Genomic DNA, 288,358 nt, shown 5'->3' on the forward strand with positions numbered 1-288,358 from the left:
TAGCTCTGTCTTTCAGTGAACTAGGCTTTGAGTGGTACTGCTAGTCTGGCTTTTGTCTTATGTCCTAGTCTAGTCCTATGCTTCTTCCTCCTTCCTTGTACCAGAATTCTTGAAACAAAATCCCCATCTCTACTTCGTATTCCTAGAGCCTGACTTGTCAGATGGCTACGTCAGACAGGAATTTCAATTGGCTGCTCGTAACCAAAATAGGGGATAGCAGTGTCTTAAATAAGAAAAAAGTTTTTCCCTCACACAAAAAACATTCAGAGGAAAATAGTCCAGGGCTGCTATGATGGCTCCTCCGTAGTCAGGGACCAAGATTCTCTTTCTTTCTGGAACACTGTCCTTAGCACTGGTTTCTATTGCCAAGGTTGCCTCACGGCCCAAATTGCCTGTTGAAGCTCCAGCCATCAGTGTTGTGTTCCAAGGGAAAAGCAAGAGAAAGGAGAAGGGGTAGGGGAAGGCACAAAGCAGCTAATTGTCCTCTTTTTACAGAACTTTCCAGAAAGTTCCACCTAGCAACTTCCACTTATATTTCATCGGCTAGAAATTAGTCATATGGTCAAATCTTGCACTGGCCAAATACAAGCAGGTTTCTAAGTGAGAGGGAAAGAGTCGACTTGGGATAGATAGCTAGAAGTCTCTGGGAAAGTTGCTCAGTTTAGAAATTCCCCATTCTCATTATATCTTCTCTCCTTCCCTGAACCAGTGTCCTTTCTGATCTCTCTGACTCAATACCTACTGATGGACTTCTATAATCTGAGTGCCTGCTGAATACTCACCTGGGTCTCCAAATACTCTCTGCTTCTAAAGTTTCTATTGCTATGCTGTATTGACATAATTGTTTAAATCATTGGCTTTCCTTCCATGCTGTTGGCTCCAGACTTGAACTCCTTGCCTATGAATTTTTGGCAAACAGTACTTTGCAGTATTGCCAAAAATGCTTGCAGTTCCCCTAGGGAGGGGGAGATGAGCATATTGCATAAGAGGTAAGTGTGGAAAGGGGGCAATGACAATTAGTCATCAGGTCAGACAGAAACACATCTGGTCCGGGGCAAGCAGATTCTTACCTTGCTTGAACTGCAACATCTTCCTCCCTTTTCCTTTGTCTAATCAGTCATCATTTCTAGAATATGCCCTTTACCTAAGACCTTCATTCCCAGTGTGATAACTAGATTGCTACCTTCATAAATTTTTCTTCTTTGTGGCCTCCTTGGCTGAGAATCATTCTCTGGCTACAAGTCTTCATTCTTCGACTTCATCTTAGAAATTCTGTTTTCTTGACTTTCTCCTTCACCTGGGCTGTCAGACGCCCCTTCTCATTAATGGTATTTCCAGGCTCTACCCTGAGAACTGCTAATAAACAAGTGTGTTTGCTGCTGGAGGTTTAACAGGAGCAGGCTGATATTGGTTAGAAAAAGCAATTGTTAAAAATAAAAATAATTATAAAAACTTGTTAAATGATTGGTAGCTTGAAATCATCCATGATGGGAGTATTTACAACGTGGAAATCAGCAACCACTACTAATCAGGGCTTTCTTTTTCCCTGAAAGGTGATTTACCAGCACACCAACACTTGTTTCTCCCATAATTGCCCTCTCTGCATGCACACACACACACACACACACACACACACACACACACACAGATGTTTCTCATCCCAGATCCTCAGCTCTTCAGTCTACCTTAGCCTTCAGCTACAGACAGCCCTTCCACTCTCAGCTACATCCAGTGATTCTGTCAGGTTTTAGTGTGAAAATGTCGGTTCTTGACGTGCCCATGGCTGAAGAATAACCAGACATGCCAAAGTTAGGCAAGCACGAAAATGAGGTTTATTCAGGAGAAAAAGACAAGATTATAGGGCAAAAGCATGCTACAGGTTTACAGAGCCTGATACATACACCACAGATGACAACCAGACCCACTGTCGCAGCAAAGGGAGAGCCAAAGGAAGGGCACAAAAAGCACTTGGTTATGGTCTGCATCTTGTTTTATTGTCACCAGACAATAAAACACAAGACCTCCCTCTTGGTTCAGAGGTCACCATGGAACCACTTTGATTGGACAGTTGGGAGTCACATGACCTGAGTCTAACTACACATGCAGGTTGTTCTAGGTCAGTTTCTGGTCCCTATGGTACTTACGCTGCTTGGCCCATGGGCTAGAGAGTCCTCTGCCCATGGCAGATTCACAGGGTATTCCCTCCTCCCCCAGGTATGGAAAATTAGGGTTGGGCAGGACCAAATGGAGGCAACAGCACCCACTTTTGTGCCTAGGAGACCCAGAATCCTTCACTATCTACCTAACAATTCGACATTGTGGCTTCTACCTTTAAAAAATTCACTCGTAATATTTGATAATGGAATATATATTTTGAAAATCCATTCTGGGCCTTAAAAAGACTTTTCCAAAATTGCTGACCACACTATTTGAGAACTGTTAATGTAGTCCATCTGTCTGTCTTCAGAACACATATAATCATATGGAAAAATCACTTGTGGGGAGAAACCTATATCCTTAAAAATGATGTTTCAGTAGCAGGAATTCATCTATCAGCATCAGAGATGATTCATCACAGAATATTAACTTCTATGAAGTCAATATTGAGAAGAAGAGGACCAATTAATTATTGCAGATATTTCGGAAAGCCTGGTGCAAACTGTGCAATCATAAAGCTGCATGAGACAACCAAAATATCAAATTGCTTTGTCTTTGGCAGGAATTACATCAATTCAGATCATGCCGTTACCTCAGGTATCGATCAGGATCTCTGTTACATGTCTTTGATTAATAACAATGAAAAATGAATTAATTATTACTTATTGCAGTATTTTGGTAAATGAAATCATTCAAAACATGGAGAGAAAAGTAATAAAAAGGATGATGGAAGCCTGGAAACCATTAGAGTAAGAATTTTTAAAGGGCATGCCAATTTTTTATTATATAGGAGCTAATATTTCTTTGCTTAAAAACATGTAAAGGTTGCTAATATTACAGTGACTAGAGTCCATGGTGGGGAGACAGACTGTCTAGGTTCTTACTAGAGCTTACCACTTACCAGCTCTGTGATTTGGGGCAAGTTACTTAATCTCTCTGTGCCTTCATTTTCTCATATATACAATGAAAATAAAACCACCTACCTTATATGATTACTGTGAAACTAAAATGAAATAACACATAAACTGCTTAGAACAGTGGCTAGCATTTAGTAAATAATTAATGAATATTTGCTCTCATTTTCATGATTGATGCTATTTTTAGAGCACTTACAATGTGCCAGGATGTGTGCTACATGCTTTATGTCCAATATTCTGTAATCCAATCAGGTAGGTAGCGACATTAAGCCCACTGTGTGAGGAAGGAGGCTGACCCTCAGTGAAATGATGTAATTTTTCCAAGGTTTTATGGGGAGTAAGTGTGGAAGAGCTTGGCTCAATATATTTTAGGAGACTTCATTTAAATGATAAAAAGATGTAAAACCACAGCTTGTGCTGGAATCCCAAACATCCTGATATTTATTATTCTACTGGGAAATTCTTACTTCATAGTCCACTGCACCCTAACATGCTGTAGTATAAACTGCTCTTGTTCTGTCTTCAGCAGAGACAGGAAAGCTCACCAATATCCTTGTGCTTTCACTTGAAGACTCTTACTAAGTCGCCCTTCTGACTTGTCTTCTCCAAGTTTTACAAACACACAGTTCCCATAGGTCTTCCTCATGAATCCTATTTGTTAACCGCAGAATAATAATCTCCAAAAAGTATTTCCACTTTCTCTAACAGTAATTTTAAAATTAGACTTTAAATCCAAAGTTCATTACTCATGGATGTAGGGCATGGTATCCTTTGGCCAAACTTCCTCTAGGAAGAACCTGAATGTAAGGATTTTGTTTTCGCTATTTTGGATTCTTATTTCACCTTCCTGTCTAGAAGCTGTTACTTGCAATGTACCACAATAAATATAATAAGGATTTTTAAAAAAATTTTCAAGTTTGTGTTTCTCTTTATTTCATAGAGTGTGAGTCTAGAAATGTACCACAGTATATTTAAAAAGGATTTTTAAAAATATTCAGGTTTGCATGCATTTTGTTTCACAGGGGTAAGTCTAGATGCATTTATATTTAGTTGTGCAATCAGGAAGACAAATGGCAGTGTGGACTGGTGTTCTTTAAATATGAATATTGTATTGTTGTTCATTCATTCACCTTGTCTCGGCCAGGCACTGTGTTAGACACTAGGAACAAATGACACAGTCCCTGATCGCAGGGAGTCCATAAGTTTCATAAAGGAGGTAAATGTGCAATTACCTAATTATCATGATAAAACAATTCACAGGAATCAACAGGAGCATGAGGGATAATACCCTGGAATGTGAAGAAAGTGGGGTCTGATCAAGACTCCTAGGTAACCAGCCAGAGGTCCTGTTGGAGACTAAGACCCTCCACATTCCAACGACTTGTCCTGACTTGTCCTGACTTGTCCCCGGCCCCGGAAAATAGCCTAAGACGAAAATAGCACCCAGCCCCCCAGCTATAGTTCCAAGAAGAATGCATTCCCTGACATGCTTGCTCCAGGGCATGCTACCTGCAATTGTTCCCAACCCCCTGCCAGGTTGGGGTTGAGTGATCCATCACAAACAGCTTCCGGTGCCATTGGGATGCTGATTGAGGCTAATTAGCCCACATGAAAGCCTCATCATTCCCCCACTCTATTTTTTTGTTTCTACTTCCTTGTTTCTGTATATAAAACCTACTAAAAATCCAAGTAAAGTAGACCTTGACAACCATTTGCTTGGTCTCGGTTCTTTCTCTCGCCCATCTCTTTCAGGCACGGTCCCCCTCGCCCCCGCGAGTAACAGAAGGTCCCGCGGGCCGGGAAAAGGTCCTAGCTCTAATCCCACTTCTAATATTAATTATTATGCCATCTGTTATGGGTCAAATTGTGTCCTCCCAAAAAAGATCTGCTGTAGTCCTAACTCCAGTACTTCAGAATGTGACCTTATTTGGATGTACAGTCTTTAAAATGAGGTCATTAGGGTAGGCCCTAATCCAATATGACTGGTGTCCTATAAAAGGGGGGAAATGTGGACATAGAGACAGGCATGTATAGTAGAAAGACAGTGTGAAGAGACGCAGGGAGAACGTGGCCATCTATAAGCCACGGAGAGAGACCTGGCACAGATCCTTTCTTCACAGCTCTCAGGAGGAACCAACGCTGTCAACAGTTTGATCTCCGACATTCAGCCTCCAGAACTGTGAGACAATAAATTACTGTTGTTGTTAGCCACCGAGTTTGTGATATTCTGTTATGACAGCCCTAGCAAAGTAAGATACCATTTCAATGTCATAAGTAGGCCCCACATCTCAGGTTCCACTCTAGGCAAGGCCAGTCCCACATTTGGGAAGACTTAGGTAAAAGCACTCAGAGCACAACTGAGCAGAAACATGCTCACATCTGCCTTTGGCTCATTGTTAGGCTGTGACCCAGAGGAATCCAAAGGTTTCCTTTAAATAGTGAGTTTGGGCTACAACAAGACCCCCTAAACCTCCTTAGTGTGACATCCAAAAGCAACCACGGTAGTCCGTTATTTATTTATAAGGTAAATAATAGACAAAAATTTTAGAGTACAAGCTATACTCAATGGATAGAACTTTATGTTAAGTAACAGGTCACCAAGGCACTGCTGAAAATAAATGGTTAATAAATATGCAAGATGTTCTATCTCACTAGTAATCAGATTTGTGACAAAACTTCTCCTAGTAAACAGAAGATGCTAATACAGTTGACTTAACAGCTCAGGGGTTGGGAACTGATCCTCTGCACAGTCAACAATTCACATATAAATTCTCACTCCCCAAAAACTTAACTACAAATAGCCTATAGTTAACTAGAAGCCTTACCAATAACATAAACAGCCAACTAATATTTATTTTGTATGTTATATGTATTATAAACTGTGTTCTTACAATAAAGTAAACTAGAAACAAGGAAATGTTATGAAGAAGATCATAAGGAAGAGAAAATATATTTACTATTCATTAAGTGGAAGTGGATCATTACAAAGGTCTTCATCATCATCTTCCCATCAAGTAGGCTGAGGAGGGGAAGAAAAAGGAGGACCTGGTCTTGCTGTCTCGGGTGTGGCAAGGGAAGTGGAGATAGAAGGGGAGTCAGGAGAGCTGGGCATAGTGTAAATTTATTGAAAAAATCTACATATAAGTGGACCCACATGGTTCAAGCCCATGTTGTTCGAGGGTCAACTGTACACATCAGACAACAAAGGCACGCGTCCTGAATGAGTGATGTCCTAGTCACCTATCACATACAGCTGGTGCCACTTGTCTTCATATTGGCACAACTAAGGTTGATCGAACCTAGAATTAGCTTCCTAGAATACACAGTGACATGTAATGTTCAAAACTCCCCAAATCTATGAAGTATATGTCCATTTCAGGCAACGCTTCTGAGAATAGAAGGTTTTTAACCTAAACATGTCTGAAGCAGTGAAAAGATAACCTGATATCTAGCTCCTGTATTGACTGAGCAAGTTCAGCCAAAGGTCATTGTTTGGGTTTTTTTCTCTCCAACACGTTTCACCCTCAGGCCAGCAAGATTATACTTTCTCTTCTCAACCAAAGTCTTCCTCATTCTGGAAAATGTTCAAGCAGAACCCTGGTTCCAGGTCATAACGATGTGACTGGCAGCACTGGAACACCACGGGAGTGAGCCACTCCTTTGGATTCGCCTCGGCAGGTGCTCAACAAGTCTTTGCTCCTCTGCCCATTCACCCTGCAACCCCTCGGCCTTCGCCAGTGTCCACAACGGCCTTTTCTTTTAGTCCCTCTGGTCTTCCATCCTTTTACTTTACACAAAATATTATCATTATGAAAATGGCATACAAGGAAAAAAAAAAAAAAACCAAGTGTACAGAATTAAAAGTGGAAGTCCCCTCACTTTCTCCCTCACCTTAAGAGTTCCCAGGGTCGACAGCATCCTTCAAAAGGCATAGATTTCCACCCTCACTCCCCGCAGTTTAGAGCGCGTACTGTACACAGTGTTCTGACTTGCTCTTATCACTCAAAAATGCATCATGGACACTCTTCCATGTCAACACACACATGCCTCCCCCATTTTTAGATAGTTATTTATTATTCCACAGTGTAGATGGGCCCAATTTATTTAACCATTCCTCTATTCATAAGTGTGCATATGTGGCACAAATTTTTTTGGCTCTTACAAAAAACCACTACAACTGACATACATGTCTATTGATGTATAAATATAATAAATAACAAATAATTATGATCATTATTATGAATTAAATAATTAAATAATAATTGTAATTAATTATAATAAATACAATAATAAATAATAATAATAAATACACTCAGTGTTTCTTTAGGAGAGATTACTTGTAGTGGAAAAGCACAAAGGATATATCCCTTTTTAATATTTATAAGTACTGCAAATTGCTTTCCAAAAATGTTTATTAATTCACACTTCAGTCAGTTAAGTATGAAAGTTCCTGTTTCTTATATACACTCACAAACACTTGATATTAAAACTTTTTTTTTGCCACTCTGATAAGTAAAAAAATGCTACCTTATTTTTATTACACTCCAATCATTGGTGAGGTTGAGTATGTTTTAGTATGTTTATTAGCACAAATTCCTTCTTTTGAGAATTGTCTCTTCATATCCTTTCTAAATTTTCTTATTTTGCTGCTTCTCTTTTTCATATTGATTTTCCAGCAGCTGTTTGTTATTACACATATTAACCCTTTCCTGTTGTGTATATATGCTTCATATATTTTCCCCCATTAGGTAACACTGTTTATGGTATAGAAATGTTAAAATTTTTATAGTCATATGTGTTTAACCTTTTCTGTAATAGCTACTGGCATTTATGTCATGGTATTTCTACCATTATTACAGTATTACAAAAATAACCAATATTATAAAAGATTCTCATATATTTTCTTTCAGTCTTTAAAGGCTTTTTAATGTTTAGATTATTAATCCATCTGGATTTTTTCCTGGAATATGGACTAAGATAGTGTATTAGTTATGCTTATAACTCAACAGAAGGCTTTTTTGCTCAGATAACAATTCATTGTGTGTGTTCAGCAAGCAGACACCACAGGGAGACTCAGAGACCCAGGCTCCTTCCATCTTATTTCTACCCTCCTCCAGGTAAGGGGTCAGCAAAGCTCTGCCCACAGGCCACATCGAGCCCACCGCCTGTTTTTGTAAATAAAGTATTATTGGAACATAGCCATGCCCATTTGTTTACACAGCGCTTATGGCTGCTTTCCCATAAAATAGCAGAAATGAGTACTTATGATAGAGACCTATGACTCACAAAGCCTAAAATATTTACTATATGGCCTTTTCTAGAAAAAAATTGCTAACTCCTGCTTTGAAGTCTCAAGGCCCTTAGTTTCCACATGGCAGACGGGGAAGAGAGATCATACAGGAGGCTTTACATGGGTGGAGTACAAAATTTTCATCTACACTCCACCGGTTGGAACTCAGTCTCCTGGCCTCACCTAACAAATTGGGAAGCTAGGAAATGTAAATTAGTTGTGCACCCAGGAGGAAAGAGAATGATTAGCCATTCTCTGCCAGGGTGTACCCTGCAATTATTCATTTCTTTCTTCCTCTCTATTTTTAATCAGAATAGGCTAGATAATAGAAACAACCCTCTAAACCTCAGTTGCTTAGAACACAAAGGTTTATTTCCTGATCATACTACATGTTCACCAAAGATCAACAGAGATGGCATTGCTCAGCATTGTCATTCACTCCCGTCTAATGGAGCGGCCACCACCATGCACTGAAGTTGCAGTACAGGGAGGAAAAAAGAATGTGGTGACACATGCACCAGCTCTTGACTTCTGCCCCAAACTGATACTCATCACCTCTGGATATCCACCTTCCACTAGCTGAAGCACCTCGCAGGGCTATACTATACTTCAGTCAAGTGGAGAAGTACAATCACACCATGTTCTTTGAAAGGAAGCAGAGCTGAAACATTTGTGAAGAGCTCCAGTGGAGAGCAACTCATACACACATAGAACACAGTCATCCTTCCCTAGGAGAGATAACAGATTCCATTCAGTCACTGCACCAGTCAAAGTCCAGGACCCCTAGATGGTAAACACCCTCCCCATCTGGTCTGAATATTGCCTAGTGATCTGGAGCTTAGCAACTAAAATCACTCTCTGTCCCCACCACTTATTCAGGCGTCAAAATTCTAATAAATTCACAATAGATCATCGCCTAAAACAGGCTTCCAGGATCTGAGCTACTCATGAAATGTGAACCCTGCTCTGAATGACCATGCTGAGAGAGCCAGGAGCCTGGCATGATGTAGGGATGGAAATAAGGGAATGTGGCATTTTGCAGAAATCAATACTACAAGAAAAGAGTCAGCCTTATTGAAGGATCTGGCATTGTTCCTCTCTGCTTACAATTAAATGCCTTGAATAAAGGGTGTAGGTGACAATATGGAGGAAATCAGTAGACATAGATTACAATACCTATACGGAGATGTTAGAAAATATAAACAAACATATTTGTTCATCTCTCAGAAAACGTTTGCTCTTGTGGTTTTTGTTTGCTGGAGAAAAAAACATTCGCTTCTCTACTTAGTTTAGACAATAGTAAAATGAGATTAATGGATCATAATCATAGAGAATCATTTTGAACAACAGCATCACACTAGCCTTAGATAGATAACCTCCAGATCAAAGTTTCAATGTAATTTTTCAAATAAACTTTCAATATCTGGTGAAAACACCATTATATACCTTTTGTAGTCTATGGCTTTGGATTTTTGTATCTCCATATAATAACAAATATGTAATTAATATGTTTTTAAAATCATTTATGCTTAACTCATCAAAATACATTGTCAGTTATTTGATGTCCTTGAAGCTTTTACAGATATTTAATTTTTATTTATTTATTTTTATTTTTAGCTCACCTCTAGGCCAATTGTTTTTTTTTTGTTTTTTTTTTTGGCCTGTCATGCATTTTATATATGTTTTAATCAGCATTTTAAATCCTTTCTTCCAGAAACAGTTTTCATTTTTTTCCAGAAAAAATAAATTTGAAGAGCAAAAGGTTCAATTTTGATTTGAAATTCACTATCTATAAAACTTTTAAAAGTCTGATTTCTTTTGCTGGGCCCTTCTGCTAACTCTTGAGAGATGTAATTGTTTTCTTTAGAATTACTCTATATTTGTCATGGGCAAGGCCTTCATTCCCAGTGGAGAATTAGTTTTAGTCTAGTTTGTGGTATAGTGGCTACTAGTGCGCTCTGATTTGCCATGTTTGTTTGTTTGTTTTTATTAATTATCTGCTTTAACATCTTTGCTCTCCATTCACAGAGCAAGTTACTCTTACAGCCACTACCTACAGTACTTGGCAGGAAACAGCTCTCAAATATGAAAGACCATATATGGGCTTCTGAAAACCCTTTTTCCCTCTGGTCATACTCAGTTCTTGAAAGCATTTTTCTATCAGGCTTCACTAAGCAAGTCAGATTTGGAGTCCTGGGAAGATTACGAAGTGGTAGATAAGACAAATGAAGACTGACTTCAATGTTACTTTCAAAGCTCTTTCTAGAAAAGCAGTACTTTATTATTCATTTTGGAATTCTAATTATGAAGGAAACCTCCCCAAAACTTAAATAAATTACTTTTCCAGAGGACCTAAAAAGTTCATCAAATTCTAAGTCAAATTGCTCCAAGTTACCTATTACACCTGAATTTATTGAGCAATAGGATGATGCTTGTCTTTTACAGGTAGTATGGCTTCTAGAAGCAAACTTTCCTACCTGTGGCACAGGTGGGGTCAGACCACCTAGGTCCAAACCTTTCGTCCCTTACTTATTAGTTAAAAACCTCAGCAAGTTATTTAACTTCTTTGTGCCTGAGTTTCTTTATCTGTTTAAAAAAAAAAAAAAAAGGCAAAAATAGTACCTACCTGATGGAGTTATTGGCAGGATTAAATGAGCTATTGCTTATACGGCACTAGCAAATGTTTGTTAAATAAATTATATGATTCACACACCAATCCAGGGTGACCATAAGGAAGCAAGAACAACCACTAGTCATATATAAGAAAATGAGTTTCTTTCCTTTTAGCTCCTCTCTCCCTAACTACGGCTGTGCTTTGTCAACAGCGGCACGTTATGTTAGCAGATTTGAACTTTACCCGAAAGATGTTTGTATTTTATTTCAAATTATGCATTCCTGAACATCGGGTGATATACGACTCTGCCGTACACTCGGGGGCCCATTAGAGTCTGGAGCTTGAGAAGCATAAACGATTCTGGTCTGATATTTGTAAAGAGTTTTGACATCCAAGACGCCGCTGAGAAACAGTTGCTGGTATTGAGAAAAAGGGAAGCTAAGAAGTCACCCTTCGGAAAAAAAAAAAAAAAAAAGAAGCAAAGCTGAATTGGAGAGCTGCCTGCATTTCACTCTGCTGCCTGTGGAAGAGGGTGTTATCTAAAGTGCTTCCATCATGAATAATGATTGAGAAACTGCCTTCTCTCTGCCGACTACTGTACTCGCGGGCAGCAACCTGTGTGTAACGCGGTGACACGCTCAGGGCAGAGCCAGCGAGGAGGCCGGCAGCCCAGGGGAGGCGGCCGAACGCCCCCGTAGCCCGAGTCCAAGGTCAGCCCCAGCCCCAGCACTTTTCCGAGCCTGATTTCTCAGGTCGTTTCCGAATAGGCTCTCTTTGTTTACATTTTGAGCTTGGCTCATCCCCAGAAAGCATTACTACCATCTAAAAGGAGGAGCGTCTTGCATTTGTCAACAGTGCCGGGGGAGCAAAGTTCATTTTCCCGGGTAGGAAGGATGATTCTCTTGCAACACGTGCTGGTGGTGACAAAATCTTTCAGTGACCCGGGGACTTTCAGTGAAGTGGAGGTTTGGGGAAAGGCGAGAAGGCTGGTGTGGGGCAAGCAAGCAAAGTGCGGAAGCTGCGCGGGGATCCTTCTAGAAAGTGGGGTGGGAAAGGAGCTAGGGAGGGCGTGTGGAGGGAAGGGATCTGTGTCAGAACGTGCGTGCGAGCGGATACAAAACCCGAGAGAGGCGTGAGCGGCGCCGTGTGTGCGAGCGGGAGCGAGGGGCGCCGGCTCGGGTGCGAGCGCCTGGTGAGTGACACCGAGGGGCGGGCTGGCCGGCGGGCCGGCGGGCGGGGGCAGCCTGCGAGGGGCGGGAGTGTCCCTGCGTGGAGCGGCCGAGCCGGAGTTGTGTCAGTGAAGGAATCCAGTCCGGGGCCGAGCCGCTGCGCCCTCCGCCGCGAGCGCCGGCAGCGCGGGGCGAGCTCGGGACGGCGCGCGGCCCAGGCAGCCGCTCCCGCTCGGCTGGCCCTCCGCGCCGCAGGGGCCGCCACCGCCGCCGCGCCTCCCCGGCGACCGCGCCGCCGGCCCGGGACAGAGCGGCCGGCGACCGGCACTGAGGTAAGCCTGGGATCCCCGCCGCCGCCGCTGCCGCCCGGGACGCCCTCCGCGCTCGCCGGCCGGGCCCGGGACTCGGGGCGCGGGCGGACGCGGCGGGCCTAAGCATCCGGGACGGGGACTCGGGCCGGCGGCGCGTTCCGCAGCCCGGCCGCCCAGCCCCCGCTGCCTCCCGGGGCGCTGGGTGTGGCCCGCGCTCGGCGCCGACGCGGACTGGCGGCGCGGACCGGACGCGGAGGTCGCCGTCCTTCCTTTCTCGGGCCGGCGCGGGCGAGCGGGAGGAGGCGGTGGCTCGGACGCACATTGGCGCGCCCGGGGCGAGCGTGTGGCGGCCGCGCTCCGACGTGGACCCGCCCGCCCCGGATCTGAACCGCCTGCGGCCGCGGCCCCTCCGGCCGTCCTCCCGCGCGGGCGCCCCATCCAGTCTCCAGCCCCAGTGAGCCCCACTGCCGCCCGCCGCCCTCCGGCTGCGATCCGCGCAGCTGCCCGCCCGCGTCGGCGGGACTGTCCCGCCCTGAGCGCCCAGCCGGGTGCGGGGGCCGCGCGCCCCAGAAACCCGCGCCCCGTCCCAGGGTCCCCGAGCGTTCGCGCACACGCTGCGATGGCAGGCGCGGCTGACAGGAGTACGCGCCGAGCGCCCGGGCCGCGGGACGGAGTGGTCGCGCCGCCGCATCTGGGCGGGGGACCGCGGAGTCCCAGGCGGCGGACGGGAGCCGAAGCCCGGGCTGTTTCGGGGCCGCGGGAGGGTTCTTCCCGCTCTGTGGACGCGCTTGACTTTGGCGTGTCTGGGAAGACTGCCCTGCCCGCTGCACTCTGCTCCGTGGTTCGCCCTTTCTGCAGACGCAGCGGCTGAAGGGCCGACACTTTACCTGGACTGGGATGCGACCGAAACCTCCCGTCTTCGCTAGTGGAGGGTTTCCAGTTATCCGGGTGGGGTGGGGTGGGGTGGGCTGGGGAGCTGGTGTTGTGTGTTTGTGAACTTCATGAGCTATTCGGTTTTCAGCAATCCTGGTTTTAGCGGATGTCAAGGTTTTGGAGACCTGACACTTTCATTAAAGATTCTTTCTGTACAGCATTTTCCTTTGAGTTTATTTCATGGATTGCAGCTGAAGAACTAGTGAAAACCATTGAACTTAAAACATCGCCTCTTTCCTCACATAAAATGTGTAATATTTTCATCTGCTTATTTAAAAAATGTAAAACATCAAAATATTTACCAGCCCCCCCCCCAGAAACCCATAGACGTTAAGGAAAAATGACTCTGAAATTGTAGAACCTGTACAGAGTGGTTTTATGCCAGTATTTGAAAGAGTAAGGTGTTGTGACATTTATAACATCGTTTCAGTTTGTCTTAAGGAAACGATTCATTGCCACTCTGATTGAGTTTGTTTTCTAGAGATTAAGCAGATGTGTAATATGGCAGGGAAAAGAAAGGACAGGAAGTCAAAATCGCTTCATTCTAAAAAAAGAAGACTATTCAAGTAACAAAACCAATTATTTTGAAAGACACTGAAAATAAAAGTACAAAGTTGCCTTCTGGATAAAGTATTTTATAGGCCTCATGAAATTGTGTTACTTAACCAGAAAGCAATGTGTTGTTAGATGGGGGCAGTTTTATCTAGTAACTGTGTTTAAAAATGTCTGTGTATGATAATATTTGTTGGATTTTAAATGGGGGAAAATCAACTTTGGGAATGATCTTCTATTTGGACAAGGCAAATACTGCAGTCTCTAATTAGAGTTTTGGAATAAACTCAAGCTGTGTTAAAAACCTATTTTATGAAGGAGCAGAACAGAAAACATGTCAAATTCTGTATGTGTGGCTTTAAATACACACACACACACTGGCACAAACTAGAGACTAGCCTCAAAAGATAATTTGCATAAAAATACAATCACTTGAATGCAGAGAATATTTAAGAGGTTAGTAAAAACTGAACATCTGGGAAAAGAGTGTATTAATTGGCAATTTTCTTTCTTTAATCCTTGAAAATATTAAATGATTTCCTAAGAATCAACTTAGTTTAATGTGCTCATTTAGACAGGCAAAATGATCAAGTCTCCCTTTGTATTCATTTTGTTTTAGGGAGCCTCCCTCATGAAAATATTCAGTTGATACTTTCTCTGCTTGCGCTGATTTTCAAGAGGCCATTGTGAAGAGAGGTTATCTACGAGCTTGTGAAGCTGCTCTGCCACACCAGTAATGCTCAGGAAAAGAAAATACTTAGGCTGCACCATTGCAGTCTTTGAAGCGCTGCCAATCTGCAGCATCTTATAGATTGCCTTTGCCATGTAAATGGTAACACTTTCCATCAGAAGTTAAGCTTTAGAAATATCTCACTTTTGGTCCTAATTTTTATCAGTTTCTCAGTCTGTGATCAGAAAATTGTGCTAATATTCACGGTGAATGATTCATTAATGGTTGTATGTTGGAGGTGCAGAGGCGGTCTCCATTCCGCTACATTTGTGCAGTTTTAATCAGTATCTTATGAGGTGAGCCAGAATAAGAACTTCTGGTTACATCTGATAAGATGAAAGAAGTTGAGGCTGCTCATGGTAAGATGTTGGTTGCTGCCACCTGTCTTACCATGTGACAAGAGTGGAGTGTGTTTTGTATGCATTTGACAGGTATTGCTCAGCACTGCTCCATAGTGCTTCTTTCCTACTCATCTTCGGTAGCACTTTTACTGTTATTTGACTCTGATAATTAAATCATAGAGTCATCATAATTTCTGTACACAGTACAGTAGCTTTTACAAGCACGACACAGGACATGCAGGTATATATATAAGCAGATATAAGTGATTGGGTCTATTTATTGATCTCTGAATGGTTTATGGTTGCACATAATCCAGCTAATCCATTCCATCACTGTTCCACCTTGGAGTGTACTCACACAATTATAACATGATTTTTATGATACAGTTAAAAACCCAGTAAACATAATTATAGAAGAAAAACAAACCTTTCCTTTTCTTCCCTTTTTTGAAGTAGTCTGCTGTGAAGGTGTTATTTCCTTGACACATCAAAATGGCTAATTTGGAATTGTGATGCTTGTTATGCAAATAGGCCATATGTTGAATTTCTACAGAAGTTTATTCGTTCTCTGTTGTTGTAATGGATAGGGTCCCCTAAGTACCACAGCTGAGAAAAATAGTCTGCGAAGATGTATTTCTCTCTCCTATTTATATCGTTTTTTATTATTTTTGTTTAGTAGCTAGTATTTTTATTTTCTAATAAAAATTCTTAAACTGATGTTATCTATCCTTAAATATCATACAGATCTTTATTTCTAGTATGGATCAAACTCTATTCCCATTTGTCCACTTGCTTAATTAATAGACTGTTCCTGGTGAACGTCCTGCTGTCAGGCTAAAGGCTACATTCCTGATAATAAACCTTTCATATTCTTTGTTAAACTTGTTCCTTTTATGATGAAAAGACTTTTCTTGCTACTTTTAGCATTCTCTTCATCACCCAGACTAGAGATCTAGGAACCATACCTGACCCTTCTCTCTCTTACTCCTACTGTGAAACTGGGCAACAAGTCCTGTTAACTCTTCTTTTGTAAGTTTCTCTGAGCCAGTCCCTGCCTTTCCTTTTCATTCTTCATTCTCCCTCTTAGATTCCAGGCCCTTGGCCATCACTGTTTCCTAGGATGATTATTGTCTGCATCTTGGTCTCTCTATAAATTGAGTTTCCCCATTCTGCACACTTCCACCACATCAGCCTTCCTAAAACTCTTCTCCTTAGAGTTCTTCTCCAAAGATTGTCTCTCAGAAATGCTGTATTGAACTCCAGTTTCTCTGATTCTAAAGCTAGTGCTCTCTGCAATCTTCTAAATACTTTCCGTGGCCACCCGCATTGCCCAATCTCTCAACTTGGTTTTAATGTAACTCAAGGTCTTGCCCCAGATTAACTCACCAAGTTTATTTTCTGCTTCTTTCCAACATGAACCTTCTGTTTCTACTAGTTGGATCTCACTGCCCTTCTAAAGTGACATGCTCATTTTCACTTGTACCCTTTTGTTCATGCTCTGCCTTTTAGAAAGCCTTTTCCTTTTTCTCTGACCTAACCACATTCTTGAAGTTCAAGTCTGCCTGCCCTGATCATGTTACTCTCATTGGTTTCTTCTGCTCTTTTGTCTGCATGGTTCCTTTAGACCATCAGACTCTCTTACACTGTTGTATGCTTCATTCTTGCTTTCTCAACTAGGTTGTGAGTTCCTTGAGGGCACTGGTGTACCTTATATTCTATCTTTGAACCCTCGATCAGGCCCTTGGTCACAGCAAGCACTTGATAAATATACTTGTAAAATGAATAAACTATAAGGGTGAATTTTTTTTAAATGATGGGCTTTGATATTGACTCTGTACTGCTCACCATTGGATCCTCAGGGCCTAGCTCACAGCCTGACACCTAGTCATGACCTCAATAAATATTTGTTAGCATAGAAATTAATGTTGACATTGGCTAGAAGGGACAAGCATTTGAAGGAGGCATCTGTCAAGGAGTTTTTTCCCATTTTTCTTCAGTGGTTCTAATCAGCCTCTCCATTCATCAGCTGTGAGAATTCTGAGGACTCGGCATTTCCCAGAGTTGAGATAATGATGGAGCCTGGCAGTTGTGAGTTGGAATTAAGAAGCCTGTAGTTATTTTAAGGTGGAGTGATGGGTCCCAGTAGTGAGCAAAAATAAAAGCATTCAGGCTTTATGCCAGTATTTCATACATAAAACAATTAGGCTAAAGTTATCAGTTATGTAAAAGTTCAGCTAATTGCCCCTAAAATTTCAGACTGTATTGCAGGACTGCTCAACCTTTTCATTTAAAAGCATCCTTGTAAATTAAAAAAAAAAAATTAATGTGGGGGATCCACCTGAGGGTGAAAGATGATGTAGAGAATAGTCTGCCACATTGTATTCAGGACAAAATCTAATTGCTTAGTAAGACTTGCTTTGTATAAGGCACCGTTTCTGCTGGGAAGGAGTTTATAGTCTAACACGAGGCATAGCAAGTGAATCCCCAGAAACAAAGGTCTAAGAGAGCTCACAAGAGAAAATTCCCTTCTGTTGGTGGGTGAAGGGTCCTAGAGTGACAATTGTTTGAACTGATTATTGGAAGGACTTGGATAAGATTTCAATAGCTATTATTGGGATTATAAGGATGGCAGAAAGGGAACAGGGGTAAATTCCAGGGTTTTTTGACTCTAGCATCAATACTCTTACACTGCCACTGCTTCTAAACTGAAACCCAGCTAGAACTGCCCTGGGCATTGGTGGTATGCAGTGTTCAATAATGAAACCTAAAGGATATACAAGATACCTGCAATAATTATGTGTGGTGCCAAGTGCTGAACTGACTATGACATAAAGCGCAAAATAAATCTTGGAAGCAATATAACCAGTGTGTTCCTGGGTAGCATCCAGCTCACTTAGAAGGCTCACAAAGGCCTCTTGCATTATGGAAATGCCACTGGAGGTTGACACTTTCATAATAATGTAAATAATGAGAGGTCTTTCCCAGCTTGTGTGCCCAAGCAGCCAGCAGTCTGTGGGATACTCTGCTCAGTGCACCTAGCAGAGCTGAATAAGGGAGTAAACATACCGTTGATATGGAACCCTCATTCTGGTTCTGTGGAACTACCCTCATGGACTGTAAAGCTAGGACCAATGGGTACAAGTTTCAGGAAGAGAGATTTGGTTTCAATATAAGGAAGGTTGCCCTGTAATGAATCATGTTATTTCAGGAGGTTAAATATATGAAGCATAGCCTACACCAGCCTATGTCTTATTTAATTACATGCATTTTCTCCTTTCATCTTCAAAACAGTGCTGTGAAATATATACTCTTATTACGCCCATTTTACTGAAGAGCAAAACTGAAACCCGGAAAGGTTGAGTAGCTCATAAGTTATAGAGCAAATATCAAGCCCAGGCAGTTTGAGAGCAGAAACAGCACATGGCACTGTGATGAAGAAAAGATACAAACATTGGGTGGCCATTTGGATTTTAAGGTCCCTTCCTAACACTGAGATCAATTCTTTAATTCTCCTTAGGGGTCAAGATGCCAATTGTTGCAAAGCACTGATTCATTGTTAGCAGCACCCAATTCCTAGCAATTCAGAACAAAGTGAATATAATCACCACCATCATCATCATCGTCATAGTTATCACTTATTGACCATCCCATTTAAACCTCACAGGGATAGGGTGGGGATTATGTACCCTGGTAAGAAGAAGACACTGAAGCTCAGGGAAGTTAAATAACTTGATCCAATCTGCAGAATTGATAAGTGACAGATGGACCTGTTTGATGTCTGACACTGAAGCCCCTGCTTTTTCTTACACCACCCTATAAGATAAGGCATTGTGACACTGAAAATTTTTACGTATCAGTTCTGCACAGACACCAACCAATCAAGGAGGCCACTAGCTATGAATGGCCACTGTTGGCTCTATGGGAGATGAATATCGCCTGAGGTGAGGTTTAGAAGTCCAAAGATGTGTGGGAGACTTGGCAATGTACCAAGACCACAGATTTGGAGCTCTAGTGACTTCTTCCTGTGTTCAGCTGATTTTATAACATGATACATAGTACTATTAAAGAAAGAAAAGGCCTGCATGTGTAATTATGTTGCATTTATGTTCCTAATTAAGGAAAAACAGTTTTGCAGTGGTGATGTTCTATCTTCCCTATAAATGGCAGGCTCTTCTTCCCACTCCTTTCTTCTTTTTCCCTTCTTCCGGTCTGAGCCTATTCATTCTAGATGCCGTCCCCTCTTGCTTCCTCAGGGACCTAGCTCCAGTGTCTCTTCTTCAGGGTCTCAACCATTTTTTCTTTCAGCACATAAGCATGTGTAAGTCTTTCTCATCCTTTATGAAAACAGAAAACAAGACAGACAAATCCCAGTGGTCTCTTCTCCCGGTCTGATTATGTTCCGTCTCATTCCTGGGCTTAGCAGACAGCTCCTTAAACACGGGTCCTCATGCACATCCTATACCTCCTCCTCCTCTTCATCTCCGGGCCCCTGCGGTCCTGGCCTGTCTTCATGGCCGCCTCTGTTCCTCAGGCCACTAGATCTACTGTCCAGGATTCTCCTTTCTTTCTTGACCTTTGCATGACATTTGGCCTTATTGACTGCGCTCTGCTCCTTGAAATATTGCCCACCTGTTTTCTGAGTCATCCCGGTCTTTTTTCCTGTCACCCAGCTGCTCTGTTCTGGACTTCTCTTTAGGGTCCTCTCCTTCCAAACCTCAGTGTTCCCTAGAGTTCAGCCTTCAGCCCTCTCCTCCCTCTTCACATTTACCCTGGAGCAGCTCCTCTATGGTTTTCTGCTGCCACCTAAATGCCATCGGTTCCATTGGAAATTTGCATCTCCAACCCTGAACTCTTATCTGACATCTACTCCAGGCACCTTAAACTCAACAAGCTCAAAACATCACTTCCCAAACTCCGATCCAGCATATTCTGTGTTGAGTATCTCAATGAATGAAACCTGCTTCACCACTGAGAAATCTAGAAGTTGTTCTAGATTTCTCTCTTTTCCTCAACCTCTACATTTTATTGGCCATCAAGCCCTGTGGTGACTATATTCGACTCTCTCGAATGTGCTTCTTCCTCTCTACCATTCCCATCATCACTGCCATGGTTGTGGCCCTCATCCCTTCTCTGGGGGGTTGTTGCAGTAGCCTCACAACTGGTCTCTCTGCCTTGTGCCTGACCTGCCTCCAACCAATTGCCCACGCTGCTGCTTTTCTAAAATGCAGCGCTGATCATGATCCTTCACTGTTTAAGGTCCTTCTGAAGAGTTTCTGAATTTTTAGCTTAAAATCTAAGCTCCCTAGCATGGCACACAAGCTTCTTTGTAATCTGGGCCTTCCCTTCAGGTGTGTACCAAGTGTCCTCTAACCATCCTGGTCTCCACTGTCTACCCCTGCCTGTAGCATCCCCACTAAAGGAAGTGAGTTGTTACAGGAAAGAAATGATGGAGAGATGGGAACTGAGATGAGATGAAATTATGGGACTGTGCAGTCCATTACTGTAGTAATTAGCTGCATGTGGCTAACAAGCTAGTCCAAGTTCAGATGTGCTGTAAGTGTAAAATACACCACGGTTTTGAAGACTTTATATGAAAAAAATATAAAATACTTCATGCGATTACATGTTAAAACAATAATGTTTTAGATACTGTGGTTTAAATAAAATACATTATTAAAGTTAATTTCACATATTTCTTTGTACCTTTTTTTTAACCATGGTTATTAGGAAATTTAAAATTACTTGTGTGGCTCACATTGTAGTTTTATTAGACAGTGTTGTTATAGAACATCTCCTCATTCCCAGGAGATGCATCCTGTGTGAGCCAAGCCTATGAGCTTTTCGAATGATTAAGTCGACCCTATTGGTATTGAGAAGCAGCAGTTCCTCAGTTTTTTAAATCCAGAGGTATAAAGTGTTTTAGATAAGATTCAGGATGGGAGAGATGGATTCTGAGGTGCTGCAGCCACGAGTCATGCATACCGTGTGCCCAGGGTGGAAAGCACTATTAAAGCACATTGGTCCACCGGGCCTACCCAGTCTCTGTCAGGAGTGGGAAGCAGGAATTCTTGTGGTGTGGCAGAGGGAGGATTTAAGATAGACAGAAAGTGCAAGAGAGAGGTCGCCTTTCCTGCCACTGCACCTTCCCAGTGAGCTAAGTTCACTCCCTCCCACCATCCAGCTCTAGGATCCTGAGCAAGTTAATGAATCCGTAAGTCTGAGTCTCAATAACATGCATATCATACGATCATCGTGCATCAAACAAAACAATGTGCCAAAAAACTAAGTGCTCTACAGAAGTTAGCTGTGCTTAAGACACCGAGGGCAGCTATCTGTGGATCAGTTGGCCCAAAAGGGCATATGGGCTGCCAGAAAGACCTGTAGGATGGTGCGTTGTGCCCTAGGAAATATGCCGAGCTTTATGTATTCACAGTGGAGAAGCCAACCCATGATAGGAAATCAGAGCTTACTGAATTGGAGCAGCAGGGAGAAACCCTCCTGGAGGAAGTGGTGGGAAGATAGCATGACTATCAAGAGACAAGTCCAGTGGGATTCGATTCCAGTGAAGTCTGATAGGCAGTGTGACTCAGTGTCTTTTCCAGTGGTAGTCTGCATGCTGTCTTCTGTTGAACTCTTTGGTTCTAAGAAGAACTTCTCTTCTTGGTTTCAACCTGGACAGCTGTTTGTATTTGCTTACATAGTAGGCATTTGTGTAAGATTTTGTTAAGAGGAGAGGTTCTTATGCAAAAACTAAAAGTTGGAAAGTCATACATTTACGGAAAGCAGCCTGAAAGGAGTGGTGGCCACCTTGGTGTGGTTCCTTATCCTGTGTTTGCATGACTTGGGACCAGTTTTGACCCTCTGCAGGGGGAGTACAGCTCCCTTTCACCTGAACCTTACTGACTCACCATTGGACTGACCAGGCAGTTTACCCAGGTAGCCTCAACTCAGCCTTATTCTTGGGTAAGCAAGTTTTCATTTTTGCACCAGGCTCCTATATTCCTAAGTCTTGACTTTGAGTTCGTGTGTAGGAATCCCAGATCATTTTGGGTAGGGTCCTGCCATGTCTCTCTAAGCCTTCTTGGGACAATAATGTTGTTCCTGAGCTATAGGCCATAGGGCTGAGTCACTGATATACCCTTCTAGGCATCTTCAATGCTGACACCTACCAGTAGTGGTCAGGAAACTAAATAGATATTTGTGGAATTGAATGACTGGCCTGGATACTGGCTGTTCCCCGGTTCCAGACCCCTGACACCAAACATTGCTTATTGATTGGCTGCCTCACTGGTCTCTGGGTCCCATTTGTACCATATGCGCAACTTGGAAGGAGAAAGGGGTAGGCGACTCTAGGGCTGATTTTCTTATCTATCATTATGATACATCTGTGTCTTTGTCTCCAGTGGGAGGGTTGGTCTTATGTGTGGATTGGAAAGGTGGCTGCCTTTGTGGTGTGATTTCAGAATCTATACTATTGCAAAGGGCACTTCAAATATCAACACTTTCTCTTTCTTGCTTTCTAATCTGTAAAAGTATACATCATAAAAACTCTATTCTCTTTTAGAAGAAAAAGAAGGCAAGCTTTGGCACTTGAAAGACCTGATTTTGACTCATGCAATTGCTGTCTATATGAATTTGAGCAAGTTATTTAATCTTCCTGAGCCTCAGTTTTCTCATGTATGAAGTGAAATTAATAATACCACTGGTTTGTTATGATTTTGTTATGACTAAGATAAAATATAAGGTTCCCAGAACCAGGACCTAAAGTGAAAATGCTAGGGAAGGGGTAATTTAAATTTATTAAACCTATATTCCTTAGGCTGAATAATTTTATAGATCCTTCCCTGAGCCTGATAAGGAAGAAGATACGAAATCTGGGTCAAGGGGCTCAGATTTTACCCAACCGAGGGTGAAAAAGGACCAGATAAGGCAGTTGCCATCACATTTTGCTTAAGTCCAGTCTTGCCTAATGGTTTACATTTGTGAAAATATTCATTTGAGATTATGGATACAGCATGAAGCCATGGAAAACAGGCATGTTTACATCCTCTGCCAGGATAGCATAACAATTAACAAAGCAGGTTTTTTGAATCTCTGAATAGTCAGGTGCACTGCCATCAAAATAAACTTTTATTTCTATTCTTTACTGATAAATTACAGATAAAGAAAGCCACTAAAATACACTGTAAAGGAAGATTCATATACAAATTAGACACCAGGGACAGATTTTTCACACTTATTTTGTTGGAGCCATTCTTTCCTTAACTGTGGGTGTTTAGGAAGTTCTTTTGTTGTAGCTTTTGTTGCTTACAAGAAGAGGGAAAAAGCTTTAGCATACTAAGAAAGAATGATTTTGATTGGAGACAATGTTGTTCTCAGTGTGGGCTGACTTTCATATGTTATAATGATAGCTAACACATAACCGAGAAAACCCATTTTTTGAAGTGCCGTAAACAGCAGCGAAACAGTGTGATCTGACACACTGCCACTTCTGAAAGACAAGTGTTTATTGTAGGAATGTGGGCAGTCCTATAATTTTTAAAGGGGAAAATGGAAGATATCATGCTGGCTACTGTGACTGCACATGTCCTGATCTGGCAGGTCTTTGTCTTTTCTCATTTATTTCCCTTGTGAAATCTGAGTGGTGGGTTCAGTGCATGCACGGGGCTTCTAGTGACTTCCTCAGCTCTTGAAGCAATTGGTCACCCCACTGTAATACCATAGCCTTGATTGAGTGTCATATCAAAATCATGAACACTCAAGGAGAAAATGTAAATCTACGGCCTCAAAAATTAAAAATAAAGGCATTTAGAAATGTTACTAGATGTTGGCTTGTGGCACTGAATATACAAACTCATTTATTGTTCTGGTCGTCCCTGAGCAAGAATTGTCTCAGCTGCCGTGGATGAGATCAACTAAGGTTTCCATAGCAACAGTAATTTATAATTTCCAAACTTTTGTAGAATTTCACCTTCTGGACTCTTCTGGGTTGAATTTAAATTTTCAGTTTTCTTCTCATTTATTAAGGTGAGGCATATTTTGGTATTGCTTACAATAAATGTGCTGGGAGTATCTTCTTGAGTTACTGAGAAGAAATTAAAAGCATCTGCAATGCTCCTAGGTCTTTTCTTTTTTTCTTTTTTAAGACAGAGTCTCGCTCTGTTGCTCTGGTTAGAGTGCTGTGACATCAGCCTAGCTCACAGCAACCTCAAACTCCTGGGCTCAAGCGATCCTCCTGCCTCAGCCTCCCGACTAGCTGGGACTACAGGTGCACGCCACCATGCCCAGCTAATTTTTCTATTTTTGTAGAGATGGGTGTCTTGCTCTTGCTCAGGCTGGTCTCAAACTCCTGACCCCAAGCAGTCCTCCCGCCTTGGCCTCCCAGAGTGCTAGGATTACAGGCATGAGCCATTGTGCCCAGCCAATGCTCCTAGATGTTAAGCCCCTTTAGATTTGGATTTTGTCTGACTTGTGGTTGGACCAATACTCATTATTAAGTACAGGTGAACAAAACTATTTTTAGAACCTCTTCCTCATGGTGCTCTGAAATCTGCCTCTCTGCAGCTTCCCTATTGGTCTTCCATCCGGGCTTTGGAATGCCACAGAAATAAATGTGCCCCATCTGTGTGGTAGCTCTTCAAATACAGCAATTATATCTCCTCAAAGTTGTCTCCTTTCGGGGTTATGTGGTCCTAGTTCACTTAACTGGTCTGTCTCTTGCTGTTAACACTCCTCCGGGCACCCGCCACTCTGCCCCTGTGGTCCTGGAGAAGAGATGAGGCGTCTTGAACGCAACGCCTGCTCCTGAGTGCTCAGAACAGTAGAAAACACAGGGCTACTATTAACTCCCTTCATCAGGGCACCCTTGTTTTATTAATCTAGTCAAACATTTTGTTGGCCTTCTTTGTTAATCAGGAGCAGCACACTGTTAGTTCATATACGAACTCAAATAAAACTTCCAACTCTTTTTTCTTAACAATTGCTACAAAGCCACATCTTCCTTGCACGCTACTTGAGCAACCGGTTTCATGTGTGCCTATTTAATGGCCTTTACATTGATCCTTGTTAAATTTTCTCTTTCTGTCAAATTATTTTTCCTCTTTACCAAGACAGTTTTGAATTTTAATTTTCTAATTCAATTTATTAGTGATACTCCTTTCACTTTTATTTATCAATTGCATAATTGAATAGGGTGCTTTCTTTGTCGTTGATAAAAATGTTGACTAAGGCCAAAGACAGAGCCCTGTGACTTTCCACAAGAGACTGACTTCTTGACATCAGTACATGAATTTTGTTAGTTTGTTTTTTTTTTAAAACTAATTTGATAATCTTTCACCTATAGTCTGGAAAAGACTTGGTGAAATGCCTTAGTAATGCAGTCATTGTTGGTCCACTTATTGTCACTCATGGAACCCCTATTATGAAGAACAAGATTCCTTTGGAGTAACTTTCAGACTGCAGTAATTTTTCTTTTGAAAAATTTACTGAAAATCCTATCTAAATAAACTTATTTTTAATTTCTCTTAAAAGAAAAAAGTAGTTTTGTAAAATAAAATCTCACCTATCATTTGAATTCATATGCACTTGTCTGGTTGAAAGGAATAGCTATTTAGTACATCATTCAGTTCTCTTTATGGAATCATTGCTCTTAAAACGAATTGGTAGGGTGACAGGAAATTACCCCTTAGGTGTCACTCCAACACATCGTTATATTCACGCCTCCTGGGTAGACACTCATCAGGCTGAGGCATGTCCAAACAGTGTGCTGGTGCCTACATAAATGGCTCCATGACAGTATCACTAACATGACCATGACAGAGAATGCACTGATGGCATTATGTCACTAATGGATGTGTTTTCTCTGAGCAGAAAATTCTGCATTATTTGAAAAGAGTGGTTTTTTTTCCCCTTCACACAAATTCTTTGACTTTTTATATTAATGTCAAATATCTGTCAAATAATGTATACGATGCTTGCTGTACTATATTTTGTTGTATTCATGTACAAAATAGTTTTTTTAAACATGTCTTTTCCCTTGGACTAGATAAAAAAAATAAAAGAATAGTAGCCCTGAGAAACCCAACTCTATAATAAGTCAAGGAATAAACTATTGCTTCATAAAAATACTAGTATTTATGCAGTAATTTTTATTTTTCAAAGTGTATACACAATTTCCTTTTTTTAAAAAAATTCTTATTGTAATAACAATGAATATTCATTGAATTTGAAAAATACTGAAATGGATAAAAAATAAAAGCTAAAATTTCGCTACCCAAAGATTGTCACCGATAGCATTTGATATGTTTTCCTTCCAGGTGTACATTTTTGTGTGAATGTAAGTGTATGTGCATGCATATATTTGTGTGTTTTAAACTAGCCTCAAGGGAGGCATGGGAAATTTATACTGAAGAATCAGTGTGACCTAGAAGTTAAAAGTGCTTTGGAAGCAGACACTTTGGGATTCAAGTCCTGGCTTTACTACTTATGTAGTGACTGTAAATTGCTTAAACTCTGAAAACCTCAATTTTTACTTCTATAAAATAGGGATAATAGTAGCATGCACCTAATAAGTTTATTGCAAGAAGTAATGAGATAATGCATATAAAGTATGTGGTGTGGTTCTTGGCCATAGTATATGCTCAGTAAATGTGAACTATTATTATCATTATGCAAGTTTTCTTTTCTACTTTTTTCATTTAAATTCTAGGATAAATTTTTCCTGGTTATAAAATGTTATTTGAAAAATATTTGGAATGATTGCATAAATTTCAATATACCTTAATGTTGGCATTTATTATGATTAAACCATTTCCAATTCTTTGCTATCATAAAGAGTACCCCAGCTAATATCCTTTATATTATTTTTGTGCATGGAGAACAGATTAAAAAAAAAATTACTAGCAGCATTTTTATGGAGAGGCAGAAAAAAAACTAACAATTCTTTAGTGTCTATTAATGTGCCAGGTTAGATGCTAGGTTCTTTACAGCAAAATTCTCATTTAACTTTCACAGACCCTTTGAGGTAAGTCTGTTCCCCCCGTTTTTCAGATGAGAGAGCTCTGAGGGGAGGAAAGTAGTTCGCTCAAGGTCACAGAGATAGAGGTGGTAGAGATGGTATTCGAAGCCAGTTGTCCGATTTCAAAGCTTAAGCTTTTTCCATTCTGGCATGTAGTTCATGCCTATCTTTTTGAGGCTGGCAGGATGAATAGTCACCATTGTGCTTTCTACAAAATGTCACTTCGTGCCAGGTAAAAGAACACTTGGCTAGAACACTTGGCTTAGTATAGTACCTCTTGCGTGTATATGTTCTTATATATTTTGGGACCAAGCCTCATTAAAATAAGGTGTTAAGTAAAGCATTGATAGGATTATTTGATGAAAAGAAGCCTCAGGGAAGAAAATACGTATTTTAGTCAAAAATATAAAACTCTTTGTTTAAGGTGTATGGGCTAGGCCAGAATTACTTATCTCCCTGGGAGTCAGAGCATTTCGCATACATCAGTTTAGGAATTAAGCAATTATAACACCCTAAGTAAACTGATGCTGTCAAAGGAATTGTACATTTCATTATTTGTATATTAAGAGACTCATGGAAACAAATCTTTAGCCTCAGCTGTAAGATGATACATCAGCAAAGAGCTGTAATAATTAGGATAGGTAAAAGTATAAGGGAGACATAAAATATACTGGGATAAACCCCCAAAGAATTATTTGGTGCACTGACAGGTTGTCTTTAAAAAGTCAGCCATTTGGAACATTTCTCTTGGCAGCTCTGAAGTCTGACTTACAGGGTGTAGTGTGGCAGCCAATTTTGTAGGAAAAATGCATAATTAATGTGAAGATCAAGGTACAGGTATTGCCAGTCAGTACCTAACACACAGTTTCTTAGAACAAAGGAACAATTGAAGTTGTCTTTTAATAGGGTAATCCTGGTTTGTCATTTTATAGGTTTCAATTCTTAGTAAAAATGGAAAAAAAAATAGTAGTAATATTTCACATCCAAAAGGTACTTTGTTGCAGAGTTTATAACTAGCTATTGTCTAGTAAAGAAAGCTGTCTTTGGTTTTTGAATTCTTGAATTTTTGTTGTCCTTGAGCTTGCACATTTTTGTCTTAGGATTGTTTCACTTTTCCTTTAGTCATTTTAGATCTTACAAGGGAGAAACAGTGTCAGTCATGGCCCAATAGCTAAAAAGGTTTTGGATCTTGACAGAACATGACGACCAAGTAGGCCAGTTGATAACTGTTTCTCCCAAGGTGGTGTTGCAGGTGGGAAGGGCCCAACAAGTTAAATGTGAGCTCTCTACACAACTAGTGAGTAGTTAGAATTGTGAACAGAGAATCAGACATAGGATCTACAGATAGGATTCAAGGCGTGGCTTCACTGCCTACCCCAAGCAAAGAGCTTTATTGTCTCCGAGCCTTAGCTCCTTCAGTCCTACAGTGACTACTACGAAGACAAAGGTCATCTGGAGGATCAAATGTATCGAGCAAGCCATTTGGCTAACTCAAAAATGGTTTCGTGATTCATTTCTAAGTTATTAATTAATGACCACAGGTCATCCCACTCTAAGAGGAGCCGATTTATCATTTAAAATATTTTCCAATGAAGAATGTGAATATTTGTAAAATATACCACTCGTTGAGCTAACCTCACCAAACCCTTCTAACTCTTTGTTTGTACTTTATCCAATAATAATAGACAGGCCCTTTCTCTGCCCTGGAACCCCTCTCAAAGCCTAGAGGCTCACTCCCAGGGCATAGTCCTCTGATGGGGAAGGGGGGCCCTTTGGCTTCAATAGGTGGTTCCTTTGAACACAATAAAGGGCTTTCTGGAAATAGGCATTTAGATCTACTATTTAGATCTTAGATCTAAATGGGGCAACATATCCCCAACAGCCATATCGTTCCAAGATAGAAGCAAAACTGGTATATTTGATGCATATTTTAGCTTTTGATTAAAAAAGGCCCAAAGAAAAAGACTATAAGGTAGAAAAAATATAACAAGATTGCATTATAGAAAATTATAGGAAACTCCTTGATCATTAAAGTAATCATACTGCTGGAGGAGAGAAGGAAAGGGAATGAGAAGTTAGGAGCTTTGAGGCGGGTAGTGTCCACGCAGGCTTTTAGGAAGTCTCTCTTGGGTCTTCCCCCAGTCCTGGTTATGTGGTTAAGGGCTCAGAAACTCTTCCCATCTGGCTGCAAGAGTAAATCCCAACCCTGGGGCTTCACTTATTCCTCTTTCCCTGGCTAACCTTCCTGGCTGTTATTGCTTCCCAAACAGTCATAGTGGGTGGCCCTTTCAGTCCTTTGGGAGGGTGGGATTTGCTCACTGGTCACCCTTGCTTGGGCTGTACTGTCGGACCTTGAAGGTGTTTCAGGGAACTAATGATTGAAATGTCTCTGTGGAGTTCTTTAGGGGTGGGAATGTGTGAGCTAAGTGCTGGACGTTTTAAACAAGCCTCTGTGACTGCTTAACAGCAGAGAGCCAACCAACCAGACCCAGGATTCCCTGAGGATGCTAGGTGCTAGGGGCTAACCTTGCTTGCTATTCTCATTTTGAGTAATTTCTAAATTTTATATTCTGAATTTTCTTCCTTTGCTTTGGTACCACAGCATTCATTTAGCTCATTTCCTGAGTGTCTACTCTGCACTAAGCATGGGAGAGGAACAAAGAGGAATCAGACATTGAAAAGGAAAGAACATGCATACCTTAGGTAAAAAGCAAGATGTGTTTCCAGAGTTGAGAGAAGGGAAGCTTAAGTAAGCAATGATTCTTCTCCTGCTCTATTTTCTACAATAAATTGTACTACATAAAAATCTATACTAATATTCATTTATGTGGCAAATCCCGTTATCATGAAAATCCCTATTATCTGTGACGTGGGCAAGCATCAGTTGAACACAGTTCCAATACAGCAGAAGACTTTGGACCATCCCTTGGACAGAGCTGAAATGGGATTTGACCTATATATCAAGCTTTTCATGGTTTTGATATTTTTCATTTCCACATGTCAACAAATACCTGACTTGATATTAAAGCCAGTTAAATCAATATTTCTTGCTGTATTCAAGGTACAGCAACATATATCCAGGGGCAACATATCCCCAACAGCCATATTTTGTTGAGTACATATATTTTTATCATAAACCTAACTGATTGAACTACCTTCAGATGAATAGGATGAAAATATCAACATAGCTACCATAAAAAATAGAAAACCCAGAGAATCTGTAATCTTGTCCCTTACCCCTCCTTTGTGCAATTCCATAATTTATTTTGCTTGCTTTAATCATAAGGAATGGCAACATGGAAGAAATCTTGATTGTGGTTGCTGTGGTTTCTTTCTCTATCCCTAAATAGGTCTGCTTTAATCCTTCTCTCAGCTTCTGTCCCATCCAGAGGATTTCTGAGCAGGTGCCAGGGACTAAAGTAACAGGTATAGGTAAATCCAAGAATCTAATAATCTAATAATTGTAATAGAAAGGAGAATGAGGTAGATACCCATTTCTACTTACACTTTTTCTGGACTTTTAACTGTTAGAAGATTTCTGGATGTTACCTGTTATAAACTTATAGTCTTTATGCAAACAAATGAACAAACTGAAGCATCAGTTTATAAATACCAACAAATTTACTGTTTGTTATCAGAAAAGCCTAATTTATCATCCATGTGTTCTTTGACTAGATGAGTCACTACCATTTATTGGGCTCCTACTCTGTGCTAAGCACTTAAAATATCTCACCTCTAATAGGCGAAATGGTGCTTCACTACATGTGTTATTTTATAAAGAAGTGTGAGACTTAAGCTGCTGAGTAACTTATCAAAGAGCACTGAGGTAGAGTACAATCTGGGATTTGAACCCATTTGTCTGATTCTAAAGCCTTTTCACTTTTTAGTATATTAGGTTGTCTTCCATATCATAACATTGAAGAAAAAAATTTTCAAATTGTTAAAGTAACACACACTCATTATAGAAAGTTTAGAAAGCAGAGATAATTATAAAAAAGAAGAAGAAAATCACCCATGATCCTTTATCCCAGAGATAATCACTACTAAAATTTCAATTATCTTCTTTCCAGGCTTAAGAAAACTATAATTTATATATCCAAGTAAGTATTGCACCTCAAAGTTGTCATCATTGATGTTTATGCACATACTCTGGCAATGTTGTCATTGCATAAGACATTTTTGGAATCCCTTTCAGAGGCAATTTAGGAACCAAATTTTCTATAGACTCTCATGCACAGAGTACTTTGGTAGAAACATAGCAAAGATAGTATATCCATTACCGGAAAACCTATCAAAATAATGCATGATATCTTTGACCATTTTGTGCCTTTTAAAATCATATTGTGCAAACATTTCATCATTCTGTAAAAGATATCATCATTGCTCTTTCTAAGAACCATAAACATCTTGTGTTGATTTCTATTGTATTGGGGGATGGAATTTACCAAAATGCTGCTTCTTCCTATGTCAAAGATTGATGGATATTTTGGGACATGTCTAAAAGTCTTTATTAAAAATTAAATTCATGAATGTTTAATATCTCATTTGACAGCTCATATTATTTATTACTTTGTCACCCTAACAGTGTTTGCCTTTTGTGGTACGTAAAGAAACTCAGAAAATTGTTTTTGTCAAAAGTTTGAAAAGCATATTTTAAAATCAATTCCTTTTTAATGGAAGTGTTACATTCACTAAATTATTACCCTCCAAGGAGTTTTTGTGAAAGCAAACATATCAAAGTGTGATCTTTAAATAAATTCAGTGGCATCTTGTGTAGAAGTAAATGTTTTCCAGAGAAGTAGGCACATGCACACTCAAACACATACACACACACACAGAGAAGGAAAGCTTGCTATCAACTGAAAGTATGGCATTGGTATACTGTATGTCAAGAAATTCAAATAGTTCTGTTAGCAGCTGAGTTCTCCTCTCTTCAGTTTCTTGCATACAACGTTATTAACTTTTAGAAAACCAACCTCACTTCCAACCCAAGCATCACATAGTTGTCTGGTTTCTGCCTTATTTTTCACATTCTTATCCTCCCCATCAGCTTTGCATGACACCCTGCCCCTTCCCAGACTGTGGGCCCCTGGGACACAGGAACCCTGGAGTTCGGATTGGTGCAGATTGGGGCAGACCACGTGTGTGTAGTTGTCCTGAGGGCTGCATTCTTCCCTTGTGTTCTGATTGCCAAGATTTCATGTGATGAGAATTTGTCCTGCTTTACAGAGCTGCAAAGTGCAGGCTGTGCCATGTGTTGAGGGCCTTGGCAGTAGTCACGGTGCCTGATTCTGTGTTCAGGCGATGTTTGATGGATGAATTAGAGGTTATAATATAGACTGTTGGGAGAATAAGTTAGTCTTGAAAAAAAGTCATAGTTGCAGATTAGAATCTTAGGGCTTAAGAACCATGGGGTCAATCCTCTCATTTAAAGATGAAACCTAGAGAGGACAGCTGACTTGGAGAAGGTCACCCAGAGTGCTGGTGGCAGAGCCAGGCACAGCATCCCATTCCCTGAGGCCCTGCCGTTCTTTCCAGCACATGCCTCGCTACGATTCTCCAGTCTTTCCATGGAGGTCGATCTTCTGACTCTGTGGGATCAGTGACCAGAGTATTTGAATTCTACACGGTGCTCCACAGAGCTTGGGAGACATAGGAATTCTTAAGACACACTTGAAGTGGTGGGTGGCTGAGTGAGTGAGTGGTCGGTTGACTTATGACCTTGGCACCTATCTTTCTGCCTAGGTGGTTACTGGCTGAATGGTGAGTTCTGTGGGGTTGTGTGTATAATCATAGGCTATTTCTTGGAGAATATCATCACAACAATAAGAACAACAGCTAACATTTACGTTTAATAGATTGGACAGGATATCATTGTGGTGAGTAGTCTAGGCTGTAGGGCTGGAGTGCCATAGTTAGAATCCTAGTTCCGCCACCTACCCTGGTATATTTTCATGAGACAGGTAATTTGACCTCTCTGTGCCTCATTATCTGAAATCTGTAAATGCCAGTGAGACCATTGCCTACTTCAGAGTATTGAAGGAGTTATCCCATATGAAGCCCTAGAACAATGCTAGGCACTTTCTAAGCAAGCAATAAATGTTAGCTATTACTGTTGTTACTAAAATATCACTATCATAGCCTAGGCTGTGTGCTAAATGTCTTGCACATATTAAGTACCATGTAGTCAACAACTTTGTGAGGAAAGTACTATTATTATCCCCATTTTACAGTTGAGTAAACTGAGGCACAGAGAGGTTACTCCACTTATTCAAGGTCACATTGCTGTTAAGCCATGGGTGAGGCCTAACTTCCTGTCTGTCTGACTCCAGACACTGTGCTTGGGTGTGGATGTGATGGGAAATGGGTGGTGTGGCTGCCAATGCAAGACCTGCCTGACCTCCCAAATTTCCTTTTTTCCTAGAGTACTCCAGAACCCAAGCTGTTTCTAGGAGCATCTCTGCGGATTCCCAGGTAAGTAGAAATGGTTCTTCCTTCTCTGTGGCCTGCTCCTGCTCACATGGCCAGCTGCCCTTGTACCTGCAGCTGACTCCTGGGGGGCCTGTCACAGCCTTTGGGTTCAGGGGACTCTCAGGGTATCAGCACCAAAGTTCTCTTTTATAGTGTGTAGACTGAGGTTAGTCCTCACAGGGAAGTGGGGTCCAGTGGGCCTGAGGACTCCTCTCACACCCACATCCCCTACATCGACATTTCTGTGGATATCTTTAGAGTAGTTTCTTGCAGGTAAAATACTTAGATGTACCAAAAAAAAAAAAAAAAAAAAAAAGACACTCTCATGATTTAGAAAGGAATTATGGTTAAGAGTGGTGGGCTGTTAAGCCAGACTGCCTGGCTTTCCCGCCTCACAGTGATAGCCATTATTGAGATTGTTGTCTTTCTTGTTGAAGAATGTGCTTCCCTGACTCTAGAACTGTGGTCCTTAACCCCTGGGCATTGGACCAGTACTAGTCTGTTAGGAGCTCGGCCACACAGCAGGAGGTGAGCAGCGGGTGGGGAGTGCAGCTTCATCTCTATTTGCAGCTGCTCCCCATCGCTCACATCACTGCCTGAGCTCTGCCCACTGTCAGATCAGCAGTGGCACTGGATTCTCACAGGAGCACAAACCCTCTTGTAAATTGCATGTGGTAGGGATGTAGGTTGCACACTCCTTATGAGAATCTAATGCCAGATGGTCTGAGGTGGAGCTGAGGGGGCGATGCTAGTGCTGGGGAGCGGCTGCAAATACATATTATCATTAGCAGAGACCTTTGACTGCACAGAGACTATAATAAATCAATTGCTTGCAGACTCATATCAAAGCCCTATCAGTGAGTGGCAAGTGACAATGTAATAATAATTGAAATAAAGTGCACAATAAATATAATGCACTTGAATCATCCCAAAACCTTCCCCACCCTAATCCGTGGAAAAATTATCTTCCATGACAATTGGTCCCTGGTACCAAAAAAGTTGGGGACCGCTGCTCTAGAAGTCTGACTTGGAATCAGCAGTGCTAAGTCAGTGCCGAGGGGAGTGGAAGGACACAGGCTCCTGAGGCAGGCAGCCTGGCTCTGTGTCCTGCTTCTCCTGCCCAATAATGATGCCATCGTCAGTCGTCACATGTCGCTTACTCCTCTGAGCCTCGGTTTCCTTCTCTCTAAGATGGGGATAATTATACCCATGTTGCACAGTTGTTAAGATGTTTGAAGTTCATATATGTAAAGTTAAGCTACACTACATTGACATTCAGTAGAATGACAACTCTTATTGTCATCAGTTATTGGTATTTGAATGGATACGTCGAAAGCTTCTGCTGGATGGAAAGCATGTTGTTGTTTTAGGTTCATACTTTCCCTGAAATATTTTTATTTTTCCCTCCAGCAGTCTTGTTTAAATTAATTTACTTAACAAGCTGTATATTCCTTGTGAAAAGATCATCCTTGGTCTAGACCCTGTCAAATGATCATAAATTCCAAATTGAGGTAGTCCAAATTAATGAGGTCTTCTGGCCTCCTGGATATTTCTGTTAATGTTAATCCAAACTTGATTCTTTCTCCATAAACCCAAACCTTCAGTGGTCAAGTGACTGCTGTAACTTTTTAAAGAGCCATTAACATTGGTGGGACTCGGTTGTTTTCCATGAATGGAATAGACTATTTTACTTCCTTATATCTGAATCACCATAGGAAATACCTTCCTTTCAGTTGTTCACAGAGAATTATTATGAAAACAACTGGCTGATTTTCTCTCTGTTTCTCTGTCTCTCTCTGTTTCCAAACAAATTAGCACGCTCGCTCATGTGTGGGTGCACGCACACACACGTATACATGCACACCGCTTAGGTTTTCTCTTAGTTAGGCAACTGAAGAGTTACTATGTAAATTCGGGCAGCCTTCTACCCATCAGACAAGCAAGGGCACAATCAATTCCTGTTTTCTTGAAACGTACACCAAATAGTCAGAAACTCTGATTATTCTGCTGGAAGGCAACAGCTTGATTGAAAGATGTACCAATTGAAAACAATTCTGATCATAGTTTTATCAGGAGAATGAGCTGCCTCCAGCTGTCTGTCACTAATCATATTAGAGATGGAAAGCAGGAATGTTTTGGCCTGCAAAAGATTAATCGCGTATTGGGCCGAACGGTGACATTAGACATCCCTTCTGTAGCTGGTCTCGCCAGTTGGTAGTAGTCTGAAACATATGCCACATGAGCACACTTAAGGAATTTTCTAATTACAGCTCAAAGGCTTTACTTTTATCTTTTTGTGCTTGTACTGCAGACATCACTGATTGAAATGATTTCTCCCTCAGCATAATCCTATTGCCAGCAGTTATGAAAGACGGGGAAGATGGTAAATGAAACCCATGATAACTGAAGAGGTGTCCGAATTCAATTAGGAAGAGGCCTGTCCCATGTGGACACATAAGCCGTATAAATCCATTTTAATTGTGAGTTGTGGTACTTATCTGGTCGTGTTTATTTTGGATGCAAGTGCCAAAGCTGGATTTAGACCAGAACTCACAGATCTTCGAGTTCTAATGACTAATTTGGGTACCTATTGAATCCCTTAATTCATTTCTTAATTAGTTCTCCCAGAACTAGAGAGTTGCTTGGTTACAATCATTTTCTCAAATTTCTCATAAATCAAAACAAATGTATATAGATTTTTTCCCTTATGATTCACACATTTTGCCTCATCTTAACGAATTATTCTTGTTGTTATCAAAATAACAATAACAATGCCAACAGCAACAAAACTAACATTTTTCAAGGTAGTATAGGGAATATAGACTGAAGCTCCAGGAGGAATGTTTTTGAATCCCAAATCAACTACTTATAGCCGTGGGACCTTGGTCAAATTACTTTCCCTCTCTGTGCCTCAATTTCTTCTTATAATATGGGAAGAATGATAGCACCTACCTCATTGCATTGTTTTGATGATTAAACAAGCTAACGTAAAGTATTGTATATGTGAGCTGATATATGGAAAGTGCTTGGCACAGTAGTGAGTGTTTGTTATTATGTTTGTTATCAATGAGACAATGGTGGACCACTGAGCATGTTTTGCTGGTGCCATGGTATTGTTACCTAAGTATGTCCCATGCATCCATTTGGAGAACACTCATAGTGGGAATGAAAACATTGCAGACTCTGAATTTGGAATTAATCTCTATCATTTGTACTTGTTCTCCTTAGTTTGGCTACAGAAATAACATTTTTAGCTTGATCAGTTTTAACTTGAAACCCTTTTGGTGCAAAATTGCTTTAAATTTAAACGAACATTTAGTTCTCTCAGTTTATATAATATTGGCCCTTATTAAGAGTAAAACTGTGATTATAACATTTAAAAGTGTGTGTGAGAGAGAGAGAGTAGGAGAGAGAGAATGGGGGAGAGAGGAAAAAAGATTTGGGGGAATGGGCTTCAATAAATTCATTGGAAATTTTCAAACTATTTTTAACACAGTAAAATGTATTTATTGTCATGGTTCAGATTTAGTGAATGTCTATTGAAAGATAAATGTAGGAAGTTAATGAACTTTCTTCATGGCTACATAAGTGTTAGTTAATATTAAAATTGATTGCCAAGAGATGCAGTGGAATTACTTTCCCTGAGGTTGTTTTTTTTAAAACTAAGTTAGCTACTCTGTATGTATGTATGTGTGTATGTCTTGTCTTGAAAAATATATTATATATTCATGTGTGCCCAGAGATATGTGAAAAATGTTCTCTATCAATAGTAGAATAGATGAATAAATTGTGGTGTAATCATATTTTGGAATACTATATAGCAGTGAAATAATGAACTAGAGCTATACACAGTAACATTGATGTATCCTACAGACATAATGTTCGAAGGAAGAAGATACAAAAGAATACATAGCAATCTTATTATATTTATATAAAGTCTGAAAACAGACAAAAGTAAACTCTATTGCTAAGGTGTGCATACATAAGTGGCTAAAACTGTAAAGAAAAGCAAGGAATTTATTACTGAAAGAATCAGGTATCAGGATAGTGGTTACCTCCAGGAGAGGGGAGAGAAAGGACCTGGAGGGCGCCTGGGGGTGCTGGCAGTATTGCTGGTAGTGACATGGGCAGTATATAGGCAAACATGAATTTTTAAATCCACTCTTCTGTTTATGAATTACAGTTAATAATTTTAAAAGTTAAAAAGATAAACACATGAATCAGCTGTCTCTTTGGTCTCGGTTGGTTCTTCCCTTGTCCTGCATAGTTTTAGGCCTGGAGATTTCTATGACTATAACTTGCTCTTAGAAGTAAACTACTGCCTCACTGAATGGCAGAGTGGTCTCCAAATTGGGATATGCACCCCAGGGAGTTCTTGAGAAGATTCATTTGGTGGGAAAAGAAATTGATTAGAACTTGCATTTACATTCATTTTGTTGTCATGAAACATTTTGATAATTGATGGTGACTGTATTGACATCAGTACCATCCTGAGGCCACATGTGGGGTGGTGGAGGACAGCTGGAGGACAACTGGAGGACAGGTGAGGTCTCCTGAGCAAAGAGTGGGAGCCCAGCCCAGGGGCTTCCCCTTCATGATTTTGTGAAATATATTATGCCTGGTTAACTGGATTTACAAATTCCCTATTTTTAGTTTTAACAAACCCTCACCAATGAGCAGACTCTTGAAAGATCCTGCAAAGAATTCTCATAAATCGAAGATCATTTTAATATTGTAAGCAACAAGAGAATGACAAAGCTTTGCATGAACTCTTTGTCAGTCTCATTATGAGGTGATGACAGTGACCATCAAATCAAATCTGGCAAGAAGCTTGCCACCAAAATTTTAAATGATCCTGGAGGACATATGGGTTTAGAACCACTGTGGTTAATCTTGAACTTCATCCTGTGTGTATTGATGTTAAGATATGATTAGCAAATATTACATCAGTTCTGTTATCCTTCTTTCCTATTTTTGTTCATGTTTTATAAGGTATATAACATATTAATTCAATAATACATGTATATTAATTATAAACAAACAAACATATATTGGGTTCTAAATATGTGTGATAAAAATATCTTGGATACCACTGCTAGGAAGTTCAAAAACTACTTGTTGTGAATAGTTAAAATGTGTAGAAGAGTCTGCAAACCACAGACAAGTCATCATACCATTAAAGAATCTTAATTTTTTTCTCTTATGACCTTATTAAAGTATATTTGAATACATTGTAGCCATTTCCAAATAGACATGCACTGCCGTTCCTCACTCCAAATGTATATCTGATACATAACATTTGTTCTACCCTAGCTCAAGCACTTATAATATTTCAAGAATGGAAATGATTTAAATGTTCATATGTCTGAAAAAAACTCAATGAATCTCTGCCAAAACAAGTTAAACATTGCTTTCAATAATATCCCTGACAAGTCATAAATAGTTAGTGTATTATTCCTCTTTGGATCATTCATTATAAGGCTATGAAGAATGCTGAAATTCCTTGTTTTTCACATGCATATACATATGAAATAAAACAAATTTTATATTGTTCATACTCGGTGAAGTTTTCTTACTGTAAGAAGAAAATTTCTTTCTTAGAGAATGCATAGTGCTGAAGAAACAGATATGGTAATAACGATCATTATTTTCCTTAGCCTCCATTTTCCAAAGTGCTGAGTTATAATGCAATCTATAGTTCATACTTTTTAACCAACTCTCAATATATTATCAACCCAGTGCCTCACATTGGTGATGAGAATGATTTATTATTCTTCAGATTTTAAACACTAACCCATGAAATGTTAAACTTCTGTCTGCAGCTGTTGTCCGAGGGTTTGCAGGTGTCCTGACTAATGCTTTGAAAGACCAGCATTAGCAATAAATCACAGCATACAAAATTTTTCAGTAAAGTAATGGAAAAGATTTTGCATTTTGGGTCTTCTAAGCTTTGGTATTTGGAAGTTAGTTACGTGGGAAATCAAAGTAAAGGGGTAAAACATTCTCAGGCTTTAACCCTTGAACTTGGGGCCAGCTATAGTCAATAGCAAAAGCATCTTGGTAGCTTTGTTCTCCTAACCCTCAGATTTCTTGGCTATGGGAACTGACAGAGTGCCAAGTATAGGCCTAATTGCATTCCTTGTTACTGAGAAAAAAAAATCTCAAAGGAATTTTCCTTTTCTTTCAAAGGGATACCTGAGCATTAACACTTTCTGGGATAACAAAATTGTTTATAAGACTTTTGCAAAACTTTCTGAAAAGAGAGCTTGAAGAGGGCCCCTGCTGCCAATTAAGAGGCGTGCATGGCTTGCCTAAAGCAGTAAAGAGTTAGGGAGACAAAATCAAAAAAGTGGGAGAGATGTGCCTTTGTCCTCTAAGAGTTTGCTCACTCTGTGATTAACAAGCTGATGGTCTCTCTTCTTTTTGTTTCTGTATGTTCTACTCAAAGATTTAGCAAGATAGTACATGAGATATTTAACTAGACCCACAATAGACCGCTGACTATGTTCTGCTTTGTTCACCAGTATTCCCAGTGCTGTGCCTACTGCCTAGTACATAAGAGATGTTCACTTGGTATTTGTTGACTAAACGAATATATTCAAGTAGATCTTTCTGTGATGCACATAATGACAATTAATTTATCGGATCAGATATACTCAGGACCAGATCATCTCTAATCAAGGAATCAGTAGCTAACTTTAGTAGATTGAGATTTTCCACTACATGGAATTTACAATGTAGTAAACGCCATACAATGAGGAAACAGCTAACTGAGTGAATAAACAAAATAGTTATAACTAGTGATAAGGGCACAAAAGACCTAAACAAGGTGAGTTCTGTGATTTGGACTAAGGATTTGGAGACCTCAAAGCCTGGAACAACCCGAAGATATCAAAGGAATTGATACAACCTTCCAGAAGGCTTACTGCACTCCGGAAGTTAGCATTTCTAGTGAAAACGTTCATCTTACCATGGCTTTTCTTAATGCACATAGATTTGCGGAGTTCTTACCATACCAACAGTATCAGTTTCTACTTTGTAGAATTTTGCTTTTAACACATCAGTTGCTTGGCACTAGTGCCAAGGCCAAGAGGTAGCTCTCTGCTTCCCTTTCCCTCTTCTCCAAGCTGCAACTTCTCTCCCAAAGCCATGCAGCTGTCTCCCAAATGTGCACTGTCAGTCACAGAGGAAACCAGATGACCAAAAGAGGGTGGATCAGCACAAGTTTATCTTCAAAGCTGAAAGAGAGGAAAAAGAGAACCTCAAAGCGAATGCCCTGCTGACTGTGGGTCAAAAGTGTTACCTTTGTATCTTAAGGACAGAACATTTAATGAAGATTTGGGTACAAAGTACACATCACACTTCAGGTGTGCTGAACTATGTTAACCAGAAAACTGTTCCTTAGGGTTTACAGCTTCCCCTTTTTCCTAAATTAAAAAATGCTAATGTGAACTGTTGACTTTCAGCAACACATGTTATTATTGTATATAGGGCAAAGAGTAAATAAGACACTTGCCTCATGAAATAACAGTTCATTTTAACCCAGCAAGCTGGAAGTAATTTTAGCTTTTTTCTTTTTTTCATGCTTCTTTATGGAAATAGGCCGCACTCATTTTTATCCCACCATTTTTCATAACCCTATGGCATGTTTCCTGTTTATACTTTTAAGAACTGTTTTTAAAGACCCTTAAGGGATATTCTTTAATACATTCCTTTAGAAAATAATTATTCATCTATAGTACCCCTTAGAATGTCTGAGGGTTTGGAAATATAGAAACTTCTTAATGAGATATGTTTAATGGTCTATGCAGAGTATTGAAATGTTTACACCTGGTTTAGTTAACATAAATTATATTTAATTAGTCATTCTGGAAAAGAAACAGGTATTTTAGAATAAATTCAGTACCTAAAACCCACCATTTGCTTTTTATGTATAATATTCATAGATAAAATTTTATAAGTAGTATATATAGATTTAAAAAACATGTTTGTAGTAACATAAAGTCTATTCTTATGGACTTTTAGAAATAATATGAAGAACCTGTCTTGTTGGGCAATGCAAAACATCCGTGTAGACCAGAAGATTACTTTAATAAAATTCTTTGTAAACTTAAAAGTGCTATCCAAATGAAAAGTAATCATGTTGTTGTTATTTTTACATTTGAGACATGCAGAACTTCGGGGCTGAATTGTTTTAATGCTCAATATCTTCTTGTTTAGAGAAAGATTTCCCTTTTCACATGTAACCCTTGTGTCAGACGTGCCCTGAGTTCCTTAATTGGGTTCTTGTACACTGCACTTGACTCCTGAACCCTTCAGACTACAGTTGTGGCTACGTGTGGTGTTTCACATGATGCTTTAGAAGGTGTCATTTTTAGGAAGGAACCTTGACCCATGTCACAACTGCAATCCATAGAAGATGACTAAGAGCCCCACTGTGGCCATCTCCCCAGTCCTTCGTGTGCACTAGAAAAGGACTGAGACATCACTAGTTCCTGGTCTTGCGTGGTCTCTATTTTGGTCACCTGAGAATTCCTCTCCATGACACTCTTCATGCTTGCTAGCTGTGGTCTCTTCTTGAGGCTGGTACTTGTATTGTAGTTATTCTGGCCACGTGCAGTTTTTTCTGAAGTCTTGTGTCCTGATGGCTCTCTTTGTTCTTCCTTGTTCCCCCAACACTACATTCTCCACACTTTAGCCTCTTTTTTGCCCCCACTGCTACAAGAGACCAGAAACAAGGAAAAGTGTCCTGGTAATATTCCTCTGCTGATTTTCCACTGCCCTCTTCCCTGGGTAAAGCGCTCCCGAGTCACCAGCTGCATCTTTGTCCTGCATTCCTTCCAGAAAGCTCACGTGGAGTGAGTGCAGCAGGAGGCGGGAGGGCTGGGGAGGCACAGCCCTCTCTCCGAGCAGAGTGCTCCTCCAGAGAAGTGCTGCATTGTCTGATCAAGGACCCGGCCATGGGAAACAGACTCCCTGACGGTCACCATGGGTTACACAAATATTACTTCCATTTAGCCTGACCTTTCATTGTACTCTGAAATGATTGAAAATACTTAAATTGTGTACAGTATTTTTCTGGAAACAAAAATAAATGGGGTTGGTTTAAGAAGGCACACTTGAACTTTTGCCCTTGCTCTTCCTTTTTGAGTCATTATATCCAATTCAAGGTTTCCTTTTATCATGTATTTTTCTTTTGTGAGAAATAGTTAATTTCTCTACTGATAAAATTATGAATCACAGAAGCAATGTAATTGTTGAAGATAAGGATAGCTCATATGGCCTTAAAATACTTAGCTCTGGGAGTTCAGTCTTGCTAACATTTCTTAAGTGCTTACCATGTGCATTTATGTGTCGTTGGCAGACTGACTTCTTAATTCTTTAACTGCTTTAATGCATTAACCCAACCAATCCTCACAACAGCCCTATGAGCTGAGTAATATCATTTGTCTGTGTTTTACGGAAGTAAACACAGAGGCAGAGAGAGGTTAAGAACATGCCTGCGGTCACACAATTAACTGTGGGCAGGACCTGAATTTGAACCTGGGCAGTCTGGCTTCTGTGCCCACATTCTTACCCACTGAACTAATCGCCTAAATGACTCAGGTGCACCATGTAACCTCTGGGAGCTTAAGCTCCTTGTCTCTGAAATGGGACTAGTGACACCTAACTTACTAAATTGTGAGGATCAAATCAAATAATTACTTGAAAGGGCTCAGTAAATTGTGAAGTGCTAACACATAAGCTTTAAGTCTGGGTGAAATGTTGACATGGTATTTTTTTATTAGTCAGGTGAGTCTTGTTGAGTTTGGCCCTTGCTGCCTGGAGGTACTGCTGGTTCACATAAAAAATTGTTTTTCTTGAGGTTGTCTTGAAATCACAGAAAACTTCAGGTTTCACAATGAAAATGACCCTTTTCTTTCAAAATAGTGGCATTTGGAAGCAGTTAGAGCATAGGCCAAACTCACTATAATATCTTTAATATGCCACGTAAGTTCAATATCATTGTTTCCCTTTTACTCCAATCTCCCATTAAGGTGTGGCACTTGACACCCCGCCCCTTTTTTCTAAATCGTGCAAAATACATTTTCTTCCCAGTGTCTATTCAGCACATACCATGGATTTGTCATTAACTGCCCTTTAATGTGCAATACTGGATCTGGGACCATATCTGTCGCCAGCACCGGGCCCTGAATCAGAGGAGATACTGGGCAAGGTTTAGGCCAGTGTAAGAGAGGTGGAAAACAAGTCTGAAAACGAGGATTTAGAAAGGCCACAGACCAAAATAACCGTGCTTCAAAATGTGGGATGGGAGACCAGACAGAGCTGCAGAGGTCTTGCTGGGTGATGTAGGCAGAGTAGGAGGCCCTGGGAAGGAAGAGGAAGAGGACACTAAGAAGGACAAGCCAAACAGGAGACTGGTTGTTTCGTTATGGATGGTTTACCAGAGAGCGAAGCTTTCCTCCTCTGGTGCCGGCCTGCCCTTCCCTGCTCTGGGCCTCCTCTGTGTTTTAGGGTCTGACACCTTCCCTTCGCATTATGCTCTCATAAGTCAGGGTGTCGGGCGTCTGAGCTCTTACAGTCCCGTGGGGGGAAGTGGGTAGGTGGGGGACGTAGATTGCCCAAAGGCTTGACTTTTTGTGATTCTTTGGAGCTTTTATGCATCCTAGAAATTGAGTTCTTTCTGGTGTTTTATGGGACTGGTGTCATATAGTCAGGGTCACCCTGTTTGGGAGGTCTTCCAAGCAGGGTTTGTGATCATAATGAGTTATGTTTTTCCTCTATTCTGGATAAGAACAATGTCCTTGCCATTCAGTCTCCAAAAATAGCAAGCAGTTATGATGGAAGACTATCCTTATGTTAGGAAAGAAGTTGGCAGTCTCAATGATGTGAAAATATCCAATTTAGAAAACATGTTTAAAAGGAAAAGCTGCTGTAAGTCCCTTTTGGAATCAGGTGGAATATATGTGAATAAATAAAACATTTCAAAGAAAATGTGTAGTCTGACAATATATTCCACTTTCTGTCTTTAGTCTTACAGGTACTTGTTGATTTTGCCTAAATGGATATAATTTCAATCACTTCATTAAAATGTCAGACTGCAAACTTATTCTTGCATCTAATTGGGAGCATAACTTGGGTGAAGATTTCCCAGCTGATGCACGTAATCAGAGCACTACAATAGTGTTGTTAGGGACTAACCATTCAGACTGTCTTTAAGAATATTGGCAAGTGTATAAGAAGAGGAGAGGAAAGGAAGAAATCTCCTTAACACAGGAGAGGGAGGAAAGAAATCAAGTCTCAAAGAAAGAGCCAAAATAGAATGTATAAATAGGGAGTATCTAGTATAAAATCATGTACTTGACTGAGGAGTCTGGAGTTCACATTCATTAGCATTATAGAGATCAGCGTAGCTATCACACTTGACCAATTCTCTGTGCCTATAGTTTCTCTTCATGCAATGCTAAACTGCTCAGAGCATTTGATAGGTAATTCCAAGTAAACTAACGTATATGACTCCCTTTTTATAGGGCAGTTTGGCAATATATTTGTTTTCATTTTTAATCCCTTAAAATATGTTCACTGTTTTGCCACAAAGTTTATTTCTAGGAATTTATACTAAGGAAATTATTAAGGATATGTGCAAAGGTTTTAGCCATAAAGATATTCATTGCAGCATTGTTTATAACAAATAGGAAATTACTTAAATATCCAACATTATTAGATTAGTTAAATATGTTATAAATATTCTGTTACAATCATACAACAAAATACTGCTCAGCCACTATAGATGATGTTGTAGATAAATATTGATAATGAAAAATGTTTATGATATATTGTTAATTGAGAAAATGTTGCAACAAACAAATAGGCACAGTGTGATTACATTTTTTTCAGTGTATGTATATATATTCTTAGGAGATGACCCACAAATATATTTAAGAGTTTTAAAAATAGGTCTCTGGGCATTTTGGCATTCGCTATATCCTCTCTAATATAGTAGTAATTTATGGGCATTTAAAATATTCCTCTATTTTATCTATGTCTTTTAATTTTTCTACTCTTAACATACACTGCTTTAATAATAAGAAAGAAATAACAAAGGTTATTTTTAATTGAAAAAGAAAAACATGTGAATCCAACCATATGAAAGTGACTGACCCTAGATAACTGAGAGACTTCATATGATGCTTTTCAGCTGAATTTATTTGTAAACATATTTCAGCTGAACACGTGTGCCATGATTTTAAGAACAGTAACGGCTTTTTAGTACACTTGATTTAGCAGAGATTATTAGCTTTCTTCCTAATCTTCCTACTCTGCCTTGCAAAATTAAGGAACTCAATTTAGTAGGCCAGCTCTGGGGGTTTCTTTCTACTCTCAAACCCCAGATCTACCCTTTCTAGGTTTACCTAGAGAAACTGCTGAGTGGGGGATTCCCTACATTTCTCATATTTATAAGCTTCCAGGTGACAAAAATGTATTAATAAGAAGGACTCGTATTATTTGTAATACACTCAAACTCACCCACTCTGAAATAGTATCCTTGATCTTCTGCTCCTTTAAAGAGAGACCTTCAAAAGACCTACTTTTGCTATCACTTGTTGATTACCCTAGTGCTTAGCTTTTTTGGAGAGCTTCTGGTGAGGGTTACAGAGCTGAGAGCTGCTTAGTGTTTCAGGGGAACTTTAGTTGTGGGTGGGAGGCAGTTGAAGCAAATTGTAACAAAGAAGTCACTGCCATCAGAAGGTAAAGTTCCCACCAGCTGTTAGACCCCCAGCGACCTCTCAGTCTCTTCCTTTTGTATCAAGGAGCCCTCTGTCCACATCCCCTGGCCCTGGTTCAGATCAGTGAGGCAAGATGTCATATATTTTTCCTCATTAATCGCCCTTGGCAGATATAATGGTATTACAGCCAATTTCTCCTACCTTTCTATGAAAAATAAAATTTCAGAATGACTTTACAATGACTGTGGAGGTAAATTACAGTACACATCTGGCAGACTGGCCTCCTTATTCTATAAATTCTGAATGGACGCTAGTGGAAAGAGGATTGTTCTGTGAGTTAGGAAACCCGTATTTTGGTCGTGGCTCTGCCAGAAACTTGTTGGGGAACATTAGAAAGATGACCCAGTCTTTTTAGGTCCAAGATTTTCTCAATAAAGTGCAGGGGTTGAATTTGGTAGTATTCAAGCTTCCTCCTAGTTCTGAACTTGTATGACGATGACCTACACGGATCACTTATTGTGGCCTCCATAACTCAAGGCTGGAGGCGGAGCATCTGTTAGCAATCCATTCCTCTGATTCCCCTGCCACTTCTCTCTCGTGGTCCAATAAACCATTGTTTTCTTGTTTATTGTCCTTTTCTCATGCCACACTAAATAGTTTCAGAGAGAGCCTCATTTTGGCATTCCCTGTATCCTCTCTAATGTATGATGTGTTTTTGTGACTGGCTGAAAAAAAAAAAAAAAGTTCTTAAAAGCAGCTACTTCCATTATTCTGTGGTTTTTAAAGCAGTCCCCTGAGAACTAAATGTCAATTCGAAGATTCCTACATTTGTTATCATTTCTAACCTAACCTGTAGAAGTCTGAGGAATAATTTGAAACAGAAAGATTCCTGCCTGGAGACAGCAGGCTCATAAATATGTAGTTTGATTTATCCTTATAATTCAGGAAGAAATTAGGATTTTTAACAACATTTTTTTCAGTATCTAAATTGCATATGCAAAATTGAGCTGCTGTACATACTTAACAGATCCTGCATTTTTAATTGTAGGTATATTATTTTTAAATTGAATAATAATTTCAAATGAAGCTACTGCAACATTGAAGTTAGGTTATTGACTAATGAAAGATTTCACAAATCAAATACTTGTGTATTTTAACTTGATCTGTAAGATACAGACTCTGAAATATGTCACTCCTCCTTTACATATGTCCGATTATCTGTTTTCTCTACTAATCACAGAAAAACCAACACAAGCAGGACACAGAAGAGACTACTAATTTCCCACCCGATACCCATTTTTCCCTTCTTTCTTAGTAACACACCCTGATTTTATTCAAGGAGGTGCTGTGCCTTGCCGAAAGATTGCATTTCTTAGCCTCCTTTGCAGTTAGGGGTGGCCAACACAGAAATTGTCAGGTGAGACTTTCAGGAAACCTCTTCAATGAGGGTTGACAGGGCTGTGCATTTCTTGACTCTGCTTCCTCTTGGCTCCTTTCTGAGGTCCTCGTGGTCACAGATGGCTGAGACAACTGTAGTCTTATCATCCTCTTCGTCCAAGCTCAGCAAGAAAAAGAAAGTCCCACTGCCTAACAACTTAAAGCCTCAGATTGGCTTGTCATTGGCCTGATTGTCCATTTTGGGTTGTGCTGAACCTGTATCTGGGACACATGGAATGACATATTGATGGGTCCATCCTAGGTCATATAACCACCCTAGGGTCCAGATTAGAGACAGCTTCATTGGGTTCCCCAAAGCAAAGTAGGGCTTCTGTGGCTAGAGAAGTGGGAGTGGATGGATACTGAGTGGTCTATCCCACCAAGTTTCCCAGTCTTGTCTATGAGTTACTGTAGTCTTGTAATCTAGTAAACTGATCATTGGGCTTGCAAAGTTGCATGAACAATGATTTGGCCACTGGATTCATTTATAGTAAGTGAAATTGAACACTCAAGGCCATACCATTAATCCAGATTAGCTGTCAAAATACACATCTTTTAGTTTTCCAGAGTAATGTCTTACAATAAGCCACATAATTTCCCTTTGCATCACAACCTTGTATATGGATATGACCCTCTAAAATAGTAGAATCAAGTTTGCCAAAAAGAATTTTTTTCAACCCATAGCAACTGTACTTTCCATATAGCTTGCTAATGTAGCAGAGGACATTGTTTCTGAACATAAAGTTGTATAACAAGTTAGGGCTAAATGAAACTTAAAATGACTTATGATAAACCCTGAAAAAGTGGTGCTTTAAAATAGTAATGTCAGCAGGCTATTATGAAACCATAATACTAGTGTTCTGAGTTTAGATGGAGGAGTTACAGGGCAGCAACAAAAAATATTGTTGCTCTGAGTGAACATGTAAAAGTGATTTTGAAGTGATTTGCTGCAGATGCATGTTGGGACATGGTAAGCAACAAGATAGATGATTATGGCCACAGTTCTGAAAACGTTCAGATGTCCTTCAATTAGCTTTGGGCAAGACTGCTCCTTGCAGAAGCCAGTATTGATTTTTCAGAATGCCTCCTAGCTTTCAGCAGAAGGGCTGATCATGGCAATCCTTTGAAGCCATAGGAAAAGTCACTGGAGGGCAGACTGCAGAAAGTCTCCCTGCAGTGGCCAGGGACTGGCTCTCTGGGCTGAGGCTGGCAGGGAGTAGGTGGAGGTGAGGCAGCAAAGTGGAATGGTGGACAGTATGGGCTCTGCTGTGCGAGGGACCTATGCCTGACACTGGCACCACCACCTGTACCCTTGAAAAGAAGGAGGAGTATTCAGTTTTTCACTCTTTCCTTTATCCCTGAGTTACATTAAGCAAAAAAAAAAAAACAAAAAAACAAAAAAAACCAAAACATGTGTGAGTGTGAAGAAGTTCAGTTTGGGCTGGTTCCACTCCTTGATGGTGTTATTGCTTTGTTATGCAAAAAAATGGAGAGTTAGTATGGGCGCATCCTAGGTGCTTTTAGCTAGTTTGAGATCTGTCCTGTGTTTTGGGTATAAGTTCATTTAAAATAGCCTTTTTTGGAAGGATGGCATCATTGCATCACATCCAAGAATGGCAGCCAATTGCTGAGGGAGCAGAAGGACCCCCAGAAGTTAGCAAATCCTCAGGCCTGCTTGCAGGTCTCAGATGGCACCATGTCAGAGACCGCTGACATTCTGTCTGCCATTTTGGACCTTCTGGGAAGAGTGTCTCAACATCTCAGAATGGCAGGACACTAAGACCGTGATCCTTCAGCTTACAAATGAGGAAACTTAGGCCCTAGCGGGGAAAAATGACTCAAAGGTCACATCAAGAGTCAAAGATACAGGCAGGAACTAAACACAAGGTTCTTGATGCCCAGGTCAGGGGAAATCACAACTCTAGCCATTGGGCTGGACTGCTTGTCCTCGAAACTTCTCCTGGTCTCCTGTTAACTGCCAGTCTTGTCCAACCACCGAAGGAAGGGATTCATCCCTTTCAGCAAATTCAATTTGTTGGAAGCCACCTCCCACCCCCCAAAATGTCAACATCTAAATGTCTTTCTACTGTAGCCACTCAATTTTTCAGGAATGAAATCCACATCTCCTGCCTTGGCATCTAAGAGTAGCCACTGCCCCAGGCTGTTGAATGGTGGAGGGGCTGGCGGCCTCACTGTGAGCGCCCAGACTTCCTCCTCAGCCCGTTTCCAGCCTGGAGCCTCAGCCTCTACTCTGTCATGCCTGGAGCCTCCAGCCTCTTGGGTTCAGTTTTGTTAGAGAATAAGCCACCCATGTTGCACAGGGCTGAGGAGGGATGGTTGCTTGGCTTCTGTGAGTGGGGTGGATCTGTCACCCCCTGAGCCTTCCTGGGGTTCTCACGACTAGCTTCTCCTTCGTTTCCCTGTCTGTGGGCCTCTCCTGAATGGAGCTGCCACTCCCCTGCCTGCACTCTGTCAGTCACAGTGGCTGTGTTGTACCTTGGGTACTTGTGTCTCCTCCCCCATGTGTTGTCCTTTGGACCTAATAACTTTTGAAAAATTTCCTTCTCACCATCCTACTGGGTTTTGGAAGAAAACAGAGACCAGCACAGAGTTAACCCCACCCCTAATTGGTAATAGCCATTGTTTTGGTATATTGTTCAAAATTTCATCTCTCTTAATACAAATTTCTAATGTGGACCTAAGACCAAATGGGTAGTGATTAACCAGGGCTGAGTGAAGTCCGTTTTTTTCTTTGTGTTTGGAGTGTTGAGGGTATTGGCCTTCAGCAATACAGAGAATGGGTAAAGGAAATCTCAAGTCTCGTGTGTGAGGAGTTACCCTCCGTGAAGATCACACCATATGTTCAGTCGCTGCCAAGAACCTTCTGAAAAACAAATCTCCTCAGGTTTTGTGTTAGCACCAAGAATTAACCTCACAGCATGGTTCACCATCATGTTTATGAAGTGTTTTGAAAATGACATGCACCACTATGAAATCAATGGTGGAAATCAGGGAGAACTCGGAGGGAGAGACGGATCTGTATGTTCCTTCTGTAGCTGAGCACTTGCTGGGAGGGAGTGCCAAACGTCTCTGTGTTTGTGTTTTTAGATGCACTAACCAGCAGTAGAAAGCTTTCTTCCAAGTGTGTAAGTACCGGGAATGCAGAGAAATAAATGTTTGCTAAGTGAATAAACTTAATGTATGGTAGAAGATTTCATGACTACAGCAACATGTTTTCAGTAAAAACATTCGAAGTCGAGATATTTCTCAAAATCCTGAGACATTAAAATTAAATAAATGGCACATATTTTGTTTTGCCAGGGACTAAACTTTTCCATTAAAAAAAGTAAATATATTGCCTTGTCAGTAACTTTTCTCCAACACCTGATGTATTTTAGTTAATACTACATTATTCCTGGTGTTCTGACATGCATAATTGTTATCAAAGGGATTTGTCTAATATAGTATTCAGAATTGATGACTGATTTACATAGCCTTAAACTGAAGAATGGGGCATTAAAATTTCTGTATTTACTCCTCCCCCCAGTAGTGACGAATTATAGATTGAGTTTTTATTTTGATACAACTACAGTTCAGCCTTGTAAAAGCATAGCTAACAATAAGGTAGACTTTGGTTTAAGATTGTCCTATTGGATTCTAGAAATATCTTAGGGTTTGGGTTATAAATACCCTGCCCCTTGAGATAGTTCTTTAAGAGGATGGAAGCCCCAAGTAGGTACCTTTCAGTTCTATCATATCCCATCCCAGTTCTATCCCTTAATTGTTCAATTAATGGTTGCTTTTTGTTGCCTTTTAAAGGATTCCAAGAATGCTGTTATATCTCTTCTCCAGTCTGTTTGGCTACCTTTCTGACTCGGGTAGTTTCCCATTTCAGTGTACATCTCAGTTTTATGTTAGCTTGTTTAAAGAAAGAACCAGAGACTGATGGGTTTTTGTGTCCCACCTCTTGGGTTTCGTAGATGCCCGGTGGGACAAATGCCTCCTGGTTTACAACCAAAGAGAGGTGCGTGCTGCATTTGTATTCTGAGTTTGTTTTCTTGTGTGAGCAAAACTGACAATTTAAGGACGATAGAAAAAGGTATACACTTAAAGACAAAAAATGAGTTTTTGCAAGCTCTCTATAAAATACAAAATATTTTGGTTTTGAGACCACCATATAGCCAGCAGAAGTTAAAAAAAAAAGGCAAACAAGCTGTATTTTTCTCTCTCTTTTAAACATTATCCCAAATAACTGGCTTAACTAGTTTTTCCCACTGTATTGATCAGCTGCTCTGGCCTTGTGCAGAGGCAGCTCATAATGCTCTTGAGACTCTGCTGCCTTTTTTTTTTTTAAATCCTTGGCTTTAAAATAGCTGGATTTAATGGCAGGGGGCCTCAGCCTCTGTTCCTGAAGGCTGTTTTCCTCCCACTCCCTTGGAGAGGGAAGCATGATTAATTTCTCCCCTTCCCTTTTGATTACAGGAAAAATCAGGTACATAGGTACTCAGCGCCAGCACACCTGGATTCAGAGTTCAGCTCCCCAGACAATTGCTACCTTGTTTGTTAGTCTCCTGGGCCAGGGAAACAGAGAAGGTGAAAGGGTAATGAATTCCTCTAGGTGGTGATAAGAGCCACATTCCGGGAGGATTAACAGCACAATGGAGCCGAAGAGGATTCCACATGTATGAGGGAGAAAATGAGAAAGCGGGGGAGGGGAACACCCGCATTGACACACAAAAACAGCCACACAGTGAACTTGTTAGTGTGTTCTCAAAGCCACATTCTAATTTTGACTGCCAAAAGTTTAAGCTACTCTGACAAGAGCATCTCCATGTTATTCATGATGCGTGCATTCTTTAAAAGGCTTGGGAGCTTGCTTGCTGTTGTTCGGAGGAAGGATATTCTTTGGTGGCAGAATTACATCTGGCCTCTATCAAATATGTCCTTGATCAAAGCACAGAAAAATTTTGAAAATACCTTGATTTCAGACTTTTCAACCTAGAGGAGCAAAGGAGAGGGGATGAAAAAGTCCATGTAATCTGTTAATCACATCTGAGAACAGTTCTGGAAATGGAAATTTGGCCCCGTTTAAACTTTCCTAAAACAGCATGATCACTGCGTTGAAAATTGGGATCTTGATTGTGCAACCCAAGTGGAGGTCCCTTGTATGTGTTTTGACGGATATATTTGGTGAAATTTAAAGGCAGTATCATTCCTGTCTGCTAATCAAGGGCCAGAACCAACCCACACACATCTGCCTAGCTATTCCTCACTGCCTGTTATGAAAATAAACCTTTCATTTTTCAAAAGAAGTCACTACCCCTAAAGCCAAAAGCAAGGAGAGCAAACAAATGTGGTCCCTGGATATTTTCACCCTCTTCTAACCCTTCACCAGCCCCCAACGGCAATAGTTGTGATACCCCAAATTTTCAAACTTGAAATCTAACCACCCTTTGTCTTGCTGTATCCCCTCTTTCACAAACAAGTCTGACTTAGTTTAGCTTATTACTAAAAAAAAATTCTGAAGGTGTTTGCCACTCAGACTCGTTGTCCTTGAGAAGTAAACATATGATCAACTCTCATTGAGGCAGTGACTTTTACAAGTACTGTGCTATGGTCTAAGACAGAAATATGCACCACTATTGTAGGAAACTGCAGCTTTTACATTTTCTTGGCAGAACTTTGGTCCTCTCTTTAAGTGAGAAGAGAACATTCCACAAATATCACAGTGAGCCTTCAGTTAAGATGTCCAATCCATGTTTTGCATGGCAGTGTCCGTTGGAAATACATACTCTTGATGTCAGTCCAGGCTTGGTGAGGTTGAACATTTCCCCAGTGAGTTTGTTTTTGACAGGAGTTACTTCAGGAAAGAATGTTGGAGCAAGCCTAAGCTTAGCTAACCATGAATGATTATTTGCCTGTGTCCATAATATTAACAATAAAGAGTCATTAGCCCAGACCCTGTCATTTATCCCAAAGAGGAAATGATGCATTGGCCAAGACCATGAATTTTCGTAAAGGCTGTCTGTGCTTAGCAGAAAAGGATGTTGATGTTCCTTACCTTGTACCAGGAAATGACGAGCTTTCCCATGTGATCCTGGAGGTGGAGCCGTAGGTCCTGGGCAACATATCTAGCCCTAGTAAAGAATCACGTTCGGTCTTCCCACTTACCAGCTGTGTTCTCATGTCTCTGAAGCCCTCACCAGTGCAGGAGGTTTGTTATTGCCAAGGATTCTTGTTATTGTCTTTTCTTTCCATTTTGGGGAAAGTTTGTAGAAAATACTGGCTGCAGATGTATTTTAAAGTGCTTTCTGGGCTACATGAGAAAATACTTTTCAATGTATGAGAAAATAGCCATGAGTTTGTTAGTTATTTGCTGTGACTGAACAAACCAGGTTTTAGCAACAAAGGCAGTAACTTTGACATCTTGCCAGGGTTGTGTTTCGTAGCTAAACATGACATTTAGGAAATGTCAACTGTGAATGACTTTTTTTTAAATTGTAGTAAAGTATGGTTGGATATAGGTACAATCCCTGACTTACAAGAACTTGACAAACGAGTTTCCAGTGGACATAAAAGGCCACCCTTCCTCCTTCTCTCCTTTCAGGCGCCCCTTTCATTTCCCCTCTTGGCTCTACCCTCCCCCCACCCCATCTCCCTGGGTGCCAGAGTGACTTCAGCACCATCGTGGAGACTGCCTGTGGAAAAACTAGGCCCTTCTGGAAAACCCGTGGTTTCTAAAGTGGAAGAAGCAGCTGTGCAAAATAGACACAACTGAGGAGCCTGACCCCAGCCATAGCTCCTGGGCAGGACCCGGTGGGCTCCCCAATATTTACTCAAATGGAGTGTGATTCTTCTTAACTTACTTTGATTCGTTTCAACTTAAAAATATCCTTTTTAAAAATCTGGACGTCTGTGAGAGAGGCAAGGAAAACAGCCTCCATTCATTGATACATTCACATGAATTGGGTCATGCTATGGTCATCACGCTCAGAAACATACAGACCTCCTATGCGTTTAGTGATTTATCTTTCACTGTTTACAAAATGTTTCCACGCCTGTTTGGTTTTCACAGCTGCTTTACAAATGGTGAAGGTAGGACTTAGAAAACTTGAAATATTTGAGCTGCTGAAAGCAGGACTAGAAGTCACAAATTTGAATTCTGAATGGAGCTCTCCTTTTGTTCCATATTCCATGTGTATGTGGGTATGTGATGCAGGCATGTGTATGTGTGTACACAGACATCTCTGCCTTTTTAAATCACATTTGCAGATGATTAGCAGACAGTATAATTCAAGGAATTTCAAACTGTCTCTGACTTCAATATTCTGCTATTTTATAAGATCCTTATTCCTGGAAGGTGAAAATTAGATGACCGAATCTTATTTCAAAAGGATATAAAAACGATTGCTTCTTTATTTCCAGTTCTTTAGAGATTGAGATTACTGTGTGTGCCTGTAAAACACACTTAAAACCTGAATGTTAAGATTTTACAACTTGACTGAGGAGTATCTCTGAAGTGATTGATTAAATAATTAATAAATTTCATGAATTATATTCTTATTCACAGGCCTAAGCCCAACACTAATAGTATATTTACATATGTGGTTTTGAATTACTTCTTTGAATTAAAAGTCAGTCCATTCTTGCTAAGTGGGTATTATTTGTATCTACAAAATGTGTTGGAATTACACACCAGAAAGCTAGGCTCATTATTCATGTGATAACCTTTCTGATCAAGGCCTAAATAACACAGTTCTGAAACTGAAAGTGATTAATATGCATAAAAGCACATTATACAGGTCTATTTATAGTAATAATAATGATGGCTCCAAACAGAATGTCTCACTGGCAATGAACATACAATGGGAACATCATAAGAGATGAACTAGTGCCATTTTCTGAGATAGAAAATTCTCACATTTTACATAAAGCCAGAAGTAAAAAATGGTTCCAAGAAAAAAACATGTGTTAAGAATTATAAGTGTTTAGCTTAGAAGGAGGGAAAAAATGGGTTATCACAAACATTGCTTTTTTTCTCCCAAAATATAGAAACAGTTTTTATTCTCTGATTCCATGATGTCATGCTGTGAATAAGACTTAGAGAAGGAAATGGAATTATGCAAATGAATGATAAACTGGTTATCAATTAGATTAATAGGAAATGGAAATCTGAAGACCTTTTGGTAAATAACTAATAAAAGTTTACCAGTGACAGATATCTTAGTCTATTTTGTGTCACTGTAACAGAATACCTGAGACTGGGTAATTTATGAACAATAGAAGTTTATTCAGCTCATAGTTCTGGAGGCTGGAAAGTACGTCGCCAGCAGCTGGTGAGAGCCTTCGTGCTATTTCCCCTGGTGGAAGGAGGAAGGGCAGGAGAGCACGGGGGCTGAACTCACTTTTATAATAAAGTCACTCTCGAGATAACTAACCCACTCCAGCAATAATGACATCAATCCATTTGTGAGGGCTGAGCCTCCATAATCTGATTAGGCCCCACCTTCCAACACTGCCACATTGGGGAGATGAAGTTTCCAACACTGGAACTTTGGGGGACACATTCAAACTATAGAAATGGAATTATTATTTTCTAGGATCTAGGTGAACTTCGTTTATGATTAAAATGGTGTAAAGTTATACCTGAATATTTTCTTGAGAACTCAAGCATCATTATCCAACAGTCTTCACAGATGTTGAATTTTGGTCATTGCACCTTTATGTGGGGGCCAGATTGTTTTGGACATGTGTTTATCCTTCTAACAGCCTCTCTAGAATAGGTTACTGCATTCCTGATGGTCCTTTCATTGGCAATAGCTGTAGTATTATGCTTTGGGCTCTGCTGCAGTCCTCAGCATTGCTGGCTCAGTGAGGCCACTGAGGAATAAAGCCAAACCCCGTGTCATTAAGAGGCTCTCCCCCTTCGACCATTGGCAGAAGAAGTTTGGAGGCTCTTACTTTTAGTCCAACCTGTCACTTTCTTTGGAGACAGGTCAGTAGTTACAAAGAGTATCGATTTCTGCCTTTTGAAAAACCTGGGGAGGGGGAAAAGCAGCTATACAACTGATGTGATTTTTTTGTTGTTGTTGTTAACTGGCCCTTTTCTTAGTTTAAACAGGATTTGAAAAGCCACCCCATCCAAAATTACTTTTTCCATATTCTCATACACCTTGGCTAAATTTTAAAGCACAGGTTGTATTTTATATAATGAAAATAGGGAAACTTATCCCATTCCACACGAAGTGACAAGTAGAGTGACTTGGTTTAGATCAATTTACATTCAAGCAGACCGTCCTAATGTTACCCGTGAAATAGCACTGGATTGTGAAGTCTCTGTAGTTAATTTTAGAGCATCAGTATATGTACAGGAGCAGTACCTGTCTCAAAGTGTATTGGAGACATTATCTTTGAGAGATGACAAGGATAATCAGTTTGACTTCATAGCTGAAGGCACCTAAGCACACACAACCTGGAAGAGACTTGCTTAACTACTACTGAGACAAGGAAACTGCCCTGATGTTAAGCAGCCAATCTTCTGTCACTTGCCAAACATTTCTGCTACAGAGTCATGTTCTGAAATTTTCATGAACCAACTAGACGGGAAAACTGTGTGGTCTGGATAAAATAATATCTGCCTAAAATGAAAGAAGTGAAGTTAGCCAGAAGGCCAGATGGCAGATGTATTTTCTGCAGAACTGTATTTGGAAAGTGAGCTTTATATAATTTTTGGTCATTTCTTACCATCTTAGGAGACCATTTTCAGAATAAGTCATTGAGGGATCTAGCACACAGGTTTCAAAAAGTGAACTGCACAGATGCAGGCACATCATATAACTTGATTACAGAGTTATAGCTGGTTGATGAAAATGCTTGGATTTTTTTCTTCCAGCATTGTTATGCTACTTCCAGCATTGTTATGCTACTCCTCGATTCCATTTCATTTATCATTCATTCGGCTAAATTATCCCAGAGCTAAACTCCATACCTAATAATACTGTGGAGTTCACATATAGGAAAAATCTAGCTGAAAAGGTACATGAACTTTATGGTCTTTATCCTGTGGTTGACCAGATTGTTCACTCAACATGCAGAAAACCAGCAGCTGTTCACTGCATACACACAAAGGTGAAGTTTCCTTTTTTTTTTTTTCAAGCCAAAGTCCCATTTCTAAATTGGATCTTCGGACAAACTTAGTAATATCTTGAGCACTTGAAGACTAGTCCATCTTCCATGTTTAATCATTTTTCTTTGAGGTTATAGGGTGATCCCCAAGCTTTTAAATAGGAGTAAAGAAACATCAACTCACATGGAAGTTACTGAGCATAGCAAATCAGGGTAGAGGGAAACTTTAAGAAATCAGTGAGGGCTGTTCATTTTCCAGATGGTGGGATCATCTCTAGGCATGTTTGGTTTCTTCTCTTTATTTCTCCGTATCTTACTGGTTACTGAGACTTGATCATATTCTTTCTAATTGACTTTTTGTTTCACACTTTCTCCTCTATTATCACTTTTATCTCTCTAGTCATAATGGTCTCATCCAGATCCTTCTGAGATGCTCTAAGCAAATCTAAATATTTTTTTCCATCCAATATGCCTCCTAACCCAAGTCTAACCTTCATAAAACATTGATATCATGATGATTTTTATGTTTTAAAAATGTTCAATGGTTTCAAATTTTGTTATACAACAAATCAAATCCAGATTTCTAAACCTGGATTTTGTGGTTCAGGGTAACCTGCTGCTTCCTTTCCTCTCTCTCCAATGACCAACTTGATTTCCCACTACTCTACAGTATATCAGTGCTCACGTCAGTGTGATGAAAGCCAACTTCTATCCCACTTCTATGATAAGCTTGTCCTTGGAATAAGGTATTACAAAAGAAGTCTCACTTGGCACGCTCCTCCTTTTTCCCTTCTAGCTCCTCAAATTCTACCCATTCAGCCACTGTTGGCTTAGTCCTCACCTTCTCCTTCCAATTCAACACACATATATACCGAGCATCTCCATTACATTGAAAGTCACCTTACAGTGCGTGGTGAGGAGCACAAGGTGATGAACAGGGCCCCTCCTATGCTGCTGAGTCTATCTGTACTACTACATGCCCCAGATCCTTGTCTTCTGAACTTTCACAGTACTTAATGTCTAGACCAGTGGGCTCCAAAGTGAAGAGCTCAAAATAATCTAGTGAGCTGCAGGAAGATACTGGAACTTACAGTGACATATTTTCATCTTTTCAAATTTCTATTTTAGAGTATTTTCATAAAGTATATAATGTGAATATAGAAGTGCATGTTTAACATTTGCAAATAAGTAGCATGTATATGTATAGCATGTATATGTATATATAGTCCATGTGCAACAATTATAACTAGTGGAGTGAAAGATCAAAAAATATACAATGCCTCAAATTCAGAATATTTTCATTGAGGTTTTAGGAGGTCAGCAGATGGGCCCACCCAAATCCATTCATTCTCTCATTGAAAAATTCTTCACTAACCTCCTGCAGTGTTCCAGGCAGTGTCGAGACATAGAAAAGTCAGGCAAGAGGAGATTGCAACATCAGCTTTATTTCTGAGAAAAGCTCACTGGAATATGTGGCTTTAGATCAGGGCCAGGATGGTTTGCTGATACTTTGCCTTGCGTTAAACAGACCCAGTCACAGGCAAAGTGGGAGATTACATTTTCTACCTCTTTCCTCCCAACCAGAGCCTATACCCAAAGTTATGACATGGCCAAGAATGTGTGGGAAGGGCACCCTCTTTGCAGACAGGCAGAAGGACTCTAACAATGTGGAGTGTGTTCTGCTGATTCTTTCAAATGCACCTTTGCAATGAGCCACTCCTCCTTGGGGAAGGGGAGGCAGGTGGCAGGTGGGCATCAGTATCCTCATAATATGTGATTTCCTCCTAATAAATAAGCTACTGTTGTTTTGGCTTTTTGTCACCTTCTCATAAGCTTCTCTGTTGTTTCAAACATATCTCCCTAAAAAAGAGCATTCTTTTCTCTTTTACCAAAAAAAAAACTAGCAAAACTCCTTGAGGGATGAGTAGATTGGATATTTTAAGATGTATCTGTACTGAGCCCTGGGGTTGATGCCATTATATGGCCCCTCTCCAGATTTCATCATCTGATTTCCCAATGCTATGATAGAACAGAACAGAATAGGGCTCTCTCTCTCTCTCTCTCTCTCTCTCTCTCTCTGTGTGTGTGTGTGTGTGTGTGACTGTTTAATAAAAATGGCATAGCTGTTAATCACATCTGGATACATTGTGAAATTCCTTTCCTAGTTTCACCCCCCTATTTCCCATCTCCTTCTCTCTCTCTCTCTCTCTCTCTCTCTCTCTCTCTCTCTCTCTCTCTCTCTCTCTCTCTCTCCCCCCCCTCATCAAATTTTGCAGTCTGTAGCATACTATAGAATGGAAGATATAGGTCAAGGCATGTGGTCATGAGAAACAAAGCAAAGAGAAACAAAGCTTGTTCCATCTCATTATTTGTAAGCACAGACTTATTTAGTGTCCTGAGAGAGAGAAGAAGGAGGAGATGGCGGCGATGGTGGTGAAGGAGGAGGAGGAGGAGGAGGAGAAAAGAGAAGAAGGAAGAAGAGGAGAATGGGAGGGGAGGAAAGAAGAGAGGAGAGGGAGGACAGGAGGAGAGGAGGAGGCATTGGAAGCACATCTAGTGCCAGGAAGCCCTGATCCCTGGATAAGGGACCGTGTTGAGTTTATCTCCTCCATCCTCACTCCTTCCTGCCTGCTCTTGTAGGGCAGAACTCTAACATGACATTCTGGAAAATTAAAGTCTATCCAATTTTTAAATATCTACAGAGAAAGAGATTTCAAAACCTCCCTCAATGACGAAAATGACTTAACCACAGGCTCAGAGAACATTTTTCTCCAAATTATCAAGGCTTTCTTGCCACAACATAAAATGGTTTCCTTTCCATTGTGGAAGGGGCAGTTCATCACCATCCTTTTGTCTGATAGAGTGATATTAAGTGGACCGCTAGATTTATGACGGAATAAGCCAGTCCTATGTCATTATGCACCTATTTTTGTGCATATGCCTCTCTGCATCCTCTGCAATTTACCACATCCCACTTTAGTTGTGGAAACTAAATAAAAGGACTGTTTGATGATCTCTGTATGGTTCACTGTGTTCATCCCAAATATTCACCTTAAAAGAAAAACCGTAATGTTAATTCAAAGTCAGTTCTTTACCTGTTCATTCTGATTTCTTCAGGGTGTTAGGACATTGAAATCTTCTTAATCCAAAAATGTGAATGCTGGAAATTTCAGGGATGTCAGTGCAGGAAATTTTTGGATTAAATAATAGTTATGTTACCAATTTGACTGCTGTGATAAAACACAAAGATGAGTGGCTTAAAAACATAAAGGTTTTTTGTAACTTTCTGAAGTTACCATGTAAGCAGGAGGAGTTCCACAGTGATGGGGACCAGTCCTCCTATCTTGTTGCCCTGATGTCCTCCCAGTGATGGGGACCAGTCCTTCTATCTTGTTGCCCTGATGTCCTCCCAGTGATGGAGACCGGTCTTCCTATCTTGTTGCCCTTGCCATCCTCACTTTATGGCTTGCCTGTCAAGTTCTTATTATACTTCAGCTGGCAAGAGTTGGGCAAAAGGAAGTAGAAAGCACACCCCTTCCTTTTAGAAGTACAACCTGGAAGTTGTGCATATCACTTCATTTGGCCAGAGCTCAGCTACACGAATCTGCCATACTGCAAGGGAGGCTAGAATATGGTCTTTAGCTGGGCGATCGTGTGCCCAGGTAGAAGGAAAGGATGGATACTGGAGGCAATGGTTTGCCCTGCCTCTGGCTTTGTACAGTGAGCTTGAGAAGCACATTTTGACCCCAACTTCAGCATAGTAGAAAATACCTAAAGATACAAAGAAGGAGAAAATCTTGCTTTGCAGTTGAAGCTTGGTGTTGCCGCTTTGTAGATCTCAGACTTCTGGTTCGATGATATGATACACGTTTACTCCTGCTGGAAAAGAAGTAGAAGCTCAACTCCCAAGAATATCTTTTGCTATGGTACAATTGAATTAATGTACATTTTCTAGGTAACGTTTTAGGACTAAGTAGGTTTAGCACAAAACCGAGATCCCAGCTTTGCATGGTCATTGTGATTTTAGGCCACAGAAGCTTTGCCATCTATTGTCCCTCGGTCCAGCTAGTCCTATTAGTCTCAGTTGTTACTACACTTCTCTGAAAGGGGCAGTAATGTATATATGAGGCCTATAATGATAAAAATTAAACTTTTTAAATGCTAGTGAGCAAAAGTTTTAAGTTTTTTAAAAAATTGTACTACTACTATATTGTAAAATCTGCATTAGTTTATGAATGTTTGCTCTAGGAACATAATCATAAAAAGACATTTTGCTAATTATCCATACTCCATCTGGGACATTGTTTACTTGATTAGCCAAGCACTTTTCCCTGTTAGTGTCCACATTCATCTTTTTCAGCTGTAACCCTGGTTTTCATCTAAACCCAAGATCAACCTGGATTTTGACAGTAACACTGATTTTTATCTATTTAAACTGCTAGGAGCAAAATCCGATTTTGTTCCTAGCTTTTGTTTTGAGAAAAGTAATAAAAACCATGGCAGAATTAGATCAAGGACATCCATTATTTTAACCAGGGACAAAAAATAAATATATAGCTCTACCTAAGTGTTGGGTTAATTTAAGTGTACAAGGGATGTTAAAAATTACATTTAAAATACGTTTCATAGCTAGTCATTTGTTTGATATACAATGTTAACATTTCTACTGTCTGTTGTAGAAATAATATAATACTGAAAATGCTTATTTGCTGAGTGCTTAGTGTGTACTTTCCCTAGAGCAGTTTCTGTGGCCAAAGCTTAAGCCTTGGATCCATCTCACCCAAGCTGCATGGCTGGCACACAGCAGAGGAAGGAAAATTGGGGAACTTTTGGTAGAAGATAAACAATAAGTGCTCATTTCAGTATTATTATTCCTGTTTGAATAAATCATGCCTTCACAACAGGGGTGATATTGTCCCCAAGGAGGAGGTGAAAAATTGGTCTGTGGGGAGTGAAAAACTTAGATATGTGGCTGAGGTCAGAGTCAGAGGGAGATGCTATGGAAGAATGATAGGAAGGGGCTGGGTGTGGTGGCTCATGCCTGCAATCCTAGCACTCTGGGAGGCCGAGGCGGGAGGATCACTCGAGGTTAGAAGTTCAACACCAGCCTGAGCAAGAGCGAGATCGTGAGTCTCTACTAAAAAAGAAAGAAATTAGCTGGACAAGTAAAAATATATAGAAAAAATTGACTGGGCTTGGTGGTGCATGCCTGTAGTCCCAGCAACTTGGGAGGCTGAAGCAAGAGGATCGCTTGAGTCCAGGAGGTTGAGGTTGCTATGAGCTAGGCTGATGCCACGGCACTCTAGCTTGGGCGACAGAGTGAGACTCTATCTAAAAAAAAAACCAAAAACCAAAAAACAGTCAGAAGGATGGGACGCTGCTGGCTTTGAAGGTAGTGGAAGGAGGACATGACAAAGGAATGTGGGTGGCCTTTTGCATCTGGAAAAGGCAAGGAGACAGATCCTTCTTGAGAGCTCTCAGAAAGGATCCATGTTTGACTTCTGATCTATAAAACTGTAAGATAATAAATTTGTGTTGTTTAAGCCACTACATTTGTGCTGATTTGTTACAGCAGCACTGGGAAACCAATACTTGGTTTCCTCTCCTGTTCAATGAGAAGAATAGGATGATCACTGGTTTGTTGTAAGCACTAAATAAAATAATTTGTGAGAAGTACTTAGTGCGGGGAACGCAGTCGTGTGCTGTGGTCTTGCCAGTGTTCAGATGAGCAACACTTGCGCTCTGAGCAGCCCATGTGTAGGTTGCGGATGGGCTTCTTTCTTTGATTAAGTCAACGGCAATAGTCAAGACTTATACTGGCCCTGCTGCTTTAAGGGGAATTTGAATTCTTTCCTCAGATTCATCATGCATTGATTTTATATTTCAGCTTTCAGAAAATGTTTTTATTTCACTTGTTGCCAAGTTATGGGGAGTTTCTTCTAGTGCCTCCTATGTGCCATCAATTTATAGGTTCTTCCTCAAAGCAATTCTTCTCTTTTCTTCCCCCTCTTCTGCCCTGACTGGAGAAAGGTCTGAAGGCTTGGCGGCTGCTGCAGAGAGGTGGGGGAGGGAGTTCCCAGCAGAGAGGAGAGAAGGGCCAGCCACCAGGCACCCAAGTCAGGGAAGGGAAGTCCCTGGAGGGCTGCAGTTCCAGAGTGAGGCATTCCATTCAGGCCTGACTGGGCTGGGAAGAATGAACTCACTGTATTGTTTTCTGTGTTTTTGGTTTTTGGTTTTTTAATGATCAAGAAAGTCTCTGAAAAGAAGTATCTTCACATTCATTGACTTGCTTCAGGTCAATTAAGTCAGCTGGGTAGAGCCTGGTATAAATGACATGAACGTCACAGGTCTTTATCTTTGTTTAGTCAGTTTGATTCACAGAGAACAGCTTTTGCTTTATTACAGGAGAAGAAACCAATAGAATTGTATCCCTACAGTTACACTGTGCTATACCTGCATCTAGAGTGTACAGTGTATTCCTGTATTTATATAGTGCTAACACTCTGTGGATTTACCTATATTATCTTTTAATCCTCACAGCATCACTATGAAATAGATATTATTACTTTCATTTCCTACCGAGGAAGGGGGAGTATCCTCACAACATCACTGTGAAATAGATCAATAGATGTTATTACTCCCATTTACAGCTAAAGAACTCGGGGCTCACGGAGGGTGGCAGCGGTACTGGTTTGGCTGGGATGGCAGCGTGACCACTGTCTGGGGCTGCCGCTGGCTGGCCGACTCTGCAGGACCTCTCAGTTGAGGCCATGTTTCAAAGCCTGGTTTTTGCTCTTCAAAGTCCATACACTGGCTTCTCTCTGTGAACTCAGAGATAGTCAGACTCTACAGTGATATATTCAGGCTAACAAAGTTTTAGTATGGATAATGGATTAACCGGAAACCTTATGTATTTATTCTTAGGGTGTTTCTGAAGATCATGTTCTTCTCCCTTTCTTCCCTCTTCACCAAACCGCCTTTGCCTGGCCACCTCAGGGCCCAGCTTAGACCTAACGTCCACCTGAAAGCTTTCCTTGACCCTCCTAATCTTTGTTATTTGTCCCCACCCCACCCCCAACTCAAAGTGCTCTAACAAAACTTTGTACTTCCCCTATAATAGTTTATGGTGAATTGTTTTCTGTTCACTTGTTTGGTGACCCTCTTCAGAATCAAAATTCCTTGAGGCCAGGGCCCCTATTTCAGTCACTGTTCTTCTAGCTAGTACTTGGCACAAGTCTGTGTATTCAGGAGATGCCCCACAAAATTTCCTTGAATGCATAAGAGTGGAAGACCTATGTTCAAGTCCTTGGCCTGCCACTTTCTAATTGTGTTAGTTTTAACAAGTTCCTTTAGGGCTTAGTTTCCTCATTTATAAAAAGAAATTGTGTTAAGGTGATAGGAAGTTCTTTTCAAACATGAACATACTGGAATTTTCTAGTGCAGCTCATTTGCTATCCAAGAACCAAAATTCAACAACGATTTTTGCAAGTGATACGTTGGGAGCATTGCCAATTTCTTGGGTGTGGATTAATTATTTTACTCTATCCACTTACATACATTAATGATCAACAGATTCGTACCTATTTTTGTGTTGATATTTCTGTCCTTGACCCTAGAGTTTGTTCACTTACAGGATACCCACTTCATTTAGACTGATCAGTACATTCAAAAGGAGACTTTTGAGACTTAGATAATAATAAATTCTGTTTATGTCTACTTTTTGCATTCTTATATTCATCTGTTTTTACCTAGAGGGAGTTAATGAAATCTTTTGTTGTACTAAGAATTTCAAGTGAAGATGATTAGATAAACTATTATATGAGAACAGCAGTATCAAATAAGAAAAAACAATCTACAAACATTGCTGATTATTCATAAACTTGAGTTGGTAATAGGCATTATACCATATATTAACTGTGTGAAATATCTCATATGAAAATAAAAGGAAAAAGCAAACTATTAACATGCCAGCCATAAGAGTGTGAAATGTCAATTGTAAATAATTACAATAGCTCACATATGATGGCTGCTCATTTAATTCCATGATGGGGGGATCCATGTGACACTACAGGATTGTATTTGATGGTTATGCATTTTGAAGTTTGCTGCCTTCTACATCCCTAAAGCTTATTATACCATAGGAATCAAAATCTTACCATGTTTTAGGTACTCCTTGCTAGTAAATTAAACACATTTAAATATTTCATTAATATGTAGTTTATTACACTGAAGTAGTAATTTACTAAGAGTTTCTATAGGTACAATTAATTTTTCCTAAAATTTGCTCAACATTTTCTGGCAGCCATCTCTAATTGAAGACTCGAAAATAGACTAAACATTTTTCAAAAATTACTTCTTAACCTTACTGCAAAGTCTTAATGTTATTGAAAAGATATTCCTGATAGGATAAAACATCAGTATTCTAAGTAAACTCACTGCAAATAAAATTTAGTCTGTATTTAATGAAACATTTTCTTGCCCAGTGCAGAATTTCTTTTATCTTTAGGTAAAAACTGTGTTTAGCCTATTAGCTTATAGGCTAATTAGCATTAAGTTGGGGTCCTCCCTCCTTACTTTCTTTCCATTACTTTCATGCCTTATTGCTTATTTAGCAATCCATGATGATCTCTGACCTGCTGATGCAGCAAAGCCCACTTCCAGGTCAGCTGGCCATGACCTCGAGTGTGGACAGAACACAGTCTTTCAGCAACACACCAGGAAAACAGCAACGACAAATGGATGTGGATGTGTTGTTTCTCTGCAGACAAGTCATTCTGAGCTCAAAATCACGGTCAATGAAAATCATTTGATGATTCAAATTCTTGGTACAAAATCCTTGATGAAAATCTATACCTTTCAAGATAATAAGAGTTTATCTTTATTTTGTATTGAAAATAAATTGTAGTGGTTTGTTTTGGTTATAGATGCATTTGCTTATAGATGACTTAAATGACATTGTAAAGAGTAGATTAAAGAAATTAAGAAGGTAATGCCCGTATTTACATGTCCTAGTATTGAATGTAAATTCAAATTTTTATGCTACATGTGGGTGATATGGATATGTAAATGAAAGTTCAAATCCTAAACGTTACTGGTCATGTTGATGATCAACTGAATAATATTATAAATTTGGCTATATTCTTTAAAAATGTTATTTATCTGCATATTCAGATTTAGGATTCTTTTTTCTTTTCTTTTTTTTTTTTGAGACAGAGTCTCGCTTTGTTGCCTAGGCTAGAGTGAGTGCTGTGCCATGGCGTCAGCCTAGCTCACAACAACCTCAAACTCCTGGGCTCCAGCAATCCTCCTGCCTCAGCCTCCTGAGTAGATGGGACTACAGGCATGCGCCACCATGCCCGGCTGATTTTTTTTTTTTTTTTTTTTTTGAGACAGAGTCTCACTTTGTTGTCCAGGCTAGAGTGAGTGCCGTGGCGTCAGCCTAGCTCACAGCAACCTCAATCTCCTGGGCTTGAGTGATCCTTCTGCCTCAGCCTCCCGAGTAGCTGGGACTACAGGCATGCGCCACCATGCCCGGCTAATTTTTTTATATATATATCAGTTGGCCAATTAATTTCTTTCTATTTATAGTAGAGACGGGGTCTCGCTCTTGCTCAGGCTGGTTTTGAACTCCTGACCTTGAGCAATCCGCCCGCCTCGGCCTCCCAAGAGCTAGGATTACAGGCGTGAGCCACAGCGCCCGGCCTTGATTTTTTTAATATATATTAGTTGGCCAATTAATTTCTTTCTATTTATAGTAGAGACGGGGTGTCACTCTTGCTCAGGCTGGTTTCGAACTCCTGACCTCGAGCAATCTGCCCGCCTCGGCCTCCCAGAGCGCTAGGATTACAGGAGTGAGCCACCGCTCTCGGCCACATTTAGGATTCTTAATTGGTGGGTGGTAAGGGATGTAGTTTATAAACAATATAGTATTTTGTCTCATAGTCCTGATTTTTAAATTACTATACTTAACTTGATATTTAAAATAGCATTGTAAGAAAATAAAAAACTTTTTATTACCAAAAAGTTGAGAAACCTAGTTTTAACTAATGTACCCTAAAAAAAGGTTGGAAAATGGCAGGTTTTGTAACAGAGCAGGAACAGAAGGAAAATTAGCTTTTTCCCTGGAATGGTGAAGTGGGTTGTTCCCAGGGAGCAGGAATCCAGAACATCTAGGGGAGGCAGAGGTATGAGAATCCAAAACCCCAAGAGAGGACACATACTTGCGAAAATTAAAAAGAAGAAAAAATGCAGTGCCAAGAATAGTTCCTGGCAAATAGTAGACACTCAATAAACAGTGTGGTTGAATAAATGAACTGGGCCACTCAGCCATATAGTAAGCACTGGTGTAATTTACTTCTGATAGAGTGTACAGAAATGGCACAGAGGTAGTAAGTAGGAGTGTTGAGAGACTTAAGCTATTTATCTGCTAGATAGAAGTAGAAAGAACCTTTATCCATTTATTTAGTAAATATATACTGAGTGTCTGCTAGGTGCCAGGCATATGGAAGATTGTGACCATGTCATTTTAGCTTTTGTGATAACCAAGGAGCAGGTGACAAATATAGCAGATATGTATTACAGCCTTTAGGAGGGAAATTCCCAATGTGTCAGAAAAGGAGGAGCTATGATTCTATAGCCTGATACTCTGAAAGAGAAGATAACTAAAGAGATGAGAAACCCAACCCCTAAGTTCCTATTAGGGCCCTTTCTATATACTCCCAAAGCTCCTCAGACCACCCTCACAAAGCCAGTATTGTGCTGCATCATAGTTGCCTTTGTTCTCATCTGTGTTTCTTGTGAAGCTTTAAGCTTCAAGAGGGCAGGCAGCATGTATCATGTTTATTTTTGTGTCCCCAGCAAATGCAACAGCATCTGGCACATAGCTGGTACACAATAAATTTTATATATAAAATATATATATGTATAAATATATAATATATATAAATATATTTTATATATATAAATATATTTTATATAAATATATATATTTTATATATAAATATATATATTATTTTATTTAATTAATATATAAATATATTTTATATATTTCCTACCTGATAAGGATAGCACAAAATATATTATATATATGATATGTATATATATTTTATATATCATATATACTATATATATAAAACTAAAGAATCAATAATGAAATTCTGATAATATAGTCGTGAATATTTTTCCAAATTACAAGATAACACACACATTCTCTCACACACATATGCGCAGGCATGTGCACGTACACTCCAAGTCTAACACCCCATGATTCTTTGAATGATTAGAATTACAAGTTTGGTAGTTCTAAAAACTGAGGAAGAGAGATGGCTGTGGCTGCAAAGGGCATGCTCAAATTAACACAAAATATAAAAGACCATTTAAAAAAGGATACAAGGAGAGGCAAAAACCAAGAATAAATACCAAAGAGGGAGAGATAATCCCACTGGATAGTATCAGGAAGCCTGGAGTCAAGGGTAAGCTGAAGTATGTAAAAAATTATAAAAACAACAAAAGAGACTTAATAAAACTGGCAAGGAACAATTCTATAGAAAATAAAGGTGACAAAATAAGCCAGATATGGAAAACTGAAACCCTTGTGATGTCAAGTGAGTTTTATCCATTTTTTATATTGATATAGTTATAATTTTTGTCAAGACTAGAATACTATTTTATCTTATTTTTTAATTATAGAAATTTATTTTACTTTTGTAAAGAAAAGAACAAGAAAGAGATAATACCTCTGATGAGGAAACAAAGGATTATTCATCTCTTCTTACTCTTGGCTTTTAATCAAGGATACTGATTTCCCACCTGGCGAGGGTAGCACAAACTGTGAATGAGAGGGATGAGTTCCCAGCAGGGTAATATTGTATCCTGAGTCCCTCGGCGTGGATTGGGGTCTCCTGGCCCAGATTGCGTCTGCAGGCCTCACACACCTGTGACTGTCTCACTTGGGAGAATTTCAGTCACTGGAGAAAGCCCTAAAGCCTGGAGATTGGCAAAAAGAGAAAATATAAAATTCCAGCAAAATTCTAGAATTTATTCTGAAAACAAAGAATACTCAGGAAAGGAAATGATAATCATTAGGCTCCAAGAAGTCAAGCAGAATTAAGTGATTTTCCTGTTCAACAAAATAAATGGAATGCGAAGTGAAGAAATGTGGTAGATATGGGGGATATGAATTTCATCAAGGCAGTTTCACAATATCTCAGGATTTCATTGTGGGTATAATGGAGAACTAAAAACTGAGTAACAGAATAGTTAGATGGATTCCAACCAGGTTTGTGTAACCAAACCCAAAGAGTGCTAAAGAATGGGCCAATGTGATTGCAGAGGGTGACTTATATTGACACCTACTTCTGTTCTATTCAAGATTTATCTTTATCAATGACATGAATGATGATGAGTTTGATGCAAACAGTAGAAATAAATGACATTTATTGAATTTGTATGCATCAAACACTGTTACCCTGTTATATTCTATATGTATTAGTTTATTTAATCTTCACAACAGTTCGATGCAGTTGATACTCTTTTATCCCTACTTTATAAATGAGTGCATTGCAGCACAGACAATTTAATTACCTCAAGGTCACATAATTCCTAGTGGCAGAGCTGAGATTCAAGCCCAGACTGTCTACTTAATGGCACAAGTGACGTAAATGATATCCTTTAATTTGTGAATGACCAAAGTGAAATGGACAACTAGAGTGGAAAGTTACAGATTTGGTACCCAAAAGAACCCTAACAGACTTGAAATATCAGCTGAATTAGTAAGACAACATTTATTTGAGCCAAATATAAACTCATGCACTTGAGTTTAAAAAAAAATTAACTACAAAAGTAAAGAAATGGGACTCAGTGATGAATCATATGAGGAAGTCTTGGGGGTTTTAATTGGCTATTGGCGCATTATGACCAATGTATAGTGTGATGTGATTATCAACTAAATGCAATCTTAGGCTGCATTTAAAAAAGAATAAAGCCATAGAATGAAAATATATGTATATAGATAGATAATAGATAGACATCTCAGGTTGAGAAGACACATCAGGAATGAGTACACTCTCAAAAATAAAGTTCTCAAGGTTTGACAAGACAAAATGTCTTATCCACAAATTAATTTAGGGATTTATAAAGTCCTTTCCAACTCTAACATCCTTCCATTCTATGAATAATTCTGTACTAGAACAGAGAAAGCATACTTAAGATGAATCTGAGAGTTTCGGAAGAGCAGTCAGACTGAAGGAATGTCTGAAGGCAGAACTAGCACATCCATGGGAAGTTGCAGGAAGGCAGCTGACTCCATTTCAGCTGGGATTTATCACAAGTGGTCCTGTGTGGAAGCAGCTCTCTTAGGAGGCACAGGGAATTCTCACTGTGGAATTTGTGTGGGCAGAGGCTACATGGCCACTTAATGAGGACGTTGGTGGGGGGATTCACTGATATTAATAGTTCAGGAAGAAGGGGGACCTCTTGGTGACTTGTAACCCCAGGATTCCAGAGGAGTAAACATTACTAGATGCTGGTGCAGCTTCGGTGTTGAAGCTGTACCAATTTACAGGACTGTGGATAAGTTAGGACCAGGAAATGCTTTGTATGGGAGTTGTTGGATTGAGTTACAGACCAAACCAAACACAAAAATCTGTTAGACAGAAGGTGTTTATGCCTTCCTGGCGACAGCTTCTTTAGATTTTGCTTCACATGGTAAGTCACACATTGTTTTCTAACAGAGCCATATATTGGAGGCATTTCTGGCCCCACCTACAGCAACGTAGGCACTTTCCATGACCATCTCAGACTCCTGGGCACCGAAAGCCCAAAGGGAATGATTGGCTTCTGGAAGCCTGCCTCGGGCACATCAGCTGGCCTTGACATGGTTTCAGTTTTTGTTTCAAGCTTTCAGACAACACATGACTAAGACAGAATGAGACCACCCTAGATGCCTCATGGGAAACTTAGGGGAAAGACTGAGAGAAGACTACAGAAATGAAATTGTCTCCACTTATGGAATTCTGGAGTTACAAGGCAGAGGTCCCCCATCTTCCTGAACCGGAAGTGAATCCCCTCTCCAGCATCCCTGTCAAGTGGCCATCCAGCCTCTGCTTGAATGAGTTCTGTGGTGGGAGACTCACTACCTCTCAAGACAGCTTCTCCTGCCCTTTAAAGATACCAGATGTAACAGAAAGAAAGGGAAGGGAACATAAGGATATAGCACGTTAAGGAGGGGGGGAGGAAGAACATGGAAAATGGTCTGGGAAAGGGTATTCCGCGGTGATTTGTCCTCACTAAGAAGTATGGAACAAAATTTAAGGCACTGAGAAAACATTGTTTTTCCCATTGATAATTTTCCTTCCCCTTTTGGCTCTTTTTTCCCAAGCCAGCTTTACTTTTATGATTCTGGATCTTATAAATACTAAGATGTCTCAGCTGGAATGAACCTGTGAGGTAATTTTCATACTACATATTGCCTTTATTTGCATGGAACGGAAACAGTGGCACCAGCTTGGGAGTCAGTTTGAGAGGTCTCAGGCTCAGCCTTGCTCTTGGCAGGCTCTGGGACCTTATCTTTAACATATAAGCCTTAGTTTCCTCATCTATAACGTGGAGATACTAATACCTACCTTGCAGGAGCATTGTGAGTACTCAGCGAAATAGAGAGAGATAATCATCCCGTGCGGTGCCTTGGGGGTTGGGGGGGTTGGTTTGGTTTGTTCACTGTTGTATCCCAAGCACGTAGGACAGTGCCAGGCACAGGTGCTCAGTGTTTGCTCAATGAATACTGAATGGATGAATGAATGAACGTGGTCAGTAAATGACAGCTATTGCTAAAGGCGTGGCGGAGCTCTCAGACATGAGAGCCTTTATAAAGCAAAAGACTGATTATTCAGAGGTTTGAAGAAGGAGAATGCTTTGTCATAGCTAAATCAATTTTTAACCATCATGCAGCATGACTTTCAGATCCTTCAAAAACCAACTAATACTGTGACTGTTATGTAGTCTTTGTATTCTTTCCTCAGTCCCTACCCCTTCTCCATGAGGCATCTAGAGTGGTCTCATTCTGTCTGGTCATGCATTGTTTGAAAGCTTGAAATGAAAAATGCAACCAAGTTAAGTCTGGCGGGTAGCCATTCAGAAACATAGATTAATTTTCTAAGACAGTTTCCCTCTCTTATACTTCCTCATGTTTTTAAGAGAAGCATTTAGTAAAACAAACAAATGTCTTTTAGTGTCTGGTTATCTCTTTCTCAAGATAGAGTTTGGTAAATTACATTACATTAGCTGTTGGTCATCTCCCAGGATGTAAAACCAGGTAAAAATAAAACCAAATGAAATCTTAAATATAACTTATGAGTTGCTTTCCTAGAGCTAAGTGGAACTCAGCTATATAGCTTTTATTTGTTTTGGAGCCCTTTAATATTTTTCACATTAAAGTGTATGGTTTTGCAAAGCTAAAAGAACAAAAAGTCAAGTTGCATCAAATAGAAATTATTATTTTTTTAAAAAAAGATCCCATTTTCCATTCGGCGTTTTAAGAATAATGGATTCAGAACTGTGTAACCACAAACGACAATGGGGTGGGAGAGAGAGTTGGGGTAGGATGGGATGAGAAGGACGTCTCCAGTTTGCTAAAGAGAAACAAAACAAGGGTGTTACCAGTTGCTGCATTATGAGCAGGACAAGCGTATAATTGAAACCACACCATAGAACACCTTCTCGCATGCTGCCTTCTGATGTCATCTAATTGGTTACTGCCTGCTAATCTTATCTCCCTGCAGGAGCCAATCTTAAAATACTGCGTTATAATTAACTAAACATATTGCATCTAGCAGAGATGCATAGTGGACCCCCAGTAAATATTTATTAATTGGTTTCTGTGCACTGAGCAGGTGGGTTTTCTCTCAGGCTTCACACATGACTCACTTGTTTTTCTGCCAGAGAGGTTTTACCTTTGCTCTTCCTCTTACCAGAAATGCCATTCCCATCTTTGAAAGTGCTGCATCAAAGCAGTGCAAAAGAGCCCCTCCCCTCTGAAGTCCTTTCTGATTAAACTCTCCTAAACTAAAGCCATCTCACTCCTCCAGAAACCACTTTGTGCACACGCTGGTCTTCATTTCAGAATGATTTGTTTAATATTTGGTTACGTTCTTATTTCTCTTGGTTCTGACACCCCATTCCCCACAACATACACCCCCCAAGAATAGGCATTGAGTCTTAGTTCTCATAGGCACATACGCAGGGACACCCTCTATCACATGCAGCATCCGGCCCATGGGGAGCACACTCAAAGGATAGTTGTTCCATAGTTGGATAATGAAATTGATAACATTATTTAAAAAAACACACAGACAACCCTGATTGCTTGTCTCTGTCAGTCTGCCAAGAATGGTATACATGGAATAAAGACTATGAGAGATGGACCTGTTTCATCAAACAGGTGATCGAAACCTAATACATTTACACCTCAAAATTGCTGTAAGGTAGATTAGATGAATAAAAAAGTCTTCCAAAGGAAAATAATATATGGTATTATGTTTAGTTGAGAGGCCTGTACAATATTTGAGCTACAGAACAAAAGCCAGTTTTGATTCATTCAATCTTCATAAAAATGATTTGGAAGAGATTAAAGTATATATTGCTAAGGCTTATAGGCCATCATAAGCATCTGGAACTTTATGAACTTCCCCCAAGGTGAGTTTTCCATAGGGCAGGCCGGAGCTCAGTGCGAAGTAGACAGGCCTCTTCTGCTGGGGACTAACAGGGTGGATGAGGCAGGCCATAAGAAGGGCTCATAAAGTTCATATGGGTGCCAACAGCAATAAACGTCCATACCTATGCTAAAGCAACATGGGTATATATTGGTGAGGTTAGCGAGTGTGTGTTTAGTACTGGGTGAAAAGGAATTACTTTTTGTTGTCTCATACTCCATAGAAAAAATAAATTTCAGTCTTTCTTTTGGGACATTAGTGTAGGCTTTGATAGAGAGGAACTAGAGGACTAGTCTGGTGACTTGGTTATCCTGAGTAGAAGGCTCTGCAGTAAGAAGAGATAAAGTAAGTAGAGGATGTTGGGGAAGTTACCTGGTTAGAGAGATGAGATACGTGGGGTCCGATAAGGAAAGTGTGGAGGGCTTTGGTGCTCATGATTAGACCTTGACTCTGATAATGACTAAAAGACATTGCAGGTTGGAGATGGGGTGGGGAGGAGAGTAGGGAATGGGCTGGAGGGTGTGTGAAGTGATGTGGCTAGAACAGTGTTTGACAATGCTGGTTTTAAGGGTGTCATTTAAAGTGTTAACTTGGTACTAGTGGTTAAAAACTGGGAAATAAGTGATTATGAATTCATTGCAACCAAGAAAGGAAGATTAAATGAGAGGACATTTATTCCTCTTTTCCCACATGTCTTTATTGCACACTCAGCTTGTCAAAGGCATTGTACTTGGGACTCTGGAAAAGAGACAGACACAGTGGAATTTATCAGAAGCAGGCTTTTTAAAAGGAAAGAATTCTTTATGTAATTTATTAAATCTATTAAAGTCTTGTATAATTGAAGTACTTTAAAAGTATTTATTAATTTTCCCATTACAGCATATTTCAGGTGACAAATTTTTATTTTTTATTCCAGTTAGAAATTGAAAGAAAAATGACTAAGATAGTAAATATGACCTCTAGAATTTTGAGCATATCGTAAAGTGATCAAAATGAGTTTTTATTATCTGTCACTGCACAAGAATAAACTAAAGGGCATGAAAATCATAATAATTCTCTCTTTTATCCATCTTGATACAATTACCTGAAAGTCAAAATGTGTGGAAGGAGGTTTAGTGATTTTTAGATTGTTCCCTAATTAGCTCAAAGACTTTATTTGAACTTTGTTCTTTTTATGGTATAACTGTTTACTGTCCTCCTCGAAGATAAGTACTTTAGCTGTGAATTTTGTCATGAAAACATTAAGCACATCTGATAGCCACAAGGCAGGAAACTGACCTAGCGTGGGTTTCCCATCCACTCTGCAGGGAAGAGGCAGCACAGCAGTGGATTTGCTTCTGTAAGTGCTGCAGTTTTAAGGTCATGGAAAACAAATGACCCCGTGGACACAGACAGAGCCCGGAGAGTTCATACGCCCTTAGCAGTGTTGCAGTCAGGCCCGAGCCTTGGGCCACCATCCCCTCCTTCTGGAGTCACCCTAGCTCTCCCATCAGGTGGCAGCGTCAGCAGGGGTGAGGAGGAAAAGGTGTAGCCAGGTGAGGGGACTTTGTGGTCAGAAGGTCAGGTTTCATGAGCCAGCTCCATGACTAGCTCAATGCATGACCATAACCTCGCAAGCCTTAGATTCTCACCTGTAAAATGAGCACAGTGGGAAAGCACCACATAGGCTATAGTGGAATCTATTTATATCCTTTTATAGCACTTGCTGTGTGCCAGGCACTGTTGTAATCACTTTATAAATGTGAACTCATTTCATTCTCCATATCACCCTACAAGGTAGTTACTATAATTATTCCCATTATACTGACAAGGAAACAGAGGCAGAGAGAGATCAGGTAACTTGCTCAAATCCCAAAACTAGTAAGAGGTGGAGCTGGGAGTCAGTCTTGCTAAGTTGTAATTACTTAATTTCTATAATAAGAACATAAGGAAGAATCTATATAGCAGACAATAGGCAGAGGTTTCCTCTTTGTGATTATTTAAGGACCCAAGACGCTGTGGTTGGTGACAGAGGCACCTGGCTATAGATGCCTCCACCATAGGGCCGGCGGGAGCAGCTTTCAAGGCTGACTTCCTGCGTGTGGTCAGCAGATGGGCTCTGATGGTGGGGACCCAGCGAGGCCTGATCCTAAAGAGAAATAAGCCTTTCTAAGAACCCAGAGAATGTATGGGCTTGTGTTCTACAAATCAAACCAGCAAACAGATAGCATGTAAAAGACTAACTGGCATGTAGGTAGAACAGGCCCAACAGGAAGAAACCCTCCTCTGCTCTGCCCCAGATGCTGTCCCACCTCATGCTCCTCACACTGGCTTTTCGCTGGTAAAGACTGAACAAAGGCAACAGCTAGAATTTCATTCTTTGGGCAAGAGCACGACCCCCAGTAAAATGTATACCCCAGGACATGATTTGTACATTTTTTCATTTAGTGCAAAATTAGCTAACAGAAGCTTCAAGTCAGGTCTAGAACCAGGAAGTAGTTTTAGACCAGGGAGATGGCTTCAGGGTGCCGTGCTAGGAATGTTTGCTTATTGATTAATATGCCCGTACTGGCATCACGCCGAAGATTAGAAGCCCTCAGCAGACAGTCATACCCACAGGCTGACCTTTGGAATGATGACTGTGATCCCAGCCTGCACTGTCTCCCAGCCCCGGGGCAGTCAGTGTAAAGGTTGCAAGTTCAGTCTTAACAGCTCTGCCTTCCCGGGATAAGAAGAACGCAGAACAGGGCATTTGCTAACTGGGGACTGAAGGCAAGAACGCTGGGCAGTTTTTACAAACAGGGAGCAAGCAGTGTCTCAGAAGGTGAGTTCCTCTGTGCCTCAGGGGGCCAAGGCCACCTGCCCACTGCTGATTACTCAGCCACACCCAAGATCCTGCCACTACTCCGGGTTTCTGGCTCCGCCTGCGTCACTGTTGAGATGACTTACTGGTCGCAGTAAAAGCAAGTTGATAAAGGTGGCCAGTTGGGGAACAGAGCTTGTCTGCCCACTGAGAAAGCCGGTAGCTCCCGACTGTGCACAGAGAGCCCTGATTTGGAACACCAGGAAACCTTAAAAAGTGAGTTGAGGCTGCATTTGTTGGGAAGCCCGAGAAAGAACAGCAATGGGTGGGGAAGAGGAGGAGACCGGGGCTGCTGGAAGTCGAGGGGCTGCCTTAGCTCCCTGCTATTTCTTCCCCACCGAATGCAGTGCACTCAGCGCAGTGCATCATATACTACTTCTATTCAGCCAGTGCCAGTAACATTGCAGGGAACTAGGAAGAACCCGACTTTCTCTGCTACTTTGAGAAAATCATTAAATGCTTAGTAGGAGAGTGCTGATTTAGTGAGCTTGGAATATTGTGAGTTTATTGGAACGGAGGCTTTTGAATCCAGAATATGCTCTGAAGAGATGATGGGTTCCTTTACCAGGTGTTTATTCCATGACAAACGAGCCAGCTTCCCAGAGTTAGCTATAAACATACGGCTTTTGTTTGCCAGGTTTAGTTAGGGGTTCTCTTTTCCAGTCCAGAGTTATATTGCAGAACCACAATCCATATTTTCTTTGGAGATGAATATGCAGTGTTGTCCTTAAAAAGATGCTATAAAAAGTTTAAAAAGCATACAGCTCCAGCCCCGCCCCCGCTAACAGCAAGCCTCCCTGTAACACTGCCGTGTGCCTGCCTCTCTGGGATGAGACTTCCAAGCCGGGCAGACCACAGCCTCAGCATTGCTCTGCCCAGAATTTTGAGCCAGATTAATTCCAATCCAATTTCTTTAGTCCTCACTCTAATTTCCTTCCCCACCCCCTAGTCTGGCTCTTTTCTGTGTTTTTGTGTACATAGCTATCTCTGTTTTTGATCTGTAAGCTCCTTTGGGGCCAAGAGCTCTGAGTTAGGAGATCCAGGTTCAAATCTCAGCTGAGTCACATAACAGCCGTATGACTTGAGTAAGTGGCTTACCTCTCTGTGCTTCCATTTCTTTTCTCTATAAAATGGGGACAACAAGAACACAAGTATACATTCTGTAGGGCTATTCTGAGAATTAAATGAATTAATACTTGGAAAGTGCTTAGAGCAGTGCTGGGTATACAGTCAGAGCTCGTGAGTGTCAGCCAGTTTTCACCATTGCCAGAGTTCCCCACAGAGCCTGGTACATCGGCAGTGTTTAACGAATGTTTGTCAAGCAATAAGGAAAAGCATCTCTTTCTGCAGGAATTGCCCACAGCTAGTTGAAGAGAGAAGAGAAAGGAGAAGGGGGAAGGGAAAGCATGTTATTAATATATATTTTTTTAATATTCGTGGAGTTTGTGGTAGGGTACTTGGTGCTCCGGGGTGGAGTGTGAACAACTGTGCTTAATCTTTTGTCCAAAGCCTTCTGGGATTTGGGATTTGCTCAGTGGGCTGTGTGGCAGGGATGGGAAGCATACCAGTGCGATCTGCAGGCAGAGAGCCTATTAAGGCGTGCTTGGAGAGGGTGGCATTTATTCTTCTGCACCTCTTCTCTGCTTCACATAACTCGGACCACTTCACCTTTCCTGAGGCGTCTCTGAGGATGGGCATATTTTAAAGACTCGAGCTTACATCATCGCATCTTAAAAGAACTGAGCATAATTGAGTTGCTGATACAAGTGGGTACTTGCACCAGGTCCAGGTTGCCCTCATCTCTATGGAAACACATGTTTGCTTTAAAGCCCTGCAATCAGAAGCAGATCCTTTGTAGGAGCCAGCGTCGGGTCACGTTTAGAAAAAGGCATTTATTTATATTCTCAAGCCGTCAGAGACCTATGAAATGAAATAATTTCAAATTAAATAGAAAAACCATGGCGTAGATGAATGCTAATAAAGCCTGCCTTGCGTCCTCCTCCCCCTGTGCTTGCACTGCCTGAGATCTGCCGCATTTATTTTAGCTGTCCTTTGCTCTTCTGCGCCCATTTGCATTCTGCTGCCGTGGGGAGGTGGCTTGGCACTTTATGCAAAAATGGTTAATCTTCATTCATAAGCATTTGCCAGTACTAAAATGGAAAATTCAAAGCTGGGCCTGCCATGAAGTGTGCTTTGTGCTCCTCTCTGCCGTATCTGTGTACATGCGGCGTCTACAACGGTGAGCACAATGCAGGTGACTCTGCCTCCTGCACAGGCACCAGGGCCGTGGAGTGAAGATGTTCTCCGTAAAGGTCTGAAACTTGCATCAGCACGTCTTGCCCCAGATCTGCTCAAGTGATATTCTAAGTGATTGGAAGCTTTTATCTGCCTCTGAGAGCAGGCCTTTTCAAATAAGTATTGACTGTTAATGACCTGTTTAAATAAAACATTCAATTTTCTTTCTTTCCCCCCACAAAGAACTTAGTAGGCAGTGACATTTCTAAACCAAAGGCTAACCCTGCTTTTCAAAAGAGGCAGAGCCAGAGCTTTTAAATGTGAAATTTTTTTCTGACATTTGCCCTTAAAATGCTTTTTCAGTGAAGTTGTTCTAACAGTGGGTTGAATACATTGAAATGTCTTTGAATAAAAATGCAACCTTGAGGGTTTTTTTTCTCCTCAAAATTAAACAAAAAACAATCTAAGTATCTTCATATGAAATTCATATTTCAGTCACCACTCTCTGGTTCATTGTTGATGTGTCCTCATTCCTTATAATTAAAGCAACTTTCCTCTAAGGAACAAAACTGTGGGAATTAAACTACAGAAAAAAAGAGCAAAAGCACTTGGAATATGAGACCTCAGTAATTACAAGGCCAGATCAGGAACAGCAAAGGATCCAGGGAAAAGAATAAGGCACAAAACGGAAGAGAGAAGATTAGGCAATTGAAAAGTTAAGCAACAGAAAACCTAAATATTAAATTTAGACAAAGTCCCAATTTTATAGTAGTGCGAAAAGAAAAACTTTAGACAAATTATATTTAACAGTTGAATTGAGCAATGAACAATTTGTGAACAGGGAAGGATTGATAACATTTATGGACAGAAAAAGGAAAGTGACGTAAGGACAAGGAAAATGAAGTACAGAACCCGCTGAGGTGGTTACAGCCTGGCATTTGCCTTATTTGAAGAGTTGGCTGCCTGTGGTTGGCTGGAAGTCTGTGATTGGCACAAGAGTAGGTTACAGTCTGTTTAGACATCCAGTTAGGTTACAGTTCACTAGATTTCCCCAGTCTATTGACGTTAAATCATACCCTTCTTGTCCAATCATATTGCTACATGACTGTAGACATTAAACCTAAACATAAAAATAGATAATTTTCTCTATATGTTTGAGTCTTCATTCTAAAGACTGCCACATGCACATTAAATAAACATATAAGCCTTTTCTGAGGATACCTGCACACACATCCCACACACGAGATCAGTCCTGATCAGTCCCTCTGAGGCAGCCAAAAGAAAATGTCTTGGCATCTACATGATCATAGCATCGTCAAGGCCATACAAAAATCAGGTACATAGATGCTTTAATTAATTTATGATGAAGAAGCAGTTAAGCGTAGCCCTGGATGTCATGGAATCCCTGGGCAGCGTCGTAGCATAGAAGAAACAATCTATTGGCTGAGGGCCCACTTAATGCAGCTCTTTGCATCTCGCCTGAGGTAGGAAGCTGCAGGAAAACAGCCATTTCTTTATAGCAAGTGCATCCCTGCCCATTCCTGTGTGGGTTGAGTGGTTTTGCCCTGCATTTCGTATGCCCTGCATTTGTACAAGGCAGGCATCACAGGCCTGCCGGGCCTGAGAAGCAGGCAGGACGCTCGTCAGTGGTTCTTCTCCTTGCGGAGTTCTTACTCCCATATGGAGACAGTGGACTTGTTTGTGATGGTTCTGGGGTACAGTGGGCAGTGGACCCCATAGTCAGACTGCCTAGGTTTGAGTCCTGGCCCTGCTGGTTTGACTGTGAGGCCTTGAGTTAGTTACTAAATCTCTGTGCCTCAGTTACCACAAGTATAACATGGGGATAATCATAATTTCTACTCTTAGGATTGTGAGGGTAAAATGGAAAAAAGTCAAGCACCAAGCAGAGTGCCTGGTACATTTAAGTTCTCCATAAGTGTGCTAATTATTATTAATATGTTGGTGAAAAGACCATTCCTTAACAACATAATGTGTAGGACACTGCCCCCTCCCCACCCCCATTTATCTATCTAGATGGAGAATCTGTTTCTTGTGTGTGGTGATTGAGGTCAAGAAAGAGGCCACTTCTTTGTGTTCCCAGGAGGGGGCCCCAGTGGATCTGTGCCTCTGAATACCCTGCGGGAGCCTCCACCCCCAGAGTCTGATGCACTGTTGGGGACAGAGTATTTGCATTTCTAACAAGTTCCCAGGCTAAGCTGATGCTGCTCATCTGGGAACCACACTTAGAAACCGCTGTTGTAGGACAGCATTTTCCAGTGGAAATATGATATCAGCCACACATGCAGCTGTACATGTTCTCCACCAGTCACATTAAAAAAGTGAAAAGAAATGGATGAAATTAATTTTAATATTTTATTTAACCCACTCTATAAAATACTATTATTTCAACATGTAATTGATATAAAATGTTAATGAAACAGTTACATCCCTTTTTTCATCCTACGTCTTGGAAATGCAGGATGTATTTTACACTTCCAGCACACCTGGGGAGTTGCTTGCTGTTTTATGTCCCCACTCCCCACACCAACCGACATTGGGACCCAGAAATCTCTCTTTCCAGAGCTTCCCAGATGAGTCCCATGATCAACCGGAAAGTGAAGTCAATCCCAGTCTCCATCAAAGTGGTCATTTTCCGTCTCTTAGCCACACACCAGGACATTTGGCATTTATTTATTCTCCTTCCACTTATATTATGACCATTTATGAAATACTTTATTAACAGCCCCAAATATGCAGTGTGATTTTTATGTTTTTATAAATTGTGGGAAAATTTGGCATAAATGGCCTTGAATAAAATTATATAAAACATTATTTTAAATTTTATATATTTTCTCTGGTTTCTGAAATCTAATTCAGAAAAATCTAATTCAGCAAAGTGATGTAATACCTGAGAACAGGAAAGTAAATGTAAGAGCAGTAATAGATTTCAGAGAAACAAAAGTGAAACTTTATTACTGGCAATACAATAAAATATGAGGGAAAGTGGAGATAGAAAAGTCAGAAAGCAATTTGGCATTTCAATACACTATTACAACTTTCCATGTCTTATATGTGAAACATATGTATTGTTTAAGCTTGGAGTTAGGTAATAGGTCAGATTTGTGATACATATTAAACTTCATTAAATGGTATCAATTAGAAATGCCAGAGCAAATGTATTTGCCAGAATTTCTACTATTCAAGTTTATTTTTCATAAAAATATTTATCTTTGTTATAAGCTAATAGATTTTCTGACCAGTGTTAATGCACGTTCAGTAAGATCTTTGCTCAGTGGGTAGTTCAGTCTGATATAACTTTGTGCTTGAAGTGATTGGTGGTAACCATATTTGTGGTTTATTAATTTTATACTGGAGAAGTGTATAGATAATATATTAAAATGGTGAAATTCTTTTCTTTGTGATTGATGTCTTTCCCTAGTAAGTTTTAACCATTTCCCTGATACTTATTTTTTTCTAGGATATATGTAAAAATTAGATGCCATCTATGCATATTTGTAATGCTATTACTGAAATCTAAATTGTAATTTTTAGGAAAAAACGTTTTAAAACAGTGCCCAAGTTTTGAAATGTTGCACCAATATCAAGACCTATATTTCTAGGTATCTTAATTTTGTATTGATTAATTGATATGCAGAGAACATATATCCATGGATTTGAATAGTTAGCCATTAGTAATTGATCTGTTTCAAGAACAGTCTCAAGTGATAATAGGAATTACAAATCAGGTTCTTTCTCAAGAAGTCAGAGATCCCTGTACCTTTCTTGTAGATTTAAAATTATTGTGATCAACACACGTTAAGATTTGAGCATTCAGTCATGTGTAGCAGTAATATACTACCAAGCATGATGACCAAGTGAGACATGAAGGAATTAGGAGGTGTGTTTCCCCAAAACATCTATTACTTACTGTAGGGCCTAAAAAATCACAGCATTGGAGGCTTCTCGGGCTAACGTAGATGTCTGCCACTTGGAGGGTAAAGCTTCATGGTGCTGAACCCTGGGCCTGTCATGTGAGAGCAGGTGAAAATATATTGAAAAGTCCCTTAACTATCTTAAGTTAAACAATTAAGATTCAGATTAAGTTGAGGTGACTGGCAAGATACAGTTCATAGCAGAAAACAGAATTCCCCCAAAATAGGGGCCCAGCACAGTTTCGTTTTCATAGGGAGAAGGAGTCAGCTCAGGAAAGGTAATGAGCACGTGATACCCTGCAGGTGCAAGGAGCGCTTCTGAGTATTCTGGAGGGACTGTTGTCAATCAGAGGGTGCAGACACTCAGTGAGGACCTTTGGGGCCCACTAAAAGTCAACTGTTCCTCTTCCACAGTTTCCCTAGTGGATGTCCTTATCAGCAGAACCCAACTTGACTATCTAGCCACTTAAACTCATAATTCGTTAAGGCAAACCAAATTTATGATCTGTTTAGATTATAACCCTTTGAGTAGTTCCCATAACTGGAGCTATGGCCGCTTTCCCAATCCGTTTATTACACAACAGCCAGCAGAAAGAAAGCCATGATGTGGAGAGGGCACTGGACCCCACCTGGAAGGCGGGGCTGGAAGAGGAAGCCTTCCACATGCAAAAAACAATTAAGAATGTAAAATGGGGAAAGAACTGGTCCCTACAATTATTTTTATCTTATCTTCCATCTGAGAAACCTATAGTAGTCCCATCCTACTCTTTAGCCAGCATTTTTCTTCCACAAAAAAATAATGTTGTGCTTAATCTTACTGGTATCCATACCGAAGAAAAGTCTTTCCTTGAGTTAGACTTTGAAGTCAAAGAGAAAAGTAATTGCCAATGAGGTGTATGTGTGTTTGTGTGCACTTGTACATTTTGTCCTATGAATATAGCTTACTGTCCAGGGCCGCCACTTCCTCAGATCTCACAAATTTTCTTTCTTCAATGGAATTCCTCCCTGATTGCCCTGTGGATTATAACATTCAGCTTTAGAAAATGCTGCACACTCAAATCCTAGACATCAAAGCCTAAATACAAAAACAAAACAAATCCTTTCTCTCTTAGATTTCACACATCTTTAATGGCAAAATTACATGTGTCCAGAAGACTCAGCTGGTCTGGTCTAATGAAAGGCATTGTGGCTCACAGGTTCATACTGAAATGTTATAACTTCAGCTGCCACCATGCAATTGTTCATGGTTCCATAGGTATACTTCTCCCTTTATCTCTCTCTCATGCACACATCCATGCACTGTCACACACTGAAAAATCCTCTATATGCATTGTGTGTTTACATAATGCCAAAACTTTCATTTGAATAAGAAAATTAACCATCTGGAAGTCTTCAAATATCATGATTGTAGATCATCTTGCAGGCATTGTGATGACTGACCAAAGGTTTTACTTTTCATCCATGACTTACAAACAAAACACTGGTTATTTGTTCTGTTACCTCACGTACCATCTCTGTTCACTGTTAGAGATAATCAAAAAATAGTCCTGTCTTTTACTAGTAACTTTCAGGGGCAAGAATAAGTGAGAATAAAATTCAGGTGTTACTTTTCAGCCAATATTACTTACTTCCTCCTGTATGCGAAGTCAGAGGATATGGAATTTACCATTTGGAAGAAATAGGAGGTGTTTTCAATAGGATGGACACTTTGGCAGAGCATATGGGAAGAGCTGCCTTTCTGGGAGCAAGCACACAGGGTCTCTCCTTGCTGGAGTGCCCAAATGCACATGCCAGACCCAGTGTCACTTGGAAACTTCTAAAAATAAAGTCTTACTGTTTCTAATATTTGATAATATGTCTATGTGGATTCCTATTTGAATCAGTAATTTCAGTGGTAACAGAGCTGAGCTTTCATCCTAAAACCAGCTAAAGATAGTGGATCTGAATTTATGCTTTAAGACTTAGGTAGGTATAAAAGAAAATAGTGGGGAGATACCAGAGAATTTTTGCAAGTTATTCCTAACACGTATCACCTCTGGAGGTGGGGACTCTTTATAACAAAAGACAAAAAGAATATAAGATAATGTTTCAGTGGTTCTTGACTGACAAAAAGCATTCAACATGCAAATAGGTAGTATGTATTGATATCTTGGCCTGACAAGCTGCTAATTTCTGAAGCAATCTGCACATGCATTTAAGTCATTTATTCTCTATTTCAAAAAGATTGAAGCCATTAAAGACTTAGGATATGTCTTCCATAATAATGGTGAATGATTTTGACCAGATAAAGGAAAAGAAAACCCACAGCTCAATGTTATAAATACAGATCTTCTCAGAGTGGGCCACTTCACAAAGAGGATTGGACACCAAAGGCAGAAAACCTAGAGAGTTTAGGGAAACAGAAGGCTTTATTGGCAGTGTTTTACAAATGTCTTTAAAATTTTTAATGTTTAATTATTATGAGTACATAATCATATATCTTTATAGGGTACATGTGATGTATTGATACAAGCATACAATGCAAATTAATCAAATTAGGACAATTGGAGTGTCCATCACCTCAAGCACTTATCATTTCTTTGTGTTAGGAACATTCCAGTTCTACTCTTTTTTAGTTATTATAAAGTATGCCCTATCTGATTATCAATTATAGTTACTTTGTTGTGCTATCAAATATTGTTCATTTTTTCTAACTAACTAGATTTTTTTATCCATTAACGATCATACTTTATCCCCTTCCCCTTCCCTGCTACACTTTTTATGGGCAGTTTTAAGGGTCCATTTGAAACTGAAGATCATGAATTTATGGTATAATTAAAATTTATGATGAAGGTACATACATATTGATCTGGAAGGTTGTTTCTGATATGTTGGTAAATGAAAAAGCAAGCTTAAAAACTGTTACGTACTGGTGGAGAGTGAGGCAGAGGAGGTGGCGATTTTAGATAAGGGTGGTCAGGGAAGCCCTATCGGGGGACAGAGGACGTGGTACTCACGCTGAGATAAAGACTACAGGAAAGAAACAACCCTGCAAAGATCTGAAGTCAGAGCTTTCCAGATAGAGAGAAGAGTTACAAAAGTGTTTCTTATGTATAAACCTGGAACATTTCTCCTGTTTCTCTCTGTAGTGCTTGGTATTGTTATATACATGTAGGAGACACTCAATAAATGTTTGTTAAAGTACCTAGGTGCTGTGAGGATTACAATGAGTATGCTTAGTTAAAATAGGTACAGTTTCCCTCCTCTCACTGCTTTTGACCCCTTTCTTTTACATAAGAGGAAGAAACAAGGTTTGGGTACATTCCCATCTGTCTTTGTCATTTTTCATTTCAATATAGCGATGAATAAAAGATTTTACATTGTCTTGCAGAGTTATCATAATATGCTTTTAGAACATATCTAAGTCGAATGCTTAGCTTGAAAGTATTTTTATATTCTGAAATGGTATTTATGATTATGACTGAATGAAATTGTTTGCTACATCAGAAAAGAGCATAAACATAACATATCGAGAAATCAATTTTAAAACTTTAATCTTTTTTTCTCCTTTATAGGGCTTATTCCATTAGAAGCAAGATGGCTGAACTCAATACTCATGTGAATGTCAAGGAAAAGGTAAGATCAAGTTGTATGTTGGCTCACAGAAACTCTACACTGGGTAATATAGTCCTTGGTTGGTAAAAACTTACAATGGAAGAAAGGAAAATGGTTTGGGGAGATACATAGTAAGTTTGCCATAGTAGAAAACTGTGTAGCAGAAAGAATCATAAGTAGCATTTACTGAATGCATTTTAAGCATATTACATTCATTTTCTTATTTTCTCTTGACCACAACGCCATGCAGTAGATACTGTTGTTATTTCCATTTTACAGGGGTGGAAACTGAGAAACAGAGAAGTCAAGTAATTTGGCTAAGTTCATGTAGCTAGTAAGAAACAGAGCTGGGACTTGAGCCCAGCCAGTGTGCCATTCTGTATAGTTCGTACTCTTAACCACCCCGCTGGGTTGCATCTGAGAGCCAGGGCATTACATTACCTCTTCAGAAGTGGACTCTCTTGGGAATACTCAGTGTGTTCCCTGGTGGTTGTGCTGGGTATCCTGTAGAGTTTCTTTCAAACCTGAGAGTTTATGACTCTGAAAATCCCCCTTCCTCATCATTTGTTGGAGACAGACTGACGACCCTTCAAACCCCTCCCAAGTCTGAGACGCTTTCTCCACTTAGAGTCAGGATCCCTCACCTGCCACATGCGCCACTTTGTATTGTTAACTCTTAAGGATCATAAACCACAGACCAACCCAGTCATCTGGCCCCACAGGAACCGGGGTCCCCGGAGTGGTCTGCCTGTGGCTGTGCAGGCGAGAGGGAGAGCCAGCACCGTGCTGGCACCGCCTTCCGCAGGGCCACCCCCAGCTGCCACTGGACTGTGAACCATTTGAGGGCAAGAGCTTATCTTTCGTCTCGTTGTATCTCCCAGAAATACAGAGTGAAAGATGAGAGAAGTAACATTCATGGAGTCATTAGTATTTTTTTTCTTTTACTTAGCAAAGATATACTAGGCCCAACCACTATTCTAGATGCTGGGGATATGGCACTGAACTTGTAGATGAGGCTCCTGCTCTTGTGGAACTCACATTTTAGGGCAGAGAACAAACACTAGAATACAGAGATGAACACAATCATTTCAGCCAGTGGCAACTGCTATAGGGATAGCACAGCAGGGGGTGTGACAGAGAGGAGGCAAGGGAAGGTGCTGCTTTACATGGGTGGTCAGGGAAGCCCCCTGGAGGAGGTGGCATTCGGCTGAGATAAAGACCGCAGGAAAGAAACAGCCACAACTATGCAAAGATCCAAGGGCAGAGAATTCCAGACAGAGGGAAAAGCAAAAGCAGCTGCGTAATGTGGGCTAAGTTGAATGTGATTGAAGAGCAGGTGGTCAGGATGGCCAGAGTGTGCAGGCAGAGGGGATGATGATGGGAGTTGAGGTTGAAGGATACTATGTAGAATGCTGGCTCTTTCCTGGGTCCGTGGACCTCCAAGGGATCAGTGAGTGACATCTTGGGTCCATGAATTTGGATGGAAACAAATACATTTTTATCTTCAAATATACAAGCATATTTTTATCTCCACTAACAGCTAAATGGAATTTAGCATTGTCTTCAGTCATGAATGTAGGCAAAGGAAAAAAAACCCCACAGTAATAGCATATGACTTTTCACAACTGGAAATCAGATATTTTCATATCAAATTACATTTGTTGCCGATTTCCTGAAATGTTGTTTGTTCATCACTACTTAAAATTACTGTCGTTACAGAAGGTGACACTATATTGTGTGATTTGATGTGTTAATACAGACACACATATATTACTGTAGTGTAAGTTTTGGGTTTTATTAGTATTTTAAGTATATTTCAATATGAGTGGTTTCCTTTGTAATAATATGTCTTTTATTGCATCAATTTTAAAACATAATTCTGAGAAGGACCCTGTGGGCTTCACCAGACTGCCAAAGGGGATCCATGTACCAAAAGGTTTAGAACCCACAAGAGAGCCATGTGAGGCTATGTTTGAAAGGTCTGAATAAGCTGTGGGAAGGTTTTGAGCAGGACCAAGCATGACTTGATCTGACATGTTTTTAACAGCTCCTCCTGGCTCTGTCAGTGATTGTGCTACATGTTTTATAAATCTTCATATTAAATAACTTCCCTGTTTGATGAAGTCACTGAGGCTTGAGGTTAAACTCAACTTGGTCAAAGTCAAACTCTCAAGAAGTGTGCAGGAGCAGGAATTCAAATCCAGCTGTGTCTGGTTCTAAAGCCTTTGCCCTTTCTACACGTTGCTGCTTCTCAAGGTTTACTACCAAGATACCCCCAGGGCACAGAAGAACAAGCTTGTTACCCCAGTTCTGGGGACGTGGTCAAAACTAACTTCCACCAACGTACAATTTCTTTGGAGTATTATATGTTATAAATGATGCAAATTTTTTAGCCATTGTATTCTGCAATGTACTCCACATGTTTTGTGATATAAAATGGTTTTAACTTTATGATATTGTGAAATATATATTTGGTTTTCACATACAATTCCTAATCTTGTATGTCAATGATTTGGCCTCTGCATGGTGGGGCTCCTGGATAACCTCTGGGTGGGGGCTGGGAACCAACCAGATGACTAGAGAGTTGAAATTTTCAGTTTCACCCCCCAAACTCCAGGGAAGGGAGAGGAAATAAAGGCTAAGCTGATCACCAGTGGCCATGATATGGTCAATCATGCATACATATGAAGCCTCCATAAAAACCCAAAAGGACTTGATGCAAATGAACAGAACATGTGGAGGTTCTGGAGTGGGGGTGAGCCCAGAGGGGGCATGGAAGCTTCAAGCTCCTTCTCATATACCTTGTTCTATGCTTCTCTGTTTCTATCTGGTGCTCACCAATAACCTTGATAATATTCTTTATAATGAACATAAGTAAGTGTTTCCCTGAGTTCTATGGGCTGCTCTAGCCAATTATAGATGGTCCCAATTTATGATGGTTTGACTTAAGAGTGTTTGACTTTGTGATGGTGCAAAAGCCATAGGCATTCAGATGGGGAAGCAACCCCAACCGAAGTCAAGGAGCATCTACAGCAGAACCTGCAGAGGAGGTTGTGGGAACCCCTCATTTATAGCTGGTTGGTCAAAAGTATAAGTGACAACCTACTACAGTTGTCCCTCTGAATCTAAGGGAGATTGGTTCCAGGACCATAAGGAATACCAAAATCCAAGTACCTTGTATAAAATGCTCAAGTACCTTATATAAAATGGCACAGTATTTGCATATAACCTACAGATATTCTCTAGTATGCTTTATTTATCTCTAGATTACTTATAATACCTAATACAATGTAAATTCTATGTAAATAGTTATATCATTTGTATTATTTTTTATTGTTGTGTTGTTATTTTTTATTGGGCTTTTCCCTAATATTTTTGATCCTTGATTGGCTGAATGCACAGGTGTGGAACCTGAGGATATGAAGGGCCGGCTGTACTTGTATCTGAAGTGGGGGGCAGTCTCATGGGACTGAGCTCTTAACATGTGGGAACTGACACCGTCTCCAGGTAGCTAGTATTGGAATTGAGTTAAATTAGAAGACACCCAGCTGGTGTCTGCTGAAGAGTCAAACGCTAAAGGATTGTTTTCTGGGGAGAAATCCCCACACATTTTGGTGACCACAGATCACAGAAGTATTCTGTATTGTGAGAATATAATTTAAGAAAGTGAGTTTGTTTTTTTCCTGTATCTTTACAACCTTATTGACCACTGAGCAAACAATAGCAGAAAGATGTGCCACTTTTATGCCTTCATGTGGCTTTATATAGTCCCTGACTCTTAATCATGTACTCAAGTGAGATTATGTATTCCGTGATCTGAGAAGCTAGGTTGGGCGCCACAGTGCTGACCACAGATTGGCCCCTTTCCAAATGTCCATTGATGGATGGATAGAACAACTCCTAAAGTTGGATCATGAGAAGGAAAAGCACTTTCAAGAATCAGACTCAGCAATTGATCCCTGCCAAGCACAGCCAGTGGACAGGCTAATATGGTTGGCTCAGCGGTTAGCATTAGAGTGTCTTACTCAGAAGAGAGGTGGCATCAAGCCAATAAGGGGAAATAGGCAGATCTGTCAGCATGCAGACCACAGAGGTTCAGCGTGAACACTCCATGCTCTGGCTGAGGCGCCACGTGCGTCCAGTTGTCACGAGCAGCGTCAGATACCACACGAAGATTAACAGTAGATGGTGTTTTCCCATCACACCTCAGTAACTTATCAAAGTGTTGGCACTATTTTGAAAGAGGGTGATGTCTAAGTTGTAAATATTATCAATCTGCATGACAATGAAAGTAGAACTTCTAACTCAACTAGTGAATTCCATCTTCCCATGTCAAAAGGTTAATAGATTTCTCAACTCCATAAAATAAATCATAACAAACAACTGAAAATTCTGATCATTTATAATTTTACATTGATTTATTTTAGTACACTTACTTCCTTCGGTTATTAGCTTTTATGGCCTTTTTATGATTAGTTTGTTTCTCAATCTGTCACACAGAGCAATGACATTTCAGTTCTGAAAATTAAGAATAATAACAACTGTTATGTCTTAGACTGTAAGCTTTTAGAGATCAGAGAACAGATCTGTGTAGTGTTTTTGATACAATATCTACTCGAACACTGTGGGAAATTAAATACTTAGTAGTAAGTCTTGTGGTAGAAATGAGCCCTTTGGTTATCTCTTGTGGGTCCACCGTTGGATGAATTGAATCAGAGTAGGTGCTTTGGTGAGGAAGTAATTTAATTTCTGTCCTCATGCAGCTTTTAGTCCAAAGGAGCAGTGAGTACCTTAAGATATTCAAGACAACTGAAACTTAAAATTGACACTCTTTCTAACTGTTTTAGTTTAAAACATCATTATGTTGGATTGAAACTATAAGGATTTAAAACTGGGAGTATGGTTGGAGTCAAAGTGCAACCTCCTTAGCGTGGCACACATCCTGTGCACGAGCAGACCCGAGGCTCTCTGTACAGCTTCGTACGTAGCCTCACGCACCATAGCCTCACGCCACCCTCAGCCCAGCTGTCCTGGCCTCACGCACACCCTCAGCCCAGCTGTCCTGGCCCCGGCTGTGTCTGCTCCATGCCTTTGCAAGGGCAGTTTCCTCTGTCTGGGAAGTGTTCTGCAGAGACCCGGCCCTCCTTGTAGGAAATGTTTCAGACATCTCCTTCCTCCTGCCCTGCCTGAATTATTTGCCCTTCCTCTGCTCTCCATCCTGTGCTTCAGTAGGGTTCTCTGCGTTCTCCATCACAGCTGTGATCCCAAGTGGTGCAATTGTTAGTTGTCTCTGTCTCCCCATGTGAGACTGTGTGCTCCTTGGAGGAAGGACTGGGTCTTACTATTGCTATCCTTGGGTTCGATACATAGTTGACCTCTCAGAGTTAGATAACTGAATGAATAATGAATGAATGAACATGCCTGCTTGAATAGTTAAGTTCTTTAGAGACTACATTTTCCATTCACGATATTTTGCAAAATCTCAAGACTTCTTGAAAAATGAAATGTAGGTTAATGGAAATGTCATCTCATTTTAGTACTCTCTTTGCTATTAAATAAAGCATTTTTAAATTGCCTCTAAAAACAGAAACTTAAGTTGACTACCTGTGGTTCTGCAGAAAAGTAGCCTCTTTATGAAATGATTATCAATTAGAGGTGGCCTTGGGTAGGTTTTACAATAACCTTTATTTTGTGCACCAAAATAAATAAATGAAATAAAAGAAAGAAAAAGAAATCCCCAAATCTCACTTTATTAAGGAGCAATATCAGAACAAAATCTTAGGGCTAATCAAGGATCTTATATTTAGGGCATACTCAACTTTTGCACTTCATATATTTGGGGCATACTCACTTCTCTCAATGATGTATTTTTTAAGAAACTTCAGCCCTAGAAATTCATAGATGAGTTAACCATAGAGCTCAGTAGTGACCATTACATTATTTATTATGTGAAATATTTGAGTACCCAGCTAAAATATATTTACAAATTTTTTAATGTAATTCTCAACCAAATAAGAAAGGATTATTAGAATTGGTATAGACAAAATAGAATTTTTTGTCAGGTTTTTTTCATGCATTTTTATAAATCAGTTTGAATAGCATATAAGTCCGCCAATAAAACTTGGTGATGGAAAGTAAGGGGGATCCTTGTTTGTAAATGGAGTTAATATTTGCTGAGTGTCCTGTTCCGGACTAGTAACTAATTCTAATGAGTGATCCTTAAGCCACCCTAGGGAATCTAGGGCACTTGGCAGTTTTCTCCAGCAAAGTAAGGTTGTGGAAAGAGAATGGAGTTTGGAGACAGACATCAGAGATTACTACCTCTTCAATTACTAGTTGAGCAGCCTAGAATAAGTGACTTTACTTTTCTGGGCCTCAGTTTCCTAACCTTTAGATTGGACATGATAACATTTGTATTTGATGACTTTGATAAATGTGGGGCTGCTTTATGAGCTGTTAGCAATATAAGCTATAAAGGATCTGGGGGAGCTCATCTGTTTATTTTACAATTAAAAAGTGGAAAAGGAGCTCTAGTTAATTAACATTTTTATTTGGAACTCAAAATATAAATTCTCATAGAACCAAGATTAGAAAAGAAAAAATTAAAAGCATAAATGAGAAAAAGAACATAAAAGTGGACTTGACTTTTTCAAACTTTTATAGCTATTGCTGAGCCTCACAAAAAGTAAGTGAGACTAGACAATGTGATGCTATGGAAATGGGCAATAGCTCACTATGTAATATCATTGCTGAGCTGTGCCACTTATGGGGAATAGCTTTTAGAGCTGTTAAAGTTATAGAGGTAAATTGGGTTATAAACAATAATCGTATGGAATCATTAAAATGAGGAAGAGGAATAGAAAAGAGGAGAAGAGTCTCTTGTCCAGAGAGGTGTCATCTTCAGCATTTCTGCAGGTGGCTGCGATAGAAAGCATTCATGTCTCGGTGTCCTGGCATCTGTCCACAACAGATGGGCAGATGTTTTATTATCTTATAATAAACTTATACTATTTTATTATTTTTTTCCTGTGACTGTCTTGATCTATGTTTTACAGAGTACTGAAATATAGTTCAAACCTTTATGTGAGTAGAGCATGGTCAGAAAAATCCCAAGCATTTGATTAAAGAGATTTTAGCAGGATCAGAGAGCAAACGAGCACACAGAAGAAACCCATCATCATGCAACTTTAAAATATTAACTCTGTTTACTAGAGAACTCATTTCATGGGATCTGGGACAAGTTTGAATGCTATGTAGTTGTTTTGAAAGACCAAACCATGCAGGCTTTGGAGCAAATTTTAATTTCATAATTTTGCAGGAGTGTTTTAAGTCCATTTAGCTGAACCCTTGGATTCAAACAGCAAGAACACAAGCCACACAGCTTTCAGATTTCACTGTGGACAGGTTCTTGTCATCATTTTCTCACAGGAAAGGGTCATTAAATTTCCCTTTCAAAGAAAGGAGAGACATTGACAATAGTTGTTGCCTAATGCTTATGTACAGAACTGCTGTTACTGTTGCTTGGCAACTAGAACAGATTTGACAAGGAGTCTAAAGGAACTGAATGAATAAATGGAAATGTCAGCATCAGTTTCAGGGGATAAGAAGAAATTTACTATTGTAGGATTAGCATCACATTGCTTTTTCCAAGCTACATGATTGGAATTCACAGTGTTTCTGTTCCGCTTCTCCTGCCCCCCACCCCTTTCAGCCTTGAATCGTGGCCCCTTTTGCACTGCAGCTGAGAGGTGTATATATAAGATAGATGGTTAATGCCGAAGGAGGCAAGAGCATGTCAAAAGCGAAATCCATTGGCGGCAGGAAAAGTAACCTCTGTTGGCAATCCTTTGGGATTTATAGGTACTTTACCAACATTCTTGTTATTTCTCACCATGATCCTTCATATTAAATTATCCAATTTTTACAGATAAAAAAATGACTAGTTTGCAACAATGGTTTCTTCTCTCCTGACCTTGCACACTGAAAATCTGTTCAAATAGAAAGATACACAGACAGACAGAAAGATACATGGGTAGATTTAGGACTTAAAAGTATGCTGCTCGTATTATTGTTAATACCACTTTTTCTCTGTAAGTCACTTCTCCACAACTTGATTACAAGCTCCTAATGGACTTTTGATTTGTGTACTTAATAGCTCCTGTAATAGTAATGTCATAAATTTTATGCCCCCCAAGTATTTGCTAATTAATCAATATTTAGTTAAATAATTTAGCCAGTATTTCTAAAATGGTAAGTCTCAATTCATAAGTAGGAAGGAGAAGGAAGTGGGACATGCCTCCCTGGGTTGGGCAAGTATTAGGATGTCGGTGAGGAAAAGATAGGTATAATTAGAAAAAAAAAAAAACATTTCTGTTCATTTGAGTCCTCCAAGAAGCAGACACCAAAATGGAATGGGATTAGAAAAGATGCACTGGCGGGGAGGGGGCAGGAGGAGGCTAGTGTTTCTAAAAGACAGAGGGGACCAAGCTGGTGCAGGCAGGGAGTCTTCAGACTTCCATGCAGGTCTGACATCTGTGAAAGGCGAGGGACCCAGGTGCAGTGGCACAGGCTTGCAATCCCAGCGACTTGGTGGGCTGAGGCAGCTGAGGCAGAAGGGTAGTTTGAGGCCAGGAGTTGGAGGCTGCAGTGAGCTATGATTGTGCCACTGCACTCCAGCCTGGGTGACAGAGTGAGACCCTATGTCTACAACAATGAAAAGACAGGAGAGGAAGAGGAAAGGAAAGTAGAGTAGAAAGTCTCAGACGTGCAACAAAGTGTTAAGAAAGTTTCTGCAACCTGATGGGCAGTGTTCAGGCCAAAGTTGCCCACCGGAGGACCCCTGAGCCCCGCAGACATGAGTATATGCCAGTGCCTCGCCCCCTCAGTTTTGATGGGGAGCACCCCCGGGGGCAATGTGGCTGGGGTGCACATGCGCCTGTGGTCCCAGAGGGGCCACAGCGGGGCTGTCAGTCGACTGAGCTTCTGCCCCAGATTTCCGTAGCTGTTGTACTTTGAGAGTATAACGAAGTTTTGTACATATTTTAAAAAGCAATTGAAATACCTATCTTGGAATTCCATCGTATGAGAAAAGCATGAAATGTGTATGTTTATTAAAAAGGATAAATAAAAAGCTTGAGAACCACTCTTCTAAAGTAATTAGCAAATTAAAATGCAAACTCTAGAATTTCCCTGCCCTTAGTAAGCCGAGTGAGCCATACTGCCATTGGTCTGGGAAATTTTCTCAATTTCTTGAGTTTACTAATCTTATTTTCTGTGAAAAGTATACTCTGTTTCTGACCACATTGAAAGTAACAAAGGGACATATTAATTCTACTGAAAAACTACATTGTGTACATTGTGTCGACTCTCTTGGTTTTAGTGTCTTTATGTGCCAAATGAGGGGACTCATGTAGATGATCTCCAAAATCCTTTCCAGCTCTAACATGGGATGGATCCATGCTCTTTCCCACCTCATAGGCACCATGTAAGACCAAAAAAAGGGGGACGGTGCTGCAGATCAGAGCACCTTAGTGCCAGCCTGAGTCCTGACACAAATTGGCTGCCTCAGTTTGAAGTTAGTGCATAACCTCTCCATACTTTAGTTTCTTACAAAATAAAAGAACTTCATTAAACCCTCTCTGAGGTCCATTTATGGTTTGCTGGCATAGCATTTCTGTTGTCAGGATCCTTCAGAACTTTGCTTCCTAATCCTAGAACATAATTGTCAATAAAAATGTATTGAAATGATTGAGGATCAATTGCATAACCTAAAGTTAATGTCTTTCTTTCTTTTTTTTTTTTTTTTACTGTGTTAAGAACACTGAACATGAGATTTACCCTCTGAAATTTTTAAGTGCTCAATACCATATCATCAGGCACCATGCCTCTAGAACTAATTTATCTTGCGTAGCTGAAACTTTATACCCATTGAGCAGCAACTCCCCATTCCCCCCTCCTTACAGGCCCTGGAAACCACCATTCTACTCTCTGCTTTTATGAGTTTGCCTATTTTAGATGCTTCGTATAAGTGGAATCATGCAGTGTTATTCCTGTGACTGCCTGATTTCACTTACCATAATGTCCTCAAGGTTCATCCATGTTGTCATGCAGCACACTGCAGGATTTCCTTCTTTGGTGGAATACTGTACCACTGTATGTATCTACCACATTCTCCGTATCCACTTATCCATTGATGGACATTTGCTAATGGTCTTTAAAATTTTTATTGGCTCAAACTGTAATTTTAGTAATCCAACTGAGGCTGAATGCACAAACTAGTTTTAATTCTTTTTAATGCCTCTAGAGGAAAAGCAAACAAAAAAACATAAAATCACTGGGAAAACAAGATCTGGTTAGTCAGATGATAATTTTGACTGATGTTTAAGCAGTGTACTTTTTAAAAATTGGCCAAACTTGTTAAAATAAAAAATGGTATGTGGGTGAACAAATAAACTCCTTCCAAAAAGGGAGTGTGTTCCTAGTTCCCCTGGTGTTTCAATGATCTGCTTCGTCCATGCCACAGTGAAGAAACATCCAAGGTTAATACAATTTAGAGATTCACCTAACTCCCTTATTCTGGTATTGACAAAGGGTAATTAACTCCTTTATTCTGGTATTGATCAAATGATAATAGTGACTTATACTTTTATAGTACTCTTTATTGGAAAAATTCTGTGAATGAGCAGAAAAAAAAAATCTCACAGGGATTGTGGATGTCAATAATTACACCCCCCCCAAGTGAAGACCTTAAATTCCAAAGAAAATGAGAGGAAAGATTTTACTGAATATTCTAAGTTAGAAGCAGAGGCTATGCCCTATCCCTTACCTATCTGTGATTTCCATTATATTTCTCATTCATGGTTCTCAAGTCTGGATGGATATTAGAGTCACTGGGAAGACTTAAAAAGAAAAGAAAGAAAGGCCAAGTCCCAGATTTGATTGTCTGGGTTGGGGCCCAGGTGTAGGTATATTTTAAAAAACTCAACAGGTGATTCCAGTTTGCAGCCCGGGTTGAGACCACTTTTTGATGCTGATGGTATAACCGAACGAACGAAAGCTCGGCATTTGCCTTTGAGGCCACATCAGAAGAATGAGAACAAATAGTTTGGGGAGGAGGAAAGAGAAGTTTTATTACTTGGCCGGCAAAGGAGGAAAAATGGTAGACCTTCTGTCTCAAAATCCAAATTTCCTGAACGTAAGCAGAAATACAGAGTGTTCAGAGAGAGGACTCCTCAGTTCTAGGCTCTCATGGTTAACTATTCTAATTGTCCCATCTCTGCCAAAGAAAAAGCCTGTGACCTCTACCAGCTGCCTACCTGTGGGGCTAGAGCTGCTTGGGATGGCTGAGTTATCTCTTTTAACAAACAACTTAACCTGCCTGAGGGATGCAGGCCAGGCTGCAGTTCTCAAAGAGTGGGGGAAGTTTTAAAGAGACAGTAAATTTTTGCCATTCTGTTTTTCAGACCATTCCCTCTGTTACATATTCCCCACTCTAAATTTTATGCTTCCATATCTATGGGATATGGGAGGAGGAGTGACTGCTCTGTTACAACAGTGCTTAAATGTCTATCCCTGGCTCAGTTCTTCCCTGGAGCACCAGATTCATAGATTCAGCTGCTTCCTGGATGCCAGACATGGATGTCTGACAGGCTCCACAGGCTCCAGAGAGTAAAGCTGGTCCCCTCAGGTGTAGTGCTCTGTCTCCACCACTCCTCCCTCCTGGGGAGTGACCCCACCAGCCACATAGACGCTCAAGCCAGAAACCCAGAGTCATCCACCTTCCTCCGTCTTCCTCATTCCTTGTATCTTGTCAAAGACAAATCGGTTGTTTCCTCTCAAGTCATTTTTGAGTCCTTCTCTACACTGCCCCATGTTGGTCCATTTTCTCTCCCCCAGACACTGTGTTAGATCCTAACCAGCATCCGTTTGATCTCCTCCAGCTCACACACAAAGAAACCAGAATGACCTTAAATATAAAAATATCGTGCTCCTTCCATAAGGGCAATGATGTGCACTTATAGTAAGACTCAGAACAATAATCTAGCTTGCAAAACCTTGCCCACTCTGTCCGATGCCTTCTTTTCCCGCTTCATGCCCAGTATCCCACCTCTTCACACTTAATGCTCCGACGATGTGGGCCTCCATTCCTTTGAGCATGCTTTTCTAGTCAGTCGGTCCTGTTCATTCATAGACATTGTACACTCTTCCTGGAATGCTCCATCTCTTCTCCCATGCCCCTCACCTAACTATAGTGCTGCTGACCGTCACTCTCAGTTGAAAATAGCTTCAGTCCTCGGAGGGGGCTTCCCTGACTCTCTAGATTAGGATGGGTCCCCCATTACAGACTTCATCAAACATCTGCCTCCCTAAATTATAAATCCAAGGCAAGTCAGTGAAAGTATCTGTCACTGTCTGCAGTCTGGCTTTAGAGTCTATACATTGTGATTGATTGAAGGAATGAATAAACAAATGAACATATGATCAGTATCAACTTTGAGGGAAGTTCCTGTGGTAATGCTCTGGCCTCTGTACTTGGCTCTTGCCTATACAAAATTCAAATCAACAAATCTTCTAAGATATAGAAGGTGTCAACTAATTTTTAAATGATACAGATTGGAAGGAATGACTTATGCATTCCTGTTTGTGGTGGCAAAATACAAGACTCCAAAAGGTAACAGCTGGCTGGAGTCATGAGTCAGAACTTACATATTGAAATTTAGCAAAGATGCATATAAAATCCTACCTTTGTGTTTTAGTCATTGCACAAGTATAGGACAGGGGACATTTGTCACAGAAACAATCTAGGGAGAGTTGGTAGCAAGTAAGCGCCATTTGAGCTAGTGATTGTCATGGCTCCAAAAAGTGCTAATGCCATGTTAGACTCCTTTAATGGATAAATGGGGCCCAACCAAGGCAGGTACAAGTCCCACAGTCCTCTGCTCGAATCCAGCCACTCTGGAATGTGCCTCTGTTACAGGATCACATTTTAAAAGGATACACTCAGAAGAGCTTGACCAGATGGTAAAAAATTTGGAAGCATAGTTTATGAAAAATTCCATAAATATGGAATTCTGGGGAATAGTTTGGTTCTTCTAAAAAAGTGAAGGGCTGGTCTGTAGAAAAAAGCATTATACTTACACACCAGAAGGCAGCACTAGGACCAAGGACTAGCAACATCTAGCATCCTCTCTCTGTCCACTTCCTTCTTATCCACCTCTCTCGTCCTCTCGCTCTCTATACATCTGTTCTTTGTTCTCTGTGGGATCTCTCATCCCTTACCCTCTCTCTGGTCTCCCAGTTCATCCTCCCACTTTTCAGACCACAGATGCCTTCTTCAGCTGCCTTAATGATACTTGGCCCCCCTGATCCCTGGGATGTATCACTGTGTCTCTTACAGTTTGTAATGTTGAGTCATTCCTTTCCTCTGCTCCTGCTTCTGGCTTGTTGAGAATTGCCTGGGAAACCCACACCGATCGGCACCGTGACAGGTGTGTGCTGCCCCGCATCATGTGTGACAGGTGTGTGCTGCCCCGCATCATGTGTGACAGGTGTGTGCTGCCCCGAGTCATGTGTGACAGGTGTGTGCTGCCCCGAGTCATGTGTGACAGGTGTGTGCTGCTCCACATCATGTGTGACATATGTGTGCTGCCCCACATCATGTGTGACAGGTGTGTGCTGCTCTACATCATGTGTGACAGGTGTGTGCTGCCCCACATCATGTGTGACAGGTGTGTGCTGCCCCGCATCATGTGTGACAGGTGTGTGCTGTCCCACATCATGTGTGACAGGTGTGTGCTGCCCCGAGTCATGTGTGACAGGTGTGTGCTGCCCCGAGTCATGTGTGACAGGTGTGTGCTGCCCCGAGTCATGTGTGACAGGTGTGTGCTGCCCCGCATCATGTGTGACAGGTGTGTGCTGCCCCGCATCATGTGTGACAGGTGTGTGCTGCCCCGCATCATGTGTGACAGGTGTGTGCTGCCCCGCATCATGTGTGACAGGTGTGTGCTGTCCCGCGTCATGTGTGGCAGGTGCGTACTGTCCTGCATCATGGACCTTCAGGCTGCTCAGCATTCTTTCATTTATTGAATGAAATAGCCATTTCCTCTCTCGCTCCCCTAATGGCAGCTCTACACCTTTCTCCACTTTTTAAGTTCCAAAGCAAACACAAAAACTCACTCAGAGGAATGGTTTCTATAAATTTCCCTCTTCACAATTTCAATTTTTTTGTTGCATTTTCATTCTCCTTTTTTCTCCTTTCTCAGAATTCTTAGAAAGAGAAAGAGAAGCATCTCTCCTCCCTTCCAAAGCTTGCTTTTCCCCGTGGGCTTTGATATCATTTTCTCTCATTTCCTCGGGGACCTTGTTTCATAATTTATCTCTTCTCTTTCCCTCTATAAATTCTTTCTCATTCCTGGCTCCTTCCCTCCCTCCATCAGTAAACATGCTCAAGCACTTTGGGAAGATTAATTGTGCAGTGATTTTTTTTTTAAGATGAATTGAAGAGAGGAGAAACCAAGCCAGAGAATCCAATTAGGAGGCTTGTTCTAGAGTACAGGTAAAAGATAAAGGGACCCTGTTCAGGTTTCTGCAAGAAAGAACCCAGGACAGGTGAGATTCACAGAAGATTTTGTTATCAGAATGACATGGTTGTTATTTATGACTTCTGCTTATTTTTGCTGTTTGTCAGCTCCTTGGGGGCAAAGATGGTGTCAGATTCATCTTACTTTCCATCACAAAATCTGGCTTGAATGAGTGAATAGCTAGAATTGCCCCAAACCTTTGTGGTGGGGAGCGGGAGCTGCCATCTGGAGGGTGTATTTTTTTTTATTCGGCATATTATGGGGGTACAGATTTTAAGGTTTCAATAAATGCCCTTACCCCCTCCCCCTACAAGTCTGAGTCTCCAGCATGACCATCCCCTAGATGGTGCACATCTCACTCATTATGTATGTATATACCCGCCCCCCTCCCTCCTCCCACTTGCCCAATACCCTATTACTGTAGTACCTATGTGTCCACTTAGGTGCTGCTCAGTTAATACCAGTTTGCTGGTGAGTATATGTGGTGCTTGTTTTTCCATTCTTGGGATACTTCACTTAGTAGTATGGGTTCCAGCTCTAACCAGGAAAATATGAGATGTGCTATATCACTGTTGTTTCTTAGAGCTGAATAGTACTCCATGGTATACATATACCACATTTTATTAATCCATTCTTGGATTGATGGGCACTTGGGCTGTTTCCACAGCCTTGCAATTATGAATTGTGATGCTATAAACATTCGAGTGCAGATATCTTTTTTGTAGAGTGTCACTGGATCTTTTGGGTAGATGCCCAGTAATGGGATTGCTGGATCAAATGGTAGATTCACTTGTATCGCTTTAAGGTATCTCCATATTGCTTTCCACAGAGGTGAACTAGTTTGCAGTCCCACCAGCAGTGTAGGAGTGTTCCTCTCTCTCCACATCCACGCCAGCATTTGTTATTTGGAGACTTTTTGATAAAGGCCATTCTCACTGGAGTTAAGTGATATCTCATTGTGGTTTTCATTTGCATTTCCCTGATGATTAGAGATGTTGCGCAGTTTTTCATATGTTTGTTGGCGATTCTTCTGTCTTCTTTAGAAAAGTTTCTGTTCAAGTCCTTTGCCCACTTTTTAATAGGGTTATTTGATTTTTTTCTTGCTGATTTTCATGAGTTCTAAGTATATTCTAGTTATCAGCCCCTTATCGGATGCGTAGGATGCAAAAATTTTCTCCCATTATGTAGGTTGTCTGTTTACTTTCATGACTGTTTCTTTGGCTGTACAGAAGCTTTTTAGTTTGATCATGTCCCATTTATTTATTTTTGTTGCTGCTGTGATTGCCTTTGGGGACTTCTTCATAAACTCTTTGCTTAGGCTGATGTCTAAGAGAGTGTTTCCAACATTTTCCCCTAGAATTCTAATAGTTTCATACCTTAGGTTTAAGTCTATTATCCAGGGTGAGTTAATTTTTGTGAGAGGTGAAAGGTGTGGGTCCTGCTTTAGCCTTCTACAGGTGGCTATCCAGTTTTCCCAACACCATTTATTGAAAAGGGATTCTTTTCCCCAGTGTATGTTTTTGTCTGCTTTGTCAAAGATTAGATGGCTATATGAGGATGGTTTTATATCAGGATTCTCAGATCTGTTCCACTGGTCAATATTCCTATTTTTGTGCCAATACCAGATTGATTAATTACTACAGCTTTGTAGTATAGTTGGTGACATAGGGAAGGACATCTTCATATCAGGAAGAAGGAAGAAAGGAGTAGATTTCTGTTCCTCAAAGTGTGGTCCCTTATATTAGTTCTCCATTGCTGCTGTAACAAATCCCTCAAACTTAGTGGCTTAAAACAACACATATTTATTTTCTTACAGTTCTGGAGGTCAGAAGTCAGAATAGGCCTCACTGGGCTCAAATCAAAGTGTCAGCAGTGCTGCATTCCTTTCTGGAGACTTTAGGGGAGAATTTGCTTGCTTGCCTTTTCTACCTGTTAGAAGCTACTTGCATTCTTTGGTTCATGGCCCCTTTCATCTACAGACCCAGCATGGCTGGGCAGGGCTTTCTCATATCGCATCACTCTCGTGCTGACTCTCTTCTGCCTCCACCCAATTAGAAGGATCCTTGTGATTATACTGGGCCCACTGAGATAATCCAGGATGATACTCCATCTCAAGGTCAGCTGATTAGCGACCTTAATTCCATCTGCAAACTCAATTTGTCATGTAACCTAACATGTTCACAGGCTCCAGGGAATGAGGGCATGGACATCTTTGGGGGACATTATGCTGCCTACCACATCCCTGGATAAGCAGCATCTCCATCACCTGGGAGCTTATGAGAAATGCAGAATTCAGTACCACCACCCACCGCTGAATCAGAATCCGCATTCTGACCAGATCCCCAGGCGTTTTTAATGTATCTTAAAATTTGAGAAGCCACTAATAGACTATCTCTAATATCCTCTCCACTTTAAACTTCCCATGCCACGATTCTATGAAAACTACATTTTTTTCCATCTTCAAATCTTCATTATTCTTTCTAATCCTGGTTTCCTGACCAAAAAAAAAGTTAATTTTTGTTCATACCTCTGGTGTTAATTCCCCAAAAGTCAGCCAAGTAGAACGTGACAACACTTCATGCATATTTTTTGCTGGCAGGAAGTAGATGTTGGAAAAGGCAATTAAATTATGGAATTATCCATGATGCAAAGGTATTGGTCTGCAAAGCGTATTTTCTTCTCCCAAGAAGATTCATAGGAGAACTGCCTTCATTAGTGTGTAGATAATATTAGTGGCCCAGCAAGTGAAGCAAAACATACCCAGATGAGCTGTTTTTAAGGCATCTCTGAATGGCTCAGTGTTTGAGAAATGTGACCAAAGCTGATTATAAAATTCCTTTCAAAGTTGCAGGAACGGCAAACCCATAAATAACTCTGGTTCTTGTTGGTGTGAGAAGGAGGTTGCTGGCTGTTTGACTGCTGTCCTTATTTAGGGATAAGATTAAGCTCACCTCCAAGACTGAGAGTTCCTCAAGGCAAGAGCCAGCCATATGCTGTGCCTGGCACCTAGGAGGCACTGTGTGCATTTTGGGCTTGAATCCATTAAGCTTTTTAATATTGTGCAATACTTTATGTTGAATTAGAGATACACTAAGAAAAATGGATAAAGCTCAAATATGTGAACAACCACCTTTATTGACTCCCTGCTTCCTCTTATTCATGTGGTCAGTCATTCATCCATTTGACAAACATATATGAATCGTCTGCTGAATACCACTCATTGTCCTAAACCCTGTAGATGTCAAAACACACTTTCTTGTCACTCACAGGGCAAGTAGCCACATAAGTAAATGAGGATGGTAACATCAGTGCCAGAAGAGGCATGTGTGCTAGGCTCAGGGGCCTCTCTTTTCCCATCTGTCATTCACATTCTAACTGGACTTTTCTTTAAAATCTTCCGCTTCTCACCTTTGCCAGTTGGATTAATTATTTGGCTTTATTTATTTTTATTTCCAGCCCTAGCTACTAATGTTGCCTCCAGGCCCTCAGTACTTGCTCTAGAAAATGAAACCCTCACAACCTAGTGCAAGTAAAAAAAAAAGACAGTGATAAAGGTTTGGCAAGGTCTCCTGGAGGACTTCAGGAAAAGTTAAAGAAGTAGGAAAGAGAGAAAATGCGTCAGCTCTGAGACCAGCTCCTTTTCATCTCAGCTCCGGCTTCTCTCCCTCTGTGTTGAATTGTTCAGACTCCTAAGGCAGAGAGTCTGGTTGGCCCACTTTGTCTTTTCTAGCGAGGCCACTTCCTGACCGCTGGGATTCATTGTCACTGTATTCCAATTGCTTCCTTCATAGCACTCACTTAGCATCAATTGCAGTTAGAGATTTTTTTAAATTTACATGTTTACATCTATGTCCCTCTCTAGGTTTGGCAGTGACTGTATCTGTTTAGTTACTGCTGTACCCAGCCGCTAGTACGGTACCTGATCATAGTAGACATTTAGTAAATAATTAAATGAAAGAATAAGAGGAGGACAAAAGCACGTGTTAGCCCCCCTAAAGATGGACTTTATTATGGTACCTGTGGGAGGGGGCAGTGGGGGCAGAGTCTTGGGTCCAGTGACCTCTTAACAAGGCTGTGGAGGAAGGAGGTTCCCTAAGAAGGTGGGTGTACAGAGCAGTCTCTCTCAAATAAGTCTTGACCAATACTTGAGCCATGTGGTCTTTCCATTTCAAAGCCACACCTAGAGTGAAAATGCTCACACTTTTTTCTTTTTAAAATTTATTGAGCAGCTAATATATGCCAAATTCTGTGTCATACACTTTACGTGCATCATTGTCTCTTTCTGTTTTACAGAGACTCTAGCAGATAATATCCTCATTTTATAGCTACGGAACCAACTTTCAAAGATTTAAGTAGTTCACCCAAGGTCATAGAACTAGTATGTGGCAGAGCCAAGATTAGAACATAGGTCTGTTTAATTTCAGAGCTCTTTCCACGGCATTTGGCTCTCTCCTCTATAAAATATTCTCCCCTACTCGGGCAAACTTAATTGCCTCCTTCTCTGTAGTAGCACAGTACCTTGTTCATAAAGAGAGTGCAGTACTTATTACATACTTTTATGATAGATGTTTCTGGCTCCACTGCTAGACTGTGCCTCCTTACAGAAGAACTATATCTGGGTCTTCTTTGTATCCTCAGTTCCTATCACTAGTGGAGCTCAGCCGATGTCTGTCTGCTGAGTTGTGCTTTGGAAGGATAGATAGGCAGTTACTGAACTTTTTCATATATTTTAAACTCCACAAAATGCCATTAGTACCTTATTATATAGAAGTAAAATTGTAAGAATTTAAAAGTCTCATAAATCTTCTTCCAATCTCTGTTACTGAAGTTTAAAGAACACATATATGTTCTACCCGTATAATGCTCAGTCACATCACGGTCCAGTGAGAGCCACCCCCTGTTATTGTGGCTGGTAGATGCAGAGGGCTGGGGTGGTCCCATCCACACGTGCTGCTGGAGTCCTCCTCTGACTCAAAGCAGCAGGCTAGTATGGCTACAAGTTGGCATTCTCTCCCTGGATAAGTATTTATTACATACCTGCTATATGAACCATATTAGTCACTTGGGGATGGGCACAGTGATTATGCAAAAATGACAGACGAGGATTCTGCTCTCACATTGCTTACTATCTAGGAGACACAACATGCACACAAATACTTGGGCAATAAAGGAAAAGGTGCTAAGGGTTAAAAGACACCTACCCACGAAGCACTGTGGGAGTGGAGGCAGGGGTGACTTCTGGCAGAGAAGATCAAGGAGGACCTCCTGGAATACACAGGCATCTCTCCTGGCGTGTAAGATTCAGACAAGCAGACACATCTCAGGTCCAGGGAACCATCTGGGACAGATGCAGGGTGTGGGGAGGGGAGGTAAACTGGGCCTGAGGAGCTTGGCTGGGAAGGGGTAGAGTGGGAGGGACATTTGGAAAGCAAGTCGAAGCCCAACGGCTGATGGACTTGAATTTCACTTTATTCTTAAATCCTTAAGGAAGGGAGCAAAATGGCCATGATGATATTAATAGTTCAGAAAGAGCAGCCACCTCAGAATAAATTTGCAGGAGAGAGTCAGAAGCAGAGAGAGAAGTTATTTTATGGCTATTTGATAATGCTGGTTCTTTGCTGAATCACACAGCTGTGTAGGTGGATTGAAAACTTTGGTCAGAACCACGTTTGAAACTCAGATGCAGTTGAAGTGGCTCATTGGGAAGCCAGGAAGAATTTGTAAGCATTCATCACAGACAGGCCCTCAAAATTCACAGTGTGAACAAGGAAATCTGTTAACAGCTCCTAAAGCAGACAACTGGGGTGCAGGGGAGGTAGGTTAATGGGGGACGAGTCCGTAGGAGTCACACCGCCTGGCTGCCTGCTTAGTGCAGGCGAGCAGAACCGGGCAGAGCCTGTGGAGCCAGATAGGGAAGCCCCAGAGAGAGGAGAGAATCAAGGTTAAAACGCTGGAAAGGTAGCATCAAAACAACGTGCTATTTCTAGATAGCAAATTGACTTTGCCAAACCAGATTGAAATTAGTAGCAGCAAAACAAGGGAACGTAATTTGGGAAAGGTAGAGCACTTGCTAAATGAACCGCTAACTAGCAGTCTTGATTGTCCCCCAACAGCCAGAGGGGGCGCCTGATGGGACCAGGCTGTTTATGGCGTGAGAGCCCTGCAGGCGTGCACTCAAGTGCAGCTTCAAACAGCGGCTTAGGTGTGAAGAAGCTGCAGCAGCCGGCACCCCCGCCCGAGCTGTGGCAGTGGAGTAAAGGCTGCGCCTGTGAAGCTGTGCCAGAACACAGCCTCTGCAAAACAGCCGCTGCGGGCGTGAATTTTATGAGTTCTCCGTATGCAAACTACCATTAGTCACGCATTGATTGATCCAGTCCTCCGGGAGCGCCCGTCCTCAGAAGCTTCATTTCCAACTGCAGAGGCAGCCCTGCAGCACGGCCTCGCTGTAACGCTGCTTTGGTCACACTCGCCTGGTGTTTGCAGCCACTTCGTAATGAGGGCTGCTTTAGACGAACATGCTCAAAACCCGCTATGATTCTGCTGAGTCACGAATAGTGACACAGTGAGGTTCCTGTGTTTTTATGTGCACATAGGAGTGAGCACGATTTCTCCATCTTTCTCAAAGGCATTTCCGTAGGAAAATAAATGTAGTGAATTTATAAATAACACGGTTGAGAAACAATGCCGCTCTCTTCACAGTAGCCAAGCCCAGTGATTAAAGCAGACACAGAGGTTGGCCCAGAAATTCACTAGAATTCAGCATTACTGTGTAATATCCAAGATAGGCAGAAACTGTTTTCTCTCTCTCTCTCTTTTTTTTCATTTCTGTAATACTTGAAATACGTGTCTTAATTAAATATCTTCCTCTTGGAATTGTATCCAATATTTAGCTAGATTTGATATCAGGACTCAGTTATGAATAATTTTCTAAGGATACATTCAAAACTAGGATATATAAAATAACAAGAATAGAAAATGTTTTCTGTGCACATCTGGCCATGTTTGTATTTTTTTTCTTTCAAAGGAAGATAGTCAAGAGCAGTATAAACATCTAAAAAGGAAGTGTCTCTACAAACAGTGGTGTATTTTGTGTTTTGCCTTAATGTAATAAAATGTATTGTGTTTTTCAGGGGAGGGATTGGAAGCAGGAGAGCAATTATTTTATGTTTATTCCATAATTCTGGGTCTTCACTATTCACACAGCTATGTGGGTAGATTGAAAACTTTGGTCTAATGTAACTATGATGTATTAATATAATTAATAACTAAGCATTGTATTGTTTAGAAGGGCATGCCTGATGTGGTAATAATGACAATGATTATTAAGAAATTTTGTATAATATGAGCTGAACCACAATGGCTTGAAATGCTAGATTTTGTTTAAAAGAACAATATTAGAAGGGTAACATGTAATTTTTATACTAACTCCAATGCGGCAAATATTATCTATTGTCGGGCATACTCTGTTAGTGACCTTCCTGGGCTGGATGTGGGGTTTTGCTTTTGTTTTTGTTCTCCCCATCTTGGCTAGCTGAGGGATGCTCAGGAACCCACACCGTTTGCACAGCCTCACAGCCCTTGCAGGATCCGGTCCCCACCCATGTCTGGCCCCATTGTGTACCCTAGAAGCCTTGCCCTCTGCCCCTCCAAACTCGCCTCCAGCTATTCTTCATCTGTGCCTCACTCCTCATGCATGCTGTTCCCTCTGCCCAAAATGCCCTTCCCCTTCCCCTCCCACCATCTCTTCTCACTCGTCCTCCAGGTCTCAGCACATCACATAAAGTCAAGTTTCTGTCTCATACAATTTTATAGCACTTAACACAAAGTATATTTATTTTGTGTGATCCTTCGATCAGTGTGTGTATCCCCCTCTAGTCTCTGAGTTCCAGAAAGTGTGGTGTCTCGTCAAACAATAGGCATTCAAAATATATTCACTGAACTGGATTTTTAAAGAGAGTACAGAGAGAAAATGAGAAAGAAGTTAGATTTGAAGAAGTTAATTTTTTAATGGAGGCTAAAAGAATTAAGAACCAGAGAATGTGAGAATAGAAAATAACCAAAGGAATCTTGAATCGCTTATACACAAATACATACATTTTATTAGAGTCTTCTGTAAAACCCAAATATTTAGCATTTATAAATGTCAAGATTCAAAACCAGCTTTCTAATCTATAGGGTCAGCACCTCTGCAAATCATATACCCATAGCTCATGCTGCTTTCTCATTACAACCTAAAGACTCTTATATACAGATCTATACGGAGTAGGCTGCCTATTTTCTAATATAATCGGGAAATAGGCTGTACTGCTCAAATAAATGTTCAGGTCAATAACATCACATTACACATACTGTACCATATAATCCGTATTCCATGAATCCAATTACACTAAACTGCATTTGACTAAAACTCACTGGTCATTATTTAACCACTGATGAAAACATGTAAAGAATATACAGTGCTTTAATGATCACTTACCTTTGTACCATGCAGTACTCTAATATTTTTCAGTAGCAGCTTCAGTAATCCCTTTGATAGAAAACTGGGTTGCTCCACGTTTCGCTAAAATAGATACAGCATTCTCTAGTAATTGCAAATTCTGTGAGATAAAATTCAATTAGTTCTAATAGGCAGGAAGAAAGAATACATGCTAAATTTGCCTAAGAAGTGGATATAGGTCATTAAACATTGAATATAAGCTTTAGCCTATTGAAATCCATAGTTCATACATATATTTACTTTTACTATTTTATTTAGTTATTTTTTAATTTCTGCTACTAAACATCCTACAGTGCATGCTTTTAAAATTCGAAATGTTTGATTTTCAGAAGTGTGTTTGAGAACATTTTCTGTGTGATGGCTAAGACATTATATTTCAAAAATACAATGCCCCATATTTTTGTATCTGTATAAACATTAAATGGAGTTTCATGGCACACTTCTGTGAACCTGGATATGGCTGTTTCTACTGGGCAGATAGAGAAGCTGAGGCATGAGACTATTTCTGTATGGCTTCTAAAGATACCCCCTGAGCCAGTAGAAAGGACGCCTGAGACAGAAAAAGATTCTGTGTCCTTGCTGAAAACACATCTTGTATGCATCTGTAGTCTTGGGGGAGGGTAGATTGCAAAACCAGAGTTGGCTTTTCACACTTGTTCCTACAGTCCTACAAGGAGATCTTTGTAAAAATGTGTACACAAATAAAGTGGGTATCAAGGTAATTACCAGGATGAATTTCACTGGTCTACAATGCCTTGAGTATGCTTGATGGCAAGAAGATGGATTAGTTGGCTTTTTAAGGCCTTTCTAAGAGTTATAATTCTATCCAGTGGGTGATTTATAGATGAAAAATATTTAGAAGTGTTTTTCTTTTTCTTTTCCTTTACAGATCTATGCAGTCAGATCAGTTGTTCCCAACAAAAGCAATAATGAAATAGTTCTGGTGCTTCAACAGTTTGATTTTAATGTGGATAAAGCCGTGCAGGCCTTCGTGGATGGTGGGTATCCATGTACCCTGGAGCTGAAGACGTTGCAACTAAATATTCCATATATTCCATATTTTTTCCTTAAATGAACTGAATATCAGTTACCAATGCTCTAGTTGTCGTAAAAATGTGCTAGGCTTTAAAAACAGATGGACATACTCAATGAGAGAAGGATCTGGCAGTTCTTTTGCCCTCATTTGAAATAAAAGGGATTGTAGATAGTTTTCAAAGAATGCTGGTTATCGTGCTTATAATTCCCTTTTCTACCAGTCCTTCCAACTTGTTCTTAAACATCCTTTATTTGGTGGTGTCCTTGCAAATGGAGGATAATGTATTTCATTCCTGACCCAGAGTGCCTTCTCACCTCTTCAATCAGCATTATTCTACTTGGCTATACGACTGGAATCCTTGTCCTTGATGTTTGTGTAGTCTAGAGGATAGGTTTATTTTTTAATATTATTAGTTTATGATTTTTAAATTGCCTAATTAATCAGAGTATTAATTTATCTTATCTATCTCAAAAACCTTTTTGCTTTCTTGAAAAAAAATGTGTTGTTTAGACAGTCCATTGCCAGGGATATCTTAGAATCTAAAGTCTCAGAAATATGTTTATCCTATTAATTTACAGCTTATTGCTTCAGACTACCTATCAATTATGGGGAAATTCTCCTCTCCTAATCAAATTAAACAAGTTTCAGTTTTGAACAAAGATCTCTTACCTGTCCTTAGTTATCATATGTCTTCTGTCCTAGTATTAGTTTCTATTTTGTACATTTGGACTAGCTACATATAATCTGACAAATAAGGTCTGGGAAGACCTGCCAGCACATTTCTCAGTTGTATCATATTAATATTTACACTTTATTTGTCAAGGACAGCTTGATTTACCTATCTTCCTAGAAGTAGAATAACCTTGAGTTTCTACAAGTATAATTGCATTTCAGGGCAAGATCTTGGAACCAAGCAACATGCTTACATTCTGGTATCAGCAGTGAAGGTTTAGTCTCCTCATTGAACTAACAAATGATTATCATTCAACATAGACCTGCAAGCAAATCCACAGCACATAACTTTTCTCACTGTTTTCCCCTGCTTCGTATACTAACAGAGAATCTTTAGTCATAGGGAAAAAATAGTAGAGAGTGCAATACTAATCTGACTTTGCAACATTAGGTACAATTTGTCTCAAAAAATTTTTGGAAATATGCACATCCTGGCCCAGTTAAATTCTCTTTTCAGGTTTCACTTGCCAACATCATTTGCATGGAAAAAAGCTTTAGGAACGGAAAAAGGTTATTATCCCCATTCCTTCCTACCCATACTTGGATTGAGCCCCCACGTTCCCCACCATGAAAGTTTTTATTGCAGAATGACCTTGATGAGATGCACAGGCGCGCAGTAACTGACGGACGGACTGTCATCGAATCTGTTTGTATTTAAATAAAGCACCTAGCTTTTCCATGAAATGTTCACCTTGTCAATGTTGAGATCTCATTAATAAAACTCACTGATTACTGAGACCCCTCCTATCATTTTGGTTGGGGACCAATAGGAAAACTTGTTTAAAAACCACTGAGTAAAAAATATTTGTTAGGAGTCATTTATGAGGTGTATGCAAAGCACCATTTCCAAGTAGCTAAAAAAAACTCCAAGTAGTTTCAATATAATTAAAATTTAATAATAACAGTTTTAAAATTCTCTGTAAATATGGGTATTTCTTCTTCAGAATTACTGTCTAAAGCTGCTTGTCCAAATTACAAATAGAATTTATGTCAAAATATGAAAATTAGAGGACTAATTGAATATTGCAGTTATGAAAGCAGTAAGCAACTCACCTCCTTCTTCTGATTAAAAAGAACAGTATTTAACAATTTTTAAAATTTAATTTTATTTAGAAAACTGAAGCTTAGCTATAAGAACTACCCTAATTATTGTTAACCACTAGAGTGATTTACCAAGAAACCTAATGAAAGTGACTCTCTAAAGTTCTTCAAAAGGAAAATACTATGAAACATTAATTCTCTGAGCAAATCAGAGAAAGGCCAGCCCAGTTAATAAAAAGTCTGAAGTATAGCTTACTTTTAGGTACAGTCTTATTATTTCAAGTATATGTAACTCAAACAAGTCTAAGAGGGGCATTGGGTCGGAAACTTTAAATAGGTAGGAATAATTAGCCTGTCTAAACATTAGTCTAAGCCATATGGCCTTCTGCTTCTCTAAGAGTGACAGTAGACCCAATAATTGGGACCCTACTAATTTGAAATCTGTTATAAAGACCAGCCTGAAGTTTATCTTTGTTTACCAAACACACTCCTTGTAGAGAGCTATTAGTATAATAAGATTGTATGCGGATGCTTAAAATTGCTCAAAGACTACATTTAAGAGGTACCTTCTTTCAGTAGTACTGTACCTCTTTATTTGGAAACAACTAATGTACTCATTACCAGTGTACTTGTTCTTGAAATTACTTCTATCATATTTGGAATGAATTAATTAACTTTGTTAGACTGTGTGGAAACACTGATTGTAGCTGACCAGTAATAAAACATTTCTTTAAAAATATTTTATAATTTAATCAGGTTAAGTTTTTTCCTCTGGGTCAGTGCAGTTCCACATATGTATGTGAATGGGATGAACAGAACCTGGGACCCAACTCTCCATTTAATGAATTTCTTTGATTTCAAGGTGGAAGCCTTGTAAAGACCACATCCCATCCCTATCCACAGTGCCTCGAGAGAAACTCACATCATATAATTTGTCTTCCTCATCCCCCTGCAAGTTGTGAACATAATGACTAGGAGCAGAAAAAGAAAAGGAATGGCCAAAAGAAAGCTATGATTAATAATATTCAGAATCCCATGTTTGGTTCAGAAGATTATAGGCATCTTTATTCATATATCAAACAGAACAATTTTAATTCTACCTATGGCAATGAAGCTATCAGAAAATTCTGAAGATATATTTCATTTTCCCTAAGACAATATAATGATAAAATAGTAAGCTTCATGTAGTGGGGCTTAATACTTTGATAAAACCAAGATCATGCAGTGAATTAAATGAAAATCTGGGAAATAAAAATGAAACTGGCATTTTTATTAAGGTAGGGTGTATCAAAACAAATGAAAAAGCCAAAAAAAAATTGCTACCAGGATGGAAAGACAGAGATGAATTTTGTGTGGTGTTTTATTATGTGAATGTTTGTTGAAGATTCTTTGTCTTTGTCTAGGCAGTGCAATTCAAGTTCTAAAAGAATGGAATATGACCGGAAAAAAGAAGGTAAGATTAATATTGGTTTTAAATTAGTAAAATCGTCAATCAAAATCTTCATAGTTGTTATCATTTAACCAAGCTGCCAATTTTATACTTCTTTCAAATATGTTAATATATATACCCAGAAAGCTTCCAAATTCGTGACTCTCTTAAATTATCAGCCATTGTCACTACTAATGCCCTTATTTTATGTTTGGTGTTTTTAACTACCAGGTGTGCTTAAGAAGTCCCAGAGTTGTTTTTCTTTTTAAGTATTAAGGGGAGCCCAGCCAGAGAATTTAAAGGATTCAAAACATGAACTTGCCTGAACATATCCAGTAGCACAAAGAAAAAAATTATGGAGTGTTTTAAAGATGGTAGAAAAGCTCTAGATCTATTTTCACATGTGTTTCCACCTGAAAGAATTTCTCCAAGGCTGCCCTGAGATATTTTTGGGGTTGAATTCCATGGTAGATCTTTAATAAAAGAAGAAAAGAAAATGCCTTAGAACCATAAGTAAGGGGCCTTCTCGAACACCGGCATACTGCTGCTTCAGAACAGAGGGAAGGAGATCTTACTTTGTCTCACTTGAATTATTTCACTTTCTCGTCTAGTCACAAAGAGTCTGTGACTTCTGGGCACTGCTGAGATGTGCTTGTGCACACACTAGCAAAAATTTACTGCTCTTTTCAAAGTAACCATCCCAGCCATGCCCACCTTGACACAGCAAGGCCCTGTGTTTGGCCCTCCCGGAATACAGTACCCCAGTCTGCCTTTCCTGTGCGGAAGATCACAGGCCTGTGAAACACGTTTGGAACAAACAAAAAAGCAATATTACTTTCATAAAATCCTAATATTACTGGAATTATCCTTTCCCCTTTTTTCTCCTCCTCGTTACACGTGGAATGGGAAGAATTATGAGATTTTTATAACCTCTGTATGCCACCATCTTTGACAACCTCCTCTGCTTGTCTTTAATCATAGTTTCCCAGGCTTCTGTGTGAGTTGAGGTTGATTTGCAAGTGATTTAAAGGCAGTATTTATACTTACACAGAAAAATTTCACATGTGTGGTTTGGGTATTAAATTTCTCTGATGGGGAGAAGAAGAGCAGACAGCAGCTGCAGACCCAGCTCTTTACTGAGTCTCCCTCTTGGAGGTTCAGAAGGAAAATGGTCTCCCCAGCCCAGCAGGTGTGGAGTGTGGAAACCGGAAGCCACTGGGGCGCTGCCTGGGAACAGGTGCCATGGGCCCTTCATTTCACCCCTGAGCACACAGCACTCCCCTGGAGGAGCATTTACTGGGGCACGATTATGGGTTTCAAAGGAAAAGAAAAGGAGAAGGGAGGAGATTAAGAAGCAAAACTGTTTCTTTGTATTTCTTTTCTAAATGTACGGAAGGGCAAAGCCAGGGTGATGTTCACCTAGACTCTCTGATTCGGCAGGTGGGGCAGGATCTTCCCAGTGGGCCCGTGTCTGTTCCCATTGGCTGGGGCCTGTGCCATGCTGGTTGTTAAGTACATCACATATCAACTGGGTACAAAAGCACATCAAGTAAAGCACACAACATAATTAGGAGGCACATCTTAATTTCCTTGACATTATTATTGACCATTAGAGCATTTTAGGGGAGATATAGTAAAACCCTACTTTTAGACCCCTGTGATATTAGGGCCTAAAATATTTCAATTGCATAAAATGCAGTGTTGTGTTATTTCAAAGTAAATAAAATGAAGCTTCGTAATGCTGTTCAGCTAGCAACCAGGAGGTCCAGGGATCTGGCTGCACAATCCAAATCCAGGTGGACTCAGGTCAGTTTGACATTACCTTGGAGCAGTTGTCTGCTCCAGCTAAATATGGCAGGATAATTATGGATCCTGCGGCTACCTGAGACCTCCTGGACCGTGGCAGCAATTCCAGGAATCTCCTGCTGGGATCTGCCTTCTCCATCCTCATTTGCCTGCCTTCCCTCCCAGTTGTCCCCTTTACCCCGTCTCCTCCCCAAACAGTGGGGACCTCAGTGTCCTCCTGCCTCCTCCGGCCCCATCACCACTTTAAGAAATGAGAGCTCTTCCCCAATGGCACAATAACTGAATTCAAGTTTTTTCAAGATGGATATCACAAGACTTTACTGTATCACCATGCATATATGTGGAGCCTCAAGTGGCTCAAATAATGTGTCAGCTATTTAAGCCATTTCTTGTTATTTTTTGCTTTTAATGGAGCCTTTTTGTTTATGGTTTATGAAAGTTTATACATCTTATTGGAAGAAAGAAGATATGTAAATTAATTTGGGTGGTTATTAAAGATGTAGGTGTCTTCACCCATTCTAAGAGCCAGGTACCAAAAAAGATAATGTATCTTACTTTCATCTCTCGGATTCACCTTGTATTTATTTCAAGGGTCCGAGCTTGAATTATTCATATTACTTTCTCATTTGTTTCTCCTTCTAGAACAATAAAAGAAAAAGAAGCAAGTCTAAGCAGCACCAAGGCAACAAAGATGCTAAAGACAAGGCAGAGAGGCCTGAAGCGGGGCCCCTACAGCCGCAAGCGCCACAGATACAGAACGGCCACGTGAATGGCTGCGAGAAGGACAGCTCGTCCACTGACTCTGCCAACGAAAAACCAGCCCCGATCCCTCGGGAGAAAAAGATCTCGATACTCGAGGAGCCCTCAAAGGCACTTCGCGGGGTCACAGGTCAGTGATGCTTGAGTGAAGTTGCTTAGGAAGACACAGAAGAAAGGAATGCACACGGAGCTCCGTGGGGCAGTCATTGACACTGTTGATATTGCTGGAAACGAAAGCTTGTTCTTCTGCAGGGCGCGCTGCAAAGGAGGGGGCAAAGGAGTACGGAACAGGGCCAAAGAATAAACGCTCTGTCTAGCCCTATACTAAGTCAGAGGTTTTTAAAATGGCAGTTCTACTTTAATGAAACATTGTATATAGAGTCCTTTGCTGGAATTCACCTGGGATAAGGAAAGGATGATCACTGACAAAAGGAAATGCCATAAAATGTTTTCCTTTAGAAAGAGTAGACCAAATTATTTTAACTCCTGGTATTTTGTATATTATATGGCAAAACATAATCCTTCGGGGTGTTAGGATCTGGAATGTTAATTATTTATGCTACAGCTATACATCAATTAATCTACAAAAGGCTACTTCTTAATCCACCATTTGACCTAGGGTGCATCATTTCTTCTCTATGGTCTCATTTCCTTTCTGAAAAATAAAGAGACTATACAGAAATCTACTAGATCAATGGTTCTCAATAGTATCTGACCCAATGCCCCATTTTTATAGCAAATCCTAAAATAAAATTTATACCTAATACAACCTACCTAGAAATAAAATTTCAATAAAGTAAAAATATCAGAAATTCAGGAATCGCTATTAATACAGTAGAAAGCCTAATAAAGTGGCCAGATGTTCACATCCACTTATAATGAATCACTCTGCAATTAAAAGAAGACAGACAGTAGTTAACTGGCTATGGTGGACACTGCTTCTTTATATTTGACTTGTGCAGTAAGAGCTCAGTAAGTATATTTGTATGTGTACATGGAATCACTGTGAATGCAGCTGCTATAAATGCAGACCAAGGCGGGGTGGTAGGTGTCAGCTCCAACACCATGGCTGCTAGTGAGGTTGACTGTGAAATTTTCCACATAGTGAAAAGCTCTTAGCCATGGTCTGAACACTCTTAAGAAGGTGTCCTAAGGAAATGCCATCTTCCTTTAATTTACACAGTATCTGAATCTGGGAAATCTAAGTAAATCCTGGAAATCCATAGTAAAACTGTCTAGGCTCACATAATTATAATTTTTTGAAAACAATCATGAGTGTTCAGGAGGACATGAGAAAGTTCAGGACACAGGGAAATTCTCTGTTGTGCAGGACATTCCTGGGATTATAAGTCATCTAGCATCCCCCCACCACATATACAATCATTGTGATAAGTTTTAAAATTGCTCCCTCAGTTTTTCAGAATGCCCCCTAAGAGGTGTTAAATCTCTTGATAAGAACCACCATGCCAATTGGTCCCTAAAGTCTTTCTTTTAGTTCTAAAATCCTGAGTTTATTGAACCAGTGACTTTTAAAACTCCTCTTATATTCAAAGCAGTGTGCTAGGGCTCCAGTAGATTTAGAGAAGGGTGTGATATGGTCTACGCCCTGAAGGAATCACATTCTGATATACTTGAAAAGAAGGCTATGGGCTTCCTGGTGAGTTTAAGGTTTGTGGAAGAGAATGCCACATCTAACAAGTGATCCAGAGAAATTTCCTGGGAGCAATGGGTATTGAAGGCCCAGAAGACTGGAGGTGTTAGAAAGGACTTGGAGTGTTAGAGAGAACTTTTCTCAGCACCCTCATACATTATACACCTGCTGTACACAAGGCAGTGCTATCCTCTGACAAACCAATGAACAAGACACCATCCCTGCCTAGGAAGAGTTCGGTCTAGCAGAAGAGACAGAGATGCAAATCAAAAAATCTGTTTTGGAGACATGTACCAAATCAGGGATACAGTGAGGAGGCATTAAATTACTGACACACTGTATAATACCCTAGTAAGGTCTTAAATTGCTCATAGTCAAAGCACATTAATTATTTTCCTGAAACACATTTCCTAACAACTCCATTAATAGTGTCGTAATTCAGATCATCCTTATTTACTATATGATAGTTTCTTAAAACCAAACAATAACAACAACAAAAATAATTTATTTCATTTTTAATCCAAATTCTCCAGGAACTTTTTAATTCAATTTTTACTGTGCCTACAATTTTGAGAATGTTTTGATTTATAGTCAGAGCAAGAGAAAGAAATTAAATAATCGAGCAGCAGATTCCCAACTTTACTTGTTATTGCTTTCACGTGAATTACTTTCATAATCTAATTACTCAAGTTGCTGTCTTGATATCAATCATAGACTAAAGGCCTAGCATGTATATATTTTCATTTGCTTGTAATTTATACCTTCTTCCTAAAACAATTTCAGTAACTCTATCAAGGATATGACATTAGAGTAAGTGAAATGTAGAAGGGCTTCACTTCACAGCAGATAGCTGCCTTGAAAAGTTAAGGACCCACCAGGAGAGTTCTTCGTACAAGGAGCTTCTGTAAACCCTAACATGAAACCTTTCTGTGCAAAATTCTTTATTGCACCAAGAACCATCCCAACATCTCTTCCATTTTGTAAGTTTAGTGTGAAGGCATTGAAGTATGTCAGTAGTATTATTTGTTTTTGTTTTTTAAAATTCCTGATCAAATCAAAGTGTTATTTGTTAACATCACTAATTTACTTCAAATCTCTACGTATCGTGTAAATTTTTCTGTTAAAGAATAAATAATGGTAATAGAAGGTTATTAGATGTTTTTTGCAAAAGGAAGGGGATCGTCTTTGTGGACCATTAACTTCACTAGCAGCCCACTTGTTATGGTCATAAATTTTAAAATGAGTTTGTAACTGCAGTAGTTACAAACTTGGATATGTTCCAAGACCCCCAGTGGATGCCTGAAACCACATACACTATGTTTTCTCCTATACACACATACCTATGATAAAGTTTAATTTATAAATTAGGCACAGTAAGAGATTAATAATAACTAATAATAAATAGAACAGTTGTAGCAATATGTTATAATAAAAGTTATATGAATGTGTGTGATCTCTTTCTCTCTGAAAATATCTCACTGTACTGTACTCATCCTTCTTCTTCTTCTTCTTGTAATGATATGAGATGATAAAATGCCTACGTGATGAGATACCGTGACAGTCGATCTAATAACCAAGGCAGCCACTCATGGGTGGGTAGTATACAGTATGGATACTCTGGACAAAGGGGTGATTATTGCTGTGCTGGGTGGCGCAGAGTGGGATAGCACAAGAAGTCATCACACTGCTCAGAACAGTGTGAAATTTAAAACTTATGAATTATTTATTTCCGGAATTTTCCATTTAATATTTTTGGACCTTCATGGACCATGAGTAACTGAAACTGCAGATAAGGAAGGACTACTGTGGTTAGATTTCCCTCCCCAAAGATAACAAAGGTTCATTGGGAAGTTGATGCCAAAACTGTCAAATGGCTTTAAGATGCTTGTTGGATCTGTCAGAAATCCTGAGACCTCTAATAGATATTTCACAGATCAGTGTTAGGCCATGGACACTCTTACCCCATTTTGAGTACAATATTGGAACTAGTAAGGATGAGTGTGAGACTTTATAGTTGTCTCTTCACTTTATAGCTGAGAAAAGGGAGGCTTCTGGGTTGAGAAGCTGAGAGGATGACCATCTTTAACTCTGTACTTGGCAAAAGCCTGACTCAAATCCATGTAATTTTATGCATGTAGCAGAGAGTTACTGCAAATACCAGAGGCTCCTTAACTCCTAAAAAACGTATAATTGAAAAATTAGAAAAAAGTAATAATAACAAAGCCATATAATGATATTCTGTACTTGAGTGGGTTCACAGTATGAGCCTAAAAGAAATCTCCAGGCTACTCATAGTAGAGCATTTATCAAGCTCTCCAGTAATGAAACTGGCTCAACAAAGCCTGCCCTGAATGCCCCACTGGGCAGGAGGCTGGGAACATGGGCAATGCATGTTTTATCTTTTTATAACACCTTGACATTCACAATCTCTCTTTTTAAAAGTCTTAAACAGAATCATTTTCTGGTAGGGGAAAAGTTAGCTCTGAGATATATGCAGGTGGTTCAGGGGTGTTAGTGTGACTTCCTACATGAAAAATAACCACCAAAAGCATCATCATTTCAGGCTGCAAATATAGCACTGTCAAGTGGGACAATGCTGTGTGTCAGCATATAGCTTAGAAGTTCAGGAGTATGTTTTAAGCCTGAGAGTAGTTTTTTCTGTATTTCTGAATTTTTAATACCAGCTCAAAGTGGCTCTTTTACATAATCCAATCAAAATCATACCGGGTTCAAATACAAAGTCAGACAAGGAATAGGTCAACATTTATTTTTACCAAAAGAAGTGCCGAGGATGTTGTTTTTGCAAAGCCCCATCTAAATGTGTAAGCACATTAGGACCTTAGGATCCAATTTTCCAAATGTGCCTCCTGCTTTTTGTTTCCTGAGGCTCATAGTAGTAAAATATACAGGTGCTTGTCTCCATGTAGGCCTGAATAGGAACTCAAATTCCTCTATTGTCTTTCTCCTGCTGAACAGCTGAACACGATGCCCGCTGGGTAGGAGAGGAGCAGGACTGTGGGCCACCCACAGCTGCAGGAGACAAACCTTGGGGCAGGGCTTTCCCTTTCTGCAGTTCCTCTTGCAGGCCCCAGCAGCCCTGCTGTGCAGCCCCTCATGCTGTAAAGCACCCTGGGAAGCTCGTCGTCTGTCCCCTGTTGCATGTCTCAAACAGAAGGCTCCATGCTGTGTTTGCCGACCTTCACATGCCAGACTTTGCAGCCTGCCCCTTTACGCAGAGCAGGAACAGCCCTGTCGTGCTGCCTTGCAGTGCAGATTCTGCGCTCCAGCGTGGCACCAGGCTGCTTGCTCATCTTCAAAGTGAAGTGAACCAAATGTGAGAGAAAGAGCCCCAGTATTTTAGGATGCTGGTTGCTTGCCCCTCATTTGTGCTTCCTGTAAAAACAGCAGTAACAACCACCAAAGAACACCCCTCCACTGCTTCACAATATTTTTGTACTGTGAGGTTCCCCTCAGGGTTTCCAAGCAGATTTTTTTTTCATGTTTTTCATGCGTGTGGCCCTAGCCTCGAGATTACATCCCCTGCTTCTCTAAGCCTTATATTGGACCAGAGGATTAGAAAAGATCAGCAAGAAGAAAGCAGATAGCTTAAAACTTTAATCATAAAGCCAAACGTGTATATTCTAGGATTGCAGCAGTGCCAGCTCTCAAATGGGAGCAATATAATATCATAACTAAGAACCAGGGCTATAGCATTAGACCTGTTTGGATTCAAATCTTGGCCTCATCACTTACTAGGTATGTGACCCTGGACACGTTAAGCAGTCTGTGTCTCACTTTCTTCATCTGCAAAATAAAAACTATAACTCTACAAGATTGTGGTGAGCAGTAAATGAGATACGTAAATTAGCACAGCATTTGGTGTAGAGTAAACCCTCATATCATTTATTTATCCACTGAGTAAATATTTTAAAGCATCTAGCCTGTACCAGGAATTCTTCTATGGGAAATGAACAAGACAAAGTTTTTGCTCTCATGGAGTTTACATTCTTTTAGGGTTAGGGAGAAAAGAAGAACCCTAAGCCAGAATACAACTAAGTTACGAAGATGATTATAGATCATAATAATTGTTATAAAGGCCTCATGCAAAAGGGCAACTGGGGACTCTGTGTGTACAGCAACTTCAGATAAGGTCCTCCTGTGATGTGTCTGGAAAGGTGACATTTAAGCTGAGATCCAAATGCTTCAATTTAGGTTCTCTCACACGAGGTTCTAGTGATCTGAACAGTCAATGTTTCATTTAAACTTTTATTAAGTACCTTACCTGAAGCCCTTGTAGAATCATAACCATAGGTTTTTACTATTTTTTTAAATTAGTGATATAATACTTTGTTTATTACATTTAGCTGGTGTTAAGTACTATTAAATGAACGTGCATTTTTAAAGTTTTTATTTTAAAGCAGATAATTACTATCCTCACGCCTCTTGAATTATTATTTTAGCAAGTAAATACTTGGCGTTGACTCCCATTTATAGTTCCGTGTGGCTCAGCCTCAACCTCAGCTTCAACCGTGTCTAAACTGTTCAGGGCATATTAAGAGCAGCCTTAGATTACATTTCCAATGACTTAGAGCCCTGCTTCCTTTCTCTGTGTATGACAAAGCAGAAAGAGGCAGAGACACTGGATATAGTGACACGAGGGCAGAGGAAACATAAAACCCCTCAGGTATTTTTCTGTCACCTGGGCAGAGTGACACCCAGAGCCCTTCTCTTTTTCATTCGAAAACTACCTCTGCTGCAACTATACAGCAAAAACACAAAACCGCTCATCTCTGAACAGCCAATACCTTTATAACTTCCCACCCACACTTCCTTATGGTGATTTCAGTTACAAATGGACTTAATTAAATGGAATGCACTCCATACAAAGATCAAAGACTTTCAAAAATTTTTTTTAATATATTTGAACAAAGATTTAAATGGCTCTATTAAAATGCAATGAAAATTAAACCTGTTTTGCAGGAAATAAGACAGTGAAACAAATCAAGTTAGCAGGCCTACCTTGCATCATTGACAGCTTAATCCATTGACTTTATTACCTTTTAATGTAAATAAACCTATGACGGTATTAATGACATATGTATGAGATCTTATAAATACAATGTAAACAAAACTAAAGGATTTGATTGCAATTGGCAAGTCACCAGTTTCATGTCCTCTGACCTAATCAAACTTCATAGGATTTGAATGAGATAATAAAGTCTATCTGTATTTGATAAAGAAATAATGAAGAGGCAGAACTGATACTATGTCTGCTGCATAAACCTGTCTTAGTCTCTGTTCCAAAGTTATTGGTTCCCCTAAATAATTGCCAATCACCCAGTCATGTAGAGATAGAAGAACGATGAAACTTGCAAATCAAGGTATATGTAATTGTCATGTGAAGAGTTTTCTTGAGGCTTCTGCACTAGACCATTATTCTATAACATCTTGATAGAATTATCTTTACTCACTGCCCCTATTTCTTCACCTCCCTCTGACTCATCACCTATTGGTTACAGTTCACAGCCCCATCTCTCCAAAGAAATTACTCCCTCTTAGTGTGCCAGTGACCTCCGTGTTACTGAATCCAGCAGACATTTGTCAACCCTCACTTTATCTTTTCCTTTCGGCAGTATTCAACGTTGTTGACTACTCTACCCTTAACCACTCTGTCTTTTCCCTTTGGTTTCTACAACATGGCACTCTCATAATCTCCCCCTCTATCTTTATTGCTTCATGTCTGTTTCCTTTGAGAGTCATTCTTCTTTATCTGGCTGTTCAGTTGTGGAAGCTCATCAAGGCTTGATTGGTCCCAAGTCCTTCATCGTCTAAAGCTATCCTCTCTCCTTAGATCATTTCAACCATACCCAAGTTTTAAACATGTGAGAGGGCTCACAAACTCATCTTCCCAGCCCGGGCTTGTACTCTGAACTACAGAGTCTTATCTGACATTTTAATGCACTTCGATAGACTCATGCTCCTAATAAACTCATGGTTTCCCTTCCCAGTCTTGGCTGTCTTTAGTGTTCCTGACCCTAGTGCACCATTTATGCAATTGTGCAAGCCAGAAATCTGGGCATCAGTCAGAACATTTCCCTCTCTCTCACCCGCCTCATCCAGCCCATCACCACATCCTGTTGATTCTCATTTCCATGTATTTCTAGAATCCATCCATTCTCCCAGTCTCTACCTCTGCCTTCCCACTGAAACCACCATCCTCACTTCCCTGTGGTGCTCCAGTGGGCCACTCATTCATCTCTGAACTACCCTTGTTCCTCTGTAAATCATTCATCTTTTTAAAACAAATATCTGACTTCTTACGATAAAGACCAAAAGCCTTGCCCAGGCCTGCTGGCCCAGCAGAGTCTGGCCATTGTGTCCTGCTCCAGCCCCACTGCAAGGCACGCCCCTTCTCACTCTCTCTATTCTATCCACATTGGTCCCTGGAGTTCAGCCCCTCATACAGGCTGTGGGTACACGTCAAGGTCAAGTCAGGAGACAGAAGCCATACTGGTTATCTGAATGGGAGAAATGTAATACAAAGAGTTGTTAACTAAAACAGTGGGAGGTGATTTACTACTAAAAGGAGTGAATGGGGATCATAAGATGTCTAGACGTGGCAAGTGAGCAGTTACTATCTATTTCTATGTTGAGGAAAATTAGACAATAAAGAAACTAAGGACTGGGAGAAGCCACCAGCCCAAGACTGAGATTCTGACCTCATCCCGGAAGGTGTGTGGCTACCAGAGGAACATGCAGCCTTGTGGTGGGGACGAGACTTGTCAAGGGTGTGGACTGAGCTGTTCTGTGGAGAGGCTGCCACTGCCTGAGGCGTGGATAGATGGAGCTGCTCCAAGACACTGCTGGTCCTGGGAAAGGAGGGAGGAGAACATGGCATTTCGTTATTAATTTTTTCCAGATAGAACTACTTTACAATATTTAAGTTACTTGTCCTCAGATGATGTGCTTTACTGAAATTACATGTGTATAGAGGACCAGGAAACCATCTTAACTCAATGGGCTAAAAGAATTATTTTAGAACTACTCTATATTTAATACATTCCTTGAAGTTAGATTTGAATTCTGTGCTGCCTCCCTGATTCTACTTAAAAGTACATCAAGCTTTCACTAAGAAGTAAAAACTAACTACAAAAAAGAATTTTCAGAAACTTTCAAATTCGAATATATACCTGCCTGTACATACATTATGAAAATCCTTGAATCCAAGTTCATGTATTTCTCCCAAGAAGAGAGTTTGTTTTCTTCGGTACTGTTAACAAAAGCAACCAGCACAGTTCATTGATTGTGTGAAATAAATCAAATCAAAGACAAGTAAAGTATGTATATTGATACCAAGATTCAGTGACAAGAAAGTTGATAGTTTTTTGTGTTGGCAAGAGTTAAATGTGAGAACAATTACACACATCTCAGCTGAGTGTAAATGGGCACAACTTGACTGAAAATAATTTGGCAAAGCATGTCAGGAACTTTGCAAGAAAAAGAAAGGCATGAATTTATATCTTCTTCATCACAAACCCAATGAATTTATAGTAAAAGAATTTTTAAATGTAGAAATCCATAATAATGAAGAAAATGAATAAGAGGGCATTGATTTCTGTAAGAGGGAAAGTAGATGGAAGAGGGTTGACTGATGACTCAGAGTATGGGAAGCTGCAGCATAGAATGCAGAGGGAGGGAGCTTAGGCTGGGAGGAGGATGACTGCCCAGCAGGAACTGGGGAAGCTCTAGATTCAGCAGAGAGGATAGAGGGCAAGCTTAAAAAGAGAGGTATAAAGCACGGAAATTTAATGAAGGTATTTTAAGGAACAGTCTACTAGCTCCTTCCCACCTCTTCTGCCCCTCCAACTTGTTCTGATAGATACCTAACATTTATCTTTAAGGCAAAACAGGAAGACTAAAAGACAGCCAAGACCAGGAAGGGAGATCATAAGTTTGTTTTGAGCAAAATGGGGGAAGGGAGTGGACAGTGATCTGCTACTTTAATGACCTGTAGAACAAAAGTTAAAACTCTTTGGAGGAAAATAAAAAGTTATAGAGTTCATCAATGTATCATCCACAATGTTTAGTACCCAATTTAAAAAATTAGTAGACATGGGAAGAAGTAGGAAAATGTGACCTATAATGCAGAGAAAGGTTAGTCATTAGAAATAGACCATTGATAACCCAGAAGTTGGAATTAGCAGACAAGGATTGCTGATTATATATATGTTAAGAATTTTACAAAATAAAAAAGATGGATATAATAAATTAAGAGAAGGAGAATTTCAGGACTGACGAAAAGAAAGAAATGGAAACCATAGAACTAAAAATTAGTACAATATCTTATTTTTTTTAAGTTATCGGATGTGCCTAACAGTAGTTTGGACAATAAAGAAGAAAGGATCAGTCAACTTAAAGACAGGTCAAAAGACACTATTCAAACTGAAGAACAGACAGAAAAAAAAAAAAAATTAAAAGATTAAAACAAACAAAGCCAGGGCTCAGTGACTTAAGGGACAGTATTAAGCAGTCTCACATATGTGGAATTGGAATCTCAGAAGGAGAGCAAAGAGGAAATGAAGAAATAATGGCCAAAGTTTTTCCATATTGGGACAAAAAACAACTACCCACATATCCAAGAAGGTCAGCAAAATCCAAGCAGGATAAATCATAAGAAATCACATCATAGTAAAAAATGAAGAAACAAATCTTAAAAGCAGCCAGAGGAGAGAAAAAGATACATTGTAAACAGAAGAGCAACAATAAGTAAGAATAAATGTTGACCTGTCATCAAAACAGTATACATCAGGCCGGGCGTAGTGGCTCACACCTATAATCTTAGCACTCTGGGAGGCTGAGGCAGGTGGACTGTTTGAGCTCAGGAGTTCCAGACCAGCCTGAGCAAGAGCGAGACCCTGTCTCTACTAAAAAAATAGAAGGAAATTATCTGGACAACTAAAAATATATATAAAAAATTAGCCGGGCATGGTGGCGCATGCCTATAGTCCCAGCTACTCAGGAGGCTGAGGCAGGAGGATCACTTGAACCCAGGAGTTTGAGGTTTATATGAGCTAGGCTGATGCCACGGCACTCTAGCCCAGGCAACAGAGTGAGACTTTGTCTCAAAAAAAAAAAAAAAACCAGTATACATCAGAGGGCAATAAAATGAAATCTATAATGTAATCGGGGGGAACTGCCAATACAGAACTGTATATCTAGAGAAAATGTCCTTCAAAAATGAGGGTAAAACAAAGATATTCTCATATAAAAGCTGAAAGAATTCATCACTAGCAGACTTGCAACAGAAAACAAGCTGAAGGTTGTTTTTTAGATGAAAGTAAATTTTAAATTGAAATTTGAATCTGCTGGAAGAAATGAAAAACACTGAAGTGATAAATATATGGATAAAAGATTTTTTATTTTATTAATTTGTTTAAAAGACAAATGACTGGTTAAGGCAAAAATAACAGCATATTGTGGTGTTTACAACAAATATAAAAGTAAAATATATATGACCATTAGTGTATAATTGACAGGAGTGGGTAAGTAGAATTATAATATTGTATGGGTTCTTACATTATATATGAAGCAGCACAGTATTGACTCAGAGGACACTATGATAAATTAATGATGCAATTTTGTAATCCTTAGAATAACCTCTAAAACAAAAAATTAAAAAAAATTTTAGAATAAGATATAACTCAAAATAGTAAATATAATCCAATAATTGCATTAAATATAAATAGACTAAAAATTCTAATTAAAAATCAGAGATTAACAGACTGGATAAAAAGATCCAGCTATGTACAATTATTCTAAGAAATGTACTTTAGATATAAAGACAGAGACAGGCCAAAAGTTAAAGGTTAGGAAAGATAATACTCTCCAAACAGAAAGTATAATAAAGTTAATGTGGCTATATTAACACTGGGCAAAGAAAATTTTACTACAAGAAATATTGCCACAGATATTGAGGGTCATTTCATAATGATTTGTAGGTGGATTTATCCAAAAAGGCATAACAAGGCTGGGCACAGGGGCTCCTGCCTGTAACCTTGCACTCTAGGAGTGCCAAGGGGGAGGATCGCTTGAGCTCAGGAGTTCTAGACCAGCCTTCGCAAAAGCAAGACCCGTCTCTACTAAAATAGAAAAATTAGCTGGGCAGGGTGACGTGCACCTCTAGTCCCAGCTACTTGGGAGGCTGAGGCAGGAGGATTATTTGAGTCCAGGGGTTTGAGGTTGCAGTGAGTTACAATGACAATGACGCCACTGCTCTCTACCTGGGGTGACAGATCGAGACTCTGTCTTCGGGGAAAAAAGGGGGTAACAATTCTAAATTTATATGCACCTAATGACAGAGCTTCAAAATCCACGAAGCAGCAATTGATAGAACTAAAAAAAGAGACAAATCTGCAATAGTTGTAAATTTTAATATCATGTTCTTAAGAACTGATAGAATAAGTAGAGTAAAAATCAGTAAGAACATAGAAGATTTGAACAATGCTGTCAACCAACTTGATGCAATTGACATTTATAGGACACTATACCCAATAGCTTCAAGAAAACATGGCATTTTTACCAAAATAGACCAGTCACAGGACCATGAAATAAGTTTAAATAAATTTTAAAATATTAAAATTTTTAGACTGTGGTATCTGACCACAATAGAATTAAATTAACATTTAGAAGCCATAAGATAACTAGAAAAATCTCCGAAAATTTAGAAATTAATCAATCTTCTAAATAATTCATTGGTCAAGGAAAAAAATTCACTCGAGATATTAGAAAATTTTTGAACTGAATCATAATGAAAATATAGTAAGCCCGTTTCCAATATCAGGAATGAAATTGACCCTGACCTTTCATTTGTATAAAGGCTAACAAGAGGATAGTAAACTACTTTATGCCAATCAATCCAGCTTAAATATAATGGAAAAATTCCTTTAAAAGCACAACTTACCAGAACACACACAAGAAGAAATAGAAAATCTGAATAGCCCTCTACCTAGCAAAGAAATTCATAATTAAAATCTCCAGCAGATGACTTCATTAGTGAATTCTAATGAACATTTAAGGAAGAAAGATAATAGCAATCTTAAACAGTTTCAGAAAATAGAAAGAAGGGAATACTTCCCAACTCATAGTATGAGGCCAGCATAACCCTTATCAAAACCTCACAAAGTCATTACAAGAAAAGAAAATTACAAAACAATATTATTCAGGAGTAAAGAAGCAAAAACTCTCAACAAAATATTATCAAATGAAGTAAACAATATATAAAAAGGATAGCACACCATGACTGAGCATCTTAATCTCAGCAATTTAACATCGGCTTAATATTTGAAAACCAACCAACCTAATTTATTAATTAACAAATAAAGGAGAACAATGTTATGATCATGTCAATAGGTAAAACAAATCACTTGGCAAAATAAAAGCTATCAGAAAAGTGGGAATGCAAGAGAACTCCTTGAGGCTAATAAATATATGGAGACTCTATAGCTAATATATTAATGAAATATTGAATGCAATTTCTCTAAGATCAAGAATAATGCCAAGATGCTTAGTCTACATTTGTACCAGGGTTTCTAGCCACTCCAAGAAGGCAAGGAAAGATTGGAAAGGAAGAAGTTAAATTTCATTACAGATGTCATTATTGTGTATGTAGAAAGATAGAAATCTAAGAAATCTACCAGAAAAACAAATAAAACTACCAGAACTATTGAGGAAATTGGCAAGGTCTCTAAATACAAGTTCAATATGTAAAAATCAGTTGTATTTCTACACTTTAGCAACCAAAATTTGGGAATTGAAATTTTTTAAACTAATTTTTTAAATTATATACAATAACACAAAAAGTCTAAAATACCTAGGAATAAACCTGACTGTAGATACAGAAGACACTACAAACTATAAAATGATGCTGAGGCAAATTAAAGAAAACCTAAATAAATGACATGATATGTCATGTTCAAGTGTCAAAAGATACAATACAGGTATTGTCAAGATACACCTTATCTCCAAGTTGATTTATAGATGCAACACAAGTCTGATCAAAATCCCATCGGATTTTTGTTGAAATAGGCAAATTGATTCTTAAATTTATATCGAAATGCAAAGGACCTAAGATAGTCAAAACAATCTTGAAAAAGAAAATCAAACTTGGAAGACACACATTACCTGAAACAAAGACTCATTATATATTTACGGTAGGCAAGACAGTGTGGGCGTGGTGTGAGGACTGACAACTGTATCAGTGGAATAGAGTAGAATCCAGAAGTAGACCCACACGTGTAGTCAATTAGTTTTCAACAAAGGTACCAAGACAATTCAATGAGAAAGGTCAGCTCAGATTTGTTATGCTTTAGTCTTACATTAATTTTTCACATTTTATGTACTAGTCATTAAGGTCAAAGAGACTATGCCTCATTTATCTCTTATAAATACGTCAGAGCTAACATATCGTGAACGCTCCATATGTGTTTGTCGAGTGCAAGTAAATCAGAAACCAAAATGATATGCAGGAAGTTATCTATGTTGAGATTTGATAAGTATTTTTAATCAAAGGAAGTCTCAGGTAATTGTTAAATTCAAAAACACAAGCTTCTAGAAGTCCATTTTTAGATACATGGACAAGGATTAAATTAAAACGTATATAATTTTTATTGAAATCTAAGCAGATTGGGAGTTGCCAGAGATAACTTTTCTTTCCAAGATGTGGCTACTTTGGTTCATATAGTTGATGAATATTAGATAAAGACACAACCAGAGACTCATGTCAAACCAGGTTCCCTCCATAGACCTGCACCGTACTGAAGCAATGATGATTCATTTATTCATTCAATATTTATCATGTACCTACTAGGTACCAAGCATATACAGTAATGACAAACAAGATATACATCACTCTGTCACCACTTTTCTCATGTGAAAATTGCCAAGGATATTTTAAGGCCTCACTAGAATAAATACTCTCTTATTCTAGAATATAAATTAGTAGTGATTGTACATGGTAGACCACCAATATCATGCTCCTTATGTCTTATATTAATGTTATCCAACAAATATAATGTAAACTGCATATATAATTTCATATTCTCTAGGAGCTACATTTAAAAAGTATAAAGAAACAAGTGATAATTTTTACTAAGTCTTCAAATTTCAGTGTATATTTTACATTTGCAGCATATCTCAATTTGGACAAGCCACATTTCAAGTGTTCAGTAGCCATGTGGGGCTAGTGGGCACCTTATGGGACAGTGCAGGTTTATGTGAATCAGCTCCCACTGAGCTACTATCTATTGCAGTTTACAGGTGCATTCCAGAGAAATAGAGAACTGGTGGTATTTCTGGCCTGTAATGTTAGAGGAAAATCACTGGTATCCAGGAAAGAACTCCCATTATTCTACTGCTGGAAGTATCAAGATACATGGTCAAGATGGACCTAATTCTGCTATAGCTGTATGGCTGTCCACCAGTTTTCATCTGAAAGAGACCCAGAGTTATACTATATTTGAAGACAGATCTATTCAGCCAATGTGCAAATATATCCAAGTGGTCTTTGAGAATTTTAAACCTTTCCAGTGTTCAATGATTCCACCAATAATGAGACAGTTTCTCAGGACCCTAAAAAAAATACTGCTGCTTGCATTTCTCAATAAATATTTGTTAGACAAATGATGAAATTAACCCGTAGCTCACATATGAGATCTATGACACACAAAATATTTTCAGCTCTGGGTTAATGATTCCATGCTCATTGCATGCTTGTCTTTCATTTACAGTTCTTTTGCATTTCAACAAAATAATTTTTCCCTATATTCTAAGGTCCCTTAGGCTATAACATAAGTCCCCTTATTTTCAAGAATATGACTAATTTACTACACTATGCACAGAGAGCTGTGTTTTAAATTCTCAATTTATGATGTCTCGTCAAGACTGAATCTCAACTGGGATTTAAAGAGGGAGTGAGTTGGAACCAGCTTGGACTTAATCACTGTTTTAACACAAATATTTATAGATTCATTATAAAATTAGTTTTTCACCTTTTACAGTAGGGTTTCTCGGCATGGCTGGTACCACCTATCTCCACTTCAGCAGAATCACCTGAGGAGCAGAATCCTGGGCCCACTGCAGAACTGGGATCCCTGGGGGAGGTGTTTGGGAATTTACGTGTGGAATGAGTACCAAGGGAGACTCATTTCACGTAAAAGTTTGACAGCCGCTGCCCTGCAGTGAAGTTCCACTTTAGCATTATTAAAGATAAAATTGCATACTACTATTTGAATCTGTTTTGTTACTAGAGGAAATGCTGTTTTCAGTACTTACTTTATTTACTACCTTTGCTGAACATTTCATTGTGTCCTCTAAGTAAATTTTAAGGGTACTCATCATTCAGCTCATAAAAAATATGTTGTGCTTTCTTGATACATGTAATACCTTATGAATGATGGATTCAACTAGAGTCAAATTATATTGATTATAAATGGGCTAATGTCTAAAATCAAGTTGATTAGGACTCAGATCATATTCTTTTGTACTTTCTTCTAGTGTAGTCTCTAATATTTGTGACAGTCTCAGGAAAGGTGTTCGTTGTTTCTTATTTTTTCTATGAAATCATTTTGAGTGTACCTTAATGCCATCATAATTCTACAGAAAGCCATTGAGCCAGACACAAGTGCTGGGGCTTCTTCAGAAATGAACTGGACTCAGTGTCTGCCCTTGACAAGGTCATGGCCTCCGCAGGGCAGGGGTGAGGGGCAGACATGGAAGCCTCGTGTTAAAATATAATGTGTGGGCCGGGCGTGGTGGCTCACGCCTGTAATCCTAGCACTTTGGGAGGCCGAGGCAGGCGGATTGCTCAAGGTCAGGAGTTCAAAACCAGCCTGAACGAGACCCCGTCTCTACCAAAAATAGAAATAAATTAATTGACCAACTAAAAATATATATACAAAAAATTAGCCGGGCATGGTGGCGCATGCCTGTAGTCCCAGCTACTCAGGAGGCTGAGGCAGTAGGATCGCTTAGCCCCGGAGATTGAGGTTGCTGTGAGCCAGGCTGACGCCACGGCACTCACTCTAGCCTGGGCAACAAAGTGAGACTCTGTCTCAAAAAAAAAAAAAAAATATAATGTGTGAAGTTTTTATGAGGCACCATGGGAGTAGAGAGAAGCGGGGATGGGCGTGACCATCCGAAAGGGGGCTGGGCTTCCCGAGATGACTGTGCTCTGTTTGAGTGCAAGCCAGAAAAGTGAAGACAGTCCCACAAGGTCATCCAGGACGTGGGGAATGTCAGAACTTGGGTCTCCCTGATCCAAACTGCACTCTTCGCGCTTTCTCCAAGAACCTGGACTTCATAAGCACACTGGCCTCCCTTTTCTCACACTCAAATCTCTCTGGTAGTAAGATGTTAAGGGTGATACATTTCCTTTTCAGGCCACTAAGGTGCCGTTTAATTTACTCCAGCAATAACTAAATACGAACCTGCCTTTAAAAGATGCTGAAAGCAACATGCTGCTAATTTATTGCCACATCTATTAAAGCTCCAGAGAGAATCTGACTCCCTGGATTTTAAATATAGTTGAGATATTTCCTGATTTAAGCCCTCCATAAATTAGATGCAGTGATTATAGTACCTGTTGTCACTTCATTCTTGCCCTATCTCCAATCACTCCTCTGCCTTCATTAATTCAGAATAAAATACCACAAGACATTAATGTAGCACTTGGAGATAGGAGGGCTACGTTTTTATAGCCTCAATATGAAATCATACTTAAAGACTCCTAAGCCTTTACTAGAATAGGTTGGGGGAAACCCTGCTTATCTCCTATAAGCCCCTCAATAACCTTCCTGGATAGTTTTGGGTGAAGAAACTGAGGCTGCGAAATGTTTAGTGGCTGGCCCAAGGTCACTCTGCAAGTAATTACCAGTGCTGAAACACATGCCCAGGGCTTCTGACTCTAAGTACCAGGCTCTTTCTAGTATATCCTCTAATCTTCTGGGGATTCTATGAAAACAGTTTCTTGACTGTTTGCAATGAAAGTCGTTATTGCCAGCATGTAAACAAAAATAAAAATCTTGGCATCCCTCATCACTTTATCATCAGTGTTTTTAGTTTATCACTTCACAGTCATTATTTGGTGTTTTCTTACAGAAGGCAACAGACTACTGCAACAGAAACTGTCCTTAGATGGGAACCCCAAACCTATACATGGAACAACAGAGAGGTCAGATGGCCTACAGTGGTCAGCTGAGCAGCCTTGTAACCCAAGCAAGCCTAAGGCAAAAACATCTCCTGTTAAGTCCAATGCCCCTGCAGCTCATCTTGAAATAAAGCCAGATGAGTTGGCAAAGAAAAGAGGTAAAGTGATTTCTTTTGCACAAATGATTTAACATATTTTGCACACACAGAGAAGTGCCAGAATGACAGAACTTTCCAAAATATGCTGCTTAGCGAGGAGAGATGCACATGAAATTGCATTTCTTTCTTTGACCCACATAGATTGAAAGGCAGATGTGATTCCTCCCCTGTAATCAAAGGTCTTGAATATTTAAGTGGAATTACATCCCTTTTCTCTGCCCGTCTGTGGCCATTCTTCTCTTTGTAGGCATGGATAAATAAATGCCTTCTACCCTAATATCTTATAAAGCAAGTTTTCATATAGGAGCTCTTTTAAAAATGTGAATGCTGAAAGACACTAATGTTTCCCTTATATGTACACTTTCTTGACTTACATTGAATGAAGATGAGCCTGGAGGGCTTGCCTGTGTTCTTTAGATGTGGCCTTCCCATGTATATGCAATTCTATGTTAGAACTCTCGATGTAACACTGAAAACGTGTTTTATATTTGACATGCTGGATTTTTATGATTTTTTGAGCTTTGATATACTTGATAATAACTGGTATTAAAAGCAAAAGGGGCTAAATCACTTCCTTTTTGATTCCCAGAAGATTAAATAATATTCTTCTTATTCCACCTCAGTTGTATCTGATTTCCTTGGCTTTGGTTTGATAGACTTTCTCACTTTTCTTGAGGGGAATTTATTTCTTCTAAGAAACATGCTCTTATTGGGATAAATACAATCTGCCTATTTGCTATGCACTATCTGTAGACCCTGGTGGCAGTTTCAGGAAATCAGGCGAGATGGGCACCCACAGAGCGGCTGCTGTAATTACAGGCCTGGCTCAGGGTGACGGGGCCAGCGCCAGCATACCTGGCACCGACACGCCATCCTCCCTCTAGCTCATTTGTACCTCTCCCAATCTCTGTGTCATTTTCTTGTTCCAAAAGCCCTGCTGGCTTTTAACCACACAAAGTGGTGTTTATAGAGAGAGCCAGCAGCACAAATGGTCTTTAGACATATCAGATTCTAAGACGCTGCCGTTTTTGATAGAACAGAATGATCAGAGCCTCTTTCCAAAGAGCACAGGAGACAAGCGTACCCCACACGGCCCAGCCAGAGCCCCCACTGGTGAAATCATAGCAGTCTCAGGTGCCATACAGACCACTCATTCTGGGTTGTAAACATTCTCCTGACGGGATTCTTTTTTTTTTTTTCTCATTGAAAAACCAAAGATCCAGTGCTTCTTATGGTTGGTTTAAAGAAAGAGAGAGAAGAAAAAAAGATGAGTCTCTTATTGGTAGGTTAGTTGCTTTATCTTGTTGTTTAGCATACAATAAAGGATAAAGTGGTCAAGTTAACAATTTTTTTCTTAACCTCAATTTTAGGCCCAAATATTGAGAAATCAGTGAAGGATTTGCAACGCTGCACTGTTTCTCTAACTAGATATCGCGTCATGATCAAGGAAGAAGTGGATAGTTCTGTGAAGAAGATCAAAGCTGCCTTTGCTGAATTACACAACTGGTGAGTTATTCGACTTAGGGACTATAAATGAACTATAAATTTATGGTGCTTGAGCTGTTCAGATAGGTAAAAGCGTCAGATGGAAAACGTTATTTATTTAATACATAAACATGACAAAATAACTGTCCAGCAGATTTTTTAAAGCCCTCCAGGCAGGAGCATATATCTTGGAAATAAAAAAGAAGATAAAGTATTTGGATAAAAAGAAACCTGATAGACATGGTTCATTAGAGTTTAATGTTGGCCCAAAAGTATATGAATGATATAGAACAAAACATCAAAAATAATATTTTTGAAAAATCCCCAAAAGGCTAATATTATGAGTACTACTAAGAAAACAAAATATTTTCCAGCATTATAATTATAAAACAAGAAAAATTCCCTTAACAAAACTCAGAAACATCTTACGTAAGCTTAGTGATAGAATCCCATCCTTGGGCATCTTTAAGACTAGAATAAGAAATGGTGCATTAATATGGTTTTGGTCACTGTGCCCTGCCCTGAAACTGATTCTGAGGGAAGACATTTCTTTAAGCCCTGTACATTTGTTCATGTCCACAGTTGAAATATCTGTTAATAATGGTTTAGTTATTATCAGTAGAAAAATGTTCTTGGTGTATCAGTTAGGACTCTTTCAGTTTCAAGTGACAGAAACCAAGTCACACTAGTGAAAGAGAAAAGAGAATTTATTGGCTCAAGAACAGGAAAATTCCAAAAGATTCCTTTAGGCAAATTTGGTTCTAAACCCAAATTGTGCTCTACAGCCATACCACCCTGAACGCACCCAATCTTGTCTAAACCCAAATTATGTTATCAGGACTCAGTTTCTCTCTCTCTGTCTCCTCCATTTCCCCCCATTCCTCTCTCAGTGTCTCTCAAAATCTCCTTGTTCTGCTTATTCTTGGCTTCATTCTTAGGTGGCATCTTTCCATGTGGCAGCAAAGGTGCCACATGGCACCACCTCCTGCAGCTCCCAATTTATATAATTCTTAGTCCCTAAGATCTGAGAGAGAGCTTTGTCTCCATAGTTCCACCAAAGTCCAAGGCTCATTCCATTGGCTGGGTTGGGTCCCGTATCTGTCCCCAAACCAGTCACCCTGGCAAGAGGGACAGAATCTTCCCAGCAGCCAGGCAGAGATCGAGTGCTTACCACAGAGTTAGCAGCTGGGTGGGCTGCACCTCAGTCCCATGCACTAAAGTGGAGGAGCCATGGTTCCCCAGAGGAAAGTTGAGATGCTAACACCAAAAGAGAGAGAAGACATGTAGGAGAAAGAAAACACACATCTGCAATGCCCAGGCTCATGTAGCATGTTCCCTATATTTCACTGGCCTCCCATGATTCTAGAATTCGATCACATCTTCTGCGTATTTTTCCTATTCCAAGTCCTTACTTTGACATCGATGTGCTTTTTAGCAGAAACTGTGGAGTTGTGTAAAACTAAGGATTAAGCTTAACACTAGCCTAATGTAAAATTCATGAATTTTAAATCAACTGCTACATATGAGATTCTAAGAGTGCAGAAGACACCAGGAACTTGAGAGAAAACCATTGCCTTCTGTTGTCATCCAGCCCCTCACAGGCACTCTGAGGCAAAGTATCCTTCACCTACCTACCCTCATCGTGGCGTCTGGATGTCACTGTACCCCTTCTCTGTTTGATCAGCTTATAACCTAACAAATTACTCAAAGCAACTCCAAGAATACGTTTGAGTACTTAGAGAAGTTAAAGATGCTACACATATGAAAGGTGTTGTCATTATTGTTATTTTATAGTTATATGACTTTTCCAATCTATTCTTAAGCAAGTTACCCCACTACTTGTAAGCACACTGAACTGTTCTCTAGAGCCGGGGTCAGCCGACTTTATCTCTGCAGGACCAGCTAATAAACAGCCTGAGCATTATGGGCGTACGGTGTCTGTGTTAACTGCCCAGCTCTGCTACTGCTGCACAGAAACAGCCCTGGATAATGCAGAAATGCGGGGGCCACATTCAGCCCGTGGGGGTTGTATTAAATAGTTTGCCAGCCCCTGTCTAAAGGCATTAGATAGCTGCTCAGAGAAGACCACTCTGTCTTCTTCTTTTGCATTTTAGAATCAAGTCATCCTCTGAGGCCTCTGTACACCTTCCATCTGAGTGACTCACACACTAATTGACAAAGTGTAGCAATGACCTCAAATTACCTCTCTGCTCCAGCTGCTCTGAGTACTCCTTATTTTATTATATTTCTTAGTAAAATGAACATCACATGGGTCACAAGACATCTTGAGATGTATAACAGATTCTTTGAGTGTTTTACTCCTCAAGAGCTGACATTGTGGGGCCAGAAAAGCCAGCACCCAAGGAAGTTGTGTGTCTTTTCTCTGCTTGTAATTCACGTTGGGTTTTAAACTGATGGAAGGGATCACTTCTGAATGAGCTCTGCCAAGCCATGCTGCTGTTTAAAAGCCACTTACTTAACAAAATGGCACTTTTCCTTGAAACTGAAGAAGAAAACATTTAGATCAACCATTTGGGGTATGCTGTTGCTATAAAGTGAATAAACACCAGCACTTGTTTTCTGATTTCTTAATAAAAAATGATCCCACAATAATTGCATAAATGTTAACTTAAAAATAAAACCAGTGTAATTTTTTTTTAAATCAACCATTTACATGCATGACTGCCAAATGGAAAAACTGTGCCTCAGTTCCAAATAAGCCTGCAGCCCAGCAGACGTGGTGCCGGACTTGAGTAAAGCCTCCCTTTTGTTTTCCAAGGGCAAGGAAACGATGAATTTTAGGGATAGTGGTGCTCTTGAAAATTCTTTTAAAACAAAGCTTTCCTATTGACGGTGAAATCGTGTGCTTTAAGCATTAGAGAGAACTCTGAATGTAGTGCCACTCATCTTAGTGCAATTGTAACCTCAGTATTACATCATAAGGTAAATCTAGATGTGGAGCACATGGACGCACATATTCCATTTCCAGGTCCCCTTCTCCTTTTCTAACTTTGGGCCACCCAACGCTCTTAACCCTAAAGTCCTCAGCAGGCATAGTTTAGAAATGGAAACTCTCAGATAAAAGATTCTAAACATTCACCTTGCTACCAAAGCGCCAGCTTAAGGACGTGAGTCCTACTTGACTAAATTCCACAAAAAAAACACTGTTGGAATTCATGAGAATGATGATTTCAGGAGGCTGGGAGAAAGCCGTTGTTTGCACATCCTCGATACCAAGTGAGCACACATCAAGGCAAAATGAGCTAAATGATTATCTTTCCCAGGCTGTGAAGAATTACTTTGTTCAATACTGTTATTGAAGAAAACTATTAGGTAGCTAAAATACAAAATCAAACCTGGTATTTAACGAGGACACAGTTATATGAGGCTATATGGCCACAACATAGAGCATTCTCATTTTCCCAGAAGGAACTAGGGGTTTAAGAGAAGAACAAAGAGGACACAGTGCTCTCGCAATCTGTATTAACAGAAAAAAAATTTTGCGACCTGAGCATCTATGCAGAAAGTCACATCAGGAGCTAACATGAAACAGCTGGTTTCTCTTCAGTATGATTGGCCTCCTACCACAACTGGAAAATATTCATCCTTTGGAATCGTAGATGCCAGATTTAATTGCTTTGTATGCAAACTAGTCTAGCTTCTCGTCGCAAATTTCTGAGTGTGTGTCCAAGTTGATTGTGAAGGCTTAAAATGAGCAATAAAACATTAAATTCAAAAAAAATATTGAGAAAAGAGAATAATACTTGATAGTTCTGCCATATGCTGGGGGGGGGGGGAAGTGTTTGAAAATAGAGCTGTAAAGATTCTGTTAGGTGCTATTGTCAATCTAACATCTAATTAAAAGCACTCTGAGAGAAAATGGAAGATGATAATGAGCCAGTGGGGCAGCATTTGCTGGGGTGGGAATGAGGTGAAGGCGTTGCAGCGAACAAGGTTCTCAGGGGGCAATCTTTTTAGGCTGCTTTGCTTTCAGATAGGAAAGGGAGATCAGTCAAAGCACGTGTTCTGTATAAAGGGGCCAGAAGTTCCTGTGCTTCATGATTATTTTTTCCTGAAGCATTTCCAGGTCTGACCCAAGCAGAATTTGAAAGTAGGTCAGGAGTTCCAGCTCCCCCCACCCTGAACCCTTGCCCACTTCCCCTTCCTCTGCCAGCTTTCCCTCATCTCAGAGTCTCCTCCTGCACAGCCAAGACAGGGAGGACCTCCTCCTGCCTCCTGCTTGGGGCTTGAGGCCAGGGCTCCTCACCATGACACCACAGTGATGGGCACTTAGAATAGCATCTCCATGTCCCTTTTCCTTTCTTTTTGCCATTGAAACTCATTTGTATTGTGTAACTACTAGCTCATCCTTTTGATGACCATGTGTCCTCCTCCCAGTGACATATTTGCATGCTAACAAATGCTTTCTTGAGACCCTCTCCCCCAGCCAAAAGAAGAACCTAAAAGTGCAAATTTCAGGCCAAGGAAAAAGCTATTTTGAGATAAGTTTATCTTTCGTATCTCTCAAATCCCTCTCATCTGCTACTGAAGCTCTGCTGGTAGCCAAGCAAAACCATGCACAGATTATCAGGGTAATCAACAGGGTGGCCACACACACACCAGATATCATCACTTGCCGTTTTAAATACTGTGCCCTATTTCTAGGGTGTGAGCTTGAGATGGCCTCCCAAATGGGAAATTGCCAGTGGGGTTGTTGCATTTCAGAACAACCTATATGACAATCTCTCCCATATCCCCCGCTTTGCTGCTTGTTGGATGCCCAAATAATATGAAATTGTTGAAACATATGTCCTTGGAGCCACTTTAGTTTGAGTCCAAAAAAGACCATTTTTCTTCCCTTTTGCAGGTTTATCACAGCTGATTTTTGCCATGCTTCCCCCCACACCATTCTCCAAATTTTAGCCGCTTTTGTGGGATACCTGGCTCTCCAAACAATGATAAAAGCCTGGTTTTTCTGTGTCCTTCGGGTTTTTTATTTGTTCTCTTTGTGAATAACTTAACATTGAAAGATGATGCCTGTAAGTTAATATTTACTTCTTTCCATACTAAAATATATGTGTATACACTGTAATTAAAAACTCTTGGAGCTTTGTGGTCATCCTTTGCCTAAGTACCAGCCCCAGAGATACTAATTCCACTGGCCTGGAATGGTCCCAGGAATAGACTTAAAAAAAACAAAAATAAAAAACACCCAAATGATTCTCTTGACTTTTGTGGTTGCAAACTGCCAGTGGAGGGTCCTGCAAAGGGAGCCATGTGTCAGGGGCCAGACCAATGGTTCTCAACGGGAGGAATTTGCCCCCCAGGAGACAGTTGGTCTGGAAATAATTTTGCTTGTCGCAACCACAGGGTGGGAGTGCCACAGTCATCTGGTAGGTAGAGGCTAGGGAAGCTGCTCACCATGTCAGAATGCACAGGACAGCCCCTCCCTCCTCTCCTATAACAAAAAGTCTCTGGCCCAAGATGTCAGTCGTGCAGGGAGAGGCTGGGTGATAGGAAACGAGAGGAAGAGTGCATCCTCAGTCCCGTCTGCTGTAGCTCCTTGGGGGAATGATGGAGACTCCTCCCTTCAAAGCACCCCTGAGTATCTGTCTGCCCCTCGGTTGCCCTCCTAAGCCACCTCTGGAGATATGAGAGAGCGAATTTCCTTTCCAATCACTTACATATGATAGTGCCTTCTCTTTCCATTTCAATGCAGTAGGAAATTTTTCCCCCTGAAACATAAATCCTCTAGCTACACATTTTAAAAGTCAAATTATATTTTTGCCTCATTGAGATCAGAAAAACAATTATATTGACATGAAGAAAATTGGGGGCTTTGCTTTTTTGTCTGTTTTTCATTACTGAATCCAACTCAGTCTTTAGAAGAAAGTGGAAAAATTAAGAACTGAAGGTTGTAGCTAATGAGAGGCAGTCACTTTTGTTAGCCATTCAGTTCCTACCTGAGTCTTTTTCTCATTTTGCAATAAAACCACATATCTCAGTAGGAACCAGGATTAGGATGAAGACCTGAGGCATGTAAAGATAAATACAGTAGGGGATTGTTCCATTAAATGTCTGTTTGAGGGTTATTGTTCTTCCTTGGCGTCAGCCGGGCAGCAGTATTACTTGGTGTTCTTGGGCATACCTGGCATCTGTCCAGCTACTGTGAGGCCAGTGACATACTCAGGTGTGCCAGCCCTTGTGCTATTTAAATGGAATGAAACAGAAGGTATTTTTGCATATCTTATGGTGCAGTAGTGGTTGAACAAGTATTTTTTGGCCATTTAATTACTCTCTCTTAATTAGGAGAATCAGTGGAATTGTGGAGCAATCTATAATTTAATAGGTAAGTATAGGAAAAATACATATTAGATGAAACAAAATAGATGTCACAAAATAGATGCTGTGACAACAAGCAAACTGGGTTTTTGAGTTCAGTCACATGGAGGGTGTTGATATAAGCAAGAGTAATGAGTAGAGATTCCATTATAAAACCAATGTAGCTGAAATAGTAAACACTCCTAGCGTATACACTAGAATTGAGAGTATCTGGAGTAGTATAGCTGTACTGTAATAAAATGTAATAAAACAGCAAGGCATGTTTATAATGGGATTATCAGTAGGAGAGCTGACTTCAGGAGCCTTTTCAGCCACTTGGCATTGTTACATAATAATTTTACAAAGCTTTCGATTCCCTATTTAATTATCAGGAATATGTTAAGCGATTACTAGATTTTGCCAGCTCCTTAGACTAAACATGTAATGATCGCAAAAAATCAAGAATTTGAGTTGTGCTTTTGTTTTGTTTTTTAATAAAATCAAGAGTTTGGATTGTGTTTTTTAACTGTTTTGTTTTAAAAGAATTTTAATAAAAGGTCTGTATGTCCCTCTGCTCTGGAAATGAATACAGTCTTTTCATTGATCAAAACCTGTACAAACAAGACTTTCTGACGAATCTATTTCCTTCTCATCAAATGGTTTTTCTAAATTCCCACCTGCTTGTGACTTGTACAAAGCACCAAGCAGAGGAAATTAAACAAACTTGTTTCTTCTCCCCACACCCAATATTCAATACTATGCCAGAATATTAAAAGAACACACAGTATGGAGACGAGCATCCACTTTCAAAGGAAACCAAGAGATAATAATGGAAGAGGCTAATAAATATATTTATGCCTCAAGAGAGCCCTATGTATGGTTTTCTTGCTGTCTAGGTGACAAATTGCCCAAAATGACTCCTTTTCCTCACTCTGCACCAGTCCAATAAACAGAAATAAGCTCCAGGATCAGTTCTGAAATTGTGAAAAGGGCAAATACCATATAACATGGGGAAACTCAAGGTTCCTGTGACTTTGTGACTAAGGCAAGTCCCCGTGGTACAGTGTGTTTCAAATCTTGCCTCATTTGTGAATACGTGTCTTTCTAAATAGGCATAGCTCACTCTTTGGCGGTGAAAGCTTCTCTTCTCCTATTTTCTTTCCTCCCTGAGGTTTTTCTCTGCAATAGATGTTTCCCCAGGGCCCCTGCAAGGACCGAATGAATCAGTTGACAGTGAAGGAAGAGCAGGTTGATAAATACGAAAAGCACTGAACTGGCCTTTTCAGTTTAGGTACAGTCCCCAGGAAACCAGCATAAATAGTGCCCTGTATTAATAGCCTTCCTGCGCTACATGTGCGGATTACCTCCATACGTTACAGCAGCCGCACGCTTGGCGGTGGACGTCAGCTTTGCTGGCACTGCAGCCTTCTTTGCAGAATAATAGACCCACAATAGGAGCTGGAGGACATGAAGTTGCTTTTGATTTCAGCTTGAAATCTAAAAAGATTTCTAATTTTTTTCAGCAAATGAAAGCTACCAATCAACCAGCCTGTTAACATGATTCTAAAAAGGAATTTTGAGTTTTTTCCTGGAATAGAAATACAAAAAGGAATTAAGCAAATTGTTCTACCTACACATTTCCATGGGGTGCTAGAGTATGATCTTTTTCTTTTAATTTACACTATAATCCATTTTTACTAAAAAAAAATAAGATGAATTAGATCTTATATATTGGTATAAATATTATATAAGATACATTGTAATACTAAAAAGCGAGATGGCCTAGATCACAGTTTCATAATGGATCTTAGGGCTTATTTCTATTTATTGGACTGGTACAGTGGGACTAAGGAGTCATTTTAGGCAATTCGTCAGCTAAGACAGCAACAAATCACATAGAAAGGCTGCACCTGAAGTCAACATAATAGAATTCCTTATACGTGTATTACATTATTCTTCCAGTGACTATAAACTCTTGATTCTTATGGCCATATTCTAATAAAAGCCACATTTTTCAAGCTTTATTAACCACTTAAATTAGGAGACGTGGAGGGTAGAGTTAGACACAATAGGGTTTAAATCTCATCTCCACATATTCTAGTTCTGAAGCTGGTTGAGTTTTTTAACTCCTACTCAGCTATCACTTTCTAGAAGTTTAGTCAAAATTTGCATTGTACAAGATAATACATGTACCAGATCATGCTAGAAAATCACTAGTCTGGTTCATGATACATGGTTCATTAAGGATGGTTCTCTTCCCTTCCAGAATAGCATTTAGGAAATTTCTTTTTCTCTACCCCAAGATACTAGGAAGAAGTTGTCCTTCTCCAGCTTTCTGTTTCTGTAGCATGCAGTGGACCCCAGCTTTGAGATAGGTATTTCATCACAAGTTTTGCTGTTTACTGTCTGATGAAGAGAATAGTTAAGACAATGGGCTCTCCCGGTATGAATGACCACAGTTGCCACCAAAACAGCTCTCTTGCCCTTTCACATCTTGCCGTGCCTCTCTACTGCTCTCTCCCCTTTTCTTTATTCATCCATTTAATGGGTAGATGAATGTGTGCCAGGCAGGTACTTTTCAAATTTTCTCAAGCACGAGGCCCCATTCCCAGAGATCCTGATGCCATGGGTGTGGGGTGGGGCCCAGGAGTCTGCATGTAATGAGTACAGTGAGTACGAATGTGCGTGTCTGGGGACCACACTTGAAGAAGCACTGCTAAAAAGACTGAGGAATGAAGACAATCTTTTTCCTAAGGAAGCCCAGAGTTTAGTGGGTGCAGACAGAAGCAAGCTGGAATGGAGCTGTGCTTCAGGGAGGGGAAAGTCAGCTCTGACCCTGGCTCCATCTCCATCGCAGAGGCGACATTTGCATGCAGAAAAAAAGACACAAGGAACCAGAAGCACAAAAGACCACAATGTGCTCAGGGAGGAGTACGCTGCCTGGGTCTCACTCCATCTATAACGGAAGTTTGAGCACATCCCTCAAATTGGAAAATTCATTTATAAATTATGTGTGTGTGCTATATACTAAAGATTAGGAAAGTCTACTTCTTGGAATAAAAAATGAATACATAAAATTTAGCTATTTAATAAACGTTGGAAGCCTGGGCTGGGGCAGGGCCTCACAGCGGGCAGTGGCAGTGGAAGACACTCGTGGCCTGAAACAAAAAGAGCACGTCTCCTCCCCTTTTCACATGTGGGCCAATAAAGTCAGGAGCCCGCCTTGAGTTGGATGTGAGCTAGCATCGCTGGTACTTCTTGTATCACACCAGTCTCTTCCAGTTTCTGTTCCCAAGTTATTCGTGTTCAACAACCATGATGGTCTCTGCAGAGACCCCTTCTCCCTCAGTTTTTTTTTTTTTTTTTTTTTTGGAAGGAAATACAACCAAGTGTTCAGAGTGGTTGGCTCTATTTCATGTATGAGATGTTGCCTTATTTTGTTTCATTTTGAAATTTGTTTCATTTTATCCTGCTTTCTAGTTTTTTTAAAATGAGTATGTAAAATGATGTAAAAATGTAAAGAATGTTAACTCAGTTCCTTAAATGGTATTCTTGTGCTATGAAACAATTAGCATCCACAGACAGAATAATTTTGCTTTTTCTTTCCACAGGTGGTGGCTTTAAAAAGGTGGGAGTGGGGCAGGAGTCATGTCATTTTTATAGTTATAGAAACTGAAATTCAGTTAAGCTACTTTTCTGAATAGTGATCTCCATGGAAAGAGACCAAACTAAGTAGTAATCAGTAAAGATAAAAAAAATTCTGTTATTAAGCAAAGTCATATGTAAAATTCTAAATGGAGGTATATGAAGAATACAGATTTTTCAGTTGAGCATTTGCCGTTGTGGGATTTATAGACTTTACAGGATTTGCAACTTTGTCATCTTAAGAATTCCAAGAAGAAAACGGAATCCTTGTGGGTTTTTTTTTTTTTTTAATTAACTATGTCCTTTTTGAAGAACTCCAGAATTTTACAAGTGTTGGGAGGTAGTCCTTATGCTAAATCTGCATGTTTCAATCCAGAAGTACACTTCAGACAGTACAAAGGACTGTTCATTAGTGTGGTTTCAAATCATTGTACGATTCCAACATAAAATATGAAGACTAAGAGGTGTTAATACAATGTATTACCTCTGATAAAAGAAATAGAAATATAATGGGCTCAGTCTGATCGGCAATTGAGTGCAGTTGTTGACATTCGTTGGCAGCTTTTTCCTTTGCTTTTTGTGTTGAGCGTGGTCCGTGCAAGGAGACAGTGCTACATTCCTTCCCTCATAGTCACAATCAGTAGGCAGCTTTTCAAAGGGGTTGTCCCCTAACCCCAGTCTACATGCTCCAGACATGTGTATTGGATTTTGTATGTTTACCAGTTAACACTGTGGAATTAGGAAATCTTTAGAAAGATCGATTTGTCAACACTGCTGCATTCAGAAAAAAATTCTATTATTATTTTCCAGTTATGAAAAGAATTCAGGTTGTTGTAAAACCTAAATGCAAAAATGTACAGAGTGGAAGGTGATAGACCCAGGAGTCCTAGCACTGTAGCAATAAGTAAACAAACAAACAAACAAACATAGCCACGGACTTGATAGTGAGCCCAGGGTTAAAGCAGAGACAGTGGAAGAGGAAAGGTCAGCACGAGAGACATTTCTGGCGTGGACTTCATGTGGAAAGGGAAGGAAAAGGCGCCTGGGAAACTGGGTGAGGGGTGACACCGGTAACCAGCACACAGAGTACAGAAGAGGGGATAGGATGAGGAGCAGAACAGAGAAAGGAGGAACCAGGAGTTGGCAGTGTGCAAGAGCGTGTGCGCCATTTGCAGTTAGGGTTGCTGCTCCTCCTGTCCCTGGGATATAGAACCAGACACAGTCTTGCTGCATTTGTGGCCTTGTGGCCGTCAAGCTAGGAGATAAGCTTGTGGACAGCTGCAATAGTTGAGAAATGGGTGAGCTGAAACCCCTGACTAGTTTTGCCCTCTGCCCAAGAACTGCTGGTAATACTTGGGGAGTTGGGCTGCAAACGGTCAGTACCCATTTGCAGAATAATACGCCTTAATGTACAAAGGAAGTTTCCCTGCCCTCCACCCAGTGGGCAGACCCTCTCACCCAGTGGGAGGGACCCAACTCTTCCCTCGTGCTGGCCAGTGCAGGGCAGAGGCAGCTCCCAGCTCAAGGCCCACATGGCGGCCACTGGGCACTGTGGGCTGTCAGGAGCCCAGCTGGCGTTCCTCTGAGCTGTTGGTCACAGTTCTTACTCCTATGCAATAATAAGGATCAGAGCCCACTGCTGGGAGAAATGTCTGTACCACTCTTTTCTCTTTAGTGAAAGAAATGGAACTCCTTTGTGCAGGGAAGCCTGGCTTTAGGGCTTATCACTCATTTGCATGCTTTACCTGTTTGGTAGAGGCCAGAAAGGCTGGAACATTCCATTAGCATGCCTTCTCCCCAGCACTTTCCTGCTTCTCTTTCTGTACAATGGGGCTGGGAAATCCAGGCTCTTCTTCCCCGGGGTCCTGCTGCAGCTTCTGTCTCCTTCCTGACATGATGAGTTCAGGAAGGTGGCGAGTTAAGGAAGCTCCAACAGAAGCACTTTATCCACAAGAAGGTCCTGAAGCAAAGTTGTGTGGGGTGGGCTGGTCCCTGGCAGTGTGTCTCACTCCAGTCTGCCTGAGGCAAATGCCGTGGCCATGGAACAGTGGCCTTGTTTTAACTCTTTAGCATCTGACGCTGGCTGCTGTTACAGATTAACTTCTGTAAATTCCCTTTGAAATGCTCTTTCATTCCTCCATACGCACCTGCAGGCTCTGCTCTCCAGCTTGTGAGCCACTGAGGGCCTGTGGCCGCCGCCCTGTCACCCATCTTTATTGTGAAGAACACTGAGTTGGACGGGGCCCATCCAGGCTCCCAAGCTTGTCTCTCAATGTCTTAGTCTCCAAATTTAAAGACAGTCTTCACAGAGCAGAAAATGATAAGTGTATTGCTATTAAAGAGACTTTCTAGCTCTTTTCATTACTATTACTATTATTAGTCCCCTATAGAAAGGAATTAAGATGGCAGAAACATTTTTATAAAAAGATACTTTATCTCTGTGATTAACTATATAACAAACTGTGAAGTCTTTGCCATGGTAATCTCCTTCTCCTTACACCTTATTGCTTTGATAATAAAAGCTTTTTTATGGCAATACAATAAAATTTTACTATCCAGACAGTTTGGATAAAATGAGAAGAGATGTTTTTGGAACGATACAGGGCATATCTGAAACAGGTGAGGTCAGCGTGGGGTTCATGTGAGCTATTCGCGTAGAACATGTTTGCTGTGCCTTAAGTCTGGTGCTTGCCGAGGGCTTCACCCAACCATGTAGAGAACTTTTAGTGCCCAGTGAAAAGCCAGTAAAGAGTTATGTATTTCTGCCGAGTACTGAGGACCACCGTTGAAAAGCCAAAACATTCAAAACATAGAATTTCAAATGATTAGTGGTAGAAGCACAAATTTCAATAATTAAACCACCTCAGTATGCAAACTACCTGTTTTGATTCTGAGCAAAAACCTTGTGTGTTTGGTGAATATCATTATACTTTTATGCATAAGCTTATGTCTCAAATGATTAGATTGTGTCAGTGGCCACAATTGTATAAATTTTTGCATAAACACGATATATGCACAAGCAGCACAATGTACTGGTTAAGAAGTTTCATTATTGTTATGCCATAGAAAAAGGAATATGTTGGGCGGGGAACCTGTGGCCTTGGAGCTACATGCAGCCTTCTGGATCCTTGAGTGCGGCCTTTTGACTGATTCTAAATTTCATAGGACAAATCCTTTTAATAAGCGAAGACGTGAAGGAAGACTCAGAGTTAATAAGATGAAGAAAGGCAAGGGTGCAGAGGAGAGCTGCTTTCGAGGCAGAGGGAAGGGCGTGCACCAAGGCCCTGTAGCAAGGAGAGAGCAGCACTCACACCTCCTGGGGTGTCACAAAGTGTAAATGAGATCATTCCAGCAAGGCACCTGCGCGCTACCTAATGTGCCCAGCCCACAGGACGCACTCAGAAAGTGTTACTGTGATCAGCTCTCATTTTGAGGCACCTGAGGGCTGATAAGTGTCTACACGGGTGCACAGCAAGCATGTGATTTTTCTGCTTCCCCACCAGGAATGTGGTCCAGGACACTGTCTGTGATGCTCCTGTCACTGCTCTACTCTCTGGTGTCATTCCTCTCAAAGGAACTCCCTCGGCCCTCCATATCCGATAGCTCCTACCAGGGTTTTGCCAAGCACTCTGTCCTTATCCAGCCTGTAGAGTTGTGTGTCATCAAGCAACACTTCCGAGCGTATCTCTGTCCTGGCACCTCTAAGATTTCATAGGACCTGCAAATGGCTCCGATGAAATTACTCATGAAGCTGGATGTGACACATCCAGACAGCCCAGGTTTTGTGGGCATTTGGGAGGTTTTAGACACAGTCCTTCCTCTTTGACCCTTCTTTTAGTCTGGCACTCGGCTTGCTGTAGGGCTGGCTCCTCGCTGTCTGACAGCCTGCCAGGGACAGGCTGGCCTTCCCTGCGTCATCCTCCATGTCCAGTCTTCACAGTTATTCTTCCCTTGACAGCAAAGCCCAAGTGACTCTCAGGTCCACCTCATTGAGATTCTTGAGGGAGGGTCCAGTTTACGCGTCTAGGCTGGCCTCTGATCTTGGGGTCCCTCAGTTCATCAGCTCAGAGCAGGGTCCTGACTCGGCAGAGAGCTCTGGCTTACCACCATGCACAGGAGTTTGAGAGAAGTTATCCAGAGATAGCAGCACTGGAATTGCTAAGGCACTTGAGTTCGATCTTCTTTGTTGAAATACCCAGAAGAACAGAAGCATGATTGGATGCCAACTTCACAGGCTTTACCCATCCTTAAGTGTGTGCATTAAGCAGATTAACAATTTATTGTGCAAACCTTCATCCCTCCTGTTGCTAGCCCAGGAGTCCTGCATTGGCTGTTGTATGAATACCCAGCTTTGTGTGTATGTGTTACACCTGGAGATGTGTATTACACCCCAAATGTCCATCTTGTAAACTCTCGGGGCACAAAACTGTGCTAACAAATTTAATCAACAAAAATGTTACCATGATCTTGTGGCTGATAAAGAAATTAGCAAAGGCCCTTCTGCGCACAGGCTGCGGGAATCCCAGCCTCGGGGCTCCATGCTGTGTCTGCTATCTGCTCCTCCGCGACCCACTGGACGTCTGAGGGCAGGCCAACCTGTGTCACCAGCATCTATTTCCCTTAGTTGTGTGCTCTGCTGCTCTCAAAACCTGAGCACTCTATTTAGAAGCCTTCTAGTTGATGGGGGAGGGGAATCCGAATCTGTCTTTCTTGCCATCACCATTTTCTTCCCTATCTGTTTTTCACCGTTTCCCCAGTGAGTCTGGGCAGGTCCTCCCACATTCTTCTCAGCTTTCCCAAGAAGAATGTAGGCTCCACAGGGATGGAAGAAATCTTTATTTTTTAAACCCCAGCCCCCAAACCCTTGCCTTGCACATGGCAGGCACTCAGCAAATAGTGGTCAAATGAACGAATGCTTTCTCATTCTTCTCATTTCTAGTCCTCTCTGCGCCATATTCCTGGATAGCCATCCCAAACCTCACGCAGCCCTGCCTCACTCTGCCTCCAAGAATGGAGCACAGGTCACCTGCAAGTGTCACGTGACCTGTATGTAGCTCCACCACCATGTGACCCATGGGTCAGCTGGTCACCCAGCCTATTACACTCCAAGTGAGTTGTCTGGACTCCTACTGCACGGCCTGTGGAACTCCAAAGCCCCCTCAGATCTGTGCTGGTTCAGGGGGTGGCAGTGGGTTCACGTTCTCACACTCACTCTGCCTTCAGGCTGTACCTCTTCCCACCTGTCCAGCCTTGCGTTGACCGGGCATGAAGCCCAGCCGCTGCCTCAGTTTCCCTATGAGTGCACCTACACACATTCAAACCTCACGCCGAGCAAAGCAGAGCTGTGGCATCCTGAGCACGGCTCAGAGCACTCCCCCACCATGAAACATGTCACATTCAGTCACCCTGAAGTTCTCTTGCCACCCCACCAGTGAAGGTTCTCCCAGGGCCTTCACCCCACACAGCTTCCAGGCTGCTTGCTGAATCTTCTCTCTTCTCTCCCATTTCCATAGGGGGTAAAAATTCAGAACATTTTCTCAGGCAGAGAGGCTGAACCATATACTTGTAGTTTGGGCTCCTGATTGCAAATCTCTGGGTTCTCACATTATCTCTCTACTAGCTTGTCTATTAACCTTTGTTTTCCTAAACTAAGATAGAAGTGCCCCCTTTAAGAAGGTTGTAAAAATTTTTTTAAACACACACGCACACTTGCCTCTATTATGGCTATGTTTGTTAACTTGGCAGAGAAGCAAAATATGCCTTTAATCATAGGAGCACCAAGTCTATTGACTCAACCTAGCATTTTATACAATTACGAAATATACTCTGGTTCATGCATAGACAGCCTCTGGTAATAAATGCAAGAAACTTGTAGCATTGGAGACCTCCAGGGAGGGGAACTGAGCAAGCTGGGGCAGAGATGGGATAAAGACTTCCTTCTCACCATACACCTTTCTGTATCATGCATTTCCTATGTTTAAAACACATTGACATCATACCTGTGTAATGTCAATAAATAAGGTACAGGTGTCCTGATATGCTGGTTACACCAAAGTGATCATATCCACTGACCTGAAGCCATGTGCGTCATGGGATAACTGCCGGACGAGGCTCCAAGCCCAGTTCTGGAGAATTCGCCATTCATTGCACACAGCAGCATTTCTTTCCACCAGGATTTCCTGCTTGGGAAGAGCTGAGCTTCTCAGCACACATTGCTTACTCTCCAAGAAATTAGATTACATCCTCTCGTTGGGGAGCCCCCAAACTGCTGCAGATACATCCCAGAAATCACTTCTGACCTCGACAAATATTGCAAAATTCATAAGGGGAAATAAATTTTCAACACACTTTAAATTTTCAAAGTACATCTGTCTGATGGAGAAATAAAAGTCCATCTAATAGAACAATAAGGAGTAACAAGGATGATAACTGCAGTGTACTGAAGCACATTAAATAAGAGTTCATAATTAAACAATACAAACCAACAAAAAACTTTTCACTGATTACCTTTGAAGGACACTAAGGAATCAACTGTCATTTTGAAAATGAATAAAAGGAGAGAACCAAGCGTTTATCCTGCCTACCTGTACAAACTCTACTTTATGATAACCAAATAGTTGATAAGGAAAGTTTCTCTTTATGAAAGAATTCTAGTAAATAAATGAGGAAAGAGTGACAGAATTTGAATATCTCAATTTCTAATATCATAAAAAAGGTAGATATCCTTTGTATCTCCTATAAATTTGTTATTAGATGTAGACATTTGATCAGGTTTTTTCAGGAAGAATACTTTGTTATGTCATTATTTTTGTGCTGATGGAAGTATATAACATAAAGTGTTCCAAAAAAAATCAAATCTGAATTTAATCAAATTTCTATACCTAATGACAAATTTATAGGCAACACAAAAGAACAGGTTAAATAACACTGTGGAGATATAATCAGTGAAATTCCAACCTAGGACCATTCTTCAGGACAAATAACCTGATTTCTTCAACAAATAAGTTGCAATTCCTCCCAGGCTTTCTACCCTACACAGCTCCCAGCCTCTTTGCTGGCTCCTCTCTCTTCACTCCTCCCTTCGTAAGAATCTGTGAAAGGGAATGTCAGGAATATGTCATGGTGCTTCTGGGAGGGGAGCTAGAGGATCAGGCATCAGAATCACATGGAGAGAAACTTCATGCAGGTAATACCTTCTCAAAGGACTGACTAAAAAATAAATGAAATATAACAGGGAGAAGTTCATTAGACCCTTGAGATGCTTCTTTGTGAGAGTAAAAAATGCAGACTCATACTGTAGAGCATGTGGATGGATTGACCCAGATATTTCTCCAAGTATGGTCCCAAAACCATCTGCACCAGATCTGGGCCCACCCCACCCCCTTCCAGACAGAACCTCTGAGGTTGGAGCACAGAGACATTTGGGAACTATAGTCTTTGATGACCTAAGTGCCAGCTTGTCAAATACTTATTACATTGGTTTGAAACTTTGGAATGTATAGGGCAAAAATACCCCCAAATTTAAATACAAAGCAGTACAGTTCTGAGTCTGAACGACTTTTTTTTTAGATTTGTTGACAATGATTTAATCAGCAGATGTCCCTATGTAAGCCTTGGGAACATCTCTTCCATGTTGCCTCATTTTTGGAAAGGCAGAGTGTGCTGCTGGCATTGTAGCATAGAAATATTTATGGTAATTTTGTATTTTGTTTAATGAAAATAATTTTTATTTTACTTCCAGTGCTTATTAAAAGTTTATCTTTGATTAAACATTCTTTGCTTTTGTTTTTGTTTTTCCCCAGCATCATTGACAAAGAAGTTTCATTAATGGCAGAAATGGATAAAGTTAAAGAAGAAGCCAGTAAGTAGACACCTGGTTGTTTGATTAGAGCCTCCCAGTCAGAAGCAATCTATAGTCAGATGACACTGATACTGGATTCTGAGCAGGGTCCAGAAATTCACACTGAGATCCTGGCTCATGAGTTCTGTTGCCTCAGACATGTCCCTTAGCCCTGGAAACCTCAGTTGCGTCATCTGGGGAAAGGATAGAGTGGTAGCAGCCAACACATAGAGCTGGGTGCATGGCAGAATGGGCACTCAGTACCTTGGAGATGTCAGTTGACTTTTTTAAAGTCCGAGGGGACCTTCTGTGCACATACGGAACTTACAGTTAATTGGGTTTAAAATGCCATTGAATCTAGTATTTAATCTTAAGACATTAGTTTTTAAGCCTTTGCAACTTATAAATCTTGCTATATTATTTATATAGTCATTTTTACTTGTTCTTTTTTAGGTTCAATTAACTCAAGTTTATCAAATTAAATTTTCCTAAGAAATGAGTCCCATTTGAAACTTAATTACTTAAATTCCCCTCAACATTTTTAATTATATATATATATATATATAAATTTAATACATATGATTTCTTAAGCACTTCAGATGCCTGACAAGGCAAACTCACAAACCTAACAAGCAAAGTGTTTCTAAGCTTTTAAGCCAATCTTACAAGATTAATAATTCAAACTTGGAGATATACTAAACAATGTTTTCTTAAAATACTCCAATTCTGTTCACAAACTTCATCAGATATGCTGACACCTGCCAACTTAAAACCGCAAAAGAAAACCAATTCAGTGGTTTCAATTGAAATCACAAGTCAGGTTGCTTAACGTACCAAATTCTATCTTCAAATAATGAACACCTTCAAATTAACTTTCTAAATTTAACACAAAATATTAACATTCTGGGTCTACTTTATTTTCTCTATGCTTATTTCTAACCCTTTTCACTGTGGGAAAGTTACCTAAGTAGGAGAGATTTGCCATCTTACTTAGGCTGATGGAAATGCCGACGGAGAAAAGACTACCTAGATCATCATCAAGCCATGAGTGGACATGCTGAGTCCTCCCTTATTTTTGAATTCAGTCTGTATGTTAATAGGATCACTAAGACCATATTTTTCAGCTGGGATTTAGTTTTACATTCCTTGTGTCCTTGGCATTTTAAATTCTTCATCTTTACCCAGATTTTATCTCATGAATTAGATAAATCGCAGTGTGTGCCCCCAACCAGATTCCAGCTAAATCCCTTCGCCTTTGACTGCGGTATCTTCCTTTTCACCCGAATGAAACGTTGGACCAAATTCTTCATTCTTTTCCATTTTTCTTGTCTAGACCTAAGCCATATAAAAAATATCATTTTAACCCTTTGCACTCAGATGTCAAGTGTGGATAATGTCGAGTGGATAATGAGCAAAAAGCAAGCGAGTGCAAAGGGTTAAGGAAAATAGCTATCATTATTTTTGTTACATAATTTTCAAAATAATTTTCAGTAACATTTTACAATCCAAAAACACAGCAAGTTTTATTAAATGAAACTAATGTGATCTAGGGTGAAGCTCTGGACAATTTAGGTAGTTTCGCAATCTCTTTGATTGGGAAATTATTTTATTCTTATGAAATTTATTGATATCTTCAGTAAAAGTGGATTATACACATGACTTGGGATTTTTCCTGTTTCTCAGGTATAGCTTATTTCAGTTTCATGTCCTAATGATAAAAATGCTAATAACCAACACAGACACAAATGGATCTCTAGCACCGAAATTGAAAGTCACTAACACATCACTTTCTCAGGGGTTAACAAAAGACCTCAGGTTTCCTGTACTCATTCTTCCTTCTTGGGACAAAAATGTTAGTTTCCAAGACCTGTGGAATTTGTAGCATCTCTGGAGAATATCTCCATTTCGAAAACTCATTTAATCAATAAACACTCACTATGGGCTTCCTTATGTACTTAGCACTATTAGAGACCAGGATAAACAGCAAACAGATAAATGTGGAGGCTGCATTCCCCAAACTGCTAGGTTGGTGACAGGGTTCACCTGACTTCAGTAATTGGTGCTGCAGATCCTGATTTTAGAACTGCTCTTGGCCCTGGGGAAGCCAATTTGCATGCCTTGCAGGCAGATAGAACAGAGTCCAAATCCAAGCTCCTCCAGCACTGGCTGTGTGATCTTGAATCGTTGTGTTGACTTCTCAACATCTGAGTTTCCTTAGCACACAGTGCCTGACACAACATGTGTGCAAAAAAGTAGATAGGTTAGTCCAACCCCCTAATATTACAGTCAAAAAATGGAGGTTCTACTGCATCCTTCAAGCGACATGCCTGTGTCAGCACTCCATGTTCTCCACAGATAGAAGGAACCATGGAATGTCTCCCCACTAAACTATAGAACTGTCTTCACAGCCCGCATCTCGAACTTGCTTCTCTGTGTGTATTTTTCACACTTTCCATTTCCAGTATAAACCATATTTCCTTAATTATAACATTAGCTCCTACATGGTACCTAACACATGCTGGGAAGACTGCAGCCTTCATAAATACTTGTTAAATGAATTATTATAATCAGTTCAGTGTCTATAGACTGTGGAATCCAATGTTAGTGAACACTAATGTCATTGCAGAAAAAGGAAGTATATTCTAGATGAACAGATCTCACTTTATAGATATTTATAATTAGCATTTTTGAGTATACTAAACACTTTACATATGTTATTCCATTTATTTCCACAATCACCCTACAAGGTGTGTATAGTTACTACATTTTACAGATTTTACAGATGAAGAAACTAAGCATGTTGTAGTGCTAGGGTCTCAAACTTTATCTGTCTACCCAGTGAAGCCAAGGCCTAGATAGGCACGTTCTTGGAATGTCAAGTCTATTAGAGATATGGGGAGAAAACATTATTTTGTATTAATGGGAACACAGATATATTATGAAGCAGAATGCAAAATTCATGAGAATTTTTAAGGAATAAAAAGGATTTCAAAGAATTTTTGTGCTTATAGAGCCACTTCTGCTCCAGCTCCTGGCCTTCCCAGATTTTAAGTACACTTTCTGCTGAGGAGTATTATTTGAGGATCCTTAACATGTTCCATGGTTTAAGTAATATGAGCAAGTTTCCAATCTGTTCCAAAAACGTGAAGGAATTTATAAATTCTATTGAGAAAATAGATTTCAGCATACCAGATACTATTTATAAAAATACATAATATGAATTAGGTACCAAATGCAGTGAAAACCTAAGCTGTATGGAACTGTCTCCCTCTGCAGATTTCTGAAAGGACGATGCTTTCAAAACATACTTATTATTCTATTTTAAATTACAGGATCAATGAATCTTAAGATCTGATCTGTTTTTGTTTTTTGTTTCTGTGATTGATGTTTTTGAGGTGAAAATGTTCACCTCCAAAGAATATTGGCTTTAGATCTCAAGTTTTAAGGCTTTTTTCATAATGAAAGGCTTTGAAATGTTAATGAGACTATATGTAAAATGAATCCCAACACTTGCTGATGCAAAGTATTCATTTCCATGCACATTTGCATGAGCGTAAACTCGGAATTTATTGGTGATCTTGCACCTGCATTCCTATTTTAGGGCCCATTTATATCTATTTCCACAAAATCTTTTGTTTGGTATGAATGCCCAAGTTCTACTTAATCAAAAAGAACAATGACCCCTAATTGTCACTAGTCCCACAAATGATCCTCTAAGAAAAGTCAGATCTGCTTAACTGTGCCATCACTCAGGGTCTGCTGACCCTTTCCTAACTACTTGCCAAGTCTGAGCCTTCAGAATTTGTTTTTCATTTACTTTGCCATCTTCCCACTCAAATTGTTTTCTCATACTGCAGACTCTAGTCCTATCCATATGTTGAATTATAATGGCAAATAAATAAATAACCAATCAAAGGTATGGATCCTAGACAGTCTTAAGTGGCCCCCATAGAAGAGGAACTTCCACACTTCTTTAGTTATTCCTTTTGAGTAATGTATTCATTCATTCACTGACTTCCTCATTCAGCAAGTGTATTGGACACCCTGTGGGTACCAGTACTATGTGTCATGGACACAAAGAACTACATGACTCATTCTGCCCAGTAATCTCACGAGTGACTGGAGATGCTCATAGGGGCCAGGCAGGTAACATTAATGCACCGAGTGGGGCAGGTAGAGACTGTAGCACACTGGGCTCATTTTTAATGTAGGCAATTAATTTGTAAAAGTAATGTGTGGACCAAGGAAGACATATGTATTCTGGCCAAAAATGATAGTGGGCCACCTTTTTGTGACCTCCGGGCCAACTGAGTAACCTGAGACATCATTCAGTAATACATTGTCTAGGTTCAGATGAAAATGCCTTTCACTCCCATTATTTGGCAAGTTTTTCACTAACTCCTCTGTATTCTGAAAAACCATTAGGCACAGGTCAGTCTGCTCATCCGCAATGTATTGTACATGGCGGGGAAGAGGAACCCCAGGGAAGTAGTCAAAGCTTGATTAGCAGAGTTTGGCAGTTGATCTTAGATTATGAGTTATGACTAATTATTTTATTGACCTCTCAACACAGATATCAGCATAAAAAGATAATGTCTCTCAGTCTATCTGAAAAATAGTTTATGGTTTGCAGGGAATCCTAACTCTTGATTGATTCTGTACTTCTTTTTGTGGTTTTGAGATGACTGGTTTTTGACATTTTATATATTAAGAACTCTTAAAATCAGAAATCATGTTGTTTGACTCTGCATGTATGTTGTGAATCTGGTCTAATAAAGCCAGTGATCCTTGTTCAACCAGGAATGGAACATGAGTTCAACATGCATGTCACCTTAGAGGGCTCCTCCTTTCTTATAATTCAAAATGCTTGTCCAGAAGAAATGAAGGCAATCCCTATATAATTTGAATGAGAGAGCTACAGGTCTGTCTATCAAAAGATCAAACTTCATACTTATATCTCATATGTTTATATTCATTGTTTATATTCATTGTTTCTGAGTCCCATAATCTTTTGAGAAACACATGCGTGCACACACACACACACAAATTAACCTGTGGGCTACTACCTCTATTTGAATCTTTAGTTCATTTGACAGATGTGTGAAAATGTAGAGGCAGAGAACTCCCTGGTATCTTCTCTACATGTGCAGATGCTAAAGATTGCACATGAGTCCAGTTCAAGCTGGCTTGACTCACTCTTGAAAATTTTCCATTAGGAACATGTAAAACAAAGACCTAAGACACTCTGGTCTGGAACTTCTCTGTCTTTGCAAAATGGAAACATATCTGCAGTACATCAAAAGCTGAGACACTTTGCAGCTCATACACAAAAAAACTAATAAAATAAAACTTTTATATCAAATTCCAATAACACAGCTAGTTGCCCTAAGTGAGTGTGTGTTGAAGTTCACAATGTCTTTTGCTGTTAGAATTTAATAGTGTAGCACATACAGAATGATTTTTGCTCAGTGCTCTCTCTATCTTTGCAATATCATTCAGATAGGATTTAAATAAGTATCTTTTTTCAGAGATAAATGTTCTAAGTAACTCACAAATTTTGAAAGTTTAAATTAAGTAAATGAGAGCAGACACTAATGGAGAGAATGAAGAGTGTGGGTGGGCAGTGACTCAGAAGGGACTGTGTTTGGTGTGGTGATTGGTGGGTAAGGACATGAGGAAATGGGCTGTTGGAAATGGGCAGCAAGGGTGAACCCGCCTCCCTGACCAACTCAGAAAACATAGTCATGGTCCAACAAAGTGATTAGTCTGTGGAAGGTGTGGTGATTGGTGGGTAAGGACATGAGGAAATGGGCTGTTGGAAATGGGCAGCAAGGGTGAACCCGCCTCCCTGACCAACTCAGAAAACATAGTCATGGTCCAACAAAGTGATTAGTCTGTGGAGGGGAAACTGTCGCCAAGAAATTAGGTCATTTAATATGTTTAAATATCTGGCCCTAATGTGTTATTCCTTCTTTTTTGGCAGTGGAAATCCTGACTGCTCGTCAGAAGAAAGCAGAAGAACTAAAGAGACTTACTGATCTAGCCAGTCAGATGGCAGAGATGCAGCTGGCCGAACTCAGGGCAGAAATTAAGGTCAGTTCTAAAATATCACAGCCTCAACCCTGAGCTAGAGTCCTGATCTCCACTATGTTTGTTTTGCATCCACAGAGTGCTGCTCTCTGAGGACCTAACATCACACACCCAGCTCTCTCCCACAGGGTTGAAATAAAGAATACAAAAGGGTGAAGAACCACCTAATCACTGCATTTAAGTATAATGTGGTTTGAAGGGCTATATTATTACAAAGGAGAGGTACAAGCTATTCTTGTCATCAGTAGAGACTGACCCAAATAAAGTGTACTCAACTATGAATTATAGCTAGGATGGGGGATGATATTATTTTCACACTATGTAATTTATATGTATGTACATAAACACATACACAGGCATATAAACACATACTGAGTATAAACTTAGTGTAACAGTAAGGATTATAAAACATGCAGTCCACGGAGACCTCTTTCTTATATCCTTTTCTAGCTTAGTTGCCTTTTATTAGGAATACTACCCTCAAATATGTATTTGTTAGGTTTCTGCAATTTCAAGCAACAGAAACTGACCCTGGCTAGCCTCAAGAACAAGTACAATTTGAAAGAATGTGAGTGTAGCTCACTGAAGCAGAGGGTGATCTCAAGACTCAGGTCTGCAATTAGGGAGAAACCGAGATGGCTAAGGTAATGTAGGAAGCAAGAATTAAGAGACACTGTCTTCAGGGCACCGTAGGAGTGTGTGACCCCTGGGCATTATCTGCCCTTGTCCCACCCAATTTGATCAGATCCCCAAGGGAGAGTCTCTGATTGGCATCCACCAGGGTCACATCCATCATTTGGTCCAGACAAAGGGTGACATCTTGATTGACAGACCCTCCAAGACTGTGGATCTTCAAAACTGCATTGGGGTACAGTTACCAACCAGCAGGGGATAAGGCAAGAACAAGAATTTACAACCAAATGGGAAGATGAAGTTTATAAATTCCCCTTACCTTCCTCTTTTTCACAGTATACTAAACCGAGTATACTAAACACACACACACACACACACACACACACACACACACACACACACACACACACCCCCTCCCACTCCTAGGAAACTAGAGTGGTTGCAAGACTCATCTGCTGCTAGCTTTAGAAGTAAGATAGTTGCTCACCCAGGCATACAACTGGTTGGGAGTGGTGGAAAGTGGCAAATGACTTTTCAGTCCCCTCCCCCCTATTAAGCATGAAAGGGAGCACTGTGGGGAAGGGACCCCCTGGGGGTGCAGAGAGCTCTAGGTCTTTCCTTCTCCCCTTTATGGTCTGGCGTTTGTTGCCTCCCACCAGCCGATAGCATTGGCCTCCTAACTCCCGCTGTCTCCCTCCAGCCTTGTCCTCCACCAAGACCAGAGTTATACCCGAAAAGCAGGTCTGGCCTCCCCCAGTATGAGCCACCCTTCCCCTCAGAACAAAATCCACAACTGAACTTCAATATATATTCCAACTTCCATCTCCCCCTCCAAAACTCCCAGCTTGCCAGAACATCACGTGAGGAATATGAAATTGCCAGCTTCCTGCTCTGTTGAAATCAACTCATCTTTCAAGTTTCATTTCTGCCTATCAAAATCCCACTCATCATAAAATGGTCAGGGGTACAGGCTTTGGAGTGAAACACTCCAGTGGCAGAATTTTCTATTTCAGTGACCTTGGCTAAATAATGTATTCTCTGGCTAAGTGACGTATTCTCTTAGAGTCTTAGAACCTCAATTCCCTGATCGGTAAAATAGAGATAATAATAGTAATGACTTCATAATAATGTGATCAGATGAAAGTGATATTATCTGTTAAGAATTTGGTCACTGTCTGGTAAATGTTCAATAATTTTTTTGATGTTCCAGCTCAAATGTTCCCTTTTACGTAACTCTTTCCCCACTTCCCGCAGTAAGAAATAATTTCTTCCTCTTTTACATTCCCGAAACACCAACTGCATTCTACCTTGTATGATACTTCATGGTATCCGTTTCCCTTGCCATGTGCTGAACTCCCTGGTAAACTCAAGGAGGGACTGAGTCATGGTTATTTCTGTATTTCTCACTCTGTCATCTACACATAGATCTTAATTTCAAATGAATTGAGAAATAATCTCTTTCCCCCTTTCTTTAACAGCACTTGAAATTCTGCCATTCAAGATAATATTTTCTAGACACTTAAGGCTTTTTGGACTTTCTGGTTCCCTGTTGAAATAGGGATAGGTGTCTAGGGAGGGTGACGTGTTTTGTCTCGACGGTTAATACCTTAGCAGGCGCTTGGCCAAACTAGGAAGACCCTGCCAGAATGCAACCCAGAAAATTCCTAGAAGGAGGGTGATAGGTGCTAAAAGGTCAAATAAATGAGTCAGACACATATTTTGTCTAAGCCCAGACAGGAGAAAGACAGGACCACATATTCCCTGAACAAGGAGGTGAGCATGCCCCAGGCAGGTCAGAACCAAGGCTGACTAATGGAACCGCGCAGTGCCAGGCTAGAATGGTCCCCAACGGGCCAGCACCACCATCGGGCACCCGGAGAGCTGAGTGAATGAATCTGTAATTGTGGGGCTCCTGCTTCGCTTCTCTTCCCTGCAGCACTTTGTCAGCGAGCGTAAATATGACGAAGAGCTCGGGAAGGCTGCCCGATTCTCCTGCGACATCGAACAGCTGAAGGCCCAAATCATGCTCTGCGGAGAAAGTAAGTTTTGTTGCTAAATAATTCTGTGTGAGTAAGCTTGGTGCTATTTGGAGTTGATACCAGAAATGTCAGGTGTGCAGTCTCCCCAGGGGGCTCAAGTGAGGTCTAAAGAGATTTAATGATCTACCCTCATGACACAAGTCACTAGAAATGTCAAGAGTTGAACTTAAAGTCTTCAAATGCCACTGCCCATCAGTAAATCTCCAGGATTTATTAAGCGGAACAGAACAGGTCAACTAGTTTATACCTTTTGCAAACTTTTCTTAAGCACCGCCAGATAAACTGCCTCTCTGATTTCAAACAGCCTTGGTTCCACAGGAACATGTTAGGCAGAGAGCGAGTCTCCCTAATAAGTCGGGAACAATCAGCTATTGTTGTGCAGGGCCCAGCTGTTTTGCCTGTGCTGCCGCTGTGCCCTAAGCCGCAGCCCTGGCTTCTCTGCGCTGAGCCAGGTCTGCAGATAATGAGAGACCTCGCTCAGCCGTTAGCTTTAGTCTTGTTCCCTATTAAGCCTTAATTAGAGCAGCTAATGTGCAACAAAATTGGCCAATATTTTTCCCTTCCACCAGCCCACCCACGAGGGGAAGGAGACTAAGTACTAAAGTGGCTTTAAGGACGGCCACAAAGAGGAAAGGAGGACTGGTGAGGGACATGGGCAGTCTGCAGCCTTGGAGTCAGCCGAACATTGAGATTGGGCTGCATTTTGTATTATAATACAATTAACTGTACTATACTACATACTTACGTAGTAATACCATTGGCTTTTATCACTTCACAATCCATGGCAGACATTTTTCCATGTCAATATATTTAACTGATAATTTGTCTAAATATAATTGATGTAACCAGTCCTCTGATTGTGGCATTTAGGTTGCTCCCAGTTTTTTACCATGAAAACAACACTGCTGTGAGCATCCTTGTTCACACATCTTTGGCAATTATCTGATCTGACTGCACTTCTCTGAAATTGTTTTCTTTTTATTCCTGTATGCACCTTCCTTTATGAAAGAATCTACCTATTTGCCACTGTCTGTCCCCAGCTTTTGCCCCATGTCTAAGAAAGCACAGTCTGGCTCCCAGCTGGAAATGCCCCTGCCCATCCTAGTTTCTGTTCGGCCTGCTGATGAGCAAGGCACTGATGCGAGTGCCTCTTCATCAGCCAGCGCAGGGTGGGGGGGAGGTGCCCCTTCGCCCCATCTCTCCAGAGCACCCCAAGTGCCATCTAGTGGGAGACACTGTCCCTTACCAAACCACCAGTGTCCACTGTGGAAGCCATCCCCGCATGTTTGAGACAGTAATCCCCCAGAGGCCCTTGCCTTCTCGGCTTTGTGGAGCACGTTGAGAGCCCGCAGCTACTGAACCGGAAGTAGTGGTCTCTGAGCTGTAGGAAATAATCACCCCATGAAACCGAATGTGGTGAGCAACAAGAGCCACAGAAACCCCCCAGTCATGCCTGGACAGCCCCCAACTTGCTGTCCCACCTTACCTATAAAAGGAAGGGACTGGAGCTATGTCCCTGTCCTTTCCATTTCTAATGTTTTGTGATCCCTACTGGTCCCTCCTGATCCTCTGGCAGAACCCCAGGATTAGGTCTGATCCAACAAAGGGAGCAAAGAAAGTTGCTTTTAAAAATTGGTGACAATTTTAAGATTCAAAGAAAGGTCTTGCTGTCCAGCCTGGCAGCCAGATTTTGGTGGACTGTGAGGGGAGGGTCGTGGCCTTATCCTTGAATTGCTCTCTTTTTGGCCCCGGTTCAGCATCTTTACATAGAAACCATCCCGTCAGAAACCGCCACTTTCGAAACCTGCAGGCATGGCAATAGCTAACACTGAACAGACCAGCCTGAGCCCTGAGCCCCGACGGGGTCTGCCTCATCAGCCTGTTGCCTGCAGCATTGGAAGCGGTGCCTGTCTATAGTGAGGCCGCAGGAAATGGGGCTGATAGGCGGCTGGATGATGTAGCTCCAATGGAATACACAAGATGCCTTAGAGGCTGGCAGGCCTGGCCCTATGGTCAGGGATATGCATAAGCCCAGGTGACAGAATTCCTGACACCCCATAGCACCGTTCTCATGCTTTCAGAGCATGGGGTCTGAAAGGCCAGGGCACCTGCAGAGCTCCTGCTCTCTCTGAGTCTCTACAGCACCGACGGGCCTAGGGGTCTGATCAGAGCGCTGAGAATGGGTTCGGTAATGGAGAACCTACAAACCAGAGAGCATTTGCAGACGTGGCCAGAGAGGGCACCTCACAGTTTCTTTATCTGTCTTCCCCTAGTGGTTCTTGACCTAAAGAATAATATTTAAGTTGCTCAGATATGTTTCATTTCCTACAAATGTCTCCCAACTTGGGTGATTATGCTATCATCACAGTTCAGCGATTCCCACAGGAGAAATTTGTTGGTCTCTAAGTGCCAAGGTGCCCTTTCAAATGACATCTTTCAAAAAAAAAACTTTTCTGAGTGTTTTTATGGCACTTCTGCCAGTTTCTTCATCTCCCAGTGTTTCCTAATGGCCTACTGAGGCAGCAGTGTGCGAGAGGCGACCTGTGACCCCAAGCACTTTCTTGTTGCAGTTACACATCCAAAGAACAGCTATTCTTCAAGAACTCCCTGCAGCTCCCTGCTGCCTCTGCTGAACGCTCACGCGGCAACCTCTGGGAAACAGAGTAACTTTACCAGAAAATCATCCAATCACAACAGGCCCTCCGAGGGCAAAGCAGCAAACCCCAAAATGGTGAGCAGCCTTCCCAGCACTGCTGACCCCTCTCACCAGGCCGTGCCGGCCACCAAGCAGGTAAGCCGCTCTGGGGAGGCCACCTAGTGCTGCCTGCAGGGGTCCCGCAGACACTGGGTGTGTGGTGCTGGGGGAGGAACCACCTGCTTCTACAGGGAGAAAACAGCAACTGCTAGCTGCTGATTTCCCGGGGCACACCCAGGCCCCTCCATCCTCACCCCCACCCCACCCCAGCAAGCCTGCCTGGCTGGCCCCACGGGAACTGCCCTGGTCCACCCAGTCCACACTACGCAGGTGCTTGCCCACGTGGAGGAGGTGGACTGTGGGCACTCACAATCGACATTGTCAGAGTCCACCAAACAGAGACAGCTCTTCTCATGCCCCTGAGGCCGCCATCCCCAGGTCCCCATAGCGGCCCACAAGTGGAAAGGACCCACACAGACTCAGGAGCACGATTCAGGACCTGGTCTCTGAAACTATTATTGAGAGGAGACCTGGCATTTATTTAATAAGACCTTTTAATTCCCACTTATGTTTAGTTTGTCAACAAGAGACCTAAGTGAGCGCAAACTTCTCTTGAGATATCAGGAAAGAAAGTACATTTCAAAATGGCATCATCCATCCTTATCTGCTGTGACCTCCGGAAACACAGGTTTACAAAGGACAGCCTTCCTTCTCTCCTTCCCTTCTCCACTGTACCTTTGGGAGCTGATTTCCTCCTTATCGTTGGAGAATTACCAAGAAATGGAATCTGATGATATGGAAGTTGAGCATGCTATAAAATCACCTTTCATGATCTCTAAGAAAAAAAATTCTTTTGTTCTTTTGAGGATTTTAAAATATTGGTTTTCTAACAAGTGCCCTGGTGGGTTTTGTTGTCTTGGTCTTCTAGAATTCCCATTAATGACATTGACAGGCACTTCGTTGGCTATGAATGTCTTCCTGAGCTTTAAAATAGCACTTTGAGAAGGAGGATTTCATAGACTCATTGATTAAAGATCAAAATCAAATCTGTGTTACTTATAGTCTAAATACGTCTTTGCCGCTTTTGTCCTTTGTTCATTATTAAACACCATGCTAAAACTCAGTCTAAAGTTTAGTCTTAGAGTTTCCTTTTCACAATTTCTTTAAAAACAAACGAGGCCAAATTAAATGCTATCTATGTAGATACTTTTTCAGCTCACTGTTTTCGCATTTTAGGTGATAGTTGAAACACACTCAAATACCTGAGTCAGAACACTGCAGACCCAGGCAAGGAGGGCCCTTGGCCTGGCCCTGAGCTTGAGAGTGACCCTTCCGCCCCTCCCCCAGGCAGGGCCTGCCCCACAGTGTGAGGAGTCAGTGAGACCCAGGAGACACGACCAACAGAATCTGCGCTCTCCCTCCTAGAGGATGCTCCAAGCACTCGAGATCCTGGAATTCTGCCCCTAAGGGATCCACTCACAGAGTCTGTTGGGACCACTTCCTTGGGTACATTGTCTTGAGGGCAGACCACTTTGCACACCCATAGGTCCCAAAGGTGGTTGTTTGCAGGAGTGGGGCAAAGTGTAGGTCTGCAGGTGGGAATATCCACTGTCACATGTGCAAGGAGCCCTCACAGTGTGGGGGGAGCCAGAGGTAGGAAGACGGTGTTCAGACTTAGAGCATGTGGGCCTGCACCTGCACTCTTGCCCTGGGCCCTGAGTTATTGGGGGTTGGGCCCTGAACCTATGCACCATCCAGCCACAGTGCGCAAATAAAGAACCTTGCATATTTGTAACTCGTGAAAGTACATGTTTTAATAGTAGTTTGACTTTCAAAAAACGTCTGTGTTCATGTAACAACCTACTTGTGAATCTTGCCGAGACAGTACGTGAAGTAGGAATGGCTCCACCATTACCCAACTATAGATCTTGGGCGAATCCCTTAAATGCATCACCGTCATCTATAAAATGAGGCAGATATCAGCATCCACCATCAAGGATGACTGTGGCACCAGATGAGGGGATGCACACCAAAGCACCCCTGGGTGCCTGGCACGTTGTAAGCGCTCAGTGGGTCTTGGCCATTATTGACCTCAAGGAGTTCATAATTGACCTTTTCCTTGCAGAGGGACAGACAGGCTTAATCCATTGCTTCCTTATTTCTCATCCATTTATGTTCTTGGCTGCTGATTTGTTGAAGGAGTGATTTCTCAGAATGAGGCTTCAAAATTTGTTTGCTTAGAACTGCAGAATGTTTAGAACTAATGAGCTCTGTGAAATTACACCTTAGCTCCACACCCCACCACGGTCCCCCAGGTACACTTCAACCCTGTATGTGCCAAGGGTAATATTTCTGAACTATGATGATATTTGCTTTGAAATAAATTAGAAAAACTGCTTTAGAGAAGAAAATCTACATACAGAATTTTACTTTTCGTGTTTTTAATTAGCATTCTTGTACACAGTCTATACAGAATGTCTCAAAAATTTTCATGGTAGAGAATCATCATTTCCCTGCCCCTGTGTTACATTTTATTGTGCTATATTTGAAGCATATTTTATGGGTTTTATTTGGCCCAGTTTTTGAATTGTCTATCTTATGCCTCTTTCAGCCTCTTTCAGCATCAGTAATTTCCTTACGGTTCCATTTACAAGACAGTCCACTATTCTTTAAGATTAAGGATTTTATCTACTTGGCCTCATTTTCATGCTTTCATATTCTTCTGAGGTGTATAAAAAGCTCACCTGTGGCCTTGAGGCTTGGTTTCCCTGATGTCTACTGGTGTCATCTGTGGTTTGCTGGCATCTGATACGTATCTCTTTTCTTTTTTGGTAGAATGGGTCTTCTAGCCAAAGACGAAGATTTAATCCACAGTATCACAACAGGCTGAATGGGCCTGCCAAGTCCCAGGGCAGCGGCAACGAGGCTGATCCGATGGGGAAGGGCAGCAGCCGCCACGAACACAGAAGACAGCCGCACAATGGCTTCCGTCCCAAAAACAAAGGCGGCACCAAAAATCAAGAGGCCCCCTTGGGGACAAAGACCCCTGAGGCCCCGGCCCACTCTGAAAAGCCCCGGAGAAGGCAGCACCCGGCAGACGCCTCCGAGGCCAGGCCCTTCCGGGGTAACGTTGGGAGGGTGTCACAGTGCAACCTCTGCCCCACGAGAATAGAAGTTTCGACAGATGCCACGGTTCTCTCAGTGCCGGCTGTGACGTTGGTGGCCTGAGCTAGGAGAGAAAAGAGCAGTTTTCACTCATTTTGGTTCCCTGCCCGAGGTGCTGACCCGATTCGCTGCCAAAAGAGAGTCAATCAGAATATACGAATCCTGTATGGTTGTGTCATCCTCTCTTTAATCGTTTTTACTAATTCTAATAATCAGCTCTAGCTTGCTTCATAACTTTCATGGCTTTGCTTGATCTGTTGACGCTTTCTCTCATCACGACTTTGCAGCATTTTAGCCAGGCAGTATTTACTCATGTGTTAGGAAAATCAAGATGTGGCTGAAGATCAGAGGCTCCGTTAGCAACCTATGTCGTAGCGGTGATGTCAGTCCGTTGATTGTCTTTAGAGAGTTAATGTTAAAAAAGAAAAAAAAAAAAGAATTCTTAATGATCAGACAAACGTGATCTGCTGAGGACACATGCGCTTTTGTAGAATTTAACATCTGGTGTTTTTCTGAAAAATATATATATACATATATTGCTTTATTTGAAACAAATTAAAATATGCTGCATTTGACACCTGGCTTGTTGCTTTTATTGATACCCACCTTGTTATTGAGTGTACCATATAGTACTTCCAAGAAAACTTCAGAGACTGCAGATTGAGACTCAAAGGTCTGTACTAAACCATTTCCCTTGGGACAAGTACCCTTTCAGAAAAAATAGTGTCCCTTAAGTTAGGTTACACACAGATAAGATAGATGGATGCTCACCCCAATCATCTTAGACACCACGTGGCAATTGGGAACCTTGGTTGCAAGTAATATAAACCTTGAATCTGCCCAGCTTAATAAAGAGAATTTATTGATTCAGTGAGTGCAATGTCCAACTGGGTCCAATTTGATCACGGTTGCAGCTCCTTTCTCTTGATTATCTCAGATCTCCCTTCCCCTTTAGGTTGACATTATATTCAGAATAGTGGCAAATGGCTGGCTAGGTCCTAGGACTCAAGTCTCTTTCCCCACACTGTCCAGAAGAAAAAAGTTGTCCAGGTAGCTTCTACCTGGAATAAGTGTCTTTCTCAGAAGTCCCAGCAAAGAGTTGAACCCAACCACTCTTAACCTTGACTCACTCCCTCTTGTTGCTCTTGGGGTTAATTAAGTGCGAACACATTCCCAAGCACATAGCAAACACTCCCAGTTCACTGAAAGGAAACAAAAGAGTACTAAAAAATATTAAGACCTGATTACATTTTTCCCCAGTTTCTTGCTTTTTTATGGACCCTGGCCATGTGAGCATTTACTAATTTGCATTTTGAATTGCTTGTAGCCCTTTCCCTAAACCAGTCATCAAAGTGGGGAGACCAGCGAATGGGATGTACTACTTAGCATAGACTCATCAGAGCCCGCCCCTCAAGCCGAGGTATAGGCAGCTTACCCCAGCACCTGGGCTGTACAGAGAAGAGCCCTAGGAAGGATATGGAGACTGAATGGCCCACACACCAAATAGCCCCAATTCCCCTGTCTTTGACTGCAGGGCAGTGCAGCTTGGGTGCTGCTTCCATTGTACTAATGTGTCCTACAGATTTGTTGGTTACTTTCAAGTTCAAATGCTTATTCTCAGCTCAACATGAACATTTTTCCTGGCAACCCAGGTTCACTGATTCTCTTCCACAAAGCAGCCCAGAGCAGCTGAGCCTGCGAGCCACGCAAGCATCTGTTTCTTTTTTTGCCAAGTACAGGAGGATGTTTGCTCTCTCTGTAGAGAGCTTTCTGAGATCTCTGGGTGTACCCAGAGATTTAATAGGAATTCAAAATGTTAAGTCACATTCCAGGAAGGAAGGAAGAGCTGTTCACTCAAATAAGAAAGATAAATGTTCAGGACTGCAGTCCCTGTTTACCCCATCTGAGGCCCTGAATTTATCTATTACAAGACAGAAGGATTTTGCACAATTTTTGTGTAATAAGATTTTGCTCTCACCACTGAAAAATGGCAGTTCAAATGTGACAGCTTTAAGGATGAGTCAAATAATTCTTGTGACATGGAGCTGCCAAGTCAAGAGTGCACCTGCCTTTGTCAGAGTTGAACCCAACCATTCTTAACTTTGACTCACTCCCTCATGTTGCTCTTGGGGTTAAGAAAGCTCAAACACATTCCTAAGCACATAGCAAACACTCCCAGTTCACTGAAAAGAAACAAAAGAATGCTAAAAGTTGTTAAGACCTGATTACATTTTTTCCCTAGTTTTTTGCCTTTTGGGCATGTGAGCATTTGCTAATTTGCATTTCTGAAACCATGATTTTGGTATTTTAGTGCCAATGTCAGGCCATTTAAATATTATATTACATATCTTCATCTGCTCTGATGGAACCATTGTTGTGATCCTAGAAAACTGGGTCATATTCTGCCATTCTTTTAAAATATTTTCAACTCCTTTAAAAAACTCCAAGGGCTGTGAACACTCTAATTGCTCTACTTAATGCACAGTAGTCAAAAGAATAGATTCTCTCATAAATATTTGCCTAGTAGAGGTTAAAACAGTTTAATGCCCATGAAGATTGAATAACTTTAAAACTCACCTACATTATACCGCATGGACCTTTCACCAAGACTCATGTGAAATCCAAACCTCCCTGTTGGGTTCCCAATTACGTTCCAAATTTACATTTCATTTGAGAATCTCTATATACTCCAGCTCTGTCCTGTTGATCCTACCCTAGAGGTGCTTAATGCAGCAAGACACAGAAAGTTAAACACAAGTCACTGCAAAATTCACTCTCAAGGGAGGCAGTACAAGAGTTTGGGGAAAGGAACTAGAAACACGACACATCCAATTTAAAGCTCAGTTCACTAACAGTTCAATTCTGCTGGCGTCAGAAAAGAGATTCTAATTAAACAATTCTTAGGAAAGCGACATCAAATGAGGTTAATGGGGAATGTTACCAGACTAGAAGCAGTTTTTTGCTAAAGTAACAGACTTGGGAATTCTGACTCTCTAAAAGCCCGGATTTGAAGCTCAGTCTTGATTTAGCAGGGAGAAGTGGGGACCAAGGGCCTGCCTAGATCTCTTCCTGGACCCATTATCCCAGGCAGGTCTGCCACCAGATAGGGAGATGCCAGAATTCCACACTACCTCTGACAAAGAGCTTCCTCCTTCCTTCTTCCCTCCATTTGTACTCTGCACCCAACGCCGCCTGTTTGTGAGTGCCCTCGTGTGTCTGGAGATGGTAAAATTTCATTTCTCAACAAATATTCCAGTGACAGCATCTATGAACTCTGTAATGGCACATTTATTTTTTACTATACTTGTTTAAGAGACCATACCTAAAATTCAGGCGTTGGTGGACTAGGACCCCAAATTCCGCCCCCCCCCCACTAACAATGAAGCCAGAGAATGAGCTGGTCACCTGTTGTTACACTTCTTAAGCAAACTGCAAACTATAAAACAGCAAAAGACCAAAAAGAAAAAAACGATAATCTAACTAATACATTGCTCCAGCATTTTCCCGAAAGTACTGTCATCTTAATTGCTCTAATTCTGTGAGAAAAATTAGAAAGAATTGCTAAGTCCCAGTGATTCTCTTGTTAATTAGCTAATAATTTGAAGCACAATTTTAATACTATTCTTTACAAGCCATTACAAGGAACTTTTTTTCATGCTTTTGCTTTTTCCAACAAGCCTTTATAAATCCTAAGGAAGTTTTCTGTCTGTTCTTAGATTCAAAGAACCAGGTCCCCAATCCTTGGAGGCAGATCAGCCAAAACCAGAGTTTAATCTCCTGATAGCAGCCCTGCAGGCAAAGGCTCTCTCGTCTGGATCTAGTCATTCTGGCAGAGAAACACACAACGTTGCTCTCATCACACAAGTTTCCTGCAACCTTTTTATGACTAATTTTCAGAAGCCCGTTTGTCTGTGATCTGTGCTTTTTCCCACAGCTCAGTGGAGCCCCTGTTGCTACCACTCAGCTTGAGTTTCATCGGGAGAATTGCCACACACAACTGTTACAGAACAATAAATAAATTCTAAAGCAAACTTATTTTTCTGAGAAAGTATGTAGACTTCTGGCAAAAAAAAAAAAAAAGAAATTATTCCAGAACCATGACTACAACAATAACCAAACAAAGAACTTCTACAGAAGAAAATAACTATAAAAAAGTGTTTCATAGGCCGGGCGCGGTGGCTCACGCCTGTAATCTTAGCACTCTGGGAGGCCGAGGCGGGCAGATTACTTGAGGTCAGGAGTTTGAAACCAGCCTGAGCAAGAGCGAGACCCCCGTCTCTACTAAAAATAGGAAGAAATTAATTGGCCGGCTAATATACATAGAAAAAATTAGCCAGGCATGGTGGCACATGCCTGTAGTCCCAGCTACTTGAGAGGCTGAGGCAGCAAGATTGCTTGAGCCCAGGAGTTTGAGGTTGCTGTGAGCTAGGCTGACGCCAGGGCACTCACTCTAGCCTGGGCAACAAAGCGAGACTCTGTCTCAAGAAAAAAAAAAAGCGTTTCTTGTCAAAAACAGAAAACTATCCTATTTTTAACCTCAGTTAAATTTGAATTAGATTTAACTATTTCTAGTCATTTGAGAAAACATACAATTTCTGTAAATTACCACCATTGTGTAACAAGCCAGACAATAATGTCATTACCCTTCTGCCAACACCTGACACATAGTAGGTGCTTCATAAATACTGATTGGAAGGAGGAGAGAGAAGATATGAATGAGTGATCAACTCCAATACCTCTGGAAAATTCTGTAGTCTAAATGGCTTGTGCAAAACCATCCAATATGACAATTCTAGAGGGGATGGGAAGAGAGAGCAGAGCCGCCGAAGTACTCACCCTCAGAGGCCGCCCGCCCGGATTCAAGTCCAGGCTCCACCACCTACTGGCTGTGTAAACTTGGGCAAGTTTCTAAACATCTCATTACCTTGGTTTCTTCATGCAAAAATGGGGCAGTAACCATACCCACCTCACAGGGTTGTTGTAAGGATTGGATAAGTTAATATCTGCAAAGCACTTGGAATAATGCCCAGCATTGTATATGGGTTCCAGGCAGGAAAAAGTAACCACAGAGTAATTTGATGGGGAAGCTTTATAAATTTACCTGGGGAAAATAGATCTACAGAAATAATGAGTAACAGGGGAATCACTAGTGAGGGATAAGAATGCTAAAGAAGGCAGGAATAGCAGATACAGGGAACAGTCACTATTAAAGGTAAGACAAAGTGCCCAAGGAAGGAACAAGTTTAAAAGAGCCTCCCCCACCCTGGAGGCTGATTCAGACCTTGGGAAGAGTGTGGCTGTGGCCCAGGGCAGGACAGAGCAGCTCACTGAGGCTCTGCAGGCTGGAACTGGCAAGAAAGAGCCACCCATAGAGCCTTGGAAACACCGGGGCGCTTCCCTCAGAGGTGCTGACCGACTCGCCAGGAATGCCCCTGCCGGGCACCACTGAACTCGCTGGGAATCTAGCTGGGGCTCCAGCAAAACTCGCCAGGAAGCCGCCCATGGTGGTGGTGTTGAATTATCTGGGGACCCAGCTTGAGGACGCACTGAACAGGAAGCTGCACTAGGCAGTGCTTGCTGAAGGTGAAGGCCACTGGGTGTCCCACACCCAAACCAAGCGCTGCAGGAGCAAGAACACAGGAACACACACCAAACCAGGAAGCAAAGGCCCCTTGTCCTGCAGCGTTCCTCCAGTAACAAAGCTTCACCTCATGCCAGCTGGCAAGAGGGAAGTGTGTCCAGGGTCCAGCTCCAGTCTCACAAGCAGGGCGAGGAAGAGTGGATTTGGACGCGAGAGGCAATGAGTTGATAACCAGCACAACCCCAGAGAGCACTGTGAGAGTGTTTGATCAATATAACAACTATCAATAGCCATGCAGCATACAGAAGACTCTCAAGTCCTATCTAGCTCTTCTCTGGGAATGGGGGGAGGCCTTGCGCAGTGCTTAGGGGCCTGGGGTAAGATGACACAGATGTGAGTCCTGACTTTGCCTCCTGCTGGCACCTGTGCAGCTTATCTAACTCCTCTGTGCTTCAGGTTCCCCATCGGTAACATGGGCTGATAATACACACCTAAATCCTAGGGTTGGCATAGTGCATAAGTTAATGTACAAAGTGCTTAGAAGAGTACATCTTAATTTTTATTAGGTAGTTGCTTGGCAAGAAGAGCAAACAAAAAGGTTTCAAATAGTATGCCATAACCAGAAATGTGATTGGGAGCTAAAAGGATACATTTTTGCATTGGCAGGCCTGAGCCATCCTTCCTTTGGTCCCCTCCTCTCGCTCGGTTCCCAGGGCTCCACTCGCAACTCCAAAGTTCTCCTACTCACCCACAGCCCCAGTGAGGACAGCAGTTACTTGCTCTACGTAAGTCGCCCACTAGAACAATGGGTTCTCAGCTGGAGACAATTGATACACATCTCCCCTCTCCAAGAGACTTTGGGAAAAGTCTGGGGATATTTTTGACTGTCACGACTGGGCTGGGGATGCTGGCCAGGGACACTGCTAAACACACTGTAATGCAGTGTAGTCCTGACAATAAAGAACTATCTGGTCAAAAATGTCAGTAACGCCACTGGTGAGGAACCCTGATCTAGAAGACCTGAGGCGTTTGGAGGAAGGGGACAGAGACACAGTAGATGAGTGAGGACGTGTGGCCTTGATTCCTCCAGCAACGCTGGGTTCTTGACTGGTTCAGCCTAGGTTACCAGCTCCACGCTGTCTGACCTGCAGCTGGGGTCTAAATGTACAATTTCCGACATCCTTGCACCACGAGTATTATCTACCCAGAAACTGACTTCCCACGTCTTCTACAGCAAGAAATGAGGATGAATTCTTGAAAGAGCTGCTATTGAAGCAGAAATGTGCAAAATTTTAAGAAATCTTGGCAGAAGGTAGCAATATTCATCTTTTTCCCAACTTTACCAAATATACTTTTTCTTTCCCTGACATGCTTTCTGTTTAAGACAAGTTTCTCTTCTAAGCCTCAGGCCCCCAAATTCATACCTGGAGCTCAGCAGAATTTTACTAAGGCAATGAGGGTTTCAAGGTGAAGGAAACAAACGAAAAGTATGAAAAGCAACATTAAAAAATGAAAAGCTGTTAAATAAACAAGTAGAGCAGAATACTGACTGACAGTTACTATAAAATTCTATTTGTCTTAGCCACAGCCTACATCAGAAACCATTTAGCTGGCAAATATGAAATGTGTATGAGCAGAGGCAACACATGCGAACAGAGAAAAATTAGCTTTTCTGTAACAATGTAAACCATGTGTGTCTTATGAGGCTGACAGAACTATAAGTGAAAATGGCCCCTTTGAGACTGAACCACCAACCAAATTCCATGAGTATGAAATTCTAGAAACAGCTGGAAACCAATTTTTTTTTCCTGTTAGCTATTCATGATGTTTCTTTTTTTGGCTATCCTACATGCTTGAAACCCTGCATACTAACTGCAGCCCTCAACAAAAAATCACTCATCCACTGCTCACTGACTGAGGAATCAGCAACTTGTTAACAGTCTTCAAGGAAGGGTTTCAGCATATGGGAAAATGACAGTGTTTTTCATAATTAAAAAGTTCCTAGTTAATTTGTGAATACACACATGTAAATCTTTTGGAAATACTTTTCATTTGCTATAGTAGAAGCTCTTTCCCTTTGTTTGATTAAGTTCATACTTTCCATTTAGTATCTAAGCAGTATCCTACCAAACGTAGATCAAAGCTATTCAAAGAGATTACAGGTATGAGGCAATCCTTTATAAGGCAACCTCATATTCATATAAACATTAGCATTTCTCCCTTTACAGAACAATTTACCACCACAGGCCTCTGTGCACATTCAAAATGCTGTGTAAATCAAGTTTTCTATAAACAATTTCTCAGGTAAAGCCAATGTGCTCGTACATTAATTTCTTCTTTACAAATCAAGGTATAGCTGAATAATAATTATGCTGTATGTAAACGTGGGCTGGAAAGTCAGTCAACCAGTTTTTCAGTGTCAGCTGTTGCTAAGGAGGGACAGGATTCAATCTGTGAATGAAAAAGAAACTGCATCAGCAAAGGAGATGCACTGAAGCAGGAGGTTGGGAGGCCAGACTGCCGCTTTCCTCTCTCAAGAGTCAGGAAGCATTCGCCATGAGCTTCTTGGGGATCTGCTGATGCAAGTCTCTGAGTTATTGTAAACAACTTGACAAGCTACATAACTATTATGGTCATTACCAACAGCAGTTGTGGTCATTAGCAATATTCATTGTACTAAGGAACTTTCACAAGCACCTCTTTTGTTCTCCTGACAGTATAAACTCTGCAAGGTCAGAAACCAGTTTCCATACCCCATGAAGATTGCTACCAGATACATTTTCTAAAATAATGTGGAGGCAGGGGATTGCCCTCAACTGTTGAGAAATTTATGAAAGGCCTACTGTGTAAGAGGCCCTACTGTTAGCAAAGCGACAGAGTCTTTGTCTAGTATGAGACACATGTAATCCAATATTTTAATACTTTCCTGTTCCAAAACTTCAACTATTAAGCAAATTCTTAGACTTTTATATTTACTTTCTCCCTCTAGCTTTTATTTTAGTAAGAGTGATGCTGTATCATTCTGCAGAAATCAGATTACAGGGCTAAGACGTGTGAGTGAGAGAGAGAGAGAGAGAGAGAGAGAGAGAGAGCGCTATCACATAACGTTAACTTTTCTGAACCTCATTTGCTTGGTCTCTGCAATTTGGGAAAGACTACATTCATTGTGGTATTGTTCTGAAAATAAAAAGCAAGGAATAACATATATGAAAATACTTTATAATAAATTGTAATGCAAGGCAATATAAGCAAAAGAAATCCTTCGGTAGGTCCCCACTGCCAGCCTTGGGCTCTCCACGACACAACTAACCAGTTTTAGTCAGGGCAAACCAGTTTTCAATACTGATTACCTGAAAGAGCACAGTCAATTACCTTTTTTATATAAGCACTTCTTAAATATCCTGCTTACCATTAGAAATTTCTCTGTCCCCTGATCCAACTGCATAAACCTTCTTCTCAAATCACTATTTATAAAGCTTTCCTTTTTTTTTTTATCCCTTATGTCCCCAGGATGGGCAATGGGTTATGATGAATTACAAACTCTCTTATGTTTGCAGAGTCTGCTATTAAGAAAAATTTTTTTCATATAAAATTAGCCCCCAGGGGACCAAACCCAAATAATGTTCATGTTCCGAGAGCATTCCAAACTTGACTTTAACTCCTGATACCTCAAGGGATCAGTTGCTACTCCCCAACTCAGCTGCACCAGCCTCGGAGATTACCCAAAGTCACTCCTCTTATAAAGACTACATATGCTAAATAGATTTCCCTTAAACTACTTGCTGTGAAGAAATGGAGAATGTCAGGTGAATCACCCATGATGGATCTTTAATGTGTTTCCTTTCTAGATAAATGTTTATTATGTATAAAGTACATGTAATATGTGTTTGCCAGTATTCTTATATGAATCAGCAACTCAAAATGTCCTAGATCAACAGTACTCATAATGTCTAGATTGGTAGTTCTAAAAATTAACTAGGTCTTTGATTTTAGAAGGACTGGATTCTCTATAATGGCATTTTTCAAAGGTGACTGAATATTTTATATATTCCACAGGATAATGTCATTACAGATTTTCAATTACATAATCACTTTTTCTAGCCAAATAAACCACCTATTTAAAAAGTTACTAATAGATGGACAGGTATCCAAAATTGGTTTAATTATTTCATACACTAGCTGGATAAGAAGGCAATTCTGCAAGCAGTAACAGATAACCCATATAAAATAACAGGCTTTCAAACTACTAAAGGACTCTAGAGCTTAAATAAGTATGGTCACAGAAAATGTCACTTTTTATGGAAAAGTTTTACTTTATTTTGTAAAAAGCAATGTTTTGAGTAAATTTACTTTACTCTTTCAAAGCAATGCAAATACAATGATAAGCATTTGAGTAAAAAGTACCATGCCTTATGAACTTATTTTTTAAAATACTGAAGGTATACTGCCCACTGAAAGTAGAAATATGTGATCCAATTACAAAACATAACACTTGAGAATAAACACACACAACTGAATAGTCATGAAAAAATAGAGAATTAATAAAAATATTCTGTTTAAAAATATTAAATTCAAGTTATATGGAAATTTTATGCATAAAAAATCATATGTATAATCAGAAGGACTCTTCTATGGTCTTTTCTGAAAAACAAATACTAACTTTAGTTAAAAAGTTAAACTTTTAACTTTTTTCAAAGTACTTTCAAAACTTCACTATTCAAATTGAAATAAGATATTTTAACAATTTATTCCAAAGGCATGTTGTATAGTTCTCATCCCAAAGTTCTCCTTGTGGTATACATAAGTCAATCTGCTAACAGAAAAGATTAAGAAAAGCCAATCTAGGAAAGAAAATAGTTTAATTAAGTGAGAGTCAAAGTATGATCTCAATGTAGTGTCTTTTTGTCCTCCCCATCATCTCTATTCATGTTCGAGAGGGAGAGTAACTTGTAGGCAGCTCATCTTGATCTACATTTGCTCTCTTGGCTGTGATACAGTAGAGGGAGGCACTAATTCACCCTCTCCAGTTCACCGGACAGGAATATCTAAGCCCAAACCTCATGCCTATCCCTGGGCTGCAATAAGTAACATTTATTTCAGCAACAAAGTAGACTTCTCTAGTGATTATTTTATTGTACTATTTTGTCACCTTAATACAAATTAACCATTAAAAAAAAACACAGAAATTCAAACTGTGGACAAATAATTTGTCCGAGGACAAATAATCATTTAAAAGTTGGGAAAATGAGAAGTAAATATAGCCCAACCACTTAAAGTCTCCCCGCCTTATGTTTATACTTAAAACCCTAAGTACAAAGACATAAGCTTTCCCCTCTACTGCATCAAGAAACAGTGTCACCCATTCATATCGAATGGGTTGGGACCTTTAGCAGACAGACAGAAATTTCAAGTCCACCACTCTTATCCATTAGCTTCCTCTTTCCCGTTCTCAGTCCGCACACCCACAGTGCTGGAAGCTTCGGGGGCAGGTGGCTGGGGACAGCAGGCCTGCCTAGAAGCTGTCACCAAGCACAGAGGGGTCCTCTTCAGCTTTATCACTCGGTAGGGTGTTGGCTTCTTGTCAGAAGGCAACGCCTTTGCTGGGGGCAGGTGTGTGCCTCCATTCTCTGCACTCCCAGCCCCATGGGGAGCCTGAGAACACCCAGCTGCCTCAGTGTCCACAGGGGACGTGGCCTTTGGGGGCTCAGAGCGCTGAGCTGCCTTTCCGCTGCTGCCACCTTGAAACCGGTTTGTCACCGGCCGAGCCAAGGCCTGGACTGCAGTAGCTGGAGACACCCTGACTGAGGCTGAGTTCTTGACTTTAATTTGGGTACTTGTGGAAGGGCCCAGATATCTGACTGGCTTTGGACCAGTCTTACAGTTCACACCTTCTTCTTCCTCTTCACTGAGCGTTATCAGTCGCCTAGAAATACAGAAGCATGTCATTTTCAGCACTTACAGGTTTAGTGACTAATGAAAACATCTCCATAGTTTACCTTCAGAGTTAACAAACAGGTTTTTGTTAAGAGTCAGAGTCAAGAGGTTTATAGGTACCTGCTTCATCTTTCATCTCCCACCAAGGTTAATATGCAAATTAGCAAGGTAACAAAAGACTGTTTCACTTTGAATACAAACTGTGTATTAATAAAATCACACATAATGTTAATACCAGCAAATTAAAATTTGGAGTGTTACATGAGAATTATATATCAACTCCGTTCCTAAGAATCCCAATGTCACCCAGAGGATAACCAGCAACATCCCAAGCTGTTTTTACCAGAACTGCAGTTACAAGAGATATACTGAGGAAAAAAAGGATTTCCCAGTCAAATAAATTTGAGAAATACTGCTGCATATTTTTTTCTCCTCTTGGAGCCTTAAAATCCATGTTATATTAAAGGTTATGAGAAGGCCCATACTAAAGATGTCTCCTTAACTTTGTTAGATCTATATTTCCCAATCATTCTGTAGTGAAACCTTTGACGGCCAGTAAAGTCTGCATTCTTTGGACTTTTTGGGGACTGCTAGAATGTTCGAAGCCATGATGCGGCTGGATGTGTTTTGAATTTGAGAAGTATTAGACAATCCTCCAAAGATTGCTAAACTGAGTTTACCATTCATTATAAAAAGCCTAAAAGGTGAACGTTTTTAAAATGACCTTAAAACTGTCAAACAATGATCATTGAAACCCTGCCTGTTCCTTCCCTTACTTCGACCAGCTTCACTTCCTGAGGCCCACGCCCTTGAACATCAAGGATGACGGCGATCCTCCAAGTCCACTCCTTCGAAGGGCCACACGACATGGGCGTGTTGTTGGAGGCAATTATAACATAGTGAACTCCCATTCTTGCAAATGGGATCATAATGGCGTGGTTATCTGAAAACTGCCATATACAGCAAAGAATGCAAAGATAGTATGTTCAACCCTAAAACTCTACTGAACACTTTCTCTGGTGAGTCAGATGGCTCCTCGGGACCTCACAAGTGCTTCTCAGCCATCATCATCATCATTATCCTGTCAATGCATCAAAAATGATGCTTCCTAAAATCCCAGAGAGAAAACTAACACAGAGGAGAGTCTCCAGTCACTCCCGCCTGCTGCTTTCTGTCTACATCTTCTACTTCTAAATTTCAGAATTTATACTGAAGTTTCTAAACTTAGGCACTATTACCATACTGGTCACATAATTCTTTGTTGTGTGTTCCAGGATGTTTAGTAGCATCCCTGGCCTCTATCCACTAAATGACAGTAGCTTCCTCCTCACCAGCCCTCCCACAGTGTGACAACTAAGTGTCTCCAAACATTATCAAATATCCACTTGGAGGCAAAATCACCCCCTGCTGAGAACTACTGCTCTTGACTCAAATAATATTTGCTAACTTTAGGTTCAAAAGGCAAAATAAATAATAATAAAATTATGGCCTATAAAAAATAAGATGTGTTTTGACAAGAGATGATTAACTACTAAAAACTGAGTAAGCCTCTCTACATTTCAGTGAAAGATCCAAAGGGGAAAAGTAAGAAAGTGGTCTGAAATTCCATAGGGGCACTGAATCAAATTTTAGGTGATCAAGAAATCAGAACATCTGAAGGCCATGAATAAAACAGAGATATCATAAAAGAAATATGATTTTTAAAAATATTTTAAATTTTAATTAATTAATTTATTTTTAGAGATAGGGTCTCACTTTGTTACCCAGCCTGGAGCGCATTGGTACAATCATAGTTCAGTGCAGCCTCAAACTTCTAGGCTCAAGTGATCCTCCTGCCTCAGCCTCCAGAATCACTGGGTCTACAGGCATGCGCCACCACACTTGGCTAACGTTTTTCCGGTTTGTAGAGATGGAGTGTCATGCTGGGGCTGGTCTGGAACTTCTGGGTTCAAGTGATCCTCCCACCTCAGGTACCCAAATTGCTGGGATTACAGGCATGAGCCACCACACCCAACAGAAATACGATTTTAAGTGTATGTAAAATACAGTGAAAGACACAAACGTGGAGGAATTTAATGCTAATAATTTCATGGAACCAAAAAGAACCTATTAAATAAAAATGCTATTTGTGGCAATAGGAAAGAGAAAGGAATTCAGAAAAAGCTGTAAGAAATTTCAAGTATTACATCTAAATAGATTTTTTGACTACTGCCAATAAAGCCTGGGATTTCACTTTTGTGGGGAAAAAAAACTTACCACAGCATTCCCACGGTGTCCACTTGTATTTTTAAAATCACACTTTCCCAATAAGAACGTACAACACATGCAGTTTTAGAGAATTATTCCCACTTTTTACATAGCTGTGGTAACTTTGTATTTATCAAGATCTGTATGTTGATGGTAAGACAGAATATTTATCTAGGTGATAAATAAGCTTAGTGAGGTCAAGAGCTATTATTATGCACTTTCCCTTCATAAAGGCAGTAAAAATATGGGTCAAAACCAAAACAAAACAAGTAGTCAACAGAGCACAGGTGACCTCTTTCGAATCGGAGCCATGTGACGCAGGCTTCCAAGTAAAGGCCGCTCTTCCAGAGTCCAGCACTCTATCAGCTCATGAGGCACCCGCCAGTAGCTGACCCCTGCAAGATAAAAAGACTTACTTAGGGGAGCCACTGTCCACTGGACAATGTTAAGCAACACTGTTTCATATAAGACTGGCCAGAAAGAGAGTGAGGTTCATGCCTCCCATTTGACGAGGGAGGTGTGCACAACACCAGCAGAGACTGTCTGGGTCTCAATCTATGACTCTTACTAAGCATTCGACCTTGGGAAAGTTATTTCTGGGCCTAAATTTTCTTATCTGTGACATGACGACAATGACAGTATGTACCTCCCAGGACTGTTGTGATGATTAAATGAGTTAATAAATGCAAAGCACTTAGAACAGGGTCTGGCACAGACTAAGCAATCAAAAAACGTTGGTGCCTTTATCATCAGTGGCAGCGTAGGGAGCAGCATCAGCACTGCACACTTGCCCTGTCTACTTCACTGGGTTGCTGTGACCATCAAATCAGGGAAACCTGGTGAATGAACCACTCTGTGCAACGGCAACCACTATGCAAACATGAGATATCTCTATCCTGTAAGCACTTTTTCAAACAAGAATAATCTAAGCTACTGTGTTAGGCCAAAATCCCAGTCAAATTCATTGTAATTTTTAAATCTGATGTTTCTGACTGAAAGCTGAAAAATATATTCTTATAAGCCTCAAGAACATTATTCTAAGTGAAAGAAGCCAAACAGAAAATGTCATATATTATATTAATCCATTTATATGAAATATCCAGAGAAGGTAAATCCATTGAAACAGAAAGCAGACAGGTGGTCACCAGGGGCTGCAGGAGAGTGGGAAGTGGGAAGTAACAGCTTAATGGGGAATGGGGGGTTCCTTCTGGGGTGATGAAAATGTTTTGCAACTAGACAGAGACAATGGTGGCACAACTTTTTGAATGTAGTAAATGCCACTGAAACATATTCTTTAAACTAGTTAATTCCATGTTATGTGAATTTCACCTCAATTTTTTTAATAAAACCATAAATATCATATATAGAGATACCTAAAAAAAAGCTCAAACAATTCTGTTGAATGAAAATTGTTTGGTGTTAAAAGAAATAAAGAGTAATCTTATAAGTCCCAAGAATGGATTTGGTGTCTTTATCATTTAAGTTCTGGTAAAATAACCAATTTAGCAAGCTGGGCATGGAAATTATTATCTATAATAGATATGTTCAATGCTCAAAAAACTCTATGAACCTCATTTTAAGACAATAACTTTCTGGAACTACTAGATCATGTTCCAAAACCTACACATGCTATAAAAATATTCTCAAATATGGTCCATTAAGTTTGCCATTTTAAAAAGTCAGGTTTGTTAACATATAATTTACATAAAATAAAATTCACCCCTTTCAGGTACATAGTTCAATGTATTATATATAGTCATGTACCAATAGCCACAATCAAGATATAGACCATTTCTATCACCCCCAAAAGTTCCCTCATACCTCTTTGCAATCAATGCCTTCCCCTCCATCTCTAGTTTTGCCTTTTCTAAAATATCACATATATGGAATCATACAATATATAGCCTTTTGTGTCTGACTTCTTTAGCACGATGCTTTAAAGATTCATCCATGTTGACCTATGCATCAATGATCATTTGCTTCATTGATGAGGGGTATTCCATTGTATGGATACACTGCAACTTGTTTAAATAAATTTCTTTTTTATTCCTGCCTATAAAGTAATTCATGTTCATTGTAAAAAAAATCTGGAAATTATAGAAAAGTATATGTAAGAAAATCAAAATTGTTCCTAATCTGAAGACCAGGAATCATGGCTCAGGACAGATTGATATATTTTTTTTCTATTCCTCTGACATGTACATAATAGAAAACATTTTACATTTAATTTTGTTTCCTGCTTTTTATCATTGGTATAAGTTTATTAAATTATTCTTTTTTCAGTTATATAGAATAAAAGCAAATTATAAATTGTAAAAAGAAATTTCCTACAGAAATACATTTGGAAAATGGATATACTTGTCTGTGATCAACTATTTTCTAATTGTATTTTAATCTATGTAGCCATGGTAAAATGATATCATGGAAATCTAAACCATCATGGAAATTACCAAATCTAAACACCATTACTCTGTAAATCAGATTATCTCATATCCATGAAATAAAAATGGTCAGCAATGAGGCTTTTTACTACTTCAGTAATGCGCAGGCTTGGATAAAATATATGAGCCAAGAGTCATCTTCTGACTTAACTTTGCCTTTTTTACCAAATTCTGAATAGAGCTGAAGAAAGCTTCCAGTGGAGGGCATATCTTGTAATCGCCAAAATAAATTAGAATCTATTAACTTTCAGTTTGATGCCTCCTTGGTTCTAAAACATTTATAGTTAGGTGTCACTGGTTAATTATCTTTTCTGACATCAACTTTTTTAATCTGTAAAATGAAGGCAGAATAATAGTCATAATAAAACTTACTGGTTTTAGAGTATTACATTGAAAATTCTACTGAAAAGTAAAAAGAACTATGCAATTATGAGTTATTGTGCAATAGATTTTATAAACACACACGTCCCCAAGCGTGCATTATCTCTTTTTTTTTGCAAAGCTTTTGCTTTTACAAACATGTGTATTAATTCTTACTATAGATATTGCTTTATTCCACATTTGAAAACAGATGTCATAGGCCACAGACTAATTCAAGGGACCTTATTTATTTTTTAAATAGTGCAGCATCTGGTCTTCTGGCAGAAAATTCAAACAATGTTGTTGGGAGCTACAGGGTTATCCCTTGGTGAGCCTAATAGATTTTGGAGTTTATTTGCACACTTAGCCACCATTATTCTTGGTGCATGTTTTTCATCCCATGTATTTTCTATATTGGCTACACATATTGGCTACACAATTTAAAAATTAGTTTTACAACGAAAAAAAAAATTAAAACTTAATGATTTATATTTTATGGTTAGCTAATGTAAGTTATTTTATTCCAATTGAATATAATTTTTATTTTATCATTGACTACTTTTGATCTGTTAATATTTCTTCTGCAATTTTAAACCTCTGCATCTTATCATATTACTACTAAACTTTCACTGCTAATATTTCTTAATTTTTCTTTCTCCAATATTTCTAATTTAATTCTGAGGCAATTCCCCAAGAAATTTTCAGAAAAAGTATTAAGCAGACAATGTGGGGTCTTATGAAGGACTATTTTCTAGATTACTATTATTGTTATCATCATGGTTATTTTATATTACATAATAATTTATATTTATATATCTACTGAGAAAATTAAATTATTTTTATGAAAGTACAGTAACTCAGTGCCTTAGTTTATTTTCTGTTACTTATAACAGAATTCCTGAAACTCAGTATTTTATAACGAAATTTCTTATAATTCTAGAAGCTGAAATGTCCAAGGTCAAGGGGGCACATCTCATGAGGGCCTTTTTGCTGGTGGGGATTCTCTGTGGAGTCCAGAGGCAGCACAGGGCACCACATGTGAGGGGCCTTAGCATGTTAACGTCTTATTCTTATTCTATCATTGGCATTCATCTATATAAAAGTTATTCAAGGGCTGTGCACAGTGGCTTACACCTGTAATCCCAACACTTTGGGAGGCTAAGGCAGGAAGATCACATGTGGCCAGGAGTTCAAGACCAGCTTGATCAACATAGCGAGACCCCGTTTTTACAAAAAATAAAAAAATTAGTGGGGCACAGTGGATCGTGCCTGTAGTCCTAGCTACTCAGGAGGCTGAGGCAGGAGGATCACTTGAGCCCAAGAGTTTGAGGCTGCAGTGAGCTATGATCATACCACTGAACTCCAGCCCAGGTGACAGAGCAAGACCCTGTCTCTAACCACACACACACACACACACACACAAGCTATTCAAAATAAAAGTAATAGTTTTATCATATTCTATCCCATGGATGTGCCAAAATGTATTTAACCCTCAATCATTAGACATTTAAATTGTTTTTGTTTTGTCCCTATTATGAATAATGCCTAATAAAACATCTCTGTTCATAAGCCTTTGTCTGCATTTGATTATGTTCTTAATAGATTCCTAAAGAATTACCGGATCAAAGATGTGACCTGACAAGTTATTTTGCAAAGAAGTTAGATAAATGTTTCTTCCTGCCAAGAATGCATGAGAGATCTTTACTAATCTGATGTAAAAAAATAGTTTGAACTTAATATATATTTAATTGATAAATAATGAGACTGGACCTCTTGCTACAGGTTTATTTCTTTTTCAGGGAATTTTATGGTCATGAACCTTGTACTTTCTGGTAGTAGGGGTTGAGTTGGTGTTCTAATCAATTTAAATAAACTCTATGTTAAGGATATTCTTTGTCCAGTTAATGTAACATTATTTATCCTAGTTTTTTATTAGTCTTTTATTTATAATTTTTTGTTTTAAAGTTAATTTGTTAAATACTATGTAACCACATTGATAAATTTGTATTTACGATTTATTTTGAACTTATAATTTCTCTCCCTATGAAGAAATAAGTTATTTGCTTACATTTTCTCTTAGTTTATTATAGCTTCTTTTTTTATTCATAAATCCACCTAAGGTTATTTTGATAAATGATTTGAGGTTAAAGTTTCGTTTTTCCTCCCAAGCAGATTTCTCACTTATTTATTAAATGATCTATCCTTTTTTTACTAATATATAATCCTTTTTTATCACATAGTATTTTTATGCTTACAACTTTATTAGAGTTTACCGTTGGTCTCTGCTCTATTCATACACCAGAAACACATATTTTTTACTATCAGGTCTACAGCCTGTTTTCTATCAGTTAGATACATCCCCCTAATTACTTCTTACTTCCCAAAAAGTTCTTGCTTATTTTACCTGTTTTTTCTTTCAGAGGAATTTTAGAATCATTTCTTCAACATTCCCAAAGAGTTCCACTAATATTCTGATAGACTCATAATTTAATCTGAGAAGAAATGATATCTTTATAATATTTAGATTTCCCATTCAGGGTCACAGTATGTCTCACCACTATCCTCAGGTCTTTTTTATAGCTGGATGTATGGATGGACAGACAGATAGATAAATACATTTTAGAAGTTTTCTTCATAAAAGACCCAAGCATTTCTTGGGTAATCTGAAGCACAGTTATTTTATGTTCTGTTTATTGCTATTATGAATGGGATTTTCCCCTATAATTTCTAATTAATTTATCACAGGTAAGCTGCTGCTCTGTGTCTACTTACATTCTATCTAGCTGGTTTAGTCTACTAAACTTAGCACATAAAATACTTTTAATTTATTCTTTTGGGTTTTCTAAGAAGACATTGTCTACAAACAACAAGACTGTCTTTTCCCTTCTGACAGTTTTTTCCGCTTCTGTTTCCTGTCTTATGGATTTCCACAGGCCTTCCAGAACTTCATTAAATTACAATGATGCTTTGTAAAAAGTTAAAATCAGCTGCATGCTTTATAAAAAGTTAGCAATCCCAGTTTCCTGCTTCAGCTTTCTAAGTCAGGAGAGGAAGAAGCCTCTCCCAAAGCCTCCAGAGGCACAAACGGAGACACAGAGAACACCACAGGGTTTGTTCTTCAACTTGAGTATAAGTGCCTCAAAGTAAATGAAATCTAAAATAATAAGCCTAAAGACATCATCCTGCCTGCTTGAGGAGTATGATTAGAAAAGAAAAAAGGAGGAAAAGTGAAGGGAGCAAAATCAAGGAGTGGAAATAGGGCTGGTGCTAGCACTGCTTGAAGGAAGAACAGCCAGTGCAGAGCTTTTAAAAGCTGCTTCCTCTCCTTTTACTCATTCTTATGTGACTGGAAGTCTGTCTTTACTAGCTTTTACGATCATCTGAGGATGGGGTGTGTCTTATTTATCTTTGGGCCCAATTTTAGGACTTCTTATAGTACTTTGCCCCTAATAGGCATGTAATACATGCTTGTTAATTAAGAAAAAAAATACTTAGGCATAGAACAGCTAACCCTCTGTAATACTTAAGCAAGTGGCATGGCCTTTCTCACACTCAGTTTCCTCATCTATAAAATAGGAATGGTAAATAGCACATAGGACTGTGTTAGGACTAAAAGATACTGAATGTAAACCACTTTATCACACTGGGTATTAAACAGCATCATTATTACAAACTCTTACTAAGAAGCTTAATAAAAATGATCAATTTTCAAACTGTGCATTTAAAGATTATTTTAATTGCTTTATAAGGACTCGTTAGACATCTTTCCAGCATTATTTTTGTTTTCTCTTCCTTTTCTTGATTATATATTTTCTGCGTAATTTAAAATAGTCTTAGAACAATGCATAATAGGTACTAAATTATTTAACTGAACTCAATAAGCATAACTAACAGAGCATATTTGAGGTTACTGAATTATAAACTACTAATAATATCTAGCAACTCTTTGTAAGTAAACTGCCTCAATGTTACCATGAGATGACAAATACCTTGACACGCTTGCAAAAATACTTTTTCAAAAACGAAATGCAGTATTTGAGCTTACTTTGTCTTATTAGAGGGGTCCACCTGCTTCCATGAAATGAAGGAATTGCACTGTACCTTTTCCTTCCCAAGCATCAAAGGCATCCATCATTTTCTTCAACTCTGCTACTGAATAATAGCTCCATATGTACTGAACGTTATTTCCCGCCTCTCTAGAAATATTGCAAAAAGTAATGAAAATACACTATCCAGGTGTGAATGTGTGTACATATACACACCTTACAGACACTCAGTAAGTGCTTGATAATTAAGGAAAAAAATATGTAGGTATTGAGTAGTTGTTTTGTGACCCTTACGCATATACATACACATATATTAATATACATATACACACTGTATCATATACTAACCTACATTTGATCTCTTTATTGTGGTAAAGCATTTGTTAATTCCACAATATAGACCATGTAGACAAATCAACACATCTTTAAAATCAAGGTTTTTAAAAAAATCAGCCAACTACAATAGAAAAGATTAGAAAAGATTCAACTTGACTAAAACTTTTTTAGCATTGTATCAGGCACCTACACATCTTATATAGAAGCATCCCTCTCTATAAAGAGCTCAGAAGCTGATGACATACTTCATCATCTAAAAAGCAATGGTCATGCCTTAGTCACTAATATGCAACCCAATCCAGTCTCCCAAAGAATTTTTTTTAAAAAGTTTGCTAAGTGAATTGACCAGTGTAAATACAAGATTTTAGGGAAAATATTAAGAAAATAACCCTCAAGAATTTAACATGTTTGAGTCACAGAATTCTAAAGGGACCAGGGAACTTCATCATTTCTCAGAAGAGGGCACCAAGGTACAGGCTGGCTATGGGTCACCCAATGGGCTTGCTGACCCCTAGGCCAGTGTGTTTACGGTCTACAGAGGATACCAGGCATGTGGCTTTCCTTTTCTTTTTGTTAAAGCCTCTCAGGGGACTCTGATGCACTCTCCCGGTTGAGAACCACTATACTAAATCATATAGATGGCCTGTAGCTTAAATTTACTGTATGTGAAATGGTCTTAATTATAATCTCATGAAAGAGGCCTATCTCAACAGCTACTGTCTACTACCCTCTGTCTACTACCCTGTCTACTGAGAGGTACTGATGATGGTCTTTTCTAGTCAAGCACAATATTCCATGAAGTAAAACCTCTCAGAAGAGATCAAGATTTTATTTTGTTCCTTTTTATATTTAAATGTGGACATACCTTTTAAAAATGCTTTTACTGTGAATTCTTCCTCCCAGCTGCTTATCAATAGCATCTGTTCCATCAGTTTTGGTGGCATATACACCAATAATTCTACTCTCGCAGCTTGCACCAGATGTGTTAAGATAGTGGAGAACCCAAACTGTTGGTTTATTGCAAACCAAACCATATGAATCACAGAAGTCTGTTAAAGCCTGAAGCAAAAATATATATAAAATTTGAATTTAATTCCAGAATAAAATAAAAATGAATTTGTTGTATTACCTTCATGTACAGCTATAATTTCAGTCGGTCATAAGGGAAATAAAAAGATTATAAATTTCAGCTTAGTCTTTATGCCTTTAAAAACCAAATATTCATTTTTTAATTAATTGGAAGAGAAGATAATCACAAAAGTACTACCCAAACTCCAACACCTTTTCATCTAGAGAATCCTTTTCCACATGGAAATTCCATTTTATTTCCTCCTCTTTTAGCCTGCCAACATCACTTTTAATTTTATAATCTTCATATAATATTTAAAAGTTAGACCTTTTTCTTTTCCCTTTAGAATATTTCCCCCCATATTTCCCATTTGACTTAATCTTCCTTTTATCTTCTACTTACTACCCCATGGCTGATCCTTATTTTTAACTCCAAATTTCAATCTTGGATTAACCAGATTAACTTGTTCTTTTGCACTGAACAATATGAATATATGAACTCAATATATACTGTCTGAACTCATTTGGCATTTAGCCACTCAGTCATTCACTCACTTGAATATTAAGTTCTTACTCTGTGCTGAGTTCTCTAGGAAAAATACTTTCCTTAGATGTGCAAAGGTGCTAACAGAAGATAGAATACTTTCAATAAGACAAACACAAATAATGAAGCTTTTCAAGTCATGTACAGATTTTTCAAATGTGATTTAAAATACAAGCATTGTTAAAAAAATTTACTGATCTCAAAGTGAATTAATCAAACTGATCTTTTAATTTAGTAACAAACTGCTATATTCACTAAATCAAGTAAGATATTTTGTTATTTATCATGACCATTCTTTTAAAAAATCATTTTAGTAAACAACATGATATCCTGTATCCTCACATAGTATAATATTTCTCTTAATTTAAAAAGAACTCATGGCCGGGCGCGGTGGCTCACACCTGTAATCCTAGCACTCTGGGAGGCCGAGGCAGGCGGATCGTTTGAGCTCAGGAGTTCGAAACTAACCTGAGCAAGAGCGAGACCCCGTCTCTACTATAAATAGAAAGAAATTAATTGGCCAACTAAAAATATATAGAAAAAATTAGCTGGGCATGGTGGCGCATGCCTGTAGTCCCAGCTACTCGGCAGGCTGAGGCAGCAGGATTGCTTGAGCCCAGGAGTTTGAGGTTGCTATGAGCTAGGCGGACGCCATAGCACTCACTCTAGCCTGGGCAACAAAGTGAGACTGTCTCAAAAAAAAAAAAAAAAAAAGAACTCAAAGAACAATTCTATTTAAAAAAATCAAAAAATGTTAAAACTTTAATGAGGAATATAAGCTCAATAACCCTTTGAAAGGCAATGTAATATACTTTCCTAGAACTTTGGCATTAAAAAAATGAGTAGTAGTAATTAAGAAACATGTCATCAAAAATTACAAAAACTGTTTGGTTTATATGACAACACAGTTATGCAAAATAATACTGCTTTGTGCATCATAAATATGTATATATTTTAAAACTTAAGAAAATGCCAAGACCTTTTTAAGTTCTATATTTGACCTTAAAGAATATGTCTCCATTTCATTGGCCAAGTGGTCAGACAGGCTATACGGATAAGGGATGCCAAAGTAATCAGCCTCTTCCTGTAGGGCCACACGAGTTTGCTCATCTGTAGGAATCTGAACTTCTCCATGAAGATAATCCAAAAGGTATTTAAATAGATGTCCATCACGGTCAATAACACAAGCCCCTAGAAAACATTCAGTTCAAAAATGATTACAAAGATTCATATGACAATCAATAAAATTTCAACAACTCAAACTAGGTCTGAGGACCTCTACAATTAGAAATACTTCTTTCTCACAAGAAGGTTAATATCTAGTGTTCAAAGAGGTTCAATTAATCTAACTAAGCCAGACTTTTAGTTCCTTCATTCAAAGGGCAGATATGATATACCAGCAACCCTCAGCTTACAAATCCACAAGCTGAATTTGAGTGAGCTGTGTGGGGAGACCACCTGCATTTCTATAACAATGCATGTAAGTCTGAATGCAAACATGTATCACCAGGGCCTCCATGTGTGGCTGTGTGGGTGTATTGTGTGTACCAGTGCCAGGCCAAGGGGATGAGTGAGGCTGAACTCAAGCCCGTGCTCTGTGCACCAAGCCATGAACCCTGGCATGGAACTGCATCTTCCTGGATAAAAGGGCATCCTTTTCAAATTTGCACAAAGACATTGTATTAATTAGTGGTGGACCTTTATATTCTCACCCACCATGTAGGAAAATATATTCTGAGATCCATTTGGAACTTTAGATGCAATGACTGTATTCCTTGGCCACTGCAAAAGCCAAGGACCCCAGACTGCATATAGAAACAGAAGCTTACCCCTAACCTCAGCCCAGCTGGACCAGGACAGGCATAGGAATTGCTCACTAAGGAGGGCATGTGGGGTGCTCATCACTCTGTCCAGTGTTTGCAAATCAGCAACACCGTAGCCTGGGGTTCCTATGTGCAGGCATGCCATGTTTGAAATTGTTGTGTTAGTTCCTTTATACTAAAAAAGAAGAAAGACTATGCTGGTACTACTCTATAATAAAAGATTTGTCTTAGAGAATTTTTTTAAAAACCTTCTGCATAGGGTTACTCAATCATTCCTTTTCTTCCTTGATTAGCTTAGAAAAGGGAAGAGAAGGTAAAAGAAAACTCAATCGCTGCTTACTATCTTTTCCCCAACAAACCTTCCTTTCTGCCCAGGTGGCATCAAACCCTGGGCACCAGCCATCGGTGATTTTTCCATTCTTTCAACCACCATTTAGCTGGCAAAGCAATATCCCAACATTGGGGTTATTAACAGAACAGCCCCCTATGTTCAAGACTCCCCAATTCTTCTAACACAAAACCAAGAGTGGGCTCTGGGGCTCACAGATAGTGCAAAAAGCCTCACTTGTGTTGATGAAGTTTCTTTACAACCAGTAGCAGGTTCAGTGAGTCCCAGAGCACTTGAAGCAGAGAGCAGACCCAGAACCCTACCCACATGACTTACAGTTTCTTCTGAAACACCAATGCTTGGTTTTCTGCCACTGAGGGGCTAATGGGATCATTGCACTGACATTTTCTGAGCCGTGCATGTCAGCCCACACAACAAGACTACACAGCTAGGCCAAGTGGCAAGTATAACACTAATTCTACACTGATGACAACTGCTCTGTCAAGTATACAGACAGCTGCTTTGTCCAGAGAAATACATTTTCTACCTTGAAGAACACAGAGAGAAGCTCATCTATTTAATCAGCCTCAATACTTTCACCTGTGAAGCCACATGACAGTATCGACTTTCAAAATATAGTTAATCCCCATAATTAGGTCATGACTGCCTTTATGCACTCTCCCTGCTTTGTGAACTTTTAGCAACAGTATCACAGGTTTTCAAGACTGGTATTTAATCTCTCCATGTAGTAATGAATCTCCATACAGTCCTAATGATCTCAGTGATTAGTATATTAATCTAGTATGTTCTTTTGTAATTAGAAAAATCAAAAGGAATTTAAACTGGACTCCTATGTTAATGAATATTCACGATCATGCTTCCAGACTTTAGACATTTACCTGACTCATCTGTTTTTAGAGGAAAGCGACCACTGAACATAGACGCCAACATAGAGTCTTTAAAGCGGCACAAGGACTCACGCCGGGCTGTGTAAATACAGCCACCCACGTTCAGTCGAAGAATATCTAGCACCTCTTCTGCCTTGTGGCCTTCCATTGCTTCCCCAGACACCTGAATGTTAGCCAAACAACACTTTCAGAAACTTCAAAACAATGGCGGTCCCAGTCCCCCTCTGAAAGAACAAAGGACAATCGTCCCTGACGTTTCCAACAACACATGAAATAGATAATAAGTACATTATAATGTGATTAAAATAAATTCCTCAGTACTGAAAATATGGAATTGAAGGATTTTATACAATATGAATTTGATAAATAAAAATAACTAGATATGCTAAGTTGGAAAACATTGCCTCAGAAGATTTGTAAAAGATAACAAACTACAATGAACACAATCCTAGCTGCTGAAATGACTATTGAAAGAATTAAACATGACAAGGCGTGGTCTGTCACATATCAAGCAAAGGCGTGCTTATGCTCTTCAGCATTCGCATATCTTTTTAACTACGGTCAGTCTGAGAGAGCCATCCAGACTGCAGAGGAGGGCAGGGGACAGCATGCAGTTGAGCCGCTGAGCTTCCTCACTGACTAGCTCTGGGACCTTGGGCAGTTACTCTTCCTCTTCTTGCTTCCTCATCCATAAAATGGAGGCAGCAATGGTGCCTATCTCAAAAGGACTATCAGAGGAATAATTAACAGAACATATAAAAAGCATTTAGAATAGCCTCTGGCTCAGAGTAAGTATTCAATAAATGATAAATGTTACGTATAATGATATAAATTTTACCATTAGGTGTATACTAAGGAACTTGATATTGACTCTGGAGATTTAAAGAAACAAAAGAGCAGAAATTATTAACAATGATAATTGTAATTCTTAAGTTAGGTAATTAAGGAATATATAATTTATCAACGGAGATTAGAATTCTATGTGTACCAGTAGCCAGGATGGTCTAGAACTACAAATAACACCTCCAAATCATCTGGCTTCTTCACTCTAAAATGGCTATAGCTATGGCGAAGTTTTAGGGATTTGATTTCTTACTCCATTCTGGAGATTGCTGAACCACAGGTGATACTGTGGCATTTCTATGGAACCCGAAATACTGTGATGAAAAAGGTATTCCCAATATTGAGACTCCGCAGTTATTTACACATTTCACAGCAAGTTTAAAATGACTGCCAGAAGAAGGCTGAAAACATCCATGTCAACTCACTCTTATTCAGTGATCAACTAAGATCCTTTTGTAGATATTGCAATTTAGCCAATCTCCAATAAAATGGGAGAAGCGGACCATAGAATCTGGGGAAGACCATGTGTCTAGAACACAGTCAGTGGACAAAAACGATTTATGGACCAAAGGGCCAGCCCTCCAAAACTACTTATCAATGTGACTTCTTGCAATGCCTAGAAGTCCTGGGAGCCACACTCCAAAGATCCATGTGAGAGAACTACCTCTGAGGCATATGGCCCCAATTACCAGCTCCCTGCAGTACTATCTATCCTTCAATGCCCTGAGCAAACCTCACTTCTTGCATGACCTTCCCAAGTACCCCACCCCACTCCCAGGTAGACTCCTTGCACAAGTCTACCAAAAGTACTTTGTATTTCTGTCCACATTTTATCCCACTTGTTTAATCCCTACTTTTTGATCTGTAAGCCACAGAAGGCAGGGCCTGTGTACCTCTTAATAATTCCCATTTACTGAATGCTCACTCTGTATCAGACACTGTAAGAGACACTTGACAGACATTATCTAATTCACACAAAAGCCCTACTGGATAGGAATTACTGTCCCTGTTGACAGATGACGACACTAGGGTAAAAAATAGAGGGATCTGTAGAGCGACCACACTTGGCTGCCTGCTAGCAGGTGGTGGAGCCAACCCCAATCCACATCAGCAGGATCAACGCCAAGTTCTTCCTGCTCACCCCACACTGCCTCCTTCGGCCCTGTTTCACCACTATGGCTCCTGACCCAGGCCCTTCACTAAGCATCTGACCATCTGAGACTTGGAGGCTACAGGAACACAGCAGCACCCCATTCCAAGGATTTAAGAGCTACTCCTCCCCGTTTCCCACTCAGTCTCTCCTAAGGCAGAGGGGCATCACCGTTCCAAGGCCAGACCTGTGGTGGCACTCCTCAGGCTCCACCCTCAAATGCACCCACTTAGGCCCCCTGTTACGTGGTAGGCGCCAGGCCCTCAGGTGCAGTATCCCCCAAAGCGCGGTCCTATGACCACCTGCATCAAAACCATCAGGGGCGCTCAGGAAAATGCAGACACCCAGGCCACAGCACCGAGAGTCTGGTTCAAAAACTCTGAGGAGGGGTCGGGATCCGCCCGCGAACCCCACTTGGAGCAACACTGCTCAAGGGGCTCACACGCCTCCTCCGAAGCAGGAAGAACGGGGAGGAGCTGAGGAGATGGAAAGCCCTGCTGAGGTCTCCCGCGGCCCGGGGACCCGGACTCGGCCCGGAGCCCGAGCCTGCAGCCCGGGGCGCCCGTGGATCAGCGCGGCCCTGCCCCTTCCTCCGGGCGCCCCGCCGCCTCCCGGGCCCGCGGCCCACCGGCGCCCGCTCTTCCGCGCCGGCGGGGCGGGGCGGCGGCCCCCCCGACTGACCTGCGGCCCGCCCGGCCCTCAGCGCGGCCGCCGGACGCCGCAGGGCCGACGCGGAAGTGAGCAGCTCCTCGGCTGCCGGGCAACTCGTGGCACAGGCCGGCCCCAGCGGCGCCCCCGTGCGGCCGGCGCGGCGCGGCGGAGGAAGGGAGGCCACGCCCCGGGCACTCCGCGCCACGCCCAGCGCTGGCCCCGTCCCCGGGCCGCCTCGGGATTGGCTGGGGGGCGGGGGGCGGAACAACCAGGAAAGATCTCGCAGAGAGGGCCGGCGCCAGACCCCGGGGTGGTCTCGTGGGTTCAGAGGCTGCTTTTACAGATGAAGAAAACAAACAGGCCACAGAAGTTGCGATTGTCCAGCGTCACTAGATAATGACAAGAATTAGGATGTTAGATGTTCTCATCCCCAGGTCAGGGCCCATCCTTCTAAACAGAGTTGCTCAACGCCAAGGTGTGTAACTATATTGCAGTTGGATATATCCATGTGGAAAGTGTCTGCAGTTCCCAAAGCTTTTCCACATGCAGCATTCTTGTTTAATTCAGTCTGTGTGACAGTTCTATAAAGGGTAACATTTTAATTTCCATTACAGCAAGGAAAATTGAGGTGGGAGCAAGCATTTGTTAAACACTTTTGCACACCTGACCCTGTGCTTAGGCCTTTGAATGCATTACTTAATTTTCTCTTAAGATAACTCTGAAAGAGGCTTTTTGGTTTCCAGCTGCATCCTACCTTGTGATAGCTATCTCAAGATGTATAAAACACAGTCCTGTCTTCAAAGTGCTTCCTCAGAGTTAATACTATTTGGCCTCGAATTCCTCTGACTGGATCTTAGAAGGGAATAAGCCAATGAGAGGTAAGTCCACTTACCCCCTCAGATGTTAGTAGTCGTGGGAAAGAAGAAAGGTTTGTTCAACCTATAATTATCAAGCACCAGCTATGGAGCAGGCATTGAGAGCAGAGGACTGAACAAGACAAAAAATAGGGATCCATAGACCTAACATTCTATTAATACTATAGCAGTCAGAAAACCTTTTCTGTAAATATTTTAGGCTTTGTGGGCCATACAGAACTACTCAACTCTGCGGTTGTAGTGTGAAAGCAGACATAGACAAAACATAAACAAATGAACATTGCTGTGTTCCAGCTTTATTTATGGACATTGGAATTCAGATTTCACATAATTTCCATGTGTCAAGAAATAATCCTTCAAAAATGGCTTTTTTCAAACACTTAAATATGTAAAAACAGTTTTAGATCATGGGCCATAAAAAAACTAATAGCGGTCCCTGAGCCATCATTTGCTTACCCCTGTTCAACTGGGAGAAACAGGCACCAAGCAAACTAGTTACAGATAGTGATAACTGCTTGGGAGGAAGGAGTCAGGACAATGCTGGGTGGAGATGACAGCTTGGGTGGAGGAGAACTCACTGATGAGGGGACATTTCAGTTGAGAGCTAAGGGTGAGAATGAGCCTGCCTTCTGAAGAGATGGAGGAAGGGCATTTTAGGAAGAAGGGAGAGCATGGAAAAGCCCTGAGGCAGGAAAGGACTTGGCAATTTGTAGGAATGGAAAGGACACTAGTATCTGAAGCTTGGTGAGCATCAGGACAGGTGAGATGGGATGAGGTTGAAGAGAGAGGCAGGAACCAGACTGGAAAGCATCGTGTGGCTGAGGTAGCAGTTTAAATTTTACTCTAAGTATATGGGAAGCCATTGAGAGGTTTTAAGCAGGAAAGTGACACAACTGATTTACTATAAAAAAAAAATCACTCTGACTACTGTGGTGATAATGTATTTGAGAGGTGTGAGATGGAAGTAGGTGACTGCTGCAATAATCCAGGAGAGAATGTTATAGTTTCTCCTTGAGTGGTGATGGCAATAAAGAGAAGTAGATGGATGCAAGAGATAGAAATGATATAAAATTTGCTGATGGATCAAATATGATGTGTTAGAGTCTTCTGAGAACCAGACAACGATATCAGTTTAAAAACATGCAAAAGATTAGTGGAGGGAACACTTATGAGGGAACAATAAGCAGGCACCTGAGGGGAACTGGGAAAGACTTCAAACAGTTTCAGTCCCTGTGGAGGACAGGAAAGGAAGGGTAGGAAGATTTGTACAGATGTTGCAGTTCTAAGAAAGCTTCGGCACAGCCAGTGGGGAGTCTGCAAGCCAAAGTTCCCAATCAGAGGAGTCCTGTGTCTCGCAGGAATGGGCCTGCCTTAGTCCCCCTGTGCACTCACTCAGTTGCTGGCTGCGAGCAGATGGTGGGATATGCAGCCTAAAACCTGGTGATGGATTTCAGAGCACAGTAGCTGGGGCCATCAGTCAACAGTGCTCCTTGCAACTGTAGATCTGAGAGGTGCATTTTCATGGATGCCACACATGAGAAATAAGGGAAGAGAGGAAATGCAATACTACCTCTAAACTGTTGGCTTGACCAACCAAGTGATGGTGAATTTACTGAGATAATGAATTATGGGAGAGGAATAGGTTTGAGGAAAGAGATCAGAAGGTATATTTTTTATTACTAAGATTCAGATGTTTAACAGACATCCCAGCAGAGAGATCAAATAGCAATTGAATAAATCTGGTGCTCAGGAGTGACATTCTGTGCTGAAGGTGTAAATTTGGAAGGTATAAGTATTTACAACCATGGGACTGAATGAAATCATCCACGGAGATGGCAGATAAATCAGAAGATACAGGATGAAGCACTGACTTCAACACTTAGAAGTCAGGCTTAGGAAGGAGAGTCAGGAGGGAGGAGGGGAGCCAAGAGTGTATGGAATTACAGGAACCAAGAGAGCAAAGGGTCATTGATGTCAAATGCCACCAAGAGATCACAGGTCCATTAGATTTGGTAATGTGGGAGTTCTTAGTGACCTTAACAAGAGCAATGCAGTTTCAATGCTGTGGTGAGCTTGCAAACACAGATAAAAGTGGAATGGAGCATGAACAGGAGATTGGTGACCGAATATAACTCTTTACAGAAGACTTTATTACAAAGTCTTTATTATAAAGACTTATAAAGACTTTATTATAAAGTAGGGAAGTGAGGCAGTAATTGAAATGGGATAAGGGATCAAGGGAAGAAGTTTTAGGATGAGAGTCACTAGAACTGGTTATGCTGAAGGGAATGATGCAGTAGATGGGTAGGGATTGCTGAAGCAGGAGGGGGAAGGAACAACTAAAGGAATGAAATACTTGCAAAAGAAAGGGGTACTGGAGCCATAGCACAAGTGGAGGAATTTTTGTTTGCAAGAGCAGAAATGTAAAACAGAGAAGACAGATTTAAGTCTAGGTAAGTTGATAGATTTCACAGAGGGAAAATGAGAAAATTCTGATCAGATGGCTTCTACACTCTCAATTTAGTCTAAAGCAAGGTCAGGGGCAGAGAGTAAAGGAGAGGAGGGGTGGAAGAGATTTAAAGAAGGAGGATGAAATATGAATTATTTATCTTGGGGATAGAAAAGCAAACTTTCTACAGAAATGTGATAGGCTTACCAAGAAGGGATGAGTGTCCACTTGAAGATTATAATCATTACAACATAGATGACAAGCTAGTCATCCTAGTTAGATGACTTTTATCCAGCAGCATTCAACAGCTTCAGTGCAGGTTCTGAGAAAGTAGATAATTGGGCTCAGCCAGGGCTGGGATTGAGCCAAGTGGTATGACACAAAGAGAGAGGAGAAAGAGAGTTGAAGATATCCATAAGTGGTTGATTACTGTAACATGGGCTCTACACTGGGTAAGGAAGGAAATCAATATATGAATGTGGTGATGCATAGTGAAAAGGTAGCAAGGTTAATGGATTTGAGATCTCAGTGGGGTTGAGGAATTATTCAAATAGGTATACTAGAGTAAGTGAGCTGGAAGGATTGAAAGCAGTGGTCAGAGAGTATAACACTGGAATTCAGGATTTCGGAGGTAATTCAATGACTATAATGCCCAGGTTCTAGGCTGAGATGGGGTAGAAGAAAAGTTAGTGGAGGTGAAAAGTTTAAAGAAATGGCAAACGAGGTTGTAAGATAAGTTAGCCCCTTAAATACAAAGTCAACAAGAATGGAGTGGATGGAGAGAGAAAGATGATGAAACAGAGGCCAATGTCGTCAATAACCTATAATGGAAGAGTCCTAGAAAACTACATTGAGAGGAGAGATTTTTCCATCTGGGTGTGTGTAAAGTTAAGATTACCCAAGGCTTAGAAAGATAGAGGAGGAAAAATTGTTTGGAAGTGCTAATGAAAAAAAAAAAAATACACCAGCCCCACCTCCTGGCTCTGATATATGTGGGGAGTGGAAGGAAAAGTAGTGTCCACTTGAGAAGGCTACAGAGGAAGAAGGACCTCTAGGAACAAACAAGTTTCAGTAAAATTTTTTTAAAAGATGAGGTAACATTTAAAAGAGAATTTTATAGAGCTCTGTGGAGGTGTTTAGGAGTAGTGGGAAGAGTGGGGAATTGGCTCAGAGTAGTGGACATACAAGCAATATGGGGATGGGGGCCAGGTGACAGTGGACAATTTGGGGAATTGGGACTGCTGGGGTGATTACAGTTAACAGAAATCTAGACAGACCAAGAAAAGTGCTAATGCTCTGTTAATCCAAGGCCAGATAGTTAGCTCAATAGCATTGGTGTAACTGCACCCTCTGGCTGCTACCAATTGTTTGATGGATTGGGGGAAGGCACAGGGCTTACAAGGAAGCAAAGCGTCAGGAAAACCCTTGGGAGACTAGTCCCTCCTGCAGCTCTCCTGGAAGTAAAGAATAACCCAGCTCTGATGCATGGGAGCTTGAAGGGAAGGGAGAGAAAAAGCAGCATGTAAATCAGAGCCCAGTTCACAGACCTGATTAGCTTCAAGGCTGCCCTCCACTTCTGGCTCTCCCGAAGATGGGAGACATAAGCACTTGTGATGGTTAAGGACAAACAAATAACTTTGTGAGTATCCTCCAGGAAAAGATTCCCAAACTATAAATACATTCTTCCCTCAAATCCTGGACAAGCTATTGGAAAATGAAGGGGCTGGTTGCTTCTTTGTTCACAAAACCTAGATGAGTTGAAATATTTTTCTTTTTAAAATGCCTGATATAGAGCATGCAATTCCACCAAAATAACACTGGCAGGAGAATTTCTGAATAGCCCAGGTAATGGCAGCCATAACTGCCTAAATCTGAATCTCCCAACTCATTCTCCAAAAATCACACCACAGAAATACACAATAAAAAGAACAAATAAAACTACATGAAACCCATGCTGTCTGCTTAACTAAAGAGAATGCCCAAAGTATCTGTAAGTAGAAAATAAATACTAAATCTCAGCAAGCTGTGTCCCAAGCTCCTGCCACAAACTTTCACAGAGATAAAGAGCAGTCTGGAGAAAATTAATGGATGAGAGTAGAGGAGAGCTGTTGATGTGCCTAAGATTGATCTAAGGTAACCACACAGACACAAAGAGAAAGTCCATCCTGTATGCTAAAATATTGGAAGATTCCTGGTAGATAAGAGCACTTACTATACCTATTTTGTTAAAGTGCACATGATTCATGGTAGCAGTCTATGAGAAAGTAACAGAAGGTAAAAAGTAATGGAGAGGCATCTTTAGAGCTTGGTGAAGAGGAAAAGAAGTAAAAAGAAATGTTAGGGTCAAGTAAGGCAAATGAGTTTCAAAGCTTTGAAAATATGCAAACTTTAGCTACACACACTCACGTGCATGCACATGCACATGCAAGAACCATCCATCAAGAAATGTATTTCACTGCAGAAGACACCCTTGAACTTGGAAACTTATAAACCACATCAAATCTTTGAAATGAATAGGTGATATATTAGGATTCTACAGAGAAACAGAACCCATTACATAGATATAGATATATAGATATAAAGCATTGGCTCACATGATTATGAAGGCTGAGAAGTCTCATGATCTGCTGTCTGCAAGATGCAGACCATAGTTCTAAGGCCTGAGAGACGAAGAGCCAACTGAACAAATTCCAATCTGAGTCTGAAAACCTGAGGACCAGGAGCCCTGAGGGCAGGTGAAAATTGCTATGCCAGCTCAGTAGTCAGGCAGAGGGCCAGGTGATCTTCCCATCTTCTACTTTTGTGTTCTGTGCAGGCCCTCAGTGGATTGTGTGGTGCCCACTCACATTGGGAAGGTCAGCCTGCTTTCTTAGTCTACTGATTCATCTCTTCCAGAAATACTCTCACAGACACATCTAGAAATAATATTTAACCAGATATCTGAGCATCCCATGGTCCAGTAAAGTTGACATATGAATGAATTATCACAGGTGCAAAGAGAGTAAATATATACAAAACTATTATAAGACGAAAACAACAAAAAAAACCCACTTTAGCTGATGAAAATTCTGGCCTCCCCCCAAAAGTAGAACAACTCAAAGCAGAAGAAAACTGTGAAACTCCAAAGTGAAGTAAATATCCTCAAATAAGCATTTGGAGATATGAAAAAACACCGTGAACCAGACATTGTAAAATAGAAATGGACGAAAACCAAGAAGAAATAAAAAGAGAGTGGGTTTAATCCAAGAAAAAAATATAAGAAAAAGATAAAAATTAGGACAAATTGCAAGTTTCCAAGGTAAAATAGAATCAATAAGGGCATTGGCAAAAGGTAGGAAAATAACCAAGATAATGAAAAGGAGATACAAAACTAAAAGTAATTGGACTCAGAGAGAAGTAGTTGAAATTGAAGACAGGTAAAGAAGAAACAACATACGAATGATTGTAATCCCTAAAGGATATAAACAAAATAACAAACAAACGGAACTAATATTTAAGACCATAAACCAAACATTTTCAGGATATAAAAGAAGACATAAATCTATGTACTGAAAGGACCCATCAATTACATGGGAAAATTAACCCAGACGTATCAACTCCAAGACATAGGCAAGTAAAATTATTAGACTTCAAAGATAAACAAAAAAGTCTCCAAGAGCTCCAGGCAAAAAAAAAAAAATCAAGAAAGGACAAGAGAATTAGACTAACACAGGACTGCTCTAAAACAACACATGAGCAAGGCAACAATGGAAAGCAGTTTTAAAAACTCAAGGAAGGCAGGGCATGGTGGCTCATCCCTGTAATCCTAGAGTGCTAGAGCACTCTAGTAGGCTGAAGCAGAGAGATAGTTTGAGGTTAGGAGTTTGAAACCAGCCTGAGCAAGAGCAAGAACAAGACTCTGTCTCTACTAAAAATAGAAAAAATTAGCCAGGCATGGTGGTGAGCACCTGTAGTCCTAGCTACTTAGGAGGCTAAGGTAAGAGGATTGCTTGAGCCCAGGAGTTTGAGGTTCCTGTGAGCTAGACTGATGCCAGGACACTCTAGCCCAGGCATGTGGCAGAGCAAAACTGTGTCTCAAAAAACAAACAAACAAAACTCAAGGAAAAAAATGTGAGTAAAGGACTTCCAAGGAAGGCAACCTTTTCTTCAAATATCAAGGTAAAAGAAAATGAGTTTTAAACATGAAAACATTCAAGGAATTTTTTTATACATGAGCCTTTCTTGAGGAATCTTTGAAAAGGTGATTCCATTCAATCAAGTGGTAAAACTTCCTTCAAAAGGACAGATGATGATCATTCACTATATTTATTAATAATTGTAGATCTAAAAATAAACAAAGGTGGGGACAAAGCTCAAAACACAATGTTATATGTTGTGTGTAATAGGTTCTGACAAAGTAGAAACAATGCAACTAAAAATGGGAAAAGAGAAAGAGGAAAATAGAAAAAGCTCATTGATTGTGATACAGGCAATGGCTGAGGGTTAAGGGATGATATTGAAATTAACAAATTAGATAATAGAAGGTTAAATGAGAAACAAGGAACTAAGTTTCTTTTTAAAAAGTATAGTATAGAGATAGTTTAGCAAGCTATACTAAATACAAAAAGAAATTTAAAAATTAGAAGAGCAAAGAAAATGCAAAATGTACAGAAAGAAACAGAGCAAATACAACATAATTTAAGATTATTATATAAAATAATTTTAACACAAAATAACACATTGACACTAAATACATGTCACATTAGTAAATTTGAATGGGTTTAACTTATCTATTAAAAGGAAAAGATTTCCAATTTTGATCACAAAACAAGATGCTGAAAATAAGAGATATCACTAAATCAAAATGACTCAGAAAGTCTAAAACTAAAGGGATAGGCAAAAGTATACTAGACAAATAGAAACAAAAAAAAAAGAGCAGAGGCTGTGATCATGATATCAAAGTGGAATTTGAACCACAATGCCTTAAATGAGACAAATGAGGACATGTTGTAATGCCACAATTCACAATGGATATGTAACAGTTACGAATTCTATTCATGAAATAACTCAGCAGCAAACTTTATAAAGCAAAACTATAGGACATGCAAAGAAACATTGATAGAAACACATTAATAATAAAACTTTAATATGCCACTTTCAGTACAAAACAGACTCAGTAGCCAAAAAAGGTAAGGAGAATAAATACACATCCAAGTAGGATAAACAATATAGATCTGAGTATCCATAAGCAGACCTTATGGATATACAGTCATGTTTACTTAACAAGTTTCTCAGAACTTAACACATTCTGAGAAATGCGTTGTTAGGGGATTTCATGATTGTGCAAACATCTTAGAGTGCACTTACACAAACCTAGATGGTATAGTCTTATACACACCTAGGTGTGTGTATGGTACAGACTGTTGCTCCGAGGCTACAAACCTGTACAGCATGTTACTGTACTGAATACTGTAGACAACTGTAACACAATGGTAAGTATTTGTGTATCTAAACATAGAAAAGGTACAGTAAAATTCAGTATAAAAGATAAAAAATGGTACCCATGTAAAGGGCATGTACCATGAATGGAACTTTCAGGACTGGAAGTTCTTCTGGGTAAGTCAGTGAGTGAGTGGTGAGTGAATGTAAAGGCCTACGACGTTACACTGCTGTAGACTTTATAAACACTGTACATTTAGGCTATACTAAGTTTATTAAAAATGAAGTAATTATGCTATGATGTTACAGTGGCTATCCTGTCACTAAGCAATGGGAATTTTTCAGCTCCACTATAATCTGTCAGACCACCATTGTTCAGCTCATTGTTGACTGAAATATCGTTATGCGGTGCACGACTGTTATTATTTTCTTTCATTCTGCTAGAGAAATTGTTTATAGGCAATAAGGAAGTTTTGGTTCATGTGTAAATAATGTCTCTGACCTTAGTCTTTACTAAAATGAAAGCATCAATTTTTTAATGTAGAGTTGGCTTTTTTGTTTTATTTTCTTCATGCGTTGTATGTTTTTCCCCAAATGTTAGTACATACTTGAACAGTTGACTTTTTTTAAGGAACCAAATGTTTTAATTAAAGTGATAGATAATAGTCCTACATTTGTATGAATTTGAAACTTACAAAGCACTTTGGTTTTCAAACTCTATGCCCGCAACATCAGTCTTTCTTCTCCCTGCCTCAGAAGAAAAACGTGACCCTTGGGCCCACAGCTTAGCCCTGGTTCCAGCCTCTGGCCAGCAGAACTCTGCTCCACTGCTACATCATATCTTTCCTATGTCAGCCGCTCTCCCTCTCCCAGCCTATAAAAAGAATACAAACCCTCCCTCCAACTGCAAATCCCCTGTAGCTACTGCTACTTCTCTTTGATCCTCAGAGCATCTTCTGCTCTCATCTCTGCATCCTCTCTGCTACACAAGAAATGACTCTGTAACTCTCAACCCCTAGGGCTATTCTACCTCGGAAGACCAGGTTGGCTATCCCTTCCTTGACATCATCTCCTCCCCTGGCCTCCATGATGCCCGTGTGTCCTCCTACCTCTCATGGCCTCTCTGGCTGCCTTTTCCTCTTTCCACGCACTGATGTTCACCAGGGTTCTACCTTCCACCCTCCTTGCACTTCTACACACTCCCCTCCTAACTTAATCAACTCTTGGGATTTCTGTTGCTGTTTGCTGCTGACTCCCAAATCCAGTTGTCTCTTTTCAGCTCCATATTTCTACTTCTGTGCACCTGTTGGACATTTCCATTTAGATATCCTACCTAAAGGAACTCAAATATCAGAATTGATTATTTTCCACAACTGCTACTACTTCGCAATTGCGTGAGAGTGGAAGGGAGAAGGGTATACAATGAGGAAGGATGTGGAGATCTCAGAGACCCTCTTCACAGCCAGGGAATGTCTGTATGGAGAGAATCTGGAGATGTGCGCTTCGGGGTCCCGCACTGCTGTGTGGTGCATGCAAGTGTTAAGTCCGCTGGTAAAGCTAGTGAGCATCATAGCTATCTTTTCAAGCCCCCTCCCCAAGCCTCCTGTTTGTATAATTTGGATTTTATCACTAGAAATCTTTTTTTTTTTTTTTAATTTCAGAGTATTACAGGGGTAAAAACATTTCGGTTACCCAAATTGCTTTTGTACCATTTGAGTCAAAGTGATAAGTGTGCCCACTCCCCAGACAGTGTCCATTATACCTGTTAGGTGTGAATTTACCCATCCCCTCTTCCCCAATGCCTCCTGCTTGATTTCTGTTAAATATTATTTCCATATGTGCACAAAAGTATTGATCGATTTGTTCTCATTTAATGGTAAGTACATATGGTGCTTGTTTTTCCATTCTTGTTATACTTCACTTAGAAGAATGGTCTCTAGCTCCATCCAGGTTAATACAGGTGGTATTATTCATTGTTTGTTTTTGTTGTTGTTGTTTGGTTTTTTTATGGCTGAGTTGGAAATCTTGAGTAAAGGAATATTTTAAGTTTTTTGGACTTCCCTGTGGAGGCATAGGGTGGAGGTTGGGAAATAGACTCCTCCCCAGTCTCTCAGTATTGTTCAGCTTCTAGACTAGAGTAGTGTAGGTGAAAGAGCCACAGTGAGAACCACTTCTGGAGGTTATCCAGCCAGACATGTGGTATACCAAGTCCCCAGATTATTTTGTTCCTTCCAGACAAGCCTCCCTTCCACACATACACAGGCCTAAGTCAGACAAGAGGAGGCTTGGTGCCCCTGCCCTTGCTTAAACCACAGAACAATCTTGAATCACCTCAAGTCTCATGGGCCCCTTCCATTCATCCCCAACATTGCTCCCAGATTTTCTAGAGTTTAATATGATCTTATCACTCCTCTCCTTAAGCTTCTCCAGAGTTTAAGGGGCTCCCCTTACCCCCATTGTCCACGAAGTAAAGCCTTAGTAGGTGGGCACCCAAGAGCCTTCCACCACCTGACTTGTGTCTAACATGTCAGCCTTTGCACTTACCATTTCACCATCTGTTCCCTGTGCCCCCGCAGTTCTGAACTACTTCCCAGGACAGGTTATGTGCTGTCAGCCTAATGAGTCCCAACGTGGTCTTCAAGGTTCCACTGTGGTTTGACTTCCCCTGAAGGTTTGCCTTCCCTCTTCTTAAGACTGCTTTTTTCTTCCTAAATGCTTTGATAGCATCTTTTTCAAAGCTCAGTTAAGGTCTACTTATCACAATGTATGGAAATGGATAGTTTGCTTGTCTGCTTTCTCTCTTAAAGAAAGAGGATTTGCCTCACCCATCTTTACCCCCAGCAAAAGGTCAGGAGCAAAAGGGATTCCTGATAAATGCATATGGAAGAAAAAAGTAGGTTGGCAAGCAGGCAACATGAAGAAATTAGTTCGGTGTATGCCATGCCTCAAATCTGAAGTGGGAGATAACAAACCACTTCTCCCACTTTCTCAAGAGGCCCAGGCAGAGATTGCGTCTCGCTAAGAAGTCAAAAAAGAAAAGCCAGATTCAGGCTGTTCAGGACTCCCTTTCAGCTAGGGAGCAGCTAGCTAGCTCCCTTGTAGCATATGATTTAGGCTTGACCAGTCAGACACACCAGACTCAGGTCTAGCAACAGGAGCTAGTGATGCCCAGCTGCAGGGATGGGGGAACTGCAGCACAGACATGCCCACTTTTTCCAGAGGCAGCAGTGTTGGTCCCAGAGGCAGCATCTAGTGCCACTGTTGGCTCTGTAAGATCAGCAGCATCCTCACAGGGCTGTTTCTGTAGCATGGCTGTGGTAAGGTCCTTGTCTGCTGCCAAGGCCCTCTTGTTTTCCAAGCTTGTACCTCTATCCTACCAAGAAATGCTTTAAACCACACAATGTCCTTTTTTGCTTCTACCAGCCTGGGTTAATTTTTCTTGGTCCAATTCAATCTGCCAGACTGGTACAGATGATCAGATCAGATGGTTTAATAAAACGTAAGTACACTATTTCTACTTTGTTTTATTGGCTTATTGATTTGCAGTGTCTTCTACTTGGCTCCTGCTCAGGGACTATTTTTCTTGGATGATTTTTCTTTTAGTAATGCTGATATGTTAAAGAGGATTTTTTCCCATCCCTCCTTCTTTTTGGTGTGGGGGATTGTGGGTCACGATAAACAAATTTTAATTGACCAAAATCTACACTTAGGTAGAAAAAATTAGGCAATTAATGAGTATAAGAATAAAGGAAAACAGAGGGAAAGCACAAATCAGTGCCTTGTGCAGGAGAGTATCACAATATGACTGTGAACTCATTTAATTTAACTGGTTTGTTTTATAGATAAGGAACTTGCAACAAAGAATCACACAGGTAATAGCTGAGCCACAATTAGCCATATCTCCAGACTTCTAATCCAGGATTTTTGCCTCTATCCATTATACCAAGAGGCAAAAGGCAAATGACTGAACAGCCAGCTGAGATCAGATTAAATTCAGCCCAATTAATTATACTTTTTAGGTTTGTGGTTGTATATGATAAGAACTTACATTTCAGGAGGTTATTAAATTTACAAAGCAGCTATATCCTCTCAAAACTGCTCTGAAAGAAGACAGCACTTTTTTAAAAAAAGAGGTGTTGGTATTCATGCCTTGATACACTTTTTATCATTTCCTATCTCTGACTCTCTTATCTCCCTTTTCTATTTGTTTTGGTTTTGAAGTTGTAGCTACAAAATGAGTTAGTTGGGAAGAAAGCAATATTATTGTGTTGGAACAAAAGGGTCTGCTGATTGGAGCCATCATAAAAATATATTAGATGTTGTTATTAACCTCCATTTTACAAATGAGGAAACAGAAGCCCAGAGAGATTAAGTGGCTTGGCCAAGATTAAATAACCATGAAATGGCAGAGCCATTACAAGGATCATTTAAAGAAACATATAACATGCATTGAGCATTTAATGTGTCAGGCTTGGTAAACAAGGTGTAGGATATAATGCTAGTTAACTCCTAGGTAACCAGAAATTTCTATAACAGTGTATTATATTCTAAACCACTATAATGAAATTTTTATTTTACCATACTCTGTAATTTTAGCAGCTTGGCCAATCAGTAAATACTTCTCTGTTTACATAAGATTCATGTAACCAGATCTGTTTGGATATTGATCTTGAAATATATTGAAATAAAAGGTCTTAACTCAGAAGCATGTGTTTTGAATCATTTGTCTAGATTCTCTAAAGTAAAATGGAAAGTTATAATTCTCAAATGTCCCCAAATGAACAAAAAATTGATAAGAATGTTATGTTGATTGAATTACTATTTAATCAATTATTACAACTTGATTTAACAAGATAGTTTCCTTTTTCAGTCTAATGGCATACAAAGAGGAAACTTTATCTTTTATATCGTTTCTCCAAATTCTTTGTAAAAATTATGAAAGTCTTTTGTGAAAGAAAACTAAGCAAATTGATATGGAACATAAAGTGAATAAAACATTCTTAAAATGTAGTTGTCCATAACGGAAAACGTCATTCTAATATATTTAGCTAAAAAAGACCATTAGTACAAGACCCAAATATTAATGAAATCCAGAGTTTTCGACAAAATGTCATTGCTGCTTTTCCCTCATAAAGTTAAAAGAAAAATGGGGACGGCTTTTAAGTGAAAACTGAATAAAGGTGCTGGCCTCTCAACTGGATACAATGCAAGGATACAGAAGAAATCATAAGATGTGGGCGGGCAGTCTCACAGCAATGTCTTAAATATAATCCTTCTAAAGACTTTAGGTGGCTGTCAAGCCTTTTAGACATCTGATTGATAACGGCTGTTTTGTCAAAGGCGCGTTTTCTTTTTCATCAGGGCTTCAGGAGACAGCCCACCGCCGCCAGCTCAGGCTGAAGGATGACCCTTTCTCTCAGGCTGGGACGTCCCTAGCTCTCCTAGCCACGCCCCCTCCAGCCCCCCGCAGCGGGGTCCCGCCCCTTCCGCCTCCCACTTCCTGACAACCAAGCTCCTTTGCGCCGCCTTTTCGGGCCCTGATTGGCTGATGTGCCAACCGCTAACGGCTGCTTGCAGAGTTTAAACCCGAGCCGCGGTGGCGGCTCTGCGCCGAGCTCCGAGAGCTGGATGGTGGTGCCCCACGTTCAGAGAGCGGTAAGTCAGTGACCTGTAGCGTTAGGTGTGGCCGCAAGGACCGCTACCTTTCTTGAGCGGGAGGTCTCGGCGCTGTCCGCCGCGGTCTCCGGCCTGCCCTCCGCCCTTCCAGATCCCAGACCGCAGGCCCTTCTCTGGCGCTCAGGGCTTGTTTGGCGGAGTTGCTGTTTTTGATCTGAGTCGCTGCCTCTTGTCTCGGGCGATTTGAGCGCCCGGCTGGGCGAGCGGGGTGAGCCACTAGTTAGAGGGTCAGTTCCTTCAGGGAAAGGATTTTTGTCTTTTTGACTGCTCTACTCCCTGCTTCTAGACTAGATTCTAGCTCATTATGAGCGCTCATTAAATATCTGGGTATGAACGTTTGGGACTGCTTGCTGCAGTTCTTGAAGAAGCCCTCTCCTTTGGATAACCCATTTAGAAGAGAGACTGGCTGAAGACGAAGGGGTGATGGAAAATGGGGGAGGACTTAGAACTTTAAGTCTTCTTGATGTACAGGTAGGATTTTGGTAGAGTATAGGGACGATGATTTTTCTAGGTGAGGGATCTAATTCAGGAGAGCTGGATGTGGAACTGAGTATTTCATATTTAGAGGTAACCGAAATGCTGACCAAACAAGAGCTGCAGAATAGTAATAAATAGGTGATATTAGGTGATATAGGTGAGTACGGACTATGTTCCAGGTCACTGTACATACAGTTGGCTCATTTATTCCCTATGAGAAGATGTCCTTATTTTCTATAATTTTATAAATCTGGAAATTGAGATTTAGAGATCTTGGGATCACATAACTAGGAAATGTTGAAACTGGGGCTCCAGCATAGTTATCTATAATGCCTTGGTGTTTACATGGTAAATCACCCTGAAACAGTACTCCAAAGGCCTGTTTCTGGCTCCATAAGTGCCACTTGGTGAGGTCATTATTAAGAGGGGTGATGGCAGTGTTAAGGAAGACTCCCTGATTTCTGGTATGGACATTTGGATGGGTGATTGACAGTGCCATTTATTAAGTTAGGGAAGTGTGTACAAACCAGCTTATTGGGAAGGGCAGTTCAGCTGTGGTTTCCTAATTAGCAAAATGAGATTTGATATTCCCAACTGGATTTTTTGGGAGATGGACTAGGTTTCTATGTTAGCATCCCTTTTAGGTGTGTGAGATGCAACAATTTGCATGGAATTTCTGTGTGTTCCTATGTTCTACTGTCTGTGGAATAGATAGTGATCTTTGATTTTAAAATTTCTTTTTGGCAAAACTTAGAAGAAGCTTTGAGTCTTAATGTTGAAAGGTTCCTAGTTCAATTTCTTCTCCACTGTAGCAATTTTTTCTAAAACCATCTTTCTGTTTTCTGTCTGACATCTTCTAGCATCTGCTCAACACTTTCAAAGGAAACCGATTCCAAGACTGGGTAATTTCCACTCTTGGGAAGTTCTTCTATTCATCCATAGTCACTTCTTCAACAAAAGTTTATGCAGCAGCTGCTATGCAATAGGCACTCTTACAGGCTCTAAGTCACAGAAGCAAACTTGACAAAAATCCATGCCCCTGTTGAACTTATATTTTATTACTGGTAGGAGAAAACAGACAATAAATAAGTAAGAAATAATTTGATTTTATGTTAGACATTGATAAGTTAATGGAGAAAAATAAAACAGGAAGGGGAATTGGGGGCAGGTGTGCAATTTTAAGTAGTTTGGACTGTGAAGGCTCACTAAGAAAGAGACATTTGAGCAAAGACTTGAAGAAAATGAGCAGGCCCTGTGGTCATTTGAAGGAAGAATGGAAACAAACGAAAAAGGGGATACAAAGGTTCTGTATTGTGAACACCTCAAGGTAGCTAATGTGGCTGGAGCCTAGCAATCAAGAGGAAAAGTAGTGAAACGGTCAGAAAGGTGCACTGATAGGTAATTGTGAAAGGAAGAAGTGTCAAATTGTGTAGTACTTTGTAGGCCATTATAAAGACCGAGTGAGGTGGAAAGCCACTGGAGGATTTTTTCACACAGGAGTGACATGAATTTACTTAAGTTTTAAAAGGCTCATCAACACTTTCAAAGGAGACCGATTCCAAGACTGGGTAATTTCCACTCTTGGGAAGTTCTTCTATTCATCCATAGTCACTTCTTCAACAAAAGTTTATGCAGCAGCTGCTATGCAATAGGCACTCTTATAGGCACTAAGATACAGAAGCAAACTTGACAAAAATCCATGCCCCTGTTAAACTTACATTTTATTACTGGTAGGACAAAACAGACAATAAATAAATAAGAAAATAATTTGATTTTATGTTAGACATTGATAAGTTAGTTATTTGGTTGCTAGGTTGAGAATAGATGGGGGCCAGGGCTAGAAAATGGAAGCAAGAACACTGTTTAGGTAGCTATGGCAATAATGTACATGAGGGAGAATGACAACTTGGATCAGAGTGGTAGCAGTCGAAATAGTGGTATCCCTTGTGGATATGTTGTGAAAGTTGGACCAGCATGACTGATGATAGAGTAGATGTGGGCTGTGAAGAGAAGTTTCTGACCTGAGCAACTGGAAGGATGGAGGTGACAGTAATTGAGATGGGGAGGACATTGTGGAGCAGGTTTGGGGTGAGGGACGTGTTATATTTGAGATGCATAGTAGACATCCAAGTGGAGATGAGGAGTACACAGTTGGATGAATAATTCTGGAGTTCAAGAGAGATGTCTGGATTGAGAATATACATTTGAGAGTCACTAGCATTTAGATTTAAAAGCCAGGACACTGGGTGACAGCCCCAGGGAATATATATATCTTATATGTGTGTGTGTGTGTGTGTGTGTGTGTGTAGAGAGAGAGAGAGGAGAGAGGAGAGAAGAGAGAGAAAAGAGATGAGGTCCAAGGGCTGAGATCTGGGGCACTCCAGAGATAAGAGGTTAGAGAGATGAAGAATAACTAACAGAAGAGCCTGAGAAGAAGTGGTCGGTGAGACAGGAGAAAACCCAGAAGAATGTGCTGTTTTGGAAGCCAAGTGAAGAAACTGTTTCAAAAAGAGGGAATGATCTGACATTAAATGCTGCTCACAGATCAAGTAAAAGGAGAACTGGGCCTAGACCACTGAACTTGATTTAACAAAATGGTAATTTAGTGACCTTATTGAACAGTTTCCACAGAGTAGTGGTGAGAGCAAAAATTTCTTTTTAGTGGATCAGGAGAGACTGGGAGATGATTTGGAGACAGCAAGTATAAACAACTCTAAAGGAGTTTTTCTATAAAGGGAAGCAGAAGAATAGGGTAATGGCATTCCAGCATCAGGGACCATTTCTATTTTCTTAATGTTCAATTTTCATGCATTTATACACGCTATTCTTTATTCCTGGAATACCCTTCCTAATTTTGATGCCTGACAAGTTCTTAGATTTTAAGACTTATTCATTCAACAAATATTTACTCAGTTCAAAGCCCTCACCATGTACTGTTTTATCAGTTGGGATATATATCAGTGAATAAAACAGATAAAAATACATAACCTCATGGAATTTAAATTGTAGTTGAGGAAGATAGCTGATGAGTAAATTCTATAGTATGTTAGTGAGCTAAATGCTATAGAAAAAAATAGAAAAAGGTCTAGTGATCAGACTTGCTAGGGGAAGGAGCTATAGTTTTGAATGACCTCACTGAGAAGGTAACATTTGAACAAAGATTTAAAGGAGAGTGAATGAATGAGTCATTTGTATATCTGGAAGAAGTTTCCAAAGTGTTTATTCTAAATGGAGAATAACCAATACGAACAACATGAAGCTGATTAATGCCTGGCATATGCCAGGAACAGATCTTGGTGCCCAGTGTGGTGGGAGGGGAATGAGCTAGGGGGAGAGAAAGAGGAGATCAAATTAGAGAAATGGAAAGAAGAGCAGATGGTGGAGACTTCTGGACCATTGTAAGCTCTTTGGAGAGAAGTGGGAAACATCAACATAGAGCTTTAGCATTGGAAGTAAGGAGACAAAGGCTGTTTCAGAATTTCAGGTAAGACATGATAGTGCCTTGGACTAGGTTGGTAGCAGTGGACATACTGAGAAATGGTCAGATTATAAATATATTGTGATGGTAAACTGGGATGTGAGAGGTTTTTGGCTGAGGGATGGAGTTGTCATTAACTGAAGTGGGAAAGACTCTGAGTGAAGCAGGCTTTGTTACTGGGAAAACTCAACTTGGCACTTGTCTTGGAGGCCACATCAGAAGAAAGGTGGTTTAAGGAGAAGGAAATGCCATCATCCTAATAATAAACTTAAATTGGAAGCTTTCAAAGGGAGGGCATTCAGCTTCTGGCTATTGTTGTTTAACTAGATTTGATGATTCTGATCTGTCCCATCTCCTGTGGCACAAATAACAAAAGACTTACCCTCCCCTCTCAACCGTTGGCCTGAGGCAGGAATGCAGGTTTTCTCAAAAAGGAGTGAAGGATGTTTTAAAGAGACAGAGAATAATTTTGCCATCCCCCCCACCCCCAGGCCATTCCCTCTGTTATAGTTTGAAGCAGGTTAATCTGATGCTTCTATTTTAGTCAAGTAGAATTGTGGAGTAGAAAGTTAGATATGTGGATCCAGGGAAGAGATCCAAACTGCGGACATAAATCTTGGCACCTAAGTGGTATTTTAAGCCATGAAACTGTGAAATCACCAAAGGGAGCAGTGTAGATAAAGAGAGGAGGTCTAAGGAGAGAACCTGTTGTAGTTGGAAGAACCTTTAAAAGAGACTGAAGAGAGGCAGGCCGGGTGGCTCACGCCTATAATCCTAGCACTCTGGGAGGCCGAGGCAGGCGGATTACTCAAGGTCAGGAGTTCGAAACCAGCCTGAGCAAGAGTGAGACCCCCGTCTCTACTATAAATAGAAAGAAATTGGTCAACTAATATATATAGAAAAAAAAATAGCCGGGCATGGTGGCACATGCCTGTAGTCCCAGCTACTCAGGAGCCTGAGGCAGCAGGATTGCTTGAGCCCAGGAGTTTGAGGTTGCTATGAGCTAGGCTGAAGCCACGGTACTCACTGTAGCCTGGGCACCAAAGCAAGACTCTGTCTCAAAAAAAAAAAATTTTTTTTTAAATTAAAAAGAAACTGAAGAGGAGCAGGCAGTTAGTGTTAGGGTGGAAAGGGTAGTAGGTGATCGTGGCGTGGGTGGAGAAAGATTTCTCATGCAGAAATTAAGATATAAAAGTAAAAAGTTCATTTTACCCTTTAGAAGGACAGAAAGAAAGAAAGAGAGAGAGAGAAAGAAAGAAGAAAGAGAGAGAGGAAGAAAGGAGAGAGAGAAAAGAAAAGAAAGAAAAAAGAAAGAAAAGGGAGGAGCAGAAGAGAGCAGTGAGATGGCATGGCATCCCAAAAAAGATGGGAGATGCCAGCAGCCATATTGTCCATCTTTCTTGTTTCTTCTGTTCCTAGAGACTTGGTTATCTCTGACATGTAGTGAGGCCTATCACAGGGGATGTGATTTTTGCCACTGAGGTTTTGGGCAGGAAAGAAGGCCTGGAGTTTACCTCTCTGCTGTTTGTTCTGGGAGCTTCTCAGGAACATCTTTAGGTATATAGAAACAAATTCTAAAGGCTCTGAGCTGGTGAACATAAAGAAAAGATTTACATTTCCTTTCTGGTGTCTTTTTAGGTGTTTGTGAAAACAGAGTCCCAGCAACAGCAAAGAGTAAGGAGAGCTCAAGATTGATCTTTGGCTGTTGTTAGAAAATTATGGGATTCGATATTTTACTGTTATTTCAGCAAGGCCATCCTTACATTTAGGTAGGAAAAAACCCAGGGTTATGGTGTTCTGGAAGCCAAGGAAAGATCATTTTTGAGGAAGGAGAAATGGACCATATCTAATGCTGCTGATCAAGTTAGAAGAGGTTTGAGAATTGACTGTTAGATTTAGCAGCGAGGAGGTTCTTAGAGACCTTGCAAAAACAGTTTTGGTGGAATAGTTGGAATGAAAGCCAGATTAAGGTAAATTTATGAGAGGATTGGAAACTTGAGTATGGACAGTTCTTTAAAGGAATTGTGTGTAAATGTCTGCAGAGAATTGGAGTGGTAGCCTAAGAAAGAAAAGGAAACAAAAGAGGGTTCTTCAAGGTGAGGAAAATATCGGTATGTTTCTGTGTTGATGAGAATGATCCAGTGGAGAAGAAAAAAATGATGATATAAAGGAGAGAATCATTGGAGTGATGTCTGTCTGTAAGGAGGCAGGAAGACATGGGATCCAGCACACAGAATCTTTATCTCTAAGTAAAGCAAACTTGGCCTTAGCTAGGAACGCAGTTTTATCCATAACAACAGGAGAGAAGGTGATGGTCATGGGAGTTTTGAGAAAGTTCTCTACAATTTGCTACAGTGTTTTCAGAGAGAATAACAGTGAGACAGGATGTGCAATTATCAAGGAATAGAGGAGTGACCCAGGGGTTGGTAGTTGACAATAGCAATGAGGGATAATAACATTATATTTCAGACTAGGAATTTTTAGGGAGGAGAGGTGGCAAATGCTTTGCAAGCCTCAACTGTTGCAACCTCTGGGAGGGCTATGAGAGAAAAAACAGCCCCAGCCTGACAGGACTGCAGGCAAATCTGTGTCCTCAGGGGAGAGGCTGGTTTAAGAAGAGGAAGGGAGCCTTCAGAGGGAGATTAAAGCTATAGAGGTTTCCTTGATGATGGAGTGAGTTCCCGAAGACTTCACCAGTTACACAAGGGTGAGATGGAGACTATATTCATTTTCTCTGACTGCTGTAACAAATTACCATAAAAACAACAGGATTTTATTTTCTCATAGTTCTGGAGGTCAGAAGTCTAAACTCGGTATCAATGAGCTGAAATCAAGTTGCTGCCAGGCTGCACTCTCTGGATGCTCTAGGGAAGAATCTATTCCTTGCCTCTTTCAGCTTCTGGTAGCTGCAGGCAATCCTTGGCTGTGGCTGCATCCATCCAATTTCTGCTCTTTCCTGTAAGGGCACTTGTGATGGTATTTACAGCCCACTTGGATAATCCAAGATAATCTCCCCATTACAAGATTATCAACTTAATCAAATTGGCAGTGACCCTTTTTCCAAATAAAGCTTAGAATTACAGGGACCTGATATCTTTGGGGGCCATTTTTCAGCCTACCATAGGACCAAGTGAAGAATGTGCATAGCTACAGGGGGATTAGAGTGAGGGAGATGAGGGTGACCTTGCGAGTCTGGAGATTCTCTTTGTGACTGACATGGAGAACCTAGTGAGATTAGTCCTATGGACTCAAGGCAGGTAGTGGTGGAGAAGCTGAGTATTAGGGGTTAGGCAGGTGCAGGTGGCTGGGTTTTTTTCTAGATCTCTGCAGATGGAGGCAAGGAGACTTGGGAGGGAATGGAGACTGGGAGGTTGGCCTTATCCAAGCACATGGCTCAACATCAGTTATACCTTCTTGGTGAAACTTTTTCTGATTTTTTTTTTTCCTCTTCCCAGGCAGAGTTAACCGCTTCTATGCATTGTGTATTATCGCCATTATTCTTGTGATATTATAATGTAATGATTCCTTTATCTTCCTGTTTTTATAACAGGCCATAAATCTGATAGATAAGTTTAAGATTTCCTGCCACTCTCTTCTGTACTTCCATTATACTCTATGTATATCTCTCTAGGTTACACTTATTGCATTGTATCAAAACAGTGTCTATACCTACATTGTACTATGCATGCCACGAGAGCAGGGACCATAGCCTGTCATCTAGTGCTATGCCTAGCACCTAGCACCTAGATGATTAATACAGATATGAGTGAAAAAATAGTCATTTACTTTTTTGGATTATACTTTAAACTACTTTTGATGAAATTCATACTTTCAGATTTTATACAAAGGGTTATACATATACTTAATGTAAAAATTCATGACTTATGCCTGTATTCCCAGCTACTTGGAAGGCTGAGGTGGGAGAGTAGGAGGATCACTTGAGAGTAGGAGTTCCTGACCAGCCTGGGTGATACAGCAAGACCCCATTTCTAAAAAAAAAAATAATAATAATAATCAAATAAATAAAAACAAAGTATATTGTTAAGTAATGATTGTTACTTTTTAGAATGTATTTATCAGTTATCCTTTTTTCTTTTATTAGTCAATACTATGATTTCTTTCTTTTTTCTTACATTTTAGTGATGGAGTGCCCAGTGATGGAAACTGGCTCACTTTTTACCACAGGAATTAAGAGACATGTGAAAGACAAAAGAATTTCAAAGACTGCTAAGTTGAATGTTTCTCTTGCTTCAAAAATCAAAACAAAAATAATAAGTAAGTGCCACTGATTTTTTTAAGGTACATTCACATTTTTACTTTTCTCTGGACAATTGATATATTTACTACCTTGTTTTATCAAGTATAGAAAATTACTAAAATGACTGTTTTGTTAACTTATACTTTTTTTCTCTTTGATCCTTTGTATCTCCTTCAACTCCTATTAGGTAGGTGGTTTTGATAATTTACCCTCAAGTTTTGACAACTGGATTTTTAGCAGAGAGGTTAGGGTAGCCAAGACAGCTACATCCTACAGTGTAAAAAAAAAAAAAAAAAAAAAAAAAAAAACCAATGTGGACTTTTCTGGAGAAGAGAAGAGTAGCAGGTTGTTCTGGCATGCTATAGCAACTGGATGATGGGTAACCTCAAGGTAGTTTGACCTGAATTGGGTACTGTAGAGGGGGATTTTATATAGCTAATGCTCATCATGAGAGCACTGATCTCTTTGGAAATGGAATTTTATGAATTCTGGAATTAAAGCATCCAAAGGGCAAAGAAAGGAGGTAGGAAAACTCTCCAAGATAAATTTTTGTTACTTCTGAAAATTACCTCAATGATTCATACCCATCTTAGCAGGAGTGGGGGAAGTATCCTTGTAGTAATATTTCCTGCTGATATAGCTCCTATGAAGGATCATTGGGTGTGTCTTATGAAATAACCAAGCCTTCTGAGTGTCTGTAAATCATCATGTTGCTCCTACCCAGGTCTCTAGGGCCACATTGTGTCTTAGACCACCCCCTGCAGTGGCTATTGCTTGCTCCCTTTGGCAAGACCATGGCACACACCCTATTAAGAAGGAATGTGCTAAATTTGAGGACTACGACAGGAAAATGCTATGACCCTTTATTTTTGGGCAATCCTAAACGGGTTCTAGTCTATTTCCATTTATTATGTTGAGGATGGCTATCTGAACTACTCTATCTGTGCCAAAGATAAAGTACTTTTTTGGACCCTGTTTTTTAGATTCCCAAATTTTCCTTGGGTACTTAAAAAGATTATTAAATTTTATAAAACTAATTCAGAAATCCAGCCGTTGGGAGGTGGGAGGAGGGGATGGGTAAATTCACACCTAATAGGTACAATACACACTATGTGGGTGATGGACACACTTGTAACTTTGACTCAAGTGGTACAAAAGCAATTTAGGTAACCAAAGTGTTTATACCCTTGTAATATTCTGAAATTTAAAAAAATTTATAATAAAAAAATAAATCTGTTATATCTATAAAAAATGATAATTTATGATAAAAAGAAAGTCTGATGATTCAGTTACAAACTAAACACAAATGCCCCACAAATAAAACATCTATAAATTTAAAGAACATCTTATTTTACATATATATTCATTCAGTGGAATATGTTATTATATAGTGACATGTAAATCAAAATTATGAAAATATAATTAGGCTTTAAGTGTACTAAGGGAACACACTATATTTAAGATGAGCTTTACCAAGGAATTCACAATGTAATTTCTTTGCTGCCAAAAGAAAAACATTTCAAGAGTGATTTAAGTCATATTTATATAGTACTTTTAAAGAGAAGAGATCAAGTTTAGATTATAATAGATGCCTAGAAGCAAGAGGTAGGATATTTTAGATGGAGGTAAAAGGTCCCACAAAGTTTAAATGATCTAACATTACAATAAGTATGCTCACTTTCACTCAAAGTTCAAAAAGTAGACTTTGGGGCATTAACTGATTTATTCAATTCTGGAGCCACAGAAACTGGGTTAAAAATTTTCATAGATTGGCTACCCTGATTCCTGTAGGACATCTCCACATAGAACTACAGAATCAGCTTCGTTCTATTTCCTAGTCAAAGGTTGGAAGGAAGGTAGAGCAATAAGTATCAAGATTTAGTTTTTGTAAATGATCTATTAATAATTATCGAGAATGTTGTGTCTGTACTATGGTCCTCTTATTCCTAACTCTGTTTATACATATTCTGCATTCCTCACAACTCTTTTATTCTTTATCTTCTATCTAGCTTTTATTTTTTCATCTCCAAACTCTGGGTATATTTTTTTAAAAACTACATCTGTATTGTTATTCTCTTCTTTTCCAACCTTCAGTTAAAATATGTAAAGTAAAATGCATTTTGTCTAAAATAGTTTTACTAAGGAATATGAAAATTTATTAAGGTATACTATCATCAGTTCAATATTAATTCATTTAAGTATCTTTTTGCAGACAATTCTTCTATTTTCAAAATCTCTTTAAAGCACAACAACAGGGCATTAGCTCAGGCTCTTAGTAGAGAAAAAGAGAATTCTCGAAGAATTACAACTGAAAAGATGCTATTGCAAAAAGAAGTAGAGAAACTGAATTTTGAGAACACATTTCTTCGCATGAAGCTAAATAACTTGGTATGGAAGCTGTATTACTTTTGAAGTCTAAATTATAACTTAAATCTTTTAGCTATATTATTATTAATATTCAAGGTCTAAAATGTTTTTTCAGATCTTCAATTGTGAAAAATTATTGAAAGTCAGTGTGCCATGTAAATCTATGTTAAAGGATAAACTGTTAATAGGTAATAAGATGGGTATCTTAAGTTATTTTAAATGCTTGTGTGCTGTGCAAACCAGTATAATACCTTGATCAACATTTGCTTGTTTATCATAAGCAAAGCTTCATACATAATACATTTTTAAAATATAGGCATGATTGTTCCAGTGTATTGACAGGAAGGGAGTTCCAGAGTGTTTGTATTCTCCTTAAATCTCAGCATTTTGTTGGCTATAAGCCAAATAGAATGAAGACAATAGTTGTTGCTTTTCCTTATAACTTTTAACTCTTGTCTGTATATAGGGCAGTGAAAGCCAATGATTAGCTAGGCTGCAACTATAGATTTAGATCCAAAATGAGTAGAACTTAATTTAAAATGGAAAATGACTAACTGTACTTGAGGGTAAAACTCCTGTGGCTGACAAACTATATTCTCTTGCCATGTGATATTTTATTGAGAAGATAGAAAAACGTTTGTGGGAAAATTTATAATTGGTAGTTCAAAAGCATTTAAAGTGTGTGTGTGTGTGTGTGTGTGTGTGTGTGTGTGTGTGTGTGTGTGGCTCTTTGGATCATACCTTTTTAGCTCAAAGTGATGTTGATTTTTAGCTCAACATGATTTCAATTATTTTCTAATTTTTCTCACACTGATGGTATTCATAAATGCATGGTGTTATAATAAACTCCAAGTCTTAACTGATTACAAGGGGTCTTTTTTTTATATCTACAGAATAAGAAGCTTTTAGAAATAGAAGCTCTCATGAACAATAATTTGATAACTGCAATTGAAATGAGCAGTCTTTCTGAGGTAAGTAGAATTTATATGTAAGTAGTATCATTTTTTAGATTACCAAGAATAATTGAAACTAAATAGGATCATGGTTAGAGATTCATGTTTCAGAATGATGATAATATCAATTAACTGGCTAACAGCAAGCATATTATCATTTTGTATAATTGGTTATTAAAATTATTATATAAAAATTAGGTTTTTATTAAAAATAACAGTATTAGCTCAGTGGACCATACTGGCCCCTAAACAGGCTTAGAAACTTGAAGACATTAATAGAAAAGTAGCATTTCAAATAGGAAAGAATTTGTATTATTTCTTTAAAAGAAGAAGTCCATCCTACTTGGGGAAAAAATAAAGGCGTATCCTACTTTATACCATTATCTAAAATAAATTCTAGATGGATTCTAATATAAAAAAGGAAATCATACAAGATAAGAAGAAAATACATATGAATTGAAGTTATATAGGAGGAGTTTTTCTATACCTGGAAGCAAAGATAGAAACCATAAAGCTATGGATGGATTTTCCTCAGAAAAAATTTTTAGGAAGTTAAAAGTCATAAAAATAAAAGATAAATTGCAAACTGAGAAAATCATTTAACATATGGCAGACAGAGCATTAATATTATCAATTGTAAAAAGCTCTTCTAATCTAGCACAAGGAAAATAAAATCAGTAGCAAAATCAGAAAGGAAGAAGGACCAAATATTAGTGAAATTAACCCAAGTATTTAAATAGGAAAAATGTATTGTGAAGGATAGTTAATGAGAAGGCAAAATATATAAGGAAAGAATAGTGAAGTCTCAATTTTTTTTTTTTTTTTTTTTTGAGACAGGGTTTCATTGTGTTGCCCACAGGCTAGATAGAGTACAGTGGCATCATCATAGCTCACTATAAATCATAGCTCACTATAATTTCAAACTCCTGGGCTCTTGCCAATTTCAAACTCCTCTTGCCTCAGCCTCCCAAGTAGCTGGGACTACGGGTGTGTGTTGCCACACCAAGCAAATTTTTCTATTTTTTGTAGAGACGGGGTCTCACAGTGTTGCTCAGACTGGTCTTGAACTCCTGGCCTCTAAGTGATCCTTCCACCTTGGCCTTCCAGAGTGCTAGGATTATAGGCCTGAGCCACTGCACCAGGCCGGAAGTCTCAATTTTAGATAAATTCCTTGATAGATTCTGGAGGCAGGTTAGTGCTTCAAAGCCTGTCTTTTAAGTGGGACTGCCTGTATTTATTAAATAGATCCCAACTTTGCTACTTCCTGGTTCTATGACCTTGGACTTATGCTCTTTGGACATTAGCTTTCTCATCTGTAAGGCGTGGGTAATGGTAGTATATCTACAAAAAGTTATTGTAAGAGTTAAATGTGGCTAGCATGTGTTCTGATGATAGCGTCAAATAAATGTATGTCTTTTTTATCATATGTGTAAAAGTCACTTATAAGGCTTTTTATTGAATTTAAATGCATAGTCTTTTTGGTAAGAAGTTACATTCTTTCAACTACATGGTCAATATTTAGCTCCTTTGTCAGAATTTTTATGAAAGCTAGCCAAAGAATGGATACTTTATGATCTAACTTAATCCACATTTAGATGAAGAAAGAATTTGTGTAAATGCCCCTATGGAAGAATGTTTACAGGAGGTGTGGTGGCTAGCTGCTAGCATTATAAATGTGATATCTAGGATGAGTGACCAGGGGTGTACTTTATACATATTTAGCACTCTTTTTTTTTTTTTTTTTTTTTTGAGACAGAGTCTCACTTTGTTGCCCAGGCTAGACTGAGTGCCGTGGCGTCAGCCTAGCTCACAGCAACCTCAAACTCCTGGGCTCGAGTGATCCTTCTGCCTCAGCCTCCCGGGTAGCTGGGACTACAGGCATGCGCCACCATGCCCGGCTAATTTTTTATATATATATCAGTCGGCCAATTAATTTCTTTCTATTTATAGTAGAGACGGGGTCTCGCTCTTGCTCAGGCTGGTTTTGAACTCCTGACCTTGAGCAATCCGCCCGCCTCGGCCTCCCAAGAGCTAGGATTACAGGCGTGAGCCACAGCGCCCGGCCATATTTAGCACTCTTTAAGGAAAAGAGATGTTTTCACTGGGTGGGTCAGACGAGTCAGGGAGAAGACTCTGTTTTGCTTGCAGGACAGAATTGAAATGCTCTGAATAAATTGCTTAGAGGGGAATGTGATAACAGCAGTAGAGAGTGCAGAGTCAGTACAGGAATTGACTTGGAGAGTAAGAGAAAGAAACTAGTTTGGTGTGATGTAGGAGTGTCATCACCAGTACCCCAAGAAACTTTGGAGGACAAATAGCCCTAAAAAAGTTTCTCAACTGTTTGTTTAGAGCAGTGGTCCTCAAACTTCTTAAACAGGGGACCAGTTCACTGTCCATCAAACTGTTGGAGGGCCGGACTATAGTTTAAAAAAAACTCTGAACAAATTCCTATGCACATTGCACATACCTTATTTTGAAGTAAAAAAACAAACGGGCAAAAATACCCGCATGTGGCCGCGGGCCATAGTTTGAGGACGCCTGGTTTAGAGTTAATGTGCTATAAACAACCTCCACTGATTCTTTAAAAAATCTTTTAGTAAAGTCAACATTGTTCTCAAATGCTATCTGTGTGATTCTCCTTGGAAAACCCAAACAGGGCTGTGATTAGCATCTAGATTAAGGAAAAGTAGAAAATGGAGAGCAGCTGGTTACAGAAGCTGGAAGATGAAGGCACAGCATCTAATGTTGGTGTCCGCTTTCTGGACTTCTTATTTAAAAGTTTTATAATTCCTTTTCTCTGTAATTGTTGTTTGGTGGGGAGAGTGATGGGTCATATAGACATGTGGTTTTAACATCAGAACAATATAGAAAAGTATAGAATGAAGTTTCACACATGCTTTTGTCCTTCCTCCAGCTACTTTCTTCTCCATTCTCTCTTCTCCCTACACTTCATGCATCATACAGATAACTTCTTACATTTGTTTGTTTATATAAAAACAAATAAAAATTATAAACATTTTCTTAATTTCTTTCTTACACAAAAGATAGCTTACTATACCAACTACTCTATGCCTTACTTTTTATGTGACATATTTTGGGGATCTCTCCATGTGATTACATGGAGTGCTTACTCAATCTTTTTTTAGTGCTACTTATAATAGATCTAGAATGGACTTCTACTGTATTTAACTAGACTCTTGTTAGACACTTAGGATGTCTTTTACTGTTGGCTTGACATTAGGGTAGAATGCCTTTCCTTCTTGCATCATTAATTTTTTTCCTCCCTCCTGAATTATTCCCATCAGGATGCAAAAATGTAATCTATTATCTTAAAAAAAAAAAAAAAAACTTCTTACTCTTCTTACCTCCCACCTACTGTCTCAGTTTTCTCCTTGACTTTATGACAACTTTTTGAGAGAGTTGTTCCCACATTTCTCTGGTTTCTCTTGGACCCATCCCATTTGGTTTTCACCACCACTCCACTAAGCTGGTCTTCTGAAAGTCACCAATGATGTCTGTGTTGCAAAAACCCATGGATAATTGTTGGTTCTTATGTCACCCTTCACGTGACTTTCAGGATACCACACTCTCCTAAGTCTATACCTTTCCGGCTATTCTTTTTCAGTCTGTTTGCTATTAATAGTTCCTCTTTATTTTCCTGACTGCTAAGTTTTGGGAGTGCCCTAGGACTCTGTTCTTAAACTTTTTACATTTATTCCCCATAAATAATTTCATTCTGTCTTTTGGTTTTAATTACTGCTTTATACTGATGATTCCCAAATTTGCATGTATAGCTTGTCCATCTTCTCTGAACTCCAGGTAATACACTATTGAATTACCTACTTGGCACCTGTTTGGATGTATCAGAGCCATCTCAAATTTCACATTTGCCACCAAACCAATTCCTTTTGAGGTTTCCATCTGAAGTAATTACAATTCTATTTTCCTATCGTTTTTTTTCTCACCCCATTTCTGATCCTTTAACAAATCCTTTTAGCTGTGCCTTCAAAGCCAGTCCAGATTCTACCACTTCTCATGTCCCTCTTTCACTACCCATGTCCAAGGCACCATTATATCTTACCTAAATATTATAAAAGCATGTGAACTTGGCCTTCTTGCTTCTGCCCTATTTCTCTGTAGTCTCTTCTCATTATAGTAGGCAGAGTGAGCCTGTTAAAATATTAGTCTCTGCTTCAAACTCTCCAGTGGCTTCTTATGTCACCTATTGCCTGATTTGATTTGAACACTGAAATTCTTGTTATTTCTCCCTCCTCATTTACTGCTTTCCCCCTTATTCTACTCTAACCTCTTCAGAGCACAGTTCTCTTCCTGCTCCCTCAAACACAAACTTTCCCTGCAGTGCCTTTGTACACTTCATTCACTTGGCAAGTTCTCTTCCTTCAAATTTTGACTCAAAAGTCACTTCAGTGAATCCTTCCTTGGCAACTCTATAAATTTAAACATGTTCCCACCTTTGCCCCTACTTTTCATATCCTGCTTTTCTTGCTTTAATTTTCTTCTTAGCACTTAACACTATATAACATGATTTTGTTTATTATTTGTACCATAGGAATATAAGCTTCTTGAGTGCAGGGATTTTCCTCTATACTAGAATAAAGTCTAGAATATGGTAAAATGTAATAAATATGCTTAAAATGTTGAATAGTGTTTCCACATTAAGAATGATGCTTTTTTTGCTTTTTTAAATAAAAGAGTGAGGTATGTATTTTTCTTGCAATCCCTCTGTTATTAAGCTTTTAAAATAAAAATAATGCTAAATGATGTAAAATAATTTTTTATTATGATGATGATCATATGGTCTTTCTTTTAGGTGTCTTAATATGATTATTTTTGTAGCTTTCCTAATTTTGCATTTTTGGAATAAAGTTCAGATATGATTTATTGTTCTGTTAATGTGCTGGTGAATTCCTTTTTGCCGGTATTTTGTTGAGGATCTTTCTATTGTTATGCATAAGAGAATTCTCTTTGAAGTTTTCTTTCTATACAGTGTTTAGCCGCTGATAAAAATGTTCTATATATTAAGCAAAGAAAAAGAATTTGGATGTTTTCCTTTTATTATGCCCTGGACAAGTGATATAGTATCAAACTTATTGTTTTTTTAAAGATAGAATTCTTCTATCAAACCATCTGGACCTGGGACTTCTTTGGTGGGAGTGGTAGTAGTTCTTTGTTAACTTTATTTCTTCTATGGATATTGGTCTTTTTAGGAGAATGTCTTTCTTTCTTCCATGATCAGTTTTATTAAATTATCTTTCCTTAGAAAATTATCTGTTTCATCCAAGTTTTTAAACTGATTTTTACATAATTGACCAAAGTAGTCTGTCATTATTTTTTATTTTTGCCTATGTTGTTTTTTGCCAGTTGACTAATTTTTTATATTTGGACTTTTCTCTATCTTATTTTCACAGTGTTAGCTTATTGCAGTTTTTCTGTTTTGTTCTTTTAGAAGTATCATCTTTTGAGTTTAATTTTGAGTTAATTTTGACTTTGGCATGAATTTCTTTGGGTTTGTCCTTTTAGGGATTCATTCAGCCTCTTGAATCTGTAGGTCAGTATCTTTGCCAAGTTTGGGACACTTTCAGCTATTATTTCTCCAAATACTTTTCTAGCCCTGCCCTCTTTCTCCTTTCCTTTTAGGACTCTGATGACATAAATGTTATATCTTTTGCTATAGTCTTACAAATCTCTGATCCTCTGTTAGTTTTTTCAGTTTCTCTTCTCTCTTGTATAGTTTGGGTAATTTCTGTTTTGTTTTCAGGTTCACTAATTTTTCCCCCCTCTGTCCTCTCTGTTTTGTTGTCGAGCCCACTGGATTTTTTATTTTATTTTATTTTATTTGGTTATTACATTTTTCAGTTTTAAATTTCCATTTGGTTCTTTACATCTTCTATTTAGTTGTTAGTACTTTCTATTTTTTTTTCATTTGTTTTAAGCATATTAGTAATTTGTTGAAGCATTTTATGATGGTTGCTTTAAAATTCTTGTTGGATAATTGCAACATTTGTGTCATCTTGGTGCTGGTGTCTGTTGAGTCTTTTCTCATTCAAATTTAGAGTTTTCTGATTTTTGGTATGAATGATTTTTGATTGTATCTTGGACATATTGGGTGATTATGAGGCATCAGATCTTATTTAAATCTTATGTTTTAGCAGACCTCCTTTGACACTACACTGGTGATAAGCGGAGGTACTGCCAAATGGGGGTTGAAATTTAGACTCTGCATTCAGCCTCCGTTGATACATGATGAGTTGGGCTCGGAGTTTGGGCTGTTACTACCCTGGCTGAAATAGGGAGTCGTACTTCGTACCTTTCATGACCTCTACTGACACCAGGCTGAAGGGGGAGAATGAGGGCAGGGGTTATTACCACTGAAGAATGGTGAAAATCCTAGTTCTCCATTAGACCTCCTCCACCACCATTGAGGAGACAGAGGGGGACTCCTTATCACCAAGTGGGATGTATAATGTATACATTTTATTTTCTGTATATTAAGATGTTTTGACATCTTTAAAAACTTCATTGGCTGAAAAGGCACTGTCCTTCCCAGGGCTAAGCAATTCTTAGAGATAGTATGGGCTCAGCAATGAATATGCCATTCGATTTAGTCCATTTTCTGCTGCTAGAACAGAATATCAGACTGGGTAATTAATAAAGAATAGAGATTTATTTGGTTCACAGTTCTGAGGCTGGGAAGTCCAAGAGCATAGCACTAGCATCTGGTAAGGGTTATTCCATGACAGAAGGTGGAAGGGCAAGTGAGCACACAAGAGAGAAAGAAAAAGAGGTTGAAATCCCTTTATAACTAACCCACTCCTGTGATAATGACATTAATCTGTTCATGAGGGCAGAGCCTCATGACCTAATCCCCTCTTAAAGGTCCCACCTCTTAATACCATCACAGTGGCAATTAAATTTCAGTGTCAATTTTGGAGGAGATATTCAAACCATACCACCTTTGATATGCAAACTGACCAATCCAGAGCCATACCTCCTCTATCTGGCCCTTACATCTCAGAAGGCAATATTCCTCTGTTCTGATCCATCCCTAGGCTAGGTGCTAGACAACTAGGGACCTCGCCATCTCCTCTTAATGACCACGCCTGACTGACCATCTTGTAAAAAGAATATGAAACAGGATGTAAATCCAGATATGTCCTCCATGAACATCACTGGGTGGGGACGTGCTCTTTACCACTGGGCTATCCCATGCCTTTTCTGACAGTACCCGTGGTTTAGAGGAGAATTGCCTTGTTATAGCCTGGCAATATGGCAAGTCTAAGTTTCCCATTTGGCCTTTGTGCCTTTGCCAAACATTGACTGCCCAAGTGTGTGTGGGTCCATTTCTGTACTCTGTTCTATTTAGTTGATCTATTTGTCTGTGTTTATGTTAATACTACACTGTCTCAATTACTGTAACCCTCTAACATCTTTCTTCCTTTTCAAAGTTGCTGTAGCTATTCCAGGTCTTTTACATTTCCATATGCATTTTAACATCAGCTTGTTAATTTGGCCATACCCCTGTTTCTATTACAGATTAGCTCTGTAATAGAAAAACATGGTTGTATGTTGCCTGATTTTCTGGACTTTATTAAATAATTAAAATATGTTTGTGTCAGAAAATTTAGAAAATATAGATAAACAAAAATGTAAAGGATATACTAAAATCACCCAGACTTTGAATTTTTAAAAGCCATTTAAAATATGTATTATAAAATCCAATCATGTATTGCATAATACATATGTAGACATGAACGTATTGTATATATAAGTAGAGATATTGTATATGTGTGGGTATATGCATATACAGCAGTCTCCAACATTTTTGGCACCAGAGACCAGTTTCATGGAAGACAATTTTTCCATGGACAAGGGGGCAGAGCTCAGGCAGTGATGTGAGGGATGGGGAGCAGCTGTCTATACAGATGAAGCTAGCACTGGCTTGCCCAGCACTCACCTCCTGCTGTATGTCTAGTTCCTAAGTTTCATGGAAGACAATTTTTTCATGGGACTGGGTGACGGGTGAGGGGAGGCAGAGCTCAGGTTGTGATGTGCATCCTGGTTCCTAACAGGCCACGGACTGGTACTAGGCCATAGCTGGGGGTTGGGGACCGCAGCACATAATTTATTCCTCTCCATAGAAGAATGTTTGGAAGATCATGTACCAAAATATTGGTAGTTATTATCTTTGGTTGGGATGATTAAGGATGACCTTACCATCACATTATTTTCATTAAACTATTGAAGGTTAATGTAAGAATTGTTCTTTTATTATAGATGTCATTCTGTAATTTGATACTTCAAAAACAACATGATTTAATGAGGTTAGAAACTTTTTTTCTTTGCATTTTCTTTGTTCTTTTCAAAAATAGTTCCATCAGAGTTCTTTTCTACTGCCAGCTAGCAAGAAGAAACGGATTAGTCAACAGTCCAAGTTGCTGCGTCTTCCATTTGCAAGGTAAATATGGGCTTGAATTACACTGGTTCAGAGTACTTAGATTTTATATAACACAGTGTTTGTGTACATTGTACAATGTTCAGGATTCATCAACCTGTAGTTGCCTATTAAGGTGGGAATGAAGTGGTATAGGTTGTGTCTCCAGGACTCCAAGGAAACTTACCCTCAATTCAATAACCAAGTTCATCTGTAGTGTCCTGCTACTTTTCATTTTCTTTTTTTTTTTTCTTTTCTTCCAGGTCATCACCAGCCCCATCTTGTTTTTTGCTAGGTAAATCAAATGACTGCCTTTACTCTCTTGTGTGCCTGCCCCAAGCTTTAAAGTTAACTCTCATCTTTTTTTTTTTTTTTTTTTTTTTTTGAGACAGAGTCTCGCTTTGTTGCCCAGGCTAGAGTGAGTGCCGTGGCGTCCTAGCTCACAGCAACCTCAAACTCCTGGGCTCGAGTGATCCTTCTGCCTCAGCCTCCCAGATAGCTGGGACTACAGGCATGCGCCACCATGCCCGGCTAATTTTTTATATATATATCAGTTGGCCAATTAATTTCTTTCTATTTATAGTAGAGACGGGGTCTCGCTCTTGCTCAGGCTGGTTTTGAACTCCTGACCTTGAGCAATCCGCCCGCCTCGGCCTCCCAAGAGCTAGGATTACAGGCGTGAGCCACAGCGCCCGGCCATCTTTTTTTTTTTTGAGACAGAGTCTCACTTTGTTGCCCAGGCTAGAGTGCCATGGCATCAGCCTAGCTCACAGTAACCTCAAACTCCTGGGCTCAAGCAATCCTCCTGCCTCAGCTTCCCGAGTAGCTGAGACTACCGGCATGCGCCACCATGCCTGGCTAATTTTTTCTATATATTTTTAGTTGGCCAATTAATTTCTTTCTATTTTTAGTAGAGACAGAGTCTTGCTTTTTCTCAGATTGGTCTCAAACTCCTGACCTTGAGCGATCTGCCCGCCTCGGCCACCTAGAATACTCGGATTACAGGCGTGAGCCACTATGCCCAGCCTTAACCCTCATCTTTGTTATTCTCCTCATGTCCAAAATTCTCATTTTTCAATTAATTCGATTATAAGTCATTGAAAGCACAATTATTTCAAAACTGTCATTATAGGGGTCAATCATTGAAGCCCAGACAGGTAAAATGACTGAGCTAATTAATAGCATTAGCCAAAATTCTCTTGTCTCTTTTAGACAGTGTTCTTTCTGTTGTACAACTTACAGTTGTAATGCTTTTACTTAAGTGCACACGTAAATGCACTTATATATTGAAATGCTGTGTGTACCATAGTAAAAAATTCTCATATCTGCTGAGTCACTTTATACTCATTCTAGTTTGTTCCATTGATTTGCCTATTATGTGTACTATTAACACTGTGTACCAGTAAATTGTAATTGCTTTAGTTTTAAAATAGTAAATTTTGTTGTCTTTTAGGTCCTTAGTTCTTTTTCAAAAATATATTGATTGTCATTATACACATACTGTTTCATATAGACATACAAATCAAGTGTCTACTTGCCTTCCAAAAAATTTTATTATGTGTTTTTAGGTGAGCTGTTGTTTAAAGTATACACATCAGAACACAGTAGATTTTCACAAAGTGAACACTGTTATAAAATATCCAGACTGAGAAACAGTGTATTACCAATATCTCAGATACTCCCTTGTGCCCCCTTTCTAGTCATTACCCAACACCCACCCAAAGATAAATAATATCCTGACATCTAACATCATAGATCAGTTTAATTTTGCAAGGTTTTGAACTTCATATAATGAAATCATGTAACATATGTTTCATATCTCTGGTTTCTTTTGCTCAGCATTACATTTCTTAGATTCAGCCATATTGCTGTATGTAGTTATAAATCATTTATTCTCCCCGATGTATAGTGTTCCATTGTAAGATTATGCCACAATTTTTTTTCTTTTTTTATTTCAAAATATTATAGGGGTACAAATGTTGAGTTTACATATATTGCCTTTGCACCGTCCAAGTCATAGCTACGAACATTCCCATCCCTGAACAGTGCGTACTGTACCCATTAGGTGTGAATTTATCTATCCTCTCCTCCCCGTCCCTCTTGCTTGACACCCAGTGAATGCTACTTGCATATGTGTACCTAAGTATTCATCAATTAGTACCAATTCGATAGTGAGTACACGTGGTGCTTGTTTGTCCATTCTTGTGATACTTTACTTAGAAGAATGGGCTCCAGCACCAACCAGGATAATACAAGCAGTGTTTAGTACACCATTGTTTTTTGTGGCCAAGTAGTACTCCATGGTATACATACACCACATTTTATTAATCCACTCATGTACTGATGGGCACTTGGGTTGTTTCCACATCTTTGCAATTGTGAATTGTGCTACTATGGACATTCAAGTGCAGATGTCTTTATTATATGATGACTTTTTTTCCTTTGGTAGATACCCACTAGTGGGATTGCTGGATTGAAAGGTACTTTTAGTTTTTTGAGATATTCCTATATTACTTTCCATAGAGGTTGTACTAGTTTGCAGTCCCACCAGCAGTGCGTGAGTGTTCCTATCTCTCCACATCCACACCAACATTGTTATTTTGAGACTTTTTTTTTTTTTGTGAGACAGAGTCTCGCTTTGTTGCCCAGGCTAGAGTGAGTGCCGTGGCGTCAGCCTAGCTCACAGCAACCTCAAACTCCTGGGCTCAAGCAATTCTCCTGCCTCAGCCTCCCAAGTAGCTGGGACTACAGGCATGTGCCACCATGCCCAGCTAATTTTTTTTCTATATATATTAGTTGGCCAATTAATTTTATTTCTATTTATAGTAGAGACGGGGTCTCGCTCTTGCTCAGGGTGGTTTCGAACTCCTGACCTCAAGCAATCCACCCGCCTCGGCCTCCCAGAGTGCTAGGATTACAGGCGTGAGCCACCGCACCCGGCCTGTTTTGAGACTTTTTGATAAAAGTCATTCTCACTGGAGTTAAGTGATATTTCATTGTGGTTTTGATTTGCATTTCCCTGATGATTAGAGATGTTGAGCATTTTTTCGTATGTTTCTGGCCATTAGTCTATCTTCTTTTGAAAAGTTTCTGTTCATGTCCTTTGCCAATTTTTTAATGGGGTGGTTGTATTTTTTCTTACTGATTTTCCTGAGTTCTATATAGATTCTAGTTATCAGCCCTTTATCAGATGTATACCATGTAAATATTTTCTCCCATTCTATAGGTTGTCTATTTGCTCTAGTGATAGTTTCTTTGGCTGTGCAGAAGCTTTTTAATTTGATCAGGTCCCATTTATTTATTTTTGTTGTTGCTGTGATTGCTTTTAGGGTCTTCTTCATAAATTCTTTGCCTAGGCCAATGTCTGTAAGAGTTTTCCCAACATTTTCTTCTAGGATTCTTACATTTTCATGTCTTAGGTTCAACTCTATTATCCATTGTGAGTTGATTTTTGTGAGAGGTGAAAGGTGTGGATCCTGTTTCAGTCTTCTACTTGTGGCTATCCAGTTTTCCCAGCACCATCTATGAATGGGGACTCTGTTCAATACTACAATTTATTTGTTCTTCTTATATTGAACATTTCATTGGTTTTCCAGTTTTGGTCTATTACAAATAGGGCTGCCATATATATGCTTTTTGATGAATGTGTGTACACATTTCTGTGGGGTATATACCTTGAAGTAGAATTACTAGGAATATATATAAATACTCTCAGTACTTTGCTATTAATTCTAATAGTTTGTTGGGGTGATTTTTTTGTATTTTCTATGAATATTATTATTTGTGAATAAGGAAAGTTTTCTTCTCTGTGCCCTCATAATTTATAAATATTTTATTTATTTATTTTTCCTACTTTATTGCATTGGCTACTTCTTGTTCAATATTGAATAGAAGTAGTAACAGCAGGCATTCTTACTATGTTTCCATTATTAAATATTATGGTTACTCTTGAGTTTTTATAAATTCTCTTTATCAGATTAAAAGAGTTCAGTTGTAGTCCTGTTTGCTGAGAGTTTTTTCATGAATGGTTGTTGAATTTTATCAAATGCTTTTCCTGTCACTATTGGGAAAATAATGTTTTTTCTTTTTTCTATTAATGTTATGACTTTTTGATAATTTTTCTACTCATATAATGAATTATAAGGATTGATATTTTTGAATGTTAAACCACCATTACATTCCTTTAGTGAACTGTTACTGATGATACATATCCTTTTGATATATCACAAAATTCTATTTGCTAATTTTTAAAAGGATTTTTGCATGTACGTTAATGATGAAAATGGTTTATAAGTTTTGTTTCTTGTAACATATTTTCTTAGGTTTTTGTGTTTTTATTATACTAGTCATAATAAATAAATTCTCAGTGTACTTTTTTTGTTTTCTGGAAGTTTTTATGTAAAATTGATATTTTTTCTTTAAATGTTTGGGAAAAGTAATCTGGGCCTGCAGTTTTCTTGTGGAGGGGTTTTTGATAACATCTCATTTCTTTAGTAGATATAAGAATATTCAGATTTTCCATTTCTTCATTTGTGTCAGGTTTGTTAATTTTTTAACAGAATTTAACCATTTCATCTAAAGTGTCGAATTATTGGCATAAAGTTGTTCATAATAGCATGCAAGTTACATGCTTAATATGTATAAGATATGTAGTGATGGTCTGTCTTTCTCATTATTGGTTATGGTTTATCACTTTTTTTATTAGTCTTGCTCTAAGGGGTTTATAAATTTTGTTTTTGCAAAGGGGTTTTTTGTTTCTGTTTTAGTATATTTGTTTTCTCTTTCATTGATTCTATCCTTATTATTTCTTTTTTTCTTTCTGTTTTCAATTTTATTCTTATTACTCTTATTATTTATTTCTTGAGATAGTTTAAATTATCTATTTTCAGCCTTTTAAAAATAATCATTTATGGCTATTTTCCCATAAGTACTTGCTTTAGCTGTGTCTGAATTCTTTTTTTTTTTTTTTGGATGGGTTCTTGCTATTTTGCCCAGGCTGGATTCAAACTCTTGGGTTCAAGCAATCCTCTTGCCTCAGCTTCCTAAACAGGTGGGACTACAGGCTAGCACCACCATACCTGGCTTCATAATTTTTCATATGCCATATTCTTATTATTCAGTTCAAAATATTTTCTGTTCTGATTCATTCTTTGACACTATGGATCATTTACAAATGTATTATTGAATTTTCAAGGAGTGGCGTGGGGTTTTTTTTGTCCTTTTTGTTGTTGATTTCTAGCTTAATTCCGCTGTATAGAGAACATATTTCAGATGATTTTAGTTTTTGAAATGTATTGAGATTTGCATTAGGATACAGCTTGATCTAATTTGGTAAATATTTAGAGTGCACATGAAAAAAAATGTGTATTTTACAATTGTTGAATGTAATATTCTATATATTTCAGTTGTGTCAAGTTTGTTAATTATATCATTCAGGTCTTCTATATCCTTTCTGCTTCTTCTGCATGTTTATTCTATCAACTATTGAGAGAAGTTCATTACAATCTACCAGTATGATTATGAATGTATTTATTTATTTATTTGTTTTAGTTGCTTTAAATATTTCAAAAAGCTGATATTAAGTACACATAAATTTAGGACTTATTTGTTTTACTGATGAATTGTTTTATCAATATGAAATATTCCTAGAAATGATTCCTGCTTTAAAGTCTATTTCATCTAGTTTAGTATATCTGTGATATATCTTTTCTATACCTTTACTTTCAAATTCTTTTATATTTAAAATGCATATAGGTTCAGTCAGGTGTCATTTCATTGTCTTCATGCTTCTATCTTTTCTGTTGAAAAATTAACACCCTTTGTGCAAACTGAAGTTCCTTTTTCTTCTGGTTTTCTGAGAGTTTTTATAATGAATTTGTATTAAATTTTGTCAAATGCTTTTTCTGTATTTGTGGAGAGAATCATAATTTTTCTCATTTGTTCTATCAGTACAGTGACTTCAGTTGACTTTCTAATGCCAACTTTGCATTCCTAGAATAAATTTCACTTGGTCATGGTGTATTATTCTTTCTATATATTGCTGGGTTTGATTTGTTAATATTTGCCTTAAAAATGTCCTGTGTTCATGAGAGATATTGGTCTGTAATTTGCTTATAAAATCTTTAATAGGTTTTGATAAGGGTTTTGCTAACCTTATAAAATAGATATTAGAAGCATTCTCTCTTTCTCTATTTTCTGAAAGAGTTTGTACAATTGGTATTTTTTTCATTAAGTCTTTAATAGAATTCACAAGAGAAGTAATTTGGGCTGGAATTCTTAATTATTAATAATTTAATTTCTTAAATAGATGTGGAGCTTTTTATATTTTCTGAGTTTTTTTCAACTCAATTTAGAAAATGTTTGTCTTTCAAGAAAATCATCCATTTAATCTAGGCAATCAAGTTTATTGGCATAAAGCTGTTTATAATATACTCTTCTTATTTTTTAATACTTTTAGCATCTGTAGTGAGATCCTTCTTTCCTGATACTGGCAATATGTATCTTCTTTGATCAAACTAGGTACAGGTGTGTCAATTTTATTGTTCTTTTAAAAAAACTGAGCTTTTGGCTTCATTGATTTTATTTTACTAAATTTTTTTTTGCTTTATATTTCATTGGTGTCTATTCTTTATTATTTCCTTTTTAAAACATTGAGATACATAATTTGTATAATACAAAATTTCCTATAATGTGAAATTCACCTTTTTAACGTACACAGTGCTGTGGTTTTTAATATTTCACAAAATTATGCAACCTTCGCCACTGTCCAATTCCATAATATTTCCATCTCTAAAAAGAAATCTCATATTTATTAGCAGTCACTTTACATTCTCTGCTCCCCTATTCCCTGGTAACCACTAATTGACTTTCTGTCTAAATGTGTTTTCCCATTTTGGAAATTTCACATGAATGAAATCATACAATATGTGGTCTTTTTGTGTCTGGCTTCTTTCCCTTAGTATACTAGTTTCAAGGTATACTTCAAGTTGTAGCATATATTAATATTTCATTCTTTTTTTATGACTGAATAATATTTTATTGTATGGATTTAACACGGTTTTTAATTTATTCATCAATTTACAGACACTTGTGTTGTTTCCACTTTTTGGGTTTTATGGTTGGATCTTAAATAAATGGAATATAGAAAGAACTGTCCGTACACTTTTCTAAATAATTTTTCAAAATACAAAATTCCTCATTTTGTTCCCACTTGCCTTTAGGGTTCCATTAACTTCAAATGATGATGATGATGATGATGATGATGATGACGACAAAGAGAAACTGCAGTGTGACAACAATATTAAATCAAAGACATCACCTAATATTCCCTCTTCAGTATCAACAAGACAACCTTTATCAACTCAGTGTAATTTGGAAGTGTCATTTCTTAAAGAAAATAATCAGAATGTATGTGGTTTAGATGATTCAGAACATATTTCTTCTGTTGTTGATGTACTACTTCCCAAAGGTGAGATTGTTTAAAAATTCATTTTGAGTATTAGTATTAAATAGTTAGACTCATCATATTTTCTTCCTGAGGGCAATGATGTATAAACATTTAATAAATTAGATATCTTATGTTACAGATTTGCTAACTGGTACCATTCAAAACTGCTGATGAAAATTTAATTTAAAAGTAAATATGCTGACAAATGTCAAATCCACAGTGGCTTAATACTGTTACTTTGGAAGCAATGTTTAAAAATGAACAGGTCTAAAGAGCTTTTCTGGGTACCTTGGCTTATGACTTGAAAGATACCATATATTTATATATTTAGTTTCACCCTCTTCTTTTCATAGATATGAAAATTGGGGGCCTACACAGGTATAGTAACTTTTTAAAGGTTATAACCAATTAGTGATAATGCAAAAACTTGAGCCTGGGTAATGATTGAGCAAGAAAGAGTAATGGCACTTACATTTTATTTACCTGGTGATGTTACTAAATAATAATCCTGTGGTATAGTCTATGGTGCTTATGGATTTGTCATGGATTTTCAAATTGGAATATGAGACCATAACTATATCAAATTTATTTATTTATGTTTATTGTTTTGAGTTAGGGTCTGGTTCTGTTGCCTAGGCTAGAGTACAGGTACATCATCATAGCTCACTGAAACCTCAAACTCCTTGGCTCAAATGATTCTCCTGTTTCAGCCTTCTGAGTAGCTGGGACTACAGGCATGTGCCACCATGCCCAACTAATTTTTAAAATTTTTTTGTAGAGACCGGGGTCTCACTCTGTTGCCTAGGCTGGTCTCAAACTCCTGGCCTTAAGTGATTTTCCATCCTTAGCCTCCCAAAGTGCCTAACTATTTTATGGAATTTAGAGCTTAGAATTATTTTTCCTTTCGGGGGATTTGTGTGTATGTGTGTGTGTGTGTGTTTGTATACATACAAAAATATAAAATTTATATAAACTTTAGCTTCCTGCTGATAGCCTTTTTTTTTTTTTTTTGAGACAGAGTCTCACTTTGTTGCCCAGGCTTGAGTGAGTGCCGTGGCGTCAGCCTAGCTCACAGCAACCTCAAACTCCTGGGCTCAAGTGATCCTCCTGCCTCAGCCTCCCCAGTAGCTGGGACTACAGGCATGCGCCACCATGCCTGGCTAATTTTTTTTTTCTATATATATTAGTTGGCCAATTAATTTCTTTCTATTTATAGTAGAAACGGGGTCTTGCTCAGGCTGCTTTCGAACTCCTGACCTAGAGCAATCTGCCGGCCTGGGCCTCCCAGAGTTCTGGGATTACAGGCGTGAGCCACCACGCCTGGCCCTGATAGCCTTTTGATAGTAATCCTTATCAGGGTTACCATTGTTATTTGGCTTCATTTGCTGACCTCCTTCCATTCTAGAAATGTATGTTAATGGCTCTACTGTTGACTGTACTCTACTTTTGGGGCTGAGGTAGTGAATTCTCAGTAGATATTTTCCATCAATACAAATGTAAAATGTGACTTGTTTAGGGTAACTTAGTACTTATTTCTGAATTTTGTTTTTCTTCTTTTTAATAGAAAGCCATTATCACTCAGATCAAAGTTCCAAGAGTTCTCTAATGAGTGAGATAAGAAATGCCTCACCTGTAGGCCATAGATGGGAATCATCTCCTAGTAACGTGACTGAAAGAAAGAAGCGTGGATCATCTTGGGAGTCAAATAATCTTTCTGCAGACATTCCCTGTGTGACAGATTTAGGTCAACAACAGATTTCAAGTCCAGAATTAAATAGGAATAATGAGATAAATGATCATATTAACATAAAGAATACTACAATGCAAAGAAATAAACAGTATCTTCCTGGCTTATCTTCCAAGTCTCCTGGTGAACCTAATGCAGGGTACGTGAATCAAGTTCAGGATAATGATGACTTTCAATTGCAGAAAACTGTGTATGATGCTGACATGGATTTAACTGCTAGTGAAGTAAGCAAAATTGTGACAGTTTCAACAGGCACTAAAAATAAAAGTAATAAAAAAACAAAGGAGTGTGGAACGAAAACTTTCAGAAAAGTGAAAGATTCAAGCTCTGACAAAAGGAGAGAAAGATCAAAGAGACAATTTGAAAATAGTTCAGATGTGGATATTGAGGAAAAGATTGAAAACGGACCAGAAAGAAGATCTGTTGTCCTGGATGGCAAAAGGGATTCAGAAGATCCAGATTTTATTTTCAATACCAAACAGCTGACCCAGGCTGACATCCTAGAGAAAATAACCCTTCATAATGACTTTGATCAAGATGACAGGCAAAATACACAGTGTAATAAAAAGAAGAAAAGAATACATGTAACAAATAAACAAGAGGAAACTTATTCCTTCTCCCAAAGTTCAGATAAATTCCGGCAGGAGAGTAAATTTGATATGGGTCAGAATTCCCTAACTTGTAATAAAAGTAAAGCTTCTAGACAGACATTTGTGATTCATAAATTAGAAAAAGATAACTTATTCCCAAACCAAAAGGATAATGTAACCATTTCTGAAAACCTAGAAGTCACAAATGAATTTCAAACAGCCAATCTTTCCTCCAAAGATAATGGAAATGTATATGATTATGAGACCCAGAATATGTTGGATTTCAATGAGTATATCATTGATATGCGACCTGCTGAGCAAAATGAATCAAAAATAAATAAGCTTAGGAAGAAAGTAAGTCGGAAGACAGAAATAATTTCTGGAATGAACCAAATATGTGAGGATAATGATAAAGATGTATATGGCACCCAAAAAGATAATGTTTTCTTACAACCCCAAGAGGATAAAGAAACTATCTCTGGAAACCTAGAAGTTGCAAATGAGTTTCAAATACCTTCTGTTTTTACCAGAGATAATGATGATTGTGAGGCCCAGGATGTATTTGGTTTGCAAAAACAGATCACTGATGTATACCCTGTTCAGCAAAACGAATCAAAAGTTAATAAGAAGCTTAGGCAGAAAGTAAATCGGAAGACAGAAATAATTTCTGAAGTGAATCATTTAGATAAAAACAAAAATGAGCATTGTCCAGTAAAAGGTAACTCTTTCTTTCTAACCCAAAAGGACAAAGAAATTATCCCTAGAAACCTAGAAGACTCAAGTGAGTTTCAAACACCTCTTTTTTCTACTAAAAATAGTGGAAACCTATGTGGTTATCAGACTCAGCATGTTTTGGGGGTGAAAAAGCATGTCCATGATATGCAACCTGCTTGTCAGAATGATCCAAAAATAGATAGGAAGCTTAAACAAAAGGTATTTCGAAAAACAGAAATAATTTCTGAAATTAATAAAATATATGAGAACGATGACAAAGGCGTGCATGACCGAGAAAAAGGTAACTTCTTTTCTCCAACCCAAAAAGATAAAGAAACCATTTCTGAAAACCTACAAGTCACAAATGAATTTCAAACAGCTGATCTTCCCACCAAAGATAATGGAAATTTATGTTATTATGAGACCCAGAATATATTGGATTCGAAAAAGCCTGTCACTGATACACAACCTGCTGAGCAAAATGAATCAAAAATAAATAAGAAGCTTAGGCATAAAGTAAATCGGAAGACAGAAATAATGTCTGAAATGAACCAAATATGTGAGAATAAAGGTATGGACGGCCAAGAAAACTATACAAGAGATCTTGATTTCAAAATAAATAAATCTAAACAAAGACCTGAAGGCCAAGCCATTATTGGTGGATACTCTGTAGAAATCAATAGTAATGAAAAGGAAAGTTGTGGGCAAATCTCAGATCTTAACCAACTAGTTAAAAAATGTAAGAAAGAATCATCAGGCAAGGCAAAGAACATTTTGACAAAAAGTAAGAACAAATCTGTTTTGCAGTTAATAGATTCTTCAGAGATACCAATGTCCTCAGAAGCTGATTTAAAACATAATGCTAATGAAGCAGATTCTGATCCAGGAAACCCAACTGAAATACCTAAGACTCAGAAGCAAAGAACTACAACTCTGAATAAAAAAACAGAAATCCACTTTGTGGAAGTGATAAAAGAAGGAGAGTGCCAGGTCAAAAAAGTAAATAAAAAGACATCCAAATCAAAAAAAAGGAAAACCTCCATAGATCCTTCTCCAGAAAGCCATAAAGTAATAGTTGACACTGTTCAGGGAAAGTCAGTTGAGTCCGATCAAGCTGATAAAGAAAACAATGTGGAGAATGAGAAAATGGTCAAAATTAAGCCAGACTTTTACACAAAAATGTTTAAATCTTTATCTCAGATATATTCACCTAACACACAAGATTCTTCCTTTGACAATGTTCATGAAGGTTCAGTACCTTTGAGTATTTCTTCTAGTAAAAATCTGATAATAAAAGAAAATTTTGACCCAGAGTGTTCACCAAGCTTTCAAGTAAATGACGGTATGCATGAGAAGATGAACGAGACAAAATGTAATGTCAACCAGAGAGCACAAAAATCAGGAATAGGTAGGTCAATAACCTGAAGTGATAAAATTTTAGAAGTATTATCTTTTAAGATTTTTTTCACTTAGTAAAATATTTTCTGCTATAACTGATACTTTTATGGACTTTAAAAATATATAGATAGCTGTGTAGCATTTATGATCTATAGAAACAGCATGAAGGAATCTAAAGAAAGATTATCTTTGGGAAGATAATAGTGAAAGTATCTTGGGCATTTACAGCCTAAAAATCTGATTTGGCCTTTACCACAAAGTTAGGCAGATAATTTCCTTTTTCGTGTTATTTGAAAGAAATTGAATGTTTCAAATGTATATAATAATGAATAGCACTGGTTTTGTTTTACCAGACATGATTGCAAGTTTCTTAAGGGTGGGAATTCTACTCCATTCAGCAGCATATATTTAATGTGATCAAAGCATTATTCTGGGTGTTGTGGAGGACTGAAAAATAAATAATACCAGCCCCCTTTCCTCAAAATACATGTATATAAAAGAAACAAACACAGTGTTGAAATGTGGTAAATGATTATTTAATAAAAGCACATATACTATGCTAAGGGATGTAATGGGGAGTAATTTTGACTAGAGGAATCTGCAAAGGCATCATTAGCTACACTTAGGCCCTAAAGCAGCAGTCCCCAACCTTTTTGGCACCAACAACCAGTTTCATGGAAGACAATTTTTCCATGTAGGGGAGGTGGCATAGCTCTGTGGACCTATCTCCTAACCCCCATGGCCCAAGGGTTGGAGACCGCAGCCCTAAAGGATAAGTAAGATTGTTACCTGTAGTGTTTACTTTTTATATTCTTCTAGTTATTAAAATAATACTCATTGCAGAAAATAGAGAATTAGAAAAAGGGTAGGGAAAATATCACTTGGTAGAATTGCAGTCACCATTTTGCCATGTGCATGCAGAATGCAGACCTGAATCTATGGCTTTTTAAATATATATTTGAAATTATACTACGTACAACATTATTTATCCCACTTTTCCCCCTTAATATTGAATCCTAAGGGTGTTCTTTTACCGCTAGATATTTTGTAACCTTAGATATTCCTTTAAAAATTAAAATTTTTACTGGGAGCCTAACATTTCAATATATATACGTAGAACACTAGGATTTTGATGGATAAGGCTAATCCAGCTAAAAAGCACATTGAAGCAAAAGAAGTACAAAGGCCTAGAGTTGCAGGATATTGTTAGAAGACTGGTGAAACAGCTTTCATCTCAGAAGACTGGTGAAACAGCTTTCATCTCTGCTACTCACAGTGCCTTTCACACTGTGGCAATCAGTGGCATATACATTGAATGTGCAATAATTTGTGTGCTCTGTGAAAAGAGTTGAATTATGAGGAATTTTTGTCAGCCTGTATGTGATTTCAGAATAAAAAGGTTGCAGGCTATCTACTTGAATAGTTTCGAATTTTAGTCTCTGTCTTCTAAAAATTGAATTGTTTTAAAATTTGCTCCAATGATTTGCAAACCACTATATAGCCCATATCTGTTTCCATCTCTATATACTTTTATGAGTATTTGTGAAAAATGATATTCTTTTCAGGTGATAGACCATTACAGGACTTGACAAATACAAGGTTTGTTTCAAATAACACTACTGAACCTGAAAATAAGTCAGATCTGTCATCAGAGCTACAAAGTAGAAGAAGAAAGTGTACTCCTCTCCATTTCAAAGAGCCAAGTCTCAGAGAGTAAGTATTTCAGTGATATTAAAGTGATTTTAGTATGCTATTATAAAATATATACTTAACAAAAATTCCTTTCTGAATTAATATTTAAATACTTTTGAAAATCAATAAAATATTTAATAACCATAGTATGATTTGGGTAAGATTTGAGGAAATGTATTCTTTAATAGGTTTTTTTTTAGTGTCTGAATTTAAATCGGTTTCATTTTATTTGGTTCCCAGTTCTGCTACTATCATTTTTAAAATTGTAACTTGATAATTATATATATATTTTTTTATTTCGGCATATTATGGGGGTACAGATTTTAAGGTTTCAATAAATGCCCATTTCCCCCCTCCCCCCACAAGTCTGAGTCTCCATCATGACCATTGATAATTATAATTTTTAAAATTTGTTTCCTATGATTTGCAAACTACTATTTTCCATATATGTATGTTATCCTTATTTATTTTCTACCTTGTTCCCTGGAAACATTCAAAGTAGTTTATATGTCCTTTACTCTCAAAGACTAACAGTCCTTTTTCTTTACTTTTATAAATTTCAAATGGACTCCAACAAAGAAAATAGTACCCTCCAATTTATCCATTTCTCAGATTCAACAATTATCAAGTTCACCATATATGCTTCATTTATCCTTTTTCTTGTAGTAGCACTTACAGTCATAAATATTAAGTCATTTAATTCCTGAAGCTCTTTTGTATATATCTCTAAAAAATAAGAACTTCTTAACAAAGTTCTTAACAAAACCAGACATAATTACCACATCTAACAAAAAAGATAGTTTTGGCAGGTATTTTAAAACAATAACCAGCAGATGGCAGTAATACACGGGAGGGTGAAAGAGAAGCAAATTGAAAGTGAAATAAAGGACCAAGGGGTTGGGCTTGGCTTGGCTTATGTTTTGTTTTGTTTTGTTTTGTTTTGTTTTGTTTTGTTTTGTTTTGTTTTGTTTGAGACAGAGTCTCACTCTGTTGCCCTTGCTAGAGTGCCATGGCGTCAGCCTAGCTCACAGCAACTTCAAACTCCTGGGCTCAAGCAATCCTTCTGCCTCAGCCTACCTGGTAGCTGGGACTACACCCATGTGCCACTATGCCTGGCTAATTTTTTCTATATATTTTTAGTTGGCCAATTAATTTCTTTCTATTTTTGGTAGATATGGGGGTCTTGCTCTTGCTCAGGCTGGTTTCAAACTCCTGACCTTCAGTGATCCTCCCACCTCTGCCTCCCTGAGTACTAGGATTACAGGCATGAGCCACCACATCTGGCCTCCTTTTCTTTTTTCTTTTCTTTCTCTCTTTCTATTTCTCTCTCTTCTCTCTTCTCTCTCTCTCTCCCTCTCCCTTCCCTTCCCTTCCCGCTTCCCCCTTCCCCCTTTCCCCTTCCCCCTTCCCCCTTTCCCTTTCCCTCTTTTTTCTTCCTTTTCTTTCCTTCCTTCTTTCTTTCTCGCTCTTTCTCTTTCTTTCAACAGCTTTATTGAGATATAGTTCACATACTATGTATTTCACCCATTAAAAGTATACCATTCAGTGGCTTTTAGTATATTAACAGATATATACAACCATTACCTCTAGTCAATTTTAGAATATTTTTACCCCACAGCTCTAGGCAACCCCTAATCTACTTTTTTATCCCTGTAGATTTCCATTTCATATGAATGTAATCATATAATGTGTGGTCTTTTTACCAGTTTTTTTTCACCTAACATGTTTTAAAGGTTCATCTGTGTTGAACATGTATCAGTCCTTCACTCCTTTTTATGACTGAATATTATTTCATTGTATAGATATACAATATTTGGCTATTAATGGGCATTTGTCTCATTTTCATCTTTTGGCTATTATGAGTAATGCTGCTGTAGACATTTGTGTACAAGTTTTTACATATATGTATGTTTTTATTTTCTTGGGTTTATGCCCAGGAATAAAATTTTGGGTCATATGGTATAACTCTATGTTTAATCATTTGAATAACTACCAGACTGTTTCCAAAGCTGCTGTACCATTTTACATTCTCACCAATGGTGTGTGAGATTTTTGGTTTTTCCTTATCCTCACTAACACTTGTTTTTATATGACTTTCTGATTCTAGCCATCCTAGTGGGTATGAAGTGGTATCTCATTGTGACTTTGATTTGCATTTCCCTGATGACTAATGATGTTCAGCATCTTTTCGTGTGTTTACTGGCCAGTTACATATCTTCCTGGGGGAAATGGCTGTTAAGATCCTTTGCCCTGGCCTGGAGCGGTGGCTCACGCCTGTAATCCTAGCAATCTGGGAGGCCAAGGCGGGAGGATCGCTCAAGATCAGGAGTTCCAAACCAGTTCGAAACCAGCCTGAGCAAGAGCGAGACCCTGTCTCTACTATAAATACAAAGAAATTAATTGGCCAACTAAAAATATATACAAAAAATTAGCCGGGTGTGGTGGCGCATGCCTGTAATCCCAGCTATTCAGAAGGCTGAGGCAGGAGGATAGCTTGAGCCCAGGAGTTTGAGGTTGCTGTGAGCTAGGCTGAGGCCACGGCATTTTGGCCCAGGCAACAAAGTGAGACTCTGTCTCAAAAAAAAAAAAAAAAAAAAAAAAGACCCTTTGCTCGATTGGATTATTTGTGTTTTTTAGTAAGTTGTAAGTTAAATTTTTAATTTTGAACTAATTTTAGACTTACACCAAAGTTGTAAAAATAGTGCAAGATTTCTCATATGCTCTTCACCTAGCTTTCCCTAATTTTTTTTTTTTGTTGTTGTTGCTGAGACAGGGTCTCTTTCTATTGCCCTGGCTAGAGTCAGTGCAATGGCATCATCATAGCATCACAGCTCACTGCAACCTCAGACTTTTGGGCTCAAGTGATTCTCCTGCCTCAGCCTCCCAAGTAGCTAGGACTACAGGTGCACACCAGCACATCTGGCTAATTTTTCTATTTTTTGTAGAAATGATCTCACTATGTTGCTCAAGCTGGTCTCAGAATTCTGCCCTCAAGCAGTCCTCCCACCTTAGCCTTCCAAATAGCTAGGATTTACAGGCATGAGCCACCACACCGGGCCCTAATTTTAATGTCTTACCCACAAAACAATGATCAAAACTAGAAAATTAGCATTGGTACAATACTATTAACTAAACTGTAGACTTCCACTAACATCCTTTTCTATTTTAGACTTCTATCCAGAGTCCCACATTGCATTTAGTTATCCTTTCTCCTAAGAACCCTCCAATCTGTGACAGTTCCTCAGTTTTTTCTTTCATGCCTATGATATCTTTGAAGACTATTGGTCAGTTATGTCATAAAATATCCCTCAATTTAAGTTTGTCTAATGTTTTCTCATGATTGTAATGTAGTTGTGCATTTTTGGCAAAAATTCCACAGAAATGATATGTCCTTCTCCTTGAATCATATCCAGACTTCATCATATTAATACTAGTAGTGTTAACTTTGTTCACTTGGTTAGGGTGGTGTCTGCTGTGTTGTTTCACTGTAAAGTTATAATCTTTTCCTTTATAGTTAATAAACATTGGGGGTGATACTTTGAATCTATGTATTTTGTTTCTCAAACTTTCACCTAGTAATTTTAGCATTGGTGGATCTTTCCTGCAACAATTACTACTATGGTTACTAATAGTAAGTTTCTATCGCTTTCTGTATTAATTGGAATTCTACTGAAAGGAAGAGTTATCCCTTCTCCTCCTATTTATATCAGTATGGGCTCATGGATATAGATTTTGCTCTATAGATGAAAATCCAGTACTGTCAGTATTTATTTTGATGTTCAGATTATTCCAAATTTGACCATTAGGACTTTCTTCAGCTTGGCTTCTGTGTCCTTTCCACAAGACTTTGTACTATTTTGAGCACTTCCTTACTTTCTAACAAACAAGATGTTTCAGGTTCATCTTAATGTTTTTTTCCTGCCCCAACCCCAGAACTAGGCATTTGATTGAGAAGCCTAGTTACCTTAATTGGAGAATTTTGTTTAGAAGCCAAGATCTGAGCACAAGGTATATGCATGTCTTATATTGTGCTATATTAGTTATCTATTACTGCAGAGCAATATTACCACAAACCTAGTGGCTTAAAGCAGCAATCTGGACACAGCTTAGTTGCGTGCCCTGCTTAGGATCTTACAAAGCCTACTAAAGATGTCTGGTTCTCATTTGGAGGCTGAACTGGGGAAGAATCTGCTTCTAAAGTCACAGGATGTTGGCAGAATTCATTTCCTTGTGGTTATAAGATAGAGGGCCTCAGCTTCTTGCTGTCCACTAGAGGCTGTCCTTAGCTCCTTGCCACCTGAGCCTCCCTCCCAACATGGCCATTTCCTTCAAAGCTAGCTAAGGAAAGAGTCTCTAGAGTAAATCCTCTAGCAAGATGGAGTCTTATATAAGGAAATGGCATCTTAGAAATGAAACATCCCGTCACCTTTGCCATATTCCATTTGTTAGATGCAAGTTCACAGCTCTTGCCCATCCTCAAGGAGAAGGGACTATACAAGGGCACGAACATGAGTAGTCAGGGTTCATGGGGGGCTCCTCCTGAGAGTCTGTCTACCATGGATGTTGCTGCTCTTAGACACTCTCAGCAGGCAGAGCTAGGAAACATGTATGTGTAGTAACTCACACATACAACACTTTTATATTTCTGTATCTCTCTGTATATATTGTAAAAACTATGAGTTTATACTAATACCTCTGATTCCAATCTAATTCCACAGGGTTCATTTTCGCCTCCCCCTTTTGCTTGTTAGTAATTTCTTTCTCCATCAATGAGATACTTGGCTCTCTTTATCTATGAAATATTTACTTATTTGTCCAATTCTAGTATACACATAAAGTAGTTTCAAGAATGGTAACTCATATCACTGTGAGAGACACATTTACTAACTAGATTATAGCATTTAGATACAGTTCTTTTTGTCTCAGCTTAGTTCTGTTCTTTTCCAAACCCTTCAGTATAGTTATGTTATTCAGTTATTCATTTGTTATTGTTTGTGTCCCATTATTCTCCTCCTAAATCTTGATAGGTTTTATTTGTTTACTCTTGGGGTTTGTGAAACATTTTCAGATTGTGTAAGTCATAAAATGGTATATGCTGAAAAGTGTCAACTGCTTCCTCATCTCTACTACCCTGTTCTCATTACCTCTTCTTTCTATCCCATTTTTTTTTTTTTTTTTTTTTTTGAGACAGAGTCTCGGTTTGTTGTCCAGGCTAGAGTGAGTGCCGTGGCGTCAGCCTAGCTCACAGCAACCTCAAACTCCTGGGCTCGAGCGATCCTTCTGCCTCAGCCTCCCGAGTAGCTGGGACTACAGGCATGCGCCACCATGCCCGGTTAATTTTTTTTTTTATATATATATATATCAGTTGGCCAATTAATTTCTTTCTATTTATAGTAGAGACGGGGTCTCGCTCTTGCTCAGGCTGGTTTTGAACTCCTGACCTTGAGCAATCCGCCCGCCTCGGCCTCCCAAGAGCTAGGATTACAGGCGTGAGCCACCGCGCCCGGCCTCTATCCCATTTTGACCTACCTATGGGTAACTAACCAGTTTTTTAAATTTCTGGTTTATCCTTCCTATATTTATTTTATACAAATAAGTAGATATATGTATATCTCCTTTTTCCTTTACATAAAGGTAGCACAGTGTGGCTACTTTGTTGAGCTTTACTTTTCATTTAACAGTATGTTCTGGAAATCACTTCATGTCAATTATAGAGATTTTTCTCATTATTTTTTTACAGCTGGATAATACTTCATTGTGTCTAAATGTATATAGTTTATTCAATCACATTCTTATATATGTACTTTTAGGTTTCTAATATTTTGCAGTTATAAAAATACTACATTGAACAATCTTGTGCATTTATATTTTTATATTGTTAGGGGTGTATCTTCACAGTAAATTTCTAAGAATGAGATTGCAGGGTTGAAAAATAAGCACATATGTAGTTGTGTTAGGTATTGCCACACTTCCCTACAGAGACTTGTAGGGTTGAAAAATAAGCACATATGTAGTTGTGTTAGGTATTGCCACACTTCCCTACAGAGACTTGTACCAACATGCACTCCCACCAGCAGCAGCAATTCCCAGCCTTTTTGGCACCAGGGACCAGTTTCATACAAGGCAAGGCAATTTTTCCAGGGACAGAAGGGGACAGCGGGGTTAAGTAAGGAGGCAAAACTCGGGCGGTGATGCACAGCCCAGTTCATAACAGGCCATAGCCTAGGGGTTGGGGACCGCAGTGTTAGAGCACACGTTTTCCACAGTTTCATCAACAGAACATGCTATCACATGTTTGGATTTTTGCCAGTGATAGGTAAGAAATAGTATTCCAATGTTGTTGTAATTTGCATTTCCCTATGAGTGAGTCTGAACATTTTTTTCATATGCTTGATGGCCATTATATCATTTTTTGGTCTGTTCATGTCTTTTTCTTATTTGTCATTTGGATTTTGGTCCTTTGTCCCTCAGTAGTTAAGAAATTATATACATATATATATATATTAATATATACTAATGATATCAGCCCTTTGTGGTATATGTTACCAATATTTTTTCTAGTTTAATTGTCTTTTGACTTGATCTTTTAACCATGTAAAAATTTTATCTTTATGTAGTCAGATTTACCCAACTTTTTGTTTTATCCTTTTTAAATTTTGAGTCATAGTTAGAAAGCTTTTCCCTGTAGTATGGTTAAATAGGAATTCACCCATATTTTCTTGTAGTATTTTTATAGTTTCATTTCTTATATAACTTTCTAGTTCATTTAGAATTTTTTCTTATGTGTAGTATAAGATATGGATCTAATTTTATCTTTCTTTCCAAATGGCTACCCATTTGTCCTAGCACCATTTATTTATTTCAAAATTCAATTTTATCTAAAAGATTTGTGATTTTCTATACTAAATTTCTATATGTATTTTTGGGTGGTCTAATTCTGAACTTAATATATTGCAGTGGTCCACTTTATTGTAGAGGCTTTATTATAGTATGTTTTAATGTCTGGTAGAGCCTGAAACTTCTCATAGTTTATCTTTTTCCTTGTTTCCCTAGCTATTCTTTAATGTTTGTTTTTCCATTTGAACTTCTGTGCAGTATTGACTTGTCTAGCTCAGAGTTTCATAATCTCAGCATTGTTGATATTTGGGGCTAAATATTTCTTTGTTGTGGGAGGTTGTCCTGTGCCTTGTAGTATGTTTAGCAGTATTCCTGACCTCCATCCACTAGATGTCGGTAGCACCCTCCCATTTATAACCACCAAAAAAGTCTTCAGATGTTGCAAAATGTCAACTGGGAGGCAAAATCACCCTTAGTTGAAAGCTACTAGTCTAGCTTATTATTTTTTTGAGATTGCACTGAATCTATACATTAGTTTAGGAAATTAATCTTTATAATGCTGAATTCTATATAACGGGGATGTCTGTTTGTTTACATCTTTTAGAAGTGTTTTAAAATTTCACTTATATAGTCTTTACACATATTTTGCTAAATTTAGTTACAAGTATTTAACTTTCTTTGTTGGTATTCTAAATGGACATGTAAATCACACCTAGTGTTATTCATGTATATCAAAACTGTTCGCTTTTGTGTAAGCTTATATCTTGCTACTTAGCTAAATTCTTTTATTCTTTTATCTCACTGATTCTCTGGAGTTTTCCAGGTATACCATCATATCTTCTGAAAATAGTTTTACTTCCTTACCCATTTGTATGCCTCTAATTGTTTTCTCTTGTCTAATTGCATTGGCTAATACCACTAGTACAGTGTTGAACAGTAGCAGGAATAGTAGACATGCTTGTCTTATTCCTGATTTTGGTTGAAATTATTCTGTTCTCTCTCCATTAAACAAGATACTTACTTTAGGATTGAGGTATGTATATGTAATTTATCACATTATGAAAGTGTCTCTGAATGCCTATTGAGTGTTTTTATCATGGGTGATTATTGGATTTTATCAATGGCTTGTTCAGCATCTGTGGGGATTATCATATGCTTAATCTCCCTTAGATTTATTAACATGGTATCTGATGATGAGTTTTCTAATACTGAACTAATCTTGCATTCCCGAAATAAATTCTGCTTGGTCATGATGTATGTTTTTCATTTTGGTGTTGTGCTTGCTAAAATTTTTTATTTAGAATTTTTATGTCAATATTCACAACTGACATGGGTCTATAGTTATCTTTCTTGGAATTATCTTTATCTGACTTAGGTATAATATTATAGTTGCTGTATTAAGGAAATCTAGAAGGTCTTGGTTCTCTTAATGAAATAATTTATAAAGCAGTATAACATATGTATTTATCATTACATATTATATATTTATATTTATATATAATTTGCAAAACATTGAGAGTGTCTGGATTTTGAAGGTTTAGTAGGATCCCTCTCTGAAACTGTCTGGATCATCTGTTTCATCTAGGCTTTCAAATTTATTTGCATAAAAGTCTATGAAAGTGTCTCTTATGAACTGGGCATGTAAATGAATCCTAAACATCTTTTCTTTCAATGATTATTTCACCTTTGTCATTTATTATTTTTTATATTTGTGCTTTTTCTCTTTTTTTCCCTTGATCAAGTTAGGTAGTGGTTCGTCTATTTTATTTTTTCCGAAAAATCAGGACTTTTATTTACTAGTTATATCTATTTTCTATTCTCTATTAATTCCTGCTTTGTAGTTATTATTTCCTTCTTTGTGTTTTCTTTTGATTTACTTTGTTCTTTTTCTAGTTTTTGGAGCTGAGAATTCAATTTATTATTTTTATTCTTTTATTAACATGGTAAAAATGTTTAGTACAGTTCATTTTTCTCTGATCAATTCTTTAAATGCAGCCAATAGATTCTGATATATAGTGTTTTCATTGTCATTTTAAAATTTCTTTTTTTACTTGGAAGTTATTTATTGGAAGGTTTTAAAATTTCTAGCTAGGGCAGGCACAGTGGCTTATGCCTATAATCCCAGCACTTTAGGAGGCCAAGGTAGGAGGATCGCTTGAGGCCAGGAGTTTGAGACCAGCCTAAACAATATAACAAGACCCTGTCTCTATAAAAAATTTTAAAAACTAGCGGGGCATGGTGACCTGCACTTGTAGTCTCAGCTACTCAGGAGGCTGAGGCAGGAGAATTACTTGAGCCCAGGAATTTGAGGCTACATTGAGCTACAATCACGCTATAGTACTCCAACAAAGGCAACAAAGCGAGACTCTTATCTCAAAATAAAGTAAAATTTGGGGCTAGATGGGCTGATCAAGTTTTTTTGTTTTGTAAATTCTAGTTTTATTGTGGGCAGAGATTGTTTATTGTAATATTTCTACTTTATGAAAGTTACCAGTGTTTCCTTTGTGACCTAATACATGATCAGCTTTTGTAACTGTGCTGGGAGCACTTGAGTAGTGTTCCCCATAAGCAAGGTGTAAAATTTGATATATATCCATAAGACTGTGTTGATTATATTGCTTACATCTTCTGTCTCCTTACTTATTTTTTATCCACTTGATCTGTCATCTTGTACTGAGAGTGGTATGTTAAAATCTGTTATGTATTCCTATCTATCTCTCCACATACCTCCCTGTAGCTTTTGCTTCAGAAAGGTCGTGGTTCTGCTTTTTGCTGCATAAATATCAAAATTATTATATACTCATTGTGGATGGTGACCTTTACTATTACAAATTTCTGAAATTGTCACATTCTATGCTCTGGGACTTAAAGGATAAAGACTGTAAAAACACATTTGTGTTCCCTTCCTGATAACTCTTGCCATTCCTATCATCATTGCCTATGGTGATCATTTCATAATAGTGAGCAGCTTCAATCAGGATCTATTCTTACAGTAGCTACCAGAAGTTATGATACACCTGCGGCATACCCTATCCAATCCAAAAAGAAGGAGAAAAGAAAATGGCAGCTGGGTGGTCATCACTCAGTATTTGTACTAAATGTTCATTGTGATTTTTCCTTTTAAAGAATTTACCAACTAAGCTGTTTAGCAAATAATCTGCATGCACAGTAGATCTAAACTAAAATAGAACACTGTTTCATTTTGCTATACTTAGGTTAGAATCGGTAACTTCTTTTGAAAGGATTAAGTAAATTCTAATTACCCAAGGCATTAATATAATTTTGGCTCACAAGAGGGAAAGAAACCTTTCCATTTAATCTTTTAGATCGTTTTAATTTGGGACCATGTACATGTATTTCATCCAAAAACACATACGTATACACACACACATATATATATATAATATGTAAATAATAAATACAACTCCACTTCTTACAACATGATATACTGGGTGCATGGATCAGCACTCTTACTGAAAGGATAAAATCACTGGATAAAATACTAAAAAGCAAAAAAACTTGGATGCATCTATTGTCTGTCAGAAGCAAATGCAAATACTAATATTTTCTAGGGAGTCCTCCTTCATCTCACGTCTCAACATATTTTCCACAGCCAAACTTCCAAAGGGAATGAACAGCTAGCTCGCAGTTAAGAAAAATACTACACACGCAAGGGAACAAGGTACCAGCAGAAACAGCTGTTAGGAGAATTGTACATAGAATCTATTAAATAAAATAAGTATGTCTGATGTTTCAAGAAAAGAGAGGCTTGAAAAAAATGAATAAAGATGTTGAGTTGAAAAAACAAATCACAGAAAAACACCGACAGTATTATTCCATTGATAAAAAGATTAAATGTAGATAAAACCAAACAATATACTTTTTAGGAGTGCAGTACACAGTGGTAAAAACTGTAAAGCAAAGCAAAGGAATGATTAATAAAATTCAGGATGGTGGTTACTTTCTGGGGAGGAGAGGGACGTGACCAGAAGGTAATACACTGGAAGCTTCTGAGATGTGGTAATACCTTATTTCTTAACTCGGGTGAATGGAACATGAGCATTTATCTTATTATTTTTCAATTGTACATTTTCATTTATTGTTGGATGTGTGCTACATTTCTTTTTCTTCTTTCTTTTTTCTTTTTCTTTCTTTTTTTTTTTTTTGAGACAGAGTCTCACTCTGTTGCCCTGGCTAGAGTGCTATGGCATCAGCCTAACTCACAACAACCTCAAACTCCTGGGCTCAAGCAATCCTTCTGCCTCAGCCTCCCAAGTAGCTGGGGCTACAGGCATGCGCCACCATGCCTGGCTAATTTTTTCTACATATTTTTAGTTGGCCAATTAATTTCTTTCTATTTATAGTAGAGACTGGGTCTGGCTCTTGCTCAGGCTGGTTTCAAACTCCTGACCTTGAGTGATCTGCCCACCTCGGCCTCCCAGCATGCTAGGGTTACATGCTACCTCACCTGGTCCTACATTTCTTAATAAAAAGGAAATATATAGTTAAGCATGCAGTGTGTAAAATCTATGTTGATTAATTTTTCTTAAATTAATCTTATAATTTAAGATTATAAGAATTATAATTTTCTTATAATTATAATTTTCTTATAATTCCCACTATTGTAGAGTATTTCAAATATATAGGAAAGCTTGTGGTTTAAGGAAACTGCTTTTCTACTAGTAAGATGCAACAATTTTCTTCTCCCTGCTTCACAGCAAATACTAGTTTTGTGTTGTTATTATTAATCTACCCTTTTTTCTACTTTGCAGCAAAATGAGAAGATGAGGTGAATTTATGGATTGTGGTTTTTCTGAATTCTCAAAGCATAATGAGTCAAAACAGAAACATAACTAGGATCAAGAAGATGAAACATTTGACGAAAAGTTTGCTTTTTTTCCTCTTTGGCCTTTTCATGGAGTATTGATTTGTCCATTCTTATGTTTAGATATATGTGCATAAAATAGCACATATCTAAATTTTATAATATTAAACTTTAAAATCATTTTGGTCATCGCCTAACATCTTCATGGTTATTTAAGCTTGTTTCTACCTAATAGCCTTTACCCAAACAACCAGTTATTAACCTTTTAACCAAATAAACTGTGTTAATTATTACTTTTGCATCGGTTATCTTGTATACCAAGCTATCTTGTTTTGTTCCATTCGGTTATATGTGAGCATCTAAAGGGTTTTAAAAGTCACATCCTACCCTGGCTAGTTTTCTCTTACCCTTCATTCTTCTACTTTCAGAAATACTTGTGTTAGGTGTCAGTTTTGTTATTACTTCCATTATATGTAATCTGATGACTTGGGGGACAGATTAATCTTTCAAGTTCCTTTGAATTTGGTTTTTGTAACTAAAAAGATCACTTACTATTCTAGTAATAAGTAATAAATCTTATTCATATCTGAGATTGATATTCAGCTTATGTTAAAATTACTAGTCAAACTTTATGCTGGCTAGATAGAAAAGCTTTCTTAGATAATATCAGACTACTGAAGGTGTGGGCCCAGAAATCTGCATTTAACAAACACTTCAGGGAAGCCTGGAGCAAATTTTTCTGGTTCTACACTTTGAGAGACTGCCGTAGGGGTACAGGGTACCACAGAACTTATTCATAATATTAAAGATGACATTTCCAACTGCTAAGGTAGAACAGCCACCCAACAATGTCAGTTGAATGGAGGCTAGAAGCTTTATTAAAGTAACAGTCTACACGGTGGTTAAGAGCTTGAAACTCTGACAGTCTTTGTTCTCTTTCCTGAACTATTACTTTAAGACTTTGGGCCTCCTAGAGTCACTCTGGTATTATATGTTTGTTCCTATTGTTTCCTTCTATTTTATCTTTCTGTAAGAGTTTTCTTTTTTCTGTTACCATGCAATTATTTTTTATAGTCATATTTATCAACCTTTATCCTTTACCATTGATAGAATTTAGCCACAGTAGAAAAAATTTTCCTACTTCCAGGTTATAAAAACATTTACCAATGGTTTCATTTATTTTTTAAATTTCTAATTCATGTGGAATTTGTTTATTGTATGGTGTGAAGTATGAATGCAATTTTGACCTTTTTTCTAAATGATTCCCTATTAACTAAAAAGTCCTGTTGTCCACTACTATTTTGAAATGCAACCTTTTAATGTTGTATTTCCATGTGTACTTAAATTTGTTTTTTGATTTTCTGCTATCTTCTAGTCTGTGTGTCTTTTTATGCCCAATACCATACACTTTAAATTATAGAGACTAGAAGAGTTTCAAAGATTTCCTCATACAGGTTTTGTACATTTCTTGATAAATTTATGCCTACTTTATCTTTTTCTTAGTAGTATAAATGAGGTCTTCTGTTTGATTCTCTCTTCTAATTACTGTTTGCATATATAAAGACTATTGATTTCTGTATGTTAATTACTAAACTGTTTTTGTTTGTAGTACTTTTTTCCAGACATAGCTCCTGAAAACCACACTATTTTTACCTCTTTGTTCAATTCTTATACTTCCCATTGCTTTCTCTTATCTTATGCATGGCTGCTACTTTAAGTAAAATGTTAAATAGTAGTAGGAATAGTAAGTATCCTCGTCTCATCCCTGATTTTTTATGGGAACACCTCTGGTTTTAATTCATTAAGGAAGATGGTGGCTTTTGGCCTCGTTATGTATATTTATAATCACATTAAAGTATAATCTATCCATTATTATTTGAGTGCCTTTTTGTTTTTATTTATTTTTAGAGTCTTGCTCTGTCATCCAGGCTGGAGTGCAGTGGTGTGATCAGAGCTCACTATAACATCAAACTCCTGGGCACAAGCCATCCTCCTACCTCAGCCTCCCTAGTAGCTAGGACTACAGGAATGCACCACTACACCTGGCTGATTTTTTGTTTTTATTTTTTGTAGAGATGGGATCTATGATGCCCAGACGGGTCTCCAACTCCTGGCCTTAAGCCATCCTTCTACCTCAGCCTCCCAAAGCACTGAGATCATAGGCATGAGCCACCATGCCCAGCTTGAGTGCTTTTTTTGAAAAATCATGAGTGGGTGTTGAATCTCAACAAACGACTTTTGGTATTAATAGTGATTGTGTAGTTAGGGTCCAGCCAAGGGTCAGAAACCACAATGGTTAATTGTTAACCATATATAATAGGGAAATGAAAAAAGACTTGGAAAGGCAGAAGGGACTACTGGAGTATCATAGAGGAAGTAAATATAGGAAGCACCTACCACCTCCAGGGCTGAGAGACCAAAGGCAAAAAGAGTGAACTTGCTGAATTGGAATGGCTTGGAGGAAGAGTTTCAGGACCTGGGACACTGCAACTGGTTGGGGCCAGTTTCCCATAAGGGATATGATGAGATTGGTCTGATAAGATGGAGCCAGCTGTAGATGAAGTCAATTGCTGCTGCTAAGGTGAATCATTTCTGTGGTTATGCTGATAGGAACAAAGCACTTTTCTCCTTTCTACTCTATACTTCCAGTTTGCCTCTAACACCCTCTCTTAGTAGAGACTAAAAGGAAGCCTGGCAAAGAAGAAAACTCATTTGTAAAGTCCTGTCCTTAAAGTGGAATAAAGAAGTATGGATTTAAAGCTGAGACACAATAGCAAAATAATCAGCACAAAAATATATCAACATGATAAGCTACATAGATTTGCTGATATCAAAGCATTCTTGTTTTCATGGAACAAATCCCCCTTTTTAATGTGTGCTAACCGTTGTCTCAACTCAGCCCACCTCTGTATACATTGCTATATGATGCTGGGACTCAAAAATATTTTTCTTTCCTAGCTGACTTCTTTTTAGCTCCTGTTAATAAGGGGCACTAGAAGGGGATGGAAATCAGAGTGAAAAGGAATTCACTCCTTCCTGTTTGCTTGCTCTTCTTGTCAGTATCATCAAAGTAATGGTGTTTTACCCAGCAGCAACAGTAGGTTAGGGCAGCAGTTGGTTTTAGCACTACTAGAACCAGCCCCATTATGCTCTCTTGGAGGTAACATCACTAGTTGGATTGTGTCCCTTCATCAGAGGCTGCAGGTTTACCTTTTCAAGGAAGCTTTTTCAGGCCCCTGACGTATAAGCACCATTTTTGCTGTACCCCATTCTTAAAGGTCTGAGTTCTGACTTCTGGAAGCCCTTTTCCTAGCTCCTGAGATATTAAGAGTGGCTTATTGAGGTCTCCTCCAAGTTTCTCAGGTCTAATAATCCCAACCTCTTCCCTAATGTATGCACACTTACCCCAATTTGTGTCTATACATTGCTGAAAGAATGCAAAATAAAATAAAGCTTATAGAAAAGATTTTGACAATATTCAATAAAATTACATATGCATTTATCATTTGCTCCTACAATCCTATTTTAGGAAACTGTACCAGAATTCCTCTTGCAAAAATACAAAATTGCACTATGGCATGGTTTGTAATAACAATAACAAAAAAGAACAACCAACATTGCCATCAGTAGGGGGGACAGTTTATTTGAAAGCAACCTAAAATGAAAATAATTTTCTATCAAGTTGGTGACAGAGAAAACAGACACTTGACCTTAGAAAAAGTATTTTGAGTTTACATCTTCAATAGAATGTAATCTTCTAATCTTTAAGTATTAAAAAAACTACAAAGAAATCTTAAGCTTTCACTTGCTAGTTTTATTGCTACTATAATATCGTGTGGTTATTTTGAAGTACATCTACGGACAGGATAAAGCAATTATGTTAAGGTTTTAGAACCAAGATTGTTGGCTTAGAGGAAAGGGATACAATTATAATCCAAAAAGATTTTTTTAAAATCTCTGTAATCTTAAATTTTAATTAGAAATATCAGTGTGAATATGTGCTTTTTTCACCCTTTTTAAAATTTTGTATTTCCTGGTGCTGCCCCCTGAAAATGTGTAAAAACAATGACAACTCATTGGCAATGAGCACCTCTAGCACCCAGATTTTGGTTTCTAAATACTTATTACTGATTTTAACATACTGCCACACTAGAAAAAACATTCCTTAAAGTCACAGTGTTTTATTATGAAAATAGAATAAAAACTTCAAAAATAAAATGATCCTTTCTAATTTAATGACAAATGTATGGTTTTTTTTTTATTGTTTTCTGTGTGTAAGTTATATGCAACTTGAAAAATAGTTCTCGTGGCTCCCAAGGTAAAGAGATGTGAGTTATAGATGCTTCATGAGGCCCCAGGCTAAAAACTATGTGAGTTAAATATGACTCACTTGGCAGTTAATGTATTAAGGAACCAATCTGGAACAGGATATAGACAAGGTGAGCTTGAGGCATCTTATTGTGCCAGAAAGCAAGGAAATTATCAAAAACTAATACAAGCATATCAAAAGGACACAGGTTCTAATTTGAAGGTGCTTTCATCGGCCTAAGTTGAGACAAATAGCATCTTAAAGAATGATGATTACAATTGATGAAAATATATTAACTATAGGAAAAGTCATAAATTCATAATTGATAAGGGGGGAGAGAAAGTAAAACATTGGATACTACTGGAAGTAACTCAATACTCTGAAAATTTATAATTTAAGGGAAAGTAATACAAACTTATCTTGCCTTTCTCTTATGAATTTAATTTATGCACAGTCAATAGCTCTACTGAAGGAATGAGTTCTAGTCAAAAGGATCCCAGCTGATGAATGCAGAAGAAATACTAGAATTAGAAAAATTGCAGCATCCTAATAAAATAACTATTCAGGCAGTGCTCAACAATGGATGTGAAACCATTAGGTGAGATTGTTGGAGAAATTCATTATGAAGGGATACTGAACCCACTGATCAGTTGTAGCATTATTAAGAGTGGGACAACCAGACTTCATGGCACCAAGAATACTATGAAGTATTCTTTCTGCCCTCTAAAAAAAATTGGCCCTGAATTTAATCAGGGCTTTAGATCTAATATTCAGTGTATAGAAAATAAGTAGGACAGAAGAACAAGTAACACTGGAGAAAAGCAATCAGCCACAATCAAAATGTGGTTCATTTCAATAAGACAACAGGCCTGGTTTCTTCTTAGACTTGTTGATAGTGTTTTAAAAAAAGGGGGGGGGGGGAGGCAGTGAGGAAACTGTTCTAGATTAAAAGAGACTGAAGACAACATAAGCAAATACATTGAGCAGCCCTGTTGGATTCAAAGAAATCAAGTGTAAAAGACATTTTTTAGACACTGAGAAATGGCATTGTGACTGAGTAATAAAATGTGTGTGTTTTTAATGTGTGCTGAAGTATTTAGGAGTAAAATGTGTCTGGGATTGGCTTAAAAGTACTGCCGAAAAATGAGGGAATGTGGCAAAACGTTGAATCATTAAAGTTTAGTAAGGGGTAGGTTGATGCTACGTGTATGCTTCACTTTCATGTGCAAATTTTGGAAAATCTCACAATAAAATTTTGTGTTTATGTAAATGAAATATGGGAAAATATTCTAGGTATGTTAAAATGAAGTCTGGAAAATAACTAGTTTAATCCCACTGGAATTTTTAAAGGTGTTATAGTGCATATTTCAAAAATGTAAAGATGAACCCAAAAGCTTTAAGAGTGGTAAATCCTAAATTGTGGGCTTACAGGTGATTTTTCTTTTTATACTTTTCAGTATTTTCAAAGTTTTACTTTTTAAAACAGTTTTCCGAGATGTTTAACATCTCTGTTGGTATTTACCAGATGAACTGCAAATAGTGATAAAACATTTTTTAAAAGTTTATCTCTATATCAAGGTAGCTCTTGATTTGAAAAATAAACTTGAATAACGATTTCTAAAACTCTTAAGTTGTAAAACCATTCGTTGTCCTTAAGATCCTCCCTGCGGAGGAGAGGACAGAACCGCAGCAGCTGTGGAGGGAGGGAGGTGCCGCTGCTGCCAGACCCATCTTTTAGCTGGAAAGCCGCGGGACAGCGGCAGTGACCCGCGATCACCAAAGCGGCGGATCCGCTGAGCCGCCAGAGTGCGGCGGGGACGCGAAGCGCCGCAGGCCGGGCGGCTGGGCGTCGTGCCCGCCCTCGCGTGCGGACTGCAGCCCACGGAGCGCCCGCGCGCTCCCGCATCCGGGGAGCGCCTTCCCGGCGGGGAGCTCGGGAACGGTGGCGCCCACCCCGCACCTTCCCCGTCGGGGGCTCGGTCGGACTCCCGCTCCGCAAGCCCCGCCCACCCGTCGGGTCGCGCCGCCCAGCCGGGCGCCTGCGGTCCCGGGCGCCGCCGCCTCCGCGCTGGCCTCGACCGACCCCGCCGTCGGAGCCGCCACCATGGACCCGGCGCCCGAGCTGCTCTTCTACGTGAACGGCCGCAAGGTGAGCGCGGGGAGCGGCGCCCCGCTCGCCCAAAGCCGGGTCTGCCTTGGCGTCCCAAGGACGCGTTTGCAGGGACTGCCCGGCGTCTTCGGGCCCACCTTCCCAGTGGGCCCCTCTGCTCTCCTTCCAGGGCTCACAGGCCGACTGCCACCCTCCCCTCAACAAGAAGGACAGGAGCTCTTGCCACCAAAGCCCGCGCTCCCGGCGCTCCCCTCGCCCGACAGACGGAGAGCACCTGAGGGGGGGCCGAGCCTCAGCCCTCGGGGTGTGTTTGCGGGAGCAGGGAGCAATGCAGAGCCGGGACAGAGCCTTAGAGATGAACTAATTCAAACCGCCCTCATCGTTTCTCAGATGAGGAAATTGTGGCCTTCCAAAGTCACAGCTAGTGCCTGGCAGAGCTGAAGCAAAGCCAGGCTCTGAAGGTCCCGCTGGGATCCACCGCGGGCTCACTCTGCAGGTCCTCAGGGACAGTTCCAGGCAGCGTCCAGTGTCTGGGGCCAGCAAAGCCCGGTGGGCATCGTTTAAAGCACCCCGCCCCCCAGACGTGGGCATCAGCTCTGCTCGCTCGTAATATCCCAGACTGTTGACATATTGAAGGGAGAAACTGAGGCAGGAAGGTTAAAGAGCTTTCCTAAGAGCTAACAACTGAGCAAGGGCTGTGATAACTCCTTTCCGTAGTGCCAGTGCTGGTTCCTGTGGAGCCACCTGTGACCCCTGCTTCTGTCTGAGGGCAGCCACCACACCTGTCCTGAACGCCCCCAGCTGCCTCCCCAGGAAGCTAACGAAGGTTAAGTGGCAAGCCCCTCACTTGTGAGACCTGTTCGGCCCTGAGCCTAATTTCACATTTATGGTTTTCTATTAATTTTTTAAAGAGGAGCCCTCAAATTGTACAAGTTCTAGGCCCCACAAAAGCCTTGCCCCTGCTGCCTGGGTTCCACACTGGGTAAGATGAGCTTGTTTTTCCTGATCTATAATGAGGGCCATTAGGACCCTCACAAGACTGCTGTAAAGGTGGAATATCATAACAGCGTGAGATGATTGACGTTATGTCATTTTTTCCTTCTTTTGAACAACAGAATGGTATAGTAAGTAAGACTGGCTTTTTTGTTTAGACAAACAAGGGTTCAATTCCAGCTCTAACTCTCATCGAGACAACCTAATCCCTCAGGGACTCAGTTCCTCAGTTAAAAGTGAGTAACACTACCCACTTCATACAGAGTGATCCCGGGTGTTCAATCTGTGTAAGGCCTACTGTGTGCCAGGCAGCGTTCCAGGCATCTGAGATATAGCAGAGCACAGAAATGGCAGAGTCCCTGCTTGCATGGAGTTCCTGTTGTGCGGGGGAGACGAGCAGCAAGCATATAAATGAATGTAAATGTGTAATGCCAGGCAGTGATAAGTGCTGATACAAAAAACAAAGCAAAGTCAGGGCACTGAGAGTGGGCAGAAGCTGATATTTTAGATGGGATGGATGTTTTGGCCCCTCCTAAAGGGTGACATTTGAACAACCACTGGGAGGAAGTGAGGAGCAAGCCCTACAACCACCTGGGGACAGAGCCTTCCAGACAGAGGAAGTGGCAGGGACAAAGGCCCCAAAGTGGGAGGATTTCTGTGTGCTCCCGACAGGTTCGGGGGCTGGACACATGGCCAGGGGCCAGACTACTAGGGCATTGGAGATGAAGGTAAGGGTTTTGGTTAAATGAGGAAGCAGGTGTTTTGAGTCTAGCATCTTCTTCCCTCTTATCTCTTCCCTACTTCCAAACAAACTGCATTGGGATTTGTAACATAATGGCTAACCATAGTCTGCACTCTATTGATTTTTAAAATTAAATAAGCTGGTTCTTATCTATCAGCCCACTTTGTTTGTGGGCCAAATGTCCTGTTATCATTTGTAAAGCATACTCCAGAGATAATTGATTTACTTTTTTAAATTACTCCATTCAAAAAAATTGTGTCACCCTTTCCCATTCCTTCTCCTCCCTTCCAAATTCTGAGGCAGTATGTGCTTTGATACTGGTAAGCAAGCCTGACTGCTACATGGAAAGAATTAGAATAAATTTTCTAGTTCAGAGACTGAGGGTCTGTTGAGAAAATATGAGAGAGAAACCACCAGAGAATAGGAGTCTTGAAATCAAACATGACCTCTGGAATTACAAACTAGCCTTTGAAAAGGAAGCTTGGAAGCCATTTAGGAGACAGTAGGTGGCATGATTGGTCTTTGGTCTGTGCTTTTTGCAAAGTCTCCCCAGGTCGCCAAAAGGTGTGGTAAGGCAGGAGCTAAGGCCATCTGGAGGCAAGACCAGTGCACATTGGTGAGAACCTTAGTTGTAGAGAGACTTCTGAAATCTCATTCTCTCTATTAAGGACCCAGAAGAACAGGTGACTCATTTAACATGGGAGGAGGGGCCATGTTTATGGAGGAGGGGCCCATGAATAAATTATGCCATAGATGCCACATTCTGACCACAACTCAGGAACTGAAGCATGTCATTCTGTGAGGCCGTGAGATGTAGAGATCAAAGGTGTGCGCTTTGGAACTAGTCAGGCATGGGTTTGAGCCCTGTGCGGTCCAGGGCCTCAGGCAGGGTACTTAATATCTCCGAGCCTCAGTTGTATCCTCTGCAAAGCAAAGCTAATAACAAAAACTTAATCTTCTGGAATTGGGATGAAGACCAAATTCCATGGACGGTGGTTAGCCTGGTGCTTGTACACAGTTAACACTTAATATGTGGAAATGTTTGTTAATATCTGGACCAGAAAATAATCTCCTTCATTAGTAGAGCCAGACTTGCTTAGAAGTGTCAAGAAGGCTAGGAAGTAGTCATTGAGTATTATTTGCTACATGGGCATAGGGTGTTAGTATTATGTAGGAATCTGGAGAAAGCTGTTCATTGGCTGGTGTTTCCTGGGGTACCTGGTCTACTGAGCTGCTGAGATGGCTGCAGTGATTCAGAGGATGGGGTTGGGGGCTGCTGCAGAGGAGGCAGCTTAGGCAGGAAGAACCAACAAGCAAAGTGAATTTTGAAGCAGCCTTAGCTCAGGCAGAAGTGTCCTCATGGTTGTCCCCTCTGGCCTCCTTGTCTGCTCTGAGGCTGCTGTGGGGTTATTCTCTACTAACCATGGCCCACAACGTACACCTCTCTCTTCCCACTTCTTCTACCCCTCAGCCTTGTCCTTTCACATGTACCTGTATCTCATCCTTATTTTCTATTTTTCTCCCCTTTTTTCTCTCTTTCTTTCTCTTTCTTCTTTCTGCCTCTGTCTTGGATCTGAGCCAGGCCCCCTCAGGCACTAGTCTCCAGCCGTACACAAAGGAAAATGATTTCTTAACCTTGTGCAGTGTGAACTTGGACTCTCCCAAAAGGGCTGGCAGAGATACAGAGGGACAGATTCCACCTTTGCAACACCCCAAAGCTATACTGAGATGAGTTTGTGCAACGACCCTCACCTGAGAACCGTCATCATGTCTCCAATCCAGAGTCAACAAGAATAACTCTGTGCCCATCCCCTCTGTACCTCCCAGCCACTATCTTAGTGTGACCTTCCTGCTTCACTCCCAGAGCTGCCAGGACAAGGCGCATGCTAGATCCCTGTTTCCACTTCAAATATAGTCTCCACCAAATCAAGAAAAATAAACACATTTCAAGCCAGTACACTTTGAACCAGAACGCCAATCTCTTGAAACATTTCCTGGAACAAATAGACAAACCAGCAAGGCCTGCTCCTTCCATTAATTCCTTCCCAAAATATATAAATATTCTCCAAGTGCAGTTATTCTTTACTGTGTGTCCATTAAAACTGGGCTTCTGTGATTTGCCATCATATCTGGGGACAGACATTGTGAGGCTGAGCCAGAAGCTTCATGTTATTATCTGAGATCCATTTCTTCTCTCTTTTTTTTCTGCCGTCATTAATATGTTGCCTCGTGGTCTAAGATGATTGCTGGAGTTCTAGCCATTTCATCCCTATTTCAGGCAGGCAGCAGGAAGGGATAGACAACCAGCAGTTTCTGCCACCAGTAACTTCTCTGTTTTTCTTTCTTTTCTTCTGTTCAGATGCCCCAGTCTGTGAGAAATCATTCCTCCCTTCTTGGTGTTCTCATAGCAAATTCTAACACCATGTTCAAGTCATTCATTTAATGAGTTAACATTTATTACATCCTTATGGTATATCCCCAGCACAGAGCTCAGAGTTTGACAGAGAGAACAGAAGATGGTTTCTCTCAGGGTTGAGATAGGCTTACACATACACAAATAATTATGGCACAGAGTAAAACGTGCCATAAAAGAAGGGGAAAGGACAGTGGCCATGGAAACACGGAAGAGAATGGTCACTTGGAGCAGGGACTAGGAAAGGGTGTATTAAGTGGCAGCATTCTGCCCAGGGAACATTTGAAAAGGGCAGGGAATGACAAAACTCTGCCAAGTGGAGAAGAAAGGGACTTTCTGGACAGAAAGAAGCCTGTACGCAGATGTGGTGAAGGTGAAAGTCCATGTGCTGCTGGGATCGGCCAGTTCTTCCCTGTGGCCTGAGTTCAAGATACATGGGGATGATGGGGCAGTTTATGAAAGCGGCCTGGCCAAGGAATTTGAACTTCTTGTACTCCCAAGAATGCTTGGATGGAATTCACCTAAGACTGCACTCAGTGTGCTCGTTGAAAATGTACACTTCTTGTTCCCTCTCCCAGAAATCCTGCTTCCATAGAGAAGCATTTTTAACAAGCATCCCAGTGATTCGGGAATTCTGAGCATGACAGTTTGGGAGAAGGTTTTTAAACTTAGATAACCTAGCAGATAGTAAGGCTATGAAACAGGTTAGAGGAAAGAAGGAATGAGTATATTTGGGAAATGAAATGAAGAGTTCCATTTGAGGGTCAGTTAAGTCGAAGATGCCTGGGAGGTACCCCACTTTTTTTTTCTTATATTGTAGTATGTATACCCACACTCCCGCACATACTCTTCTAGGGCACAGATCTGACCTTGGCAGCTGGCACATGCCTCACCTGGCCTTGCATGTGGACGCTTAGAACTGAGGGTGGGGAGGCAGCCGTGGCCTAAGCACACGCCTCTCCTCACCTGCTTCCCAGGAGGGCAGAGTACTATAATATGATGAAAAGATGAATCTGGCTTCTGAAATTGTGAAGCAAATCATGCTTCTATATGTTCTGTGAATCTAAAAGTAATCCAGAATTTTTAATCAAAAAAGAGAAAACATGATCACGTTGGAAGGCATAACCGATCACGGTGCCTTGGTTGTGCCGTCCACAGGTGCCGCTGTGCTGCCGGCCTGCTCGCGTGAACTTGCGGGTGTGTCCTTGCTGCACGTTTTATCTTCCCCTTCGTTTCTTTGACTCGGGGGACATGGTTCGTTGTGGTCTCTTTCTGGAAACTGTAATTATTTGAACATGATAAACAAGTCTTTTTTAAAAAAATTAACTATCAATTTCTCAGAGGCTATTCTGTTCCAAAAGCTTCTCTCTCTGTCTCACTCCCCCCCCCCACCCTACTCTGTTCTGCTAACGTCTTTTCCCTCGCTGACTTTGTAGGAAAAGCTGGACCGGAGTCATTTGTGTTATTAGTAGACACAATCACTGCCCTAGAGGACAGAGCTAATTCAGAACTAAGGACAGGGGTGCAATTGTTGGGGGGGGAGGCTCAAGATTACACTTAAGAGAGGTGATCTGAATATCACAGGTGTTCCATAAACATGAAATCAACCTGAAAATATGAGTAGAAGGATTAATGAAAGCGCGTTTTCCTCCAATTAGCGTGTTCCTCCCAATGTGAATTTCTCGCTAGCTCTGTCAACTTTGTGTGCATAACTCATTTTCTCTGTGTTATAGGTGATAGAAAGAAATGTCGATCCTGAAATAATGCTGTTACCATATCTACGGAAGAAGCGTATCCTTTGCTTTGAGTGTGTATGTGTGTGTATGTATGTACAGCTCTTATGTCTTCATCAAATGATATGTCAAATATCTTTTTAGAAACATGCTGAGACATATTCCCTACTATTACGGGTTTATGTTTATCTTTGAGAAAGTTCTGCATCTTAGTTTTATAGACAGTACACAATTGTGACTGTCAGAAGAACCAAGTTCTTTCTAATGTCTGTGTAAAATAGAGAAACTAGCAATGGAAACTAAAGCAATAGATGTTTAAAGGGCTTAATTAAGCATCCTTTAGAATTAAAAGTCACAATGTTTACACTCTATTTTCAAAGACTAATCATCATGCCCATTAGAAAAAGAGGGCATAGAAATCACCTAAAATGAAAGTAAAAGAAAAATAGAGAAATTAAACCTGAAAATGTTTCCCTAGAAAGACTTTCTAAATAAAAGCCATCTTAGGAATGGATTTTTAGCTTGCTATGCATGAATTCCAGTGAGCTTCTAGAGGTCGGCAGTAGACCCCACTAAACAATATACAAAATTATGCCACAATGGGAGTTTGTACCTTTTCCCCCCAGGAAGAGTGAAATTCTCCAAAGAGTACACAACTCCAAAGCATCAATTACTACTTTACAGACATGAAATTGTCAAAACATCCTCCTAAAACATACTCATGGAAGTCGTTCAAGATCTTTGGACATAAAAACAATGAACACTGCCGGGCGTGGTGGCTCACGCCTGTAATCCTAGCACTTTGGGAGGCTGAGGCGGGCGGATTGCTCAAGGTCAGGAGTTCGAAACCAGCCTGAGCGAGACCCCGTCTCTACCAAAAATAGAAATACATTAATTGACCAACTAAAAATATATATTCCAAGTCAATGTCCAAGTAAAAAAAAAAAAAAAAAATGAGAAAAAAAAAAAAAACAATGAACACTGACTTCCAGGTTATCCACAGTACCTATGTACACTATTTAAAGTTTGGTTCACTGTAAGTGACAGAAAACCTCAAAAAGTAGTAAATAAGATAGAAAATAGAAGTTTATTTCTTTCTCATTGTGTTGGTTAAGGTTCTCTAGGAAGCAGACACCAAAAATGGATTAAACATGCAAAGGTTTTATGAGGAGAAATGCCTGCATGAAAGGAAATAGGGAGGGAGTCGGAGAAGGTTCACAGAGCCGTTAGACCACAGTGCAAGTCTGGCCCTGGAAAAGAAGAGAGGGAGAGAAGGTTGAATGGAAGGGCCCTAGACTGCTGGTCAGTCTAAGGCATGTTCTTCAAAACCACTGGGGATACTTGACCAGGACTTCGGCTCTCCATAGCGCTGAGCCGTTGGTGGGGGGCAGCTGAGGGAGGCACGGCCTTAATGAAAACCAGGGCAATCGGCTTCCAAGAGCAGCACAAGGGCCCCTCAGTCACTTACCCTCCATGTTCAAAGGGGTCTGTGAGACACGTTTGCATGGCTGTCGTACTCACATAAAGGAAACCCAAAGGTAGGTGATCAGGACCAGTAAAGCAGTGTCGAGCCAAGCTCCACCCTCCTCAGCATGCAGCTTGCTCCTGAACGGTCGGAGATAACTAACTGAGGTCCAGCCACCAAATCTGAATTCCAGCAAATCAGAAGAAGTAACTGGCAAAAAAGGGGGCACCCCTCTCGTTTCGAGGACACTCCCCTCCTACAAGTCATACACAACACTTGTATTAGGTCATTAAGTATGAAATGTCTGATTTCCTTAAGTGTTAAGTTTGACAGTTGATATCTCTGACATTTTCACTTTGACACTTCTTGTTTTATTTTTAGTGTGAAGGTACATCCTCATTATTTCAAACGCATGGGTTTTGGCTTGTGATTGTCTTTCAAAATTTTTTTAGAGCAACTTTTGTGAAACCATGGATAAGTCAAAATTCATGTTATTTTTTAATATGAGTTCCATCGTGGAACCAATGCTGCACAGATAGCTTGACATATCAGTGAAGTGTTTGGGAAGGATGTGGCTAATGAACACATAGTACATTGATGGTTCCAGAAGTTTTGTTCTGGTGATTTTAATCTCGAAAATGAGCCACATGGGCAACCTGAAAAGAAGGTGGATAATAAGCAGAAAGCTGTAGTGGAAATGAATCCATCTTGACCTATGCATGATTAGCAGCAAGGTTTGATGTGACTATTCCATCAATATTGGACCATTTGACACAAATCGGCAAGATAAAGAAGCAGGGTAGATGGGTACTACATGAATTAAACAAGTGTCAGAAGAGAAATCGTCTTGAAGCTTGCCTTTCTTTGCTGTCATGACATAAAGACGAACCATTTCTACATTTTATTGTTACATATGATGGAAAATGACTCTTTCTGACAATCACAAGCCTTCAGTACAATGGTTGGATAAAGATGAAGTGCTGAAACACAGTCCAAAACTGAATATTCATTTTAAAAAAGCTAATGGTGTCTGGCGGTCCACTGCTGGTATTATCCACTACAGCTTCATGAAACCTGGTCTATCGATTACAACAGATGTCTGCTGCAACCAATTGGATGAAATGATGAGAATGTTTTCAATTAAACAGCCGAGATTTGTCAATAGAGACAGGCCAATCCTCTTATAAGACCACATGTCACAAAACACAACTCTGCTCAAACTACAGAGGCTGGCCTTGGAAACTCTTTGTCATCTACCGTATTCACCAGACCTTGCACCAGCTGACTACCAGTTCTTCAGGCTTTGGACCACTTCTTGCAAGGAAAAATATTCAATTCTCAACAAGCTGCAGAAACTGCCTTTCGTGATTTCATTACCACTTGCTCTCCCAGCTTCTTCACTCCTGGTGTAAACAAGCTACTGTTAAGATGGCAAAACTATGTCAATAGTTTAGGCACATACTCTGATTAATTGGATTGCTTCTTGAGATATAATAACCAAACTTTTGATTCAAAATCAGACACTTGAGATTTAATAACCTAAAATTTACATCCCGTTAGCCAGCATTGTTAATGACCTATCTAGCTGCAGAGGAGGCTGGAAAATGTATTCTTTATTCTGGACAGCAGTGTGTGTGGCTAAAAGTTGGGGTTTCTATTACCAAGGAATAATGAAAGAACAGATATTGGGGAATAACTAGCAGTTTCTTCCACTGAAAGGCAAAGAAATATAACAAACATGGCTAATATGACACAAATACCTCAAGAATTATTTATTACAATAAATAACACAGATAAGGATGAGAACAAATGTGTAATATATTCATACCTTCAAATACTCAAGCCCTTACATGGATAGACTCTTCCTTTTTCAGTTTGGCCCAATTTTTGGTAACCTGAGGTTCAATTGTTTGCAAAGGGAGGGCATGAGATACAACACATAAAAGGAGATCAAGAATTTATAAAATTATAGCTGGTATCATAGCACCTAAGACATACAGATATCATTTGATGAATAGGTATTGAATTTATACTTTTAAGAGTCTGTGATGGTGCCATCTCCTAAGGTCAGAGCTAATCTGAAAAAAGATTTATGGAAAACATGATCTTTAACCATGCTTCCTCCAGTTGGACTCATGGGAACTAAGTACGGCTGTGGAGGGGGAGGCTGTGGTGCCTGTACAGTGATGCTATCACGATACAGCCCCACCACCAAGAAGATAAGGTACCTTGCAGCAAAGTCCACCTGTGGTTGAATGTTTTGAACTTTGTTTCATTCCTTCATTTAGTAAATATATATTGAGTACCTACTAAGTGAAAGGAACTGAGGCACTGGGGGTACAATAATGAACAAGACAGACATGGTCCCAGAAATATGAATGGGTTGGGGAAAAAATGTACCATCAGTGAGAATAACATATAGTCAAAGAATCCCCTGTCAAAATTTGAAAGGCTGCCTGACTCCCTGTGCTGTCTGAAGAAGAAAGGCAGGGTAAGTGGAGGATAATGCCATCATCACACTCCTGTATTACTCTTACAGCCTCCTAACTTACCTCCTAGCTCCCATCCAGTGCATTCTCCATGCATCAACAGAGAGATCTGTTTCAAGTATAAATCAGATTAAATCAGTCTTCTACTTAAGCATCACCAATGGCTTCCCATGTTTAACACCTCTTTATATTTGGTATTTATCCTTCTTCAGGTTTGCCAAGTTTCTTGGATCTGTGGGTTGATGCCTTCTATCAGCTTTGGAAACTTCTCACGGCAGTCTCTTCAACTGTTTGTTCTGTGCCATGCTCTTTCTCTCTTCCCCCTCCTCTGGAACTTCAATTGTGCATGTTAGACCATTTACATCATTTCACAGATCTCAGCTGAGGGCTAAGGACCTGAGCACTGGTGAAGTTTCAGGTATCTGCCTGTGGAACACAGGCCACCTGCTTTCTGTGCTCTGAGAGATGCCTCCCTGCTTTACAGCCCGGCTGCCAGCTTTTTAGGTCCCTAAGGAGTTGTCTTTGCCCTCCTAGCTCACCTTCCATGCTTTGGGAGCTGCTGTGCAACCCTGTCTTTAGCCTCTAGGGGAGCAACTACCCTATACTCTGCAAAGCCTGAGTGCCTAGGATTTTCCTTCAGTTCTCCCCTCTGTCCTCCAACCTTCTTTTTTTAAGGGCCAGAGTGCCTGGAAAGTTTCTTTCAGCTCTCCTTCCCCACCCATTTTTGGGGAACTATCCCCAGCACTCAGTGATCTCTGGTGGGGAAGATGTTGGTGCTAATGGCAGCCAGTTTTGGATTTTACTCTGTTTATCATCCCGCATGCAACCATTAAAAGTTTGTTGAAAGTTGGTCTGGTTTCTCCTTTATCCCCAGCTAAGGCAGGTTCCTCCTTCTTTTTCCATTTCAGGAAGTGAACAACTGTATCTCAGGAACAAGAGGAGCTGTGTCTTCTCTCTTACAAAGGTCTTGTGAAAGAATGGAGTTTAGCTCATTTATTTATACAGTTTAGCTCATAAAGTTTTTTTATGTACTTAGTATCTGATGAGTTTTTTAAAAATTATGATTATGTGGCTCATATGGCTTATTTTGGTTTTTTAGAATAAGAGTGACAGTTTCTACATCTAAGCTGAAAACTCACTTGCCTTTGAATCATTATTCAAGCTCCTTACCTTTACTAGGAAGCTTTACCATGACCTGCCTGGCCCCTGCCCAGCTCCCTGGCCTTGAATAAATACCACCCCACTGTGCTCCACCCTCGCTGGACTTCTTTTTGTCTTTCTTTCTGTTCCGAAACATCCCAGCCTCATTCCTGTCTCAGGGCCTGAGTGTGTGTGTTGTCCCTCTGCCTATCATGTCTGGCTCCTTCAGATCATCCATTTTTTAATGAAAACATTACATTCTCAATCCTCCCTCATCACCTGCTGATAGCTGTGCCTGACCTTTAGCCTATATGAATTTATTCATGGACTTTTCATCATTTCAATTTATATATGTAGGTGGATGTGTATTGTCTATGTGTACTATCTATTTTCTCTTAACTAGAATATACACTCTACAGGGCAGGGATTTTATCTGTCTTGTTCACTAGTGAATCCTAGCATGTGGAACTCTGTCTGGCACACAGTAGGCAATTAATAAATATTTATATTTATTTATAAATGAATAATATCCTTCCAGTCTTTCCATTGTGTATACAAATAGAAGCATACTTCAATACTGTTTAAAAACTGTGTATTTTGTTAATTTTTCACTAATATCTTTTTAAAATAATAAATGTAAATGGCTGTGTGTGTTCCATCATTTGGATGTACTGAAACCAATCCCCAAATAGTGTTCACTTAGGTTATTTTTAGTTTTCATTATTATGAGAAACACATCAATGAACATTCCTATAGATGTATTTATATTTGTGTTTATGTCTATGGCTATCTCCCTATGAAACATACATAGAGGTGGAATTGCAGAGTAAAAGACGGTGTGCGTCTTCAAGGTTTTTATGTCTTTCAGTGAAATGTCTCCCAGAAGAGCTTGGGGAGAATTTAATCACCATTCTTATAAGCAGTGTATGAGTCCCACTTTCCCAAGCCTTTGCTACCAAGGGATATTATAACTTTTTAAAATTTTGTCATTTTCTTTGATAATTGTCATTTTCTTTGATAAATTTGATTCTTTCTTAATTTTTGAGGTTGGACATTTGTTTCACATATTTATTTGCCATCTGTGGCCTGTTTGAGAATGAGAACATTTTAAGAGTCATTTTGAATTGGACATTTTCTAGCAGTGGTTCTGTGAGATTGAGGAGCTCTGTATTCCACACCCTACTTCTTCTGAAGCACAACGTCACATTCACTTTATCACCCAACAGACCCCTGGCCCAGCATCTGCCTGGAAGATGGAAAAATTTCTAGGTGGATGGGTGGTGGCATGTAACTAGATAATGTCAGCACCCCCCTGCCCCTTATTCAAAAAGAAAAACTATTAAAGTTGTTGGAAACTGTCTAGAATTAGAATTAGGAGGCTTAATTTTAATCCTGCTTCTGACACTCCATCTGTGACCCTGAGTAAATTACTCTGGTCCTCAGATTTTATATAATAATACTTCTGCAAAATGGGCCTAAGCTAAGGATAAAATTTATATGCAAAGGCTGGGGACATGATACAAACCTGCCATAGTGGAGGTGCCCAGTGAATGCTCGGTCCCCTTTTCCCTTGGAAACAAGGTGATTTGCACTTCATGCTTCTCCTTTGTGTTCTGAAGGCATTACCCAGCCACTGCCTGTCTGATCCCCATCTGTTCCCTGCACGGTGCCGCCGTCACCACGGTAGAAGGCATAGGAAGCACCAAGACCAGAATCCATCCTGTTCAGGTGAGGATGTGCCTCTTCCTTAAGGGAATTTGTACTTCCAAAACCATTAATGTCGTTATGAGTCTCTGAGATTAAGAGACCACAGCAGTTTGCGCCCTGCTAACACATGAAGGCCAGTCGGGGCCAGGAGTGAAGGCTGGGATACTGGGATATGTGAGTGTCTGTGACTAACTTCTTGGAAAGATGCTTTTGGAAGACTACAAGACTTTCTCTTTTCTAAGAAAACTCTGACATCTCTGGGTTTGTTTTCTGTGCTCTAATTAGATGGGACCTGTCCATCTTACATCTTCCAAACTCAGAGAAACAAGAGCCATGTGCATTGAGGGACATAATTTTCTTTTTTCTTTTTTTAATAAGGTGAGAAATAACATGATCTTAAAGATGAATGAACATCTCAGCTACCAAAAAGATTTATCAAACTTAGGACTTGTTCAGAAGACAGATGATAGGAATTGTCAGTGAATTTTGAGGCTTTTTCTCCCGAAGCGGCACTTTGTTAGAGCTTTTGCCTCAAGGGAAAAGACACCTTCAGACTCTTGACTCTTTAAATTATGTATACATTACCCATAAAAATGCCGTTGACACTTGTTTTTATCTGAATTAATAAGGGTCGCTTATGAGGGGAAATGTAAGAGGGAAAAGATAGGAGCAACGTAGAAAATGGCCAAACTTCAAGTTCTTTAGACTTGAAGGAATCTTGGTTTCTATTTATTTTCCATGAAACCTCATTATCTAGAGGGAGAAGATTCTGCTTGGACACCCTTGTGAGACTTGGCCACTTGCACGCAGGCGTGCAAACACCCTTTCATTCCCTATCTGGTGCTGAGCTCCCATCAGCTTCCAAAATGGACTTGCACCTTAGAACTTAGACTCTAAAGAGGAAATGCTAGGGAGGAAAAAGCCATGGAAGAAATAAAGGAAATATTTCCTTCTTTTTTTTAATTTCTCAATTTGAGTGTAATTTCATTCATTTCTCTGAAGGACTTCCTTTATCTCAGTAATTCACAACCTCACCTGCACATTGAAACCACCTGAGAATCTTTAAAAGATGTATACCTGTGTCCCACTCCTAGCAACTAAGTCAGTTGATTTCAGGTGCTGCTTGAGCCCTCGAATTCTGGAAGCTCTCAAGGTGATTGTAAAGGCTGAAAACCCTCCCTTCAGTGAAGCTCAAAAGCTGATGAGGTCGGACATCACAACAACCCAGCCCCAGAGTGGGAGGCATGTGAGATGAGAAAAGCCTCTTGTTCAACTTAGGCGTGCAGACAAATCTCCAAGGATGTTGTTAAAATGCAGGCTCTGACTCAGTGGGTCTGGGGTGGGGCCCCAGGTTCTGCATTTCTCACCTTTCTGTGCTTCCAGGAGCGGATCGCCAAGTGCCATGGCACCCAGTGTGGATTCTGTACCCCTGGGATGGTGATGTCCTTGTACACGCTGCTCAGGAACCACCCGGAGCCCACTCTGGATCAGTTAACTGATGCTCTTGGTGGTAGGTTATATGCGTGTGTGTGCGCATGCGTGTTCACTTTTAAATGATGATGATGGTGATGACGACAGCTAATAATGGATACCTACTATGTGCCACACACTGTATTAAATGCTATTTGAAGATTATCTCCTTTAATCCTCACCGTAACTTTATGAGATAGGTACCATTACTATTCCCATTTCGTAGATGGAGAAATTGAGGTTTGGAGAGAGTAATTTTGTTCAAAGTTATACCACCAACATGTAGAGGAGTTGGTTTGTTCTGATCAGGATCCAAAACAGACCCACACATCGCATTTTGCTAACATAATTCTGAAGTCTCTTTTAGTCTGTAAGAGTCCCCTCCCTTTGTTGTTGTTTGCTTACATCGCATTTGGCTGACATAATTCTGAAGTCTCTTTTAATCTGTAAGAGTCCCTCCCTTTGTTGTTGTTTGCTTGTTTCTGTACTCATTAAAAGGCCAGTTTTTCATTTACCCTTGGAAAGAGCCCAGTTGGAAAGAGTCCTTGGCAAGAGTCCCATTGTCTCCCCACACTGCTCTGTCGCCACGCTCTTCTGTGGGGCGGGTGCTCTCGGGGCCATGTTAAGTTTCAGATGCTGTCGGTGAGTACAGCATGGAGTCAAAGAGACTGAGGTCTTATGGTGATACTGGTTTCAAAGAGCTGTCTCTATCCACTCTAGAGCCACTTCATCAAGTTCGGGAGCTCAGTGTGTATGTGTGTGTTGGGGGGGGGGCTTATCAACAAGAGTCTAAACGATTTTTAAAAATGATAGCCTCTCAGATCCTATGTCTGCTGGAACTCCCATGGCTCTATCTGTCTTTGCCTCCTGCCTCCTGAGGACCTCATTTCTCTGCTAGTGAACGAGAGTCCTCTGTAGCAGTGCTCCAGGGAGAACCAGAGCAAATGGAAGCAGGAGGGAGAGACATAGCACAAAACTGTCTGCTGCCTGATTTCCTGTAGGTCTTACCATGCATTCTACTTCATGACTGTTTAAGTTGTGAAGAAGTGACAAAGGGTTCACAAATTTGAGGGTACCGAAGACATGTAACACATGGGGGATTTATGAATAATGAAGATTCCTGGGATACACCCCCAGACAGCTTGACTGAGTGGCCTTGTTTTGTAAGTAAGACCTCAGATTTGGGGGTGGGCGAGGACCACAGACCTCTGCGAAAGAAACACTGGCCTTATAATTTATTGTTTTTGATCCTAAGCAATGAAAGTCAGAAAACATGATTAAGTATTGAGTTTATTCAAGCACAAAGTTTGTGGATGACCACTTGGGAAAGACAGACTCCAGAGGAATGGAGTCAGTGTTCCCAAGTGGGGAAGTTAGGGTTTCACTTACACAGGCAGAAACAGAGAAGTTTAACAGGGTTCGACGTCTTCCACACAAGGCCAGTCCATACATTACAGCGATTTGATTGTCTGCAGCTTGCTACATTCAAGGCAGATTGCTTTAACATTCTGTGAGGAGGAGTAATGATCTAAAGGGTCCTATCTCTGATGCCATTGGGTGATTTCTAGTCATTTACAGGAAAAAGCAGAAATTGCAGCTGCATGACTCAGGCCACATAGTTATATTCCTCTGAAGGCTCAAAATAATTTAAAGTTCTAACAACTTTAAGTTTGAATTCCTTAATTTTACACTATAAATAAACTGTGTGCCCAACTGCTTCCAAAGTTTAATAACTACCTTTGCTGCTGTACAATGCCTTTGATCTTTTTGCTTCTTTTCTTTGCTTTTGATCTATCAACTGAAGCTTAGCACTCCGTCCCTCTCTTTTTAAAATAAATTGATAACTGCTATAGCATTAACAATGAGGACATTTTTTTTTTCTCTTAAAAAAAGAAGGAAATCCTGCCATTTGCAACAACCTATATTAACCTGGAGGACATTATGCAAAGTGAAATAAGCCAGACACAGAAGAGCAATATTACATGATCCCACTTATATGAAGAATCTAAAATAGCCAAACTCACAGAAGCAGAGGGTAGAATGGTGGTTACCAGGGGATGGAGAAGGGAAAACGAGGAGGTACAGGTGACTCTTGAACTACATGGGTCCAAACCGTGTGAGTCCACTTATACGCAGCTTTTTTTCAACCAAAAGTGGATCAAAAATCTAGTTGTCGCGTATTTAGAAGACCAGCTTTTTGTGAAAATGCAGGTTCCCAGGGCCCACTGCAGGACTTGATATGTGTGGACTTGGTTTTTGTGGGCAGTCCTGGAACCAATCCCTTGCATATGCCAAGGGGCGATCGTATTGGTCAAAGGGTACAAAGTTTCAGTTACGCAGGATGAGTAAGTCCTGGAGCTCTACCGCACAGCACAGTGTCTATGGCTAACAATACTGTATTGTATACTTAAACATTTGCTAAGAGGGTAGATCTTATATTAAGTGTTCTTATCACTAAATAAATGAGTAAATAAATAAATGGCAGGAGGAAACTTAGAGGTGATAGATCTGTTTACGGCACTGGCCGTGGCGATGGTTTCATGGGTATATACTTATCTCCAAATGCATCAAGTTGGATACATTAAATATGTCTGGCTTTTTGTACATCAGTAATACCACAATAAGGTAGCTTTTGCTTTTCTTAAAAAGGGAAGCTTAGCCCTTGAATGTGACTGTAGGGCAAGTTTTTGGCTTGAAATCATTGCTGTGTTTGAGCACAAGCAGAGGGCATAAAAACTGTTTACAGAAAAGTACAAATGGCTGAGCTGTTAAAATCTGCCTTGAGACTCTCAACTAAATATCCCAAGTTGCTGATAAAAAAAAACCCCAACTTTGTAAATTAGGTGGACTGAAATGTCAAACAGAGTTTTCTTCTAGCATAGGGTCCTAATTTCCATCATGCGTTTGACAGAATGTGCCTCTAGGTCACTTGAGTAACAGAGCTTGTTTATTCCCCTGCAGGTAACCTGTGCCGTTGCACTGGCTACAGGCCCATGATTGATGCTTGCAAGACTTTCTGTAAAGTAAGTAGAAAGGATCACATGGTTGAGTATATTTTTCCCCCAATGGAACTAAACAGTAGGGGTTGTCAGGTGTGATTAGGGGGACAGCCATTGTTACTAATATAGGGCTATTTCTTATCTCAAGGTCTGTAACTGCTGTTTTATTTGATCTTGGCCAGGGCGCTCACCTTCATTCTCTGAGCTTGCCTTGGTGGTGACGTAATGAGCATTGAAGCATTTTGATATTGGCCGTGGATCACTGCTCTAAGAGGTCTTCCCTGACCTATTTGTCAGGTCCCCTGCCCTGGCACTCCTGTAGCCCCGTGCATGTGTGAGATGCACACGTGCACAGTGTAGCACAATTGCCCATCTGCTACTCCATCTCTTCATGAAATTATGGGCTGCTTGACAGCAGAGGCTGTACATTTCCAGGGCTAGCCACTGTCCATTCACTGGGTAGCTGCTCAATCAATATTTATTGAATGGATAAATAAACAAACAATATCAAAGTGAAGGACATAAGATTGCCCTTTGGAATTTAAACTATGAAATTAGTACATCACACATAAGAACACAGTGATGATTATAATAATACTTGTTAATATTATGTGTTACTATTTAAAATATTAAAATTAACATTATTAATCATTGTCAATATTTAATATTTATTGCTATGTGCCAGGCTCCATTATAAAATAATTATATATTTTAGCCTGTTTAATAATCACTGCTCTTCAAAATTTCCTTGTATGCTCAGGTTTTTTATTAGAGTTAATTTGGCTGTTTAAGTACAAATGGCTCTTTCCAGATATCTAACAATATTATGATTCTGATTATGGTAGTTACCTGCTTTATTTCCTACTTAGTAGAATCAGCAATAAATTCCTAGTGATTTGTTTTTTGCCCACTAGTCTTCTGGCTGCTGTCAAAGTAAAGAAAATGGAATTTGCTGTTTGGATCAAGGAATAAATGGATTACCAGAATTTGAGGAAGGAAATAAGGTCAGTGAAATGTAAAGTTTTTATAAGGCTTTCTCAGGACATGAGCAGTAGCTGACTTACTCTTAAGAAGAATAAGTGACTACCCAATTTGGCTAATTTGAGGTATGTCAATGTGTCCCCTCTTCCATTCTCACTCTATATATAAAAAAATTTTATCTTAGCAACTTTGTCCCTCATTCGAGATATTATTCCCATTTAAATACAGCTATCTATGAGAGAGAAAACACATTGATTCCTTAGCGCCTCTTAGTTTTTAAAGAGCAGTCTTCAAATCTTTTTTCAAAGGCCAGAAGCAAAGTGAGGATGTCAGGGAAGTGAGATACCAGGCGGAGCAAGTAGTGATGGGAGCGGTTCAGGGAACTGTGCGTGTTCCCAGCTGTGTCTGTGCCACCTCCTGCCTCCTCTGCTGTCCCCCAATTCCAAAGAGAATGTGCAGGAAGCTGAGGGGTCCAGAGGCCAGTCAACATCTGTGCTGAGCTACTAGTAACCAGGTCTGGGTCCAAGCCCTTGGTTTGCAGCTCAGGGACTGTGTCTGTCTGTCCATCTTCTTCCGACCTCATTCCACAAACGATTTTAAAGTAAAATTGCTTGCTGACAATAACTCTTGATACCTTCTCTTTTTAAGACAAGTCCAAAACTCTTCTCAGAAGAGGAGTTTCTGCCACTGGACCCAACCCAGGAGCTGATCTTTCCTCCCGAGCTAATGGTGAGTCAGGCGATGTTGAGCTCATCCTAGAGGAATTGATGCTGACATGTCAGGAAGGGTGTTGGCTTATGGATTCTCTCAAAAGTTGGCAAATGGGTAAGACCCATCCATCATCCTTATCGCAAAGTCCGAAGAGTATGGACTGAGGAGGAGGTAGAGGAATGAGGGTGGAGTCACCAGGAGGGACAGCTGGGTTGATGGTAAGAAGCAGCAGATAGTATTAGTATCGATGAAGTCAGGAGATCATGTGTGTCAATGCAGACGTGTTTTCTACTTTCAGTTTTGCTGCAGTTCATTCTTCCATAGGATGATTTGACAAAATTAAGCATGTTATATTTTTTAACATTAAAAGTTCCTTGGAGACATAAGAACATCAAAGGGAGATAATATGGAGCAGACACTAGAAGTGAAACACCATTACACTTTTACCCTTCACTCTGATTCTTTGGAAATATCTACTTTTGGGTCACTTTAATTTTTCAGAGGACTTCTATTTCCTTTGTCTGTTTGTACAATGTCAGAGCAGAAATAGGAGGAAATGTTATCCCAAGGCATCTTGACTCCCTATTGCTTTTTCAATAGATCATGGCTGAGAAACAACCACAAAGGACCAGGGTTTTTGGTGGTGAGAGAATGACATGGATTTCCCCAGTGACCCTGCAGGGACTTCTGGAAGCTAAATTCAAGTATCCCCAGGCCCCCGTTGTCATGGGAAATACCTCTGTGGGTATGTAGAACTCCAGGGACTTCTTATGGAGAAAGTGAGGAAAAGGGTTGGGGGGAAATAAACTTCATATATGTGTGTTCTCAGGAAAAGCAGTCTGAAATAACATTTTTTAATCCTCTGGGCTTGATTACCTCAGCATTGCTCAAGAGACTTTGTAACTATTCATTAAATAAATAAATCTCTCTTGCCCCTCGTTGGTGCCGTGTGCAGAGTTGCACCAGAGGGGCTTGCTCCATAGCAAACCAGCAGCAGCAGAGCCAGCGACAGCTGTCCTGTCTTTCCAACTGGGCTTCATGTTGGAATTGCTCTCTGTTTCCTCTCTCAGTGGTGTCTCCATGGGCAGAATATGTTTTACTTAAACTGCAGTTACAAGGTCTTCCTGTTGTGTCCAGTGAGGGCTCAGTTTGGCTGCCCACCTCTTTAAGGAGCCCTAGAATCTTCCCAAGGAGAATTTTGAGTATGCCATATGGCCCAAGTTTTAAGGCTGACAATTCCAAAGAGTCCTCCACGTGTAATACGGAAAATCAGTTCAGCCATTGCCAGTGAATTGGCAATAAGCTCACCAATAGAAAGATACATAGTTTTTTTTATATTTAAAAACATCAGTTTCATCATAATTTCAGAATTAAAAAGGTAGTTAGCTGCTTTATTCTACTCTTATTTTTTTTTTCAAATCCTTTAGGGCCTGAAGTAAAATTTAAAGGCATCTTTCACCCAGTTATAATTTCTCCTGATAGAATTGAAGAACTGAGTGTTGTAAACCATGCAAATAATGGTGAGTTCTTAAGTCCCTGTTTTCTTAGTTAAAATAAATTAATCAATTTATTTACATTTCCCAGCAGACAAGCAGAAAAAGAATTATTCCTGATTATAATATACACAGAGATTCTCTTCTTATAAAAATGATAACATCCTGAGTACAGTGAACACTATCTGGGTGATGGGCACACTTATAACCCTGATTCAAACATAACAAAATTGATGTGACCAAAAACATTTGTACTCCCATAATATTTTGAGATAATAAAAAATAAAAAATAAACCTAAACAAACAAATAAATAAATGCAGAAAACAAAACAAAAAAACATTTCATGTGGGGGGTTGTCAGGGAAGAATTCTCTAAAGTTACATTAGGTACTAACTGTCTGAATAACCAGATTTTTAATAAAGAACTTTATCAGCAATTTCAGAGAAATATAATACTATTCAAAGAAGCATATTGTGCTAAGTTCTGGAAAGAAGATAAAGATGAACAGAACACAGTCTTTGTGCTCCAGAAGCACAGTAGCCAGCAAAGCAAGTTTATTTATTAGCCAGCCTACAGACTGGTTTTTCCCTTTCTGTAGAGGAAATTTATTTAATAGCAATGATGGGAAATAATATAAATGCAGGTTTGGAGTACAGCCTCTGAAATCTAATTCTTGAACATGACATATATTAGCTATAAGATCTTAGTCAAGTTGCTTAACTCTCAGTTTGTTCTTCTGTTCACCTGTTCATCATGGGGCTATTAATATCTCATAGGTTTGTTCAGATTCTAGGAGATTACCTAAAGCATTCAGCTTAGTGCTTGGAAGAGTGAATATTCAAAGAATTTAGCCTCTACCACCTCCACTACCCCACCTCCATCACACCTCCACCACCACCACCTCCTACACCTACACCACCACCACCTGCACCACCACCACCATCACCACCACCTCTACCTCCATTACTACCATCACCTCCATCATCACCACCAATTCTACCACCACCACCTCCATTGCTACTACCACCTCCATCACCACCACCACCTCCATCACCTCCATCACTATCATCTCCATCACTACCTTCATCAAAAGTACCACCACTACCACTACCCCATCAATACCATCACCACCACCTCCATCACTACCACCTCCACCAATAAGTATCCGATATAAAGATTTCATGTCTGTAGCTTTGGTCTAGTGGACATTTTCAGATCAGCATTGATGATATTGCATTAATTACAAATGACTTCATTTCAGAGCTGACTCTGGGTGCTGGCCTCAGCCTGGCCCAGGTGAAAAACATTCTGGCTGATGTGGTCCAGAAGCTTCCAGAGGAGAAGACACAGATATACCGTGCTCTCTTGAAGCATTTAGGAACTCTGGCCGGGTCCCAGATCAGGAACATGGCTGTATGTATTTGATGACAGCAAACTCTGGTGTGAGTCCCTTGGGTGACTGTCGCTGATGAATCATGGCATTTTCATTCTTTTTGGAACAGACAAAAAGAATTGTTCTCCAAAGCCTTGTTAATCCTTACTTTAGCACTGTGTTTTTATAATTACGTGACTGATATGAAAATATAACTCCTTACTTTAAAAAAGTCTTTAGGGGGACATGTCATGAGCAGACGTCTGGACTCAGATCTGAATCCTCTCCTGGCTGTGGGTAGCTGCACGCTCAACTTACTATCACAAGGTAAGTGACAGCTCCTACTTGGGGATTACTGAATCTGTTCCTCCTACCCCCTTTTCTCTCTGGGTAGGCAGGAAGTCCAGTTTTGAAAATAACTATTCCTTATAATATTAATAATTCTCTCTGCCTTTCTGCTTGCTGGAAAGTTGGTCAGTCTGGTCTTAATACCACACACTCCTGATCTCCTCCGTCTGTTTCTCTTTTTTTTTTTTTGAGACAGAGTCTCACACTGTTGCCTGGGCTAGAGTGAGTGCCATGGCCTCAGCCTAGCTCACAGCAACTTCAAACTCCTGGGCTCAAGTAATCCTTCTGCCTCAGCCTCCTGAGTAGCTGGGACTGCAGGCATGCGCCACCATGCCCGGCTAATTTTTTCTATGTATTTTTAGTTGGCCAATTAATTTCTTTCTATTTATAGTAGAGACGGGGGTCTCACTCTTGCTCAGGCTGGTTTCGAACTCCTGACCTTGAGCAATCCTCCCGCCTCAGCCTCCCAGAGTGCTAGGATTACAGGCGTGAGCCACAACGCCCAGCCTAGTCTGTTTCATTTTCAGACTTTGTGCTAGATATTTTCTCATACTGGTCACCACGCATTGAACATGCTTGTGTTGGTTAATCTCCAGATATGATTTGATTATTGAAAGGAACTATAAGCCATTGAAAACTGTCAGGCCCTTTGTCGAAGACATTCTCCAGATGGTACAAGAGTGTTGTGGTGTCCACATCAGGCTTTGGGCTCATACTTAATTTGTCATTGATGGAAACGTACAGGTCTTTTTTATTTTATTTTATTTTTTTTTATTTTTATTTTTTTTCAATTGTTCGTTTGGAACATAAAGGTCTTTTTTAGATGAACAATGGTTTGGCCTCATTCTGTATTTATTTACTTGATTTTTGTTTTTGGAACTAAGTCCAAAATATTTAATTTATATATCTTATTCCAATTTGTTCAAAATTATTAGGAAGTTCTAATTGGTTCTCTATAAATGTTTTTGTTTTTTTTTTTTTTAGTTTAAAAACATGGACTAACTTTCTGTTCCCTACATTGTTAAATACCTACTCTTTATATCATCTAAACCACCAAATTATCTTAAGGAAGGAAGGCTTGCATTCAGAATTTTCATATGTAACATCCCTTTAAAAAGTTATACCCTAAGAAACAGGTTTTGTGATGTGAACATAGACATCAAAAGCTCCTTAGTTTGGGCAGAGCACCTCCCTTACTGCAATCTATTGAGACTCAGTCCTCAACACAAGGGTTTGTTTAAAAAAGAAAAAGAAAGAAAGAAAGAAAACTCCCAAAGCTTCTTAGCTTTCAACCCCAAATCGTATTTTGTTATAGCTCTAAACTGTTACTTCTCCCAATATATTGATTAAAGAACTGAAGTTCTTTAGGTGCTAGGAAAAAGTATAAATAAAGCAAATCACTATTATACAAATTCTTAAAGGCAATTTATGTATTTGCTAATATACCTAGTAGGTTTCCTAGTTAAAAACAATAAATATTTGTTGACTGACTTGATCAAAATATCAAAAGAGATATTACTGTCTACCCCCTACTTGTAAAGCTCTAAGTGAATCGTCCTATTCAGGAAGAGGGCTGCTTAGTTCCTGTTCTGCCTTAAACTCTGGGCAACTCTGTTTAATATTTTTAACTACAAGCAACGAAGGCAGACAAAAAAATAAATAAAGCCTAGACTGGAAGAAACGTTGTAAGTTGCAATGGTAAAGATTTGTTAGGCATAGGAAGGGCATTTCTTTCCCTAAACAACCAGTTTCCTCAGGTATTTGGTAGAATTATTTCCCATGTTTTAGAAGTTTGTTTAATAGACCACAGATTCCAGGGAAAGTGTCATTTCTCTCCACAGAAGGAGAACGACAGATTCCTTTAAATGAGCAGTTTCTCAGCAAGTGCCCTGATGCAGATCTTAAGCCTCAAGAAATCTTGATCTCAGTGAACATCCCCTACTCGAGGAAGGTGAGAGTGTCATACTATCAATTTCCAAGTTTTACCTGTAAGCCTTGCTTGTTGATCCCAGCACATGGTGGGTGAAGAAAAAGTGTCGAGTGTTTACAGAGGAAATGTAAGCTCAACTTCAGGAGGTAGTATGAGGTCATTATTTTAAGAGGACTTATAATTGCCTTTACTTGTGTTATGCACACCCCTCTCATTCCTAGAATCAGGAGACCTTTCTAAATAAGATATGAAGAATATATCTCAACCTATGCCTTGGAGTTTGAAAGAGGCTAACAAAATACATTTGCTATAGGACTTAGTGGAAATAAGAGCTTTGGTATCAGTAGACTCAGGTTTGAGTCCTGCTATCAAGACCTGCACTACTTACTGCATCACTCTGACCTTTACATTACGCATCTGTAAAATGGAAATAAGCAAGCCTGCCTCAAAGGATGTATCCGTTTGCCAGGGCTGCCATAACAAAGAACCACACAGAGTAACTGGCTTTCCTGAAGTTCTGGAGGCTGGAGGTCTAATGTCAGGGTGCTGGCAGGCTTGGTTTCTTCTAAGGCTTCTGACACTGGCTTGGAGATGGCCATCTTTCCCCTCTGTCCTCAAATGGTCTTCCCTCTGTACATGTCTGTGTCCAAATTTCCTCTTCTTGTAAGGGCACCAACAATTTCGAGTCAAGGCCACCCTCATGACCTCATTTGAACTTTAGCTCTTTAACGACCCTATGTCCAAATATAGTCACATTCTGAAATACTGAAGGTTAGGACTTCAACATATGAATTTTGGGGGGACACAATTCGGCGCATAACAGAGGATGTGACAAGGATCAAATGAGGCAACAAACACAAACTGCCTAGTGAACAGTTGTCACTTTTTCTTTCAGTGGGAATTTGTGTCAGCCTTCCGACAAGCCCAGCGGCAACAGAATGCACTAGCGATAGTCAATTCGGGAATGAGAGTCTTCTTTGGAGAAGGGGGTGGCATCATTAAAGAGTTATCCATTTTCTATGGAGGTGTTGGTGCAACCACCATTTGTGCCAAGAATTCCTGCCAGAAGCTCATCGGAAGGTAAGGCATTGTGTCCTTAGACTCCGGTTAACAGAGTAGCCCTTTTGTGGTGAGATA

General features: G+C 39.7%; 4 protein-coding genes across 13 annotated transcripts in view; 3 read left to right on the forward strand and 1 right to left on the reverse strand.

The window, feature by feature from the left end:
* Positions 1 to 11,497: 11,497 nt before the first annotated feature.
* Positions 11,498 to 169,479, forward strand: SPATS2L (spermatogenesis associated serine rich 2 like). 6 transcript variants are annotated; one of them, XM_076005780.1, is made up of 13 exons: positions 11,498 to 11,688; positions 33,455 to 33,504; positions 87,061 to 87,121; positions 111,066 to 111,174; positions 114,389 to 114,438; positions 116,863 to 117,109; positions 134,783 to 134,989; positions 136,360 to 136,495; positions 154,243 to 154,301; positions 160,264 to 160,373; positions 162,940 to 163,042; positions 165,613 to 165,833; positions 168,573 to 169,479. In XM_076005780.1, the coding sequence occupies exons 3-13, from the start codon at positions 87,083 to 87,085 to the stop codon at positions 168,963 to 168,965; spliced, it is 1,674 nt and encodes a 557-aa protein (XP_075861895.1). In that variant the 5' UTR covers positions 11,498 to 11,688; positions 33,455 to 33,504; positions 87,061 to 87,082; the 3' UTR covers positions 168,966 to 169,479. The 6 variants fall into 6 exon arrangements, with proteins under 6 accessions (XP_075861895.1, XP_012594538.1, XP_020143873.1 ...); XM_012739084.2 differs by lacking the exon at positions 11,498 to 11,688 and adding an exon at positions 11,810 to 11,862; XM_020288284.2 differs by lacking the exon at positions 11,498 to 11,688 and adding an exon at positions 11,938 to 12,170.
* Positions 169,480 to 178,776: 9,297 nt separating this feature from the next.
* Positions 178,777 to 197,300, reverse strand: KCTD18 (potassium channel tetramerization domain containing 18). Of its 3 annotated transcripts, XM_012739077.3 has the most exons (8): positions 197,193 to 197,300; positions 195,357 to 195,390; positions 194,510 to 194,681; positions 192,439 to 192,650; positions 190,713 to 190,906; positions 189,567 to 189,661; positions 182,957 to 183,059; positions 178,777 to 180,406 (listed from the first exon to the last, which is right to left on the reverse strand). In XM_012739077.3, exons 2-8 carry the CDS (start codon positions 195,357 to 195,359, stop codon positions 179,905 to 179,907), a joined length of 1,281 nt encoding a protein of 426 aa, XP_012594531.2. In that variant the 5' UTR covers positions 195,360 to 195,390; positions 197,193 to 197,300; the 3' UTR covers positions 178,777 to 179,904. The 3 variants fall into 3 exon arrangements, with proteins under 3 accessions (XP_012594531.2, XP_012594533.2, XP_020143872.2); XM_012739079.2 differs by lacking the exon at positions 195,357 to 195,390; XM_020288283.2 differs by lacking the exons at positions 194,510 to 194,681; positions 195,357 to 195,390.
* Positions 197,301 to 211,449: 14,149 nt separating this feature from the next.
* Positions 211,450 to 261,005, forward strand: SGO2 (shugoshin 2). Of its 3 annotated transcripts, XM_012739073.3 has the most exons (9): positions 211,450 to 211,559; positions 219,676 to 219,810; positions 222,006 to 222,181; positions 223,054 to 223,131; positions 231,504 to 231,589; positions 238,786 to 239,033; positions 240,577 to 243,471; positions 245,027 to 245,174; positions 256,763 to 261,002. In XM_012739073.3, exons 2-9 carry the CDS (start codon positions 219,678 to 219,680, stop codon positions 256,776 to 256,778), a joined length of 3,780 nt encoding a protein of 1,259 aa, XP_012594527.2. In that variant the 5' UTR covers positions 211,450 to 211,559; positions 219,676 to 219,677; the 3' UTR covers positions 256,779 to 261,002. The 3 variants fall into 3 exon arrangements, with proteins under 3 accessions (XP_012594527.2, XP_012594530.2, XP_075861899.1); XM_076005784.1 differs by lacking the exon at positions 211,450 to 211,559 and having other exon boundaries at positions 219,722 to 219,810; positions 222,038 to 222,181; positions 256,763 to 261,005; XM_012739076.2 differs by lacking the exons at positions 211,450 to 211,559; positions 222,006 to 222,181 and having other exon boundaries at positions 219,688 to 219,810; positions 256,763 to 261,005.
* Positions 261,006 to 263,129: 2,124 nt separating this feature from the next.
* The window catches only part of AOX1 (aldehyde oxidase 1), a 67,461-nt gene continuing 42,232 nt past the window's right edge, over positions 263,130 to 288,358 (forward strand). The window contains exons 1-14 of the mRNA XM_012739071.3: positions 263,130 to 263,273; positions 269,116 to 269,173; positions 272,708 to 272,804; positions 275,829 to 275,937; positions 277,300 to 277,426; positions 280,348 to 280,409; positions 281,300 to 281,389; positions 282,015 to 282,095; positions 282,678 to 282,822; positions 283,505 to 283,597; positions 284,833 to 284,984; positions 285,177 to 285,270; positions 287,133 to 287,242; positions 288,117 to 288,301. Coding sequence (XP_012594525.2) covers positions 263,229 to 263,273; positions 269,116 to 269,173; positions 272,708 to 272,804; positions 275,829 to 275,937; positions 277,300 to 277,426; positions 280,348 to 280,409; positions 281,300 to 281,389; positions 282,015 to 282,095; positions 282,678 to 282,822; positions 283,505 to 283,597; positions 284,833 to 284,984; positions 285,177 to 285,270; positions 287,133 to 287,242; positions 288,117 to 288,301 — 1,448 coding nt within the window. The 5' untranslated portion in view covers positions 263,130 to 263,228. The remainder of the gene's footprint in view (positions 263,274 to 269,115; positions 269,174 to 272,707; positions 272,805 to 275,828; positions 275,938 to 277,299; positions 277,427 to 280,347; positions 280,410 to 281,299; positions 281,390 to 282,014; positions 282,096 to 282,677; positions 282,823 to 283,504; positions 283,598 to 284,832; positions 284,985 to 285,176; positions 285,271 to 287,132; positions 287,243 to 288,116; positions 288,302 to 288,358) is intronic.

This window comes from Microcebus murinus, chromosome 8, assembly GCF_040939455.1.
Source record: "Microcebus murinus isolate Inina chromosome 8, M.murinus_Inina_mat1.0, whole genome shotgun sequence".
NCBI lineage: Eukaryota > Metazoa > Chordata > Mammalia > Primates > Cheirogaleidae > Microcebus > Microcebus murinus.

What these genes read in the sequence shown, in the direction of transcription:
- SPATS2L (XM_076005780.1), top strand. Translation starts at nt 87,083, where the DNA reads ATGGCTGAACTCAATACTCATGTGAATGTCAAGGAAAAG. An exon ending in ATGTGAATGTCAAGGAAAAG is followed by an intron (nt 87,122 to 111,065) that starts GTAAGATCAAGT and finishes TTTCCTTTACAG; the next exon opens with ATCTATGCAGTCAGATCAGT. An exon ending in TTTGCTGAATTACACAACTG is followed by an intron (nt 136,496 to 154,242) that starts GTGAGTTATTCG and finishes GTTTTTCCCCAG; the next exon opens with CATCATTGACAAAGAAGTTT.
- KCTD18 (XM_012739077.3), bottom strand. An exon ending in TCTAAAAACAGATGAGTCAG is followed by an intron (nt 192,651 to 194,509) that starts GTAAATGTCTAA and finishes AATGTTTTCTAG; the next exon opens with GGGCTTGTGTTATTGACCGT. An exon ending in TGATGCTTGGGAAGGAAAAG is followed by an intron (nt 183,060 to 189,566) that starts GTACAGTGCAAT and finishes TTTATCTTGCAG; the next exon opens with GGGTCAGCTACTGGCGGGTG.
- SGO2 (XM_012739073.3), top strand. Translation starts at nt 219,678, where the DNA reads ATGGAGTGCCCAGTGATGGAAACTGGCTCACTTTTTACCACAGGAATT. An exon ending in AATCAAAACAAAAATAATAA is followed by an intron (nt 219,811 to 222,005) that starts GTAAGTGCCACT and finishes ATCTTTTTGCAG; the next exon opens with ACAATTCTTCTATTTTCAAA. An exon ending in TGATGTACTACTTCCCAAAG is followed by an intron (nt 239,034 to 240,576) that starts GTGAGATTGTTT and finishes TCTTTTTAATAG; the next exon opens with AAAGCCATTATCACTCAGAT.